General features: G+C 48.3%; 6 protein-coding genes, 2 long non-coding RNA genes, 2 other non-coding genes and 1 pseudogene across 27 annotated transcripts; 7 read left to right on the plus strand and 4 right to left on the minus strand.

Annotated features, from left to right (window-relative positions):
• Positions 1-13858: 13858 nt before the first annotated feature.
• ADGRE1 (adhesion G protein-coupled receptor E1) lies at positions 13859-64130 on the minus strand. 2 transcript variants are annotated; one of them, XM_059696902.1, is made up of 22 exons: positions 64054-64130; positions 63093-63125; positions 50387-50533; positions 47942-48097; positions 47702-47821; positions 45673-45819; positions 44323-44472; positions 41535-41675; positions 41302-41448; positions 40144-40232; positions 37296-37379; positions 35755-35932; positions 33763-33882; positions 32414-32613; positions 31591-31761; positions 29611-29805; positions 28079-28314; positions 22966-23032; positions 20054-20145; positions 17391-17559; positions 17170-17274; positions 13859-14166 (listed from the first exon to the last, which is right to left on the minus strand). In XM_059696902.1, exons 1-22 carry the CDS (start codon positions 64121-64123, stop codon positions 14161-14163), a joined length of 2823 nt encoding a protein of 940 aa, XP_059552885.1. In that variant the 5' UTR covers positions 64124-64130; the 3' UTR covers positions 13859-14160. The 2 variants fall into 2 exon arrangements, with proteins under 2 accessions (XP_059552885.1, XP_059552886.1); XM_059696903.1 differs by lacking the exon at positions 29611-29805.
• LOC132235102 (periphilin-1-like) lies at positions 56236-57548 on the plus strand (annotated as a pseudogene).
• A 23526-nt stretch (positions 64131-87656) lies between the features above and the next one.
• On the minus strand, positions 87657-145457 carry VAV1 (vav guanine nucleotide exchange factor 1). The gene is made up of 27 exons (XM_059696928.1): positions 145170-145457; positions 110474-110590; positions 109954-110012; positions 109768-109836; positions 109490-109598; positions 109303-109398; positions 108306-108374; positions 107993-108096; positions 107334-107433; positions 106677-106772; positions 106377-106445; positions 105824-105910; positions 105636-105721; positions 105096-105228; positions 104687-104796; positions 103874-103975; positions 103541-103638; positions 103436-103458; positions 103226-103271; positions 102061-102197; positions 101642-101707; positions 99785-99816; positions 95114-95230; positions 92193-92280; positions 90829-90943; positions 89404-89555; positions 87657-87964 (listed from the first exon to the last, which is right to left on the minus strand). The coding sequence occupies exons 1-27, from the start codon at positions 145371-145373 to the stop codon at positions 87911-87913; spliced, it is 2538 nt and encodes an 845-aa protein (XP_059552911.1). The 5' UTR covers positions 145374-145457; the 3' UTR covers positions 87657-87910.
• A 2746-nt stretch (positions 145458-148203) lies between these two features.
• On the plus strand, positions 148204-160286 carry SH2D3A (SH2 domain containing 3A). Of its 13 annotated transcripts, XM_059696915.1 has the most exons (14): positions 148223-148335; positions 148404-148522; positions 149050-149111; positions 149326-149561; positions 149704-149801; positions 151979-152115; positions 153956-154305; positions 154674-154750; positions 156885-157363; positions 157486-157601; positions 157744-157918; positions 158003-158114; positions 158577-158762; positions 159389-160286. In XM_059696915.1, the coding sequence occupies exons 6-14, from the start codon at positions 152047-152049 to the stop codon at positions 159547-159549; spliced, it is 1725 nt and encodes a 574-aa protein (XP_059552898.1). In that variant the 5' UTR covers positions 148223-148335; positions 148404-148522; positions 149050-149111; positions 149326-149561; positions 149704-149801; positions 151979-152046; the 3' UTR covers positions 159550-160286. The 13 variants fall into 13 exon arrangements, with proteins under 13 accessions (XP_059552900.1, XP_059552897.1, XP_059552903.1 ...); XM_059696917.1 differs by lacking the exon at positions 148404-148522 and having other exon boundaries at positions 148204-148335; positions 149650-149801; XM_059696914.1 differs by lacking the exon at positions 148404-148522 and having other exon boundaries at positions 148204-148335.
• On the plus strand, positions 151343-151449 carry LOC132236214 (U6 spliceosomal RNA). The gene has a single exon (XR_009453180.1). It is a non-coding gene; the product is annotated as a U6 spliceosomal RNA (small nuclear RNA).
• On the minus strand, positions 152985-172680 carry TRIP10 (thyroid hormone receptor interactor 10). Of its 5 annotated transcripts, none has more exons than XM_059696911.1 (15): positions 172558-172680; positions 171304-171419; positions 171163-171219; positions 170065-170212; positions 169926-169988; positions 169566-169670; positions 169346-169474; positions 168665-168811; positions 168358-168552; positions 167187-167354; positions 166817-166926; positions 161344-161476; positions 160997-161142; positions 160797-160915; positions 152985-153184 (listed from the first exon to the last, which is right to left on the minus strand). In XM_059696911.1, exons 1-15 carry the CDS (start codon positions 172579-172581, stop codon positions 153138-153140), a joined length of 1707 nt encoding a protein of 568 aa, XP_059552894.1. In that variant the 5' UTR covers positions 172582-172680; the 3' UTR covers positions 152985-153137. The 5 variants fall into 5 exon arrangements, with proteins under 5 accessions (XP_059552894.1, XP_059552892.1, XP_059552893.1 ...); XM_059696909.1 differs by lacking the exon at positions 152985-153184 and adding an exon at positions 160288-160697; XM_059696910.1 differs by lacking the exons at positions 152985-153184; positions 169926-169988 and adding an exon at positions 160288-160697.
• Positions 172681-174231: 1551 nt separating this feature from the next.
• On the plus strand, positions 174232-179513 carry GPR108 (G protein-coupled receptor 108). Its single transcript, XM_059699491.1, is given in 12 exon segments — positions 174232-174323; positions 174743-174864; positions 174902-175260; positions 177120-177235; positions 177572-177647; positions 178064-178141; positions 178229-178331; positions 178405-178531; positions 178634-178668; positions 178912-178981; positions 179156-179251; positions 179414-179513. Coding segments are annotated over 12 exon segments (1329 nt in total). The 3' UTR covers positions 179469-179513.
• Positions 179514-187168: 7655 nt separating this feature from the next.
• Positions 187169-220577, plus strand: LOC132235108 (complement C3-like). The gene is made up of 41 exons (XM_059696931.1): positions 187169-187330; positions 188065-188257; positions 189023-189188; positions 189285-189355; positions 192181-192275; positions 192379-192461; positions 192559-192649; positions 192854-192956; positions 193069-193198; positions 193423-193538; positions 193631-193780; positions 194201-194410; positions 194542-194745; positions 195108-195269; positions 195637-195766; positions 196011-196082; positions 196223-196423; positions 198451-198556; positions 198806-198891; positions 203041-203183; positions 203273-203485; positions 205784-205850; positions 205946-206032; positions 206680-206883; positions 207321-207396; positions 207709-207868; positions 208835-208933; positions 211209-211365; positions 212855-213018; positions 214561-214719; positions 214864-214923; positions 215046-215133; positions 215246-215297; positions 217416-217503; positions 217609-217701; positions 218559-218664; positions 218878-218967; positions 219183-219266; positions 219991-220074; positions 220165-220300; positions 220388-220577. The coding sequence occupies exons 1-41, from the start codon at positions 187257-187259 to the stop codon at positions 220527-220529; spliced, it is 4995 nt and encodes a 1664-aa protein (XP_059552914.1). The 5' UTR covers positions 187169-187256; the 3' UTR covers positions 220530-220577.
• Positions 190689-190795, plus strand: LOC132236200 (U6 spliceosomal RNA). Its single transcript, XR_009453167.1, has one exon. It is a non-coding gene; the product is annotated as a U6 spliceosomal RNA (small nuclear RNA).
• LOC132235111 (uncharacterized) lies at positions 198898-199587 on the plus strand. The gene is made up of 2 exons (XR_009452977.1): positions 198898-199196; positions 199463-199587. It is a non-coding gene; the product is annotated as an uncharacterized LOC132235111 (long non-coding RNA).
• Positions 220388-224081, minus strand: LOC132235110 (uncharacterized). The gene is made up of 2 exons (XR_009452976.1): positions 223828-224081; positions 220388-220596 (listed from the first exon to the last, which is right to left on the minus strand). It is a non-coding gene; the product is annotated as an uncharacterized LOC132235110 (long non-coding RNA).
• Positions 224082-240805: the final 16724 nt, after the last annotated feature.

A 240805-nucleotide genomic window follows, 5' to 3' on the forward strand; every position in this document is an offset into this window, starting at 1 on the left:
ATGATGCTCTGGATAATGGCGGGTTACATTTGTATTTATACATTGCAATCAAAGGAAAGGGACGTAGATGTGTTCCATGAAATCCATTGGTGATAGATTAAGGAGGTGGGATAGGGTAAAAAAGGAAATGATGGACATGTGCTTCTTTTACATAGATGGATAGAGCATAGTTTAACATAATTAACAATTGATAACAATAACAATGAGAGAGTGTCCTGGTGTCATTTGTTGTTCCCTGAGGGGCCCGGAGAAAAGGGAAGTTACAAGTTACCCAGACATTTCGCAGATATGTTACCTTAGAGGAAAAAAGACAAATGGGTTCAGTAAAGATCTAAGTTGATCTTTGTCAGGGAAAATACTGGCCTAGGACATGACTACCTACCATAATCTGTTTGTAGTTAAATATTTAATTTCCAGACCATCTTTTGTGGTTATTTTAGGTCTTTGAGTTTGCACAACTGCCATGCAGGCCTTCCCTGAGTTTGTCAGGTTAGCATGTGGCCCCTTTTGTCCACACCTTATTATCTCTAACATGAATATCTTCCTTTTTCAGTGTCCCATTTCTTTTTATAAAATATTTAAATTATCAAAAAATATATATTTAAATTATCACCTGTATATAGCTCTCTAGGTGGGCTGGTCCTTGGCCCCTCCATGTCAGACTCAAAGTATTTGCTGCAAGTGATACTCAAAAGCAGCGGTTCTCAACCTGTGGGTCACAACTCCTTTGGGGGTCGAACGACCCTTTCACAGGGGTTGCCTAAGACCATAGGAAAACACATATATAATTACATATTGTTTTTGTGATTAATCACTATGCTTTAATAATGTTCAATTTGTAACAATGAAATTAGGGGTCACCACAACATGAGGAACTTTATTAAAGGGTTATGGCATTAGGAAGGTTGAGAACCACTGCTCAAAAGGTTTCTTTTGCATGGCAAAGGAGAGAGGGTTGAAGCCTCCCTTGTCAGCTGAGCTGAAGCGAACAGCCTGAATGTTAACCTGAAATGCCTAAACCAGCAGTCCCTGAAATTCTGAGCTTCCCAAATGCTCAAAGCCTAATTCTGCATGTGACAGGTTACTAGCCCAAACAGATGCCAGAATGCCCCTTCTTCGTGTGCAGTCCTCCCATGCTGACTCTAAACTTGGGCACATGGCTGGCTTTGGCCAAAGAAACAACAAACAGATTTGAAAAGTATTTGCACATTGGGGCTTGCCCTCTTTTGCTGCACTTGAAACCCTGAGATCACTATGAGAATGAGCCTAAGCTACCTTCTGGAGGAGGAGAGAGCATATGGAAGAGAAACAAGTCTCACTAGTCAATAATCCAGCATTCTGGTTGCCAACCTGCCAACCACCAAATGTAGGAGTGAGGTGAGGCCATGCTAGATCATCCAGCCACCAGTTGACCCACCAACAGAAAAGAGGCCATCAGAGACCAGCCAAGCTAGCCTAGATCAGAAGAAATGTCTAGCCAACCCCCCCAAAAATCATGAACAAAATAATATAGCTGTTGTTTTAAGCAAAAGAAATTTGGGGGGTGATTTGTTACACAGCCAACGCTAACTGATATACTTCACAAAGTTGATAAACACTAACTGGAACTTGAAGCAAACATAATTAGTCAGGAGCATTTATGGAAGGAACTAGGGCTTATGGAAGCTCTCACACAGTAACCAAGAGAATACTACAGGAAGAACTCTATGTTTATAATAAAGCTCTATGGTTCTAATTTCTCCTCTCCTTAACTTTATTTTTTCTCCTATATATACCCCTCCACAGGAATATATATATATATTTATATATTTATATATTTATATATATACTCCACAGGCCGGAGTATGCGCGTGGCTTGCCATGTCTGCATGCACTGGTTACAACCCTTTCTTTTTCCTGAATAAATCCCTTTTGGTGACAAAACACCTAATTGATATTATTTTTCAGTTGACAAAGTAGAGTGGAAGGAGTGCTTTGCACACATGTGGTCAGGTCTGGTACCACATGACTTCAACTTCCAATCACAGCTGATTGGATCCAGGAGGTGGCCCAGCAGAGAATACCTTAAGGCCATCCTCTCTATTGGATGTTAACTGGCCAATGCATCCAGCTTATGTCTCTCTTGGAGAGTTTGGATGCAAAGCCACAATGAGGGATTCATATAAATAGTGAAGTGGCCCGTGAGCCAATGAACAAATGAAAACTGACAAAACTAGAAGCCATCAGATGAGGGAGTGTGTTGATGACCTTCCTCTCTAAGGCCTGCTTCAGGTGCCTCACCTTCCCTTGGTAGAGCAGTAGGTTGTCATCATCACAGGTTTCCATTTGGTCTCACAAACCAAGGGAGAACATGCTCAGTCTAAGGGACAGAGGTGTGGCCACCTCTCAAACTTGATCAAGCATGTAACAAGTCACTCTGGGCAATTGTAAAGAAACTGCTCTCCATCCTCCTGTGCTTGCACTGGGAGGTTGTCCGTCCAGACTGCATCATCAGGACCGTCCTGTGCTCTCTCTGTCTTCAGCTGGGGTTGGCCAATGGTAGCTGTGGAAGGAGAGAAGAGAACTGGAGGAGAGAGAAAGATGGAGTATTTCTTTCCCAGGTGACTGGATTCTTCTGTCACAGGCTAAGGCCCTTTCTAGGTTTCTATAACTGCTCCCTCCCTTTGCCCCTTCAAGCCAAGGATTGATAAGAGTTCCCCCACCCACCATTGCTGCTCCCGGGGTGCCCACCATCCTTTGTCGCTTCCCTTTAGCCCTGCTGTGAAATTGTAATTTATCCTAAGAAATGTATCATTGGTCTTGCTCGGTGTCTGGCACAGAGCTTCTAAAATCTTTGGAATTTCCTGAGCGATAAGATCAATGGGAGCATCTTTTGTTAGGGTATTTGTTTTTGTCTTCAGTTCTGGATATCACTTCAGAGCCATAAAGGTGAAATGGGTGTCTGGTTATTCGTAACAAGTCTCTTTCCACCACAGCTGAGTTTATGTTACTGAGGTGCCTTTTGGAAGCACCTAAGGATGGGGGCCGGTTGCCAGGGGAACCAACCAAGAACAGAATAGAGGGTGGGAACTGTCAGTCCACCACCACCCCACACACACTATTTCACCAGAGGGGCAAGGGGCTAGACATTGAACCACTCACCAGTGGCCAATGATGTAATCAGTCATGCCTGTATAATGATGCCTCCATAAAAACCAACAGAACAGGGCTCAGGAAGCTTCTAGGTTCTGAGCACCTGGAGATTGGGAGAGAGTGGTGCCTGGAGAGGATATGGGAGCTCTACACCCTTTCCCACATACCTGGCCCTCTGCATCCCTTCCACCTGGTGGTTCCTGGGTCCTACCCTTTCCTAATAAACTGGTGACCTAATACGTAACATGTTTTTCTAAGTTCTGCTCTATCAAATTAATGGAACTCAAGGAGGGAGTCATGAGAACCTCCCGTCAACAGTCAGTATGTCAGAAGCACAGGTGACAACCCAGACCTCAGATTGGTGTCTGCAGTGGCAGGGCCGGGGGGCAGTCTTGTGGGACTGCGCCCTTAACCTGTGGGCGTTGTCTCCAGGTAGATGGTGCCAAAACTGAGTTGAATTATAGGACACCTACCTGGTGTTGGAGAGTTGCTTGCTGGTATGGAAACACCCCACCCACCTTTTATCTGGTCACACCTATATAAATGGTATCTTCATTTAACCCATTCGTCTGGGTCCACTACTTCTTGCCAAGTAGACAACCAATACACACCCTAGGACTATAACCAGCTCTACCCATTCTAACCAGAAGCCAACCCTGTTTTATTAACTGTAACAAAAGAGGAAGCCACATCTGGGGGTGGGGGGAAGGAAATATCATCTTCCACCAAACTGTGGAACTCAAGCACAAAACATCAATGCCACTTCCTTCTTTGCCAGTCATTTAACAGTTGTTTCTCAGCAAACTAACTTTCCATGCCTTGAAATAGTGGTATTTCACAGGAGGAATGGATAGAAATTCAGCGAAGATGTCCCACCATGTAAGAACAGGACACAAGAATCACAGAACCCACTATTTCCCCCCCTATCAGAATGGCAACCTAGACTTGATGCCGAAAGGTCCTGGTGAGCAGCTCACAAAATGTCTTTTCTCGCCCACCGGCTCACTGTAAATCAGCTGAATCTAGCCCTTAGAATACATGGTCACTTTTGTTTCAAACAAACCTTTCATGCCAAGTGTCCTAGGTACCTGAGATGGCTTAAAACAGAACCACTGAATGTAAATGAGAGTAACCACTCTGGAAAACAGTATGGAAGTCTCAAAAAGTTAATAGAACTTCCACACCACCCAGCAATTCCTCTCCTGGGTATTTATTAGCCCCAAAATATAAAAATATTTATTCCTAAAGATATATGTACCTCTATGTTCACTGCAGCAGTATTCACAGTAGCCAAGACATGGAAACACCCTAAGGGTCCATTAACAGATGAATGGATAAAGTTGTGGTACATATGTACAATGGAATACTACTTGGCCATAAAAAGGTGAAGTAATGCCATTTGCAACAACATGGATAGATCTTGAGAATATCATGCTAAGTGAAATAAGTCAGATTGATAACGATAAGAAGTGTATGATTTCACTCCTATGTGGAATGTAAAACAAACAAAACAAGCAAAAGCAAACTCATGGATACAGACAACAGAGTGATGGCTATCAGACAGGAAACAGGGTGGGGGTGGACGAAGTGGGTAAAGGGGTCAAATATATGGAAATGGAAAGAGACTAGACTTCAGGTAGGGAGCAACCAACACGGTACACTGATGTCAAACTAGAATCTTGTACACCTGAAAATTACACAATGTTATTAACCAATGTTACTCCAATAAATTTAATTTAAAATAAATAAAATATGGCTCCACAAAGCGGCACACTTTGACTATTCTAAAAGTCACTGAATTGGAGAGAACCAAGATGGCGGCATAGGTTAACGCCGGAGTTTGCTGCTTTGAACAACTACTTCAAAAGTGAAACCAAAAAACGGAAGGGACATCACCCAGAGCCACAGGAACGCTGGCTGAGTGGAAGTCCTACAACTAGGAGGAAAGAGAAATGCATACGGACACTCAGAGGAGGCGCAGTGCTGAAGTCAAATTCTGAGGTGTGGAGTGCGCGGAGCGGGCTGGCGGCGGAGGGCGCGGTTGTTGTTTTCAATCGGGAGGGAGTCGCAGACTCTGAGCACCAGATCCGGGCGAGTCTTTAGGGACCCAGACTCAAACGGGAGAAGCGGGACTGTCTGGCTTTGGTCAGAGCGAGTGCAGCTTTCTCTCCGAGCTTTGCAGCGGGTGCTGGGACTCAGAGAGGCAGAGCCCCTTGGGACAGGACTGAGAGCCGCCATAACTGCTCTCTCCGGCCCACCCTGTTGATCCTGTGCGACCCGCCCCGCCCAAGCCCTGCACAGAGGCCTTTGCCGGATAGCCTCAGGCAAAGGCTAGATTAGCACCTCCCTAGAGGACAGAAGTTCTCTCACAGCTGACACAGCTGATTCTCATAGCCACTTGGCCTGGAGGTCAAACCCTCCCTGGAATTAGCTACAACAATCAAGATTTATCTATAAGACTGCAAACAAAGACCACTAGGGGGTGCACCAAGGAAGCATAACAAAATGCGGAGACAAAGAAACAGGACAAAATTGTCAATGGAAGAAATAATGTTCAGAACCACACTTTTAAGGTCTCTCAAGAACTGTTTAGAAGCTGCCGATAAACTTAATGAGATCTACACGAAAACTAATAAGACCCTCGATCTTATATTGGGGAACCAACTAGAAATTAAGCACACACAGACTGAAATAACGAATATTATACAGACGCCCGACAGCAGACCAGAGGAGCGCAAGAATCAAGTCAATGATTTGAAATGCGAGGAAGCAAAAAACATCCAACCGGAAAAGCAAAATGAAAAAAGAATCCAAAAATGTGAGGATAGTGTAAGGAGCCTCTGGGACAGCGTCAAGCGTACCAACATCAGAATTATAGGGGTGCCAGAAGATGAGAGAGAGCAAGATATTGAAAACCTATTTGAAGAAATAATGACAGAAAACTTCCCCCACCTGGTGAAAGAAATGGACTTACAGGTCCAAGAAGCGCGGAGAACCCCAAACAAAAGGAATCCAAAGAGGACCACACCAAGACACATCATCATTAAAATGCCAAGAGCAAAAGATAAAGAGAGAATCTTAAAAACAGCAAGAGAAAGTAACTCAGTTACCTACAAGGGAATACCCATACGACTGTCAGCTGATTTCTCAACAGAAACTTTGCAGGCCAGAAGGGAGTGGCAAGAAATATTCAAAGTGATGAATACCAAGAACCTACAACCAAGATTACTTTATCCAGCAAAGCTATCATTCAGAATTGAAGGTCAGATAAAGAGCTTCACAGATAAGGAAAAGCTAAAGGAGTTCATCACCACCAAACCAGGATTATATGAAATGCTGAAAGGTATCCTTTAAGAAGAGGAAGAGGAAGAAAAAGGTAAAGATACAAATTAAGAACAACAAATATGCATCTATCAACAAGTGAATCTAAGAATCAAGTGAATAAATAATCTGATGAACAGAATGGACTGTTGATTATAATAGAATCAGGGACATAGAAAGGGAATGGACTGATTATTCTTGGGGGGGAAAGGGGTGTGGGAGATGTGGGAAGAGACTGGACAAAAATCGTGCACCTATGGATGAGGACAGTGGGTGGGGAGTGAGGGCGGAAGGTGGGGTGGGAACTGGGAGGAGGGGAGTTATGGGGGGGGGGGGAAAAGGAACAAATGTAATAATCTGAACAATAAAGATTTAATTAAAAAAAATTAAAAAAAAATAAAATAAAATAAAAGTCACTGAATTGTACACTTTAATATGGTTAAAATAGTAAATATCATGTTATGTGACTTTTCTTTTAATAAAAAATAAAGAAATAATAAATAAACTACTGATTCCATTCAGGCTTAAACAAGGAACTTGGTTGACCTGTTTGGATTTGGGCAAAATCCTACCCTTTACCCATGGATTTTGCTAGACATTATTTTCCATAAAATCCAGACAACATTGGCTTTTGTTTTATCTCTGTAGTGATCATGTAGTTATCACAACACTCAAGTTGATGGTGGGAAGGGCAGGGTGTATTGTAATTCATGCAAAAAATGCATATATTAATTCCCAAAATTTCATAACAGAAGCTTTCTATATTTTCTTTTCATTTCATGTAGAAATAAAATCACAGGGTAGGCTTAAAATGTTTAGGAATTACATGCAATGCTATTGAGGAAACATCAGAATGGACAAGGAGTAAGAAATTATAATTGTTAAGACTGGGAGCACCAGATCATGAAGCTGGAGGCATCATTCAAAGAACAGACAGTCCATGGCGACCCACAGGGAGGGAACTAAGACCTTTCCTTCCTCCCTTTTTCTAATATCCTGTTGGTGTTGCCCATGGGCCAAAAGCCCTGGAAACCAGAGTCCAAGAAAGTTCATAGTTATAATCAGATGTCAGCATTCGAGGCCTCACCTGCATGGATTTGGAGGGGTCCACAAAAGACTTCCAGTCCACTTAGATCTTCATTGCTTGTTTATTGGGTCTCCCCACCAGGAGAATGCAAGTTCCATGGCAGGAAAAACTATGTACAACTTGCCTAGCATTGTAGCCACAGTTTCTAGAGTTGATACTGAATAAATATTTGTAGGACAAATAAATAAATGACTTTGTGACATTTTCTTAGCATCTTTGAGACTCCTGGATTTTCTGGTCTATGTGTCACTGGTGTTTGGGCTGGACCAGACAGAATTAAACACTTTGGCAAATAATTGGCATACACCTTACATCACCTCCCAAACCTGTAGGAGTAGATATGCATGGAGGTTTTGAGAAGATTCCACTGGAAGGAAAAGCAAGAGAAGGCAGAAGGGTGGACAGTCTGTCCAGCAGACCTAAGTGGCTACTTGGAGGCCCCTGAAGTGAACGGGTAGAATGAGAGATGGTGCCGTGGTGTTTATGAGTCAGAGGTGACTCTATGCCCAAGTACAACAGCTCGGAAGCCCAGGAGACGGTTGCAGCCCCACGCTAGGGTGTGAACCTGTCAGGATGAATCTCAGCATTCAGTGGACTTGACATGGCCACGGATGGAGATTGCTGTGCTGAGCTGGGCAGATAGCTGGGGAGAAGGCATGTGAGGGGCTTGGATGAGGATGTAAAGAAGGATGGTGGAAACTCACCCTGAGCAGAGACCAGATAGTAACCCAGCAACACCCACAAACTCCTGAAATGAGATATTTCTGAGAAATAGGGAAGAGGAAAGAATACATTCTGAGATCCTGTGGTCAAAAAGCTCACTGAGTAAACTGAGCCAGTCCATATTAGCAGCACAGACAGTTGCAGCTTGAGAGTTTCAAATTACCCATGGAATGGATCATTTTATCAACATTGGGAATTATTCATGAAGTAAGGGCACAGATGGGTATATACCAAATATTGATTATGAAGTGATGGATTATTCAAAGGTGAAATGGCAAGTACTATTAGGTGTTGTACATTATAAAACTTCAAAAGAGAAGGCATGCTTCTCCCAAGATCAGCATTAGAAATATCTCCTGACCCTTTTTAATTTTTTTTTTTTACAGATGAAAGCACTTTATTAATGGTATATTTGCAAAAATAAAAGCCATTGCATTCTAGGTTCAATAAAGCTAAGTGGATACAAACTCTAAGATCTTTTAGTAAGAGGATGGCTTTCCCCGAATGTCTAAGACATTTGCAATATCATTTAAAACATTTTTTAATGCAGTTCAAAATCTCATTACAATAAGCATCAAACAAGTATTTAAGTGATCAATAAGACTTTTTTTCATTTTTGATAGTTGTGGGGATGGTGCAACGAAGTCCGTATTTTTTGATGTTTTTATTGATTTTTAGAGAGAGAGGAAGGAAGAGGGATAGATAGAAACATCAGTGATGAGAGAAACATCATCAATCAGCTGCCTCCTGCACATCCACTACTGGGGATAGAGCCTGCAACCCAGGCATGTGATCTGACAGGGAATCGAACAGGCCACCTCCTGGTTAATGGGTTGAAGCTCAACCACTGAGACACATCAGTTGGGCCATAGTATTTTGTTGTTGTTCTTGTTAATCCTCACCTGAGGATATTTTTTCCATTGATTTTTAGAGAAGAGTGGAAGAGAGGGAAGAAGGAAGAGAGAGGGGGGTGGGGGGGGGAGAGAGAGAGAGAGAAACATGGGTATGAGAGAGACACATCATTTGGTTGCCTCCTGCACACAACCTGACTAGGGCAGGGATTGAGCCTGCAACCCAGGTATATATTCTTGACCGGTAATCAAGCCTGAGACCCTTTGGTGTATGGGCAGATGCTGTAACCACTTAGTCACACCGGCCAGGACCGTAGTCAGTATTTTTGATGTCCATCCTTAATTCCCTAATAGAGCCAGCTCTCCCTTGTAGAGAAAATTGATTTCAGCTGAATGGGAGCTGTTAACACCTCCCCACCATGAGGGCATCACACAGCCAATGACTGACTGACAGGAGGATTGAAAAGGCTGGTCTCCTTGCCTCAAAACGGGAATGGTGCTGAGAAGCTATTCATGCTCCAGAGCTCACCGTGGGATCAGGAAGAACCCAGATCCTCTCCGACCCCTTTCTGCTTTCGTCACTCTCTCTCTTCTCAGGGCACTCCTTCCGTGAGTCATAGGCAACAAAATCCTTGTCTTTCAAGGAACCTGACCTGAGTTGCCTGTTGTCATTTTAGAAATGGTGTTTGTAATGAAATTACCAGAGTGCTGTTAGTGGGAACTTAAACAAGAGTATTTGGGTAACTGCAGAAACAAGACATATCAGCCATAGGCTGCATAATAATGATATTTTGGTCAACAATGAACCACAGGTACAATGGTGGGCACAGACCAGCCTGGTCGGTGTAAGTGCACTCTGTGATGTTTATACAATGACCACATCACCTAACGATACAGTTCTCAGAACATATGCCTGTCTTTAAGCAACAATGGCTGTCTTTGTAAAACCGAGAGTCATCCTTCAAACAGTGTCCTGTTCTGACTCTTTCCTTGACACATTCATTTAACAAATATTATTGAGTTAATCAGTGAACCTGATCTTCTGCGCAGTTATGGGCATACCGAGATAACTCAGTCAAGGAACTCTTGGGAAAGCTGGGGACAAAACATGAACATCTGATTGCCTGGCGTGCTGAGAATTACAAATAAAGGGATGATAACTTTAGGTACAATGGAACAGAAATTTGAAGACAGGAAGCAACCAGATGACTTAGCACCCACAGTGGAAAGCTTTTCCATGAGTAGATCTTAAGTTATCTCCAAATTACTGTATTTCTAATGCTTTAGTTTTTGACAGTTGGCCGATTTGTGCAGTTGTTTTTCTCTAACCAGACATCGAGACATGTAAGTTTCCTCTGACGGATAACTGTTAGTAACTTCAGAAGCATCTAAATAGAATGTTTAAAATGTACCTCGAAGATGTTCGTTACAGTATTGTTTATAACACTGAAAAGTTGGAAATTATGCAAACTCAGGTTAAATACATTATGACATGTGAACCATAGATTACCATGCAACCATCAAGGGAACAATGAAGTTCCAAAGGTTTGATGAGTTGAAAAGACAAGTGGGAAAAATAAAACTTTCAAAATAACACAGGTGTGCAATTTCCTATGTGCGCATGAGACATTTAGCTCTGCTGTGTCATAATTTTCCCTCTACCTATGGACATATGTGACTACTAGATTATCACTATAATCAGTGTGTGTGTGTGTGTGTTTAAATTTATTTTTAATTTGATTTCAGAGAGGGAGAGGGAGATTCTCAACATTAATGATGAGAATCATTGATCTGCTGCCTCCTGCACACTGGGGATCAAGCCCGCAACCTGGGCATGTACCCTTGACTGAAATTGAACCCGGGACCCTTCAGTTCACAGGCCGACACTATCCACTGAGCCAGACCAGCTAGGGCTATAATCAAGGATTATAAGCAAGGATTGCCAAGGACACAACCTGGGCATGTGCCCTGACCAGGAATCGAACTGTGACCCTTCTGGTTCATAGGTCGATGCTCAACCACTAAGCCACACCAGCCAGGCAAGTATATTTTTAATGGTTAATATTTTTCTGGAACTTGATTTTGAAAATATTATTGATGAGTTGCTTCCAACCAAACCAAGAAGTTAAATTTTAATAAATTCTGGTTTGAGGGATAAATAAAAAATTTTAATTTTGAATAATGTTTTATATTCTAATATCCTTTTCAGTTTTTCAATTTTTTTCAACTATTTTGCTATTCAGGAGGAAGAGGCACATTGTAGGTGGTCAAAAAATATCACTGGAGAGAATGCGTCACTATTTTTTGGACGCTGTAAATTCTTTGCATTACAGGAGGGCAAAGTTATTTCATATTTATGGAATTTGAGGACCATGCAGTTTTTACTCTGAATCTCTTCTCCCTCTAGTGGAGGCAAGTGAGACCACAGGGGAAGGGAACTCACCAAGTGTAGCTTGATGTTACAGTAAGAAAAAATTCCTACAGTGGAGGTCACAGCTTTATTCAATTACATAGGAAATACAGGGTTCCTGAGGGCAACTGTTTAGAGCAACATGTAACACGGGTAGAGACAAAGCCTTGTGCGAGGCTCCTGTCAGAAAGAACTTTGTTCAAGCATACAGATTTACACATCCTGATAGCTAAGAGGAAATGAAGACTCAAACCCTTCTTTGTACTCATATGGCTGCAATCAAATGCAAAATGTTGACAGCCCGTTGGTTGTCATCAGCTAGCAATTGCCACAGAAATGCTTAATAGCAAACCACTCCTGAAACTCTGCCTTAAAACCTTGATACTTGATTGTTGATCCTGAGTCCATGGGTGGGCAGGTGCTGATTCGGCCGGCTCAGTCCTGAGACTAGTCAGCTACAAGCCGGCTAGGTGGCTGGGTAAGGACAGTCCCAGCGGCCCTAATGGGATGACTGAGCCCTCCTCCACTTGTTTCTGTGTTGTTGTTTTTTAAAATCTTTATTGATGGACCCTCCATTTGTTTTTCACATGCCTCCAGCAGGTTAGCCTGGGCGCGGTCTCATGGAGGCAGGCGTGCAAAAGCAAGCAAGGCCAGGCATGTAAAGGACGAGGAGGAATGCACATCCAGTGTGGAAACCTCTCTTGGACCCCTGTTTGCTAAAATTGCATCGCCCCAAGCAAGTTTCAAGGCCAAGCCAGAGTCAGAGCAGGGAGTGGTTACAGTTACGGGGAAAGGGGTAGGGAGAGATGGAGACCATCCGCTAATGCCACTGACGCACTCACCCTACCACAGTTGGCTACGGTTAAGAAACCATGCCATTTCTTGCTTCAATATCCCTTACAACTATCCCCTCTGCCCTGAACACTCGGGACAAGCCAAGCATTAAAGGCCAACCTATCATAAATGAGCAGCTGTCTCAGCTCCCCTCTCAAGCTGTCAGTGCCACAAATAACAAAGACTGCGCCTCCATCAAGTTTCATGATCAGATTGTCTTATACATGATCATTACTGAACTAATTCAATCCTAAATAGTAAGGTGACTCGAAGTAAATATTTAATCTTTCTCTGCATCCCCAAACTAAGAATTTATAGGATCAAAGGAAGAGAAGGAGAGGGACAAGGGGTTGGGAAGAAAAACTCCATGGTCAAGGGCTCAAAACCCAGCTCAGCCACCTGTGGCTGTGTGATGCTGAGGAAGTTACTTAACCTCTCAGAGTCTCGGGTTCCTTATCTTCAAAATGGAGAGCAATCATTTATTCATCCTATGTTTATGGAGACTCTACTAAATATAGTCCTCTGTACTCACGGATCTATGTTGGAAACACCCTAGAAAAAGAAAAATTCTAATACAGGGCTCAAAAGCAGGGAGCCTTAGGGGACACACAGAGGTGACATTGAATCCTACTTCAGATTCAGAGCATGCTTCCTGGTGGAAGTGATGGCTAAGCTGAGACTCAAAGTGGGGGCAGAAACTTGTCAAAGTTTCAGGAAAGGTGTCCTATGAAGAGGGAGCGGCAGGTAGAAGTTCCAAACTCAAGATGTTTCCTTTCTGGCTAACATCATGGCAAGCCAAAGAATGTTCTAGCATACTCTAGAATATTCATTCAGGGATACAGCACACATTCCCTGGGGATCTCGGTAAAATTCAAGTTCTGGTTGTGCAGATCTGGGGCGGGGTCTGAGGTCCTGCATTTCCAATGAGGTGATGCTTACCCATGGACCACCCTTTGAGTAGGGAGGTACTGGAGAGGCCACTGAAGGGAGAATTTCCACAGTTAAAATTTTCCTCTCCTTCTCTCCCTGGCACTTCAGGCTTTATGGGGGAGCAAGGTGGGACAGTGATACCTTTGTGAGCAGTGTAAATCCTGGCCAACTCAGAAAAAAGTTCCTGGAAGGAAGGGAAATGGTGGTTCCCTAAAAGGTCCCAGGAAACCAAAACACTTTCCAAAGGCTGTTGTCATCAAGTTTCAACCCTTCACGAGATGGTAGAGTCCTGCTCCACCAACCACTCCTACTTACCTACATAACTCTCGAGTGTTTCTGTCAAAGTAGCCTATATGTCTTTGTGCTTTATTTGCCCCCCCTGGGACTGTCATTACAGTTTTACTGACCATTTCTTTGAAAGTAGGAATAGTGTTTGTCAAAGGGTAAGCCAGTCACGTGGCAAATCCTTTACTGAGCATTGTGCTGTGTCAGGCACGTGGTAGGTGCTAGAGGGGTACGGTTGGAGCCACACAACAATGAATATAAGAAAAAAACAAAATGGCAGCCAGATTATCTTGCTCACGCCATTGCACTATCTGTTATTTTCACAAAACTCTGGAAAGGCAAAGATTTGCAGGACACAGAGGGTGAAATTGTCATCTGGAATGGAAACTCTCATTTCCCACCAGAGCACAAAATGATGGGGAGACTGCCCACCCATCTACGCTCTGCGTTGCCCAGGATATTCTTGGGCTGGTGTCATCTTGTATTTCTGCATTAAGCCAGGAAGAGAAGATTTCGGGAAAGCTCTTGTAGACACTTGCTTTTCTCCAATGTTGCTCCATACCATATTGGAAAAGCAAGAAAAGGCTTTAAGCCTGTGAAAAGAAATCAGAATCAGCAGCAGAATTAGTAAAAATATAATTCCAGGGGTCATATCTATAAGGGCTTCTAAATATAGAGATAATACAGCAACAAATATTAGAAGGATAAGCATTAAAATGTTAACAGTGATTATTCCTAGCGTGGCAGGCCTCATTGGCAAACTCAAGAGCTATTCTCAAACTCTTCACCAGTGATAACTCCCATTCTCTCAGCTAGAAAGCCAAATACTTGATTTATCAAATGCCTTTATAACTATGAGTGGTCACGTGATGCAGTTCTGATCATTTACGTGAATTGGAAATCCGCTGGGGGTTCCTGGGAAACCTCTTGTATCCTGTTAAAAGGAGGGGACTGAAAGGAGACTGTGGCTTCTGCCCATCTCTCTTCTTCCTGCCTTGACCATGGTCATGGTGGCTGGAGCCATGGCAGTCATCTTGCAACCATGAAAATAATTTGATGGAAACCCAACATGTCAATAGTGGAATGGCAATTTAGGGAGAGTCTAAATCCTTTATAATACTACCAAGCAATAGAACCAATACCAGCAACCCCTAACTCTGGGCTTGCATTCTTGCAAGAAAAACAATTCCCTATTTAATTAAACCACTGGATCTTATTTCGCGTGCTTTTAATATATCAGTGAAAAAAAAAACCACATTCTAGTGGAGGATGGAAGACCATGAATAATAAAATAAATAAGGAGCTACAGTATGTTGGAAAGTAGGGTGCCATGCAAAAAAAGTCAGGGTAAAGGGGCAGGGAAGACATGAACACCAGGGTAGAAGAAGAGGAGGAAGTTCTAAATAGAGTTGTCAGAGGAACTCCGCTGATAAGAAATGACTGAAATAAAGGTTTGAAGGAGGTGAGGGGAGTGTTGAACTGCTACAGTGTTGAACGGTCCTTTATGTCATCCAAGCCATTTACTTGCCCCTCATGTTTAATACCTGTAAATTTCTTCTTAATGGCATCGTTAGAGCTGGCATAAATCACCTTGCTTTTAAAAGGTGCACTTTCAGGAGCCCATAGTGCCCACAGCTGTGGCTGCAGGGCTGGGCTCCAGCTGGGCAGCACGGGGAGGAGGAGGATGGGGGTGGTGGGGAGCGGCAAGTGCGGGGCATACTGCTCTATATTTTAAACAACTGTCAGCAATGCAAAATAATTCTGTGGAAAAATCAATTTTACCTCCATTTGCACATTCATTTAAGTATTTGTGAAATTATGTACATGTGTATTATAATTCATGTTTTCCTTAAGTGGCATACACATATAATACGTGTAAAATTATACATATTATTTATAATTTTATGTATATTTATTACTGCATGTATAGTTTCATTATATATAATTAAATGGTATATTTTATATATATAATTATGATATATTTTAATGGTATATTTTGGTATATATAATTATATATATATAATTAATTAATTATTAATTAAATAGGGAATTTTTCCTGCAAGAATGCAAGCCCAGAGTTAGGGGTTGCTGGTATTGGTTCTATTGCTTGGTAGTATTATAAAGGATTTGACTCTCCCTATATAAATTATACTGGCTCAAAATAGAATGCAAATGTGATATATATAAATATATATCACAATACATATTACATAATGCACATGTAATGTATACAACATATATAATGTATACATTATATATTATATAATGCATATCTATATATATAAAAGCCTAAGCGACCTTTCAACTGGTAACTATGAAGCACAATGACCACCACGGGCAGACGCTCAATGCATAGGCATGGAAACATGGAACAGACTGACGGATCTCAGAGAGAAGCGGGGAGGGGGGAGAGTGGGAAGAGATTAACCAAAGATCATATGCATACTACAGGCCCGGTGCACAGATTCATGCATGGGGTCCCTCGCCTTGCCTGTGAGGATCAGGCTGAAACCAGCAGTCCAACATCCCCCTAAGGGTCCCAGATTGCTAGAGGGCGCAAGCCAGGCTGAGGGACCCCACTGGTGCATGAATCTGAGCACTAGGCTTCTAGTGCAGTGATGGCGAACCTTTTGAGCTCGGCGTGTCAGCATTTTGAAAAACCCTAATTTAACTCTGGTGCCGTGTCACATATAGAAATTTTTTGATATTTGCAACCATAGTAAAACAAAGATTTATATTTCTGATATTTATTTTATATATTTAAATGCCATTTAACAAAGAAAAATCAACCAAAAAAATGGGTTCGTGTGTCACCTCTGACACGCGTGTCATAAGTTCGCCATCACTGCTCTAGTGTAATATATAATGTGTAAAAAGCTTGCATGATATATAATATACAGGTATTGTATACAATGCATGTAAAATATGCATAACATATATTACATAATACATGTACATGTCTGTACTGACTCTTTTGAGCCAGTTATAACATCTGTTTGATTCCCTCACTGATGCAGTGGTTCTCAACCTTCCTAATGCCGCGACCCTTTAATACAGTTCCTCATGTTTGGTGACCCCCAACCATAAAATTATTTTCCTTGCTACTTCATAACTGTAATTTTGCTACTGTTATGAATCACAATGTAAATATCTGATATGCAGGATATATTTTCATTGTTACAAATTGAACATAATTAAAGCATAGTGATTAATCACAAAAACAATATGTAATTATACATGTGTTTTCCGATGGTCCTAGGCGACCCCTGTGAAAGGGTCATTTGACCCCCAAAGGGGTCGTGACCCACAGGTAGAGAACCGCTGGATTAGTGAGTAGAATTAAGATCCTTAACATAAGCTCATTTTATAACTATATGACTCACGATTTTATCTTGGTTAGGTCACATAACTACTAAGAGGTAAAGCTAAGATTTGAACCCAGGCAGCCTGGCACCTAAACCCCACATTTCACCAGGGGACTAATCCACGTGGACACACTCAGCTCACTGTAGGTACTAACGCACGGCAGTGTCTAGTGTTGCTAAGAAGCAGGCGTGCCCTTCAACAGAACCTCCATCAAACACCCAGTCTCTCACCGCTTTGGAAGTGGAGGCGATGGATGTCAGTATGACCCCTGAGGTCTGGGACTGGGAGCTGGGTTTGGCCTTCCTGGTGATCCATCTCCAGTATGCCTCCCGTACCTGGAGTTGGAGACAGACATGGGGCGATGAGTCACTCCCAGGTGCAGGAAGTGTGCTCCACAGGCATGTCCCCTGGAAGGGAGAAGTCAGGGACAGGGAGGGCAGCAGCTACATACCTGGCGGCTGAGCAGACAGTGAATGAGGAAGATGAAGGCTCCCTGCAGGCTGTTGATGATGGTGAACAGGTAGGCCATGACACTGGCTATGGGTCCTACCTGGAAAATGCCCAGCACCCAGGAGCACCCCAAGATGAAGAGCTGGGCAAAGGCCTTGAACGTCAGCAACCTGGGGGAGAAGATTTGCAGAGGGTAAGGCACTGGGAGGGCTGTTGTCCTTGTGGGTCATGCTCCCAAGAGTGGCCTGAGGCTGCCACTCCATGACCCGCCACCAGGGTGGGAATAAACGTGGGCCAATCTCCAAGGCTAGAGGGAGGAAAATCAAATCCTACAGGTACCTGAAAGGCAATACATCTACAGGTACACCCGGGCACAAAGATGTGTGAACGCGTATTTAATGCAATTGTCTGAAAGCTAGAAGGACCCACATGTCCATGAATTTGGGACACATTTGATCAATGGTAAAGCCATGGTATGAAATACTATAAAGCCCTTTTTTAAAAAAATGAGGTAAAATTCACATTACATAAAAATCACTGTTTTTACCATAAAGTGTGCTATTCGGTGGTATTTAGCATATTCACAATGTTGTACAAACATCACTACTACCCAGTCCCAAGACATTTATCACCCCAGAGAGAAACCCATCCCTATTAGGCAGTCACTCTCCATTCCCCTCTCCCCCAGCTAGGAACAACCCAGGTGGCCATCAAAATATGAATGGATCAACACAGTGTGGCCCATCCCAGCACTGGAATACTATTCAGCCATGAAAAGGAACGAGGCGCTGACACTCACTACAACATGGATGGACCTTGAAAACATGATGCTCCGTGAGAGATGCCAGACACAAAAGGCCACACAGTGTGTGATTCCATTGATGTGAAATGTCCACAACAGGCAAAGCCAGAGAGACAGAAAGCAGATTATAAAATAACTAGGGGCCCGGTGCACGAAATTCGTGCACTGGGTGTGGGGCGTTGGGGGAGTGTCCCTCAGCCCAGCCTGCCCCCTCTCACATACTGGGAACCCTCAGGCGTTGACCCCCATCACCCTCCAATCGCAGGATCGGCCCCTTGCCCAGGCCTGACGCCTCTGACAGAGGCATCAGGCCTGGGAAAGGGACCCTCATTTCCCCCCATCACTGGTTCTGCCCCCAGCCCAGGCCTGATGCCTCTGGCCTAGGCGTCTGGCCCGGGCAGTGGGGACCTGCAGTGGCAGCAGGGGGCGCCTCGATCATGCGGGCTCCGCCCCTGCCCCTGCAGGATGCCTCTGGCTGAGGCGTTCGGCCCGGGCAGCTGGGACCCACAGCTGCAGCGGCCCCGCGATCGTGGGCTCCGCTTTAGGCCCAGGCAAGGGACCCCTAGCTCCCGGGACTGCCAGCTTCGACCGTGTCCAGCTCCCATCGCTGGCTCCACCCCTACTTCCTGCTATCACTGGCCAGGGTGGAAAAGGCGCCTGATTCTCCAATCATGGCTGGGGGGCAGGGCAAAGGTGGCCCCAGGGCCGCCTTTGCCCTGCCCCCCAGCTCTTAGCTCCCCCCTGGGTTTCCCATCACTGTCAGTGGCAGGGGGCTTCTTCCTGCTTTCCCTTTCGCCTCCCTGCATTGTGCCTACATATGCAAACTAACCACCATCTTGTTGGCAGTTAACTGCCAATCTTAGTTGGCAGTTAATTTGCATATAGCCCTGATTAGCCAATGAAAAGGGTATCGTCGTATGCCAATTACCATTTTTCTCTTTTATTAGATAGGATTTTTAAAATGAAATGAGAGTGACACTACACACAGTGGTTCTCAACCTTCTGGCCCTTTAAATACAGTTCCTCATGTTGTGACCCAACCATAAAATTTTCGTTGCTACTTCATAACTGTAATGTTACTACTGTTATGAATCATAATGTAAATATCTGATATGCAGGATGGTCTTAGGCAACCCCTGTGAAAGGGTCGTTCAACCGCCAAAGGTTGAGAACCGCTGCTATAGAGGCTAAGGAATGGTTCATACTCTGGGTCAGACTGCCTGCGCATAAATTCTAACTGCTTCATTCACTAACCTGTGGCTTTAGTAAGTTACTTCACCTGACTGTGCCTCAGTTACCCCCAATTGATACAGAGATAATAACAATGGCATTATGTTATAATAAACGATAATATTGCTTGTTCTACAAATTAAATAAGATGGCAAGACCCTAAAGGTGCACCGGGCCCCTGAATATACTTATATATGTATGATTATCAAGGATTATCAAATGCTGCTTGAGCCTGCCGCCCTCTACATCCCCAAGGACGTATTATTTTCCCTCACCCCAAATCTTGCCACTACATTTAAACTTCTCCCACCCAGATGCCCTTTGAAATTCCTTTCTCTTGACGCCACAAGAATCCAATTTCAAGGGCAACAACTGTGCTAAGTGCTTCATAAGCCACATAGAGTGTGCAATATCAATATCCCCACTCTACAGATGAAGAAACTGAGTTTCAGAGAGGTTATGTAACTTGCCTAAGGTCACACAGCTTGTAAGTGGCTGCGCTGGGTTTGAGCCCCAAATCTAGACACTACGCTATTTTGTCTTGGGTAGAAGACCAGGCAAAGAACAGGTACTCACTTGTGGAAAGAAAGAGGGAAGACTGGGAAAGGAGAGAGAGGAAGAAGGGACCGCACCTGGTATCTTTGAGTGTCGAGACTTCAGCATTGACGCTGGAAAGTTTCTGCTTCAGGATCCACAACGTCCAAGTCAGGAGGACGGAATTGATCTACAAAGTCAAGCAAAAGGGACTGAGGGATTGGATACACAAACTGTTAAGAGGAAAAAATAAAATGGAACAAGCATTACTAAAGAGAAACTTAAAAATAGATTCCGGAGGCTATGAGGGAAGTGGGGCCTCTGTACAACTTGTGCCTCAGTTCTCAGAGCTGCTATTAAGCTGCTAACCTGTTGCTAAACTCAGCTCAAGGCCTAGCCATAAACACCCTGGAAAAACATAGGGAAGCTCCTAGTTTCACCACCTCCTTTGTTATTGAAACGAACCAAGCCTGGAAAGGCTTACACTTTGGGGTTTTTGCCTTTATAGACCCTGCCTCTCTTTGTTCTCCCAATTTAGGTTGATATCTAAATAATCTGTGTCTCCTTTTGCTCAAATAAATGCCTTTCATTCTTCGTCACAGTCCACACTTAGTTTTGGTTGGTAAAACAGACAATGGCCAAACCATCTTTCAAAATGGAACTCTGTCCCAGTCTTCAGTAACCACTCCGAGAAACCCAACAATAACTCCTGTAGCCACTGACTCAGATCAACCAGGATGCGGTGAATAATTGACAGCTTCCCTAATTTCTGCCCTTGGTTCCAACTTAGGACCCAAAGCAGAAAGCCAGGGTGTGCCCATAGCCCACCTGTAGGATCCCCATGCTCACAGCCTCTGATCGGGGCACACCTGGGGCTTCCCTTTTTACTTCTATCAAGCTTTCCCTCCTCGGCCTGCTTTTGAAACCAACAAATTGGTGATCTGACTCCCTTACTATAGCAATCTCTGGATAAATAGCCTTTGCTGTTCTCATCTGAGTGATCTTTATGTATATCCACTCTATGCATCTGGGAAGTTAGACTCAAGACAGATGCCCTGTTATGGGTTGAACTGTACCCCACCCCCAAAGTTTTGTTAAGTCCTAATCCCCGGCACCTCAGATCTCATTTGGAGATTTGGTCTTTGCCGAGGCGATCAAATTAAGATGGGGTCAGTAGAGTGGGCCCTAATCCACTATGACTGGTATCCTTATAAGAGGAGGCGATTAGCCACAAAGAGACAGACATGCACTGCAGGTGACGATGTGAGGGCATAGGAAGCAGGCAGACATCTCCAGGCCAAGAAACGCCCGAGGCTACCAGTAGTTGGAGAGAAAACTGGAACAGATCCTTCCCCAAGGCCTTCAGAGGGCGTGTGGCCCAGCCAACTCCTTGATTTCAGATGTCTAGCCTGCCTCCAGCACTGACACAATAAAATCCCATTGTTCTAAGCTACCCAGTTTGTGATCGTTTGTTCTGGCAGTTCCAGAAGACTAATACATGGCCCTGGAAAATCTGATAGGGGTCAGAGCAAAACCCTCTGGAGCAGTGGTTGGCAAACCAGCTCGCGAGCCACATGCGGCTCTCTGGCCCCTTGAGTGTGGCTCTTCCACAAAATACCAACTTCTGTGCATGGGCCACGAAGTTTCAATCGCACTGTACGTGCGCGCACACACGTGGTATTTTGTAGTTTGCCGACCACTGATCTGGAGGAATATAGCTACAAGAATTCCCAAGATTGAGACTGGTCAAATATGAGCTCATAACTAACAATGACAAGTGACACAAGGAAACAAGCCACCAGGAGTGAGAAAGATCATCTTGTAAGACTGTAGAATCCGGGTGGAGTCAAGGAGGCAAGAGATGGTTGTTGCTTAGCCTCCCTCAGATCCCGGGATTGCAGGATTGCCGGGGATGTGGGGAAGGAAATTGGAGGGGTGGGGGGGAGGGTTGGGCTAAGGTTACAAAGTTTCACTGATGCAAGGTGAGGAATTGCCCAGATCTAATCTACGGCATGGTGACTATAGTTAACAATATTGTGTTATATTCCTAGAATTTACTGAAAGGGTAGGTCTTAAATGTTCTTACCTGCTATTTTCAACAACATGGGTAGATCTTGAGGGTTATTAGGCTAATGAAATAAGTCACATGGAAAAGGACAAATGCCTATGATTTTACTCATCCTATATAATAAAGAGCTAATATGCTAATTAGATCGAACAGCAGAACAACCATCCAGACAACCTTCCGGATGAAGCCGGGGCTGCGAGGGCTGAGCCACTTGCATGAATTTTGTGCATTGGGCCTCTAGTAGGTAGGATATAAAACAAGAGTAACCAACCAGCAAAACAAAACAAAAACAAACTCTATGATAACAGAACGGTAGTTACCAGAGGGTAAGAAGGGTAGGAGGGAGAGCAAATTGGGTAAATGGGGACAAATCCATAGCTATGAAAAGAAACTAGACTTTTGGTGGTGAGCATGCAATAGAGTACACCAAATGTCAGGTTATAATAATACACCTGAAGTTTATATATAGAACAACCAATGTGAGGGCAACAAATTTAACTTAAAAAAGGGAAAAAATGGTAACTATGTGAGGTGATAGAAATGTTAGTTACCTTGATAGAGGTGATCATTTTACAAGATATACATAAGTCAAAATTTCAAGTTGTTCGCCATAAACTTATAGTTTTTATGCCAATTATACTTCAATAAAGCTGAGAAAAACCCTCTATCTTTTCTTTCATTCAACACCTGTGCTCAGAAGAGATTAATAGACCCATTTTACTGAAACGCAAAGGACAAAGAAGACTGTGGTCCCTCCCAGGGGATTGGCATGCTGCATTAAAAAAAAAAATCACGAGTCAGAGATATTACATTCCAACTTGGAAATCTCAAGAATCAAGGATCAGAAGGGAGAGGAATACGTGACCTCAGCTCTGCAACCTCCACTGGCCCCTCGGTTCAGGCCCCTCCTCCAGAACCCACAGCACCCAGCAATTTGCTTACCAGTATGATTGTGCAAACCGGCCCCAGGAAACTCCAGATAAACCCTGTCTCGGTATTCAACCAGCAGCTGTGGAGAGAAACAGGAGGAGGAATCAGTGCTTGCCTCAGTCTTGCCCTTCAAGTTAATTACTCCAGCCCCGCCGAGTGCAGAAAATTGGGATTAAAAAGTATCTCATGATGGGGCAGGTGGCATTTCAGTTTTCTTTGGACCCTAGCAAGTCCTCCTTCTGACATTCTTCCTGACTAAACGTTCCTGAAATGTTCACCTCGTGCCGTGGGGAGAGGCCATTCTCAGTGCGTAACCTTTGCCACCCCTTTCCCCTCTTTTCAGAACTCTCCATGGCGCACCTTGGCATTCAAATGTCAGCGCAAACGTCGCCTCCTCTGAGAAGCCACTCCTGACTACTCCTTACTAAGTACACTGTCCCTATTTCTGGTCCCGCTCTGGCAAAGCTTGCTGCCTCTTTTTATGGCGTCTACGAGTATTTGGATCATAAGACCGTGTTCAGCTTGTTGACTGGCCGATTGCCCGTCTTCCCCTACTAGACCATGAGCTGCTTGAGAATTTAGACCTTGAATGCTTGTTCATCTCTGAATACCCAGAGCTGCTATGGACACGGCATTCCATAACTCTTTGTTGAAAGAAAGGATCTTGCCATTTGCAGCAACACGGGTGAAACCTGAGGGCATTATACTAAGTGAGATAAGTCAGACAGAGAACGATGAATGACGTCATTTATATGTGGAATTTTAAGGGGGAAAAACAAGCTCACAGATACAGAGAACAGGTAGGTGGTTGCCAGAGGGTGGGGATAGGAGAAATGGGTGAAGGAAGTCAAAAGAGGCGAGCTTTCAGTTATAAAATTAACTAGTCCTGGGGTGTAGTGTATAGCATGGTGACTGTAGTTCATAATGTTGTCTATTTCAAAGTTGCTAGAAGAGTACATGTTAAAGTTCTCCTCACAAGTAAAAAGTGTGTAACTATGTGAGGGGATGGGTGTTAACTAGATTACTGTGGTGATCATTTCACAATATATAGAAATCTTTTATCTCTATGCTGTCTTTATTAAATATGCACCTCCACAGTCAAAACATAAACCACGCGTTACAACATGAGAGCATACTACGCTTTTCTGGTTTACAAATGACATCTACACATTCTCCGGAAACATACTGACACGATACTCCAAATGTATGTTGGATTTCCAAAACCCACCCACTTCCAGTGTGTATACCACACGCATATGTTGGATTGCATCCTGTGCTGTAATGACGGGCAGTCTAGTTCCTGGAATCCAGGGAAATCTGGCCTATTTAGGCAATTGATTGCTATGACCACTGGCAAATATAAGACTTTCAGGTTACTTGGGGTTGTATGAGCTGTAAGAGAACATTCCATTTTGTTCACAGTGATCCATATGGGGTATGACAGATAATTAGGGAATCAGAGTTTATAATATACTTCTATTAGATAAAGCCCTTTTAATCACTTCCTTCAATCTCCTGAATTACTCCATAGTAGCTATAATTGTTTTATGATTTCCTCTGAATGGTCAATTAGCAGTGATACCCCTATCTCTCTTTTTCCCCTAGCAATAGCACAAACATAGTCATTCAATTAAATTTATCTTTCCTTTTGAAACTCTACAGAGAGATTGGAGGATGTGAGACTGTCGCATCCTCAGCAGTTTCAGTGGTCGACTGGCTTTCGTCTTGGACAAAGTGGGGACGAGCGGTCTCCTTTGCTCTTTCATCTCCCTGTGCCCTGCAAAGCTAACTCTTCCCAGAAAGCCTGGGGAGTGCCAAGTAGCTTTTGATGAATGCAAGGCTGGCTTTACTAAATATGCGTATGGTTTTTCCTGCCATGAACTGGTCACTGTATAATTGCGTGCAGTGAACGGACAGCTGTGTGGACCGTTAGAGGTCAGGCAAAGATTCGAAACCTTCCCGTTTTCTGAGATAATTGCTTATGCCTCCCGCGGCTGCGTATGGAGCTCTCTGGTGAGTTTAATAGTACAGAGGAATAGCTTGACTTTCTGTGGCGGATTATGCTGCTCTTCACAAGCGCGTTTACGAAGGTATGGCCCAGGCTATGAGGAGATGGACAGATTCTTTTTTTTTTTTTAATATATTTTATTGATTTTTTACAGGGAGGAAGGGAGAGGGATAGAGAGTTAGAAACATCGATGAGAGAGAAACATCGACCAGCTGCCTCCTGCACACCCCCTACTGGGAATGTGCCTGCAACCAAGGTACATGCCCTTGACCAGAATCGAACCTGGGACCCTTCAGTCCGCAGGCCGACGCTCTATCCACTGAGCCAAACCGGTTAGGGCGGACAGATTCTTTCTGGAACAAAAACCTCCATCATTCAGAATTATTATCTATATGTAAAACTGTGCCTGGTTTTATTTGATTCTGGCTGAGGAGATTTACTTATGTCCTTCTTGGAGATTCCGGTCAGAATTGCACTTAAATAGTAGAGGAAGGGAATCTGCTTGCTCTTTCCTGCTCTTATGAAAAACAAAAAACAACATCTCTATGAGAAAAACAAGTGTGGTGTTTGTCCCAGCCTGCTTTTCCTTGACTTCATGTTCTTTGTCTCCATGGGTTGTAAAGTAAGCAAAAGCAGGGAACTAAAAAAAGGGTTATGTGGCCGTAGGAACCTTAATAAAACGCCAACCTAGTGAAAGGACACGGGCACTTTGTTAGAGGGCAGGTTTTCTATGGCTCTAAACTTGGTCTCCTCAGACAACAGAGCTCTACCGCCCTGGTAGTCAAGTTTGACAGCCACGTGGCCTTTCCTGGCACTGAGTCTCCAGTAGCAGAATAATAAAGGCAGGGAAATGTTTGCAACCTGAGAAGAGGCCGTTCACACCCTGTCAGGAAAGACCACTTATGCAAAGACTGGCTGTTTCCCTATCGGTGCTGCTTCTCTGCCGCCGGCCTCAGGGCATCAGACTAGAAGCGCTGGAGGCTGTTCTCCTGGGAGCAGCCCCCACCCAGGGCTGATGGGAGGGAGTTGGTGGGTGAATATGCCGGCTCCCTCACCCTTGGGTGGGATAACGGTGGTGCACACCCTGCACGGTCTCCTCTTGGTGCCTTTGGTATTGAACTGGTGACCCACAGCAGGACCTGCTCCTGAATTCACTCTGTGTGTGGTCCTTCTCCTCCCGGTCTCACTTCCCCACCCCCTTCCTAGTGCTCCCTGAGATCATCTCAAATCCTTGTCAATGACGCCTTCCTTTCCCAAACTTTCCCAGACCACCTACAGGTGTTGTCCAAATTCCATGCCCACCCCGGTCTCCCCAGCCTTCTCCCAGCCCAGTCCATCTGTTCTTCAAACACACCTCAAGCTTTCGTCCTCATCCATGTTGCTACCCCCTTTCCTCTTTGCTGCGTACCTTCCGGCAGAGCTTTTAAGACCCAGATCCTGCCTCCTCCAGGAAGCCTTCCCTGAATTTTCCAGCTTTCAGATGCCATCAGCCTCTGGTCTGTGCAGGGGCTTATCCTACCTGCACCAGCAGGAGGCACTTCCTCGTGGCAGCCTTGCATGGTCACCATTTCCTGACAGAACAGTCAGGCCTGCACTCAGCTTGGACACTTCCTAGTTATGTGACCGGGGCAATCTCTGCAGCTGTCCCGAGCCCTGATTTCCTCGGCAGCTACCACTTATTAAGTTCTTACTCTATGTGCGTGTGGTCTCGGGCGGCCGTGCACAGCAGCACAGGTTGTGCACTACAAAACCCAGGGTACGATGTATCCTGTACATGATGGAGACACTTAGATTTAACACAGGATGTTTGTTGGGAAGCACCAGAGGTAATAGGGTTGCAAAGCTGATGGGGTTTAGGCTATGATGGGTGCTCACTGAGTATGAATTCTTTTTCCTCTCCCCTTATCCTACGACCTCATCTGAAGTAGGAACCATCACCAGGCAGGGAGGAAACCCGGATCACTGAACCCCCCAAACATGGCTCAGCAGAGCGCCTACAGCACGGGGTGATAAGCAGAGACCCCGGGATTGGAAAGACCCAGATCCAGGTCCTCACATGCCCCCCTCTCACTGTCCTGGGGGGAAGGTTTTCTGAGCGTGTGTCCTCGCCTCTAAATTAAAGGAGCAGCACCGCCCCAGGGCCTGTCGGAGAACTAAAGGGAATAACACGGGGAGTTACCCTCTCTGCTCTGTCCACCTACTCCTTGTCCTAGAATTCACCTGATTTTTTCCTCAAAGTGGACTCCGTCTTCTACTTACACAAATCGTGTCTGTGAAATCATGAATTTGGTATTCTGGCCATTTTTCTCTAATTACCTACAAAATAAATACTATTTAAAATGAGTACTTACCAGCATACTGCCTAAAATGACCTCGCATAGAAATGTGGTAAACACACCTCACTTAAAACAGACAACATCGTAACAGTGATGCTAACCGCGACATGAATAAAGCTTGACTCTGTGCCAGACCCTGTTTTAGGTGTTTTGCAGATAATAACTCGTTTAACCCTCACAGCAGCACCATGATCAGCACTGCTATTCGCCCCCACGTACAGGTGAGGACATGGAGGCACCCAAGAAGCTTGGCTCCAGAGTCCATGATTTTAAAACTACAGCCACGCCCTGATCGGTGGCTCCGTTGGTTGGAGCATCATCCCATAAACCAAAAGGCTGCAGGTTCGATTCCAGGTCAGGACACATCCCTAGCTTGTGGGTTCGATCCCTGATCGGGGCGTGTATGGGAGGCAACTGATTGCTCTCTCTCTCTCTCTCACATCAATGTTTCTCTCTCTCTCTCTCTCCCCAACCCTCTTCCTCTCTCTCTAAAATCAATTTAAAAAAATATCCTCAGGTTAGAATTAAAACAAAACTGTACAGTCAAGTCCACTGTTCACATCACCGCCATTTACCTAGACTCCAGCGCTAACAGGAGCTCCTGGATTCACGCCTGCGCAACCTGTGCTGCTGTACACGGCAGCCAGAGAGCATCCGTGTACAAAAAGCGCACTGAACGGTAGCCACGCTCCTATCATGCCCTTGCTCTTCTTGTGGTTCATGTCATTATCACCGTGAACCCTGGCAGCAGGGCCTTCAGGGAGGGGGGGATGTCACTTACCGATTATGCATCCCGTAGCCCTGCGGCTGCACGCTGGCCGAGACAACCACCACCAGCCCCGGGAGCCCGTAGCCAAAGGCACAGAGATACTGCATCTTGACGTTGCGGGAGTTGAAGTAATTCACCACCTTGAGGTTCCTGACCATGAGGAAGAGCATCACGGCCTCCACCAGCATCCAGAAGAAGCAGGCGAGGAAGAGGTAGTGCAGCAAGCCCGCGATGATGGCGCAGCCTATCTGAAAGGAGAAGCGTGTGCTCTCAGGACTCCCCGCCCCTCCCAAGGGCCAGGTTCAGAGGACGAGGGCAGGAGAGGGACTACTTTGCGGGCATTCCCCAAACACAGCCCATTCGCTGACTCATTCATTCATTTCACAAATATTTATGAGAGAGTCTCCATCATGGTCTGCGCCCTCCCTGCGGTAGGGTGACCACTCGTCCTGGTTTGCCTGGGACTGAGTTTTCCCAGGACATGGGACTGTCGATGCTCACCCTGGGAGCATTTGGGGTAAAAACGGGTAGATGATCACCCTACTTTAGGGGATGACTGAAGAAATGGGGGTGGGGAGGGGAGGTTCACGAACAGCAGCCACTGGACTGGCTGCCTGTTTTATAAATACCGTTTCATGGGCACACAGCCACACCCATGTATGTATCCTCTGTGGCTGTTTTCAGACCAAAACAGCAGATTTGAATAGTTGCAGCAGAAATCGTAGGATCTGTAAGGCCAACTGGATCCTATGGGGGTCTTTATAGAAGCTTGCCCAATGCTGGCCTCATGATGAGAGTGGGGTGCAACTACCAGCATTTAGTTCCCAAAGGGACTGGGCAGCCAAACATCCCGCAGGGAGGGGGGTGGCTCTGCACAAGGAATGGTCCATAGTGCTGCTTCGGGGAAAACTCTGAGAGCCTCCTGTATTTCGGGCACAGTTCTGGGGGTCAACGGGCCCCAGTTCTTGCTCTCACAGGGCACACAGTCTACTGGCAAAAGTAGATACACAATAAAATGATAAATAATCAATATGGTTTCAAGTAAGAGCTGGGAAGGAATGCAACATGGAGTGGTAAGCTGAGTTTCCCAGCTGTAGCTGTATTGACAGCTGTAATGCTGTTGCCAGGTTATTTTCTGTCTTGGGGGGGTGCTGTCCTGTGCATGGCAGCATCCCTGGCCTCTGCCCACGAGATGCCAGCAGTACCCTCTCCCACTGGTGACAGCCAATAATGTCTCCAGATAGTGCTAAGTGTCCTCCAAGGGGGCAGAATCATCCCAGGCGAGAACCTATGGTTTAAAGAGTAAGAGGAGGGACCGTCCGCCACAATATATAATATGGTCAGAGAGATGATTTTAAACTGAGACCAATTATAAGAAGAAGTCAACCAGATGAGGTACTGGAGGATGACTACTATGAAGCGGGCATAGCATGTGCAAAGGTCCTGAGGCGGGAACTACTACAGAGGGAGTTGGGTAGGGATGAGCAGAGGCAGATGTGGAGATCATGGAGCTGGATGGGGCCATAGCCTGAGGGATGTGAGACCTGGTTGTCGGTCTTGTCCACACCGGTGAGGAAGAGAAACTTGGCCAAGAAGAGGCACACGCAGAGGTGCAGGTGGAGGTAGGTGTTGCGGTTGCGGATGGCACGACACAGCAGGAAAGTGGCGATGGCCAAGAGGAGACACACCAGGGAGATGATCATGCCCACGAGGCTAATGACGTACAAGGAGAAATCCATCTGTCAGGAAAAAGATACTCCACTCAGACAGAGAAACACATTCTCCTGGGCAGGAAAAGGAATGATACAGACTCCTGATGTGGGCAGAAAGAGCTTGGGGAACTTTTCTTCCTCTGACATCAGAGTAAACTAGCTATTGTCCATCGTCATTCTTTGGCATCTATAAGCATCCGTCAGCACCCATTCCCACCCTGTCCCATACCCCACCCACATATTACTAGGGCAGGTTGTCTACAAACTACCCTTCCCAGAATCTCTTGGGGCTAAGGTCCTGGATGTCACTCAGGTTCTCCCATGCGATGCCTGCATGGAAGTCTGCGAAGACAGATACCAGCTTTCTGCAGTCAGGAGTGAGCTGTGGCTGGACACCACATTCCAACTGTCCAGTTTTTAATTCCAATGGATGGGGAGCAGCCTGACAGCAGTCATTTTTATCTTCTGATTGTAGCGGCAGAGGGGTGATCCCAAAGCCAAAATCCAAGTGGCAGCTCCCTGACTTCAACTGCTCCATCCCTTCCCGGGAGCACCCAGGTCCCTGTGTTCAATCCCCTGCTGCTTGAAATACCTAGAGGGGTTCCTACTTCCTGCACTGAACCAGGACTGATGCATACATGTTCAGAGACGCCAGCTTCCGGGAGTGGAAATGACAAGCTGCGTCCTTCCCATTAACCATTATTCATCAGCCATTTAAGACTAATTTTAAACTTATTTGAGTGTCCTCTGTGTGTTAAAGGTGTGTAACGGTGTGCCAGGCACCACCTCATGAGCTCCTCTTGACAACATGGTGACCCGGTAGCTAAAAAAAAGGTCCACAATTCTGCTGGTTTCTAGTTGTATGAGCTTGAACAGGACACTTAATTGCTCTGTGCCTTAGTTTCTTCATCTGTTCAAAAGGGGATGCTAATAGTAACTACCTTATAGGATTGCTTTAAGATTTTAGGAGCATTCAATGAAAATACTGGAATTACTCACAACTGTGCCACAGCATATGACGTGCTGTGGAAGTGTTAGCTGTCATCATTTTTTTCTTATTCTCAATTTTGAGATGAAAGAACTGGGTTCAGGCTCAGAGAGGCTAAGTGATTTGCCCAAGGAAACACAGCCAGGATGTGATACAGACAGGACTTAAAACTAGGTCTGTCTTGCTTGGGATCTGATTCTCTTAAGTCCTATGCATTATATTTCTCTAAATAGCATTCAAGGCCCTCCTGGCAGAAAATTGAACCTCAGATCTGGCATGATAGGCAAGGATACTCACCACTGCACTAAGGAGGTTGTCTTTCCTCTGTCTCAAATCTACCCGCTCACCAAGTCTCATTTCATACTCTATTTCCTTCCTGATCGATCACCAGCTCTCACTGATACATCTGAATTCCCACAGCCTCTTGCACCATTTGCATAATTTAGTGGAAAGAGATATCTGGATCCAAATTGTCCTGAGTTCAAATCCCACCTCTACCAATTACAAGCTTCATGACTAGGCAGACTACTGAGCTTCAGTCTCCCATCCTATAAAATGGGTCTAAAGCTAACAAGTTAAAACAAAGGGTCCAGTACATAGTAGGTGCTCATTAAATGGAATCTGTGATTGGTATTGTGCCTGCACCTATTTAGGGTCATTTCTCATTTGATATATGAATGTCATGGCTTCCCAAGCAGACCACGAATTCCCTCTGTCCCCATGACTCACTCACATAACACACACCATGAGGGGCACACACAGATGCTTAGTCAATGTTTCCCAATCAGGAGCGGGGAACCAGAGCACCGAGTGTCAGCACTGACCGTGAGCTCCCCAGAAGCCATGATGATGGCCAGGTTCGCCAGTCGATTACAGCTGCAGACGGTATACATCTCTGAAGCTTCAAGGACCACACAGCCAGATGGTGTCCACCTACCGCTCCCCACGTCTGTGCTCCAGGAAACACAGATGGGCCTCTCAAACTTCTGCTTTGGCTGAAAATGCAAAGGCTCGTGGTCACCTCAGAGCCCCTCTTGAATGGACTCAATGTGATCACTTAAGAGTCATTTGGGACAAGATGCAGGGATGTTATGTAGGGAATGGGGGAAAATGCTGATATTTCAAAGTGCAGTGACGAAAAGCAATGTCTTGGATGCCAGACCTATCTCTACCTCTGTCTTGGTCATAGCTAATGTAAATAAAGTCCACGTGCATGTTCTTGCATCAATGTTACATCATCTGAACTAAATGTTACTCGTTGAGGAAAAGAAGAACACCTCATAGAAAGAGAAGAACTCTGCCCTGGCCAAGCGGCTCAGTTGATTGGAGCATCATCATGCACACTAAAAGGTTTTGGGTTCAATTCCTGTTGGGGCACATACCTAGGTTTTGGGTTTGATCCCTGGTCGGGGCATGTTATGGGAGGCAACTGATCGATATTCCTCTCTCACCTGGATCTCTCTCTCTCTCTTTCTCCCCCTTCCTCTTTCTCTAAAATCCTCAGGTGAAGATTTAGAAACAAAAAGAAGTAGAAGGGCTCATTCTTCGAGAATGGGCTGGCGTTGCTAGTCATTGGGTTCCTTTGAGAAATGAGAGTCAAGCCTGTCAATGGGTAGGTGGGGGCCCAGTGAGGACCTCTTCACAAACCTCGATGTTCTCCAGGGTGTAGATGACTGGGTCAGAGAACCCATCTTTCTTCTCCCCCGTCATGATGCCCCCAATGATGCGAGAATTCATCTTCAGCTTCCTCTTGGAGTTGGTCAAGGGGGTCTGAGGGTCTTGGAAGAAGCTCTCATCGAGCACAGACTCCATACCCGCAAAGGAGACAAAAGCCACCCCAGTGGTTCCTGCAAGTCCCCCAAGGGCAAAAAAATAAAATAAAAAGGAATCGTTTGCTCAGTAGGTATCACAGATGGCCTGACACATGTATGCTTTAGTACCCTGTACACCGTCACTGGCCTGCTCTGAGGATTGACACACCAGTGGATTTCCAGGGGACTCTCAGCAGAACCATAGAAAGAAAATACCGAGGAGCTATCACCTGGAGAAATCTGGGCAACCTTCACAAAATAAATTTGAATTTGTACTTTTAAGAGACGGTTTGACTCAGCAGTGGGAACTAACGTCCCCTCCCAGGTTTTTGGTTATTCTCATTCAGTCTCTTGGGTGGGCTCAATGGTGATGGTCTCCAGGGATGTGTCCTAGGTCTGCCCCCGTGCCCTTCAGAGAGCAAGACTAGTAGACCAGGGGGTGGCTGACAATGGCCAGCAAGCCAATTGAGCCATTGCTTGGGTTTTGTTTTTCCTAAATAAAAGTTGTATTGCAACAGAGCCACACGCATTCCTTTATGTACTGTCTATGGATGCCTTTGCACTATGAGGGCAGAGATGAGTAATTGGGACAGAGATTGTAGTGCCCTCAACCCCTAGAACAATTACCAACCAGCCCCCTACAGGGAAAGCTTGCCAACACCGATACAAATTGGCACCGTCACTGGAAGTACAGTAGGAGCCACATGTGTGATTTTAAATTTTCTAGTGGTGACATTGTAGAAAAGGGAAAAAACAAGTGAAATGAATTATAATAATTGTTAACGCACATGCAAAACAACATTTCGACATGCAATCAATATAAACAACTATTAATGAGATATTTCACATCCTTTTCTTTCTTTTTTCACCACGCTTTTGGAATTGGCATTTATTTTACATTTACAGCTTTGCCACATTTCAAGTGCTCAGTGACCAGATGTGGCCAGTAGCTGCTGCACTGGAGAGGGAAGCTCTTGATACTGCAGTCTCATGAGAGTATTTATTTAATGTCTGATTCCCCTAGCAGATGGAAAGGTCCCTGAGGCCACGGACTATTCCTACCTCCACCATCAGGAGTCCCTCACTGCCTGGCACAGGTCTTGGCACGTAGGAGGTGATCAGCTCATATTTGCTGATTGAACACACCCAAACCACCCTCCTTGACTCTCACGAGCAGGTCTGTACCTGTGGATTCAGATTCTTCGATTGTGGAACAGCCGATCTTCATCTCATCCCCTTTGGCTTTCAAGTTAAAGGTGACATTCTCTTCAGCGCATTCTTCCTTGATAACTTTGCTCTCAATATCTAAAAGGAGAAAGGGAGGCTTTGCATGACATCACCCAGAAAGTGGTTCGAGTTGGGTTTCGGACACAGGTTCGCATCCCTGGTTGCAAGCCAAGGGAAGAACAGAAAGGCCAGGTGGTCCTGGGCACGCAGTACAGCCCCTTCAAGAACAACAGGTGTGTGGGCGCAGCAACCATGAGGAGCCCAGTCAGAGCTCTCACATCGTAGGGGATGCATCGGGGAAAGACGGGCTGAAGTCAACAGTGAAGAAGACTACAGTGTTGAGACACTGCTGCTACTCCAAATTTAGACGGGTTTTCCAAAGCCAAAGAGAACAGGAAGGGACTGGGATAAGCCCAGCCTGCGGACAAGGGCTCAGTTCTGCAGTCAGATGACGTGAACTGGGAGGCCCCGCTCTGCTGCTCACCAGCCGTGTAAACCTGAGCAAGGTCTTAACCTCTCTGAACCTCAAATTTCTCACCTGGACCATGCCCATAGGACTCTTCATGAAAACACAATACATAATGGAACCAGAGGAACCCTTTAAAAATATAAGCAATCCCATGCCTGTTCCCAGACTCTCCAATTCTGCCCCTCTCCCCCCAGCTTGCTTCAAATAAAATCCTGTGTCCCTACATTTATCTACAAAACCTGCCTCTCCCTTTTCTGACTCCTTCTCCTGCAGCTTTTATTGTCCTGTCCTCCACATCAGCCATGCTGGCCTTCTTAGCGCTCCCTGAACTCGCCAAGTATTACCACATTTGCTCTCTCTCCAAATATAAGGTGTCCCCAAAAATGTATACACACACTTTGAATAATTATAAAGGCAGTGTTGATTAAAATATATTTCATTTTCAAAAACTGAGCACCGGCGATTAAAGTGTGCATACATTTTTTAGGATACCCCATATTTACATGGCTCCCTTCTCTCAGGTCCCCACCCCAGTGAGACTTCCCCTAACCACACAGTGTAAGACAGCAACACTCACCCTTATCCTGACCCTCTCTAGCCTCCTTATCCTACTGCGTTTTTTCTCTATAGCACTAGTTCTATCTGGTATACAGACGTCTGTTTGTCTGACTCAACTCACTGAAATATAAGATTCATGAAGCCAGTCTTGTTCACTACTGGTAGCAGTCCACCAAATACTCTATTTCCACATCTTGACCTCCCAGGCACCTATCAGGATAGAAAATCAGAAGGTTGTGTGACTGACCCTAGAACGAGTACCATGAGTGGGGTACTGCCATAAAAGGTCTACAGCACTCAGGATTCCCAAGGGGTCACAAATCACATATGTTCAGGGTGTATCAGTCAGGAGAGGGTCAGTTAGGCCTCAGTAACAAACAGCCCCAAATCTTAGTGGATTAAAAATAACAATAATTTCCCATCAGTGCATTGACTTGGGATGGTGCTCTGTTTTGTCCTTACACTGAGACCTGCACAGATGGACAAACTGTGATCTGAAACATGACCTGTTGGTAGGACAGAGGGAAAGAAAGCTCTGGAAGGTCTCACACTGGCAACTATTCCATTCACAATCCATCGATCAGGACTTGTCACAAAATCCCACCTAAGTCCAAGCCAGGAAGGACCTCCTACCCATTTGAACACAGCAAGTGACTATCCTCCCTTAACACCTGGCATAGAGCAGGCACTTTGCAAGTGCTTCTTGAGTGAATTAATGACACACTCCAGACGCAGTGCCTGGCAACACACACACAGCGCCCAGCACTCAGTCCATGAGAAGTGTTGATACTCTGATTAGAGTTGCTTTGCTATGAGTTCACAGGTTTGAGACAGCTGGGAACATGGCATATGGAGAATCACATCGCCGAAGTCGCTCCTCAAAACCAGCACCAGGTGTGACCTTGCCATGAAGGATGTCCTACCCAAGTGCTCCGTCCGAACAGTCTGACTGCCGTTCGTTGAGGGTTTCAGAAAAGCTGCCAAAGCGGTGCTTTCCACACTCTCCAGTAAGACAGTGGCCAGCGTGGATGTCTCGTCTTTGGTGAAGTTGGACCACGTGGATGTTTGTTCGAGCACAGAGGCAAAGCTCTCAGCCGTACTCTGCAAAGAAAGGGGAGTTTGCTTGCTTTTTCTTGTCCTCTCCCCTCTCTCTGTCTGTCTCTCAGCCTCTCTGTTTTTCTGTGTGTCTCTTCTCTCTCTCTGTCTCTCTCATCCATGAAATAGCAACTTCCCTCTCTCATCAAGAGAGTGTTTTCTAGCCGTAGCCTGCTTTGTTCAGTGGTTAGAGCATTGGCTGGTGGACTAAAGGGTCCCAGGTTCAATTCCAGTCAAGGGCACATACCTCAGTTACAGGCTTGATCCCCGGCCCAGTTGGGGCAAGTGGGAAGCAACCAATTGATGTGTCTCTCACACATGTATGTTTCTCTCTGACATCGATGTTTCTTTTTCTCTGGGTCTCCCCCACTCTTTCATTCTCTCTAAAAATCAATGGGAAAGTATCCTCGTGTGAGGATTAACAAAAATAAAATAATTTTTAAAGATTAATCCAATCCCCTATTTTTTTTTTTTTTTAAAAATAGATGAGTGGATAAACAAGCTATGGCCCAGCCATACAGGGAAATATTACTCAGCCATGAAAAGGAGTGAGGCACTGACACTCATTGCAGCATGGATGGACCTTGAACACAGGATGCTCAGTGAGAGAAGCCAGACACAAAAGGCCACACAGTGTGTGCTTCCATTTATGTGACATGTCCAGAGCAGGCACATCCACAGGGACAGGAAGTAGATGAGTGGTTGCTGGGTTGGGGGGCTGGGCAGAATGAGGAGAGATGCTTATGCAGTTTCCTTTTGGATGGTAAGGATGTTCTAGATGTTCTAGAACTATAGTAGAACTGTAGTGGTGATGTTTGCTCAACCATGTGAATGTGCTAAATGTCACTAATAGTTCCCCCCAAAAGGGCATGGAGCTATCGATAAACACAACATTAACAACTCTCAAAGGCACTGTGCTAAGTGAAAAAAGCCAGACGCAAAGGGCTCCTATGTGTGACCCCATTTACATGATGTTTTAAAAAGATAAAACTATAATGACAGAACAGATCAGGGATTTTTTGAGCCCAGTGGTGGACAGAGAATGCGACTATAAAGGGGAAGCCCAAGAAAGTCTGGGGGAGGGGGGAGGTGTAGGGGGTGGGGAATTAAAATTGTTCTGGGTTCTGATTGTAGTGGTAGCTACACCCATCTACTCAGGTAATGATCAAACATGTAAAATTGTCCAGAAAAGGGCAATTCTGCTGTATGTTAACTTTTCTTACTTTGTTCTGTTTTTCACTCTATGTTAACTTTTCAAGCCTCACAACTTTCTTAAATTAAATATGAACTCACAGCTCAATTATAAAGAGGACTTTCTGCACCCCTGAGAGATTCAAACCATGAAACACAATGACAAAGGCGTCATTACCTTCAGAGAAACAGCAGTGGTTTTATTTGCACAGTTCTCATCCAGAACGCTGAAGGTGGCATTCATGAGTGCACAAAACGAAACCTGTGCCAGAGGGAAGAGCATTTGTGAGCACTGATCTGTCCCTCCCCCACGCATTCAAGGTACAGACTGGGCCACCACGTCCACTGCCCTCAGTCCCTGAGGCGTCATGAGTCTCTAGAATCCTCAGGGAAATACAAACTCACCATATGATCCGAACTGGAGCCACAGCACTTTTCTCTTCCATGAATAAAACATCAGACACACATAAAAGCAAAACTATATAGTGGGGTGAAAAGATGGGGAGATGTGTGAAAAAAATCAGTGGCTAAATGGAATATCACTCAGCCATAAAAAGGGGTGAAGCTCTGACACTCGCTACAACATGGATGGACCTTGAACACATGATGCTCAGAGAGAGAAGCCAGACCCAAAGGCCACACAGTGTGTGATTCCATGTATGTGACATGTCCAGCACAGGCACATCGATGGAGATAGAAAGTAGGTTAGTGTTAGGGCTGAGGTTAGGGCGGAGGAAGGGACAAAGGGAGAGGCAGGAACTGCTGGTTTTGGCGTAGCCTTTTCCCTGGTTTCACCAGAACTGCATCAGGCCATCTGTCTTGTTCCCCTTGTTACTAAATCATGACACCTCCGTTTACCTGGGACACAGATGGGCCCCTTATACTTAGATTTACTCTTTGGGGTGTAGACGCCCTTGAGTCTCATTTGGGTTACAGGGCAGACTTGATCTCGGCCCTGTTCGGTTTCAACAAACTTTGCCATGAGTTCCCACATCGGTCACCTTGCCCAATTACCAGACTAAAAAGGGAAAATAAAGGGCCATCCTTTGGGGGCTGCCTGCAAAGGGTGATTCTTCCTACTAGCAGTGAACACAGCTCTGTGGGCCCCTCACACTCCTGGCCACCGAGAGCCTGGCTCATTCTCACTTCCTGCAACAAATCTTGAGGCTCCTCAGTGGACTTCCAGGGACTGGCTTGTCCCGGTAGGTCTCCCTCACTTGGCTCGGGCCCCGCATCCCACTGGTATCCAAGCCATTAAAGAATGATCTCCCTGGGCCTGCGCCTGCAGAATATGCCTTAGTGTTGGGGGACTGGTGATATCTATTCATTTTTTCTCCTTCAATCCAGGAGAGGGAGAGCCCATCAGCCTGTGACCCAAAACCTCACCATCCAAGTTAAAAGGCTTTCTCGTGACTTTTGTTGAAATTTAGCCACAATATCTAGCAATTAAACTAGTGAGTATTCTCTGATTGTTAAGCATTTTCTGGCCCATTGTGGTAAGGGCTATCCTTACACAAGGGGCCAGATAATGCTCAGCAAGCCAGGGCTCCAGCCACACAGCATCTGCAAGGGTTCCCATACTCACAAGGAGACCCCAAGCACCCAGCACGGGGGCCACCCCTCCCCATACAGAGGTCAAGGGCCAACCCAGGATGGCCGCCCAGGAAGCTGTTTTCCCCTTTCCCATGGCCCCGGTCTCCAGGCAGGCTTGCCATTTCTTGGGGAAATTTCCTGAGAAAGTTGTCCAAGAGGCTGACAACTCCAGCATGACGTCAGGAGTTTACCAGGGGAACTATGGACAGAAGCAGCACCTGTGGGCGGCAGCAAGCTGGCTGATCTCAGCAGAGAGGGTATGGAGTTTGATACAGCAGCCTCCAAGAACAATGGTGGCTCATAGCCAGTGGTTTGTGCTGGTTAAGGCCATTTAATCCACAGCAGAAAACAACTTAATGGGCCCTCTTCTCTATGCAAGAACATTCCAGAATGAATTGGTGGTCAGCTTGCTTCATTAGATAGCAATTGTCATGTTAAGTACCGGGAATCATTTTGCTTAACAATTGTACACTTTAAAATGGTTTAAATGTTGAATCTTATGTGCGTTTTTACCACAATTAAACAAACAAACAAACAAACAAAAAACAGTGGTCCAAAGTGCATGGGAATCCTAAATTAATGTCCAAGCTCAGATTTAAGGTAGTGACCTCAATCCCTGAAAATGCTTATGAAGGCTTGACCCACTACAATGACAATGACTTCATTAGAGAGCCAGGACGTCCACATTCCTCTTCGGCTGGCCTGGGGGCTGTGTCACACCCATCTTCTGTCACACACATGCAGCCCCAACACCTTTACTGGTCGTGAGTCCACCCAACATTTCTTCTTCTTTTAGTAAAAGAATCCCCAAGCTTTAAATAAGCAAGTGCCCTCCCTCCTAGACTTTCCTTTTGGCTCTGTGACCAAGTGACTAATGTCTGGCCAATGAGGTACAAGCAGAGGTGATACAGCATCATAGTCTTAAAGGGAAGGATAGTGCCTTTCACTTTCCATTCTCCCCTGCCCACCAGCTGGACTGCAGACGTGATGGCAGGGGCTGCAGCAGCCATCTTGGACCACAGTGAGGGAGTCTTGTATTAATGATGGCCGAGCATTATGGAGCCATATCAGCTCTCAGCAGCTTACACTCAGACTGTTATAAAGAAAGAAACAAACTGCTGTCTGTTTTGGGGCACAGCTATTTTTACCTTTGTTAAAGGTGCAAACAATATCCTACTTAATTGACTCCCAGGAAAACTCGGTTGGTTGGACTTCATCCCATGCACCAAAAGGTTGCCAGTTTGATTCTCGGTCAAGGCACATGCCCAGGTTGTGGGCTCGATGCCCAGTGGGCGTGCAGGAGGCAGCTGATCGGTGTTACACTTCATATCCATGCTTGTCTCCCTCTCCCTCTCCCTTCCTGCCTTTCTAAGAATCAATTAAAAATCTTAAAAAAACAAACAAAAATAAAAAACACCTTCAAAAATACTTACATCCTCAGGCTCCACTGCTGTTCCCACTTGGCATAGCAGGACCTGTTTATTGTTGGGGATCACATCTTCTTTACACTTGAAGGGAACTCCTAGGAATGAAACAAAAGCTACCAAATCAGACTTAACCACAGCAAGATATGACTGAAGCAAGTTTGATTACGCCATGCCCTGCTGAAAGTCCATCCACTGCCATATTATACAACAGTGGAAACAAGCAAACTATACACCACCATATCAGAGACTCTGGGATGTTTTATAAAGCTCCAAAACCAACAAATCTAAGCAAGGCATTGTTTAGGAATATATACAAGGGAAGAAATCTTTATTTAAGTAGGGTAATTATGAACACAAGTTCAAAGGGATTCCCTCTGGGGCAGAGACAGGGATGTGGAATGGGGAAGAAGCAAGGACATCGATGATATTCTACTTATGTTGACAATGGCCTCTGATAGAGTCATTTTATTACTGTACTTCATTGCTTCCATGTAAGTTACTTACATTTCTAACATCCCAAAGAATCCAGCATTTAACATTTTTTTTTTTAACATTTTTAAACCTCTTCTGGTTTCCTGTTTTTCTTGGCAAAGAAGACTGCAAAATTGTTTGCACGGCTCACAAGATCCTGCAGTATCTGACCTCCGCCCACCTTCTCAGATGCAGCTAATATCATTTCTCTTGCCCTTTCTCTGTGTTAGCCTCAGGGCCTTTGAGTGTGATCGTCACACTTCATTTGGATAATTCCTACTTTTCCTTCAAGCTTCAGCTGAAATGCTATTTTCCCCAAGCATATTAAATATCCCATTAGTCACTCCAAAGTGTTCTAAGATTTTTCAATGGTCATATTCGTCGTGGTCATTAAATAATTATTTATGTGCTCTCTGCTTTTTTCCCTAGACTATAAGCTACGTGAGGGCAAGTATCATGTCCATCATGTCCAGGATTGAATTCTCAGTGTACGGGTCAGATTGATTCATTAACTAATTAATAGATGTTCCGAAAATAATGTATTGAATGAGGGAATTAATGAATGTGTAGTAAATGAATGAATGAATAAAGAGAGAACACGTAGATGAGGTGAAAGTAAGAAAAGGATCCAGAGGTTGGGCAAAGTGAGCAAGACACAGATTCCATTGCCAAGACACACAAGGAGATGATTACGTTTGCAGCTGAAGTTGCCGTATTTCCAGGAGCCTTCCGGATTGGGGCGGAAGCCCACAATGCAGCCACAGCTGTAGGAGCCCAGGGCATTGGTGCAGACAGAATTGGGGCCACATGGTGATGGATCTTGCACACACTCATCAATGTCTGCAAAGAACTCGAGAATATCAAACAACCAAAGGAACAAGGAGATTAATTTTTGTCCAGGGATGTCCACGCAACCCTCCATTTACCTCCACATTCCACCTCTTGCTCTGTGAAGTTCAGCCGTCCATTGCTTGGTGCAAAGCCAGGGTGACAGGTACAAAAGTAGCTCCCAAGGGTATTGGTGCATGTTGCATTGAAAGGGCACATATCCAGGCACTCATCAATATCTGTGTAGTGGAGAAAGGGCGTGAAGCAGAGTTGGCCAACATTCCAACAAAAGTCATGCTTCCCATTCTGAAACATGAGTTGTCATTTAAATAATGGCAGCCCAAACAGGGACTACATTTCCCAGAATCCTCGGCATCTGGGCGGGACCATGTAGTAACCCACCCCAACATTCTTTTAACATTGTTTCTGTAAACGATGACCTGTCAACTAACATATAATAGTTAAACAGCCTGTTTACTTAAGAATTCTAGTAACTAACTTCAAAAGAAGCAAACCCCAACGTCCAGATCTTCCGGTTCTGGGAGATTTGCTGAGCTTCGATCAGTTATCTGTACAGACTGTGCTGACTTGCACGTAGTCCCTTCAATGGAGAACTCTGAACCCCCTACTTCCTATTTCTTTGTTCTGTTCTGGTTTTTTGTTTGTTTGTTTTGTTTTTGTAATTCCTCCTCTCTCCTTACAAAAACCACTGCCTGTGTCCAATTGTTAAGACGGTCTTTGCAACCTGAGTGCACCATCTTCTTGGGCTGCCAGCTCTTGAATAAACTACTTTCCTTTCACCAACCCTTGTCTCTTCATTACTGGCTTTCCAGTGGTAGACAGCTGAACCTGGGTTGGGTATCAGTGTGACCAGTCTTCACTCGTGGGATGTAAAAAGATATGACATTTGTCACTTCTGGACCAATATGACCAAGAAGTGGGTGTGCCCTCTCTCTCTTGCCCCACCACTGGCTGGGACCAGGGATTCCAAGGTCCTAAGGGATAGAAAAACCAAGAGATGCCAGGAGGTTGGACCCCTATTATCACCTTGTAGAGGAAGGCTGCCCATTGGCCCAGTATATCCATATTGGATTGTTATGAGCATAAAAAATTTCTGTGTTAAGCTAGTGGTTCTCAGCTGGGGGAAATTTGCCTCCCCAGGGAACACTGGGCAATGTCTGGAGACATGTTTTATTGCCAAGACTGGGGGAGGGGGTGCTACTGGGATATAGTAGGTAGAAGCCAAACATCCTACCATGTACAGGACAGCCCCCCACACAAAGAACTATTGAGCGCAAAAAGTCAATAGTGCAAAGGTTGAGAAACTCTATCCTAACAAATACAGAGTGGTGTCAGGTCACCATGGCAACACAGGGTTACCTCTCCCTCTGAGGGTTTCTGAACCACAGAGGATATATGGAATTGAATGCCCTAGAGAAAAGAATTAGGAGTCATCACAAAACATGAAGAATTGCCCTAACTGATTTGGCTCCATAATTGGAGCATCAGCCCTCAGACTGAAGGGTCAAAGTTTCTATTCCAGTCAAAGGCATGTACCTCAGTTGCAGGCTCAATCCCTGGACCCAGTCTGGATGTGTGTGGGAGGCAACCAATTGATGTGTCTCACTCACTTAGATGTTTTTCTCTCTCTCTTTCCCCCTCCCTTCCACTCTCTCTAAAATTCAATGGAAAAATATCCCAGGTGAGGATTAACAACAACAAAACAAAAACAAAAAAAGAATAAACAAGCAGCATCCACTAGTCACTTAAGCAGGTACGTGGCACACTGCACTGGACATTACCATGGAGAACTGGAGCAAGATGTCCTTATGCTACGAATGTAGACTAATTTGGAGTCATCAAAGGCATGGAAGTGGCCCACAGCTGGAAAGCATGGGGAAGTGGTATTCTTCTTGGTGTTACAGAAAACATCTCTAACCAAAGAGTGAGCTTCCCATTTCCAGACACAATGAAGCCTTGACTAGGCAAGCTCTTGTCAGAAATAGCAGAGAGGGAATTTATGTTTTGCATATGGAGCTGGACTCGCGCATGAATTTCAAAACCTTTGGGCCAAGAGAACCTTTGTTCCTGTGAAGTGAAACCTGAGTAGGTAAGACAAATGAAAGAGGTGATGGTGTGACGAAAAGTGGGGTGGAAGGCCATGGTTTGGCTTTCTTGCCATTGATCGGGATTCTGAATGGGCTCCCAGGAGCCATTAGAGCTGTATTACCCTCTCTATGGCTCCTTTCGATTTTTATCACTCTACTGTTCTGCTTCTAACAATGTCAGCATCTAGTGCAGATCAATAAGAAGAAATAGACTAATTAAGAGAAGCATGATTTCCCCTGGGGGATGAGGAACATAAAATGTGTTCTGCAGTGTAGCCGATACACTGAGGACGGCCTCCATTAACCCTTTCACTTCCTGTATGCAGTGGAAGTATTCCCTCCCAATGTTCCCCCAGAGGGATGGGCGTTTATTTCTCTTTCCTCTGAACCTAGGCTGGCCCCGACTGTGGCCAATAGAAAGTGCTAGAAAACTGCTGAACCCAGGCCTTATGAGAACTGGCATTTCTGCTTTCTGCCCCTTTGAATGTTTCTTCTTGGAGACCAGCTGCCATGCCATGAGGAAGCCTAAGCAGCCATGTGGAAAGGCCCACGATGAAAATTAGGGGCCCAACTAAGCTCCCAGCCAGAGACCAGCACCAACTACCAGCCACACAAATGAGGCCATTTCAGATCTGCCAGCCATCCTGGTACCCCAGAAAACCCATGTGGCCAACCTGTAACATCACGAGCAAGAACAAAGGGTTGTTGCTATATGCCATTGTGTCTCAGGGTCATTTGACAACCGTTGAGAAGTCCACCTCATGGCTGGGAGAATTACCTGTACATCTGAAAGCCTCTGGTTGCGTGGGGGTCCAAAACTCAGGCGAAATGAACCCAGGCAGGCAGGAGCAACTGTAGTCTCCTGGGATGTTGGTGCAGACAGTATTGGGACCACAAAGAGTCGAGTTTCTGGAACATTCATCCACATCTAAGCAGAAAATTGGTCTAAGTCATAAAGATGAAGGAAGCTGAGGCTATAACAGCTGTACACAGCCCACCAGGGACAGAGCCAAGGGGTTTCCCTGGCCCTGTCTCACCTTCTTACACACGTTTTCATTGCTATGGAGGGAAACATTCAAATGCATGTCTATGAGCCACACAACCAGAGGCTCCCATGGCTCAGGGTAAAACCCAAACTCCTCCTTAAAACCAACGAGACCCTGAGAACCTGCTCCCGGCTAAGCTCACCTCCCTCATCTTCTGCTTCTATTCCCTGTATAACGAGGGATCCAGATTCGTTGATGACCTGCAGGTTCATGAAGACTCCTCTCTCTCACCTGTGTTCCCTCAGAACTCAAACTCATCCACTCCTTCTTTCCCTGGTGAATGCCAGCCCCTCTCCAAGGAATCACTATATTATTAATAATAATAACAACTAAGATGTATCAGAGTGGAGGATTGGAGGGCAGGACATCTTGGATGTGAACCTAGGCACAGTTCAGGTGCTGACCCTCCTAACTCCTGCCTATTTGACATTGGAAGAGTGACTCGGCCACAATGGGGGCTCTGTTTTCTCATCTCAAAAATGAGTATAAAATATCACTTAGGAAGAATGAAGGAGGTCACATATGGAAGAGCTTCGGGCCTTGGCTGAGAGCCGGCCTCCAGGCCTTTGTACCTGCTGTTCCCTCCGCCTGGAACACCCTTCCCCAGATACCCAATATCTCACTCCCTCGGTGTCTTCAGATCTTTCTCAAATACCCACTTCTAATTGTGGCCTTTGCTCTAATAAAATTAGAAATCTTCTCCAGCACTATCTGCCTTCCCTGCCTTATTTGTCTTCATCTCCTTTAAGTATTCCAGACACACAATAGATGCGTGCATTTATTTTTGTTACCTGTCTCTCTCCACATGAGATGATAAGTTACAGGAAAATAAATATTTTTGCTGGTGTTTTCCACCATTGTATCTACCATCCCTAGAATAGTGCCTCACATAAAGTAGGTGCTCCAGAAGTATTTGTTGAGTGAATGCATGAGTGAATGAAAGAAAAAATGAATGATGATTGGCTTCCCCTTGGTAGATGAGGGCTTTGAACTCAGCTGAGATCCACCCTGATTCCTGCCCCACCACTGCTGTCTTTGCAAACAGGCTTGGACCTGGATCACCAAAAGACCCCTCCACCTACCTTCACACATTCCTCCTGGGCCATGGAAACTCCTGTTTCCACTGCTGGATTCAAATCCTGAGTTGCAGACACAAGAGTAGCTTCCAAAACTGTTGTGGCAGGTCGCATGCTCCGGGCAAGCTCTGGGATCGGCACATTCATCCACATCTAATGAGTGGAAATGAAAACCCAGATCAAGGCAGGTGAGGAATTGAGGACAGGAGATTGCAAGCAGGAGACCCCCTCTACATGTTCCTAACAGGTGGCACACAGTGCTGCTGCTCCCCAATACCCATATTCCCCCTTCTTCCTCACCTCCCGGGCAGTGAGATGCGTCTGGGGAGAATAAATGTTGGCCAACAGTGTGTAAACAAAAGGGTGGCAAATAGTTTCAAAACATAACGATCATAGATTACAGAGGCGTGCATGGTCTTCCACTGCTCCCTGTACCTACACCCTGGGATGTGGGCTCTGCCACTCCTTTTTCTGTAAGATGTGGAGTTGTTCCCCCACCCCTGGATCTAGCTGGCCCAGTGACTTGCATTGGCCAATAGAATGCAGCGAAAGCGATGTGGTGCCAGTTCCAAACTTATACCTCTGGAGCAGCGGTTCTCAACCTGTGGGTCGCGACCCCTTTGGCGGTCGAACGACCCTTTCACAGGGGTCACCTAAGACCATCCTGCATATCAGATATTTGCATTACGATTCATAACAGTAGCAACATTACAGTTATGAAATAGCAACGAAAATAATTTTATGGTCGGGTCACAGCATGAGGAACTGTATTTAAAGGGCCAGAAGGTGGAGAACCACTGCTTTAGAGGGTTGTTTGTTTCTGCTCATTCTTGGGGCTTCTGCCATATGAACAAACCCTAGGCTGGCCTAACGAAGAATAAAAGACAAAGTGGAAGAGAGATGGATGGCCCCAGATAGGTGGACAGCCCAGCCAAGATCAGCAAAACTGACCCCCAGCTGACCGCAGACCCACGAACAACTGATGACTGATTCAATATGGAAGGAGACAGAGGATCAAGGGAAACTCTCAGGTCTTAAATTAAACACCTTTTAGGAGAAAGTTCTGAAGTTTGGGTCTCCCTACAACAGAGTGTCTCTACCTTAGCACCACTGACATTTGGGACGGGATCATTTTTGTAGGGAGGTAGGTGTGAACAAAACCAACCCCATTTTTGCGTCCAGATCTCATTTCATTTTAAGTTTCATGCTGTGATTAACCTCACTGTCCTTAGCAAGCAGATCAAAGCCTTCTAGTTGATGAATATCTATGTTCCTTAAACTGTAGCCACAAATATTTTTGTTAGTAATGGCCAGAATGCCATGACAACCAAGACAAATATCAAACTGGCCATCCGTCACAAGACCACAAGGAGGTATGGCCTCTAGCATTGCTGTACTGCATTCTTTGTCCCTTTCTCTTGTCAATCATTAGTGCCTGAGTTATACTATACAAAAGCACTGGAACAGGGGTCTGGAAGTGGGGAATAATCTGTGCGGACTGGCTGTTCTGATCTAATCTTCCCATAAGTAAGTAACCTGTAATAAATTCTGTCATACTCTGTGGAGTTGCCTGCTTTGTTCTTCAGCCTGAAGTTAATTTCTTGTTATGGTGGCCAGTGCACCACTGCCCACCATCAGATGATTTTTGATTATGGGAAGCTGTCCTGTGCTTTGTAATGCGCCTTACCCTCTCGATGACAATAGCACACACAACCCCATCATCACCACCAGTTGTGGCCATAAAAAATGTCTTCAGACATGGCCAATGTCCCCTGGGAGAAAGAGCACTTGAGAGCCTCCCATACTCTCAAGTACTTCCTGACCCCACTGCTTAATTCATCGTAAGGTCTCAATAGGAGTTCAAATCCCAGCTCTTCCACTTTAATGGCTGTGTGACCTTGAGCAAGTGACTTCACCTCTCTGAACCCCCATTTCCTCAGTCTTAAATGAGGATCAGCAACCCTATCTCATAGGATCATCAAATGAAGTGATGCTTCGTTAAGTAGGTACATGAAGAAGAGCCGGTCCTCCATACCTTCACAGAGAGAGTTGTTAAAGATGAATCCATCTTGGCAGTGGCAACTGTAGCTTCCCAACGAGTTGGCACACTCAGAATGCTCTGGGCAGACTCCACTGTCGAGGCATTCATCGATGTCTGCGGAGCAGCAGAGGAGAGTGAGCAGGCAGAAGACTGGCTGTCCAAGGTTAAATACGCATGTGCCCAACTCAGTGGTAGCTAGCCGCCAAAGACCCATGCAGAGCCCAGGAGCATTACCTGTACAGGAGAAATGGCCAGGCTTTTCCAGGCTCCAGTTATCCCCAGTGGGAGAAGAGAAACCAGGCAAGCAGCTGCACTTGTACCTCCCCGGCAGGTTTTTGCAGACTGAGTTAGGACCACATTTTGAGGGACTTGAAGAACATTCATCTACATCTAGACAGAGAAAGAGCCAGAGTTACAAATCTGCCTCATCCTGTATAAAAGATTATATTTTCAAAGATGGTTATAAAGTCTTCCATTCCTTATGCCCTTCATTTGGTGCGAATTTGGTACTCCTTTCATCAAGCAGCAGGTCTATGTTCCCTCCCCGTGAATCTGAGCATGCTTTCGACTATGGAGGAAGTGACACTCAAGGTTATAAAAAAAAGCATGCCTTGTTCTCTTGAGATACTCATTCTTAGAACTTAGCCGCCGTACTGTGAGGAAGCCCAACGAGTCATGAAAAAGCAGCCCGCGTGGAGAAGAGCTAAGACCTCCAGCCCACAGGCCTGGTGGCGCAGCCAGCCAACAGCCAGCACCAGCTTGCCAGCCATGTGAGTGGGCCCTCTTCAAAGTGGGTCCTCTAACTCCCACATGAGCCAACTCAACTGACACTGTGTGGCACAGAGACAAGCTGTCCTCATCGAAGTCAACCCCAATTGTGGATCCATTCATGAACAAAATAAATGATTGTTATTGTTTTAGGCACTAAGTTTGCAGTTGTCTATTACCCAGTCGAGAACACCTTGCAAAACCACCTCTAGGAACTTACTCATTGAAGCACCCATTGAATTGTGCAATTGTGGTACCATGGGGTGGCCCTGCTCTATCAAGCCACCCTAAACAAACACTTGCTATGTACCTTCATGCAAATAAAACTTCGAGGCAAATCTCCTATAGCTTTCTCCTGGCAAATTGCACCTCTCCTAAAGAGAAATCTGGAACTCCACTGTCCGCCAAGATAAGATCACAAGGATATTCATCTCAGCTTTGCTTGAAGTTATAAAACTTGAGAAACAACCTAAGTGTCAATAACAGGATGATAAAATCTGGAGATGACATAAAGAATAACATGTTCCTTCATTTGACAAATATCTATTGATGCATTGTACTGGGGGGTCACAGACATAGAGTGGACAAAATCCTGGCTGTAGTATCCATCACTTTCTAGATGAGGAATGTTCATTTCACCCCAAATTTAAAAACCAGGGCCCACCAGCACTACTGAGCTCACTGAATAATCCATGAACTATAGCGCAAAGAAAAATGGTTGGGGCTCCCTGGGAGCTATAATGATAGAAATGATTTATCTTTTTCAGCCAACTACAGCCCATGGGTCAAATTCAGTCCACCACATCCATTTTGTGTAAACAAAGTTTTATTAGCACACAGTCACATCCATTCATTTATGTATCATCTACGGCTGCTTTTGCAATACAGCTGGAGCATTGAGTAGTCATGACAGAGATTGTAAGGCTTACAGCCTCCAAAATATCTGTCCCCAGACAGAAAAAGTTTACAGACCCCTGATCTTATTCAAAGGCACAGACAGATCTTTATTGCCAAGAGGAGAATTGGGGTCTAAATATAAGAAATGCAGACAAAGAACTTAGCTCATTCTGGGAACTATTTGAGTTTATATTATTTATGTTAATAGTAGCTCTTGGAATTGTATATGTGCCTAGCACACTGCAAACATTATTGCATTTATTCTTCCCAACTATCCTTGGAGGTAGATGCTCTTAAATACTAGTACCTATTTTACAGAGAGAAACATTGAGGCTTGGAGAGATTAAATTCATTTCCCCAACACCTCACAACTAGAGTGTGGCAAATAAGTAATGTGTGAAGAGACCACCATTAGAGTCAGAAAGACCTGGGTTTGAATTTCAGTTCAACTGCATAGCGCTACACAAGTCATTTCAGCTCTTGGAGCCTCAGTTTCCTCATCTTTCCAATGGAGATGCATCCCACTGCTACACTCGATTACATGGGGAAATGCACCTAAAGCCCTTTCACAGGGCCTGGCACTCAATAAGTGTTAGAAAATCTTATTATCTACATCGAGAGGCAGAAGAAGGGTCCCCAACATGAGATCAGTGGATATTGATAAATAGCATGTTCTTTATTTTTATTTATTATAATGCTAATCTCTAAATACTGAAAATGTTAATGACCAGGAATCATTTTCATGAGAGAGAGAGAGAGAGAGAGAGAGAGAGAGAGAGAGAGAGAGAGAATGAGGAAGAAGGAAGGAAGGAAGGAAGGAAGGAAGGAAGGAAGGAAGGAAGGAAGGAAAGAAGGAAGGAAGGAAGGAAGGAAGGAAGGAAGGAAGGAAGGAAGGAAGGAAGGAAGGAAGGGAAAGGAAGGTGGGAGGAAATAATGTTGGGGGGGGGGACAAAGTACCTACATCTGCCAGCTTCCACCTGACTTTCTAGAGGATTTGAGGAGGTGTGCACTCACCTTTGCATTCCACCCCTGGGCCTCTGAACTGTGCCAGTCCGTTGCTGGACAGGAAGCCTCGTTTACAAGTACAGTAGTAACTTCCCACAGTGTTGGTGCAGGTGGCATAAGCTGGACACGTGGTGGTGTCCCAACACTCATTCGTATCTAGGCAGCAGAAAAAGAAGATCCTGTGTTACGGCACCAGAGTGGAGCTGAGGGAAAACCAGCGGGAGAACAAGAAGGCAACTGTTTTTGGGTCCCCTGTGAAGATATTGAAGTCCTAAATCCTGGACCCTGAGAACATGAACTTACTTGGAAATTGGGTCTTTGTAGATGTCATTAAGATGTGAGTTAGCATTAAATATTAAAATGGAATACTATAGCAAAAAAGGGGGAAAGAAGATGTGAGTTAAGATGAGATCATACTGGAGTAGGATGGTCCCTTAATCTGACATGATTGGTGTCCTTTTTTTAAAAAAAAATACATATTTGTATTTCAGAGAGGAAGGGAGAGGGAGAGAGAGATAGAAACACCAATGATGAGAGAGAATCATTGATTGGCTGCCTCCTGCACGCCCACTACTGGGGATCGAGCCCACAACCCTGGGCATGTGCCCTTGACTGGAATCGAACCTGGGACCCTCTGGTCCGCAGGCCGACGCACTACCCACTGAGCCAAACCAGCTAGGGCGATTGGTGTCCTTTTAAGAAATGGAGGAGAGGTACAGAGACATAGGGAGAGGACCATGTGATGACGGAGGCAGAGATTAGAGTGATGGGTCTACAAGCCAAGGAATGCTGGCAACAGAAGAAGTTGGGAGAGGGGCAGAGAACAGATTCTCCCCCTGGAGCCTTCAGAGGAAGCACCTGGATTTTGGACTTCTGGCCTCCAGAGCTGTGAGAGAATAAATATCTGTCCTATTACGACAGCCCTGAGAAACTGACACAGTGACCAAGAGTGCTCATCAAGGACCCTGAAGATCTAGGACCCTTCTTTCTCAAAGTGTGGTCCATGGCCAGTGGCACCAGTAGGAAGCCTGGTGGAAGCAGAATCTCAGGTCCTGCCCAGATCTGCTGAATCATAACCTGCACTGTAACAAGATCCCCGAATGATCGGTGGACCCATGAAAGGGTGAGATGCACTGACCTGGACCCTTGCTACTCCAAGTATGGTCACAGATCAGCAGGCTCTGCCTCGCCTGGGATCCCCAGGAGAGCTTGGGATATCAGATGCTGATTCAGCAGGTCAGAGGAGGCCTGAGATACACTTTAGCCAATCCAGCCCTGGAACACCTGATTTCACCTCTGTACCTCAGTTTCCCTGTGTAGCCGTCACCCTCACATTTAGTGAGTCTCTCCTGTGTTGATTCTCCCTCTCCCTCCCAACTATCATTCTGCATCTACTCACTTCTCTCCATCCCCACGGTTATGTTGGGTACAGATCTTCCTCTGGATTGTACAATTAGTCCTACATCCCTCATCGTGCCCTGCAATCATCTCTGTATGCAAATTTGATTATCCACCCCAACCCTCCCTGTAATCCTGCCTGTTGCACCCAGAATTAAAATCTAAATTATTTAACATGACCCAAATAGCCCCCAGTGACTAGACCCAACCACATCTTTAAGCCTCATCTCATGTCAGTCTCCATTTCTAGCTTTCCCACCACAGGGCCTTTGCACATGCTGTTCCCTTTGCCTAACCAGTTCCTATTTATTCTTCAGGTCTTACTTAAATGTCACTTCCTTCAAGAAGGCTTCCCTGACTCCCCACAGCTACGTGTGCTCCTTCTTTGTGACATTCATTACAATTGTAATTGCTCAGTTATTTGTGTGGTTAGCTCTTCGCCACACTGAGATCCAGGAGGACAAAGCCACAGATAGAAGCAGACTCCAGGTGCTAAGGAAGACGCTCACTTGATATTATCATTTCTGTGGTCAGCAGAATAATGGCTTCCCTGAAGATGACCACGTCCCATCCGTGGACCAGGTGAATATGTTATGCTACGCAAAATGGGGGAATTAAGGTTGCATATAGAATTAAGATTGCTGATCACATGACCTTGATATGGAGGTCATCCTGGATTATCAAGGAGGAGCCAATGTAATCACAGTGTCTTTATAAGTGAAGGATGAAAGCAGGAGAGGCAGAGTCAAAGTGATGCAATGAGAGACAGCCTCGGCCAGCCATTGCTGGCTGTGAAGATGGAGGAGGGGGACACGAGCCCAGGGATACAGTTGATCTCTAGCAGCTGGAAAAGGCAAGAAAACAGATTCTCCCCCAGGACCTCCAGAAAGGAACTCAGCCCTGCCGACACCTTCATTTCAGCCCAATGAGACCCATGTTGGACTTCTGACCTCCAGAACTGTAAGATAATGTTCTTGTTGCGTTAAGCCACCAAGTGTGTGGTCGCTTGTTACAGCAGCAACAGGAAACTGATCCAATTCCCACGGCATGGATGTGGAAAACAGGCTCAGAGAGGTTAAGTGACTTGCCCAACGACACACAGCTGGTAAGTGGCAGCGCCAGGCCTGTCAACCCCCCAAAGTGCATGATTTCCACCACTGCTACGCAAGAAGAAGTAAGTCTGGCTGGAAATGGAAGACATTTTCATGCCCTTTCTAAGACAATTCTATAGAAAAACCTATAGAATTGGTTGTTTCAGGTCTGTTGCCCTGATGGACTGTGAGCTCCCAGAAGGCAGCAGTTTGTGTCTCGTTTACTGCCGTGTCCTAAATGCATAGAACAGTGCCTGGTACACAGTTGTTGCTCAGTCATAAAGACCTTACTGAGAAGGTCACATCAGAGCAAAGACCTGAGGGAGGTGAGTGGGTGGGCTAGGGAGCTATTTAAGGCAGAGGAAAAGGCAAGGATAAAGGACGATTTCATGGAATTCTAAGGAGGCTGGTGTGGTTGGAGCAGAGCAGATGAGGGATGGCCAGATCATGTAGGATCTGCAGCTTGGGAGCCACATGCGGCTCTTTGGCTCCTTGGGTGTGGCTCTTCCTAAGCCTTAGGAGTACCCTAATTAAGTTAATAACAATGTAGCTACCTATATAGTTTAAGTTTAAAAAATTTGGTTCTCAAAAGAAATTTCAATCGTTGTACTGTTGATATTTGGCTCTGTTGACTCATGAGTTTGCCGACCGCTGTGCTAGACCATGGTAAAGCTTCAGCTTTCTATCAGAGAGAGATGGGAGCCCCGGGAGAGTTTAGAGCAGGGGAGGGGAGCAACATGACAGGTTGTACATGACCTTCTGGCCACTGGTGGGAAAGGTGAACTGGCGAGGGCCAGAGGCAGTATGACAAGGCAGGCGGCGTCTGCGCTTGTCCAGGTGAGCGGTGGGAGCAGCGGGAAGCAAGAGATTCTGGATTTATTCTGAAGTTAACGCCAATAGGATCTGCCAGTGGGCTGGGTAGGGGGCATGAAAGAAAGAGAGGGGTCAACAATATTGCTGACATCAACTGGTAGGTAGGATGGGATATCACAGGAAAGCTCTTTATGAAAAGTGCCATGAAAACGTCATAGATGAATTATCATGATTCGGATCTTGAGAACCGGGGTTCTTTGCCTTCTGCAAATGTTTTGTTATTTCCCTTTCCTGCACTCAGATTGTATCTTTCTTCTCATTTCCAGCTTCCTCTTTCATCTGCAGAGCCAACCTTTCTCTCTGCAGACTTCCGGCACATCGCCACTTGCGGTCTCCCCGCTCAGATCCCCAAAGCTTTCTTCTCTAGCGCTATCTGCCCAGCTCAAGTCTGCTGCCAACCAGAACAGCAGCCCAGTCCCCTGAGCCTGAGCACCTGCCAACCTCTCCAGCTCATCTCCCGCCCTGTCCCATCAGCTGTGCTCACCTTTGCTGGGTTCCCCAAGTCCTTTCCTGACTCAGGACCTGTGCACCTCACCCGGCAGATCTAGGGACTTGCCAACTGCTGTAACCAAGTGAGCCAACTCCTTGTAGTGTATCTTTACATATATGAATGCATATATCAAGATATATAGATGTCCATCCTGTTGGTTCTGTTTCTCTGGAGAGCCCTGACTAATACAAATACCTACTGTATTCCAGGATTCTCCTAGGCATGGTAGACTCAACAGCGGAACAAGACACACAAAATTATCAACCATCACCGAGAGGAGCGGGTGAGTCATACAATGTCACAAATAGGGTAGTCACTGCGAAGATGACACATGGGCTGAAACACAAAGATAATGCTGGAGGGATCCAGGTGTTTAGACAGGGCAAGAGCATCCCAGATAAAAGGCCCAGTATATGCAAAGGTCCTGAGGCAGGACTGGGCCTGGTGTGTTGGAGGGACAGCAATGAGGCCCATGTGGCTGGAGTAGAGGGAGGGAGGGAGGAGGTGAGGGCAGGGAAGGGATGGGGCAGGTCATGCAGGGTCTGGTGGGCCTTGGGGAGAACTTTGGCTCTACCTTGAGGGAGGTGGGAGCCCTACAGGGCTCTGGGCAGAGGAAGGACAAGACCAACTCAGATGCTCACAGGTGCTATCTGGCCGCTGCTGGGAGGGCAGGAAGCCGGGAAAACAGGCCAAAGGCCACTTCAACAGCCCATCTGAGACACACACGATGCTCAATCATGAGCAAAACAACTTAACTGGTGGTCACTTCATTAACCTAAGCAAAAAAAGTGGCTTAGAGAGGCAGAGAGCTTTTATTTATTTATTTATTTTTAAATATATTTTATTGATTTTTACAGAGAGGAAGGGAGAGGGATAGAGAGTTAGAAACATCGATGAGAGAGAAACATTGACCAGCTGCCTCCTGCCCATCCCCTACTGGGTATGTGCCCGCAACCAAGGTACATGCCCTTGACCAGAATCGAACCTGGGACCTTTCAGTCCCCAGGCCGACACTCTATCCACGGAGCCAAACTGGCTAGGGCAAGCAGAGAGCTTTTAAAGTATAACCAGAACTTTCCTTTCATAGGTCCCTTCCACGCATTTTCTACAGTCTCCACAATAACACTGCCAGGTGAGGTGAACAAGTCTTTTTCCAGGGCCCTCAGGGTGTTAGCACCCAAAGTCCAGTGTCCCGGGTCCTCACACTCCAAGTCTGGGACCAGTTGGGATTGTCGGTCAACCTACTTTTGGTGCCTGCTACTACTGCAGGGCACAAATGTGGGAAGGGAGGCCCAGGAGCATAGGTTCAACCTGCCCCAGATCACACCACGGGTCAGAATGCAAGACAAGGGCCAAGTGGAGTGAACTGATGCAGGGAAGGAGTCCGGGAGACCTGATCATTACCCCGGCTATGCCCCCTCATTGGCTACCAGCTTTGGATTATCTGCAGCCAAGACAATAAGAACCAGGTAATTCATGTTTCTCTGAGGAGGAAATGGAACAGGAGAAAGAGGAGGAGAAGAAAAGGAGAAGAGGAGGAGGTGAGGAAGGGCTAATTTAATTGAGCACTTACTATATCCCATTTTCAGCATTGCCTCTGTCTTACTTTCTTTTATCTTCATCAAAACTCTGTGGGATTGAGTGAGCGTGGTTTCCCTTTGTGGGAAGAGACGGGGGGGGAGAGGGTACGGGGGGACGGGGGCGGGGGACGGCTCACAGGGGTGGCCGCAAGCAGGCGGGCATTTTCCATGGCGGGACTTGGAGTCTTGCACTGCATTTGCATCGGGCAGCAGTCATGCCTCCGCATTTGAAGGTGAACAGACATAGTGGAGTTTGGAAAAAGCACACAGACCAGGCCTCTAACCACTCCATGGGAGCCTGCGTGGCAGCAGCCTGGAGCCCAGAGCCTTTCCTGAAGCTGGTATCTTACAGTGAGACTTGTGGCCAGCCAAAACGACCATGCTCATGGCCCCGTTATTCTTGGTTACCGGCCAAGATGGGCTCACAGAAGAGATGCAATGTGGTCTGAGGGACGACATGACTACGAACGGCACCTCCTCGAAATCACCCCAGTGACTGCTACCAGGGAGCAGTTAATATCGTGACAAAGAAACCACACGGCTAGGCGGGCCATTGAAGGAAGCTACAGTAGATAAGCCAGTCATGCTGGCTACCGAGACTGGAAGGAGGGCCACAGTTCTTCTCATGACGGAAGAAGTGGTCCGCCTCACAGAGGAGATGCGTCTCACTACCAGTGGGCAAGAGATGATCATTCTGGACGCCGCCAGCCTGAATACGGGGACATGAGAGATGGCTTTAGAAGAAAAAGTTCCCACGCTTCCCTGGTGTCAGAGACTGGTCTCCTCATAAAAGAGAAACTCCGTGTTTAAGAGAATCGCCCACTGACAGGAAGGACCCTGCACACAGCAGACCGGCCCCAGTGTCCGTAGTAGAAGCTTCTCTCCAGAAAGAAGCAAAACTTACTCTTTCTATCAGTCTCAACCCGGAAAACCCGTGCGTGCTGCAGCTCACGGCACACGGAAGCATGAAGGAAAGCCAAGAGAGACCTGCTCGGTCTGTGAAAACATCAAAAGGCACTTCCCCCTCAAGTTCTGCAGCAGCTCCTTCATCGAAGATGTGAGACAAACCCGGTCACCTAACTCGAAAGGAGCCTGCTGAGACTGCAGGCAAGGGGGCTACTGAGAAGTGAGAGAGGCTGATGAAAGGAACGTACTTGGAGTTCCTAAGGTTGAGGCAGGATCCACAGCATCACTGTTCACCGACCAGTCAGAAGAACCTGAGTCAAATGCAGCAGAAGGCATAGGATTATTTGAAGACAGTCAGCTAAACGGCCGCTCCAAAGCAATAGCATCAAAACCCAAAGAGATTGCCCCAGCTGGTTTGGCTCAGTGGATAGAGCGTCAGCCTATGGATTGAAGGGTCCTAGGTTCGATTCCAATCAAGGGCACATGCCCGGGTTGCAGCTCGATCCCCAGTAGGGGGTGTGCAGGAGGCAGCCAATCAACAATTCTCTCTCATCATTGATGTTTCTCTCTCTTCCTTTCCCTTCCTCTCTGAAATCAATAAAAGTATTTTTTTTAAAAAAGAGAAAGAGATTGAACAGGTTTACCGACAAGGCTGTGAAACTTTCGGGATGGTTGGGAAAACGCCGATTGGAAAAGATCCTTCATTAGAAAAGTCCATACAGTTTGCATTGAGACAGAATTTACATGAAATAGGTGAGCGGTGTGTGGAAGAACTCAAGCATTTCATTGCAGAATATGACACCACTAGTCAAGACTTTGAGGAGCCTTTTTAGAAGTCCAATGCGCTATCCATTGCGCAACGGAGCCTTGAGGAGCCTTTTTAAAAATTTACTTGCTCAGGCAAAAAAAAAAAAAAGTACTAGACCCCGCCCCCCCGCCCCACCCGTCCCCCTGATTGTGTAAATCCTTAAAATATGGATTTTTTTTTGATGAAGAGAAGTACTTCATGATGTTGACCACAGTTCCAAGATCAAATAAACATCTAAAATCGTCTTAAGATATTTTAGTTAGAATTTGTTTTATCTACCCGTAGAGCCTTCTAATTAACTACTTATCTTTTTCCCCCTCTAAAATGATGGGTCAAGTAATGTTTCAAGTTCTGGAGAACAGCTTTCCGTACTTATTCATGTGCTGTAGTCTTCCATAGTATGTGGTCATTTGTTTGGTCACACTAGTGTCATTTTTAGAGATCATCCCACTTAAACATTTATAAGACTTTTTGCATTTCATAGTCACTGATACCATGTGAAAATGTAAGAATTTTAAGTTTTGATCTTATTGACTTGTTGCTTGCTTATCTTAGGCTTTGTAAGTTTTAATATGTTTAAGTATAAGGTCCAAATAAACTGGGTGCCTTGGTATCTTTTGAATATAAATTCTCATGGCAGTAGCTAGAGCACTTAAATCTCTTAAAAGACACCTCACAATAAAATCCTGTTTTCTAAGTAAAGGAACCTAAATTAATGTCTTCTATTAAAATAATCCCGAAATTCTTGTGTGTGTCTTAAACGACATCGTATGTAGGTAATTTGAGGTGAAAGATGAGGTCCATTTTAAAGCTGAAATTTCTTTAAAAATTTCTAATTAAAAGAGAAAAATTTAGAATTTGCGGGAGTAGTAGAGCTACATTTTTTTTTTTTTTGCCATTGGACCATATTCCCTATCTTTAGAGAGAAGACTGGTAACATATCCATGATTAAACTATTTACTGATTATGTCTTGGTTAATCTCTTTGTAGTCTAAAAAGTTCTTTGTTTTGCTGCTTTTGTAAGGGATTCTTCAAAAGTGTTCTTGGGAGAAACAAAGCAGAATATGTAGTAAGCCTCGCACAGACATTAATTTAGGTCCCTTTACTTAGAAAACAGGATTTTATTGTGAAGTGTCCTTTCACCCAGCAGTCTGTGTAAACCATCCCTCAAGAGCTAGCCATCCAAATAACAGGCTATTGAGGAATCTAACTGGGACGATTAGGATATTCCACTCATTTCCTGATCACTTCCAGCTGTCCAGTGGCATTTAGCCAACATATATAATTTTGTGGCATTAGTTAGGAAACCTTCAAAATTATGTTTGTTATTACTACCCAATGTCATTATCCTCCCATCCTCTTCCCATTTCCACTCTCTTCTCACCTGAATTCTGGCATCATTTTTAGTGGCCTTTATTGATACTATCTTAACAGCTACCCAGAGTAGATAAACATCTTATTAAATATGGAAATAGCAGTATAAATAATTTTAGCAGATCCTGGAATAGGTACCTCAAAAAATGTATTATGCCATTCCACAAATTTAAAATTGAATTGAAGGCAACAATTATTTTCTTATGTCTCCTATATAAGACCAACTTGAGCCCTGGCCGGTTTGGCTCAATAGATAGAGCGTCGGCCTGCAGACTCAGGGGTCCCGGGTTCGATTCCGGTCAAGGGCATGTGCCTTGGTTGCGGGCACATCCCCAGTGGGGAGTGTGCAAGAGGCGGCTGATTGATGTTTCTCTCTCATCGATGTTTCTAACTCTCTATCCCTCTCCCTTCCTCTCTGTAAAAAATCAATGAAATATATATTTTTTAAAAAAAGACCAACTTGAATTGTTATTTTTGCCTTTTAGATGTTGTACATAGCCAAAACTCAACCCTACATATTATCTCTGGTATTCTTTATTCACTAGAGGCCTGGTGCATGAAATTCGTGCACAGGTAGGGTCCCTAGGCCTGGCCAGTGACCAGGGCTGATTGGGGCCTTCTGGCTGCCCACCGGGGCCTTCCTTCCCTCCTCGCCGCCCCCTTGTGGTCAGCACACATCATAGCAAGTGGTCGAACTGAGGGGACACTTTGCATAGTAGCCTTTTATATATATAGATGTGAGCAATGATTTTGTTTGTTACAACCACCTTAGAAAGAATAAATGTACTGATTTTGTTTCTCCCCTGTCCCATGGGTTTCTTCTCCTTACGTGTTATAGGTCCAGGATCCATTTTATTTAGTCAGGATGTCACAATTTAAAAAATAAACTTGAGGAACAACCAAGATGGCGGCATAGGGTATATACCTGTATGTGCTGCTCCCCACAACCACATTAAAACTACAATGAAAAGACAAAACGGTGATCATTCAGAACCATGAGAAAGCTGGCTGAGTGGAAGTTCTACATCTAGAAGGAAAAAAGCGCATTGAGGCTGGGTAGAAGGTGCGGAGGCACCAAGAGCAGAGGTATGGAGGCATGCGAACCGGGCTGCTCCTGGGTGCATGGGAATGGAGATACAAGCTCCGGACTGTACTGACCTTGTTTCCAGCGAGTCTCTAGGGACCCAGACTCCTACGGGGAGAAGCCAGACTGTCTGGCATTGAGTCGGAAAGCGAGGGTGGCTTTCTTACAGAACTGCTTGCAGGGATCATTGTTACTGTGGGGGCGCAGGACTCGGGGACGCGGAGACACTGAGATGGAGACAGTGAGATGTGGAGATGCGTGGAGCCGTGGAGACTGCTGATGACAGCCATCACTGTTTGCTCTGCCCCGGTGATTCTCTGAGACCCCGCCCCACCCAAGCTGTGCGCAGCGGCACAAATGAATCACCTGCGCTTTTGCAGCCTAACCTAAAAAACTGCAGCTGAGTCAGAGAGCTCCAAAATCTCCAAACCCCAAACAAAGAGGAGAAATCTGCAGATCTTGCAATAGCTACTGTTGGGCGGACTCACACAGTGGTTGAATTTGCACCTCCTTGGAGATCCAGAAGCCAGTGTACCCAGTGGTCAGATACAAGATTTCAACTCCTCACATCCATAAGTGACACACTCAAGAGGCAGACTCAGTGAGCACCAAAGCCCCACTGAAGCAAGTCCTGCCCCATAAGGGTGTCTCCAGCACAGCAGTTCTTCCACTATAGACACAGCGGGTCCTCACAGCCAATTGGCCTGGAGGTCATTTTCTCCCAGGGATACCAACAGCATTCAAGGCTTAACTACAACTGGACTGTGCACCCAGCCCACGGAGGGTCCACCTCAGGTGATTAGGGAGGCTGAGCCACTGGGCCCAGTGGGACACCTACCACACAAAGCCACTCTGTCAACATAGGGAAGTGGCCAAGATGCGGAGATGAAGAAACATATCACAAATGGAAGAAATGGAGGAAAGCAGATTACTGGGTTTGGAGTTCAAAACCACAGTTATACGGTTACTCAAGAATCTTCTACAAATCTCTGAGGAACTTAGTGAGACCTTCAAAGATCTTAATGAGAATGCCAAAAAAATGGAAAAGGACCAGTCAGAAATCAAGCATACACTGACTGAAATAAAGAATAATATACAGAGATCCAACAGAAGACTAGAGGATCCCAAGAATCAAGTCAAAGATTTGAAATACGAAGAAGAAGAAAACACCCATCCAGAAAAGTAAAAGAAAAAAGAATCCAAAAATATGAAGATAGTGTAAGGAGCCTCTGGGACAACTTCAAATGTACCAACATCCAAATTATGGGGGTACCAGAAGAAGAGAGAGAGCAAGATATTGAAAGCCTATTAGAAGAAATAATGACAGAAAACTTCCCCTACCTGGTGAAAGAAATAGACTTACAAGTCCAGGAAGCGCAGAGAAGCCCAAACAAAAGGAACCCAAAGAGGACCACACCAAGACACATCATAATTAAAATGCCAAGGGCAAAAGACAAAGAGAGAATCTTAAAAGCAGCAAGAGAAAAACAGTTAGTTACCTACAAGGGAGTACCCATACGACTGTCAGCTGATTTCTTAAACAGAAACCATGCAGGCCAGAAGGGAGTGGCAAGAAATATTCAAAGTGATGAATAGCAGGAACCTACCAAGATTACTCTATGCAGCAAAGCTATCATGTAGAATTGAAGGTCAGATAAAGAGCTTCACAGACAAGAAAAAGCTAAAGGAGTTCATCACCACCAAACCAGGATTATATGAAATGCTGAAGGGTATTCTTTAAGAAGAGGAAGAAGAAAAAGGCAAAAATAAAAATTAGGAACAACAAAGGAACAACAAATATGTATCTATCAACAAATGAATCTAAAAATTAAGTCAATAAAAAAATCTGATGAACAGAATAATCTGGTGAATATAATAGGAGCAGGGGCATAGAAAGGGAGTGGACTGACAATTCTCAGGGGGAAGGGGTGTGAAGGGTGCAGGAAGAGATTGGACAAAAATCTTACACTTATGGATGAGGACAGTGGTGGGGGATAAAGGCATGGGGTGGGGCGGGAACCAGGTGGAGGGGAGCTATGGGGGGGAAAAAGAGGAACATCTGTAATAATCTGAACAATAAAGATTTATTTTAAAAATAAATAAATAAATAAATAAATAAATAAATAAATAAATAATAAACTTGAGAAGCTACCATGGAGGCAAAAGAGTTGTTCACTTTCTTGAAAGTCATTCAATTATAGGACTTTTACTCACAACTGCACTTAAATGTAGGTTCAATAGATAACATTTAAACATTTAAAGCAGTTTATAATAAGCTTGCCACCAGCATTATTCTGGTAGGTTTGTCTGTGTTAAATCTGTCTCTGTGTTTTTTTGATTTTAAACTTTAAAGTCTAATTTTAGGAGAGATTAATTCTGATGTGTACCAGTGTGTATTTTGCAAAATGTTCTGCATTAAAAAAATGTGCTTGTATATTGTCCATTGTTTGTGAGTATGCCCAATTGATGTGATCACATTTTCATTGTCTTATAAAGCCTTGGCGATCAAAAGGGGAAAGCAGATACTGTGAATCTTTCTGTGAATTTTAAAAGTGCAAAATAGCCGAAACCGGTTTGGCTCAGTGGATGGAGCGTCGGCTTGCGGACTGAAGGGTCCCAGGTTCGATTCTGGTCAAGGGCATGTGCCTGGGTTGCGGGCGCATCCCCAGTGGGAGATGTGCGGGAGGCAGCTGATCGATGTTTCTCTCTCATCGATGTTTCTGACTCTCTATCTCTCTCCCTTCCTCTCTGTAAAAAATCAATAAAATATATTTAAAAAAAAAAAAAAAAAGTGCAAAATAAAGCAACAAGGTTTAAATAAATAAATAACCTCTGTGGGAGTCACTTCTCTTACCTTCACTTTCATGGAAATTAAAGTCCCTGGAATTTGCTAAAACACCCGAGGTCCCCATGGCAATGACACTGGGACCAAGATTCAATCCCAGGAAGTGTGACTCCAGAGCCCCCTCTTAACAGCTCCACATGGGGCTGAATCCTCACAACTATCCCATCACACAGGGTCATACAGCACCCATTAATCAGATGGCAAAACTGAGGGACAGAGGCACTTATCCAAGGTCCAACTGCCTTCAATCAGGGGGAGTCTCTTACCAAAATCCGCCTGTGTTGACCAGGGCTGCCAACCTGCAAACAGAGAAAAGAGGTCATTAGATGCACCTGAGATCTGGCCGGCACACACCCTGTCACCCAGCCAGTCCCCATGTTTCCCTAAGTGCCAACGATTTCTTTCTTTTTTTTTGTTAATATATTTTTATTGCTTTCAGAGAGGAAGGGAGAGAGGAGAGAGATAGAAACACCAATGATGAGAGAGAATCATCCATCAGCTGCCTCCTTTACACCTCCTACTGGGGATCGAGCCCACAACCTGGGCATGTGCCCTTGACTGGAATCCAACCCTGGACCCTTCAGTCCACAGTCTGATGCTCTAACCCAGTGATGGCGAACCTATGACATGCGTGTCAGAGGTGACACGCGAACTCATTTTTTTGGTTGATTTTTCTTTGTTAAATGGCATTTAAATATATAAAATAAATATCAAAAATATAAGTCTTTGTTTTACTATGGTTGCAAATATCAAAAGATTTCTGTATGTGACACGGCACCAGAGTTAAGTTAGGGTTCTTCAAAATGCTGACACTCCGAGCTCAAAAGGTTCGCCATCACTGCTCTAACCATTAGGCAAACCAACTAGGGCAAGTTCCAACGATTTCTGGGGCAAGTGATGAAAGCAGGAGGAGTGCGTATGTGACAAGGAAAACGCAGGCTCTTCCTGGGGAGCTGCCTACATCAGCTCATGAGATCTTTATGCTTTGCCAGGTCAGGAGGGGTGGGCAGGTAGCCACCCTTAGCACCCCCACCCCCCCATCCACTTTACCAGGTTGGCACAGCCATCCCCCAGCTGTTTGACTGGCCTAGAAGCAATGACTGACAGAGGCCGGGGTACAGCCTGGCCCCCTTGCCTCCCAGCAGGTCAACCTCCCTGTGGGTCAGGCTGTGGCTGAGCCTCCCCAGAAAAGCCTTCTGAGTTCGACAGAATGTAACACACACTCACCCCAGAAGAGGAGCAGGCTGAAGGTCCACATCGTGCTGCGCCTGCCATTCAAAGAGGAGGACCTCTGCATCCTCGGGCTTCCCAACAAAACAGAGGATGTCGGGGGCAGGGGAGGAGGGGGCGGAGCAGGAGTTGCTCAATGACTGCCAGTGCCCCATGGACCGTTTTTTTTGCTGAGTTGCTGCCACTCCTGCAGACAGTGTGCAAACTCTCAAATTCTCCTTTCTCCATGGAGAAGTTGGTCTGGCTAGTGGGCCGCTATGTTTGTTCTCTCTCTCTCTCTCTCTCTCTCTCTCTCTCTCTCTCTCTCTCTCTCACCTTCCCCCCTGATCTTTTTTTCTTCCCAACCAACATCTGTCTCCCGTTTCTTATCACCTTGTTTTATTGCAGCCGATACTAAACGAGCTTCGGCCACCTGCCCCCAAAGAAGCAAGCCCCAAGCTCCAGGGCCCCTGCGCTCCGTTGTCACGTACCAGGCCCTGCGGTAGACACATGGCTAACAAAATTTAACAACATCGTCGCGTCAACATCGCAAAGTAGGAATTTCAACTCCACCTATTTTACCAAAAAAAAAAAAAAAAATGGAAAAGGAAGGCTTTGGAGAGGAGATGTGCCAGGTCCAAGACTGCCTGAGGACCTGAGATTCGAATCCAGGGCCCTCTGCCAAGTTTAGAGATTTGACTATTTCACCTTCCTCAGCTCTCCACTGTATCTGATCACATCACTGCCATCGCCACGGTGCACAGCAGCACGCTTGCCCCTTCCCGGCTCCAACTCAGCACACACAATCTCATTCCTGTGGAGGTCTGGGACTGCCTTCGTAAGGGTCCCCCAGCAGCAGATGCCGAAGCAAGGATTCTAGTGAAAGTAGTTTCTCAGGAAACTCGGGGGGTGGGGGAGGTCGTGAGGCTGGGCAGGGATCCAACCCACAAAAGGTGTTAACAAGCCACATACATGTGACAACCTGGGCTTAACCTCATTGGGCGCCTCTTGAAGGCAGCATAGAACCCACTCTGCAGCGTTATCCCAACTGAGGGCGAGGGAGCTGGGGTATTTATCCACCAGCTACTGTCAGTCATACATTGAACCTCGCATCAGCCCAGGACACCCCAGGCCTGGTCTCCAGGGAGACCGAACAGGTTCTAGAGACAGAGGCCAGTCTCGCATGCACTGAGGGTGTGGGGAGGCACCAAGAGCATCTGCCAGGAGCTAAAAATGAGGTGCAGAAACCGCCCCAAATTCCCTGGAAGAAAATGTGCTGCCAGTTCTTGCCTTCTCCCTTTTGCTCTCTGCAAAGCAAAACACCCATCTTGGAGTTATGGCCACTAGAGCAGATGCATAGTGGTCCCGTTTGTGCATCCAGGGGCCCTGCCCCCAGAAGCTGCAGTTAAGAGCCAGTGTGAAAACTTGGCAAATTGCACCAAGAAGGAGGCTAAACAGAGCTGCCAGGTGTCTAAGAGAGGCTCTGGAGGATAAGCGCAGACTCTGGAACCAGACGGCACATCCCCAGGGGTGGGGTTCAAATCCCATCTCTACCATTTGCTCGTCATGTGGGGTCCTGGGAAAGTTCTCAGTCTCTCTGTGTCTCAATATTCCCATCTGTGAAATGGGCCTGATGATAGTAAAATCTACTTCACGGGGCTGACATGAGCATCCAAGGACTGGGTGTGTGTGACACACAGGAAAGGCTCCACGTGTTGGCTATTATGGTGACAGACCTGGGATCGAATCCTGACTCTGCAAGATATTCCCAAAGTGACCTTGGGTGGTGGCTTACCTCTCTGGGCCTCGGTTTCTTCATCTGGAGAATGGGCATAGCATAGGCTCTGTTTCCGAGGGTCATTGTAGGGGGAACACAGTACATGAGGTAATACTGCCATCTGGGAGGGGCTGCTGGGGCTTGTATTGTCATCTATAATCCTGCTCAGCGCATCCAGGAGTGTGGGGCAGGAGGCAGGCAGACCAGCTCGGTCATTTTGACACATGTCCACAAATGCTTCGGTCCTCCTCCCTTCAAGAGGGGGAGCCTAAACTCTCTTTCCTCGAGTGTGCACTGGACTTAAGACTTGCCTCTAATGAACAGGGTAAGGAGGATGTGACATCGTATATCATCTGAGATTATGGCATCAGACACAACTGAGGTCATAAGAGTCCTTGTGGCTCCCCCCTTGCTCTCCCTTTTCAGGGTCACTCGCGGAGTGGAGGGAAGGAGAGCCGGTCACTGTTGGAAAGGCACATAGCGCTACGGGGAGCCCACGTGTGGGGACCAAGGACTCCAGACAGCAGCTGACGGTCACCTCATGAGAGACCCCGATCCACAAGCATCCAGCAAAGCCACCGCCACCTGCCTGACCCTCAGAAACTACAGGAGAAGAAACAATATGTCCTGTAAAGGTGTGGAGCTTTTAGAATAACTGTTACACAGCAAGACGTAACCAACACACCACAAGCAATTGTCCGCATCGGTAACATGAGGGCAATAATGATCTCACAGGGTTTGAGGCTTAATGCGATAAAGGTCATAAAACCCTTCCCGGTACAAATTAAATGCTCAGTACTAGAAGTTATGATTGTCGTTACTAGTATCCACTGTGCTAAATGACTGTGCTAAATGAGCCACCAGCGTAGAGGCTTGAAACAGCACAAATTCATGATGTTATGAGCTCAGAGCCCCAAATGGGTCTTTTGGGGCTGGAGTCAAGATGTCAGGGGGCGGCATTCCTTTTGGAGGCTCGAGGGGAGAATCCATTCCGTGTCTTTTCCAGCTTTTAGAGGCGCCCACATTCCTGGGCTCAAGGCTCCCTCCGTCATCTTCCAAGTCAGCACTGTATCACCTTCCAGCCAAGTAAACCCTCTCTCTCATTAGCTAGATGATAGCTACCTTGATTAATCTTTCTCATTCTCTCTGTCTCTCTCTCATTAGATAGATAAGATGCCTCAATTAATCGTTCTCATTCTCTTTCTGTCATTCTTTCTCTCTCCCTCAACTTCCCTCTTAAGAAGACCCGTGTCATCACATTAGGCTCACAGGGAGAGTCCGGAATGATGTCCCCATCTCAAGCCCCTTAACTTCACCTCCTCTGCAAAGTCCCTTTCGCCTGGCAGGTCACATATTCACAGGCTCTGGGATTTGGATGTGGAGGGGTTTTCCCCACCACAGATGGGGGCTGGGGTCCTGGTGCGTGAGGACACAGGTGCCAGTTACCCTTCAAACCCAGAGGCGGTGACCAAGGCTGTACAATCTGGGCAGCTGAGATCCTGCAGGGACGAGGGGAGGAGAAGGGGAAGCACGGGCCGGAGGAAACGCACAGCTGCTTGCAGAAGCCTAACCCCCTGTGACTTTCCCGGCAAAGGGGAAATCTAGGGGCGCTCCAGATTGAAGAAGTCAGCCTGGAGGAGCCCCAGAGACATCGTGTATCCGCACACTGAACCTGGGGGAGTTCCAGGGCAGCCCTTCCCAACCCGACCATGTCCCTCCTATGTTCTAAGTCCTCCCATGGCTCCCTATTACCTGGGGATGAAGTGCAGGCTCATGAATACATCAAGACCCTGCCAGGTCTTACACTGGTCTCCTCCTCTGGTCTCATTGCTCCCCACCCCCTGCCAGAGACCCCAGTCATCCTAGACTAACTGTAGCCCCTCGGTGGGCGCTGTTGATGCCCTGTCCAGCCACCTGTTACAGCTGGAGCACCCATCCCCACAGCTGGAGTGTTCCCTGCTCACAGCTCACAGCTTTCCCTTCTCCAGAGAAAGGCCCTCCAGTCCAATGACTGCATGAGCCCTCAGACCTGACCACAGCCAATAGCAGATGGTCACAAAGGGGCAAGAGGTCAGCCCTCACCCCAAGGGGAGATCAACTCTATGGTGTTATTCAGGCTGCAGGGCTGCTGGTGATGTGAGGCTGAGCTCTGGCCTCTATCCTACTCTGCTTCCCTCACTCCTTTCTGCTAAGCATCCTCCCTCAATTAACCCTGTGTGCAAGAATCCTTATGGCAGGAGGGGGTGTGGCCTAAGAACCCCTCCCAGTCATCAAACACTTAGCTGTTTCTGGACCCCCAGTCTGACATGGGTATGCACCTTAAATCCTGTGCATCTCTCCCACATAAATACCACCTCCACCAGGAAGCCTTCCTTGACCCCCACTCCAGGTTAGGGACCTCTTCTGCGCTCCTCCCACACCAACACTCAGGATGATCTATACTTGTTGGAATGTGTTTCCTCCCAAAGACTGGGAACATCCTGGGGACAGGGGAGGAATCATGTTGGCTGTTGTATCCTAGAAAATGGAAAAACAAGTGAGGAAGAAGAAAGAAAGAGAAACTGATGAATCTCCTGCATCCAAGAAAGAAGACCAAGGATTTGAGGGGGCGGAGAAGAGCAGCAGCTGGGCCCCGGCCGGGGAGAAGGGCGGAGGTCCTGGGAGGGCGGCGGTCACTGAGGGGGGTCAGGGCGGCTTCCTCCTCCTGGGGTCATGGTTCCCCCAGGGGGGCTCGGTAGGACTAGCCCCGGGTTCCAGGACACCCCAGGAGGCCTCACAGCGCGCAGCAAGGTCACCCTCGCGGCTATGACTTATTGCAGCGGAAAGATACAAAGCAAGTCCATGTAGGGGAGCAGGGCGAAGGCGCCTGGGCTGAAGTTCAGAGGAAACCAGCCGCCAGTCCCAGCGGTTGCGCGGGGCCAGGGGTGAGGGAGGGACGACCACAAAGGGGTCCAGGAGACTTAGGGGGCGTGTTGCACTCTGAAAAGAAGCGGCCCAGAACCACTCGACGACGTTGGTAAGGCTGGCTCCGAATAGAGTGCCCACCACTCTGTCCACTGAACTGCGCGCTGAGGGACCCGGTGGTTTCCTGCGCTACAGAGGGAGCGAGTTACACGCATCCTGAGTTTCTCCATGGAAGTGTGACTTCTTAGGTTTGATCAGAGAGCTGGTCTTTTTTTAAAAAGCTAAGAAACCCATCTAAATGTACACTTCCTTAAAAATAAAAGGAAATAACAAGACCGGTGCCGTTTCCCAGTGGCACCCTGGCCAATAAGAAATGTTTCTTGAAACCCTTCCTCTTCAATGGGCAGCGCCTGGCGAGCTCTGTGTCTGTGCAGCCGCGCGTCGTGTGCAATGATTTGCCTGCTTGGCGATGGTCGGCGGGCCCCTGCGTGCGCAGGCAGCGCGGCACACGCTCCCCCTCGGCGCATTTCTGCAGAAACTCGGCGCCCCGAATGCCCAGTGCCTTTCCTTGTCGCTGCATCTGGCCAGGGGCAGCAGGAGCAGCTGGAGGAACTGTGGGCCTGGCCCTCAGACAGAGACCCAGAAGAGGATGTGCAAGTGCAGAAGCTTCGAGAGGAAACGATCTCATCAGATTTGCTCTGCAAACACAGCGCCCTGCAACAGGCACCAGAATTTGAGGGAAGTGGGTCTCGAAGAATCTAGAGAAGAAAGAAAATGGGCTTTCAGGCCTAAGCCTCCGAGGAAGAGGAAGGTTCTGGAAGGAGACGGCCTCAGGATACAGTCCGAATAAGGGACAATATGCTGTTCTGTGAGCTTGGAGGACTGGCTTAGAGGACTAGTTGCATTGGATTTGTTCGCTGGGGCTGCCATACCACATACCACCGTCTCGGTGGCTTAAACAACAGACATGTATTGTCTCACCGCTCTGGAGGCTGGGGGTCCAAGATCCAGGTGTCAGCAGGGTTGTTTTCTCCCGAGGCCTCTCTCCTTGGCATATAGAGGCCATCTACTCCTCTGCCCTCACATGGTCGTCTCTCTGTGAGTGCCCACGTCCTGATCTCCTCTTCTTAAAGGGATATGGGTCATATTGGATTAGGGCCCTCCAAATGACCTCATTATCTTGAAGACCCCTTTAACAGTCCAGTCTCCAAATACAGTTACATTCTGAGGTCCTGGCGGGGAGAGCTTCAACTATGCATTCGGGGGGACACATTCAGCCCATTATGTTCACATTCCAGCTCCAACCACTTCACCTGTGACCTTGGGATGTGAGGCCTCTATGAGCCCGTTTTCTGGTTTACTGAAAACGACATGTTTACTTTGCATAAATACCGTGAGGACTACGTGAAGTGACCCACGAAAGTGCTTAGCAGAGGGACAAGGGCACAGGAACGGCTCATCAGCTACAATCCCAATTCCAATATACTACATACGAATACATACGAACACACCCATCTATTGTCAGGGCATCACAACGGGGCTCTCTCTCAATTAGGTTACAGCCACCAACTCTGGAAGAGCATAACCATAAAAGTCAGTAAGAAAGCGTTATTATTGTCGTCCAAGCAGAGCTTGAAAAGGAGGCGGCTGAAAACCAGCCTTGTGATCCCTTAGCTCAAGAGGCAGCAACGTTTTCTGTAAAGGACAGGGGCAAATGTTTTTGACTCTGCAGGACATCGGGTCTTTGTGGCAATTCTGTGGGTACAGTGTGAAAGCAGCCATAGAGGAAGGAACCGTATGAATGGGAGTGGCTGTGTGCCAATAAAACTTGCTCTGTGGACACCGAAATACGAATTTCATATACTTTTTACGTGTCAGGAAATATTATTCTCCTTTTGATTTCCTTCCACCATTTAAAAATGTAAAAACCAGCCCTAGCCGGTTTGGCTCAGTGGATAGAGTGTCGGCCTGCGGACTCAAGAGTCCCAGGTTTGATTCCGGTCAAGGGCATGTACCTTGGTTGCGGGCACATCCCCAGTAGGGAGCGTGCAGGAGGCAGCTGATGGATATTTCTCTCTTATCGATGTTTCTAACACTCTATCCCTCACCTTTCCTCTCTGTAAAAATTCAATAAAATATATTTTTTTAAAAATGTAAAAACCATTCATAGAAGCACTATTCCCAATAGCTAAAAAGTAGAAAGAGCCCAAATATCCATCAACGGATGAATGGATAAACAGAACGTGGCACGTGCACACGGTGGAGTATGACTCAGCCATGAAAAGGGGTGAAGCACAGACGCTCTCTACAACCTGGATGAACCTTGAAAACATGATGCTCCATGAGGAAGCCAGACACACAGGCCATGTATTGTATGAGTCAACATATAAAATATCCAGAATAGGTAAATCTATATTGATAGAAAGCTGGTTTTAGTGGTTTTCAGGGGCGGGGGGTGGGGAGAGACTGTTAATGAGGTTTCCTTTGGGGTGATGGGAATATCCTGGAACTAGAAGATAGAGGTGGTGGTTGCACAACATGGTGAATGTACTAAATGCCACTGAGTTGTGTGCTTTACAATGGTTGAGCCAGTAAGTCCTGTTCCCCGTGTATCTAAGACTCACAGATGCCCCCTTGTGTACCTACAACAAGCTCAGTCACACTCCCATTCTTCGCCTAAGCGATTAGCTGAACTGCTGTCCCCACTCACCAATGGCAACAAAATGCCTGTTAACCACACTCTGGTTAAGCTTCTCTCCTCCCCTGGCCCCCAACTTGGCCCCCTCTCCCTTGCCAGCAGACAACCATCCTTAATCTGCCTCCGATCTAGACCCAGAAATGTGCTGAGAGAGACCATGTGAAGAGCACATTTAGAGGAATGGCAGCTGTGGTGTGGACCCGACCCCTCAGTGAGCAGAGACTGTGGCTGCTCACGGGCTGTCCCCTCTGCTCGGAAGTCCGCAGCGGCCGTTCACTTCCCAGCCCCTGTGCATCCATCCGTGTGGCCATGTGGCTGAGAGCCAGCCAACGGGGCAAAAAGCAGAAGTGGCCGGCTCATGCCCAATACCACCCAGGAAGCATACTGCCCGTCTTCCAAACCTCCCCTTTCCCTCTGCACAGAGGACATCTGGGAAGGTCTAGAGCAGTGGTTCTCAACCTTCCTAATGCCGCGACCCTTTAATACAGTTCCTCATGTTGTGGTGACCCCCAATTTCATTGTTACAAATTGAATATAATTAAAGCATAGTAATTAATCACAAAACACAATTATATATATGTTTTCCGATGGTCTTAGGCAACCCATGTGAAAGGGTCGTTCGACCCCCAAAGGGGTCGCGACCCACAGGTTGAGAACCACTAGTCTAGAGGGTGACAGGGAGAAAGCTACCCGGGAGAGCCATCCAACCAGGAGCACGCATGTTGCACGACTGAGTGCATGAGAAATAAGCGTCTGTCGTTTAAACTTTTGGGAAGCTTGATTGTTACAGCAGCCAGCACTACCCATCCCAACTAAAACACCCAGAGTGTTTGCAGAAAGAGGCCTTTCTAAAGTAGGGCATGTAAAGACCGAGGCAGGACCAGAGAGAGGGTCACACAATCACTTGGAAAAGACCAGGAGGTGGAGAGAAAAGCAAGCAGGAGAATGATGGCAGCCCAGGGACCGGGACATGGGAGTGACAGGTGCCCAGAAGGCAACTTCAGAAAGACCACAGCCTGCAACGAGCTGGACCTGCAAGAACGGGCGGAGGGAACAACAGCCTTTCCTAGGTTCTGAGCGCAAGAGGATGAAAAAGGCGGCTCCATCTTTGGGTGCCACTGTTGTCAAGGTTACAGACAACGGAGAAAGTTAAATCTTTCCAATTCTATTACTTTTTATCTTTCCTGCAGAGAAAGGGCCACAAAGGAGGGAGACCCGAGGTGAATTAAAGCTTTTGAGAATGAGACACATGGTCGGAAAGAATTTGCAAACATCAGTGCCGCTTGCTTTGTTTTAAACATGGGGTGGGGGCTGGGGGGAAGAGACAGAGAACGGACTGGCACCCTTAAGTATAAAGATTCTGCTCCCAGTTTTCAAAGATCATCCCTGGAAACCATACATCAGACACCTGCTACTAATTCCAAGTCAACCACTTTCACTCTTTTTTTTTTTTTTTTTTGACTCAGTTTTATTTATTTATTTTTTTTTAATTAAATCTTTATTGTTCAGATTATTACATTTGTTCCTCTTTTTTTTCCCCCCATAACTCCCCTCCTCCCAGTTCCCGCCCCACCCTCCGCCCTCACTCCCCACCCACTGTCCTCATCCATAGGTGCACGATTTTTGTCCAGTCTCTTCCCACATCTCCCACACCCCTTTCCCCCCCAAGAATAGTCAGTCCATTCCCTTTCTATGTCCCTGATTCTATTATAATCAACAGTTCATTCTGTTCATCAGATTATTAATTCACTTGATTCTTAGATTCACTTGTTGATAGATGCATATTTGTTGTTCATAATGTGTATCTTTACCTTTTTCTTCCTCTTCCTCTTCTTAAAGGATACCTTTCAGCATTTCATATAATCCTGGTTTGGTGGTGATGAACTCCTTTAGCTTTTCCTTATCTGTGAAGCTCTTTATCTGACCTTCAATTCTGAATGATAGCTTTGCTGGATAAAGTAATCTTGGTTGTAGGTTCTTGGTATTCATCACTTTGAATATTTCTTGCCACTCCCTTCTGGCCTGCAAAGTTTCTGTTGAGAAATCAGCTGACAGTCGTATGGGTATTCCCTTGTAGGTAACTGAGTTTCTTTCTCTTGCTGTTTTTAAGATTCTCTCTTTATCTTTTGCTCTTGGCATTTTAATGATGATGTGTCTTGGTGTGGTCCTCTTTGGATTCCTTTTGTTTGGGGTTCTCCGCGCTTCTTGGACCTGTAAGTCCATTTCTTTCACCAGGTGGGGGAAGTTTTCTGTCATTATTTCTTCAAATAGGTTTTCAATATCTTGCTCTCTCTCATCTTCTGGCACCCCTATAATTCTGATGTTGGTACGCTTGAAGCTGTCCCAGAGGCTCCTTACACTATCCTCGCATTTTTGGATTCTTTTTTCATTTTGCTTTTCCGGTTGGATGTTTTTTGCTTCCTCGCATTTCAAATCATTGACTTGATTCTTGCGCTCCTCTGGTCTGCTGTCGGGCGTCTGTATAATATTCGTTATTTCAGTCCGTGTATGCTTAATTTCTCGTTGGTTCCCCAATATAAGATCGAGGGTCTTATTAGTTTTCGTGTAGATCTCATTAAGTTTATCGACAGCTTCTAAACAGTTCTTGAGAGACCTTAAAAGTGTGGTTCTGAACTCTATTTCTTCCATTGACAATTTTGTCCTGTTTCTTTGTCTCCGCATTTTGTTATGCTTCCTTGGTGTACCCCCTAGTGGTCTTTGTTCGAAGTCTTATAGTTAAATCTTGATTGTTGTAGCTAATTCCAGGGAGGGTTTGACCTCCAGGCCAAGTGGCTATGAGAATCAGCTGTGTCAGCAGTGAGAGAACTTCTGTCCTCTAGGGAGGTGCTAATCTAGCCTTTGCCTGAGGCTATCCGGCAAATGCCTCTGTGCAGGGCTTGGGCGGGGCGGGTCGCACAGGATCAACAGGGTGGGCCGGAGAGAGCAGTTATGGCGGCTCTCAGTCCTGTCCCCAGGGGCTCTGCCTCTCTGAGTCCCAGCACCCGCCGCAAAGCTGGGAGAGAAAGCTGCACTCGCTCTGACCGAAGCCAGACAGTCCCGCCTCTCCCGTTTGAGTCTGGGTCCCCAAAGACTCGCCCGGACCTGGAGCTCAGAGTCTGCGACTCCCTCCCGATTGAAAACAACAACCGCGCCCTCCGCCGCCAGCCCGCTCCGCGCACTCCGCACCTCAGAATTCGACTCCACCACTGCGCCTCCTCTGAGCGTCCGTGTGCGTTTCTCTTTCCTCCTAGTTGTAGGACTTCCACTCAGCCAGCGTTCCTGTGGCTCTGGGTGATGTCCGTTCCGTGCTTTAGTTTCACCTTTGAAGTAGTTGTTCAAAGCAGCAAACTCCGGCGTTAACCCATGCCGCCATCTTGGTTCTCCTCCTGACTCAGTTTTTGCACTTTCACTCTTGACTCCGAATCTTCTCACAAAAGCCTCTGATCCCCGAAAAGGTGCTAAACATCACTAATCGTTAGGGAAATGCATGTCAAAGCCACCGTGAGACGTCACTGCATACCGATTGGGTCAGCAGTTATTAAAACAACAGCTAGAAAATGGCAAGTATTGGTGAGGATGTGGAGAAATTGGAACCCCTGTGCATTGCTGATGGGGTTGTAAAATGGTGCAGCCACTGTAGAAAACAGTATGGTATTTCCTCAGGAAATTAAATAGAGAGTTATCATATGATCGCGAAACCCCATTTCTGGGTACATACCCAAAGGAATGGAAAACAGGAACTCAAACAGAAATCTGCACACCAGTGTTCAGAGCCGCATTACTCACAACGGCCAAAGGGTGGAAACAACCCAAGTCAAGTGTCCATGATAGATAAACAAAATAAGGACATGAAATGGAAGAGGCCCTGTGTGAGGTCCCTGGAGGAGTCAGATCCACAGAGTCAAGAACCCACACACTAGCCCTGGCCAGTGAACTCAGTGGTTAGTGTCGGCTCCCACACCAAAGGGTCGTGGGTTCTATTTCCAGTCAAGGGCACGTACTTGGGTTGTCAGTTTGCTCCCCAGCCCCTTTTTGGGTGCACATGGGAGGCAACCAATTGATATGTCTCTCTCACTTTGATGCTTCTCTCTCTTTTTTTATCTTTCTCCCCCTCTCTTTCACTATCTTTAAAAATCAATGGAAAAAATATCCTAAGGTGAGGGTTAACCAAAAAATAACAGTCAACCAAAGGACTTGCATATATGCATATAAGCATAACCCATGGACACAGACAATTGGGGGTGAGGGCATGTGCTGGGTTGGTGGGAATGGCTAGGGAGAGGTCAATGGGGGGAAAGGAGACATATGTAATACTTTCAACAATAAAGAACTTTTAAAAAAAAGATCAATGGGAAAATATCCTTGGGTGAGGATTAACATAAATAAATAAATAAAAATAAATAAATCCAATAATAATCTATACTAATAAAAGGGTAATATGCTAATTAGACCGGACGTCCTTCCAGACAAAGCCACCATGGTAGGGGCTGAGCCAGAGGTGGTTAGGGGCAATCAGGCAGGCAGGCAGGTGAGCGGTTAGGAGCCAGCGGTCCCTGATTGCGAGAGGAATGTCCTGCAGGATCGGGCCTAAACTGGCAGTCGGACATCCCCCAAGGGGCCCCAGATTTGAGAGGGTGCAGGCTGGGCTGAGGGGACCCCCCGCCCCCGTGCAAAAATTTTGTGCACCGGGCCACTAGTAATCTATATATATAAAAGCCTAGAGGCAGAGCTGCCTCAAACAGATTGTCAAACTGCAGCGGGAAGGTTGGGGAGGGTTGGGGAGCAGGAGGGAGGGGGGTAAGAGATCAACTGAAGGACTTGTATGCATGCATATAAGCATAACCAATGGACATAAGACACTGGGGGGTAGGGGAGGCCAGGAGATTGTCAAGGGCGGGGAAAAAAAGGAGACATATGTAATACTCTTTGTAATACTTTAAGCAATAAAACAATAAAAAAAATTAATAATAAAAAAAAGCCTAATATTTTAAGTGTCCGACTATTCGACTGTTCTACCAGTCACTATGACATGCACTGACCACCACGGGGCAGACACGCCGATAAGTAGGTTAGCTTGCTGTTGGGGTCCAGTTGATCAGGACTGGGCAAGATGGGCTGGACACACCCTAGAACCCTCCTTTCCATGTGCACGAACCCGTGCACTGGGCCTCTAGGAATAATAATAAAAGAACCCACACACTACTGGCTGGTTCTAGACAGACCTGCCAAGGGCCAGGTCCCCATTCTAGTAACACCTCCAATAGCTTCCAATGGCAGCCACTGTTGAACTACACAAAGTCTGTGAGAACTAGAAAAAGGGGCCCCGGCAGCATGCAGCCCCAATCCCAAAGGGTATGGCTTAGCTCAGGATGAGTTGCAGTCCCCACTTGCGCCCTCAGCCAGGCAACTTTGCACAGAACACAACTATGTACAGAAACACTGGATTCCCCTTAGGGCTAGAAAATGATAGTTTTCACCATGGCCCATCCCTACCCATCTCACTTTATACCTCTCTCCTTGCTCTCTCCACTTCGGCCACTCTGACCTTATTACTATTTTTGTTGTTGTTGCTAAACCTTACCTGAGGATATTTTTTCCATTGCTTTTCAGAGAGAGTGGGAGGGAGGGATGAAGGGGGGGGGGGGCAGGAAACATCAATGTGAGAGAGATACATCAACTGGTTGCCTTCCAAACACACCCCAAAGTGGGATAAGGAGCAAACCCACAACCCAGGTGCCCTTGACTGGGAATTGAACCAGAGACCCTTTAGTGCACAGGCTGACGCTCTAACCACTGGGAAACACCAGCCAGGGCTTATTACCATTTCTTGATCTCACCACGCTCATTCCTCAGACTTCAATAAAGTGGTTTTAAAAACGGCTAAAAAGGAAATCTGTCCAATGTCTGACTTCATTGCCAGAGAGTCATTCCTTTGGATAAAGTTATTTCTCGTCTACAAACTACAGGCTACTGACGGAACAACTGCTTGCTGACGCCTCGCCTGACGCACACATTTTTCCTCCCTGTGTTTCCTTGACGTATTCCCTTCATGACTCGGGTCAGAGAGGTCTTCCCTGGCCACCCGATCAATAGTGACCACCTACTGCCATCGAGACACCCTCTGGCCTGCTACTCTGCATTGTTTTTCTCCATGGAGCTAACCGGAAGTAAACTCAAGCTGAGGCCACATCTTTACTCAGCTTTTTCTCCTGCCCCTTACTGCTTGGGGGAAAGGGAGGGTGGAGTGGGGCCAGGACAGGAAGGGGGATGCAAATTAATGAGGCCCTCGGGCCATCCTAAGAATTCAGCTGGTGCCCTGGCTATCTGCTCTTAGCTGTGCTCTTCCCAAGTGAAGCAGAGACTGGAGGTAAGCGGTGATGATGCCAATGACTTGAAATCAGCCATGGCGGGTTATTTACACCAGGAAAGTTGGAGAACTCTATGCCAAAGCCCACCGATTCCATCCACGGCTCCCCATCTTCTTCACCTTAAACCTCAAAAAGCTTGACTTCAAGCCTCCCCTCACATTCTGGTCTTTTCAGGAACAGAATGCTGCAGGTGCTGATGCCAAATCAGTGGTGGCCACGAGAGGGCAGCATACAGCTTCAGATTGGTGCCTTGGAGACACAATGGGGAAAGATCTCCGGGAACCCCAAGCCCCAGTCTCAAACATCAGGGAAACAGAGAGTGCTGTGTCTGGAAGGACCGGCTTGCCTCTGAGTCTCTAGTCCCCATAACACGTGATGGGGCCCTCCATGAAAATCCACCACAGGAGGGAAGTGTGGGAGGTGATGACTATGTCTATGGGCTTGGTGGTGACGGTTTCACAAGGAAATGCTTATCTCCAAACTCATCACGATGTGTACATTCAATATGTATAGTGTTTTATATGTCAGTCACACCTCAGTAAACTGGTGTTAAAAAGAAAAACATCTGTCCCATTTTACTTCATGGAAATTCCACCATTTAGATATCTGGCTGTGCGGCTCCGTGGGTTGGGCATCGTCCCGTGCACCAGGAGGTTGCTGGTTTGATTTCTGGTCAAGGGCACTTGTCAGGGTTTCGGGCTTGATCCCCAGTAGAGGGCATTGTGCAGGAGGCAACCAATTGATGTTGCACTCTCTCATCCTGGTTTCTCTTTTCCTCTCCCTCCCTAAAAATCCATAAACTATTCTGGGAGGAAGGAAGGAAGGAAGGAAGGAAGGAAGGAAGGAAGGAAGGAAGGAAGGAAGGAAGGAAGGAAGGAAGGAAGGAAGGGAGGGAGGAAGGAAGGGAGGAAGGGAGGGAGGGAGGGAGGGAGGGAGGGAGGGAGGGAGGGAGGGTAAGGAAGGAGGGAGGGGAGGGAGGGAGGGAGGGAGGGAGGAGGGAAGGAATTTCCACCATTAGAGAGTCATTCCTTGGGATCAAATATTTCTCTCCCAGAAGATACAGGGTACTGACTCAACACCCCACATGGAGGCCCCTGAAAGAGATTAAAGACATTGGAAGAGCCTTCAGACCACAGCAAAGGGCTCTGGGGAGAGCCCCCTCCACCCACAGTATGCCTCTGTGCCTTCTCAACAGTATAAATATGAAGTTACCCCTCCAAGCACAAATATGTGCTTGAGTCTCTGTTTTTAATTCTTTTGGGTATAAATCTAGTAGTGGAATTACAGGATCATATAGGAATTCTGTTTCCTGTCCCATCCCCCAATTGTCAAGTGACAGTAGTATTGTTTGTGGAGCCCTGGCTATATGCCCGCACTGTGCTGGGACCTTTCTCTGCATCAGCTCATCAGAGCCTCTGGCAACTTCCTGCTGTATATGCATTTATCACCCCCATTTTCTAGGAGGGGTAACTGAGGCCTAGGTAGGTCCTGCAACTTTCCCCAAATTACACACCTATTAAGTGGTGGAGCAGGGATTTGAACTCCAGAGGCTCTGCTACTGTACCTTCCTCCCAAATCATGGTGCAGTGGTTGGAGGGGGGAATGGAAGGGCGGTGGGTAAAACCCTCTTTCCAAGAGTGCTGTTCACCCAATAATTATCAAGAGTTAGTGAAATTCCTTGCTTGGTAGTCCCAGAACCTAAACTCAATTAGAGGTTTCATACTGTTTTGATATAAACATCACCATTTGACTATTTCCTACAAGAGAGGAGGAGGCTGGTAGTACCTCACAGTAAGTGCCACGTACATCACCAAAAATCAAAATGAAAAGAAAGCAAACAAACAAAACAGAGGAAACCCCTAAATCTTTGTTACATACTTTGATTATTTTCTGGAAATCAATTCCTAAAATGGCATTGGCTGGTCCAAATGAAACACCTTGCAGACTTCTGATAGTCTCTTCGCCGGCATATTTGCTTGTCAGGATCAGACACCTGCCTGAACCAGTGCAAATCGAAGGTGGTTTATGCAGAGGACACAGGCCTTGGGCAGGTGCGAGCGGAGCAACCTCAGGGCTCTCTGCCGCCGAACTACATGTCTTTCAGTCTAGGGCTCCCCTGGACATGACTCCGCCAATTCCATCAGAATGTTTCACACCCAGTTCTCGGGGAACAGAATCTGCTCGGTGTAGCCAAGCTTAGGAGCGGGCTCCCCGGGGTCAGGGAGCTACAAGCCAGGCAGGAGCAGGGCATCCGGAATTGGTGCCTTCCTAGCACATGGAGTGCATCTTAACAGCGTGAGAACTGAAATGTCGGTAGAGAAAACATAGCCCCCTTTTCCTGTGTAAATGGACTGTCATGCTCGGAGCACAGACTAATCAGGGTTCTTGTGGTTGTGAGTGACAGAAGCCCAGGTCGCACAGGCCTCAGCAGGAGTGTTTGAAAGAATCGTTAGCACCAAGGTGTTCATAGTAACAGCGTCATGTGACTGGAAAGGTCAGGGGCTGGGTCCAAGAAGTCCACAGTGTCACCAGGACCCTCTCTTACCCTCTCCCTGCTCTGCTTTCTCCTGCGATGCAGACAGTCGAAGGCTGACTCCCTCCTGGGTAACGTATGATGGCCGTCAGCAGCTCCTGTCCTTAACCCGCCTCCTTGGCAACCAGGAGGTAGACACCCCTTCCCACCAATTCCAGCCAAAGTTCAAGCGTTGACTCCTATTGGGCACATGACTGAAGTGCTCACCACAGCCAAGGGAAAGGAATGTTCTGGTGGTAGGCCTGGCCCTGGGGCTGGATGGGGGTCAGACCCACCTGACCCACGGCAGTAAGTGAGGAGTGAGTAGGACAGGGGGGACTCCCAGAAGGAAGATCACTGTGCTTTTGCCAAAAGAAGGGGATGGGTGCTGAGCAGGAAACACGAAAAGTGTCACTACAGAAACACACTAGGATTTTGGTGTGTGTTTTTCCAGTAGAGGCGATAGATCATATTGAGTCATCTTGACTTCGTTTTCCTATTTCTCCAAAATGAGAAATCAGAGGTTTTGTGAGTTTGTTGAGAGAAGCAGACGGTCCTGCAGACCTTTCTGTAGGATGGAGAATCCGCTCTCCCTGTGGCCCAGTTCAGGAGTCGCCAGCCACAGTGTTGCTACTGACACTTGAAATGTGTCCAATGGGACCGAGAGACCAGATGTTAAATTTTAATCACTTTTCATTTAAGCAGCCCCATGAGGCTAACAGCCAGTGTAATTGGACAACACAGAACCAAAGCCTGCTAACGTCTCTGGTTGGCGTTGTATAGGAACGTGAGGTCTTTGAGCATCCTGACCTCCGGAAGAGAAACTCCTGCCCTTGTCTGCTGGTGGGATAAGGGAGTTTTTCTGCGAGAGCGAGGGGAGGTCTGCACCCTGTCTACAGGGCTGGCGGGGAATGTGGCGCCTTGTAAATAACTGTAACATCACTGTGACTGTGGAGTCCAGGGCCTTCCTTCTCTCCCTGTTTTACCTGAAAAACCGTTTCTAATGAATGTCAGCCCCTCTTGAGTTTGATAAAATCAGAGGAGAAAGGGATTGGATGAACCCACGATCTTTTCAACTTGGCCGGTTCTGCATGAATGCAGTGTGTTTTCTGCAACAGAGCCACGCCCGGCCCCCTGGTTTACTGTGATAACAGCCTTCCCCCTGCAGCCATTCGCCCCAGCCGGCCAGGAGAGCTGGCCGCAGGAGGGAGAATCCGAGGGCATCCCCAGCAGCTGCAAGGGAACCTGGATTCTCATACAGACAGTGGTCCACCCGATGGCGAAGGTATATCCATGGTCCCCGGGTGAGAGAATGTATTCGGGCCTGAGACAGAGAGTGGGAGGTTGGGCTGAGCAGGGTTGAGAGGACGGTGAGGAAGGGTGACTCCAAGTCAAAAGGTCAGGGACTGAGATGGGGCAGGAGGGGAGAGTCAGTTGCAACAATGTCCCGTGTGATGACCTGGCATCCGGGGGCTCTCCCAGCTCTGGCTTGTGCCAAAGGGTGGCCTTGGTGCCTGGGGCAGAAGCAGGTTACAGAGCAACGTGTTCTCTGAGTAAGGGCGGGTTTTGTTTTTCTCTTTGTCAACACAGGGATGAAAAACTTCTTGCTTAGAGGGACAGGCTAGGTGGCAGATAAGAGCTCTGTAGATGGAAGACGGGTGGCTTAAAACAAGACCACTCTTAGTTCTCCTATTGAGATGGGGTGGGCGGTGTCTCTGTTTTTCCACTTGAATCTAGATGGGCGGGACTGCTTCCTTCGATGAATTCTGGAGGGAGTGACACTCTGTGACTTCTGAGGCTGAAAACATCATCAGCTTCCGTTTATTTGCTGGAACACTCAGGCTTGGAGATCTAAGCTTCCATGTACGAAGTCTGACCAGCGGGAGGTTACCACGCTGGACGGGCTGCATGCTGGAGCTTCAGTGGGGGAACCTGAGAAGAGCTCAGCCTTCCAGGCATCCACAGCGAGGCCCTGACATGAGTGGGGGGGGGGGGGACCTCTGGACCAGCACACCTGCTAGTTGAATGCTCCTGAGTGATCCCTGTCAGCACCACGTAGAACAGAAGACTCACCCAGCTGAGCCCTGCCCGCATTGCTGACCCACAGAACCATGCAATTGAATACAATAGAATCTATACTAAGAAAAGCCTAGGTCAGCAGTTCTCAACCTGTGGGTCGCAACCCCTTTGGGGGTCAAACGACCCTTTCACAAGGGTCGCCTAAGACCATCGGAAAACACATTTATAATTACATATATGTGTTTTTGTGATTAATCACTATGCTTTAATTATGTTCAATTTGTAACAGTGAAATTGGGGTCACCACAACATGAGGAACTGTATTAAAGGGTTGCGGCATTAGGAAGGTTGAGAACCACTGGCCTAGGTGGTTCTCATGCCCTCGCGTGCGACGTCACCACAAGGTGGCCATGCGCACAGTGAGGCCTGGGGGTCCTGCGGCTCTGCACGGGGAGGAGGAGGCCAGTCCTGATGTTTCCACAACCTCACGCAGAGGAGGAGGGTCACAGCAGGGGAAGGCAGTTGTGAATGATGGGGCTGGCAGGGGAGTGGCTAGGGGGTGATCAGGCTGGCAGGCAGAAGTGTTTAGGGGCAATCAGGCAGGCAGGCGAGCAGACATCCCCCGAGGGGTCCCAGATTAGAGAGGGTGCAGGCCGGGCTGAGGGACCACCACCCCCCTGCATGAATTTTGTGCACTGGGCCTCTAGTTAGAATATAATGGCTGCTGTATTCAGCCACTGCATTTGGGAATAGTTTCTTACACAGGGAGATACCTGGAACAATGGGAAAATGGTGTACACAGGCTCTTTTATTAGTAGGCTCTGGATGCCAATCACATAGGCTGAACCAGGAGAGGGTAGTGAGGCGAGACTGGGTATGTAATACTCTTCCTCAAATGACACACTTCCTGCTTGACTTTCAAGGTGATTGATTCATAATGTCAAGTTGATGGACAGACACTGTCAGGTGTCTGGGGCTGGGAGATGGATTGGGGCTGCCAAGTTTTACCACTCCAGCACTCACTGTTCATAGGTCCCATGGCCAGGAGGGAAGAGTCAAAACAAAAAGTATAATTCTGAGCAATAAAAATAAGAGAACAGAGCAAAGGGAGTAGAAGTTTCTCAAACTTAGTTCCAGCCGTATTGTTGGATATTTTTCTTTAAACCTATTTATTTTATTTTATTTTATTTTATTTTACTGACTAAGCTGTTTTTGAAGCCACTCGTACTAATTTCGTCAGGGAAGCAAGGTGCCCAGCTAAAAAAGCCTTCTCACACTCCTGTGTAGCAGGAGTGGTCAGGGCACTGACTGAGGGGACTGAAGAGGACAAGGAGTGGTGCTTGAAGTTGAAAAACAAATTCAGCTGGTGAATGACTCCAAGTGTTTGATTACATTGAGAGATTTATGTGAACAGAAGACAGGCAACTGCTAACTGGGAAAAACAAAATGTTGTAGGCTTGCCCAGCCAGCATGGCTCAGTGGTTGAGCATCGACCTATGAACCAGGAGGTCACGGTTTGATTCCTGGTCAGGGCACCTGCCCAGGTGCAGGCTCGATCCCCAGTAGGGGGTGTGCAGGAGGCAGCCGATCAATGATTCTCTCTTTCAATGGTGTTTCTCTCTCCCTTCCTCTTTGAAATCAATAAAAATATATTTTTTAAAATGTTGTAGCCTCAGTACACAAGGTCTACTTTGTGAACAATATAAATAATCATCATAATATAAACATTGAATAATAATTCAATATTTTAATAGACTTCTTTTTAGAAAAGTCTTAGATTTACAGGAAAATTGATCATATAGTTTAGAGAGTTCCCATGTACCAATACCCAGATTCTCCTATCACTAACATCTTACCTTAATACGGCAAATTTGTTACAATGAACAGACCAATCTTGATGTATGATCATTAAGTAAAGTCTATAGTTTATTTAGCTTTCCTTAGTTTTACCCAATGTCATTTTCTGTTCTGGGAAATCCCCATTACATTTGATTGTTCTGTTTCCTTAGGCTCCTCTTGGGTATGACAATTCCTCAAACTATCCTTGCTTTTGATGACTTCAATAGTCTTGTAGGTCAAGTATTTTGTAGAATGCTCTTCAGTTGGAGTTTGACGTTTCCCTCATTGTTAGATTGGGTTATAGGTGCTTGGGAGGAAGACCACAGAGGTAAAGTGCCATTTTCATCAAATGCATCCAAGGTACATGCTATCAACATGATTTATCACAGTTAATATTGACCTTGATCACCTGATAAAGGTAATTTTGTTGGTTCGGTGTTTTTAAAATATTTTAAAAATATATTTTATTGATTTTTTACAGAGAGGAAGGGAGAGGGATAGAGAGTTAGAAACATCAATGAGAGAGAAACATCGATCAGCTGTGTCCTGCACACCACCTACTGGGGATGTGCTGCAACCAAGATACATGCCCTTGACTGGAATCGAACCTGGGACCTTTGAGTCTGCAGGCCGATGCTCTATCCACTGAGCCAAACCGGTCAGGGCTAAAATATTAAATATAAAGTTAAAATCTATTTCAAAAATTAAGTAGTACCAAAACTATACTTAGAATATGAAATAAGGAAGTTTGTATGTGCGTAGCATGTGGAGCAGGTGAGGGTAGGACTAAAGAAAGATAAATCTTTACCTTCCATACTTGAGAGACAATAGATATATGAATGGGGGGGGGGTATAGAAATAACTAAATAATTTATATATTTGTTAATCCTCACCCAAGGATATTCTCCATTGCTTTTTCAGAGAGAGTAGAAGAGAGAGGGAAAGACAGAGGGAAACATTGATGTGAGAGAAACACATTGATTGGTTGCCTCCTGCATGAGCCCTGACCAGGGCCTGGGCCGGGGAGGATGAGCCCTGACCAGGGTCCTTGACCTGAATCGAACCTGGGACCCTTTGGTCCACAGGCTGACGCTCTATCCACTGAGCCAAACTGGCCAGGGCCTAAATAAATATTTTATTTAATAAAATAGAGATAATACATAGGGGAAAGAGACCGTTAAGAGAGTTAAAGTGATTGCTCTAGGGAAGTAAGAGTTCCTAATCTGCTGGAGATTTCTGGGAAAGACTTCGTTCCCTTCCTCCTGCCCGGCACACAGATGTGGTTAATAACCTGAGGCGCTGCAACAGCCATTTTGTGGTCATGAGGGAAAAGCCAAGGGAGAACTATCTGACCTAATGCTGCTGAGCGTGGAGTTGGGAAGAGTTGCAGCGTACAGCATTATATAGCAGTTCCGCCATGCTGACACAATAGACTAACCACAGAACATAAATAACAGCAGAATGTATACAATAATTAGGAAGTGATGAGCATTATGCATTTATTACCTGTTTGTAATTTAACCTATTCAAGTATGAGATTATATAATGTAAAATCTTTGCTGTGTTTAATAACCAGCATGCGGAACTCCTGAACATTTTACAGCTTTCATCACCACTGGGCGCTACCTCCAGCATCCCACTGACTTTGAGGAAGTCTCAAGAAGGAGGAAAGGAGGAAATGCATTAAATAATTACCCCGCTCCCTCCCTCCCTTCCACTCTCTGAAAATCAATGGAAAACATATTCTCGGGTGAAGATTAATTTTAAAAAAAGAAAAGGTGGTGCAGCTTCTTCCGTGTGAGCTGGAACACACCTGAAAGCCTTCAGCTTCCATACATGCAGCCTGGCCTCCCTGTTACCAACACGCTATGAGCAACCCCCAATGAGCCTGGACTCCATGATGAGACAGAGAGAGAGAGAGAGAGAGAGAGAGAGAGAGAGAGAGAGAGAGACCGGGTCAGCACCCAGCTGCCCCCACCCCCACCCCTGCCCCGCTCCAGCTCCACGTGACTACAACCGCACAGGAGACTAAGCTCCAACCACACATCTGAGGCCTTCCCGGGGCCTTGGGGTCACTAAAAGCCAATGGATCTCCGAGAAGGAGGTCAGTGAGGTCTTCAGAAAGACGCTGCTGGGAACGGGAAGGAAGGGGCACCGTGCTACATGCCGGCAGAAAGTCTGTCACCTGCAGTAACCCGGAGAAGAAGAAATGAATGTAACGAGCTCAGTGATATAGCAGAATACTGAGAGTGTCCACTGGCTTCTTCTTGCTGCCTCTGATAAAATGCAAATGGAGAGGACTTATGAACAAACAATGAAATATCAAGGAGCCAGGACCTGCTGGGCTCACCAACTGAACTGTGTCTCCCTGCCAGCTACTCCAGATGGCAAAAAATTCTCCAACCGAGAGATCGCAGGCTTTTATTATCTGAGTCCAGGACCAGCTATAAAGCCACAGTAATCGAGACAGAGTGGTAATGGTGAAAGAGGAGACACAGATCGATGAAACAGAATAGACAGTCCAGAAATAGACCCACGCATCTATGGCCAATCGATTCTCAACCAAGGTACAAAGGCAATTCTATAGAGAATCGTCTTTTTCAACAAATCGTGCTGGAAAATTGGACATCTGTATGTGAAACAAAACCCCCAGTCCTTGTCGGGGCGCTGCCTCTGGAAAAGTCCAACCTAAGACAGTGGCCATATAATGTATCACCCAACCAGGATGCTCTGGAGAAGGAAAAGGGGTGCAAATGACCACCCCAGGGCAACCCAGGGGTAGAGTCATTCCACCCAGCCTTCAAGGAAAGACAGCCTGAGTGGGAGGTGGAAGCCACAGAGGAACCACAGGTGAGGCAGAAGCAATGACATCGCAGCAGGTGGCAGGGTGACAGACGATCAGCACCAGGTCCCAGTGGCCTCCCCAACACCCCAGGGCCACAGCCCCTGGGATGTCAACGTGATCTTGGGGAGAACTGACTAAGGAGACCCAGGCTCAACTGAAACAAAGTGTTGACCTCCCGGCAGAATCAGAGGGGCTCCAACTAGCAATCAAGTTCCGTTACAGAAAAAGCAAACGCGCGTTACATTTTGGGATCCAGAGTCTGTGAGGGTCAAATGCTTTTCTGCTACCTAGGCGTCCGTTTCCTACTTCAGGTCTTTTTTTTTTTTTTTTAATATATTTTTATTGATTTCAGAGAGAAGGAGAGAGAGATAGAAACATCAATGATGAGAGGGAATCATTGATTGGCTGCCTCCTGCACATTGGACCGAGCCCGAAACCCAGGCATGAGCCCTTGACCAGAATCGAACCTGGGACCCTTTGGTCCGCAGACCGATGCTCTATCCACTGAGCCAAACTGGCCAGGGCCTTCAGGTCTTATTTTAAATGGCAGAGAAGGGTGGTAAGGCAGGAAGGCAGGGTTCAGTGGGTGGGTCTGTCTGTGCCCCAGCATCCCTTCCCCCTTCCCCTTCTTCCCCTGCAGGGCCCCTGAACAACACCAGTCCCTCCATTCATCATTTTATTCAAAGCGGTTGCCTTGAGCCCCACCTTCCCGAGGAGACCCCAGGGGAAATCAGTGTGTTATAAATTAACCATGGCCGGGCATCGCCCCAGAAGCCCCGTCAACTGGACGCAGGCCCTCGTAGTCCATCTCGGATTCTCCGCCCGCTGGGACCTGTCACAGCCCCTGGCCACGCAGCCTGCTCGTCTTGGACGCACAGCCTGCAGCTTCTCGCCTCCTGCCGGTGTGCCAGAGCTAGCAGTACTCAGAATAATCCTCCTCCACATAGTTAGAGGGGAACCAGCCAATCTGGAAAGAGACGAAGAAGGGGTCAGGCAGCCCGTACACGATTCCTCCTGCGGTTCTTCGGCTCAGCAGGCAGGTTTCCTCCCACCTCAGGGCCTTTGCACCTGCCATACCTTCCTGCCCAGAAAATACACCCCTCAGACACACACACAGCTGACCACCCCCCCCCACCCCACACACACACACACACCGTTCTCTACTCACACAGTACCTTACCAGTAAGGACTTCCTGTTTAAAACTGCAAACCCCACTCACCCCAACATTCAGCCCTTTTTCCACTGTAGTTTCTCCACAGTACTTATTTCCATCTAGTGATTGTTTGTTATTATTTATGGACTTGTTACCTGTCTCTCCCACAAACACACACACACACACACACACACACACACACACACACACACACTCTACAATATAAACTCCATAAGGCAGAGATTCTTGTGTCTTATTCACCACTGAGTGCCAAGAGCCTAGAATAGTTCCTGGCACACAGTATACACTTAAAGAATATTTATTGAAAGGATGCATGGTTGGGTGAATGGATGGATGGATGCAGAGATGGAATGATGGATGGATGCCAGGGTGGATGGATAAATGCTTTACAGCTTAGACCTTCCTAAACACCCCCCAAAGGCTCTCTCAAACCCTAATTGTCTTCAACTACACTCTTCACCTAAGCAATATTCCAGGTCACTTTTTCACATGTTTCCCCTCAGGAGACCATAAGCTCCTAACCCATTCTTTGTCTTTATTCAACAATTGTTTCTGAGAAACCATTACAAGGGAAGCAGCACTCTAGAGGTTAGGGATTCATCAACAGATGGAATAAAGACTCTCTGCCTTTGTAAAACAAACATAGAAACCAGGCAGAAACAAACATTTTTGAGAAAGCTTGAGGTCCCTCCTGACAGTCTGAATTCAGACAGGCGAAAAAGTACAAAGGGAAAAAGTGGTTAATCCCAGCTCTGCCTCTTCATGCACTCAATATTTTGTTGAGCACCTACTGTGTGCCAGGCACTGGTGATACTACAGTGAACAAGAGACAAAAACCCCTCAGCGGTCAGCTTGGCCTCCTATAAGCTGTCCTGACCTGTGCCCCTTAGGGCTTTCACGCTGCCCGGCGATTCCCCATCACAATGTTGGCCACTCAGCACTGCAACTCCTTGATTACAGGTTTGTCCTCTTCACTAGACTATGAGTTTCATGAGGGCAGGGATTGTACTGTGCTCATTTTTGTCTCCCAGGCACTCAGCAGGTCTGGCACATAGTAGGTGCTCAATAAGTAAATGCGAGTTGCATCAATGAATGAAACCTCTATGTCCCCCGCTCCCCTTAACCAGGTAAGGCCTCCCATGAGCTACTCCCCAGCTGCTCCAGCCCATAATTCCAGTACAGCTTCACTGAGGCCAGGATGCCTGAGATGCCAAGTTCCGCCCTGACTCACCCGGCCATAGATCTCCCCTCGCCACCAGCCTTGTTGCCCCTTCTTGTTAAGGATCTTGACAATGTCACCCTCCTTGAGGTTCAGCTCGGATCGGTCCCTGGCGCAGAAGTCGTAGCGGACTTTGGCTGTGCCAAAATACTTGGTGCTTCCCGCTGTGTAGGGGAGAGCAGAGGTGGTAAGAAGCCGTGGGCAGACACCGGCCCAGCATCCAGGCGCAGTGGGAGGACAATGCCCCCAAGAGGGTAACACTAGGATGAAGGGTCCTTCAACGGGTCTCTGTACAGTGCTGGGTGCCCCGTGCTCCTAGGGGACACCGTTGTACTCCCAAAATCATCCTTGCAGCCCCACCAGCGTCCAAATTTAGAAAGTAATACCATAATAATTTTTAAGATGGTTTGTATATATTTATAGTAAAGGAAGCAGAGAAATGATGTGGAAAAAATCATTTTAAGGTATTAAATATTAATTATTTTAAGAAAGACCAAGAGTCAGAAAAGTGGAAATGGGAGAAAGATAAGCAGGGGGTAAAAGACACAGAGACCTTTTCATAGGACAATGTAAGTGATACTGTAATTAATTTGTCGTATTTCTGCAAATATGATAAGATTGGACACCCATATCTATGCCAGTACAAATTAGTAACATGCAGGCAGACAGAAACATTTATTCGATTTAGTGATGTGAACAGAAATAATTTTTGTCTTGGCGTCCTCATGTTACCTTGTTTTGCTTTTTCAGTCATAAAATAGTTTAATGATAATTACTTTTTAAATATCTTTAAAAAAACCATTTAAGACATAAAAAAAAATTCAGACACTATACAACCCATATGACTTTTCTGAAAACAAAATTTGACTCAGGAAAACAAAATTTGACTCAAAATAAGAAATTTAAAAAATAAAGAAAAACATCAGAAACAAGAAATACAGGGTCTAAGTAATTCTTGATTCTGTTTTTACAAGTCAAATTCAATTGTTATGCAAGGATTCATAAATATATGTCATAATTATTTTAAATTATAGGAAACTATATCCAACATTCCAGATAATTTCAACAAATCCAGTGGGTAAGAGGTGCAAAGGAAAAGGGAAGTTAGGGTGCACTACAGGAGTCACCTTTTTGTAGGAGAAGGCTATAGATACCAATAAATCCTTGATATTGTTACAAAAATATAGGCTTAACAGGTACAGGTGAGGACCCTGCTGGTGCCCAGTGTCCTCATCTTCCCCAATATAAAGACATAACCCCTGACCCACCTATGCAAACCACTCCAGAGCAAAGGGGCGGGCAGGAGTAGGAAGGTTCCCTGATTCACAGATAGGACCTCCCCACGCCCACTGGAAGGAATGTCCATGGTATCCCCCAGCCTTCTCTCCACGATGTGAAGGAGCTGGGGCTCCAGGCCCCCAGCCTGGTGCATCCTACCTGTCGGTTTGCTTATGGCTCTCCTCTCGGGCTCCTTGAAAGGGAACTGCAGGGTGGTGTCCAGCGACTTGAAGCAATCCTTCAGGGAGTTCTGCTGGTAAAACTCCACCAGCTCCTGGCAGGGGGGCAGCAGGACAGATGCTATTCCAGCAGGCCCGCCCCTGAGGGGGCAGCCCGGGAAGGAGACACATCCAACTCCTCCTATGAAGCAGGGGGCCTCCCTGGCAAGTGACTCCTCGAATAATCCCCGTGATGGGAAGCTCATTCCATTTCTGCACAGCCAGGGCCATTTTATGGGGGAGAGACCACATTGCCTGCAGCCGGTTCCTCTAATAACCAATTTGCTTCATGACACATTTACACAATAATCAACCTGCCTAACGACCACCTCACCAAAATCAAACCGGACCCCCATGCGGGTGCCAGGAGCCTTATTTTTGTAATTAATTATAATAATAATTAAGCACCTAATATGTGCTGGCCAGAGTGCAACCATACGTCATCAAAATCTCCTAATCATCCCGAGGGGAGTATGTTCGTGGTACCAAGAGTTTTATAAATGGTGGAAATGAGACACAGAGAAGCCAAGTGCCTTGGCCAGGGTCCCATGGCCGGAAGAGCGTGGATCCAGAACTCAGCCTCTGGGGAGGCGGCGGAATAGAGCCGCTAAGTGCTGGCTTCTGAAATATGACTGCTCTGAATTCAAGTCCCAGATGTATTGCCCTTAGGAGCATTTATTACACAAATGCTCAAGCTGATGCTAATAACAGGGCTATTCTGTAAAAGGACATGTTTGCGTTTTAGAGTTCTAGATTCCCAAGCTGCCCATGTGGACCCTGAGAAAGAAGATCTCTATTAAGAAGGGCTCCTGGCCCGGCTGGAGTGGCTCAGTTGGTCAAGCAGCGGAGTCCCATGAACCGAAAGGTTTCGGGTTCAATTCCTGGTCAGGGCACATGCTCAGTCAGGTGATCATGAAACCGATTAGGCAGAGCTAAATCTTCAAGTCTGACAGAAACCTGTCCCTTCAAGTCCGCAGGGACCCTGCTCGTCTCAGTGTCACCCATCAGTGAAACGGGAACTCAGAGAGTGAGTTCTGAGGGCATTCACTGATGGCCTGTCTGTAACCTGTGTGGCACTCAGTAAGTGCTCTGTCAATGCTCACTGCTGTTACTTAGGACTATGATTACCACCCCCATCATCACTATTGGTCATGAGGGGATTGCCTTTAAGGCCAATTGATCCAAAGTGCCCTTGGAGGGACCCTTGTGAATATGGATAAGAGGGAGGCCGTCCCAAGATGGAGCCTCAGGAAGGGTCCTGCCTGCATTCTGGAAAACTGGAGTTAGGGGAAGATCGGCCCTTACCGCCAGCCCCCGGAAGGCCTTCTTTTCTGTGATCCGGTACAGTCCTTCCGCTGTCATGATTTTAATGTGCTTGACCTCAACATTGTACCTGGAAGCAGGGAGAGAGTGGGCGAGATGGTCATTGAGCCCTGAGGCTGGGGACCCAGGCCCATACTCAGCCAAGCCTCAGCCCCAGGCTGTACCCCAAACCATGGGAAAAGCAGTGTCGGCTGCTTCAGGGAGGGGGCGACCACTGGAGCCCAAGACTGAAGCTGCCTCCTGCTGCTGCACCAACTGGTCCCTTCCCTCGGGCCTTTTCTGCTCTAACTTCCTTTCTTCCTCTAAGGCTCCAGATCTTCCTAAGATAACAGGAGTCATCTTCCTGGACTCACAGAGTTGTTGAGAAGTCAGGTCTTACCAAGAAAGGAATGTTCTAGAACAGTGATTTTCAACCCGTGTGACGCAAGAATTTTTAAAACAGGCAATACCTGACTCTTTAGCCAGGGCACTGACCTCTTTTCCATCAGATTGTTAAATTTAAAAATGACAACACAACAGCCATCCAGTGTGAATAAATCAAAATTAAACTTTTTTTTTTGTAAGATTGGCCAAAAAATGTATTTTTTGGTGTGCCACAGAATTTGGGTAATTAGTTTATGTGCCACACGATGAAGAAGGTTGAAAATCGCTGGTCCACAGTAGATAGGACGAGACCTACGGTGTCTAGCTTAAACCACACGGCAGACCACAGAGCAGTGAGGACGGGGAAGAGATGGTCACTTCGGCCAGTTTGGAGAACTAGAAAACCAAACCTCCTCCCACACAGAAAACCCCTAGAAATGCCGAGGAGAAAAGTGCTGAGTTCTCAAAGGAAAAGGGAAATGCCCAGATGCCAGAAATGAGGACAAAACTAAACACGAAGCAGTAAACTAAGCAGTAAGCATGAACTGCGACCCTAAGGAGTTTGCTCATCTTGGGAACCAGGAAGTTTATGTCTCATTGATCACAGAGACACGAGAAGAGTTACGGGGTCCCTCCAGGTGGCGAGTTGGCCTGAGACCCGCCCATACCCTGTAAGGCTGGACTGTCAAGAAGCTTCGCCTTCAGGAAAAGGGGGGGAAAGGGGGCGCTAGAAAACGCCACCCATCAGCGCAGCCAGGATGATAAACATCTTTGTCTGTCTCAGCCCCCAAACAGAAAGCCACCCTTGGGAATTCACAGCCTCAGCCTGCCCTCAACAAGGTCTGCGTGTCAACCAAGGAGCGGTTCAGACTGACATAACAAAAGGCTTTCATTTAAGCAGAAATTTGCAGCCCTGGAGACACAGGTTTTTCAGGTATCAACCAAAATTGTGTTCCAGAGTAGAACAAACAAAGGCAAGGTCTGTCAAGGCAAAATCCCCAAAGTGTCATTCTTCCTTTCCTGCAAATGAAGAGCCGCTGGCCGAGTTACCAGAGCTTCGTTAGTTTAAATATGCAACCGAGAGGGGTGAGAACTACTAGGAGGAGGTTGGGTCTAAATGCGTCCAGGCCGCAGTTGTTTCGGGATGTTCGTGACTCAGCCTTGAGCTCAGTTTAGCAACACGTTAGCAGCTCAGGAGCAGCTCTGAGAACAGCGTCCAAGACCTGCAGAGGCCCCCCTTCCCTAAGAGCCTCCCCCTCTATCTTGAGTCTTAGCCATGACCATTCCATTTCTTGTGTCCATCACCAGGAGTTTGAACTTGAACTGCCTGTGGTAGTCTGAGAAAACTAAGGAATCAACCTAAAGGAAAATGAACCTGCTCGGGGGTCCCACACAAACAAATGCAAAATCTCTGGCGATCCCGGCAGCAAAGGACTCCCACAGGGCAGGCCCCGTTTAAGATCGAGACACAACTACAAACCCTACGAGGAAGTGAGTCACCCTGAGCGGGCAGCTGCCCTCCGCAACCAGAGAAGCACGAGAGACAGGGTGTGTATGTGTGTGTGTGTGTGTGTGTGTGTGTGTGAGAGAGAGAGAGAGAGAGAGAGAGAGAGAGAGAGAGAGAGAGAGAGAGATTCCGGTTCAGGTGACGTCCTTGCTCTGCCTCTTCCTAGGGGGTGCTCGGTGCCTTTTGGAACCTCCCTAGGAAACATCTCGTCCTTGTGGGTTGTCAGTCATTTAAAGGAAATACATTTGTTTAAACGCACTCAGACCCCAGGGGTTGAATACAAGGTGGCTATTGGCGCTCTGCCACCCGGGAGCACAGCGGTGCCTTTCTCTTTCCCATCTCCTCCCTGCCCCAGGCTCGTTACCCTCAGCTTCCTCACTCCAAGCTCCAAGGGCATTCCTTGACCTCTATGGCTTGTTTCCTAAGCCCATCTCTTCTAGGAATTACTTTTTCTACCTCTGTAATTTGCCATATAAATGTTCTGTTACAAAAGAGAAAGGAAGGAAGGAAGGAAGGAAGGAAGATGGAAGGAAGGAAGGAAGGAAGGAAGGAAGGAAGGAAGGAAGGAAGAAGAAAGAAAGAAAGAAAGAAAGAAAGAAAGAAAGAAAGAAAGAAAGAAAGAAAGAAAGAAAGAAAGAAAGAAAGAAAGAAAGAAAGGAGGGAGGGAGGGAGGGAAGGGAGGGAGGAAGGAAGGAAGGAAGGAAGGAAGGAAGGAAGGAAGGAAGGAAGGAAGGAAGGAGGGAAGGAGGGAGGGAGGAAGAAAGAAAGAAAGAAAGAAAGAAAGAAAGAAAGAAAGAAAGAAAGAAAGGAAGGAAGGGAGGGAGGAAGGAAGGAGGGAGGGAGGGAGGGAGGGAAGGAGGGAGGGAGGGAGGAAGAAGGAAAGAAAGAAAGAAAGAAAGAAAGAAAGAAAGAAAGAAAGAAAGAAAGAAAGAAAGAAAGAAAAGATGGCAATCGTGGCTGTACACTCCCTTCCTCCCAGCCACTTGCGTCACCCAGGCCACAGGGGGAGGTGGGTCAGGGAGGGGGGTATTACTTAATGCTGATGGCGAACTCCGCTGCGTCCTTCACCCGCTGCCGCACCAAGAAGGTCCCGTCCGAGCGGTTGGTGAGGATGCTTTCTGCTCCGGCGCGCTCCATGGGGCCAGCGTACCTGCCACACCAAGGAGAGAGGTCTGCACAGCCCCCATATGGCTACATGGGGTCACGTTTTCTCCTAACCCTTGTGACTTTTTTTAAGTTGGTGACAGCCCAAGTCCAACCGCTCTTAGACACCAAAACAAGTCCGGAGGAGGCCGTGGCCAGGGTCCAGAAGTGGGCAATTTAAAGGGTGGGGGGTGGGGTGGGTCAACAAATTCTGCCATCAAGATAAATAATAACTAGTAGTACTTCGCATTGTTGAACAAAATTGAAGAAGCCACAAAGAAATGGGAAGATACTCCATGTTCATGGATTGGAACCATCAACTTAGTTAAAATGGCCATTTTACTTAAAGCAATATACTGAGTTAATGCCATCCTCATCAAAACCCCAATGGCGTTTTTTTTCAGAAATAGAACAAAAAATTATCAAATTTGTATAGAACCACCAACGACCCCAAATAGCCAAAGCGATCCTGAGAAAAAAAGAACGAAGCCAGGGGTATCAGCCCCCCTGACTTCAAAGTCTACTACACAGCTACAACAATCAAAACAGTGTACTGGCAGGAAAACAGACACACGGACCGGTGGAACAAAACTGAGAGCCCAGAAATAACCAACACGTATATGGGCAACTAATTTTTGACAAAGGAGTCAAAAACGCATAACAGAGAAAAGAAAGCCACTCAATAAATGATGCTGGGAAAATTGGGAAGCCGTGGAACTAGACTGCTATTTGACACCATTCACAAAAATTAACTTAAAATGGATTAAAGGCTTAAATATAAGACTTAAAACATTGAAACCACAAAGAAGAAAACACAGGTACTACACTTAATAGACCTTGGTCTCAGAGAGAATTCTATGAACTTGACCTTAGAGGCAAGGGAAGGAAAAGCAAAAATAAAACGTTTCTGCACAGCAGAAGAAACCATCAACATAACATAAAGGCAGCCCAGCCAGCATGGCTGAGCGTTGACCCATGAACCAGGAGGTCACGGTATGATTTTGGGTCAGGGCACATGCCTGGGTTTTGGGCTCGATCTCCAGTGTGGAGGCATGCAGGAGGCAGCCAATCAATGATTCTCTCTCATCACTGATGTTTCTCTCTCTCTCCTTCCCTCTGAAATCAATAAAAGATATATATATAGATATAGATATATTTATTTATTTTAAAAATTATACACTTAAAACTTAGATAATGTTATTCACCAAGGCCACTTCAATAAATTTAATCTATTATGTACTAATTTTTAAAAGTAGTATTTTAATGTAAGGTTTTTAAAACTCAAGAAGACTACAAAAGCAGCCATAAAAAGGAGCAGAGTCCTGACACTAGTTACAACATGGATGAACCTTGAACACATGACGCTCAGTGAGAGAAGCCACACACCAAAGGCCACACAGGGTGTGACTCCATTCATGTGAAAAGTCCAGAACAGGCACATCCAGAGACAGGAAGTGGGTTAGTGGTGGCCAGGGGTTGAGAAGGGAAGAGAGGTAACTGCTAATGGGGGCAGGGTTTTTTTTAGGGGGAATGAAGATGTTTTCCAGCAAGAAAGAAATGATATACATACATCACTGTGAATGCACTAAAGTGCCATCCTTCCTATATAATAAAAGGCCAATATGCAAATTGTCCCCTCGACCAGGAGTTCAACTGGGTCAGCCCCCCCCCATCACCCTCCCCCACCACCCTGATCGGGGGCAAGGCTGGCCTGCCAACCTGGCTGACCCCACCCATGCATGAATTCATGCACAGTGCCTCTAGTTGAATATAATTGTCAATATGGGTATATTTATATTGTAAATGTAAATATATAATAAGTATATTAATTATAGATTATATACAATTATAAATAATATATAAATGTGGATATGAATATATTTATGCTATAAATGTGAATCTGTAACATAAATAATATGGTAATTATAGATAATATAAACTAGATAATAAATGTGAATATGTAACAAATGTTAATTACAGATATATAAATGAGTATTAATGTATACTATAAATATAAACATAACATAAACAATGCATAAATAAGTAGAACAATTATTAATTCTAGATAATATATAATTATAAATATGTAGTAATAAATTTAAACATGAATATAAATTATACTTAAAATGGTCAAATTTTTTTAATCTTCACCCAAGGATATTTTTCCATTGATTTTTAGAGAGAGTGGAAGGGTGGGGGAGAGACAGAGAGAAAGAAACGTCAATGTGAGAAAGACATATTGATGGGTTGCCTCCCACCTGCGCCCCAACCAAGATTGGGGATCTGGGGATTAAGACCGAATCGACCTGGGGACCCTTCAGTCTCTGGGTCGATGCTGTATCTTCTGAGCCAAACCGGCTAGGGCTTAACATGGTTAATTTTATGTTATGTGAATTTCACCTCAATTTTAAAAATGAATTTGGCCCTGGCCAGGTATCTCATTGGTTAGAGTGTCATCCTGATACACTAAGATTGTGGGTTCAATCCCTGGTCAGGGCACATACAAGAAGCAACCAATGAATGCATAAATAAGTGGAACAACAAATCGATGTTTCTCTCTCTCTCAAATCAATCAATAAATAAAAATTTTAAAAATGACTGCAGCCCTGGCCAGTGCGGTTCAGTTGGTTGAGCATCATCCTGTACACCAGAAGGCTGCCAGTTCGATTCTGGTCAGGGCACAAGCCCAGTTTGTGGGTTCTATCCCCAGTTGGGGTGCGTGCCGGAGGCAACTGATCAATGTTTCCCTCTCACATCGATGCTTATCTCTCTCTCTGCCTCTCTGCCTCTCTGAAATCAATAAAAGCATATATTTTTTAAATGAGTGCAAAAAAACCCCATGATGAGCAAAATGTCAACATTTTAAATAAACACACGGTCTGATTCTGCACTTGCCTGATTCAACACAGTTCACCTCTTCCTACTCCCAGCCCTGTCATACCCTATCTGTATTTACAACTTTGATGTCTTGCTCATCTGGGATATTTTTTTGCCTTGATCTTAATTTTTTCAAATGTTACATTAAAATGTTGTGGACCTCAATGCCTGAGGTTTTTGGTGCCCCCTTCGATTTTTCACCCACAGTGATGCCTCACTCTCCTCACCCCATTTTCCGCTCTGGTGACCACTTCCCGGCAGGGGTGGGCAGAGTGAGCACAGCCTGGAGAGACTGTGGTTGGAATCCTGGCTTTGCCCCCTAGATGCTCCGTGACCTCAGGAACTGGTTTTTCCACTCTGAGCCCCGAATTCCTCTTCTAGAAAGAGGGTGAGAAGCCCACCCGCCACAGAGGAACACTTCTGGCAAATGGCGAGAATGCAGTCGAAGCACCTCATATATGAAATGCACAAGGTTGTTCTATGCCCGTTGTGTCACCATGACTCTCAAGAGGCAGAAAGTCAGGCCCTGGAGTCAGGCCGACTTGGGTGGAACCCCATCTCTGTCCCTTCCTCACTGTGTGACATTGAACAGATCCCTTCTCCTCTCTGAGCCTCCGTTTCCTCCTCTGCCAAAAGGGAGTTAAGAATAGCACCGACTCCAAAAGGCTGCGACAGGAATTAAATGTGCTGACACATGGTCATAAAAGCGACACTCTTGTTAGGTCCGGTCTAACGCCATCGACTGTAAAATGCACCGTTCTTTATTGGACCATTACAAAATGAAAAGCACTACCCATAAAATAAGGTAAAGACGGAGGCTCCATGGATTGTAGAAGATGTTAAAATGTGTGTGTGTGTGTGTGTGTGTGTGTGTGTGTGTGTGCGTGTGCGGGGGTGGGGGGTGTGTGTGAGTGAACACTCAGGACCGATGAAATGTGACAATAACTGATGATGAAAACAACAGATAACCAAGTGCTTATTGTGCGCCAGTTATGGAGCCTCATGACAATCCTATGAAGTAAATATTGATAGTCATCTAGTTTCCAGAGAGGGAAGTTGAAGCACAGAGACGGTGACTTACTAACCCCAGGTCACACAGCTGGGAAATGTTGGAGTCAGGATTTAAACCCAGGCCAGTGGATTCCAAAAGCAACACTGTAAACCGTCACTCCTCAAAGTTCTATACGTAGTAGGTGCTCCAAAAAAAAAACCAATGGGGACCACCACTGCCATGGTCACCATCATTTTCCTGCCAGGAGACTATCATCTCCTGAAGTCTGGGGCCCTCTTTTGTCTGTTCTCTCCTCAGCAGCTTCCGGTGCTGGGCTGGACCCAACCGCCAATGCCCAGGGTTCAAAGAGTGGATAACTGATTGGTTTGGAGGCCCCTCCTCAGGCACCCACCCCAGAGAGACCCCAACTTGAAAGTAAGGAAGGCGGCCCAGCTAGCATGGCTCAGTGGTTGAGCGTCAACCTATGAACCCGGAGGTCATGGTTCGATTCCCGGTCAGGGCACATGCCCGGATTGCGGGCCCAGTCCCCAGTGTAGGGTGTGCAGGAGACAGCTGATCAATGATTCTCTCTCATCATTGATGTTTCTATCTCTCTCCCTCTCCCTTCCTCTCTGAAATCAAAAAATATATATTAAAAAAAAAAAGTTAAGGAAGGAAGGTGGTTCTACTCACCAGAGATGAACTGACAGGTCCTGAGGGGGACCCTATGGACAAGAGACCAAGACTTAGGACAAAGAGCCCATCTTGGCAACAGACTTCAGGGCACTTTGTTCATTCATTCATTCATTCATTCACTCACTCCGCTGTCACTTCCCGAATGCCTATCATGTACCAAGCACTGTACTGTCCACTGGGAAGACAGTTCCAGAATTTAGTAGGAGAGGCTGGTCCCCTATCACACAATTCAGGGATTGTCCAGACACCTGTTTTAGCATGACCTCCAAGCTAAGAAAGGTTTTTAGATTTTTTTAAATGGTTGATAAAATATTTTAAAAGACTATTATTTCCCGGCACATGAAGATAATATGAAATCCATAAGCCAGGGCCCACGGGAACATGGCCACGCTCCTCGTTCACAGAGCACCTTTGGTTGCTCTGGCACCACTGTGGCGGAGGTGAGTAGCCCCAACAGAGAGCGTCTCACCCAGAAGCTGAAAGTGTGTACTGTCTGCTTACAGGGAAGGTGTGCCAATCCCTGATCTAAATAAATGTAAAAGGGCACATTTCTACCACCTCTGGTCCATGAGGAGGGCTGCCCTCAAGAGAGAGAGAGACAGAATGAAAGAGGAGGGACTGAGAGAAAGAGGACAAAGAGGAAGAAAAAGGAAGGAAGGAAGGAAGGAAGGAAGGAAGGAAGGAAGGAAGGAAGGAAGGAAGGAAGAGAGGGAGGGAGGGAGGGAGGGAGGGAGGGAGGGAGGGAGGGAGGAAGAGAGGGAGGGAGGGAGGGAGGGAGGGAGGGAGGGAGGAAGGAAGGAAGGAACAGAGGGAGGGTTGGAGGAAGGGATTGAGGGAGGGAGGGAGGGAGGGAGGAAGAGAGGGAGGGAGGGAGGGAGGGAGGGTGGGAGGAAGGAAGGAAGGAAGGAACAGAGGGAGGGTGGGAGGAAGGGATTGAGGGAGGGAGGGAGGGAGGGAGGGAGGAAGGAAGGAAGGAAGAAACAGAGGGAGGGAGGGAGGAAGGGATTGAGGGAGGGAGGGAGGGAGGGAGGGAGGGAAGAGAGGGAGGGAGGGAAGAGAGGGAGGGAGGGAGGAAGGAAGGAAGGAAGGAAGGGAGGAAGAAAGGGAGGGAGGAAGAGAGGAAGGGAGGAAGGAAGGAAGGAAGGAAGGAAGGAAGGAAGGAAGGAAGGAAGGAAGGAAGGAAGGAAGGAAGGAAGTTAAGTGTTGATGAGGATATGGAACTCTAATTGCATTACTAGCCAGAATGAAAATGGTTCATCCTCTATGCAAAACCAGATAGCAGCAGTTCCTCAAAAAAATAAAATCACCACATGGCAAAGCAGTTGCTCTTTTGGATATACCCTCAAACAATTGGAAACCGGACTCAGATATTTATACACCCCCGTTCACAGCTGCATTATTCACACTCGCCAAAAGGTGGCAGCAGCCCAAGTGTCTACCCTGGGATGAATGGATAAGCAAGATGTGGCCCATGAGACAATGGGATACTGCGTAGCCTTAAAAAGGAAGGAGATTCTGGCACACACCACAGCATGGGTGAACCTTAAACTCGTACTAAGTGACGTAAGCCAGACACAAAAGGACGGATGCCGTGTGATTCCACTCGCAGGAGGTCCCGAGGGGAGTCAGATCCACAGAGACAGAAAGTAGATGGGAGGTGCCAGGGGCTGGGGGAGGGGAATGGGGAATCAGTGCCAAATGGGGCCAGAGGTCAGCAGAACCTCAAGTTTGAGAATGACCTGCCATGATGGGTAGCTCCCTCCCTATCTTAGGGGTCTCCCCAAGCCTGCCTGCCCTCTCAGAACCCCCTCTGGACTCCCCTGCCTTCACTCCGTCCAGTCTTGAGGCACTCACATGCACGTAGGGCTTGACCCTGTTACAGGGAAACCAGCCAACTTCATTGGTAGCTGTATTCCTGCCCTAAAACGCCAGGAGGGAAAAACATGGAGAGAGAGGTCATAGGCATCTGCTCGCATGTGTGTCCATCTTTCTATTTCATGGCCACTCTACTCTGCCCGTCCATCTCTGTCTCTGTGACCTGGATGACCCAGAATGTGCCTAGCAGTATCGACTTCCTGGGAAGACAGCCAGCTCAGAAGGGCCCGGCCAGCCTTGGAAATCTCTGCCTACACCACCCTCCCCAGGCGCCTCCTCCAGACCAGCCTTGCCTCGCCAGAGTGCAGGGAGGCCATGACCCCACTTCCCAGGGTCACCCACACCCTTGACCCCACACTCGGGCCCTTCTCCCTCACCCCCACAGCCCCAGCCTGTACCTCCCACCAGTTCTGCTCAGCCTCGGCCTTGGTGAGTTCTACGATGTCTCCAGGGTTGAGCCGTAGAAAAGGTCCCAAGGCTCCCGGGGGTGGAGGAATCCCGTAGTACTCCTGGCAAACCTCCATCTTGGGCAGCCCTGGAGGGGAGGAGAGAGACTGCCATCTGAGTCCCACCGTGGGCTGGGTACTCAGAGATGCTCAGACCTGAGTCTCACCGCCCCCCGGGGCAGCAAACTTTATAAAAGATTGACAAGACCAAGTGGTGGCCAGGATGGGGGCACCTGGAACTCTCCTCCTACATTGCTGGTGGGAATCCACTTTGGAAAGCTGTTTGCAGCCTCCACTAAAACTAAACAGATGTCTACCCAGCGATCCAGCAATTTCCCAAGAGAAATGGAAACACATGTCCACAAAAGTCATAGGCAAAAATGTTCCCAGCAGCTTGGTCCACAAGAGCCAAAAACTGGCAACAAACCAAATGTCCTCAATAAAATGGATAAACAGCCCAGCTGGTGTGGGCCAGTTGTTGAGTGTCGACCTATGAACCTGGAGGTCACGGTTTGATTCCCGGGCAGGGTATATGTCTGGGTTGTGGGCTTGATCCCCAGTGTGAAGCACTGTAAGAGGCAGCCAATCAAGGATTCGCTCTCATCATTGATGTTTCTATCTCTCTCCCTCTCCCTTTCTTTCCCAAATCAGTAAAAAAAATTTTTTAAACAAATTGGATAGAGTGTGATATAATCATACAGTGGAATATTATACAGCAATGAAGGTGAACAAGCTACCAGCAACCACATCAATGAATCTCACCAATATTGTGCTGAATAAAAGAAGCCAGATGTAGTAAGGGCACATACTGGATATATGCACACATACACATCTTCATATGTATTTCCTCCTATTGAGCACATTTCGGTTGTTTCTAATTTTTTACTACTGCAAATAAAGCTGAAATATGTATACATGTAGGTATATCAATATAAATAAATAATAGACATGAAATCTGACTCTTTACACTGACTCTGCATGACTATTAGCAAATGGTTTATTTCTCTCAACCACACAAAATTTTCACTTCTTTCATAACGCTTTGCCTCCCTGCCTCCTAGCTTTTGCACATGCTGTTCCCTCTGCCTGGAATACACAGTGCGCCATGCTGACTCACCCAGCTCATTCTTCTTTTTGTCCTGAGCCCGGCGATGTAGCCTATCCTGGAGGGAGAGACCAAGAAAACCAGCGTGGCTACCTGAGCCCAGCCTGGGGACTCCTCAGCCCCTATCTGAGCACCCAGAGAAGGGCCATGCCCACTGCTGGGGTCTCCCGAGGCCTCCTGCCATTACCCCCCAGTATTTCCAGGCACACACAAAAGTCTTACCTTCTTCATAGTTCCAGCAAAATCTATGGGAGGGAAAAGAAAGGTCAGGATGGGAAATACCCCACGCAGAACCAAGCCCACCCCTGCCCTGTCTCCCACTGGTACCTTGCCCATGGCGGCCACAGGGAGGGACCCTCCCCAGACACTCTTTGTGTGCAGGTGCCCGGCACCGATGACAACGGTAGCCCTGATAGAAGGTGCCTCTGGCATGCAGGAGATGAGATAAAGGAGAGTCAGTGCCGTTGATGAACACAGCCAATCATTCACCATTAACATGAAGGGTTGGATACTCTTTAGAGCAGGAGAGAGATGGAGAAGCTTAAGATCAAAGGAGAGCCTCCCACCTCCCCACGCAGGGGAGCGATGGCTGGAGGAGTCCCTTTAAAGAGGAAGTGCTGACCAAGCCCAGGACCCAGGCCCATCCTCTCAGACTCCCACCTCAGCAGCATCTGGCAAGCCTTGCAGGACGTGGTCTCCTCGAAGGAGAACATCTGGAAGTCGTGCCCGTTGGCTGTGGCATTCTCAGGGTAGATGTTGGAGCTACAGAGGGGAGACGGTTCCACACGATGGAATAGTACTCAGCCATAAAAAAGAAAGTGCTCGTGCATGCTGCCACTTGGATGTGTCCGTACTTCCTTCCTTTTCACAGCTGAATACCATTCCACTGCATGGATATATTGAATTGTGTGTAGCCATTCATCTACTGATGGACATCTGGGTTGTTGCCATCTTTTAGCCACTGTGAATACTTTGGACCAGTGCTGCTATGACCATGGGAGGAGACAGAAAGCATACTGATGGTTGCCAGGGGCTGGAGGGAAAACTGGGGAGTAGCTGCTTCACGGGTGCAGGGTCTCCTTTCGGGGGTGGGGATGAAAATGTTTTGGAATTAGAGGTCATGGTTGCACAAGAATGTGATGCACTAAATGCCTCTGAATTGTACATTTTAAATTGGATCAATTTTTGTTATGTGAATTTCACTTCAAGGGGAAGAATAAAAAAAAAAAAAAAGGAGGAAGAGGAGGAAACAGTTCTAGGTTGGTAACCAAAGCTTGCACAGAACCTTGGCATTCTGGGGATGCAGACAGCCTCCAGCCTGTCCCTCCCATTTTCCAGATGGTGAAACTGAGGTTCAGAGTAGTCCCACAGAATGTCAAAGAAGGTGTGAGACAAGAGCATAGAATTGCCTCTCAGCCCCTGCACCTGTGGGAGTCCTCTGAGGGTATAAGGATGGAGGAGGAGGGGTCTCACATGGCCATCTCGAACTGTTCCATCCACTTCTTCTTCAGTTCTCGCGTCTTGAAGAACAGCTCATAGCCCTGAGCACCTTGGTCCTCGATCAGGAGAAACATGTGAGTCCACTGCAGGGAAGCAGGGTTCAGAATGAAGTACCCACCCTGCAGAGGGTGGAGCCACATGCCCACCACCCCTACCCCTGTAAGGAGAAAACGGTGGGTCCAGTACCTGCCTCTCTGCCCCCAGGAAAACATGCATTTACCATGGCAAAGGGTTGCCCACGACACACCCACATATCTAAAATCACACACACACACTCACGTCCGAGACAAATGCTCACGGGCATTGCAAAGGCCAAGAGGCGTGTCTCAAGCACTGGTGCTTCCCAGCAATGGGGGCCCCAGTTCTGGCCTCAGAACCCCACCTTCTTGTTGTCACGCTCTCCCGAAGAGTCATCTCGAACCTGGAAGCTGTGCAGGTTCACAAAGTCCTTGAGGTCATAGGAGTCCCCTCGGCGCTTACAGATGAGCAGGGCTTTGTCGAGCAGGAAGGCGTACCTGGGAGCAGCTGGGTCAGGTGCTTCTGCCTGGCTTCTCCCAACAGTCCCGACCAGCTCTCTGCCTGGTTCCTTCCACCCTCCAGGTCCACCCCGCTGTCCATCTAGGTCCTACAATTCTAGGACTCTTACCCTTCTCTTCATGGCCAACTTGGCCCTGCCCACCTGCCCGTCTTGCCCTCACCCATGTGTTCCCTGCTGGCCCGGCCATCTGCTGGTCTTGGCTCCACACAACAATGCTGTCTTCGCCTTGTCCATCTAGATTTCACCCCCTGGTCCGGGTGGTCCTACCCACATGTCTATTTAGAAACCTGGCTCCGCCCATGCCGAACCTCCACCCAGATGTGTTAACTCCACCCACCGACCTACCTAAGAACCTGGGCCCGCCCCCACCCAGGCCTCGCCCACCTGTCTGTCTTGGAGCGGCGCTCCACAGAGGTGATCTTGAGTTCCCCATCGATCTTGGGCCGGCCATAGTGGGCCAGAGACTGGTCCTAGGCAGCAGGCAAGGAATCCGGCAAGGGGCCACCAAGGAGGAGACCAAACTCCCTCCCTGCATGGCCACGCCCCTGGCCCTCCCAGCCCCATCCCCTCACCAGGTTCTCAATAGACAGCTGGAAGTTGGTGATCTGCCGCAGCGTCTCATTGTCCCGCTTGACCTCATTCACACACTGTGCCAAGTCCTGGGGGTTAGCCAGGTGTGAGTCTGGGCACCCTCAGCCAGCCCAGCCCCCTAACTGGCCAGGGATAGGGTCAGCCCCCATCAGGGCCAGCAAGAGTCTTAAAATCAGTGTCCAGCCTGTCCAGTGTGGCTCAGCATCGACCTATGAACCAGCAGGTCACGGCTGGATTCCTGGTCAGGGCACATGCCCAGGTTTCGGGCTCCATCCCCAGTGAAAGGCATGCAGAAGGCAGCTGATCAATGATTTCTCATCATTGATGTTTCTATCTCTCCCTCTCCTGTCCTCCCTGAAATCAATAAAAATGTATTTTTAAAAAGACAGTGTCCACAGCATTTCAATAACTGATCACACAGGCATGGGGCCCTATGGGGGGAGGTGCTGCCCATGGATGTGACTGTGTCTGGGTGGCACTGCACTGTGCTGTCCTGAGTGCATGTGACTGACACCCCTGCGTGTGACCACTCACCCTCATTGCATCCAGGGCGAGCCGCAGATTCTCCTTCTCCATTGCGTCCTGCGTGTGTTTCACCAGCTCCTGCATGACCCACAGAGGCAGACATCACCTGGGCCTGTCCTCTCCCCCCAGGCCTTCCATCCTTACCCCTCCTTCTGCTGTCCCAGGAGGCCAGGCATGGTCCCAGTGACCCTCCCAGAGGGCCCTAGAGTCCAGCCTCCAGAAGCCAGCCCCACCCTCACTCCTATGGCACAGGGAGGTAGAGATGCCAGGCCCATAATCTTTGGACCTAGGAGGCCCCCAACTGTGCACCTGGAGAAGGAGGTGGTACTTGAGCACTCGCTGCATTGGCACCATCAGCAGGTCCCGCAAGGTGAACCGCCCATTGTTTGCTCGCTGAGAACATTCCTGGGGGATCAGAGAACCAGATAAGCAAGACGAGGTGGAGGCAGGTATGGATTTTTCTAGAGCGAGAAGCATCCTATCTCCCCTGAAGAAGAATGCCATGGGATAGAGGCCCAGGCCCCACCAGCTGAGTGGGGCTGGGGAGAGGTGGAGGGACAGGCTGGATGCACGGGGCACACAGTATTCCTCACCACCCCTGCCCTCTCTGTGCTTCCACCACACATGGGGCCAGGTTGGGGGCGAGTCCAAGGTCGGAGCTCAGTGTGAATTTGGAGCTCAGCCCAGACTTAGTACACAGTCAGGACTGGGGCTCAGCCCAGGGCTGGGGTTCAGTTTGGAGTCAGAGTTCAGCTCAGGGTCAGGACCTCAGCCTGGCGTCAGGGCTCAGTGCTTCAGTCCATTTCCTCTTGCTCTAGTACCTCCTTCCCCAAACCCCCGATGGGAAGATCCCTGGCTGCACTGAAGCAGAAAGCGATGCCATCTCCTACTCTGTGTCCTCCCTGCTGCCCCAGGACCCGTGAAGGAGTGGGAGAGCACCCCCCCGCATTGGGGCCCGGCCCCGACCTCCAGCTTCATCTGTACATCCTCCCGGGCGCTGGCTACGCGGTCCAGGTGCTTGCTGGCCGACTCCACCTGGCTGCAGTAGCGGCCATAGATGAGGAACCTGCGGGAAGGGGACAGGTAGCAGTGGCCGGACGGGTAACGGTGGCCGGCACCAAGGTCAGGCAGCTCTGGACGTCAGTCCCACCCGGCCCACCTCTTCCCAGCGGGGTGATGCTGAGCCTCCATCTCCCTGTCTATAAAATGGGCATAACAATAGCATTTCCTTAACGGGGCTATTATAGCATTAAACAAGATCATGCACAAGAAGCTCTTAGCACTGGGCAAATCATCTCTGCTCAGTGTTCATTTACTTAATAAACTTATTGAGCACATACCATGTGCCAGGCCCTGTGCTGAGCACTTTAGGTATTGATTGACCAGTCCTGTACCACACGGACTTTACAGATACGAAGCAGAAGCACAGAGATGTTAAGTGACTTCCCAGAACCACACACAGCTCGTCAAAGGCAAAGCCAGAGATTGAACCAGAGATGGGTAGCCCCTTGCGCATGAGCAAAGAACGAAAAACCCTCCCTGTCCAGTGGTCTCTACAGGCAAAGCCCCTCAAACGCCCCGCCTGGGCAGGGCAGGGTGACCTTCAGGGGTCCGGCTGGCCTCACCTCTCCTTGTATTTGATGAAGACCTGGTAGAGGGTAGGTGCACTGGTGGTGGCCAGGGCCTCCTTCATCTCCTTCAGGAAGTGAGTGTGCACGCGAAGCAGGTCCTAGTCAGAGGGAGGGGTGAGGGCCGGGCAGAAGCCTGGGGCTCAGGAGAAGGGTCAGCCACTCGCCCCGTGTTGCCCAATTCCCAAACCCCACACTCCCGGGACAGACGGGGCCAGCGGATGGCTCCCGGCTGACAGCAGCCCCGGAAGGGGGATCAGAGGCCCGGTGAGCCAGATGGGGCAGGGGGGCTGGGGACAGGCCGGTGTACCTCGATGTTGATGAAGATGATCTCTATGTCTTCAGGTTTGAGGAACCGCTGCAGGGGCTTCATGAAGTGCTGCAGGGAGGGGAGAGGGGGATGGGGAGGTGGGGCCCTGTCTCCAGCCCCGTCCCAGAGAGGCAGGGACAGGGAGGCAGAGCTGGGGAGAGGGAACAGAGAGACCAAGAAAAAAAGAGACAGCGATAGGGAGAGAGAAAAGAGAAAGACAGAGACAAGGACACAAAGGCAGGCAGAAAGAGAGACAGAGATGGAGAATGTGCACAAGCGAACATGTACGTGACTGTTCGCAGCAGTTATTCACAACATCTGCGAGTGGGAACAACTGAGTGTCCATCAGTGGGTAACAAGACGCGGTCCATCCCCACACTGGAATGTCACTCAGCCATGAAAAGGAGTGAAGGACTGACGCTCACTGCGACGGGGATGGGCCTTGAGCACATGATGCTCCGTGAGAGAAGCCAGACACAAGAGGCCACAAATTGTGTGATCCCATTTATAGGAAATAGGCAAAATAGGCAAATTCAAAGAGACAGAAAGTAGACTACTGGTTGCCAGGGGCTGGGGGAGGGTGGGGACTTAGGGGGAGGGATGGATAAGGAGTATGGGGTTTCTTTGGGGGATGATGAAAAGGTTCTCAAATTAAATAGTGGCGATGGTTGCACAATCTTGTGTATAAACCTGAAGCCAGTGAATTGTGCATGTTACATGGATGAATTGTACGGTATGGCAAGTACACCTCAATGAAGCTGTCTAAAAAGCAATGGCCAAAGGAAATAGAGCAAATAGAAAGTCAAAGACAATAATGGAGACAGAGATCAGGATACACAGAGGGAAAGAGACAGATGGAGAGAGAAACAAGACAGGGTGAAAGCCATAGAAAACCAGGGAGGCAGAGAGACACACACCAAGTAGGGCGTGGCCCCACAGGCACGGGACAGGTGGATGCACGCATGCGCCTGGCAGGGGCGGGGTGGGGGCATCGCACCTGTTGGATGGAGCCTAGCGTGTCCGTGTACTTCTCCTCCGTCTGCTGGATCTCTCGCAGGCAGCAGCACCGCTTGTCATAATCTGTCATCTTGGGCTGAGAGCGGGGAGGAGAGGCCGGTGTTGGGGGACCCGGGACTGCCCTTTGCTGTGCACCCATCCAGGCCCAGTCCTTCACCCCCACACACCGGCATGGGCACCGGCTCCGAGCGCATGAGGTCCTCATAGATCTCGTCGCCCTCGGCCTCCTCGTTCTCCACGCAGTCATACAGGTCCTCATCTTCCTCCACGGTGTCGCTGTAGGACGCAGAGTCAGGCAGGGCCTCAGGGGCCCCCAGGCCAGGGACCCCTCAGACCCCTCCCAGATCAAAGCGGTGGCCCCTTAAACCCCAACGGCAGGATCATGTCCCCCTCAAACCCCCTGGCCCCTCAGACCCCCAGGGCAGGGCCTGGTGCAGACACTCACTCAATCTGGTCGGACAGGCCGCTGTAGATGTCTTCATCCCCCACACTCTCCTCCTCCGTGGGGAAGGGCCTGGGGGAGCCAGGATGGTGTGAGCCAGAGGCCGGAGGGCCAGGTGGGGAGGGGGGTTTCAAGGACGGGGAGGACAGGGTCAGCCCAAAGCTGTCTGTCACCTCAGCGGTTACTCACATGATCCCCTTGTTCTGGGCAATCGGGGTCCAGGACAGGGCGGACAGGGTGTAGATGACCTGTGACGAGTGCGGTGTTTTGCTCAGCAAGCCCCTGGCCCACCCACATGCCAGAACAGCCTTGCACTCCAAGTAGCTGAGGCTGCACCTTGACTAGACACCCCCCCACGCCCGCCCTCAGGCCTCTGGGAGCCTAAATCAGGATGTCCTCCACCTTCCCATCCCCCCATGTCAGCATGCCAGCATTCCTGTTATTCTGTTTAATTCCCATAAGCACTCAAAGAGGATGGGATGATATTACTCCCTAGGACTCAGAGAGGTGCGGCCACATATCTGAGGTCACACAGCTAGTGGTGAAGCAGGGACTCGCACCCGATTCCACGCCTCCTAAGCCAGACTCTCTGCACTTGGACCTGGTAGGGCACATCGGTCCTTCCCCTACCTGCTCACAGCCTGCCTGGTGTCGATGTTCATGGAAATAAACTCAAACCCAATCTGTGGGCTCTACGCGCCCAGCTCACCTTCCCGAAATCCTGCACATCGAAGAGGTCAAAGGCCTCAAAGAGCTCACTCCTCTTGAGGCCAAACTTCTCACAGCAGGTGGACAAGAAGGTGCGGATGTTCTTAAGGCACAGGAACTGCGGGCAGAACAGTAATGAGGGCGGGAAGCAACGGGACGGGGAGGAGCCGAGCCCCTGCAGTCTGACTTGGTGACCCGCTCGGAAGGGGAGCCTAAAGCACAGCCCCCTCCGTAAGCCACCCCCTCTTCCGGTAAAGACCAAGCTGTCCCTGAAGCCAGAGCTACCCCTCAACTTTTTTAGTTCACATGACATAAAGTTAACCACAAACTGGTAACCAAATATCTTCTATCATATATATATATATATATATATATATACTAGAGGCCCGGTGCACAAAAATTTGTGCACTCGGGGTGGAGAGGAGGTCCCTCAGCCCGGCCTGTGCCCTCTCGCAGTCTGGGACCCCTCGGGAGATAACGACCTGCTGGCTTAGGCCTGCTCCCGGGTGGCAGAGGGCAGGCCCAATCTCTAGTTGCAGCCCCTGGTCTGGCTCACAGCAGGGCCGATCGGGGAGTTGGGGCGCCACCCCCTGTCATGCACAGAGAAGGGCAGATTGGGAGGTTGCGATGCCACCCCTAGTCACGCTCAGGGTAGGTCCGATTGGGGGGTTGGGGCACCACCCCCTGTCACACTCAAGGTAGGGTCGATAGGGAGGTTGCGGTGCCACCCCCTGTCACGCACAGAGCAGGGCCGATCAGGGGGTTGGGGCGCTGCCCCCTATCACGCACAGAGCAGGGCCCATCAGGGGGGTTGGGACTTCATACCCTGTCACACACAGAGCAGGGCCGATCAGGGGGTTGAGGAGCTCCCCCCTGTCACACACAGAGCAGGGCCGATCAGGGGGTTGAGGAGCTCCCCCCTGTCACACACAGAGCAGGGCCGATCAGGGGGTTGAGGAGCTCCCCCCTGTCACACACAAAGCAGGGAGGATCAGGGGGTTGGGGTGCTGCCACTGTCACACTCAGGGCACGGCCGATGGGGGCGGGGTGGGAGTTGGGGTGCCGCACCCTGTCACACACAGAGCCGCAGAGAGATCAGGGCATTGGGGAGCTCCACCCTGTCACACACAGAGCAGGGCCGATCAGGGGGTTGGGGCGCCGCACCCTGTCACACACAGAGCCGCAGGGCGATCAGGGGGTTGGGGAGCTCCCCCCTGTCAGGAACAGAGCAGGGTGGATAGGGAGGTTGTGGCCCCGCCCCCTGTCACACACAGAGCCACAGGGCGTTGGGGGGGGGGGCTTTGGGCGCGGCCCCCTGTCACGCTGATCCCAGTGCTGGGAGGCCTTGTGGCTCCGCTGATCCCAGTGCTGGGAGGCATATTACCCTTTTACTATATAGGATAGAAGCCTGGTGCACGGGTGGGGGCCGGCTGGTTTGCCCTGACGGGTGTCCTGGATCAGGGTGGGTGTCCCGCTTGGGGTCCTGGCCAGCCTGGGTGAGGAGATGATGGCTGTTTTCATCTGATCACACCCCCTTTAGGGTGGGGGTCCCGCTTGGGTGCCTGGACAGCCTGGGTGAGGGGATGATGGCTGTTTGCAGCTGGTCACACACCCTTCAGGGTGGGGGTCCTGCTTGGGTGGCTGGCCAGCCTGGGTGAGGGGCTGTGGGCCATTTTCAGGCTGGCGGGTGACTGAAGCTCCCAACCTGTCCTTTTTTCCTTTTTTTTTTATTCTGGGCCAGCTTTAGCTCTGAGGCTCGGCTCCAGCTATGAGACCTCTGCTGCTGAAAGCAGATTTCTGGACTTTGTTTACTCTTCTCTATTTGAAACAATGTTGCGGTCCTGCTGGCTGAAGCCCAGGGTTTTGTTTAGCTTTTATATGTGTTACAATGTTGCTTAGAGTGCAGCTGAGAGGCCAGCAAGGCAGGCGGGGAAGCTTGGCTTCCTCCATCACTGAAGCAAGCAAGCCTCCCTGTTCGCGTCAGCTGCCTGGCTGCCGGCCGCCCTCTTGGCTGGCAGTTAATTTGCATATCTCCCTGATTAGCCAATGGGAAGGGTAGCGGTCATACGCTAATTACCATGTTTCTCTTTTATTAGATAGGATATATATATATATATATATGTATATATATATATATATATATATATATATATATAATGAAGTAATATGCAAATTAGGCCAGGACGCTATAACGGTCATGACCAGCTCAGGAGAAGGGGCTGGGCGCGGCCCGGAGTCTGAGAGAACAACACACAGGGGGGCCGGCCCCCAGCCCCAGCCCCACTATGGCGCTGGGCTGCTGGGGCCGGAGTGAGTGGAGACACAAACCCACAGCGGGGCAGGGTTCAAATTTGATCAAGGGCATGTACCTAGGTTGCAGGTTCCTCCCTGGCCGGGGCCCAGGTCAGGGCTCATGCAGGAGGCAACCAATCAAAGTGTCCCTCTCACATTGATGTTTCTCTCTGTCTTTCTCTCTCTCTTCCATGCTCTCTAAAAATCAATGGAAAAATATCCTCAGGTGAGGATAAAAAAAAAAAAAAAAAGAAATGTCATAGCCTATGAAAGAGACATCTTGAAAATGCCTAAAGACAGTTGTCATTTTCTCGTGGTGAAGGGACTGGAGTCTGTGTTGATGAAAACACCTTGGTGGCTGTGGCGGCCGCAGTGGCAGCTGCCTGGCTGCCGGCCGCCCTCTTGGCTGGCAGTTAATTTGCATATCTCCCTGGGGGTGGCGCCTTCCCCTGATCAGCCTGGTTGCCTCCCACAGAGGGAGGCCCACGGGGAGCGGGTCTAAGTCCTCAGTAGGACATCCCCTGAGGGCTCCTGGACTGTGAGAGGGAGCAGGATGAGCTAAGGGACCCCCCCCCCCCAGTGCACAAATTTCATGCACCGGGCCTCTAGTGCTATAATAAATGCAAATGAATATTATTCAGCCATTAAAAAGGAATGAGGTTTTGATTTATGCTACCACATGGATGAACCCTGAAACATTATGCTTGGTGGAATAAGCCAAACACATAAGGACAAATACTGTATGATTTTATCCATATGAGATCCCTAGAGGAGTCAGATCCACAGAGACAGGAAGTAGATGGTGGGAGCCAGGGGCTGGGGGAGGGGGATGGGAGTTAGTGTTTAATGGGCACAGAGTTTCAGGGTTTTTTTTGTTTTTTGTTTTTGTTTTTTTTGAGTTTCAGTTTTGAATGATGAAAAAGTTTTGGATATAGGGGTGACGGTCACACAACAATGTGAATGTATTTAATGCCACTGAATTATACATTCACAAATGGTTAAAATGATAAATGGTCATTTTATTTACATATCATTAATATATTTTGATACATATTTTATTTATAAAACATATATTTATATCATTTTAGTTATATATAAATCTATAATAATAAAAGCGTAATATGCTAATTAGACCAGACAGCCGAATGACCTTCCAGACACCCTTCCAGATGACCTTCCGGACGAGGGCCAAGGCAAGCTGCGAGGGCCGAGCCCCCCTTGAATGATATATATTTTACCACAAAGAAAAAGTTTAACAATCATTTTGAAGTATACACTACAGTGGCATTTAGTACATTTGCAGCTATCACCCCAGTTCCAAGACATTTTTATCACCCCAAAAGGAAACTCATACCCATTAAGCAGTTACTTTCTATTCCCTACTCTTCTCCCTTCCTCTTGGCAACCGGTAGTTTGCTTTCTGTCTCTTGAATTTACCTATGTCCATCCACTGATAAATGGATAAACAAAATGAGGTATATCCATACAATGGGACATTATTCAGCCATAAAAAAAGGGCAAAGTTGCCCTGGCTGATGTGTGTCAGTTGGTTGGGCATTGTCTCATGCACTGGACGGTTGCTGGTTCGATTCCTGGTCAGGGCACATGCCTGGGTTGTGGGCTCAATCCCCATTAGAGAGCGTGCAGGTGGCAGCTAATCAATGTTGTGCTCTCACATCAATGTTTCTCTCTCTAAAAAACAATTTTTAAAAATCGTTAGCCCTAGCCATTTTGGCTCAGTGGATAGAGTGTTGGCCTGCAGGCTGAAGGGTCCCAGGTTCAATTCTGGTCAAGGGCACATGCCAGGTTTTCAGGCTCAATCCCCAGTAGAGGGCGTGCAGGAGGCAGCCAATCAATTATTCTCTCTCTTCATTGATATTTCTATCTCCCTCTTCTTTCCTCTCTGAAATCTTAAAAAAAAGGAGGGGGGGCAGTACTAATACACAAAGTGGATATCTTCAAAAACATGAGACTGAGTGAAAGGAGCCAGACACAAATGGTCACATCTTGTATGTTTCCATCTAAATGAAATACCCCTGAACTCTTCCAGGTTATGAGCCGACTTATTCCTTTGTTGGGACGGGTTGCTGTGACTTGCAACCAAAAGACATCAGCAGTCAGACACGCAGGTTGTCACACTGGTTTGGAGGGTATTTGGCTCTGTTATAAATAAGCCCTCATGCCCTTGCATTTGCCCAACATCAGCTCAATTCAAATGTCCCAAAGGGCTCAGCTCTCTCTACGGTCCCTCAGATACTACAGATTTCTAACCAATCTCCCGAACAGCAGCCTCCCCCAGTATGAAGAGCTGGCCTCTCCCATGACCAACATTTCTGGAGCAGGTTCACCAGGAGAGCTGGTTAAAGGAGTCTCCCAAAACCACGTATTATGTGATCACGTTCACGCGAAATGTCCAGAACAGGCAAATCCTCACTGGAATATGACTCAGCCTAAAAAGGAGTGAGGCACTGACGCTCACTACATGGATGGACCCTGAACACATGATGCTCAGAGAGAGGAGCCAGACACAAAGGCCACACCGTGTGTGATTCCATTTCTGTGACATGTTCAGAACAGGCAGATCCGCAGAGACAGGAAATGGGTTCGTGGTTGCCAGAAGCTGGGGAGGGGAGAATTGGGGTTGACTGCTAATGGGGATAAGGTTGCTTTGGGGGATGATGAAAATGTCCTGGAATTAGATAGTAGTGATAGCTGTGCAATTTTGTGAATATATTAAAAACCACTGAATTGTACACTTTAAAATGGTGAATTTTATGGTATATGAATTATATCTCAATTAAAAAAGTGCATCTTCCAGGTTCTTCCCCCTCATACCTACTCAGTCTGAGGACACCTGAGTTAGGTCCATCCCTCCTCTGCCCACAGCCCTCCAGGGCTCCCACCTCCCTCAGGGTAAAAGCCTACATTCTCCCCGAGTCCACAAGACCTGCATGACCTCCCGCATCACCTCTCTGCTCTCACCTCCTGCCTCTCCCCCCACTCACTCCGCTCCAGCCACAGGGGCCTCCTCACCGTTCCTCCAACACGCCAGGCACAGTCCTGCCCCAGGGCTAGTTACGCCCGCTCCTTAGAAGGTACTTTTCCCTGTGTTATGGACTGACTTGTATCCCTCAAAATTCACATGTTGATGTTTTAACCCCCAGGACATCAGAATGGGACTGTGTTTGGAGACAGAGCCTTTAAAGAGGTAGCTGAGGTGAAATGAGATCACTAGGGTGGGCTCGAATCCAATAGGATTGGAATCCTCATAGGAAGAGATCGGGACCCAGATATGCACAGAGGAAAAATCCCGTGAGGACACAGGGGGAAGGCAGGCATCTGCAAGCCGAGGACAGAAGCCGCGGAAGAAACCAAACCCACTTATGCCTTGATTTGGACTTCCAGTCTCCAGAGAGGAATAAATTTATTACGAAATAAATTCTTGCTGTAGAAATCCCCGCATCTGTGGACGCTGCTGTGGCGGCCTGGCCAACTCGGACACGCTGGTGTCCACCAGGTTCCTTGCACCTTCTTCAGGTCTTTGCTCGAAGGTCACCTTCTCCAGGAGGCCAGCTCAGAAGGGCCCGGCCAGCCTTGGAAATCTCTGCCTACACCACCCTTCTTCCACTCTGTGCTTTACTGTTCACCTCCCCCAAATAAAATGTCCCTTTTAGGAGGGCAAGATCACTGTTCTGTTCCTTGGTAGATGCCCAGCACTTAGAATAGTGTAGAGGACCCTTAAGAAATATTTGTTGAATGGATGGGTGGCGATGAGGCCTGGAAATCTGTCTTTTAACAAGCTCCCCAAGTGATTTCTGGGTCCCTGCTAACCCCACTCTGTGATTCTACAATAACATTTGCATTTTTAGCCACCTGTTACCTGTGGTTGGCCATTAGATTTATTCCGTTCTCATGACAACCCTGTGAGTTTTTATTTATTATTTAGTTAGGTAGTTAGTCAGTTAGTTAGTTAGTTAATCCTCACCTAAGGATATGTTTTCCATTGGTTTTTAGAGAGAATCGAAAGGAAGGAGGGAGGGGGAGAGAGAGAGAGAAACCTTGATGGGAGACACATCGACTGGCTGCCTCCTGCACGAGCCCTGACCTGTCTGGGGATCGAACTTGCAACCCAGACACATGCCCTTGACCGGGAATCAAATCTGAAACACAAGCCAGGGAAACCCTGTGAGTTTTTAATGCCCATTTTCCCTATGAGGAAGCAGGCTGGGAGGAGGAAAGAAGGCTGGCCAAGATTATGAACAGCAAGAGGAAAGCCACAGAGACTTTGTGAAATGAAGCTCCAGGATGCTGTGAGTCTAGAGACGGCTTTCTGAATCACAGCATCTCACTGCCTTGCATGACCACCAGTCATGTATGCGCGCGATCCCCAGCACTATCTAAGTATTTATTAAAATCAAATACTTTAAAATAAGTTATATAGAGATATAAGGTGTACAACATGATGATTGGATATTCATAGTGAAATGACTGCAGTCCCGCTAATTCACATTTATCATCTCACAATCGCCATGTTTTAGTGTATGATAAATGCCCCCCGAAACCTTCTCTCTTAGCATATGTCCAGTGTTATCGATAATGTTATTAAGGACAGTCATCATGCCTGGACATTACATCTCTATCATCCTCCATCACTGCAAGGCTGTATCCTTTTGCAACCACCGTGCTACTGCTCTCTGCTTCTATGAGTCTCTCTCTCTCTCTCTCTCTCTCTCTCTCTCTCTCTCTCTCTCTCCATCTATCAACCCATTGATAGATAGATGAAATGGAATCCTCACAACAGTCCTGCAAGGTAAGTTCTATCCTTACCCTCATTTTACAGATAAGGAAACTGAGGCAGAGTCAGACGGCCAAGATGCAAGTGCTGGCAGCGTGACTTAGAGTACTGGGCCTTAACAGCACATACGAATCAACTCAGTCCACAGTGTATCTCACAGATCGCCTCTTCTCCATTATTGCTACATCCCCAGGCTATCTAACCCATTCTCTATGAAGCAGGGACTTTGAATTACTTTAACTTAAATAGATGTATTAAAGAAGAGACCTTCGCATCCTGTCATCAAAAGAAAATTGGATCATTTGCTGTAAACCAAAGCCAATGTAATATGATATAAATATGACATAAACGGTGTCATTACATTGTGGCTAGACCTGTTCTCTCTCTGCCAACAGAGATTAGCCACAGTTGAGAGATACATAAAAATTAGAGCAGCAAGTTACCATCCATTCCTGACAAAGAGAGAGAGAAAACTACTCTTGGCAAAGTAGGAATGGAAAGGAACTTCTACAACCCGATTTTAAAAAAGCATCTTCTAAAAAAAACCTTAAGCCGTTGTTTTAAATAAGAAGCAAAACATTATGCTGAATAGTGAAATGTTAAAAGGATCCCCTGCAAAATCAAATCAGAACCAAGTCAGGGGTGCCCACTATTACCATTTTTATTCACCGGCGTATTGCTGCTCTTTGCCTGCACTGCAGCGCAGGATGGAGGATGAAGAGAAAGAAATACATGGTCATTCCTGTAGATTACAGGATTGTGAACACAGAAAGCCCAAAGGAATGTACAGATACATAACCAGCATTAATAAAACAATGCAACTCTTATGCCAAGTGAAGTAAGTCGGAGAAAGACAAATACCATATGCTTTCTCTTATGGGTGGATCTGAAAAACAAATGAGCAAACAAAACAGAAACAAGCTCATAGATACAGAAAACAGACTGATGGTTGCCAGAGAGAAAGGAGTTGGGGGCTGGGTGAAAAAGATGAAGGGAGTAAGAAGTACAAATTGGCAGTTACAAAATAGTCATGGGGATGTAAAGTACAGCACAGGGAATATAGTCAGTATCTATAATAATAAAAGCGTAATATGCTAATTAGACCAGAGGACCTTCCGGATGAAGCCGGGGCTGTGAGGGAAGCCCGGGTCCGGGTGCCGGGTGCCTGCCAACGGCCGGAGGGAAGCCCGGTTCCCGGGTGTCAGAGGGAAGCCGATGCCAGCAGCCAGGAGAAGGCCTACTCTTGCACGAATTTCGTGCATCGATCCTCTAGTATTGTAATAACTATGTATGCTACCAGGTCGGTGCAAGACTTATTGTGATGATCACTACATAAGCTATACCTGAAACTAATCTAACATTGTATGCCAACTATAACTGAAAAATAAGCCCAACCTATGAGCCAGGAGGTCACAGTTTAATGCCCAGTCAGGGCACATGCCTGGGTTGCGGTGGGCGTGCAGGAGGCAGCCAATCAATGATTCTCTCTCATCGTTGATGTTTGTATCTCTCTCTCTCCCATCCTCTCTGAAATCAATAAAAATATATTTTTAAAAATAAAAAATTATTTTAAAAAATAAAATAATTTCTCAATGTGACTAAGTACAATATCAACACACGAAGTTTACTGTGGGTTGGTACATCAGCAACGATCAATCAGAAAATGTTTTTTATTTTAAAGGTAACATTTGCGAAATCCTAGAATAAACAAAATGAACCTACGGTGATAGAAATCAGATCAGTGGTTGCTTCTGGGGTGGGGAGGGTGGTGGAGATTGACTCAGAAACCCCACAAGTGATGGAAGTGCTGTCTTGATAAGAGTGTGGTTGCACAAGGGTAGACACGTGCTGGACCTGACTGAACGGTAAACGGAAGACGTGAGCATTTCGCTGTATGAACATTGGACTTGGATTTTAAAAAGGTACCATTTACCATCGCCTAAAAATGTAAACAAACAAAAAACTGGTAATCTCTGACAAATCTAACAAAAAGAAGTGCAAATCCTTTATGGAGAAAAGTATAAAATGTTATTGAAAGACATAAAAAAGATCTAAATAAATAGAGTGAAATATACACTAATTCTTATCTAGAAAGAGTCAATACTTTTAAGTTTTTCAACCTTCTTCAAAATTGAGATATAGATTCAATGTAACTTCAATTAAAATCCCAAAATGCTGGTTTTTTAAAAGATATTTTTTTTTATTGATTTCAGAGAGGCACAGGGAGAAAGAGATAGAAACATCAATGAGGAGAGAGAATCATTGATTGAATGCCTTCTGCACGCCCCCTACTGGGGATCGAGCCCTGACCGGGTGTCCAACCATAACTTCCTGGTTCATAGGTCAATGCTCAACCACTGTGCCTCACTAGCTGGGCCCAAAATATTTTTTAATAAGATGTATTCTAAGCCAGATCATACTCATTCATTTTGAAGTTTAAGGGTTTTGTTTCTTTTGTTTTTATTATTTGTTATGTTTATTGGGTTCTTATTGAACTTGACAGATGAATGTAAAAATTTGTGTGGAAAAGCACAGAGTTGCAAATAGCCAAGACAATTCTATAAGGGAAAGATAAAGTGGAGGTACTAGTCCTACCAGATATCAACTTATCACAAATCTACAGTAATTAAGACACCACAATTACAGTAGTCAGCCTCCAAGATGGCCCCCAATGGTCCGCAAACCCCAGGATTCATGCCCTGCTTGTAATCCCCTGTCACACTGAACCATGACCAGCCCTATGTGACTAACAGAGTATGGTAGAAGCAACAATATGTGACTACTATTCAAGGCTAGGGAATAAAAGGCATTGCAGCTTCCACTCTGGCCTCCTGAGCTGCTCACGGGCCGCCATGTGATGAGGCCGCTCAGTCAGGCCCTTGCTCAGTCAGTCCCTTGCAGAGGGAGTCCCTTGCACATGTGGAGAGGAACCCAGGTCCTACAGACTGAGCCACCTATGCCCCTGCCCCGGACCCTCACCCCCGCAGCCCGCCAACACCTGACTGCAGGTGTCGGAAATCCCGTCGCAAATCATTCATGAGCAAAATGGCTATGTTACATGATGAAGTTTCAGAATACCTTGTTACTCAGCCATAGACATAGACATGGATATATTTCAAGAACATAATGTTCAATAAAAAAATCAATTCTCATACATATAATTCTATTTATATCAAGTATAGACATCAGAAAAAACAAGCAATAAAATGTTTAGAGATACACACATAGCAAAGCTATAAAAATATCAAGGAAATCATTGCCCAAAAGTTCAAGATAGTGGCTACTTTTAGGGAGTGGGGGAAGGGCGGGGTGTGTAATCACGGAAGGGCAAACAGGGGCTTTTAAGGCTGTTTTCCAAACTGCGGCTCGTGAGCCATTCGCAGGTCACAGAATGAGCGTAGCAGATCCCACTGGAATGGAATAAAATACGTTGCAATGTTTTCTATGCAGAAAAGATAGGGATGAAAAGCTTTCATTTCAGTTGCATGTGCTCTTGTGGCGGTGGGCTGGGAGTCAAGGGGAAAAAATTCATTTCTTACTATAGTTAGAGTCTCAAAAGCTTGAAAAACACTGTCTTCAGGATTCCCCCAAGAAATGGTCATGCTCTGATTCTCCACCGAGTGATGGGTACGTTGCTCATTTTATTATTCTGTAAACGTTTCCTATTTGCTTTCCACATCCTCCTGCATATGTGCCAGAGTTCATTAGGAAGAGTATGTGACCATAGAGCTGAGCCGAGACTCTCCAAGGAGAAACAGGAAGGGCTGACAAAGAACCAAGCAGGGGAATGGCCTCCCCGCTGGGTGAGCGATGCTCTTTGTGGTGTGTCCATGGTCGGCCTAGATCATGTCAGGTGCCACCTGTAGTAACTGGTGCCACCACGGTGACTAAATTACATTACCCTCATCTTTGTTCTGTGTACAGTACGTTACAGTTGTCTGGGGTGTTCCTTATGTGACCACTTGAGCAGCATGCTAAGGTTGCATCCCTGTTCTAGTTGGGGTCCCTGGAAGAAGCCCCCGAAAGAAGGATCTGGGGTACACGTAGTAGATCTGGGAGGTGATCCAAGGACTCAGGGTAGCAGGGAGGTGGGGCGAAGAGAAGGAAACCAAGCCCGGAGGTGTTCATCAGGACCTGCTGGCGTCAATGGGGCTCCATCCTCTTGGGGCCTCTGGAGATGAGGTAGACATTGCCAGAATTGCCCCATCTGGGAAAGAAGAACACCCTAATATGGATCCCTCCACTCCCTCCGGCTTGATTGTGGGCGCCTCTCAGGTAACTTCCCGGCACTTCTAGGCTGCCCTGTGCAGGCCAAGAATCTTCCTACACCAGAGAATGTTCTCGGTCAGAGACTCAGGGGGCCATCAGGAACCCTCTGTAGGTGACCCCAGAGCGGCCTAAGAACCTATGGGTGGGGCACCCACAACACCTGTCTGCCCCTCCCCTGTCATCTTGCAGAGCTTCGTATTGTGTTCGCGGCAAGAATGACTGCCACGCAAGTGCTTGAAGAAACAGATTTCACAGAGTCCAAGGGAGAAATATGGGATCAGGAAGAACTTCCCAGAGGTGTTAGGATAGGACCACAAGGCGCCAATGGTGGGAAGAGATCCAGACACATTTCTCCCATCAGCCAGTTCACTCTGGACCAGGGTCACCGCATCCCGGGTGTGACCATCACCAAACATCAGTCTCCTCTCCAGCCTACTCTCCTCAGGCCCTGGACTCGGAAGGAAGGCCCTGGGATGGGCAGAAAGGTAGGGAACAGGATGGAGAACAAACCCCCAATGGGCTCCTAATCCAACGGGACACAGGAAGATCCTCCTGCCTTCTGTGTGTCTTGAGGCAAGTCACCCACCCTCTCTGAACTTGCTTTTTCAACTGCTAAATGGGGATCATCGTAATGCCTACTGTGCCCTGTTGTTATAATTCAGTACAATAATCCATGTAAAGAGCTTGGCATGGTGTAAGCCCTCAAGCTCTGAAAATGATCATTATCAGTATCACCCCAACTGTCACCATCATCACCATCACCAAGGTCATGATTATCACGTACGTCATCACTGTTATCACCATTACCACCATCACCGTCACCATCATCATCACCATCACCATCACCATCACCATCACCATCACCATCACCATCAATACAATGATCATCTGCAGTATCACCATCATGACTACCCCCCACCCCAAGCCCTGGTTGGGAGGAGGCACCATTTATTGAGAACTTAGCCTTTTCTTTTTCTTTTTAAACTTTTTTTTAATTAATTTCAGAGAGGAAGGGAGAGGGAGAGAGAGATAGTAACATCAATGATGAGAATCATTGATTGGTTGCCTCCTGCATGCCCCACTCCGGGGATCAAGCCCACAACCCGGGGATGTGTCCTTGACCAGAATCGAACCTGGGATCCTTCAGTCCACAGGCCGACGCCCTATCCACTGGGCCAAACCACCTAGGGTGAAAACTTAGCCTTTTCCAAACCTTATACAAAGAGTCTGATCTTCAGAGTTTTAATTCTCCCAACAGAGTTGCTACCAAGATCTAGGAGGCAGGCTCTCATAATATGTCCTTCCAGTTATTTTGACCTAAAACATTAGAGTTGCTTTGACTCTTCCATTTCTCTATCACTCCACTTCCAGTCCATCAGCAAATCCTGTTGGTTCTACTTTCAAAAATATAGCCAGAATCCCACCCCTCTCTCCACCTCCACTGCCACCTCCCTGGATTGAGCCACCATCATTGCTCACCTGGATTATTGTAATGATCTCCTCACTGGACTCCTGGCTCCCGCTCCTGCACTCCTATAATTTACTTTCAATACAGCAGCCAGAGCAATATTGTCAAAACTCTCCCAGGACTCTCATCCCACCCAGATGCAACCCCAAGTTCTCCCCGCAGCCCAAGGTGCTGCCCAACCTGTCCCATCACCTCCCTCTCTCCGCCTTGCTTACTCTGCTCCAGTTGCATGGGTCTCCTCGCTGTTCCTAGAGCTTGTTAGACACGATCCAGCCCCAGGACCTTTGCACTAGCTGTTCCCTTCTGCTTAGAATGTCAGGCCCACAATTAACCTGCTGCCTCCCTTCCTTGTCTCTTTCACACCTTTGATGAAAGTCACTTCTCAGTGAGACCTTCCCAATGGCTCTGAAATGGCAACACATGAACGCATGCGCGCACATCCTGCTTTTCTGCTTTATTCCCCGCCTCATGCAACTTACTGTCTAGAGCAGCCGTGGGCAAACTACAGCCCACGGGCCGGATCCGGCCCATTTGAAATGACTAAAACTAAAAAAAAAAAAAAAAAAGACCGTACCCTTTTATGTTATGATGTTTACTTTGAATTTATATTAGTTCACACAAACACTCCATCCATGCTTTTGTTCCGGCCCTCCGGTCCAGTTTGAGAACCCATTGTGGCCCTCGAGTCAAAAAGTTTGCCCACCCCTGAAGCACTGTATGTTTCGCTTACTTATTCTGTTATTGTCTCTCTGTCCCCCACCCAGCCTCCCCTACACACTAGAACATCAGCTACAAGGGCAGGATTCTCCCTTATTTGTTCGCTGCTGTGGCCTCACTTAGTACAATGACTGACACAGAGTAAGTCTCAATGAGAGTTGGTGAATAGATTAATGAATCCCCATTTGGCAGATGAGATAACTGAGGCTCATCGAGGAGGCATCGCCTGCCTGAGGCCACAGAGTAGGAATGAGGAGCCACATACCAGCTCTCTGGACTCAAAGGCCATGCCCCTCTCCACTGCATCCCTGTCTCTTTGAACCGCACCAGGCTTCCCCCAGGTGTCACACAGAACCATGATGGAGGGCTCGGCATGTGACAAGAACCACATGTACCCTCTCTGCCCAGCAGCCTTTGCGAGGTCATGGGCTGACTCTGGCCAGGGCTCGCAGGTCACCAAGGGCAACAGAACAGATGGCCTCATCTGGGCTAGGGGAGGAAGTTCCTTCTAGAACTCAGGGTGATCAGCTGAGCCTTGAGACTCCTTCCCCCCACTCATGTGACACCTCAAAGTGGGGGAGGGGGTTGGGGATATGACTCATCAGCCCTCAGGGCAGGAGCAGGGCCAGCTGAAAAGAGGGGGCTGCCTCGGCCAGCAGGAGTGTCTGAGGTGAGACCACCAGAAGAACTTCCCGGCAGCCTGTGACATGGGAGAAGGTGGCAAAGCACAGGAGGGCCTTTAAACAAATATAGGCTGGGTGTGTGAGCACATTTCCTCTTTGTTGGGGGGCAACCCCTTCAGCTCCCCTCCTCCTGCCACCAGAGTACCAGAATCCGGCTGGCATCTTACCCACATGCAAATCAGCACCCTGGCACTTCCCTTTTGCCTGCAGGTCCCCGTCAGTACAGCGCCAGCCGCAGACAAAGAAAGAGCTGGACAGGTTAGCTAGTTCCCTGCTCTCCTTCAGGGAACCAGTGGGCAGGGATAGACCCCTTTTGGTGGCTGTGGTGGGAGCAGGAGAGGGGACCCAGAGCTGAGCACACTGCGGCAATCAGCTCCCCCACCCCCACCCCAGCCCCAGGGAGAGGCCGGAAACAGGAAATGCCTGTTACCAGGGCTTGCTGGGGAGACAGAGAAAGGGGGGCCCTCTGCCTTCAGCCCCTGAAGCCCCTTAATCTTGAAACTGCAAGACTTCATCTTGCAGACCAGAGAGGGTGGCTGTGCTGTGCACCCTTTTCAAAGCCTGTAAGCTGAGGTACAAAGCATAAACTCACCATCCTGGTCTTCAAAACCCTCCCTGCGCCAGCCTGTGTCTCCTCTCCCCGCTCTTGCCACCCCAGCACACACCCAACATCTCAAAGACAGTCAAAGGGGTCCCAACAGACTTCCAGCGCAACGGCTGAAAGCAGAGGGACCCCGGATGGGTCTCTGCACCTTCTGGTGCCTCGGTTCCCTCATCTTCACATAGGGAATGAAAATACCAACCAAGTGAATCTCCCCCCTAGCACCTGGCCCACTAGGCAGGGTCGTACATTCATTCAGCAAGCATGTACTGAGTGCCTACTGTGTGCTAAACCCTGGAGCCGGCGGTGGCCAAGACAGAACCCTGTCCTCACAGAGCATATATAGTCTAGTGAGGAGACACACTGAGCAGAGTTTACCACAGTAGGCCGTGTGCAGAAAAGCACGGAGGGCCACGGGATCTGGTCCGGTGGAGGAGTGTCTGATAAAGCCAAGGATTAAGAGATGGATGGCAAAGCACAGAGGAGAAGCAGTCAGGCAACCCTCGCATGCTGCTGGGGGGATGCCAGAGGGTGCAAGCACTTTGAAAAAAACAAACAAAAAAACAGTTTGGCAGTTTCTTAAAAAGTTAAACATGCACTACCATATAACCTTAAGTTCATGTTCATGTGGAGACCTGCACACAAATGTTCCCGCAACTTTATCTATGAGAACAAAAACTGGGAGCAGCCCAAGTGTCCAGGCAAAGGGAACAACAGGTGAGGGGGCTCTGAGCATCCAACCACCCGTTTCCTGGGTTCAATCAATAGTTATTGAGCATCTACTATGCTCCAGGTAGTGGTCCAAGTGCTGGGGATACAGTTTTAAGCAAAAGAGTTACAGATCTCTGCCCCTGATATTCTGGCAGAAGGACACAAGCAACATATTATATGCATATGAACATAGCTTGTTAGGAGGCGGTGAGTGTTAAGAGAAGACACATTGTGTTACGTCCACCGAATGGACTACAACTCAGTGATAACGAGTGAAGAAGTGACGCACACAACAGTATGACGGATCACAAAAATTATGCCTGTCCGGCATGGCTCAGTGGTTGAGTATTGACCTATGAACCAGGAGGTCATGGTTCAATTCCCGGTCAGTGTACATGCCCTGGTTGTGGGTTCAATCCCCACTGTGGAGTATGTAGGAGGCAGCTGATCAATAATTCTCTCTCATCAGCACAGGCACAGATTAGAAGGGGTCATGGGGGGGGAAAAGGACATCTGTAATACTTTCAACAGTAAATATTTTTTTTTAAAATAAGTGAATAAACCTTAAAAAAAATGTAGTCGCTTATGAGAAAAGGTAGGAACTGGGTATGTGTGGGTATCTGAGGGACAGGACTAGAAGTTAAATTTTCCCTGTATGTCTTTTTATGCATTTTAATACTTGAATGATATGGATGCATTATTTAACCAAATCCTATATAATAAAGTGCTAATATGTAAATGGTCATCGCGCCCTCATGCCCTTGCGCTGGGACCAGGGGACCTGAGGCCGGGTCGGGGGACCTGAGGCTGTGCCCCCCCACCCCCGCCCTGGGAGGCTTGACGTGGTGGGGCCAGCTGGGTCTGGGTCTCGCGTGATTTTGAGGTGCACATGGGTGGGCGGGGACTTGACTCTGGGTCCCGCAGCACACCCCAAACTCTGACAGGGAGGAGATTGTCATATACATTTTACTAATTTTCTTTCATCTCTGACATTTCTATTATAGAGAAAGGGCAAATAGCAATATTAAAATATTTTCTCTAATTAATTCCCTTTTAATGTGCATGAATTTCATGCACCAGGCCACTAGTTGTTAAATAATCTAAAGATTCTATTGGGCTCTCTGTCCCCTGGCACAGGCTTCTTCTTAACCTCAGCACTGCTGACATTTGGGGCAGGATAATTCTCTGTCGTGTGTGGCATCTGTGGGCTGTTGAGCAGCATCCCTGGCCTCTATCTACTAGATGCCACCAGCATCTCCTAAATAGGGGACAAGCCCTAGCCAGTTTGGCTCAGTGGATAGAGTGTTGGTCTGCGGACTGAAGGGTCTCAGGTTCGATTCTGGTCAAGGGCACATGTCCTGGCTGTGGGCTCGATCCCCAGTAGGGGGTGTGCAGGAGGCAGCTGACCAATCATTCTCTCTTATCATTGATGTTTCTATCTCTCCCTCTCCCTTCCTCTCTGAAATTAATTAAAAAAAATATACATTTTAAAAAGTCTAATATTGCATGATTCCACTTATCTAAAAGATGCAAACACATCTACAGTGAGCCAAAGCAGATGGGTGATTGCCTGGGGATGGCAGGTGGGGGGACGGAGAGGGTGAGAGGAAGACATTTCCGAAAGGGTAGGAGGAACCTTTGGGAGGGGATATGTTCACTCTTTTGTGTGGGGTTTGCTTCACATGTATGTCACAATTTATCAAATAGTGTATTTTAACTATGTCGTTGATTGCATGTTAATAAAGCTGGGTGTTTGGGTTTTGTTTTTTTTTTAAGTCAGTGGGAGACCATATACCTGTTACCTTTCCCCTAAAACTAAAAGCTTTAGGGGCACTTTTAGGGGATGGTAGGGTGGGAAAGAAGGAATAATATAAACCATCATTGGTCAATAATGCAAAAGGTACTCTCCTGTCACATTTTTTGTTCCTACGTTGATAAAATACACTAAATTAGAGACAAATATGTGCTCTTTCTGTCTGAATACATCTTAAAGTGGGGGAGGGGGGAGAGAAGGTGTTCCAGGCAGAGGGAACAGCATGCGAGGGGGCTCTGATCATCCAACCACCCCTTCATGGATCCGATAAATAATTATTGAGCGCCTACTATGCTCCAGACACTCATACAAGTGCTGCGGATACAGCTGTGAACAAAAGAAGTATACATCCCTGCCCCATGAGGATGACATTCTGGCAGGAGGCAGGCAATGTGTTACATGAATATGAATATAGCTTGTTAGAAGGTGGTGCTAAGGGACAAAAATAAGTAGGAAGAGGGGGTGGGGAGTGCCAGGAGGGGGTGCAATTCTAAGTAAGGAGGTCCAAGAAGCCTCGTTGAAAGAGTGACATTGAGTAAAGGCTTAAAGGAGGGGATGATTCAGGTGTGTGTCTGGGGGAACAGCATTCCAGGCAGAGGGAACAGCCAGTGCAAAGGTTCTGAGGCTGGACCCTGCCTTGGGTGTTTCAGGAAGAGGTTGGAAGCCAGAATAAAAAAGGGGGGGTGAGACGGTGTGAATGGAGGGTGACCTCAGGTGCTTATCTATAAACACCGGCCATGTGGTCAAAAGGGCAAGTGTTGTCACCCTAAACATCCCACCATTCTGCCATATCTCCCAGAATGCCTGCAAGGGAAGCACAAGTGGTTGGCAGCTTTTTAAGCATTTTCTCCAACTCCCCCTGGTCCCCTGCTCAATCACAGATTCGCCTGAAAGCGACAGCCCCACATCCCTGGGAGTGCTTGGATGCCGTTGCCCATCTGGGGGTCATTCTAGGTCCCCGGGGCAGACAGGCACAAGACAGCCACCCCAAGGTGGAGTCCTGGAGATGCTGTCCATTGAAGAGCCATGAAGGTGCTACAGGTGTTCAGCCTGCGCTAGAGGCGGCTTGGGGGAAGCTGGGGCATAACCATGGTAAGCAGATCTCTGATAGATTATATGGAGGAAGACCGATCAGCTGTGTGCTGCTGGCCCATGACAACGACAGTCCGAAGAAAGAAGGTCTGGATTGGCCTGCTTGCTCTCAGATCCATTCTGCACCCTTCCTCTGCTTTGCTCTGTAGTCAAGGGAACTACATTTCCCAGGCTTCTTTGCACCTTGGCTTCCAGGTAGGTTCAGCCAATGGGAGGCCCAGTCAGGAGACCAGAGGGTGGGAGGAAGAGAAAAGCCAGGGTACATCTCCCTCCTTTGCTCTGCTTCTTCCAGAAGCCAATAGTCTATTCCATGGCTTAGTTCCCTGAAGACAGCTGTTGCCCCAGGTGCTAGTTCTCATTGAATGGCCCTGGACCCAGGTCACACCACTTCCTTTATTGTTCCACCTGCTCAGTGGCTCCTCTCTTAGTGTCCCCCACCTGTCTTCTCAGCTTCCCCTTCACACATTAGCCAATTCTCTGAATTAAACCTTCTGTTTGAGAGACCTAAGATGATTTCTGCCTTCCTGGCTGAACCCTGACCAGGAGAACCAGAAATCTGAATCCGAGTCTATCTCCATAACCCCCTGAAAGGCTCCTATGTCCCCTTAAAGAGGCAGAATTCATATAGTATGAATTCTGGTCGCAAGTTTTGGGGGCCTGGATACTTGGGTTCAAACCCCAGCATAGCTACTTATTCACTCAGGCGCTAAAGCCTTCCGTGTTTCCGTTTCCTCGTCTGCGAAATTAGGATAACATGTGACAGGTTGTGTTTTCCAAAGATGGCCACAAAAATGTCGGCCATCCAGCACGCTGATGCTTGTCACACTCCCATCAAGAGGCGGAGTCTGACTCCTCTCTTCTTGAATCTAGACTGGCCTCAGTGACTTGCTTCGTCACTAAGAATGCAACGAAATAACACTGCATGATCTCCAAGTAGGTCAGCAGAAACCTTGCAGCTTCTGTCTTGGTCTTTTTTTTTTTTTAATTGATTTTTAGAGAGAGTGGAAGGAAGAGGGCTAGAGAGATAGAAACATCAATAAGATTGGATGCCCCTTGCACACCCCCACTGGGAAGCCCGGAACCTGGGCATGTGCCCTGGCAGGGAATTGGACTGGTAACCTCTTAGTTCCTGGGTGGACGCTCAACCACGGAGCCACACCAGCCGGGCTGTCTTGGTCTTTTGAGGAGCAATTGCTCTCTCTTCATGCTTCTCCTCAAAACCCAGTCCTTATATTATGAGGAAGCCCAAGCCACACAGCGAGGCCACTTCCCAGTGCTCCTGTCCACAGCTCAGCCCAGGCACCCGCCAGGCCAGTGAAGAATTCTCAGATGATCCCAGCCCCCAGACAGTCCAGGTTTGTCACCACCAGGCCCCATCTGAATCCCTGACAGATCTGTAAGGATTATAAAATAGTTGTTGTCTTACAACAGTATGTTTGGGGTGGTTTGTTTCCCAGCACAGAAGTCCCCCTTCTCCACGGTGTTACTTTCTGTGGTCCCAGTTACCCATGGTCAGCCACAGTCCAAAAATATTAAATGGAAAATTCCAGAAGTAAGCAATTCATACACTTTAAATTGCATGCCATTCTGATATGTGTGATGAAATTTTATGCCGCCCTGCTCCATCCAGCCCAGGACAGAGATCAACCCTTTGTCCAGCACAGTCACACTGTCCATACAGTACAGAAGATACTCTGAGAGAGACAGACCACATTCACTCAACTTTTATTACAGTACTAGTGGTCCAGCGCACAAAATCGCACACAGTAGGCCACCCACCACTTCCACAGGAGCCAGAGGGGCAGGGGTGAGTGGGGGAGGGACTGAGCGGTGCTCCATCCACCTCCTGGTGACCGGTCGAGCATACAGCCCCGCCCACCTGCATACGCCTCACTGCGCACGCAGCCCTGCCTACCCATGTGCGCCTGCTGCACATGCAGCCTCCTGCTGATCAGTCATTATGCTTGAGGGTGTGATGACTATTTGCATATTAGCCTTTTATTATATAGGATACTATTATAATTGTTCTATTTTATTATTATTTATTGTTGTTCATCTCTTACTGTGCCTAATTTATAAATTAAATATTATCATAGGTATGTATGTACAGGAAAAGCTATAGTATATATATAGAATATACAGTTTCAGGCATCTACTGGGGGGATGTCTTGGAACATATATTCAACAGATAAGGGGTGGACGACTGTAATAGATAACTGAGAAATAATGGTACCTACTCCATGGGTTTGTTGTGAAAGTAAAATGAGTTAATAAGTATTAAGTCCTTAGAACCCTTGCATATAGTAAGTGCTCAATCAACAGAACCTGTTTCTGTTGTTATTCACTTACATTTTCTGAATCAATTCCCATGCACTTCATTAAAACTATGCCAAGACCTCAACGTGGATCCGCTTTCCTCTTTGGGCCTGTTGGCACTACACCTTTCTATTTTTACTACTGAGTCGCTGAATTCTCCTCTTCTGACCTCTTGTTGCCTCTTCCTTCTCTCCTTGCCCCCTCAATGCTGCTGCTCCCTAGGGCTCAACCTTCAGGGCCCTGTCCTCCCTCTCTCACCTCCCTCCCAAGATGGGCTCACTGGCTCTCAAAGATTGATTTCCCAATCACTACCAGGTACTGCCTGCAGTGCTTTACAACTTTACAACTATTAGCTCATTAAGCTCTTATAACAGCCTTATAAGAGAGGAACTATCCATATCCCCATTTGAAAGATGGGAAAACTGAGTTCCAGAGAGGTTCAGTACCTCACCCAAGGTCGCGAGGTCAGGATTGGAACCCAGATGCCCATGCAATGGGATTCCATGTCCCTTCAATAGGATGTCTTGGCCTCAGCACTACTGACATTTGGACATTATAAAATATTTAGCAGCATCCCTGGTCTCTGCCCAGGAGATGCCTGTGGCACATCTCTCCCTCCAGTGGTGAAAACCCAAACTGTCTCCGGACATTGCCAGTGCCCCCTGGAAGGACATTGTCTCTCCCCCATCCTGGGAACCACCGGGCTGACCACTATTCTGAGCTGCCTCCCAGCTCCAGTATAACACACCCCAATCAGAACTCCCCAAAACTGTTCCTCCCCCAGCCTTCGATCTTAGCAAATGATACCCCCACTCACACAGGTCCTTACGCTACAAACTTAGACATTATCTTGTCTCCTTTCATTCTCCCCCACCCTTCTCCCTCATCCCATCTGTCCGCAAGTCTGGTCAGCTCAACCACCAAAATGTGAGCCAGACCCATTGTTTCCAACTCCTGGTCCAGGCCACCTTCATCAACCTCTTCCTCCCAGGTCTCCTTGCTGCCACCTCCATCACCCTTAAAGTCCAGGCCCCACAGAGCAGCTATGATCTGCTTAAGCCCACCAAGGACTTCCCATCACATTAAATTCTGCACACATCCCACAGTGACTCCCAAACCTCACTCCCCATCGCTCTGCCTTCACTCACTCACCTTCCATCAGCAAATCCTTCATTGAGATCCATCCTCCCAACCCCAGGGCCGTTGCATGGCCTTTGCCTTCCCTGCCCCATTCTCCCAGAGCTAGCTGGCTTCTCCTCCTTCAACGCTCAGATTTCCTGGAAACATGCCCCCTCTCCAGAAAGCATTCTCCTTCTTTTCTTCTTCTTCTTAACCCCTGGTTTTTGTCCGAAACATATTTTACAATGTTTCGTTGACTTTGCTGTTAACTATCTGTTATGGGTTGAGTGGTTGCCCAAAAAGATATGCCCAACATCAAAACCCTGGAAAGTCTGAATGTGATGTTATTTGAAAGAAATGACTTTGCAAGATGCGATTAATAATTGAGTTAAGGATCTCGAGATGAGGCGGTCATTCTGGATAATCCAATGACAAGCGTGTTTTTTTTTAAGTGATGCACAGACAGACACGGAGGAGACAGCCATGTGAAGACAGACAGAGGTTTCAGGGGCGCAGCCACACGCTGGGGAACCACCAGGAGCCGGAAGAAGCAAAGAACCAATTCTTACCTACAGCCTCTTGATGGAGAACGGCCCTGCCAACATTTGGATTGCAGACCTCTGGCCTCCAGAACTGTGCCATGACACATTTCTGTTGTTTTAAGCCAGGCAGTCTGAGGTACTTTGTTACAACAGCCACAGGAAACAATCACACTCCCTCCTCTGGTCCCCCCCAAGGCCATGAACTCAGGAGAGAGGTGAGTTCGTCTGTGTGCCTTCCCAGAGCCCAGCGAGCAGCGCCATGCCTGCTGCTGACAGTAATGCAAATGAATATTCTAACTCCAAGATGCTCTCGATCTCTTCTTTGCCATCACCTGTCAGTAAGTGTTTACATTGCTTTGGGTCCCCCTGAGATAGGAGGCTCATTCCCTCCAAAACAGAGTTTTTCTCACCCAGGGGTGACACTGCTCCCAGGGGGACATTTGACAATGTCTGGGAGCATTTTGCTGTCACAACACCAGGGGGAGGTGGGGGCCAGGGATGCTGCTCAACATTGTACAATGCACAGGTAGTCCCCAGGACAGAGCAAATTTCAGCAGTGCTGATGACGGGGAACCCTGGACTAACTTTAGTACTCAGTGCCAATATAAACAGCAAATGCCTCCTAACATCTGTTCCCCCTTCTTCTGCTAACAGCCCCTCAGTTTCCCCTTTGTCATTACCCTTCCCCTCCTCTCAGTCTAACTCCTTTGGGTAGAGTCCAGGCGGCCCCCTCTAGGAATGGGCAGGTGACCCCAGCCTGACTAATCAGAGCATGACATTCTCCTGAACACAGCAATTGGTTCAGGAACGGACACGTGACCTCAGCCTGGCCAATTAGAGCATCATAGTTTTCCTGGTCACAGCAACTGATTCAGGAATGTGACTTCAACCTGGCCAATCAGAGCATCATATTCTCCCAGCCACAGCAGATGGTTCAGGAATGGACATGTGACCCCACCAAAAAAAATCATGTCCAACAAAAAAACAGATTTGGGCCTGGGAGGCCATTAAATCGCCCCTCCCACTTTCCATTAGACATAGAATGTAGGACTACAAATCTGAAGCAGCTGGGCACCCTTGTCTACCTTCATTAGGAAAAAGAATGGCTGAGAATAGAGAAAAACACCCAAAAGAGCAAAGTGAAGAGATGAAGGGTGGGGTGGGGCAGATTCTCTGGTGTAGTGATGCCTGGGCCCCCCCCGAATCCAGCCAAACCTGAAGACGTTTTTCTCCCAGTAAGTTTAGTTATATGAGCCAGTTTCAATTGGGCATTCTTGTCACAACAGCTAAGATACTTGATTATAACTTCTGCAGACTCAGCTCGGGATTTCCTCAAACCTTAAACTTCTCTAACTAGCCAAAACCGGTTTGGCTCAGTGGATAGAGCCTCGGCCTGCGGACTGAAGGGTCCCAGGTTCGATTCCGGTCAAGGGCATGTACCTGGGTTGTGGGCACATCCCCAGTGGGAGATGTGCAGGAGGCAGCTGATCGATGTTTCTCTCTCATTGATGTTTCTAACTCTCTATCTCTCTCCCTTCCTCTCTGTAAAAAATCAATAAAATATATTTTTTTTAAAAAAACACAAAAAACTTCTCTAACTGAACATCCCTTATTTCTTCCACTGTTGCCCAAGGGACCTGACTCCCAAGCTTCTCCTAAAGCCCAGGCCACAAAACACCATCCCTGCTATCCAAGGCCATCTCTGCACTGTGGTAAGATCTTTAAAAGGCCAGTTATGAGCCCTCGCTGGTTTAGCTCAGTGGGTAGAGCATTGGCCCTAGGACTAAAGGGTTCCCTGTTCAATCCCCGGGCCGGTCAGGGCACGTGCAGGAGGCAACCGATTGCTGTCTCTCTCACATCGATGTTTCTCTCTGTCTCTCCCCCTCCCTTCCACTCTTTCTAAAAATAATCAATGGAAAAATATCCCTGGGTGAGGATTACCAAAAAAAACCCCACAAAAATAAAGGCCAGCTGTGCTCATTGCCCTCTTCCTGGCACCATTAGCATTAGCAAGGGAGACCAAACAGAACTCCTTTTGGCTCCTTAAATATGCTCCAACTTCCCACACTCTATTAGCATGCCACTTCCTCCAGGAAGCCTGCCTGGTTTTTTCTGGGGGGTTCCCTTCCCTCTGCTCCCACAATGCTCTGGGTTCCACCCATCACTGAGTGTGTTGTAACTGCCTATTTCCTTGTCTTTTTCCATGAGCTGCATGAGAATCTGTGTCTCATTTATCATGGAATCCTCCATCACCCAGCACATGGCCTAATAAAAGAAATGCCTATGAGGTGGGTGGTATTGTCATTATTATTATTATTGTTATTATTACTGTTATCATCATCATTTTCCCCATTTTACAGATGAGAAAACCTAGACCCTTGCCCAGAGTCACATAACTATAAACTTGTAGAGGCGTTTTGATCCTAGGCAATCCATACTCACCCACCACTAACAACTACCACTAATCAACCATCAGTAAGCACTCAACAAGTGCCTATTACATCAGGGCTCAAATCAGCAAACTTTCTGTAGAGCCAGAGAATAATTTTTTTTGGCTTTGCAGGTCATAGGGTCTCTGTTGTGACTACTCAGCTAGCAAAAGCAGCTATGGCCAATATGTCAGCAGATGGGGTGACCGTGTATCAACTAAATTTTTGTTTCTAAAAGGAGGCAGGAAGCCACAGGTTATAGTGTGCTGACCCCTGCATTAAATGAATGATGAATGATGAATGAGTAAGTAGAATGCTTAATAAATATTTAGTGAGCACCTACTTATGTTCTGGGCACTGGAGATACAGTTGTAGAACCAAACAGACAAAACGCCTTGCCCTGACATTCCAGTGGGAGAAGCAGACAATAAGCAAATAAGTAAAAACTATGATAGGTCAGAAGGTGCTAAGTGCTATGGAGAAAAATTAAACAAGGGAGAGAATGAGAATTGTATATGCGAATGGAGGGGAATGGGGTGCGATCTTAGGTATAGAAGCCAGGGAAGATCTCTCTGGTAGGAAACCTGAAGGAGGTAAGCGAACAATCACAGTGTATATCTGGGAGAAGAGGGATCCATGAAGCAAGAACAGCACACGCAAAGGCCCTGAGGCTGGATTAGCTTCTACCTGGTGGCTCTAGGAACAGTGAGGAGGCCCGTATGGCTGGAGTAGAAATGAGTGAGGGGGAGAGAGGGAGGAGATGAGGGCTGAGAGGTAAACAGAGGACAAATCTGGGTCATGGTGAGGACTTTGCATTTCGCTCCAAGAGCAATGGGGAGCCATGGGAGGGCTGGAAGAGAGAAGGGACAGGGTTTTCCAGGCTCCTCTGTGAAAGCCCTGAAAAGTAACATTGCCCAGAATCGGGCCCAGGATGAGGTCAGTGAACAGAACAGAATGGAATGGAAAAGAATGAACAGGGTGCCGAAACCGGTTTGGCTCAGTGGATAGAGCGTCGGCCTGCGGACTGAAAGGTCCCAGGTTCGATTCCGGTAAAGGGCATGTACCTGGGTTGCGAGCATATCCCCAGTAGGAGATGTGCAGGAGGCAGCTGATCGATGTTTCTCTCTCATCGATGTTTCTGACTCTCTATCTCTCTCCCTTCCTCTCTGTAAAAAATCAATAAAATATATTTAAAAAAAAAAAAAGAATGAACAGGTTGACCCTCCCAGGCTTCAGACGTGTTGAGATGAAGACTTCCAACGAACACAGCCAACCCACGCAGGCCATTCGTCCCTAACTGAGTCCCTTCCCCACGGCTTTGTTTCAGGCCCCCTCATTCCTCATCCTACCAAGCCCGCCTGCAAAACAGCTCCCTCCAGACCGGCATCTCAGAAGCCAGCTAGGTTTCACCTTGGGTTTCTTGGGGCCAGTGACTTCTCTATAGCCACCCAACCCATTTCCTTGTCCATTGGCTTCCAGCTAAACTGCATTCTCAGCTGCTCTTGCAGTTGGATGGGACCTTGTGAGCGAGTTCTAGCCGATGGAACAGGATGGAGGTGATGGTGTCCCTTCTGGGACTGGCCCATTAAAGCCTCCCATGGTTTCCTTTCTCACACTCCTTCCTTGCCCTCTGGGTGAGTAGAGAGGACTCCGGGGCTGTAGGGAGGATGGGGTCATGAGACGGAAGCAGCTGGGGTCCTAGAAAAACTGTAAAGAAGAACCATCTCCTCAACCCCCACTTGATCCAAACTGGATTGTTATGTGAGCAACAAGTAAATTCTTATTGTCATTGAAGCGATGCAATTTGTCACAGGAACTGCCCTCACATACCCTGACTCTACCACATCCTACAGCCCACTCAGGCCCACTGAAATCAAATTAACCAAAAGAGTGACTCCCATGAATTTAGCGCTTGCTACATGTCAATCGCCGTGATAGGAATTTAACTTACCTTATCACATTTAGTCCTCACACAACCCTGAGATAAAGGTCCTATCCACATCCCCATTTTATAAATAAGACAGGGCTCAGATAGGTTAAGTAATTTTTGTCTCCAAGATCACAAAGCTAGTAAGTACCTGATTTGAAATTCAAACCAGCCTAATACAGTGGAACCTGGTTTCTCGAATGTCTCCCATCTCAATCAATTTGCTTCTCAACCTAGCAACCCTTTAATATATATATATATTCTAGAGGCCCAATGCATGATGGCCCTCGCAGCCCTGGCTTCGTCCGGAAGGTCGTCTGGAAGGTCGCTCAGCTGTCTGGTCTAATTAGCATATTACGCTTTTACTATATATAATTGATTTCAGAGAGGAAGGGTGAGGGAGAGCGAGATAGAAACATTAATGATGAGAGAGAATCATCGATCGGCTGCCTCTCGCACACCGGATCGAGCCTGCAGTCCGGGCATTTTCCCTGACCAGGAATCAAACCATGACCTCCTGATTTATAGGTTGATACTCAAACATTGAGCCACTCTGGCTGGGCCTGACAACCCTTTCATGCTCATACCTGTAGGATGAGTCATGCATCTCTCAGGTGACAAACAAAGGAGAGAATGCACAAATATGAGTCAGTTCACCACTGTTAAAATCTCAGGATATTGTGCTGTGAATATTTTTGTGTTTCTTTTGTTGCTGCTTATAATTATTGTAAATTTTTCACTTTTTTACTGTACATTTCCCTTCCTTCTTGTTAAATTCTCATTTACATTTCATGTCCTTTTGTTTTTAAAGTGTTTATTTATAGGTTAAACAGTACAATAGACATGTACTGTATATAAGAGGTTAAAACAGGGAATTATTTGGGGGTCTGAAACAGATTAATTCAATTTACATTATTTCTAATGGGAAAAAATGTGTCGGTTTTCGAACAGCCTTCCCGAACAAATTAAGTTTGAGGAAAGAGGTTCCACTGTATATAAAGAGCCATGGAAAATCAATAAGAAAAAAACAGTCAACAGTACTACAAAAAAAAAATAATGGGCACGTGATATGAACAAATATTCCACTGAGAGAAAATAAAAATAGCTCTTAAACATAGGAAAAGAGGATCAACCTCACTCAGAAAAAGAAAATAAAAATTGAGCCATAATGAGCTCCACTTATCCCCCAAGTTAGCAACCCTGAATGTGTGACAACAGAACAGTCTGTTAGCCAGGCCACAGAGAACAAGCACTCTTACGCATTGAAATCAGGGAAGATCTCTCTGATAAGAAAGATCTTAGCAGATCTTTCCAGAGTAATTGGAACAATCCATATGGGAACAATCCCACATAGAGAACAATTGCCCCATCTCCAAAACACACACTCATTCACTCTGAGCCAACAAACCCTTCTGAGAATTTATCCCATGGATATACTTGCCCATGTGTAAGGCTGCCACAGGAACATTTACATGTAGCCAGATACTTTTCTAGGTTCTTTACGGTGACTTGTTTATCCCTCACAACGATGCTTTAAGATGGGAATGTTTATCTCCCTGTTACAGATGACGAAACGGAAGCACAGAGAGGTTAAGTGACATGTCCAAGGTCACAGAGTTCAGGAGCGGGAAAATGAATCATGGACGAGATTATTGATTATTATTAGAACAAATGCCAAGTGTCCATGGATGAAATAGAGGTAGGTTAGAGTAATTGTTGAATGTAAGGATCCTGGGGCCAGGCAGCCTGGGTTCAAGTCCCCGACTCTGCCACTTTCAAATTGGGTGCCCTGGAGCAAGTTACTTAACATCTATGTGCCTCAGTTTCTCCAAACGAAAAAGGAGGATAATAATACTTCCTACCTCACAAGTTGTGGTGGGAATTAAACGAGTTACTAGTAATGTATAGAAAGCATTTATACCAGGTATCAGTGAGCTTTTTCTACAAAGATCTGGAGAGTAAATACCTTCAGCTCCTCAGGCTAGACAGTCTCTGTTGCAACTACTCAACTCTATAGTTGTAGCTGAAAATCAGCTATAGACAGTACATAAATGAATATGCGTGGCTGCGGGCCAATAAAACTTTATTTATAGGAACATACTGTGGACACATTCAGCCCCTGATTGTAGTTTGCTGTCCCATGGTTTAGGCTAAACCTGACACATACCACAATATAAGTGGTTTGTTAAATAAATGAATTATCTGGAACATCATATAGCTATTTTCGGAAAGGAATGAGGACAATCTCTATGTATGGATTTGGTAAAATTCCCAAGATGGTTATTAAACTGAGGAAAGCAGGGTATAAAGCAGTGGATAGTATATGCTGTCTTTCAAGTGAAGGGAGGAGTGTAATAAGTAAGAGCATGAGTTCTCTTTTGCTTATATTTGCATAAAGAAATTCTGGAAGGACATACAGTCAACTTTTAAAAAGTGCACTAGTGTTCCCTTTCTCCACATCCTCGCCAGCACTTGTCATTTGTTGATTTGTTGATGGCAGCCATTCTGACAGGTGTGAGGTGATGCCTCATTGTTGTTCTAATTTGCATCTCTCAGATGATCAGTGACTTTGAGCATTTTTTCATATGTCCCTTGGTCATCTGTATGTCCCCTTTGGAGAAGTGTCTATTTGGGTCCTTTGCCCATCTTTTAACTGGATTGTTTGTCTTCCTTTTGTTAAGTTTATGAATTCCTTATACGTTTTGAATATTAACCCTTTATCAGATGTATCATTGCCAAATATGTTCTCCCATACAGTGGGCTCCTTTTTCATTTTGTTGATGGTCTCTTGTGCTGTGCAGAAGCTTTTTACTTTGATGTAGTTCCATTTGTTTATTTTCTCCTTAGTTTCCTTTGTCTTAGGAGATGTGTCTATAAACATTTGCTACAAGAGAAGTCTAAGATTTTGCTACCTATGGTTTCTTCTAGGATTTTTATGGTGTCCTGACTTATACTTAAGTCCTTTATCCATTTTGAGTTTATTCTTGTGTATGGTGTAAGTTGGTGGGCTAGTTTCATTTTTTTGCATGTATCTGTCCAATTTTCCCAGCACCAGTTATTGAAGAGACTGTCTTGACTCCACTGTAGGCTCTTGCCTCCTCTGTCAAATATTAATTGAGCATCATGGCTTGGGTCGATTTCTGGGGTGTCTATTCTGTCCCACTGATCTATATGCCTGTTCTTGTGCCAGCACCAGGCTGTTTGGATTAATGGCTTTGTAGTATAACTTGAAATCTGGTATTGTGTTTCCTCCAACTTCATTCTTTCTCAAGATTGCTGCGGCATTCCTGGGTCTTTTTTGGTTCCATATAAATTTTTGGAGTGTTTGTTCTACATCTGTGAAATATGCCATTAGTATTATAATAGGGATTGCATTGAATCTTTAGATTGCTTTGAGTATGGACATTTTAATGATGTTAATTCTACCAGTCCATGGTAAAGGGAACTCTAGTGCACTGCTGGTGGGAATGCAGACTGGTACAGCCATTATGGAGAACAGTATGGAGTTTCCTCAAAAAATTAAATATGGATCTGCCATTTGACCCAGTGATCCCACTTCTAGGAATATATCCTTAGAAACCCAGGACATCAATCAGAAAGAATATATGATATGCACCCCAATGTTCATAGCAGTGCAATTTATAAGAGCTAAGATCTGGAAACAGCCCAAGTGTCCATCAGTAGAGGAGTGAATAAAAAAGCTGTGGTACATTTACACCATGGAATACTATGCAGCAGTAAAAAAGAAGGATCTCTTACGCTTTGAAACAGCATGGAGCGACCTGGAGAGTATTATGTTAAGGGAAATAAGCCAGTCAGAGAAAGACAAGTATCACATGATCTCACTCATACGTAGAATCTAAAGAACAAAATAAACAGATGAACAAAATAGATCCAGAGACATAGAAGCATGGAACAGACTGTTGAACCTCAGCTGGAAGGTGGAGGTGGAGAGTGGGTAGGAAGAAGTTAATCAAAGAACTTGTATGCATATATGCATAACCCATAGACACAGATAATAGTGTGTTGAAGGCCAGGGGTGGGGCACAGGTACAGATTAGAAGGGGTCAATGGGGTAAAAATGAGACATCTGTAATACGTTCAACAATAAAGATTTTTTTAAGTGAATAAACCTTAAAAAAATGTAGTCACTTATGGGGGGAAGGTAGGAACTGGGTATGTGTGGGTATCTGAGGGACAGGACTAGAAGTTAAATTTTCCCCTGTATGTCTTTTTATGCATTTTAATACCTGAATGATATGGATGCATTAATTAACCAAGTTGTTAAATAATCTAAATATTCTGTTGGGCTCTCTGTCCCCTGGCACAGGCTTCTTCTTAACCTCAGCACTGCTGACATTTGGGGCAGGATGATTCTCTGTCGTGTGTGGCATCTGTGGGCTGCTGAGCTTCTATCTACTAGATGCCACCAGCATCTCCTAAATGGGGGGCAAGCCCTAGTCGGTTTGGCTCAGTGGATAGAGGGTCAACCTGCAGACTGAAGGGTTTCAGGTTCAATTCTGGTCAAGGGCACATGTCCTGGCTGTGGGCTCGATCCCCAGTAGGGGGTGTGGAGGAGGCAGCCGATCAATGACTCTCTTATCATTGATGTTTCTATCTCTCCCTCTCCCTTCCTCTCTGAAATCAACAAAAGTAAATAAAAACCAAAAATAAATAAAAATAAAAGGGGGTCAAAATCGCTGCAGTTGAGAACTACTACCCTAACCCAATTCCTACCTGTGTGTTATGCTGCCCTCCCTCCCGCTACCTCACATCCTTTCTAAAAAGGCCTTCTAGTGAGGGTTTATCAGGTATCAGACACTGCCATGGTAAGTAGTACTGAAATATCATAAGAATCCCCCCCGAAAAGGTGACGTTTTCATTTACAGTTCACAGAGGGGACACCAAGGCTCAGGGAGGGGAAGCCAGGAAGTGGTGGCACCAGCACTTGAACCCATGTCTGGCTCCTCCAAGCCACCGGCCCCTAGCCCACCCTCCTGCCCGCTCCCTTTCCTGCCTGTGCCAGCGGCACCAGCGTTCACTGAGCTGGGGACCTTGACATCATCTTGGCCCCAGAGCCTGTCCCCACCCCAAGTCTAATCAGCTCCCATGTCCTGGTGGATCTTTCCCACAATGACTGTCACATTCACCTCTTCCTCTTCACGCCCTTAGCCTTCAAGTTTCCTTCATCTCTGCAACCCAGAATGTGGAGTCTCAGAGAAAGAGTTGGGTTGAGCTCCAGGGGCAGAGTTGGGTTGTCTGGTCATTGTGGCCGCTTATGATAGTAGCATCCATTCTCTCTGGGCCTCAGATCTGAGGGACCTTCCAGCTTGAAGATTCCCTCCAATCAGACCTCACCCATGAACCATTTCCACCAGCCAGGCCACTCACTGCCCTGCAGTGCAGCACAGCCTGTGTGGGCATTCACCCTTTCCGACCCCAGGGCCTTTGCACTGGCAGCACCCCCTAGCAGAAGCACTGTTTCCCCAGATCCATATGGCTCATTCATTCCCTCACTTTCCCCAGGTCTCTGCTCCAACGTCACCTTATCAGTGAGGCCTCCCAGACGCCCTATTCAAAAGTGCGGCCTGTTACGCCTGAGTCCCCTTTCCTGCTTTGTTTGTTCCAGAGTACATACTACCTCCTGACAATTTATATGTTTCCTTCCTTATTTACTCACTGTCAGTCTCTCCCACTAGAATGCGGGCTCCACAACAACAGGGGTTTGTGTGTGTCCTGTTCTCACTGTCTTGGCCCCAAGAAGAACTCTGGCATACATTGTAATTGTTGCCAAATGACTGAATGTTTAAATATGGTCTTCCCACCCTCTTCCCTGGAAACAACTGAGGAAAAGCAGAAGAACTATGAAAAGAAAATGAGAGAAACTGGGAAGCACCCCAATTCCAGCCTCCACACCTTCGTTTGAGCCATAGCCCCCTCCCTCCTCCCACACCCTTCCCTTTTCTCCCTCGGCCCTTCTACATCCCATTGTCCTGCCTTCCATCTGTCAACAGACAGGGACATGCAAACCTAGAGAGGTTGTTCTTTTGGCACCTCCCTCTGGCTTAATGTTTCAGCTTCCCACACACATCCCATCACGAACGGGGCATGGGGCTGAGCTCTGAAGAGAGACAAAATGAGCAGGGGCAGGAGGGTACAGAGCTCCCACACAGGAAGGATCAGGGAATACACCTGCACAGACTAGGGCCTGGCACAGCTGGGTGCAGGAAGCCGGAGCAATGAGAAAGCTCCTATTCACTCTTCAAAACCCAGTACAAATGTCTCCTCTTGGAGAAAGCCAGACTCCCTCAGGCAATGTCTTGCCTTTGCTACAGGACCCCCAGCCCAGAGATTTGTCCCTCCACCACAGTCCGGACAACAAGGGGCTGCAGGTGTCTGGTTCCATGTCCCCGAGTCTGGGAGCACCTTGAGAGTCAGGCCTGGGCCTGGGTTCATGGCATTGCCCAGCACATAGACATAGGATGGTCCCTGGAGTCCCTGCAGCTGCTCTCCTAAACATCAATGCCACATCCCCCTGCTTTTCATCCGAGAGCAAGCTTTAGGCAAGCTGCGTGCAGGGTGGAAGTTCATCCTTGCGTCTATCCACTTTGTCATTCGCTGCCATTAAGCCTCAGTGGGGGCCCTGCCTCCCTGCTGATCTGAGGCCTGACAGGTGGTAGAGCTACTGCCTCGTGTGCTGGAAGGAGACAAGCAAATGTAGGCAATTTTGGGATGGCAGGTGTCAAGGAGGGCTGGCCATGGGGGAGGGGCTCTCTAGAGCCCTGCCAGGGCTAGCAAAGGGGGACCACCCACCTCTCCACCCAGGGCTCTGTCCCCAGGAAGTGTCCCTAAGGATTCCCAGGGCCCACTCCCAGAGCAGTCCCTTCCCCTCCCCCCACCTGCACATGGCAGTCAAACCAGAGAGGAGGCTATGGATGCCCCAACCTCCCCCCTCCCCAGCCTACAGCTCCTCTGGACAAAGCTTTCATCCAGGCACAGAGACTAAAGGCTGCCCTATGGGTCCCCGTGGACCTCCATGGCAGGTGGGGCACCGCCAGCCCGCACCCAGCAGCAAATACCACTTCCACCCAGCACCCAGGCGGCCATGAGAACCAGAGGAGGTGCTGTGGAGAGAGCATCCAGTCCTGTTACCTCCCCCACCCAACCGCATTCAAATAGGGACTTGAATGTGTTTCCTGAGCCGGGGGCGGTCACAGTCAAATCTGCCTCCTCCTGGACCCTCAGCCTTCACAGAAATTGCTACTGAGAAAGAGGAGCTATTCCTAGGCTCCTAAACCCCAGAACCCACCCGCGGGGGCTCAGGACAGGGTCCTGCCTCAATGTCCCCCAGGGGATGGAGGAAGCCAGGAAGAGCAGAACCCTAGGTCACAGGCCCCCATCTGCCCCAGGCCCAGGCAGGAAGCCAAGGGGAAGGAGATGTGAGGGGAAGGAAGGGGCCCAGCAGCCCGGCTGGAGGAGGAGACACATGTGGGGAAGGAGGCCCCTCCCCCATAGCCAGAATCTGGGGGCAAGGGGTCTAAGAAAACCTTAAGCACCTGTTGACCAACCAGAGGAATTTCTAGGCACCCTCCCTCTCAAGACTCCCAGAGGATGGCACCTGAGGCCTTGAACCCCAGGGAAGTGGGCCTGGGGCTCAGGAGCGGCTAATCCCCAGCTTGCCAGTTCACAGCCTAAAGTTGGGCTCATTCTGTGCCTACAAATGCATTCCTGCTAACCTTTGGTGGGTCACCCCAGAATTTCAGTGTTACCATCCACACGACCCACTCCCCCCCCCTCCTCAGCCAGCCTCCTCGAAGTTGACATATACCCCCTGCGGTGCCGGCCCAGAGGCACAGTACAGTAACCCAGCCTGGAATGCCCCCTACTTCCAACCCTGGGCCTGGCAGCCCGCGGTGGGCTCACCTGGGACATCTGGGGACGCAGGTTGACCTCGCGTAAGTTGATGGCGTGGGGCTGCAGGTTGTTAAGCAGCTGGCAGAGAAGGACCCCATCCCGCAGGGCTTGCGCCAGCTCGCACACCTGGGCCCCGTCCCAGGTCACGCGGTGGCTGGGCGGCAGCACCCGGCACTGGATCAGCCAGTGGGTACATTGTCGCCACAGCTCCATGGCGGCTGCTTTCCCGGCCCGGCCCGCGCACCCTCGCAGCCTCCGCCGCCCGCCGCCCGCCCGCCTGCCTGTGCTACTAGCTACCACTTCCTCTTCTTTGCCTGTAACTGTCGCAGGGAGAGGGGGTGGAGGAGGAGGAGCCGTAGGGGGTGGGGGCGGGGGGGGGGAGTAGCACCTGCAGGCCAGCCCCGCCTAGCCCAGCCCCTTCCTCCCGGGACCTCTCTTTCCCCCACCAACACAACACCTGGGCACCTGGGAGGGGAGATGGGGCTGCTGGTGATCAGGCCAACAGATTGAGGCCGGCTGCCTTTCTCCATACCCAACCCTTGAGCAGTAACACCTCAAAGTACTCAAAATCCGCCCTCTGCTCACCCCTCCCCTCTCTGCCTCCAACCTGGTCCAGCCCCATCATCACTATCCTGGACCAGTCTCGTCTCCTCCGCCCAGGTCCCTGCGCTCTCGCCTTCTTCCTCCACAGTCTATCCTTCCCACCACAGCCAGAGGGCGCCTGGGATCACCTGAATCAAGTCAGGTGTCCCTCCTCTTGTCACATACCTTCCTCTTTGGGGGAAAAGTCCTCCATGCAACCCACAAGGCCACATATAACCTGCCCTCCCTAAACTCTCCCTGCCCTCAACCCCTCCACACCCCTCTCTCACTTGCCACACAGGCCTCCTGCTGTTCCTCCAACAAGCCAGGCCTTGTCCTGCCCCAGGACCTTTGCACATGCTCCTCCCCCTGCTTTAGGCAACTTCATAGCTAGTTCCCTCACCACCTAAAGGTTTTTGCTCAGTGTCACCTTTTCATGAAGTCTTCCCAGACCACCTTATTTTGAATCACAGCCTTTCATCCCACCCGATCATACCCTATCCCTACTTTAAGCCCTGATCATCATCAAATCTGATATTTTATTATACTTATTTTATTTCTAAATATATTTTTATTCATTTCAGAGAGGAATAAAGGGGGAGAGAGAGAGAGAGATAGAAACATCAATGATGATCGGCTGCCTTCTGCACGCCCCACACTGGGGATCGAGCCCAAAACCCGAGCATGAGCCCCGACTGGGAATCCAACCGTGACCTCCAGTTTCATAGGTTGACACTCAACCACTGAGCCATGCCGGCTGAGCTATACTTATTTCTTTATTATCTATTTAGAAAATAGTCTTTTGTGTGCTGCTGGACCCCCTCCCGCCCTACCCCAGCACCTAGCACATATACATGCTCCATAAATATTTGTTGAAGGAGAATAAGCAAACAAATAAATGGTTGAAAGCTCTATTGACACCACCTCTGACATTTATCCCAAATCCATCCATGTATCCCCATGGTCACTATCCTCTCTCCTAACAGGCTTCATTAGTGTCGTTCGTTGACACGTTTAGCAAACATTCACTGTCTTCGTAGCCCTTACCACCTGAAATCATCTTGTCTATGCGGTCTCTCGCCCCACTAGGTTGTGAGTCGCCTCCCCTCCCCACTCAATTTCCCTAGACACCCGTTGCATTTTTAAAATTCTTGTAACCATTAGGGGGCGCTATGCTCCTTCCCTGGACATACCCTCTACCCTCTGTATCAAAATTAGGCGGGGGCGGGAGGGACGGGGTGTTAAGGAAAAGATAACCCCCTCAGTCCCCCCTCAGCCCCTCTTCCACACGAGGGCAGCCCAGCCTGGAAATGTCTAGCTTTGTGATCCTACAAGCACCAAAAGTTTTTCTCCCCAAATCTCCTTCGCTCTCTATGCGTCAACTTCCTCATCTGTAAAATGGGTTCGAGTTTGGAATTATGGTAGGCATCAGAGATGGGGCGGGGGGGTGCCAAGACCAAAGCGAGGAAGACAGGATGGCCTTCCAGGGCTCCGCGCTCGAATCGGCCACTCACAAGCCGGCTCCGTTTCTGCATCTGGAAAATGGGAGCGATGAAAATAGCACCTACCCCATTCAGTGGCCTGCCCTAGGCGACAATTAAACGCGCTGAGGCGGGTCAAGCAGGCAGTACAGCCCTGGCATACAGCCAGTGCGCGGTAATTGTTAGCTGCGACCACCGCCTTTTCGTCCCTCCCTCCCTCCCTCCTTCCCTCCTTCCCTCCTTCCCTCCTTCCCTCCTTCCCTTCCTCCCATCCTCTCCCCTCCGTAAACGTGGCTGGAGCGTTCTCTCTTATTCCCGATCCCCCCAGCTTTCTCATGTTTGTCTCCAAGTATCGTGATGGGAGATCCACCACCTCCTCCCCGACCTGAATGTCCACATCGCCCTCCACCCCCCCCCCCCCGCATGTCTCTTCAGAGTCCAGCTCCGTCGTGCTGTCACTGGGGGAGGCTGCCGTGCTTTCCCGCATCTCCACAAAACCCAACACTCAGGGGGGTTCCACTCCCGGAAACCCAAGGGGGCGGTCTCGAGGAAGTGCACCCTCCCACGTCACAGCGCCGCCACCCCACCCGAGAAAGAAGACTCATAGGGGCCGCCCCGCCCCTTCCCGGAACCCTGAGGAGCGAGAGCGACACCCCCTCCGCGTCCCGAGGGGCCAGGGGTCCTTAGGGCCAGCCAGCCTGAGGGCAATAGAGGAGCCGGATTCTCAGAAGAGGGACCCAGGGCGACCGAGGGTGAGTGGGCGTGGCCGGTCAGAGGAGGGCGGGGCGATGCTAAGGATCGGCCCACTTCAGGAAGAGCGGAGTTTCCCTAGCTGGTGTGGCTCTGAAGGAGGCACAGTATTACTCAAAGAGGGCGTGGTCAGTGCAAAGAAAGGTTCTAAGGGGGCGGGGCTGGAATGAGGGGGCGGGGCTAAAGCCTAGGAGACTCCAGTTGGAGGCGGGGTCCGAAAGGGGCGGGGTCTTAAGGGCCAGGGCCTGGTGATTGGGCTAGGACAGGTTCTCACCTGGCCCGGAGGAAAGGGCCCGGAACCGTAGAACTTCAGACTTGAGTCCGGCCCCAGCCTCTTGGGAGCTCCGTGGGTCCCGACCCAGGTGAGTGAAGGGCCCCGGGCGGATCTAGGACCAGGGATTATTCGGGTGAGGAGTCTTCTCTTTTCCAGGTGGGGTCACCTGCACTCAGAGAGGATCTGGGTGTCTGTCCAGGCGCGTCCGCGGACACAGAATGGGTCGCCGAATGCCTGATTGGATCGCTGTGCATCAGGCGTGTCCGTGTACCTGGGTGTGCTCCTCTAAACGTGTTTCCTTTGCAACACGGAGATCCTCACTGCTTTCACTGTTGCCTGACATCTTTTTAAACCACAACCCAGATGTGCCCCTACCTCTCTTAAAACCATTCCGTAGTTCCTATTCCATCCCACTGAGCTGAAAATTTGAGGTCCACCAGTTCCTGCATTGTTTCACCCCAGCCGACCTCACTGGCTTAGCTCCACTTAGCTCCTTGCTCGTTGCATTCCAGCCACACTGGTCTCCTAAATAATATCACATGTAAAAAGCGAGCTTCATCTTCCCTCTGCATTTGCTGTACCCCTGCACCTGAACTGCTGTTTCTCCAAATCTTTGCAGAGCTATCTCCTTCCTTTTCCTGAAGTCTCAGCTCCAATGTCACCTTCTGGGAGAGACCTTCCTGACTACACTATTTAAAGTAGCCTGCCTCCTCCAGCCATCTTACCGCCTCTCCCTGTTTTAGCATCTTCATTGATTACTCTTGGAATTTATTCTTCTTTTGTTGTGTGTCTTGTTCACCAGGCGGTCAAGGGTGAAGGCAGGTCTCTATCATCACTGTACTTCCAGGTCTAGAACAGCACAAAGTAAGTGCTCAGCCAATTGGTGATTGTTCAATGTCAAGTCTGCTCATCTGTGTCCATGTGTGTCCCTGTGCTGGTGGCTGCTCCCTGTGATGTGTACACATGTATATGGTCTATAAGCCATGAATACCCACTCCCTCCTTTCCCCATGTTTGCCCCTACCTCACCTCCTCTCCTGATTCTGCCCCCTTCATCTCTCCCCTGCCCAAATATCCAGAAATTATTCCAGAAGACACAGGGCCGGAGGATGACTTAGCCTATGGCTGACCTGTGCCCACCTTGAGCTTTCCCCCAACTAACCAGAATTTTGTCAGTGACCCACCTCGATGCCCACTAAGGGGGACATGAGACAGAGGAACCTGGAGTTGGGGGACTCTTAAGACAGAAGCTGGGCCTGGGCCAGGAGACAAACAGGAAGTGCACAGGCATCCAAGAGACACACCTGGTGTTCAGGTATGCGTCGCCTAGAGCCAGCTCCTGGCCCTGTTCCCCACCCCTAAAGTCAGCTAAGGCTGGTCTGTGAACTTCCTGCCCTTTTCAGGCCCTCAGCCAGGTTGACTCGTGATGTAAGAATCCTGGTGCTGTTTTTCTGCAGACCCTGACCAGGCCACGAAGACCGTGTGGGGTGGAGAGAGTGACGCCTTGCTTCAACCCTACCCAGGACAGGTTTTCACCACCAGATACTTGAGACAGGTCTGCATGATAATCAAGGGAGTCCCAAAGTGTTTGAGCCCTAAATTTGACAATAATAATAATAATAATAATAATAATAAGATGTATCTGCTCCAAAATTGCATTTGCTGACATTTCTACAAAATTGCATTTGCTGACATTTCCACATCCTTAAATGTGGTGTTACGTTGGAAAGCCACGCATAGGTTAGATTTTCTTACATCCTACGCATCCTTTTGTGTGCACAAGGATTGCTTAGAAGCTATGAACATTAGTAAATTAAATTACCTCTGGCCTGGAATGTTCTTTCGCCGTGAGAACCACAGGGCTTGTTCCCTCAAAATCATTCCAGCTGTACTGACTGAGACCTTCCCAGGCCACCCGATGGAAAATCTGAACTCTACCACTAGGATCTTGGCTCTCTCTGACCCATCTGCACACTCATCTACTATATATATATATATGATTTCAGAGAGGAAGGAAGAGGGAGAGAGGGATAGAAACATCAATGATGAGAGAATCATTAAACGGCTGCCTCTTGCATGCTCCCGACTGGAGGTAGAGCCTGCACCCTGGCATGTGCCCTGACCTAAAATTGGATCCTGACCTGTTTCTTAGGTTGATGCTCAACCACTGAGCCATGCCCGCTGGGCTGTTTATTTTCTTAATCGCTCTCTCCCACACTAGACTGGCACTGGTCTCGTTTGTTTTGTTCACTGCTGGTTCTCTAGCACTTGGAACAGCGCTTGGCACACAGTGGGTTTGAGTACATTAGTCCATTAAATTTCTATAACATGGATCATTATGTCATCTGCATAAAATACCATTATATTTTAAATCAGTGAATAGATCTTCTCCCTTTGCAAAAATCCCAGTGAATGCATGGCTGTTTCCATGAAATCACAGCCAATTCTAAATTAAAGTGACTCATAGCCTGATTTTATGTATACCAGCTGTTGACCCTTGAACAACATGGGCTTAAACTGCACGGTCCACTTTTATGCAGATCATTTTCTTTTATTGATGCAGATTATTTTCAATAAATTCTCTAAATGTATTTTCTCTTCCTTATGATTTTCTTAATAACATTTTCTTTCTGTATCCTACTTTATTGTGAGAAGATAGTATATAATACATATAACATACAAAATATGTGTAATTGACTATGTTATTAGTGAGACTTCTGGTCAGTCACAGGGTATTAGTAGTTATGTTTTGGGGAAGTCAAAAGTTATGTACAGATTTTCTACTGTGTAATGCTCCTAACCCCTGCATTGCTCAAGTGTCAACTGTAATCTGGCATATATCTATACCTACATCTATATCATCTATATCTATATCTATATCTATATCTATATTGCTGGTATATTTACATATATATATATATAAATCTGACTATGATTAACTTGTTTAATTTAGAATATTATATATGTATGTAATATACATATATACACATATACAGAGAAAGAGAGAAAAATGCATTGTAAGGTTTCATAGGATATGGGCTGCTGTCTCCAAAACTAAGAGGAACACAAAAACAAATTAAAACAAAAACAAAAACTGTGCTCAATTTGGCAGCACATATACTAAAATTAGAATGATACAGAGAAGATTAACATGGCCCCTGTGCAAGGATGACACGCAAATTCATGAAGTGTTCCATATTAAAAAATCCTATATAATAAATAGCTAATATGCAAATGGTTGTCACGCCCTCACCCTGAGGCAGGGGGACCTGAGGCTGAGCCGGGGGACCTGAGGCCGGGCCAGGGGACTGAGGCTAGACCAGGGGACCTGAGGCCATGCCCCCTGCCTGGTGGGGGTTGACGGGGGACCTGAGGCTGCGCCCCCTGCCCTGCAGGGCTTGATGAGGGTGGGGCCGGCCAGGTCTGGGTCTTGTGTTATTGCAAGGCATGCACAGGTGGGCAGGGACTTGACTCTGGGTCCCGCAGCACACCCCAGACTCTGACAGGAGGGAGATTTTCATATACATTTTACTAATTTTCTTTCATCTCTGACACTTCTATTATAGAGAAAGGGCAAATAGCAATATTAAAACATTTCCTCTAAGTCCCTTTTAATGTGCATGGATTTTGTGCACTGGGCCACTAGTAATAATAATAAAAAAAAAAATAAGAGGAGCATAGAAAGGCTGACTCAGCCACTCAGGAACAGGAATAATTATTCCCATTTTACAGACTTGGAAGACTGAGGCCTGTTGAAAGCGCAGAGCTCAGCCCCAGCATTCATTGCCCCCAAAAGCTTCATGCAGGTGCCACAGAATGGAGAGGACTTTGCCAGCCAACCTTGGTACCACGGTCTCCTGTCCCGCCAGGTACTGCCTCCTGCAGGCCCTCAGCACCATGTGATGGGGAGCCTCTCCTGCCGGAGACTCCTAGGCCCTAGATGTGGGATTTAGGATCAAGGGCTGTTGGAAGAGGTGGCTGGGGGACTGGGGATTATCTTGAAGCTTGGTTGGTGTGGCACATCACTCCTTATATTTAAATTATCACTTTATTTGGGATGGTGTTGAGGATGGTAATGGAGATTGAAGAAGGTCCTAGCTCCCTCAAAGCACCCCTTGGCTCTGCTTGTCTCCCTCTTTCTCTGGGTTCCAGGCACCTGTGGCCACCAGGGCCCCATCTTCCTCTCAATTCAAGTCTCCTTGCTCTCATCTTCAATTCAGGTGTCACTTTCAGGAGTCCTAGGACTTTGGGCATCCAATCAAATCATGAGAGGCAGTATAGCTAGTGGTTAAAATCCCACACCCTAGAGTCAGACATCCTGGGATTAAATTCCAGCCCTACAACTTACATTCTGTGTGACCTAGTCTAAGGTATTTAACTTTTCTGGACCTCAGTTTGCCCATCTGTAAAATGGGGCTAATAGTACCTATTGTTTAACTTTGGTAAAGAATTAATTGAGTTCGTGTTTTACACCTGAAGCAGCACCTGGCGTCCAGTAAGGGCTACACATGTGTCCACTGCATATATTGTTCAGTCCCCAGTCCCTATCACCAGCTCTGCTTTGCCTCTGGTGTCAGAGCCCCCAGCCCCTGTTTGTTTTCACACTAGTCATAAGACAGCTTAAAATTTTTATACGGGATTTATGGGTCACACACTGGAAGAATCCAAATAATGGCTTATTTTGAAGTCACATTTGCAAAGCAAGCCAGTATATTCACTCAGATTAAAAGCAGTACCAGTCAACATCAGCTAGCAACTGTAACAAACCCTTCCCAGGTGTCACTGGCTAAACACAATACACAATTAGGGCTTGTTTATGTCACAGTCCAAGGTGGTTGAGGATGTGGAACTCCAGAAAACAGTCAGGACCTTCCTATCTTGTGGCTCAGCCTTACCTCAGGGCTTCGGTGACATCAGCTGACAAATATGGGACAGAATCTGTAGGATTTAAAAATATTTTTAAAAATATTTTTTTTATTGACGTTAGAGAGAGGAGGAGAGAGGGCGAGAGAGAAAGAAACATTGATGTTTCACATCCATGGGTTGCCTCCTGCACACCAGCACACTGGACAGGGAGTCCAACCTGAAAACTGGGTATGTGCCCTGAAGGGGAATCAAACCAGTGACTTTTTGTTGCACTAGATGACACTCAACCAACTGAGCCACACTGGCCAGAACAGAACCGATAGGATTTTGCAGGAGGGTTTTTTTTTTTTTTTTTTAAATATATTTTTAATTGATTTTTTACAGAGAGGAAGGGTGAGGGATAGAGAGCCAGAAACATCGATGAGAAACATCGATCAGCTGCCTCCTGCACACTTCCCACTGGGGATGTGCCCACAACCAAGGTACATGCCCTTGACCAGAATTGAACCTGGGACCCTTGAGTCCGCAGGCCAATGCTCTATCCACTGAGCCAAACCGGTTAGGGCTGCAGGAGGGTTTTTATGGGCCAAGTGTGGACAGTCCCCACTGTACTTCTACTCTCATCCCATTGATCAGATCTTGTCACATGATAGCTCTAAGTGCAAGGGAGCCTGGGAAATGTAGTCCAGAGGTGTGCCCATGAGAAAAGAGTAAATGGTTTGGTACAAAACTACCCAGTCTCTGGGATGGCTTTTTTTTTTGGGGGGGGGGGGTGTTGAGGTACCATGAACTATTGATCTGGGCTCATACCTAAACCCCCTGCCCCCTGTTCTCCATCCCCAGAAGGCAGAGGCTCTTCTTCAGCGAGATGGCGACTTCTTGGTTCGTGCGTCTAGGACCTGTGGGGACCACCCTGTGATCTCCTGCCGCTGGCGGGGCTCTGCCCTACACTTTGAGGTGCTTCGTGTGGCCTTGCGTCCCCGGCCAGGCCGGCCCACAGCCCTCTTTCAGCTGGAGGATGAGCGTTTCCCAAGCCTGCCTGCCCTGATTCGCAGCTACGTGAATGGCCGGCGTCCACTGACCCAGGCTACAGGGGCTGTGGCCTCCAGGCCGGTGATCCGGCAAGGGCCTATTCAACGCAGCTTTAGTGAGGAAACCCTCTTAGACAGCCCGTCTCGGATAGAGCTACTCAGGTACTCACAGGCTCCTTCTTGTGACACCCAAGTGCCACCTCGGCACTACTGACACTTGGGGGCAGATCATTCTTGGGTTTTTTTGGGGGGGGGGGGAGGGGGGGGCCGCGCGTGCTGTCCTGTGCATTATAGGATGATGAGCAGCATCCCTGGTCTCTATCGACTAGATGCCAGTAAAATCCTCCCCACCCCACTCCCTAGTTGTGACAAACAAAAAGTGTCTCCTGACGTTGCCAAGTCCCCTGGGGGTAGAGCACCCTGGTTGAGATCCAATGGTCCTGAGTGACGGCAGGTAGGGGTTTGGGGGCATTGGTGGGGTGGACCTGCTTAGGCTGGGACTTCACATCTATCCCATCTTTGTCCCCCAGGGCTAGGAAGTGGAGTGACAGTCAGCCTGCAGGTTTGGAACATGTGGGAAGGTCAAGAGAAGGCCACTCTGAACCAGGTGAGAGTCTGCCAGACAGCCCATGGCTCAGAAATTTCTTTGCCCCTCATCCCTGAGTGGATCTTGGGCAGGTGACTTAGTCTTTTGGGAAATGGGGACACTGATACTCTCAAAGTGGTTAAAAAAAACACATAGGAACTTTGTAGGTGCAAAAAATGTGGTTTCACAATTATTCTAAGAAACCCTATGTGTTCTGATCATGGCTGACCTCCCTGATAACTCCTGCCATATGCCCTCACTCCAGTCACACAATCTTCCTTTCAGTTGCTAGAACATTTCAAATTTGTTCCTGCCTCAGGGCCTTTGCATTAATTATTCTTGCCCATTCCCCTCATCTTTTTCTGATTCCTTCTCACTCAACATGAGTTCTTCAAAACAGTTTGCCCTAATCATCCTACCTAAAGGAGGTCTCCTCCTCCCTCATGCCCAGTCTGCTTCGGTCCATCCCCCATCCCATTCAACATGAGCCCTCTCTGTGTACCAGGCACTGTATTAGGTGCTGAGATACATCGATGAATGAGAAAGACAAAGATTTCTGCCCTAGTGAAGCTAACATCCTGTTAGAGAAAGACATACCAAGAAAACAAAATAAGTCAATTATACATGACTAGAGGCCCGATGCACAAAATTTGTGCACTTTGGGGGGGGGGGTCCCCTCAGCCCAGCCTGTACTCTCTCCAATCTGGGACCCCTTGGGGCAGTTGGGGTCAACCAGGCCGGCAAGGGGGGCAGTAAGGGGAGACCAGGCCAACAGGGAGGGGCAGTTGGGGGCAACCAGGTTCATGTGGGGGGGCAGTTGGGGGTGCCAGGCCAGTAGGGGGGGGGCAGTTAGGGGAGATCAGATTGGCAGGCAGAGGTGGTTAGGGATGATCAGGCTGGCAGGGGGGCCAGTTAGGGGCGATCAGGCAGGCAGGCAGGCAGGCAGGGACCAGGCCTAAACTGGCAGTCAGACATCCCTCTCACAATCCAGGCCTGCTGGCTCCTAACTGGCCCCCCCTGCCAGCCTGATCACCCCTAACTGCCTCTGCCTGCCAATCTGATTGCCCCTAACTGCCCCCCCCCCCGCCCCGCCAGCCTGGTCACCCCCAACTGCCCATCCCCGCTGGCCTGGTTGCCCCTAACTGCTCTCCCCTCACCAGCATGGTCATCACTTACTGCCCTCCCCTCCCCTCCCCCCTCCCCACTAGCCTGGTCGCCCCTCACAGCCCCCCCTGCTGGCCTGGTTGCCCCTCACTAACCCCCCAGCTGGCCTTGTTGCCCCACTCAGTCCGTTTGGTTGGCTCCTGGCTCTTTATATATAGAGATTTGGGGTAAAAATTAAAAGTACAACAGAGTAGAGGAGACTTTAAGTAGTAGTCAGGAAAGGCCCCATGGAGAAAGATTTTGAGAATGTAAAGAAAGGAAAGATGTAGATAACTGGGGGCTAAGAGTGGCCTAGGGAGAAGAAACAGCAAGTGCAAAGGTCCTGGGGCCAGAACAAGAGTTTGAACTAACCATTCTACCAAAAGGAGATGAGTATAGCTGGAGCAGTAGGAGAGAGGGGAGAGTCAGAGAGAGACCTGGGGTTCAGATTTTTAGAGCTTTTTGGCCTACTGTGAGGACTTTGGCTTGTATTCAGAGTGAGCTAGGAATTGTGGGAAGTTGTTAAGCCCCTATAACAAGGTCTATTGAAATGCTTTGTAAGTACAGAATCTCCCAGAAGTCTGGGTGCACTTTTAAGTTCTAATAACCTTGGATGTCAACATGCCACACACTTAACCAAAGACATCATTTAAAGGTTTGGTAAATTACATTGCTTTGATGTTTATGTAGTTTTGTGAATTTTGGTTAATATGTTTTAATTTTAATTTTGTAACATCAGTGCTTTACCATCTTCACTCAGAGGGACAAAAACAAAGGATTCAAATTTAAAATGTGGTATTCAGAACTCGCAAAACTACTTAAGTGTCAAAGAAAGTTTATTTTCAAACCATTGATAAATGTGTAGCATTTATACTGGAGAAGTAGTTAAAGTTCAAAGCCACACCAAGATAGGTAGGGATGCCCCGGAATTGACTGAATGAGTGGATGAACCAGGACCCACCCAACTATCTTCTCTGTGTACCACCTGTACCCCCTCTTGTATGACCCCCAGGAGCCTCCACTGTGCCCACACTTGCCCTGTCTTGCATGGGTAGTGACCCTGTGTTGCTGAAGACCCCGGCTCCCCTGGGATCCATCGCTGACAGCCTCAGTGCCTCAGATGGGCAGCTTCATGCCAAGGCGCCAAGCAAGCCACCTCGAACGTCCTCACTGGTGCTGCCGGATGCCTCTGAACAACCCCCAACTTACTGTGAGCTGGTGCTCCGAGTGCCCAGCGCCCAGGGGACACCCCCTGGCCACCAAGGCCCAGAGCCAGAAGCCCCGTGGTGGGAGGCCCAGGAGGAGGAGGAGGAGAGATGTTTCACAAGACCACAGGCAGACATCTCTTTCTGCCACCTGAGCAAATCCTCTGGCCTTCTGGGCCCCCAGAACCGGCCCTTGGAGCCCAAAGTCCTGCATACTCTCCGCGGCCTGTTCCTGGAGCACCATCCTGGGAGCACTGCCCTCCACCTGCTACTGGCAGACTGCCAGGTGAGTCACATACCAGATCCCTTCTCCATAGGCTGGGGCGAGGTCCAACAGTACCTCACATCCATATACTCACTCTGTTCACTTGTCCTCCCCACGCCCCCCCTCAACTCCCCTACTGCCAGGCTGCTGGCCTGCTGGGAGTGACCAAGGCTCAGCGGGATGCCATGGGGGTTGCCTCTGGCCTGGAGCTGCTCACACTTCCCCATGGCCATCGCTTGAGGTCAGAACTGCTGGAAAGGTGAGCCAGCCACCGGGAATTCCCACGATCTCCAAATCTCCCTACTCAGAGAGGGGGGTGGGCAATGCCACCTCCCGTCCATCCTCACCCCCAAATACAAACCTCCCCACTGCCCCCAGACCCTTGCCCTCTGCCTCCACAGGCACGAGGTGCTGGTGCTGGCCGGTGCGCTGGCGGTGCTGGGCTGCACGGGGCCGCTGGAGGAGCGCACAGCCGTCCTGAGGGGCCTGGTGGAACTGGCGCTGGCGCTACGGCCAGGGGCGGCGGGGGACCTGCCCGGACTGGCCGCTGTCATGGGCGTCCTGCTCATGCCCCAGGTGCATGGGGTGCAGGGATGGGGAGGAAGCCCGAGCGAGTGCAGGTGAGGGGAAGAGGAGGCATGCTCAGGATTTTTACTCCAGGTGTCCCGGCTGGAACAAACGTGGCGCCAGCTCCGAAGGAGCCACACCGAGGCCGCAGTGGCTTTCGAGCAGGAGCTGAAGCCGCTGATGCGGGCGCTGGATGAGGGCGCCGGTGAGTGGCATCGTTTGCAGTTGCGCACCAGTTCAAACTCAGAATCCTAACCCAGTCCTAGGCCAAGTCGAGGCTCCGGTCGTTAGCCTCGCCCCTTCGTCCCAGGCCCTGCCCCCTCCGCCCCCGGCCCTGCCCCCTCCGCCCCAGGCCCAACCTTCCGCACTAACTGGGCCTTGGAGCCAATCCCTGGGCCCCGCCCTCACTGTGCCCTAGGCCCCGCCCCTTTATCACAAGCTCTGCCTTCTGCACCCTATGCATTGGGCTAGTCCGGGCCCCAGCCCTTAGGCCCCGCGCCTGCTTTATGCCACGCCCTTGACTCAATCTAGCTGTGCTAGGCTCAAGCCTGCCGACCCAAGTCCTGCTGGTTACTTTAGTCCGAGGGTGCCTGGCCCAAGGCCCCACCCTCTCCACCCTAGGCCCTGCCCCCTGTCCAAGGCCCACTCCAGACCCTTCTCCCCACAGGACCCTGCGACCCTGGCGAGGTGGCGCTGCCTCACGTGGCCCCCGTGGTGCGCCTGCTGGAAGGCGAGGAAGTCCCGGGGCCGCTAGATGAGAGTTGTGAGCAGTTGCTGCGCACCCTGCAGGGGGCGCGTCAAATGGCCCAGGACGCACCCAAATTCCGCAAGGCCGCGGCCCAGCGCCTGCAAGGTGAGTGCCCCCTCTGCGCTGGGCTGCCAGAGGGTCCTGACCTTAGGAGCAACCCGCATGCTCTAACCTGGTGCCCCCAAACCAGTCTCCCGCCACGCCTCCCTGAGTCTCACCCAAATTGGGACAGCTCCTGTCAGGGGCCCCCAAGCCAGCTCTGCAACCAGCAGTGATGACAGGAAGTGCCCTACACTCAAAGAGGGTAGCCCTGCCGCCCAGTCACACTCACGAATCCCACTCCCACCCATCCCAACTTCCAAGTGTGTCGCACAGGGTGGCCCAGGACCCCAAATCTTGACCCTGGGGCGGCTCCATCTCCAGGCACAGCCTCTAGGTGGGGCCCCTAGCAGCTCAAACTAGAAAGAGTGTCATCACCATGCACCCTGGCCGAGCTCACCTCCACCAATCAATCCCCTCAGCCACACCCTTTCCTCCCCCCTCCCCCGCACCTTACGCAGAGGCCCTTGCAGCCCCGCTCCCCACCAACCCCACCTAACTGTCCAGAGTACTTGGGGCAGAGTTCCTCCAGGGCCCTGCTGGGTCAAAGTCCCCAGGAGAAAAGGCAGATGTGCGGAGGGGCAATGTAGGTCCCTGGGCCCCGCCCCTAGCGCACCTGGCCCTTCCCCCAGGATTCCGGCCGAATCCCGACCTGCAGGAGGCCCTGACCACTAACTTCCTGCGGAGGCTGCTCTGGGGTAGCCGGGGTGAGGGGGCTCCGAGGGACAGTCGTCTGGAGAAGTTTCAGCAGGTCCTTAGTGCCCTGTCACTGCGCCTGGAGCCTGACTGCTGAGAGTGCAGACCCCCGTCTTCACATTGGCACATCCAGACTTCTGGTGACCCCAGCAGGACACCTAGGAAATCATCCCAGTTTGCTCACACAGCCAAACAGGGTGAGGACCCACACCCTCGCTTGCAGAAGCGGGGGCAGGTTTGCAAGAGCCCACCCTGCCCCCTAAAAATATACAGGGATCCTGGGGTGAGGGGCAGACCCCCCTTCCCCCCAGGAGAAGACCCAGGCCGTGGAGGCCCTGGCTGCCCTCACCCGCCCCCACCCCCACACATATCCCACAAATGGTGAATGTGTAGCTTCTAATGATAAGAGAACTTGAAACTCTGTGAGAGGCCAGAGTTCAAATGCCTTTCAAAAAGTTGTGACTACTAGCAGATTGCTTGGCTTCTTTGTGCCTGCCTTCAACACAAAAGTGAGCTGGAACTTTCTAGGGGTTATTATAGGAATTAAAGCTCAATATTTACATGAGATAATGGGTGGAGAATGCTTGGCACACAGTAGGTGCTCAATAAATGCTACCCATTCTCAGAAAGTTGCCGTGAACATGGAAGGGATGTTTGCCACCCTTCTCCCTACACTAGTCGGAAGACAAGGGCCCAAATCTCAGGAAGAGGGTGTGTCCAGTGTGCCCAAATTCACCTTCCCTTCCTCATTCCCTGTGTGGCCTGTAAGGAGGGTGGCATTTGAATATCCAACCCCAGTTTCTACATCTCCTAATAAAGCATGGAATCCAAGAACTTTACCTATTTTTTTTATATATAAAACAAAATGGCCCTAGCCGAGTGGCAGGAAAAAGATTTAAAACATGAGTATGTACATCAATGGTAGAAGGCACAGCGGGTCCATCTGAGGTGAGGAGTAGGGTGGAGGTGGGGGGCAGCAGGTTACACAGGTCTCAGCTGAAGCCACGGGGGCAGAAATAAAGTGCGTAGGTCCTGGGGCCCCCTGTGGCCCAGAAGCAGCAGCCGACAGCCCCCCTCTTCCCACCTCTGGCAGGGTTCAATTGAGCGTGACTCGGAGGTAGGAGGTGGGCACGTAGCCTTCCCCTCCCTGTTTCCGCCTGACCCGAGTCCAGCCATCGCCTTTGTCCTCTTCCATGAGACTCAGGTCTTCACCCTCAGCCATGGATATGGTGCCCTCGCTGGACCCTGTCATGGGAGTGGTGGTGGGCTCAGCTCTGCTTTAGGGGCATTTAAACAGAACCTAGCCAGGCGCCCCCCACCCCTGCCCAAGCAACTGGTGCTCACCTTCAAAGTGGTAGATGGCCACACAGTGACCTATAGGGGATGCAGACTCCTCAAAATCCTCATCAAACTCTGTGTAGATGGGGGTGTCCTGGCCTTCCTCCAAGGGGGGCTCTTCAGAGCTGGTAGGGGAGAGGAAAGCAGGTGAAGACAGGCCCCCCATGTCCCGGGGGAGGCAGACCCACCGTGGTCACCCCACTCACCTCTCCTTGTTCTCCTGTGATCCACTGTTACTGCTGCTGCTGCTGTCGGGTGGGGCGCTGGCTGGGGGGTCCGGAGGCCGGGTGTGCCGGTTCAGGCTGTCTCCCCGGTTGCTCAGCACCCGGCTCTCAGCTTCCGCCAGCCAAGCCTGAGAGGAGAGGACCATGTGGTCAGTTCCAGGGCAGGGCTCCGGGGTCAGCCCACTCTGGGCTCAGATGTTTCCTGAGATCACCCATGCACACCCAAAGCCGTGATGAGAAACAGCTGGAGCCGCCCCACAACACTGTCCCCCAAGCAGTGACTAAGCCCGGCTGGCCGGCCCCCGCCCCTCCCCAGGGTCTTCCCTGACCTCATACTTCTGCACTTCCAACTTCAACCGTTCAATGTTGTTCAGGGTTTCCGCAATCTGGGGCTCCAAGCTAGTGGGGTCCCCCATCTGGGGTGTCTTCTCATACACATCCTTCATTTTCTTCAGGGCTTCCCTGGGACCAGACAGACAGATGAGAAAGAACAGACCCATGTAATTTAACAAGCAAAAAATATGGGTTTTGCCCTGGCCAGTGTGGCTCAGTTGGTGGAAGGTCATCCCCTGCACCAAGAGGTCCCTGGTTCAATTCCCAGTCAGGGCACCTGCCCGGGTTTGGGGCTCGATCCTGGGGACCATGCAGGAGGCAGCCAATGTTTCTCTCTCTTCCTCTCTCTATGAATCAATAAAAAAATTTAAAGCTCACATGCTAGTGCTTCACTGACTGAGCTTGAATTCCAGTCTGGGCATTTCCTAGTTGTCAGTTTGGGTTGTTACTGAATCTGCCTCACCATGCTAACCTTGAAAATGAGGATAATGATACATACGTGGGAATGGCTGTGAAGATTAGAACAGTGCCTTTATTTATTCAGATGCACAAAGTACTGCATAGCAGGCACTGTTCTAAGCAAGACAGCCAGGACCCTGCCTCTGCTCACACACAGTCTCTCAGGAAAACTTGGGCACTCCAGTGAATCCATGTTTGGAATAGTGCGTGGCATACAGTAAGTGCTCTCTAAATGCCGGGTGTTATTATTCTCATCAGTCCTTGGTCCCTAGTTCCTCATGACTATAAAGCAGTAATAGTTATATGAGCATAGACTTCTGGGTTCAACTGCTTTCCAGTCTAAATAGTAGCCATGTTACAGATGCAGAAACTGAGGCACAGAGAGACAAAACAGCTGGAATTCAAGGCCAGTCTTCCTTGACCCCAGAGCATGCACCTTTAGCTCCACATCATAAAAACTCGGGAAATTCAACGTTCCTAATGGAACTTTACACCGATAAAAGCTGTTTTGTACAAGATGGCAAAATATAATTTGTCTGTCTGTCTCCAAGTGGCAAACGTCATTTCTATTATGTAAGAGGGCTGGAAAGAGAATCTTGCCGTCTGGAAAGAATGAGTAAAAATTTCTTTAATCTGGCAGATTTTTTATTGTTAATATTTCAAGTGTTTGAGTTAGTAAATAGATAACCATATGTTGTTGTTGTTTTAGCCAATCAATGTGGTGAATGAGATGGATTTTTTTTTTCCTTTCTGTTTTGGAGACTGTAGTTGATACTCTTTTGTCTTTTTAAAATCTTTATTGTTGAAAGTATTACCTATGTCCCCTTTTCCCCCCCATTGACTTCCTCCAGCCCGCTCCTACCCCCACCCCAGGCCTTCACCACCCTACTGTCTGTGTCCATGGGTTATGCATATATGAATACAAGTTATGTGGTTGATCTCTTCTCACCCATCCACCCTCCTCCGCCTTCCCTCTGCAATTCCACAGTCTATTCCATGCTTCTATGCCTCTGGATCTATTGCATTACTGGGGCAACATCCAACTGTCTCATGATTTTTTTAAGTCTTTACAAAAAGAAAGTTTTTCCAGTTCCCTGTGCTTGGCAGTGGCAGCGGTCGGTGTGAAAGCCTGGTGCCAGCGTGAGGCAGGGCAGAGCGCAGAACCAAGATGGCAGCATAGGTGAACACTGGTACTCGCCACCTCCCACAACCACATCAAAATACGACTAAAATACAGAATGAGCATCATTCACAACTGCCTGAAATCTGGCGGAATGGAAGTCCTACAACTAGAGAAGTAAAGAATAAAATGCACTGAAACTGGTAGGAGGGGCAGAGGCGCTGAATGGGCTGGTCCGACCCCCATGTGTGGCGTTTCTTTAATCGGGAGGGAGATCTCCAAGGCCTCCTGTGAGAAGCAGAGGACCCCAGCCCCACCCCAGACCCCCAGTCCAGGGTTCCAGAACTGGGATGAGAAGTCCCCATAACTTCCAGCTATAAAAACCAGCAGGGATTGTGGCTGAGTGACATGGAGGCTGCTGGAGTCCCAGGTGTTCCTCTTAAAGGGCCTGCAACCGAGCTTACACAGTCACAAGTCCTCTGAGCTCCAGCACTGGGCTGCGGCTTTGGGGAAATCCAGTGACACCAGGGGAGGAACTGGACTGTCTGGCAATGGGCAGGAACTCAGGGGTGGCTTTCTCCCAACAGAGGTGCTTACAGGGATCATTGTTCCTGTGCTGGGACCTGCCCCGTCGTAGGGCTGACTGGCAGCCATATCTGAGTTACCATCAGCGTGGCCCACACTGTTCCACTGGTCCTCTGCCCTGGTAATTTCCTGAGACCTTGCCCCATTCAATTTGCAGACCCACCGAAGCTGTTTGCAGCTGCTTTTCCATTTGAATGACCTGTCCTGGCTCAGGCTTCAGACTTTGCTAAAAATCTCTTAAACAAGCAGTAGCTGGAGGCAGTGTACCCCAAACTTATCAATAAAAGGCCCAACACCCAGCACTAGCACCAGCCTGCCTTGCCTCACTGCTGGGCCTTGCCTGGGCACTTCCTAGCCCAATACAAATAGCGGTCATCTCCAGGTCTCTCTGTAGCTCCTGCCGGGTGGCACCAGGCAGTGGCTGACTTTGCACCTCCCAGGAGGCCCCAGAGTCAGTGACCCAGTAGACAACTTCAGACCATAGCAGATTACAACTCTACACATCCACAAGTGACCCACTCAAGGGGAAGACTCAGTGAGCACCAAAGCCCCACTGAAGCAAGTCTTGCTCCATACAGGTGTCTCCAGCATAGCATTCTTCCATTGTAGATGCAGCTGGTCCTCACAGCCAATTGGCCTGAAGGCCAATTCCTCCCATTGAGGACAATTCCTCCCAGGGACGCCAATCAAGACTCAACTACAACAAGACTGTGCACACAGCCCACATAGGGTTGCACTATTATAAAAGGACACTCTACCAACTTCAGGAGACATAACAGTTCTACATACTACATAGAAACAAACACAGGGAAGCAGCCAAAATTCAGAGACAAAGAAACATGTTACAAATAAAAGAAACGGAAGCAAACAAGCTACTGGATACAGAGTCCAAACTGTTTTGAACTCTGGGATCTTAATGAGAGCTGCAAGGGACTTAGTAGACTTTCGAGGATCTTAAGGAGAATGTCAAAGACATAAAAAAAGACCAGTCAGAAATTAAGCATATACTAACTAAAATAAAGAATAATTTAAAGGGAGCCCTAGCTGGTTTGGCTCAATGGATAGAGCATCGGCCTGTGCACTGAAGGGTCCCAGGTTCAATTCCAGTCAAGGGCACATGCCTGGGTTGCGGGCTCGATCCAAAGTAGGGGGTGTACAGGAGGAAGTCAATCAGTGATTCTTTCTCATCAATGATGTTTCTATTTCTCTCTCCCTCTCCCTTTCTCTCTGAAATCAATAAAAAAATATATTTTTTAAAAAGAATAATATACAGGGCTTCAACAGTAGATTAGAGGATTCCAAGAATCAAATCAAAGATTTGGAATATGAGGAAGCAAAAACCACCCAATCAGAACAGCAGAAAGAAAAAAGAATCCAAAGCTATGAAGATAGTATAAAAAGCCCCTGAGACAACTTCATGTGTATCAACATTCATATTATGGTGGTGCCAGAAGGAGAAGAGAGAAAGCAAGATATTAAAAACCTATTTGAAAAAATAATGACAGAAAACTCCCCCTACCGGGTGAAAGAAATAGACTTACAAGTACAGGAAGCACAGAGAGTCCCAAACAAGAGGAACCAAAAGAGGCCCACACCAAGATGCATCATAATTAAAATGCCAAAGGTTAAAGACAAAGAGATAATCTTAAAAGCAGCAAGAGGAGCAGTTAGTTACCTACAAGGGAGTGCCCATATGACCGTCAGATGATTTCTCCACAGAAACTTTGCAGGCCAGAAGGGAGTGGCAAGAAATACTCAAAGTGATGAAAAGCAAGGACCTACAACCAAGATTACTCTACCCAGCAAAGCTATCACTTAGAATTGAAGGTCAGATAAAAAGCTTCTCGGACAAGAAAAAGCTAAAGGAGTTCATCACCACCAAACCAGTATTACATGAAATGTTGAAGGGTATTCTTTAAGAAGAGGAGGAGAAGAAAGAAGAAAGAAGAAAGAAGAAGAAGGAGAAGGAGAAGAAGGAGGAGGAGGAGGAGGAGGAGGAGGAGGAGGAGGAGGAGGAGGAGAAGATATGAACAATAAAATGACAATAAATACATATCTATCAACAATTTAATCTAAAAATCAAACAAGAAATCTAATGCACAAAATAGACTAATGAATAAAATAGAATCAGTGGCATGGAAATATGGGACTGACGAATCTTAGAGGGAAGGGGGTGGGGAGGAGTGGGAAAAGATTATCCAAAGATCTTATATGCATATATGCATTACCTATGGACACAGACAATAGAGTGGTGAAGGCCTGGGGCTGGGTGGGAACTGGGTGGAGGAGGGCAATGGGGAGAAAAAAGAGGGGCATCTGTAATACTCTCAACAATAAAGATTTTTTAAAAAATGTTTTATTATGATAAAATATACAGAACATAAAAATTCCCATTTGAACACTTTTTGGTTCATTTCTGCCACATGTACAGCTCCATGGCGTAAAGTACATTCACATTGTTGTGCAACCATGATCATTGTCTTTGCTTGGCTAGGATTTTGCATCTAAGATCATAAGTGAAGTAAAATGAGCCCATACTTCTATTTTCTTGAATTCTTGCAAAGTGATTTTAAAATAGAGATTCCACCAGACTCCACAATGTGCTGGTGGCATCCACTCCTGTCTGTGCTGGAATGAGCTGTATAAGGTGGGAAGGAACTGTTTCTGATGAGCGGGGTAGGAATCACCTGTATAACCATCAGAGATTGGGGCTTGTTGGGAGGTTTGAGTGCCATTGCAATGTACAGACGATGGTGCGGAAACTATACCCATTCAGCAGAAACTGTACTTGGAATGCTGACCTTTTCTAGGGCCAGTGATATGCCCTGTGATACTCTGTGGTGACGCTGGCAGCAGCAGAGAGCCAGAGCTGCCAGTCAGCCAGTCATGAGGTAAACAACAGGCGCTATGCACTGTAGTACTAAATGCATTTGACTTGGTGTTTTCAATTCATGATGCGTTCATTGGATGCAACCCCATGGTAAGTTGAGGAACATCTGTAAGTCTGCACTATTTTGTTGTTGTTGCTAATCCTCACCCGAGGATATTTTTCCATTGATTTTTAGGGAGAGTGGAAGAGAGAGACAAATACAGAGAAACATGGACGTGAGAGAAACACATGGACTGGTTGCCTTCTGCAGGAGCCCTGACCAAGGATGGGCTGGGGAGGAGAGGTACCTGCCCTTGATCTGAATCCAACCCAGGACCCTTTGGTCTGCAGGCCGAGGCTCTATCCACTGACCCAAACAGGCTTGGGCTGTCTTCACTGTTTTACTTTCCTCTCTGCCTGCCTCCCTCTCCCTTACCTCTGGTCAATCTCTTTCTGTAGTTCACGATTACGCTCCTCCAGTTGCTGCTGAAGCCGCTTTCTCTGCTGCTCTGGGGGCAAGTGGCTAAAATCCTCAGTGACCACTGTCTGCAGGCAGAACGAAAGCTGATTTGGGATTGTGGAGTGTGAACTTCCAGGCCCTAGGACACTCATAAGACACACCAGGTCCACCTTCCGCCCCACCCAAGGTTCCTGTGGGGCAAGGCCATGCACTGAGCAAAGCAGGTCCGAGTCACGCAATGGGAGAAGTGGGTCCAGCCTGCAGCAGGAAGCAAGCCCAGGGTCCCGCCTCCCGGCCACTGGGCAGGCTGGGGGCGCCCTCCTCCTCTCCTGGAGGCCTCACTTACCCCACGGCTGCCTCGAAAGCTGCGGAAGGATGCTAGCCGCGGTTTGACTGACTTACTGAGCTCACTCAGTATGGCCAAGGGGTCGAGGCCGGAGCGGGGGGATGGGGGTCCATTAGGCAATGCCGAGGGCTGGGGGCCCCCCAGGGGGGAGAGGGGTTGGGGATGCGGCTACCGGAGGGGACCGTGGAGGAGGTGTGTGGTGGGGTGGGGTGAGGGGGGTGTAGAATATAGAGAACGAGTACAATATGGACCGATGGAGGGATGCAATGAAGGAAAAAACGAAATGGAAAAAAGAAAAAAAAAACGGTAAGAAAACCACAACTCAAGATGCACAATCACACACAGAAAATGCATGCAAAGAACAACACAAAAGTCTGGGAGGTGGCAGGGGGGCATTAGACTGTGAGCCAGAAGGCCAGACCCCTCCTTCCCCCAATGTCTCCCACAGCCCCTGCATCCCATGCCCAGTACCTAGGATGGGGTCTGAGGGCGCAGGAAAGCCCAAGTGTCTGCCCCCCACCCCCAGCTTTCTGGGCTCACAGTCCACAACATGGAGGGAGGTGCATGCAGAAATCAAGGTCTCATACAGGTATGGGGCCACAGGAGTCAAGGGCAAGCTCAGAGAAGGGTCAAAGGCATGAAATATCAGAAGGTTACAGGGGGTTTTCTGCAGGGAAGGGGGGACATAATTTATACACTGAAGTGGGGTATCAAGGGCCAAAGTATAAACTAGGGAGATGGCAGTTGTAGCAGCTATAAACCACGAGTGTCCAAGTATGTGCTTGACATTGAAAAGCAAAAATCCCAAGAAAAAACTATCCTGAAGGTTGGGACCCAGCCCCATGGGTGGGATGGAAAGAGACCAGGGGGAGTCCCCACGGCCAGCATCCGAACCCTCACCCAGCCCTAAACTCCACAAGCAGGTCTCCTCCTAGCATCCCAAGAAGCAGCAGACACACACCACAGCCACCCACCCTCCCTTCCTGGCCCCCTGTCGGCCTCAGGGGACTTGCAGGCCAATCACCGCTTTCCCTCTAGCCTGGGCCGACAGCCAAGAGGAAAATTCCTGCCCAGGACTCAGCGTTCCAACGGCTGGGGCTGACTCAGTGCCCCCCCACACACCGCTGTCCCCACTCACTCACACCCCCTCCCCAAGAGCCCTGGCCCCCACCTTGTTCTTTTTGCCAAAGGGCCAGCGTTTGGCACGGCTACGACCTGGGCCTCGCAGCTCAGGCCGGCCATCGGAGGGGGTGCCCAGGCTGCTGTCCGAGTGCGCTCTGTTCATGGGCTGGCTGAAGTCTTCGAATTCCACGTCGCCTGGGCGGGCAAAGCCTGACTTGTTCAGCTCAATTAGGACCTGGGAGTCCTGCAGGGAGGACATGGGGAGGGGGAAGGGCAGTCGGAAGTCAGACCATGTGCCTAACTTCAGGGTCCACCTGCCCACCCCACAACCCACTGGCACAGGACCAGGCACGCACATTCTTGCTGTCCACAGCAGCCGCAGCCACCTTCATGCCCTCCAAACACTTGGTGATGATCGGAAGCACCTGCAGCTCCGCCTCTGACAGCAGCCCGTACCCAGCCCCCAAGTGGGTGGCCCGGCGCTCATCCATGTCCTGTAGCTTCTACAGGGACAAGGCAGGGGTGCTAATGGAGGGGCCGGAGCACAGATACTTCCAACCCAAGGTGGTTAAGGGAGAGACAAGGGGCCAGGTTGGTTTCAGAGGGGACTTTAAGGACCCCTCCCCACCCCCACCCCCGCCCAGGGAGTAAAGAAAGGCTTCTCAAAGGAGGTGGCAATGGAGCCAGGGCTTTAAAGGAAAAGCAGGCCCAGCACAGATATTGCCAATCCCAGGATTAGGACAAAAGAGTGGAATATAAGGCTGAACAAGGAGAGGGAAAATTCAAGATGTTTCAGAGGGGTTGTTAGAGCTGGGGCTTAGAAAAACGAACAGGATGTTCAAGAGACAAGGAAGACATCCCTGGCAGAAGGAACAGCGTGAGTGATAGCAGAGCTCACTATTACTATTTGTTTCTAAAACCTCTTTCAATTTAGAGATTAGGACATTGCAGCTGGGGTTTTGACAAATGTGTAGGAGATGGTTAACAGTGGGGTTTTTTTGGTGGGGGGAGGGAAAGTGGGGGCTTGGAACACTCACATCAAATATCTGAGGCATCTGGGAAAAATAGAAGTGGGCCTGGTCTCGGTTGAAACGCTGTAGTTGGGCTGCGTACTCATTTTTGCTTTCTTCTGCCATATGACTCCGAAGATGGGCTTGTTGCTTGGCCTGAGGAAGATCAAGGTGGGGGGTCAGTCACTGGCAGGTTCTGACCCCATCCCACCCCAACCTCTAAGCCTGCCCCAGACCCCACAAGCACCTTCTCCACGTCCGCCTTGGTGGCGTTGATATCCTGGTCTAGCCGCTCTGCGGTCTGGGCTGCCTTCTCAGCCTCCCGGCAGTCCCGCTCAAATTTACGCTTACTCTGCGTGGTGGACAGAACCAGGATGAAGGAGCTGCCAACCCCGATGGCAAGGGGGTATGGGAAGCCAAGAGTCCAGCAGCTGGCAGGAAGTCACCCAGAAAATGGGGGGCAACGGGCATTCTGGAAACCTTTCGGGGGGGTCGCGGGGAGAGGGGAGGAAGGGGAGAGGTTCTAGCCAGACAAAAGGCTCTGTGGGTCAGCAACCCTCGCCCTGCTCCCTGGGACCAGAGCCACCGTCCACACCCACAAACTCACATTCTCCAGCTGTTTGAAGCCACTTTCCAGCTGCTGCTGGGCCCGACGTCCTTCTTGGAAGTGCTGTGGGAAGAAGAGGGACAGGCTCACCCGGGTCACGGCAGGGCCCTCAGGAAGACCCAGGGAGGAGGCCACTCACCATCTTTCTCTCCTGCTTCATCTCTTGCGAGTATTTGGCCAGCTCAAGACACACGTGGACGCTGAGGTTCTCAGCCACCAGCTCCCGCTGGCCCGCAAAGTCATTTACTTCCTGGAGAATCTGCACAAAGGACTGCTGCTGGCTGAACCTCCGGGGAGAGAGGGGGCAGCGAGCCAGAGGTCAGACCCCTGGACCCAACTCCACACGAGAAAGGGGAAGACCCGAGACATTCACTCCTGAAGCAGTGACAAAATCTGGCCCATGTCCCCTACCCCTTGCTTGAGTGAGATGCATTTCGGAACTCGGAATATTTTGGGTTTTAGAAAGGAGATACAATGCTTGTACCATCTTTTGTCTATCATCCCAGTGGGGTCAGGGACAACATCCTGTAACCAAACACTAGAAGTATTTTTGCAGAAAGAAGTATTAATAGTCATACCAAGTGGCATAAAAACCAAGCCCATAATGAACCCGATCCACATCAAGTGAGTTCAGATCAGAGGTGGCCTCCAAATAAGTTACCAGAAAAACTTTTCATTTCTAGAAAATTTTGGGTTCCGAACAAGAGACCCATCTGGGCTGGACACTGTTCTAACACATTCCTTCAGTTAGTCTTCATGTGAGCCCCCCACAAGGTCATGGTCATCATGCCCATTTCACAGATGAAGAAAACCGAGGCACAAAACTTAAGTCACTTGTTCAGAGTCACTCACTAACTGCTGGAGCCTCCCCCATTTAATAGGTAGAGGAAAATGGAAGCAGAGAACTTAAGTCAACTGCCCAAAGCAGTTTGGCTAGAAAGTAGTGGATTTAGGATTGCAATCCTGGTACTCTGGAGCCTGTACCTATGCTTTTTTTTTTTTTTTTTTTTTATAGATTGGTTTTAGAGAGAGAAACGGGAATCGAACCCTCCCCTTTTTGGGTCACAGTGGCCAGGGCCTATACCCTTAAATCTAGGTGAGAATCTAGATAACAAGTGAGGGATCTGATTGAGTGACTCAGCTACCGGAGAGAAAGCCAGACAAAAGCCCCCTGGCTCCCCCGCCTCCTCCGCCCCCGCTGCACCCAATCTAGCCCACACCCTCTCTCCATCCTTACTTGGACTCAGGGTCATCTTTGGCAGGTCTCTTGGGCAGATACTTTTTCACCAGGTTCCTAGGGGGAGAGAGGCAGGAAGGCTGAGCCCGCAGCCCCCCAACTGCACCCTCGCCCCAGGGCCTGTCCACCCTAGGGTCTCACCGCAGCTGCTTCGCGTAAGCCTGCTCCACCTCTGTCCGCTCTTTCACGAACTTCACATATCTGTCCAACAGGTCCAGCCCCCACTGCGTGTGCCGCTCTATCACCTCAAATTGATCCTGACGGGAGGATGGGAGGGCGGGGGAGGACCGGGTCAAGACCCCGCAGCCAGATACCAGGGAGCCTCAAGGCTCTGAGCTCCCTCCGAGAAGGAGTGGCTTCCCGGACCCGCCCCGGCTCGGCTCCGCTGGAGGTGCGGGGGGAGGCAGGAAACCAGCGGGAACCCCCTCCCCTTCCCGGGAAGGGCCAGGGAACAGGGGCGGGGCCCCAGCCGGACGAGGACAGGGTCTCCGTCTCAGGACAGCCAAGAGGGGTGTGGAATGGGGTAGGGCCACTCCCCTTGCTCCGACTCCCCTAATCCCCCCGGATTCCGGAAAATCCGGCAGGCCCGGCGTGAGTCAGGGCTAAAGGGGCCGGGTTCCCTGCGTCTTGGGGGTTAGGAGGGGCAGAATGGCCAAAGGGCAGGCACCCCGATGTACTCCGTTTCCCCCACGAATTCCAGTGCACCTCCAAAAGAAATCCCAGAGTTGAGGAGGGGGCAATGTAGTAACCTCGCTGCACCCGGGAACCCAGAGATGCCACCGCCTCCAGGAGGAGGAGGGGTCGGAGGTCCCGGCTAGAATTAGGGGGGAATTCCTGGGGCTTCCAGAACTGAGGTTAGAGGCTGCCTGGAGAGGGCCCCTCCCTGTGCCTGGAACAGAGGCGGCCAAGCCTCACAGCCCCTTCCCCCACTAGAGCGTCCCTAGCCCCTAGGTGTTGATTGGAGGTGACGCAAAGGGCAGTCAGGACGTCTAAGTCCCACGTGGGATTGAAAGTGGCCAGAGGGTCCCCTCCCCCTCACCAGGCGGACAGGCGGGCGGCGGGCAGGAACCCAGGGGCCGTAAGATAAGCCGCCCGCCCAGCCAGGGTGCTCAAAATAGGTGACCTCGCTCGGCCGCCCCGGCCTGGTCCTAGGAGTTCGTCCTCCTCCTCACTCTGAACCCGGTGCCTCAGTTTCCCTACGCCGCACCTGCCAGGCCGCCCCTTGCCCCCGAGCTTCCTGAGACGTCCCGGGAAACTCCGAGAGAGGGCGGAGCGGGGACGACAGGGATCGGTGGAAGGGAAAGCGTGGAGCTTCGGCTCAGGAACTGCAGGGGCAAAGGGGAGCGTCTGGACCCCAGGAAGGTAAGAGCTTGGAGTCAGGCCGATGGGACTCACCCACAGCTCGGTGCCCCAATCCATGCTGCTCCCGCCGAGGCCGCCACCGAGGCCGCCGCACCCGGTCCCCGCCGCCCGCCGCCCTCCGCGGGGAAACTCAGTCGAAGGCTATGCGCCCGACCCCGCCCCGCCCAGGCCCCGCCCACTCGCGGCTATGCCACGCCCCTCAGCCTCTGCCCCGCCCCGGCCGGCGCGGAGCTCCAGCCCAGAAACCTAAAGGGGGGCCGGGCCGGATGGAACTGGACAGACGCCTTAAAGGACCCCCACTCCAAATCCCCGGGCCCCTCTTATCTCCCCCCCTCTCCCCATGCCCGGTCTCGGGATGTTCTAACTTTCCTCCTTCTCTTCAACCATAAGGGCCAAGACACTAAAACCCCATCCAAGAGGTCCCTCCCCACCCTTCGCAGGGAGAACCTGAGGTCACCCAGCTCTTGCGGGCCGGCGCGGCTCCAGACGTCTCTGCTCGTCCCACAAATGGTCTAGTGAGTCCCTCCCGCCACAGGAAGGATGGGAGGACTTCGATCCTGTCCAGGACGCGGTTTCGCCAAGGCAGGATCCATTAGCGCCCCCACCGCAACCCGCCTTCCCTCCCCTAAAGTCTGCACCGGGAAACTGAGGACGGACCGTCCTTGGGGCGCCGGGCCCAGGCCTTTCCTCAGCTCCCGTCCAGTTAGGGCTTGCACCTGCCCATTTTTCAGTCGCTTCCGTCAAGACCCAATTAGGTTTAATTGTCTGTACTGGGATTGCAACTCCACCCATCCCTCCACACTGGGGCCTGGGGCTGGGAAGTCTTTGGGCTCCCTCATAAAAGTTTGTTCACACTGTGTTAATCCCTTTGAGGCACTGGGATGAAAGGGGAGCGATCCCAGCAGTCCCACCCTTATCCTCTCCCGCCTCTAAGGCTTTCTCTACAGCTACAGAGGTGAGACGAGCGCTCTGCTGGGGCTGGGAGCTCTGGCCTAAGGGACAGATTAGGCTCCCAGATGCCCACTACGCGTACCAGGGAGCCCTGGAAATGAGCTTCAGGAGCTCACACTAGGAGAGATGGCTCTGTGGGGACCTGGCCCCACCTGCTGGTGGCTTCTGAGCTAGAAATCCTCACGTTGCAAAGCGGGCTGTGCTCCAGAGTGTGGGGCAGGCTGGGGTCTGGACACAATAGCTCAGCCTGGGATTAGGGTCTCAACTCTGGGTTCAAGCTCAGATTTATGCCAGGTTGGGACTGAAGTTGGGATGGGATCTCAGATGGGTCAGAGCTTAGCAGGGGTTATCAGCAACCCAGTGGCGGAGGAGGGGGGGGGGGGGGGGGGCGGGCGGGGAGACTAATACTCAAACTAGGGTCCTGTGGTCTGGCCTCATCTGGGGTCAGGTCTCAGTCCAGGTGAGGGTCCCAACCACAGATGAAGACTCAGTGTAGGTCGAGGGTCAGAAGGGAGAGGGAATTTGGGTTTCGGGCTGAGGTCGGGGCTCAGCTGCAGGAAGGGAACTCTGCGTGGGATCGGGGTTTGGTCCATCGGGGGTAGGACTCCAGTTGCCTCACTCTTAGGATAGGAGGCTTCACCTAAAGCTGGGACTCAACCTGGGGTCATAGGTCATCCAAGGGTCAAGATATAGCCTGGGACCAAGTTTAGGCTTCTGGGTTGACAAAAATGATTAGAACAGGATCGGCGTCCGCAGATGCGCCTGTTTACCAAAAGCCTGAACTCCCGCAGGGAGCCACATCCCGGGGGTAGGAAAGAGAAAGCCCGTCCTCGGGAATCCTGGGAAAGGTAGTTCACTAAACGCCCTGTTGCGCAGTCTGTTCCCTCTACATTCTGGGTACTGTAGTCCTGGGCCAGTCTATCAGTTAAGAGTGGGTGGAGAAATGCTTTAAGGGTCGGGTATCAGATCTATTACAATTGGTTAGGTGAACTGTTCATCAAATTATTTCCGGGACTATTTTTTCTAGTGATTGGTGAGAGTAAAGGCGGGTTAAGCGTTATCAGCACTTTCATTCGGAGCTAGTGCTGTCCATTAGGTGTCGCGCGGGGCGGGTTTGTGAGAAAAGGGTCACTGATTGGTTGGGTGAACTGGAAAAGCCGCAAGGTCGGCCCCCACCGTGCGGCGATTGGCTCATCGGGAGGCGGGCCTGGGCGCGTCAGAGGCGGTGTCAGGGGAGGTGGTGGCTCCAGAGGTGGCACTGAGCGAGGGGAGGGGCTTGCCCGCGGAAGCCCGCGGAGTGGGGCCCGAGGCTACTTCTGCTGCTCCAGTTGTGCTGCAGTTCCGGGCGCATCCACCAGCTGGCGCTGACGCCGAGTCACACCGCGGGCGGTCTCGGCGGGCGTGGGGGTGGGCGCGGGGGCGGGAGGGGGCGGGGGGGCGGGACGCAGCTTTGTCCCAGGGAAGCCTCTGGCTTGGAGTGGTCTCTTCCTATTTCTCCCGCTCCTTTCGCGGGATGGAGCGGTCCAGCCACCCCGGCTTCCAGAACCAGCGACTTCTCCTCCGAGGGTCCACCGGATTGAGTTGCCCGGTGGACCACGTTGGGGTCGTGATGCCCATCAGGGGCGGGGCTTCATCTGTCCGCACCCCCAGACTCTTAGCTCTCTAAATGCCTGGGATCTCATTGCTTGGCTCCATCCAGGAGTCCCCGGGATTCGCTCTAGAACGGGGTCCTCTGGGCACTCATTGGGATCTCGGGGGGCTCAGTTGAAATCAGCACGCTGGGGACCCTAAAAGTTATCCGGTAGTCCAGGGCCAGACACCAGAATAAATAACTGTGCTTTCAGGGTGGTACTCACCCGGTGGGGGTGGCAGGTAGTACTGCCAGGTGCCCCAGGCTTTCTTCCTGGAAGCTCAGAACAGTGGCGGGAGGACCCAGAACCACTCTGTCCCTGCCTAGGATTGGTCTGGGGACACAACCTCCAGGGAGGCCCTCGCGGCCTGTTCTGTCACCCCTTTGAGCTGTCCTAAATAAAGGGGTGCCAGAAGGGGGACACCCGAGGCCCTTGGGGTAGCCTCCTGCTAGAACCCTAGGGCTGGGGCAGTGGGAAGAAGTCTGAACTGCCTTTGTCTCCTTGGTGTCCAGTAGGGGGAGAAGCGACCAGACACCCAGCTGAACAGCTTCGGTTTCTATCCCAAGGGCTGGAGGTGAACATGAGCCTCGTGTGGCTGGGCCTTCAGGAAACGAAAGGGAAGATCCCTTTGGTGAGAGGCTTTGAGGAGTTTGCTGGAGGAGGGTGAAGTGCACACGTGTCCAAGCCCACCTCTCCCAGTTCTGGATTCACATCTTAGTCCTGCCTCTCACCCATATAATCTCGAGCAAGTAAGTCCCCTGATCTCTCTGAGTCCCAGTTTCCTCATTGGGAACACGGGAATAATAATACTAGTATCTCATGCAATATGTGTTAGCAACTGAGCTGGGGGGGGGGGTGCGGGTAGGGCATAGCAATGAACAAGACAGCCCCAGTTCCCACAGTTAAAATGAATAGCTAGCATTTATTAAATACCCACTCGGTACCTGGTACCATGCAAAGCAATTTCCATAGATCTGTTTCCTTGTAGCCACCTTTCAGGGATGCTGCAAAAGCATCCTGTAAAGCCAATTTTACACAGGCTTGGAGGTATGTGGCTTCCTCAGAGTCACAGAGCCTGCATGCGAATCCAAGTGTGCTGGATTCCTGAGTCCAAGGCAGAAAACCAACATTTTATTGATTTAAAAAAAAATTTTATTTCTTGCCCTGGCCAGTGTGGCTCAATTGGTTAGAGCCGTGGTCGGCAAACTGCGGCTCGCAAGCCACATGCGGCTCTTTGGCCCCTTGAGTGTGGCTCTTCCTAAGCCTTAGGAGTACCCTAAGTTAATAACAACGTACCTACCTATATAGTTTCAGTTTAAAAAATTTGGCTCTCAAAAGAAATTTCAATCATTGTACTGTTGATATTTGGCTCTGTTGACTTTTTTATTTTTATTTTTTTATTTTATTGATTTTTTACAGAGAGGAAGGGAGAGAGATAGAGAGTTAGAAACATCGATGAGAGAGAAACATCGATCAGCTGCCTCCTGCACATCTCCTACTGGGGATATGCCCGCAACCCAGGTACATGCCCTTGACCGGAATCGAACCTGGGACCTTTCAGTCCGCAGGCTGACGCTCTATCCACTGAGCCAAACCGGTTTTGGCCGGCTCTGTTGACTAATGAGTTTGCCGACCACTGGGTTAGAGCATCATTCCGTACACAGAAAGGAGGTGGGTTGGATTCCCCGTCAGGGCACATACTTAGGTTATGGATTCGATCCCCAGCATGTGGGAGGTAGCTGATCCATGTTTCTCTCTCAAATTGATGTTTCTGTCTTCCTCACCCTTCCTCTCTCTCTAAAACCAATAAAATCATGTTTTTAAAAAATGTATTGCTTTTTACATCAGCATTTTAATTGGGGGGCGGGTGGTGGTAGGAGGAAGAGATGGACTAGGTCCAGAGGACCAGCAAAAGTCTCCCTGAGGAAATGGCATCCAAGTTGAGTGTGGGTGCCTGTGGGACCCCTCACTCCAAGCTGAGGCTGCCTCTCTCTGCCTGTCCCCACCACCCAGTTCCACATGGTAATTGGCTTGAGGGCCAAGGAAGGCCAATATAGTCTCAGTTTCCACAACTGCTACAATCTGATGCGGGGACAGGAATGCCCATTCGACATCATGTTGAGTGGATGGTTGGGCAACAGGTTCACGGAGCCCTAACTACAGGTCAGGTCACCATACTGAGTTCAGCTTCCTCAAATCCTCTGGGTAGCCATGCTATGAAATGAAAACTAATGTACCCATTTGGGAGATAGGAAGACTAGGGGGAGTTAGCCAGCTAGAGAATGGGAGAGCTGGAGATTCCCAGTGATGGTTCTGTGAGTTCAGAGCTAGCATGATCACATGAAAACTGCAAGATCACATGATACCCTTGCCCCTGGGCATCCCCACTTCTAGCCACCACTCCCTCCCATCCCTATCCCTGACTGATGCCTCCATACCACTTTCTGTCCTTGACTCCCCGTTAGGTACAATGTCTTCAAGATCCACTTGCTCATGGTGGCCCCGGCTTTCACCAGGAATATCTTGATCCTTTTCCACAGTGTGAGAACCTGGGCCTGGGGCAGGGGGCAGGCTGGGGTCCCTGGGTCCAAGATGCAGTCTGAACAGGCCACTCCCAAATCTCTGCAGACCTTGGCTTGGCAGTTCCATGTGTCCACCCATTTTATCATTGTGGCCAGCTGTCCATCCACTTCATCTGTCTATCTGTCCTTCTGTAAAGCTGTGACTGTCTACCCGACTGATTCTCACTCTCCATTCACCTATGATCTTTCCTCCATTGTTGTGGCTGTGACTGCCCATTTCTGAGTCCACCCACCATCCTGATCGTAACCATCAATTCAGTCAACTTTCTAGCCACCCATCTGACAATAATTGTCCATGTTCCTAAACCACCGCCATCCACCCATTTGTAATCACTGCCCATCTCTCTGCCTGTCCATCTATCTGTCCACCTCCAGATCAACTACTACTCTATCAACAACCAGGGCCCCCACATCAAAGGCCTTGCTGTCATGCACTACATGACACACCTATGAGTGACCTTCTCTATCAGGAAGGTGGTGGGCAGTGAGCAGGAGAGGGCTGGGTGCCCCTCTCACTACTCCCCCTCCCTGGCTTCTAAGATGAAGGGAGCCCTCCTCTTCATCATTTCCTTGATCATCTCTGGCTGGGCCTTTGTCAACTGCATTCTGTCCAACAAGGAGGAGATCTTTGGGATCAGGATCCTGATCCCAGGTGGATCTGAGGCCCCAGGTGGGCACGCCTGCACACATGGGCATACCCACCCACCCTATACCTGCCCCACAGGTCCTGGTTGACCTGGCCCACATTGTCATCAAGTCCTATGAGGAGGGTGTCAGTGACTATGGGCTTCTCTTTCTGGTAGATCTTATCTGCTGAGATACCATCCTTTTTCCTGTGGTCTGGTGAGGACTCTACCCCTGCCCTCCCCCAGGCCCAGACCCCGCCCTCATGGACATGGGTGGAAGCAACACTGACTGTTCCTTGTGTCTCTCTCTCCTTTCCAGGTCCATCCAACATCTGGCACCAAGGAAGGGTGAGGCCCTGCTCCCTGGGACCTGCTGTGTCCCCAGCCTCCATCCCGTTCCAGGTCCTTTGTGCTGACCCCCATAGGTCCCTTCCCTCCCCTCTGCCTGCCCTCTCCCCCTCCTCCGTCCCCTTCAATGTCTCACTGGACATCCCCCTCTAGACTTTCTGCCCCATGTCCTCCCCGACCCCAGCCCTCCACCCCTTCCCCGTGTTCTTGCCTCCAGCCTCCGTACCCTGACCCCCACTCTTTCTGCCCACCCCTCAATGGCAGTGAACCTGGCCAAGCTGAAGCTGTTTCGGCATTACTATGTCATGGTAGGAGTCTCGTTCCCACTCATGAAGGACGTTTTGAGGGGGAGGACAAATAGCCCCTTGGTTCTCCCTCCCTAACCCCTCTTTCTGCTGTACCTCTGAACCCCACCACTCAGCCCTCTGCCTTCTATCTGTGGGCCCCACCTCAGGCATCCCTTCTGATCTCACTGGGCCCCCGTGCCCAACAGTGTCCCTTGCAGATCATCTGTTGTATCTACTTCACGAGGATCATCGCTATCCTGCTGTGGGTGGCCATGCCCTTCCAATGGCAGTGGCTGTACCAGGTGAGCACAGAGGCCTGAGGAGGGGTGGAAAGGTGGGCCAGACAATGGAGGTGGAGGAGACAGGGGTCTGTACCTGACACTTCTGCTTGGGCCCCCTCCCCAAGCCCCTCCCCCAGCTCTTGCTTGAGGACTCCACTCTCACCTTCTCCGTACTCACCACAGGTTACAAGTGCTGCAGGCAGGCAACAACCTCTGCAAGTGTGAGCCCTCAGACTGAAATGGTGGGGCTATGGTGGGTGGAGCCGAGGTGCAGGATTGGTGGAGTGGGGTGGCGGGGCCTGACAATCCTTGGGACTGCCTGGCAGTTTTGGGGTGGAGTGGGGTGGGACTTGGACAGCTCTGGGGACAGGGCCTGGCACCCATGAGCTCCGATCGCCTTGTGGTTGCTTTTTGAATGGCCGATTCTGGGTTCCTGGAAGGCCTGTCCAAAGTCAACAAAACAGCCAATGTCCCAGAGCTGTTGTGATCACCCCCATCTCAGACCATGCTTTTTCACCCTCCTTCTCTGCTCACACACATTCCTCACTCCAGCTTCTTTCCCAGAGTGTGTGTGTGTGTGTGTGTCGGGGGGGGGGGGTGTAGAAAGGGAGCCTGTGCGCATCAGGCCCCTAACTCCCTGGGAGCCATGTTCCCAGAGCCCATTCAGAAGAAGACGGACAGTTCCCCCTTCCCCCAAGTATGGGGCAGCCCTGTCCCCATCAGGGACCAGGGACCATGCCCAACTTGCGGCTGTAAAATAATGACATATCTGTTTTGCTCCCCTGGTTTCTTGCCTTTCTGGGGGTTGAGGTCTAACACGGTTGTGTTTACAATTTAGAAACCTGTATTCACTGGAGGAGGTGGTTGTAGTATTTATTGCTTTACACATGCAATTAATATGAATTGAGCAACTACTGTGAGTGGGCCCTATGCCGAGCGCGGAGGACAGAGAAGTGACCAAGACCCACCAAGTCCCAACACTCAAGGGGCTCTTAGTCTTGGGAGTAGGAAGTTGGAGAGGGGGACAGGGAGAGGGACATGTTATCACACAGTTTCATCACAGGGCCCTGACCCAGCCTGGGAAGTCAGGGAAAGTGAATAGAGAAGTGGTGGGAAGGATGTGGGCCCAGATGAGGAACAGCATGTGCAAAGGCTGGAGGTAAGAAAAATGGTGATTGAAAGACCCGCAAGTGGCTCAAGCCAAGAGTATAAGTAGTAGTAGCTGCCTGGCTGGTGTGGCTCAGTGGTTGAGTGACAACCCATGAACCAGGAGGTCATGGTTCAATTTCTAATCAGGGCACATGCCTGGGTTGCAGGCTCAGTCCCCAGTAGGAGGCATGCAGAAGGATTCTCTCTCATCATGTTTAAAAAAAAAAAAAAAAATAAATATATATATATATATATATATATATATATATATATATATATATATATACACACACACACTAGGGGCCCGGTGCACGAAATTCGTGCACTGGGTGTGTGTGTGTGGGGGGGGGGGGGGGAGTGTCCCTCAGCCCAGCCTGCCCCCTCTCACATACTGGGAGCCCTCAGGCGTTGACCCCCATCACCCTCCAATCGCAGGATCGGCCCCTTGCCCAGGCCTGACGCCTCTGACAGAGGTGTCAGGCCTGGGCAGGGGACCCTCATTTCCCCCCATCACTGGTTCTGCCCCCAGCCCAGGCCTGATGCCTCGGCCAGAGGCGTAGACCCCCATCACCCTCCGATCGCCTGATCGGCCCCTTGCCCAGGCCTGACGCCTCCGCCAGAGGTGTCAGGCTTGGACAGGGGACCCCCATCTCCCCTCGATCACTGGCTCTGGCCCCCGCCCAGGCCTGACGCCTCTGACCCAGGCTTCAGGCCTGGGCAAGGGGACCATCATATCCCCTCAATCCCCGGCTCCGCCCCCCACCCAGGCCTGATGCCTCGGCCAGAGGAGTTGACCCTCATCACCCTCCGATCACCAATCACTGGATCGGCCCCTTGACCAGGCCTGAGGCCTCCGGCAGAGGTGTCAGGCCTGGGCAAGGGACCCCCAGCTCCCGGGACTGCCAGCTTCGACCGTGTCCAGCTCCCATCACCGGCTCCACCCCTACTTCCTGCTCTCACTGGCCAGGGCGGAAAAGGCGCCTGATTCTCTGATCATGGCTGGGGGGCAGGGCAAAGGCGGCCTCAGGGCTGCCTTTGCCCTGCCCCCCAGCTCTTAGCTCCCCCCTGGGTTTCTGATCACTGTCAGTGGCAGGGGGCTTCTTCCTGCTTTCCCTTTGGCCTCCCAGCATTGTGCCTACATATGCAAATTAACCGCCATCTTGTTGGCAGTTAACTGCCAATCTTAGTTGGCAGTTAATTTGCATATAGCCCTGATTAGCCAATGAAAAGGGTATCGTCGTACGCCAATTACCATTTTTCTCTTTTATTAGATAGGATATATATATATATATATACATATATATATATATATATATGTATATATATATATTTTATTGATTTTTTACAGAGAGGAAGGGAGAGGGATAGAGAGTTAGAAACATCAATGAGAGAGAAACATCGATTAGCTGCCTCCTGCACACCCCCCGCTGGGGATGTGCCTGCAACCAAAGTACATGCCCTTGACCGGAATTGAATCTGGGACACAGTCCGCAGGCAGACGCTCTACCCACTGAGCCAAACCGGTTAGGGCTCTCTCTCATCATTGATGTTTCTATCTCTCTCCCCTTCTCCCTTCCTCTCTCTGAAATCAATAAAAACATATATTTTTTAAAAAAGTAGTTCCTTTCTAAAATTAATAAAAACATTATTATAAGTAATAGTAGCTCTCCATGGACCTTAACTCATTAAAAAGCTTCTGAGGCACAGAGGCTACGTGACTTGCCCACGGTCACACAGCTAAGGACTTGGTGTGAGACTCAATAAACAAGACGTCAGGGGCCACACCTCAATCATCCCCTATTTTGCGATGTGGCCACAGATAAGTGGTTTAATCTCTGTTTTCTCACATGTAAGATGTGGTCATTGAGTATCACCTATGAGTGTCTGGCTCAGTGCAGTGCCCAGCCACACACCTGATCTTTCCTGGACTGTCCGAAACTAGGGGAGTGACCTCAGGTTAGAGACGCACCTGCACACACACCTGTGGACAGACTCCAGAAAAGTATTATGTCCTTCTCACCCTCCGACCTCACCCTTTAACTAGAGCACCCAGGACCCCTTTTGAAGCTTTGAGAAACATTCCTCAGTGGGGCCACAGGCATGGGACACGGGTAGGAACCTGCTGGGGTCCAAGCTTCCTGCAGGCAGAAGTATAACTGGGGCCCAGCTGAGTAAATAGCCCAGGCAGACAAAGAAGGAAGTGGGAAGGCATTGCAGAGTGAGGAAGTTGGGTGAGCAAGATGGAGAAGCCCAGAATAGCCTGCAAATCCTGCTGCAAGGTTGGCAGGCGCCAGTGTGTGTATGTGTGTGTGTGGGAGGGTGGGGGGGCAAGAGCAGCTGGCAGAAACCTAAAGACAGGCAGACACACTGGGACTTGTGCTGGGACCCATAGTCATCAGGGAAGTTTCAAGCAGGAAGGGACATGCCATACAGGGCCAATGTTTTATCCACATGCATTCTGGGGTAGGCAGAGTCATGGCTCCCCAAAGATGTCCACATCCTAATCCCAGACCCTGTGAATATGTTACATTTCATGACAGAAGACACTCTGCAGAGATGATAAGTTAAGGGTCTTAGATTGGGGGCCTATTCTGGATGCTTCAGGTGGGCCCAATGTCATCACAAGGGTCTTGATAAGGAGGCAGCAGGATGAGGGTCAGAGAATGAGATGTGATGATGGAAACAGCCTGGAATATGTGCTTTGTACATGGAGGAGGGAGCCATTAGCCAAGGAACGTAGGAAGCTTCCAGAACTTGGAAAGAGCAGGGAACGGATTCTCCCCTACAGTCTGCCAACCTCTCGATTTCAGACTTCTGCCTTCAGAACTATGAGATAACAAATAGATATTACTTGTTACAGCAGCAGTCAGAAATTCACAGAGTTTAGGGGCACAAGCTCTGGAGTCCAGCTCCCTGGGTTCAAATCCCAGCTCTTACCAGCTAGCCCTTTAAGACAGCGGTTCTCAACCTGTGGGTCGCGACCCCTTTGGTAGTCGAACGACCCTTTCACAGGAGTCCCCTAAGACCATCCTGCATATCAGATATTTACATTATGATTCATAACAGTAGCAACATTACAGTTATGAAATCGCAACGAAAATAATTTTATGGTTGGGTCACAACATGAGGAACTGTATTTAAAGGGTCAGAAGGTTGAGAACCACTGAGCTAGCGGATCTCGGGCAAGTGCCAAAGCCCTCAGTTTCTTCATTCGTAAGTAACGTGGGGCTAGAAATAGCACCTATGGCATGTGAAATAAACCAGATGCATGAAAGGCAAGATGCTGCCCGCTGAACCTCATGGAGACATTTGCTGTCGGTTGCACGTCTTCATGCATCATAACTCTGCAGAGGGAATACAAGGGTGTGTTCTAGGCGGAAAGTGCCAGTGAATGTGATGCAGATGAACTGCAAGAGGTGAGTCTGCAGCAGGGAAGCCAGGGAGCACGGAGTGAAAAGAAGAGATGGGCTCAGAGAGACATCCGAGGGGTCGGTGAGGGCTGAACACAGAGGGCGAAGGAGAAGGAGGAAGGGAGGACTCTGGCTGGGAGGCCTGTTGGGCTGTCAAAGACATCAGGCAAGAGGGAGGAGGAGGAGGTATTAACAAAATTAAATATGTGTTTCAAGCACATCCAGCGGTCGCTACATGTGGGTTGCCACGCTGAGCATTCTGCTTGCCTGATGCCCTGGAGGGAGGTACATGACTGTGAATGTCCAGGGTACAGATCAGGAACAGGCTGGGAGAAGTCAAAGCTAGAACCCAAATCTGCCCACCATGTCCTCCCAGGGTGCTGGTCCCTGGTGCTTAGGTCTCTGCTGAGTGTGCATGAAAGCATGGGGGGAAGGAGCCATAGGGCAGACAGGTTAATTCAATCAGGTCAAGGTTACCTGTGAGTTAATGAGTAATGAATGGGGTGTGTGGGGTGAGGGAAAAACCAGGCTGCAAGGTGCAGGGGGAGGCCTGGGTGTGGGATGAGGAGGGGACTAACTCTCAGAAAGCAGTGTAGCAAGGACCCTTCTTGGAAATGGGGGGCCAGGAGTAAGGGTGGCTTCTTGCTATTTCCAGGCCTGGCAGTTCCTGTGGGGAAAGGGTGGGCTGCAGCAAGATCACTGCTCCCAGGCAAGGAGGGGGGTCCCAGGCCTCCCCACTTTCTTCCTCTTCTCTCCTGGCATCCCAGCTAGTGTTGTCAGGCAAAATACAGGGCACCCACCTAAATTTACATTTCAGGTAAATAACAGGAACTTTGTTAGCAAAAGTTCGTCCCCAGATGGCCACTTAGGTCGTCCCGGCAGCCAGGCTCCACCAGCCTTGGTGCCCAAATGCTGGGCCAGGTGGAAGTCCCCTCACAAGCCACCTTCCCTCCCCGCTCCCTTCCAGCTTATCTTGTCTTCCATCCCCCTTTGAAACTTCACCCAAAGTCAAGAAGCCTTCCTCCTGTCACCTCTGTCCTCCCAATGGGTACCTCGCTGCACACTCCCCCTCCCTCTGGTCCAGGGGCCTCTCAGTTCCTTTAATTGTCTGAACAGCAGGAACTGTCATCAATCTCATCTCATCCTTCAGACGGATTCACTGAGGCGCTGAGAAAGGAGGAACCAGGCCTTGCAGGGAGACAGAGGCCAAGCCAGGAACTCCTCAAAGCTGTCCAACCACAAAACCTGAAAGCTCAAGGCTCTAATAACATCAGGAAGTAGGGTGGGAGTTTGGGGGTACCAGTGGAGAGAATAAGGGCAGTATTGGGGGCTGGGGAACCCTAGCAGGCACCCCACCCCAGTTTCAGAAGTTCAATCCCAATTCTGGAGAATAAGCAGGTCTGTTTGTACTCCCTCCTCTTCTAAAGAAGGGGTGTCGCAATCACAGCAGACAGAGGCCAGGTTTGTTCTGTTTATCTGTGCCTCCCCCACTCTGGCACAGCCGGGAAAAGAGCAAGAGCGTGGTTTACAGGAACTCAGATCCAGTTCCCCTTCAGTGGGGCTTTGGAAACCAGCCCCCCAGGAGTCAGGATGCCCACCCCACTGTGCCCAGACTTCACATACAGTCCCCACCCCAGATGCCCAACCTGGCTGGCAATCAGAGAGATGCATGTTAAAATGGCACTGAGCAAACATTCAAAGCTTTACCACCATGATCTCTTTGGGGGTTGGGGGGGGGGCACAGTGGGGAAAACTGACAGTTTCCTGCAGGGCCAGTAAGTATGTAAATCAATACATTTATAGACGGGAATTCAGCGCTAGCTAGTAAGATTACCAATGCCTGTAGACTTTGATCTGTGTTATCTCTTTTCCTAACAAAACACGCCTGTAAAGTGGGGCAATGTGATAACCCCATTTCACATGGGGAAGCTGAGACGCAGGGTAGTTCTCAGGGGCTTGAGACCACCAATAAGTGACACAGCTGGGAAGTGACGCAGGCTCATAACTCACTGGCAAGAGTATGGTTTGTAATCCATGAAAGTCTGTCCATCAGTTGGAGGACCGTAACTTTCACACAATGTAATATGACGCAGTCTTTTTTAAGAACAAGGAAGTTCTCCGTGCACTGGTAATCAACAGTCTCTAGCTTCTTATAAAGAAGCAAGGTGTGACTCAGGGAGACCAGGAAGAATTGTATGTAGAGCATGCCAATATTTGTTCGCACAAGTGTGTGAACATTGGGGACTGCAAACGATATCTTTGGGGGGAAAAATCATGATCCTTCATCACATGGTCATGTCTGGGACCTGGATGGCTGGTAATAGGCCCAGGAGGAAAATGATCTTTTCCCTATATATACTTGCACCTTTTTTTTTTTTTAAAAGTGTATTTTTAATTTTTTAAAAAATATTTTTATTGATTTCAAAGACAAAGGGAGAGGGAGAGAGAGAGATAGAAACATCAATGATGAGAGAGAATCATTGATCAGCTGCCTCCTGCATGCCCCACATTGGGGAACCAAGGACACAACCTGGGCATGTGCTCTGACTGGGAATTGAATCATGACCTCCCAGTTTATAGATTGATGCTCAACCACTGAGCCACACCAGTCAGGCTATACTTGTACCTTTTAGATATTAAATCCTATGACTATATTACTTATTTACACAAAAAATTAAATTTAATTTTAAATAATAATATCCTAAGAGGATGCTGATATAAGACAAATGCAAAAGCTAGTAATGGTCCACAAAAATTACTTTTTAAATCATCATAGCTATTCAGGCATCCTGACAAGAGTAGGTGAAGGGAGCTCCAGGCTCCCATTGCCCTATAAAAAGTGCTCACCTGGACAGTGAACTCCTATACATACTTCAAAGCCCAGATGAAACCTTCTCTGACCCTCCAAGGAGCAGAGTTCTTCTTCTTCACTTCAGAACACATTCCAGAGGGCTAGGAGTGTCTGTGCTGGAGTCTGTTCCCCACTCTACCTCAGCATGGAAGACTCTGGAAGTAGACTCCTAGGAAGGGTTTGGTTAATAAGTGCATGGATGAAACTGGACTGGGCCAGGCCCAGATTTCTGAGAGGAGGGGGTCCCTTTCCCTCAGGGTGCCTCCACTATAATGTGGGTATAACAGGGAAAGGTCCCTGTTCACCCCCTGGCCTTGCCCCTGAGGAAGGCCAGGGCAGGGGGCACTTGTGCTCCTGTTGGAGAAGGACATGCCCTTAGGTTATTTACACAGGACTTACTGGCCCAGGGAATGAAAAAACTTAGGAAACGTTATTGAGAAATCTGGGGCAGCCCCAGGGAGGGGAGAGGCCATGGGGAGTAGAGGGCTGGGCTGAGTGGGGGAAAGGCGGGTGCCAGATAAAAGGAGGCCTCCAGCAGCCTCTGCTCAGTCCTCCCTGCCCTCTCCCTCCGACCCTCAGTCCCTCTGTCCCTCTGTCCCTCCACTGTCCCTGTACCATGGGGCCTGCCTCAGGTCCCAGCCTGCTGCTGCTGCTGCTGTGCAGTCTCCCCCTGGCCCTGGGGGACCCCATGTGAGTAGTCCTGACCCTGCCCCAAGCAAGGCAACTTCTGAGGTGGAGTTGTCATTTGTGGGTTCAGGTCCTTGTAGAATTCAGGGTGCATTATGCCTGCGGAGGAGGAGTTAGTGGGGTGGAATGCGAATAGATGGGGCTGCCTGTGAATTTGAGAGCCTGTGGGTTGGGTGTTTGTGAAATCCAGGCATTGTGTAGAGGGGTGTGTGGATGTTTATGAGGCTGGGGGTCTGTAGGTTCAGAGTGCAGGTGGTGTCTGGGGATTCTGTGGGTGTGGTGGTTTGACTGTACATGATTTGGGAGTTTGCAGTTTCTGGATTTATGGGTTTCAATGTGTGTAGAGCTGTGGCATGGGGTTATGTTGGCTGGGGTGGGGGTGGATTTAGTTGTGTTTATAGGGCTGGGTGATAAAGGTTTAGGTAGAGGCTTGGGGTGTTCAAGGATTTGGGGTTCAAAGATTTGGTATATGTGAGTTTGGGTATGTATGGTTGGGGTGCCTGAGGGTCTGGGTGTTTAGAGACTTAAGGTGTTTAAAGATTTAGGGATCAGGGTTTCAGGAGTATGTAAGTGGGTTCCCAAACTGTGGGTTTGGAAATCTAAATAATTGGGGGACTTGTTGGTTCTGGTTTTGAGGTTCAGGGGTTGATGGGACCTGCAGGACCAGGGACTGGGAAGACCCCCATGTGGGCTGGAATGTCGGGTCCCTGGGATGACCCTTCGGACTCCTCCCACAGGTTCTCCATAATCACCCCCAACATCCTGCGGCTGGAGAATGAGGAGACGGTGGTGCTGGAGGCCCACGGTGGGACAGGCAACATTCCTGTCAAGGTTACGGTACACGACTTCCCAGCCAAGAAGCAGGTGCTGTCCAGCGAGGACACCATTCTGAACAGCGCCAATGGCTACCTGAGCACCGTCACCATCAAGGTGCGTGCACACTGGAGTCGCCCCGGGGGTGCCCCGCCCCCTATGGGTCTTCTCCCCGTTAGATGCCTCAACTATGGGCCCTGCCCTTTCCGAGAGGAAAAGAGAAAGAGAGAGAGGGAGAGAGAGAGAGAGAATCATCGATGCGAGAGAGAAACATGATCACTTGCCTCCAGTAGACACCCTGGCTGGGGAATCAAACCTGAAACCCAGGTATGTGCTCGGATCAGGAGCTAAACCTGGGGAACTCTTGGTGCACAGGGCCAAGCTCCAACCAACTGAGCAACACCAGCCAGGGCAGCCCTTCCCCTCTTCCATTCTCCTCCCCATTTGGGCCCCTCCTTTTATTGGCCCGCCCCCTTCTGAGCCCCCTCCTGAGCCCCTTCCACTTCCAAGCCAACAATCTCTGTGCCCCTCCTTCAGAGCCCTTTCCCCTCCAAGCCCTCTCTTCCATCAAGCCCCTCTCCTCTCTGAGTCCCCTCCCCTTTCTGGGCTCCCTTCCACTACTGAGCCCTCCATCCTCTGAGCCCCCTCTCTGATCCCCTTTCCATTCCTCTCTCTGACCCCTAGCCCGTCTCTTGCCCTTGCCCCTCTCTGAGTACCCTCCTCCCCCCAAACCCGGGCAAACCAGAGAGACCAGGCAGCAGTGAGGGGCAGGCTCTGTTGTGAGGAGGGCAGATATGGGCCCAGCCGAAGGCCCAGAGGTTGGACGGTGGGCAAGGGGCCCTGGACCAGACCCTCCTCACGCCCTCCCCACTCCATGCCTAGATCCCAGCCAGCAAGGAGCTAAAATCACAGAAGGGGAACAAGTTTGTGAGTGTCCAGGCGGCCTTTGGGAATGCCCCACCACTGGAGAAGGTGGTGCTAGTCAGCTTCCAGAGCGGGTATCTCTTCATCCAGACAGACAAGACCATCTACACCCCAGGCTCCACAGGTAAGGGGCTGGTGGGTGGCTCAGAGGGCTGGGGCTGGGTCATTGGGAGGGGCAGGGCCTCACTGAGCTGTCCCTTTCTCTCCCGCCTCCTCCCAGTCCTGTATCGGATCTTCACTGTGGACAATGAGCTGCTGCCCGTGGGCCGGACGGTTATCGTCAGCATTGAGGTACCAGGCAGCCGGGCCCCCGACACACTTTGGGCAGAGACTCAAGGAGAGACTAAGAGAGAGTCTGAGACAGAGAAAGAGGCACTAGGAAAGACTCTAAGGCAGCAGGGGTCGCCTAAGACCATCCGAAAACACATATAAGGCAAGCATGTCAAACTCAAAAGGCTACCATGGCCCAAATAAACGAGGTGTAAGTGTATGTGGGTCACAAAAAAACAAAAGCTTCAATTTTCATAGAAATGTAGGTTTATTTCGATAGACACATGCTGAATACAAAGGGCTGAAATAAATGAGTAATCATTAACATAAAATAAGGAAACATTTTAATAAAAATTAATATTTTTTGAACATTAACTTACCAGACACTGAATAACTGCACAAATTAATAAGCATAATGCAAATAAACCTATTTTTCTTGTTCTCCGAAAGCAAAATATTTCCTGTTGGGCACACCAAACAAGTCAGTCCAAGACCATTGATGTGGCAATGGGCTGCTAAAATATTCGCTGTTAGTAGAGTGAAATGGTGCGCCTGCACGTGGATGCAACAGGATTATAGTAATCAGTCATTAGCAAATGTTGTAGTTCATTATTAATAATTATGTATAGCAGGATATTATAAAAATTAAGTTACGAAATTTTTATTAAAACGTTTCTTACATACTTATATTGGCTGGGCCACAAAAATATTCTTAGTGGGCTGCACGTGGCCTGCAGGCCCCGAGTTTGACATGCTTGCTTGCCCTAAAGCAAAAAATTATATAGAGGCACAAACACAGAGGCCTAGAGATGGGTGGGAACCCAGGGAGCCAGCATGGGGCAATGCTTGCATCTGTGAATTCCACCTCCAGATAAACCCCTGGTCCCTGCGACTCTGGCCAGGTCAGTCACCTTCCTGAGCCTAAGTTTTCTCATCTGAAGATTGGAGTAGTTACATAATGCTGGGTAGTAGTCTTTTCCAAGTACTGTAGCCAGGAGGCGCCTGTGAGCACCTGAGTCAGGTCCAGCCCCTCCTCTGCTCACAGCCCTCCAAGACTCCTCCCTCCCTCCAGATAAAAGCTCAAGGCCTGGCTCAGTGGTTGAGTGTCTACCTATGAACCAAGAGGTCAAGGTTCGATTCCAGTCCGGGCAACATGGCCAGGTTGCAGGCTAGATCCCCTGTGTGGGACATGCAGGAGGCAACCAATCAGTGATTCTCTCTCATCATTGATGTTTCTCTCTCTCTCTCTCACTCTCCCTTCTTCTCTGATATCAATATCAATATATATATATATATATATATATATATATATATATATATATATATATTAAAAACAAAACAAAACTCAAGCCCTGTGCTTGTTTCAGCAGCACATGTACTAAAATTGGAACGATACAGAGAAGATTAGCATGGCCCCTGGGCAAGGATGACACGCAAATTTATGAAGCGTTCCATATTTTAAAAAAACAAACACCAAAACAAAAAAACAAACTCAAGTCCTCCCCCTGACCTACAAGGCCCTGAATGACCTCCCTTGTCCCTTTCCTGCCATTACCTCCTCCCACTCTCCCTCTCACTCACTCTATTCCAGCCATACAGGCTCTTCCCTGTTCCTCTGACACACGAGGCAGACTCTCCTGCCCCAGGGCCTTTGCACCGGTTGTTTTTTCGGCCCAGAAAACAATCTTCCTCCAAATATGCACACTACTGGCCCCTTATCTCCTTCAAGACTTTGCTCAGATGTCACCAATGCCCCAATTTTACAGTGAGGCCTTTCTGAGCTCCTGTAAATTTTCAGCCCCCTCCCATTCACACATGCACTCCACTCTCTCTTCCTGCCATCCTTTTGGCATCCTGTAAATTGGATTTATTCATTTATTAATTGCCCCTTCCACCAACCTCTGTGGAACCTCAATTCCCTACAGGAAAGAGGTTTTTTTGGTTTTAAAGATATTTTTATTGATTTCAGAGAGGAAGGGAAGGGGAGAAAGATAGAAACATCAATGATGAGAGAGAATCATTGATCAGCTGCCTATTGCATGGCCCCTACTGGGGACTGAGCCTGCAACCCGGGCATGTGCCGTTGACCAGAATTGAACTCAAGACCCTTCAGTCCAGAGGCCGATGCTCTATCCACTGAGCAAAACTGGCCCAGGCTACAGGAAAGAGTTTTTATCTGTTTGTTCAGGGCCTTATTCCTGAATTCAACAAAGTGCTTGGCATATGGAGGAGCTTAACACAAAGTGATGGGAGAAAGGAGTCAGGGAGGGAGGAAGGAAAAAGCGAAATGTCACCTGGGCCGACAGCGGGGCGTTATCCAGCTACCCTGGTTTCCAGGAGAAGGCAGAGAACCAGATGTCTATGTGGTGTCTCCCGATGTGTAACTGTTGACAACAGATGAAATGATAAGTGTACACCAGCTTGCTATTCTTGTAGGATAAAAGGTTGAACAGAGCAATTACGTGTGGCTTAGCACAAATCAAATGCTCAGCCCAGGGCCTTGCACGAAAGTAGGCAATACATTCTAGTGATTCTTAATATTAGAAAGACACTTATAATAACAAGCTCCTGCTTACATGAACGATGTCCCAAGGCAGAGGGGCTGTATTTATCTCCTATTTTTAGATGTGCACATTGAGCACAGAGAAGTTAAGTAACTTGCCCAAGGTCACACAGCTTGTAGGTGGCACAGTGGGATTTGAACCCAGGCTGACCAACTCAGGTCCACGTTCTTAGCTGCTGCTGCTGTAGACATGACAGAGACAGTGTCCAGACACAGAGTGGGAGAGGAAGGCCAAGGGGCTAAGCCTGCTCTGAAGAACCACCTCCTTCTTGTCTATCTACAGACGCCCGAAGGCATTCCCATCAAACGGGACCCCCTCTCTTCTCAAAACCATTTTGGCATCTTGCCCTTGTCTTGGAACATCCCAGAGCTGGTCAAGTATGTCAGACCCTCCAGGAGTGGGTTTGGGGCTCCCCTATCCCAGGAGAAGGAGTGGGGGGCTGCCAGGTCTGACAAGATCACTCACCTGCCTTCCCCACAGCATGGGGCAGTGGAAGATAAAAGCCCACTATGAAGATTCTCCACAGCAGGTCTTCTCGGCTGAGTTTGAGGTGAAGGAATATGGTAAGAGAAGGAGGGAGCCAGGGTGTGGGCCCCATAATGCTGGCTCAGTGCTGGCCCCTCACAGTGCTGTCTCTCTCCTCCCCACCCCCGCCCCCAGTGCTGCCTAGTTTTGAGGTCCAAATAGAGCCTGCAGAGAAATTCTACTACATTGATGACCCTAAGGGCCTGGAGGTCACCATCACAGCCAGGTGAGGGGCCAGGAGAGGGTCAGGAGAGGGGTCAGGTGAGGGACCAAGTGAGGAATCGGTTGGGACTAGATGAGGGGCCGGGCGAGGGCCTGGTGAGGGTGAGGTGAGGGGCTGGGGATTCTGGGTCCTCTCCATGGCCAGTGGAAGTTTCGGGGGAGACTCAGCTTTTTGGAGGGAGAACCGGAGACTCTCCTCTCTGCGCAGGTTCTTGTATGGGAAGAATGTGGAAGGAACAGCCTTCGTCATCTTTGGGGTCCAGGATGGTGACCAGAGGATTTCACTGTCCCAGTCACTCACCCGTGTTCAGGTACCTACTAGAGGCCCCCAGAGCTTCCCCCACTCTGAACCCTTCCCTCTCACTCTCTGAATCCCCTCCCCCCTGAGTCCCACCCACTCTGAGCCCTCATTTCCTATCCCAGATCAAGGATGGCACTGGAGAGGCAGTGCTGAGCCGAGAGGTCCTGCTGAGTGCGGCTCCGCAGCCCCCGCGAGAAGCTGCCCTCGTGGGAAAGTCATTGTATGTGTCTGTCACCGTCATCCTACACTCAGGTGAGGCCTGGGCGGAAGGTGGAGGCTCAGTTCCACCATGCAGTCCAGTCTGAGAGGGGAGGCCCAACTGAGGGAGGAGGCCCAGAATGAAGGTGGGGTGAGTCTTATGGTAGAGGCCCCGTCTGAGGAGAGAGGTCTGATATGAAGGCATCAGGGTCCAATGTGGGGGGAAGCCTGGCCTGAAGGGTGGCCCAGGAGCACACCCTCACAGCTGACCCCCTCAGGCAGCGACATGGTGGAGGCAGAGCGCAGCGGGATCCCCATCGTGACCTCCCCCTACCAGATCCACTTCACCAAGACGCCCAGGTTCTTCAAACCCGCCATGCCCTTTGACCTCATGGTGAGACCCAGGGCAAGGTTGCACCCCACTCCTGAGCACTGGCCACGTCTCTGGGTCTGCTGAACCCCCTCCACCTTTCCCTGCACCCACAGGTGTATGTGACGAACCCCGATGGCTCCCCGGCTGGTCGCATTCCCGTGGCCACTCAGGGCTCCAATCAAGTGCATTCTGTGACCCGGGATGATGGCCTGGCTAAGCTCACCATCAACACACACAAGAGCACGAAGCCCCTGTTGATCACTGTGAGTCTGCACCAGCAGGTCCCCACCCCAGGGAAACAGAGGACTTATTTGTACAGCAGCTTCTAATGATTGTACAAAGGGATCTTGTCATGTGCATAGTGGGGGTCGTTTCATTTGCATAAATGGGTCTTGCCATTCACATAGAGGTGTTTCATTTGCATAGACGAGTCTTGTCTGCACATGGGGGTCCTGCCATTTACACAGGGCCTCCTGTCATCTGCATGGATGTCTTATAAGGACCCTTGTCATGACATTTGCACGCCTGGGTAACCTAAAATAGTCTGCCCATGTCCAGATCCTTAACTCCATCTCATCTGCAAAGTCCCTCCTGTCACACCAGGTGCCATATTGCCAGGTGCCGGGGGATAGGACATGGCAATGTCTCAGGTCGGCAACATACATCCCTGTTTCCCTGCTCAGGTACGCACGATGAAGGAGGGCCTCCCGGAGGGGCGACAGGCTTCCAATCAAATGCAGGCCCTACCCTACAGTACGATGTATAATTCCAACAACTACCTGCACCTGTCAGTGCCCGCTACGGAGCTCAAGCCAGGGGACACGCTCAATGTCAACTTTAATCTGCAATTGGACCCCGGCCAGGATGCCAATGTCCGATACTTCACCTACCTGGTGCGTGGCTTCCTACAACCCCCAGGTCTCCCCCCCTCCTCACTTCTCCAGCCCTCGGAGCCCTACCCCATTCCAGGTCCCCCCATCCTCCCTCCTGCCTTCCTGATCCTTCTGCCAACCTGTCTCCCAAGGTCATGAACAAGGGGAAGCTGTTGAAGGTGGGACGCCAGGTGCGAGAGCCCGGCCAGGTCCTGGTGGTGCTGCCTCTGACCATCACGACAGAGTTTATTCCTTCCTTCCGCCTGGTGGCCTATTACACACTGGACAAAGGAGGCCAGAGGGAGGTGGTGGCTGATTCCGTGTGGATGGATGTCAAGGATTCGTGTGTGGGCACGGTAAGCGTTGCTGAGTCTCTGTGCCCATCTTGTGACTCTCAGCCCGGCCATGGCTTCTCTGTCTGCCTCTCTCTGTCCTTCTGAACCCATTTCTCTCCCCTGCTTGTAGACTTCCTGCCTCTCTCTTCTCCTTTTCCATCCTGTTTTCTTCCTTGTATTAGTCTCAGTATTTCTCTTGCTTTCAATTTTCTCTTTCCTTGACTTTCTACCTGATGCTGGTTTTGTGCGTCTTCCTTCTTCTCTCTCTGTCTCCATCTTTCTCTCCTTCCAAACCAGACTAGGTCCCCTTCTGTCCTCTACTGATGAAGGCTGGTGCCCTGCTGGGCTGACTTCTCCCTCCTGCCCCTCCCACCTCCTCACAGCTGGTAGTGAAAAGTGCCATGAAGGAGGAAAAGCATCAGCATCTTCCTGGACAACAGATATTGCTCAAGATCGAGGGTAACCAGGGGGCTCGAGTGGGGCTGGTGGCCGTGGACAAGGGCGTGTTTGTGCTGAATAAGAAGAACAGGTTGACTCAGAAAACGGTATGTTCCCATGTCACTGAGGTTGGGTAAAACATGGCAGAGGCAAAGAGATGGCGTTGGGTTGAGGTGGGAATGGCGCTGGGGACAACCAGTGATGTGAGGTTGAGTGTGGGTCGAGTGCAGAGGTCAAAATGGACACAGACATGGGGTTGGGTTGAAGTTCAAGTTGCAGATGGAAATGTGGATGGACAGGGTCTATGTTGGGGACAGTCATGGTAAAGGGGACAGCTCTGAGTCCCACAGCAGCACACTCCGATCATCCACTGTGGAGTGTCTGGGCCCGGGATGAGGATGGAAGTGAGGTTGGGTCGATGTGTTGGTGCTGGCCTGGCCTCAGCCTGCCCTTGACCCCCTCCCCACCCTGCAGATCTGGGACACAGTGGAGAAGGCAGACATTGGCTGCACACCGGGCAGTGGAAAGAACTATGCAGGTGTCTTTACGGATGCCGGGCTGGCCTTCCAGACCAGCAAAACCCTGCAGACCGAGCAGCGGTCAGGTGAGGAGTCAACCAGTGGACTCCCAGGGAGGGGCAGCACTTCCACCTCCCAGATGGGATCCGGGACCCTGGTGTCAGTCCTGCCTCTACCACCAACTAGCAAATCGCTCTCTTCTCTGAGCCTCAGTGTCTACATCTGTTAAATGGGAGCAGTAACACTTCCACCTCGCAGCTACTGTGAGGAGTAAACCAAGAACAGGCAGTCAGTGCTTAACCCATCTTGTTCCTTCCACCTGCCCCTCAGATATGGCATGCCCGAAACCAGCCACCCGGCGCCGCCGCTCAGTGCAGCTCATGGAGAAGAGGAAGGGCAAAGGTGGGAGCCCTCATCTGCCTTCCCACCCTTGCACCCTGTCCTTTGAGATCCCAGCAAAGTGGGAGGAGGGGATGGCCTGGACCTGGGCCCGTCCTCCCTGGGATGTCCTGTGGGGACTTGACTGGGGGCTGTTCCCACAGCGGGTCAGTATTCCAGCAAGGAGCTGCGCAAGTGCTGTGAGGACGGTATGCGGGAGAACCCCATGAAATACCCGTGCCAGCGCAGGGCACAGTTCATCCTCCAGGACAAGGCCTGCATGGACGCCTTCCTGGACTGCTGCAAATACATCACCCAGCAGCGGCTGGAGCACAGCCGGAACAGCGGCCTGACCCTGGCCAGGAGTGAGTCCTGTGGCCTGGGGGGGCCTGCCTGAGGGCTGGTGGTGGTGGGAGGGGGAGGTGCCCATCACTGGGGACTGCATCAAATTTGCTTCCAAGAGCAAAGGCAAGTGTGAGCGGCTTGTGAAATTGAGGGAAATTACGTTATCAATTACAGGATGAAAAGTAACAAAAAAGAATGCTTCTGCTTAAAACCTAAGGAAGATTGGGAAACTTGCCCAGTGGCTGGCTGGCGACCAACACAAAAATAATGATCTTTTTTTTCTTTAAACAGCCTTTAACTTACAAACTTGTGGGGTTTATCACCTTTCCCCGCTTGAGCTGTTTGATGCCCCCAGAGTTCTGAATAGTTTAGTGAGGATTTTTTGTCAGCAAAGGTATTCTCCTAAACACCCCAGCACACTGCTCAGCATCAGGACATTAACGTGGATTCCTTTCCACCATGTAATTCACAGAACCCACTCAAACTTGGCCACTTTTTAAATTCTTTTAGTTCTCTCTAGGAAAAGGACCCAGTTCAGAATCACACATTGCATTGGTGTGTCTGGTTGTGTCCCTTAAGCCTCTCCCATCTGCCCAACCCCCAGCGGTAACATGTGATTTTTGTGAGCACGTGTACTTTGAGGGGGTGGGGCTTAGGCAGCTGTTGCCACAGTGGAGAAATATTTCTACATTTTTTTTTAGCTGGAAAGCTCGCATCCCCATCACCCCTCCACCCACAAAAGACACAAAGTTCCCCAACACACGTGAGCAAAAGACTCTCTATCTTCAATCTCTTTGCAAATGATGACAACTAGGCAGGCCGCTTTCTACTCCTGACAGAGACTTTCTTCTGCAAAGAGAAGATAAGGCTACCGAGGGAGTTAGACAAACCTGCTGGGCTGTAGTTCACACCACGGGGAGATTTATTTCCCAGTTTTGTGTATGTTTTGTAGTCAAGTGGGGGTGAGACAGAGGATGGCTTAAACCAGTGATGGCGAACCTTTTGAGCTCGGTGTATCAGCATTTTGAAAAACCCTAACTTAACTCTGGTGCCGTGTCATATATAGAAATTTTTTGATGCAACCATAGTAAAACAAAGATTTATATTTTTGATATTTATTTTATATATGTGAATGCCATTTAACAAAGAAAAAACAACAAAAAAAGTGAGTTCACGTGTCACCTCTGATACGCATGTCATAGGCTCGCCATCACTGAAACACTAGTACCGCCAAAGACACTTTGGTGGATTATCCCAGAGCATGAATGGATTTAGGCATCTGTGCAATTCTACCTACTTTGTTGTTAGACACACCCAGAGCCAAGTTAAAGCCTGTCCACCATTTTTTGAGGAGAGCCCAGCCAGGGGTGAGCCCTAGCCCAGCCCAGCTGTGTTCACTTGCTGATGGTGCCCAGCTGGCTGTAGAGGCCTCCAGGGTCTCCATCAGTCCAGACTGTCTGCTCACCTGGTTGCTCTCATGACCAAGGTCACTTCTGACGCAGCAGGCACCGTGCCAGGGGTCAGGATACCTGCAGGGGTGGGCAAACTTTTTGACTCGAGGGCCACAATGGGTTCTTAAACTGGACCGGAGGGCCGGAACAAAAGCATGGATGGAGTGTTTGTGTGAACTAATATAAATTCAAAGTAAACATCATTACATAAAAGGGTACGGTCTTTTTTTTTTTTTTTTTTTTTTTAGTTTTATTCATTTCAAACGGGCCAGATCCGGCCCGCGGGCTGTAGTTTGCCCACGGCTGCTTTAGAAGCTTATGAAAATGCTTTTGTTTCTTTGGAAATCAGGGGAAATGAATATAACCTAGCCTGGATTATCCTTGCCTTTATACCGACACCCTTGTACAAAATATGACTTTTAACATTTTTTATGGAGGCAGGAGCCCTCAAAGGGGGCCTTTAACTTACAGACAATTCATCATTTCTCCGTGGGTGTTTTTGGCTGCCAGGAACCCCTCCAGGGGTGTAGAGATGAGTATCTACCAGCAGGGGAAGTGGGTCTGCTCTAAACCCAGATTGCCCCCCACCTGCTCAGGTGAAGAAGATGAGATCATTCCAGAAGAAGACATCGTTTCCAGAAGCCAGTTCCCTGAGAGCTGGCTGTGGAACATCGAGGAGTTAAAGGATCCAGAGAAAAATGGGTAAGGCTGGGGCACCCCTCATTCCAACCCACCCCAGGCACTTCCTACCAACACTCAGGACCAGAACATTTAGTTTGCATGCACACCTACCTCCTCTGTTTTCTGGAATCTAGTGGAACTCCACAACCCAACATAGAAAAACCTCCACGTGCCCACACCCACACCTCCAACCTGCCCTTGGGGCCTCTCATTACCCACTCTCCCCTCCACCACATCTTCTCCTAAGGCCCCCATTTCTCCTCCATCTAGAGTCTCCTCCAAGACCATAAAGGTGTTTCTGAGAGACTCCATCACCACCTGGGAGATCATGGCTGTGAGCTTGTCTGACAAGAAAGGTGAGGTGGTGGCTTTGCAGGCCCCAGAGCCCCAAGCATTTTCTGTTTCTCATCCATCCCAAAGCTCCTCTGCTTCTTGGTGGCTGACACTCTACCCCCTGGTACTGGGTGGGGCGGGTGCATCAGAGTCCACATCGTGGGTGCCAGTGGTTTTTATTTTTTAAATTGATTTTATTTTTAGAGCAGTTTTAATTTCACAGCAAAATTGAGCAGAAAGGCCTTACAGAGTTTTGCTTGTTGTTTGGAGTGTCGTCCTGTACACCAAAAGGTGGCAGGTTCAACTCCTGGCCAGGGCACATACCCAGGTTTCAGGCGATTGGGGCCTGTGCTGGAGGCAACCAATCAGTGTGTCTCTCTCCCAACAATGTTTCTCTCTCTGTCTCTCCCTCTTCCTTCCAGTCCCTCTAAAAATCAGTGGGAAAAAATATCCTCGGGTGACCATTAACAAAAACAAAAAAACATTCTATTAAAAAATGGAGCAAAACCCTAGCTGGTTTGGCTCAACGGATAGAGCATCGGCCTGAAGACTGAAGGGTCCCTGGTTGGATTCCGGTCAAGGGCACATGCCCAGGTTTCAGGCTTGATCCCCAGTAGGGGGCGTACAGGAGGTAGCCAATCAATGATTATCTCTCATCATTGATGCTTCTAGCTCTCTGTCCCTCACCCTTCCTCTCTGAAATCAATAAAAAATATATATTTTAAAAATTTGAGCAAAAAATACAGAGATTTCCTATATACCCTCTGCTACTCCTCACCCCACCCCACGCATAGCCGCCCCCACTGTCAACATCCCCCACCACAGCGGTGCATTTGTTATAATCAATTGTGAAGACCCCAAGTTCATCGCTGACAGTAGGAATTCACTCTTGGTGTTGTACATTCTATGGGTTTGGTCTAATGTTTCATGACATGAGTCCACCATTGCAGTATCATACAGAATAATTCGCAACCACAAAAACTTTTAAGGAGGTGCTGTCGACATGATAATGGGTAAAGTGATTAGGAAAGAGGAGGAAGCAGGATGAAATGGGGGATTGAAACATCGGTGGTCAGATTGGGAAGCGTGACAAAAAGGTTACCTGTCCCCGGTCACCCACAGCTGGAGTGAGACCTGAGGAGCTCTAGCCAAATGGGGATGGTTTGCAGCAGGGCGGGGAGGGGTGAGGGAAGGAAGGCCCTGACTTTTAGTGCCAAATGTAAGTGGGTGCCAAAATGTCAGTCATCAAGGTAAGTACTATCCCACTGCAATAGTTTTCAAAATAAAAGTGAGTACAAAAAATCTATGATGAACAAAATATCCCAATTTTGAACAGACCAGCGCCAGGGCAGGTTCTATGTATAATTTAAAGGTTAAATTTGTCAAAAAATATTAAAACATTAAAAGGCAGGTGTATTAAAACTCATAATATTAAGTGTAAACATTTTATTTATACCACAGCCAGAATTTATTATATTGTATTCTCATTTTGTTTAGTTATAACAAATAATAAATTAAACTTTATTATCATTTTACTTTCCTGACTTCAAGATTTTAAAATTTTGCTTCTTTGCGTATCTCGTTTTTAATTGAAGGAATTGAAAATTTCTGCCAATTTCTCTTATTTTAAAAAAATATGTTTTTATTGATTTTCAGAGAGAGAGGAAGGGGGAGAGAGAGAGAGAGGGAGAGAGAGAGAGAGAGAGAGAGAGAGAGAGAGAGAGAGAGAGAGAGATCCCTGAGAGTAAAACATCGATGGGCCACCTCCTGCACGCCCCCTACTGGGGATGGAGCTCAGAACCTGGGCATTTACCCAGGGGCACATGGTTTCCTTTTGCCTGGGACTCCATATGACCCAGCAGGAGCCACTGTGTGGCCTTAATCAAGCTACTCATCCTCGCCTTAGCCGATTTGCTCAGTGGATAGAGCATCGGCCTGTGGACTGAAGGGTCCCAGGTTCGATTCTGATCAGGGGCATGTACCTCAGTTACAGGTGCCTCCCCAGCCAGGGCTCTGGTTGGGGCGCATGCAGGAGGCAAACGATCGAAGTGTTTCTCTCACATCAATGTTTCTCTCTGTTTTTCTCTCTCTCTTCCACTTTCTCTAAGAATCAATGGGAAAATATCCTCGGGTGAGGATTAAAAAAAAAAAAGTTACTCGACCTCTCTGTGCTACTCCATAAAATGGACATGATATTAATAGCATGTACTCAAAGCACTGTTGAGAGGATTGTTATGTGTGAATATATGTAAAGCCCTTATAATAATAGTGCTTGTAAAAAAAGGTGGAAGGGAGGAAGGAAGGAAGGAACGAACGAACGAAAAGATGTAATGTGGGCTGGTGTGTTATTTTATATTTCTGGTAGCCCCATGAAAAAGGAGTATGATGAAACCGATTTCAGGAATACATTTTATTTCACCCATATATATCCAAAATATTATCATTCCCACATTTTATAAAAGTTTGCAAACCCCTATCACATTAATAATAATATTAAAGCAATAAATTAATTATTATTTAAGTAAAGCTTATTTTTTAAAAATATGTTTTTATTGATTTCAGAGACAGGAAGGGAGAGGGAGAAAGAGTTAGAAACATCTATGAGAGAGAATCATCATTTGGCTGCCTCCTGCAAGCCCCCTACTGGAGAGCGAGCCCACAACCTGGGCATGTGCCCTGACCGGGAATGAAACCATGATCTCCTGGTTCATGGGTTGACACTCAACCACTGAGCAGCATTGGCCGGGCAAGATACCAAAATTTTTAATGACTTATGTTACTTCTATTAGTAAGCCTTTGACTCTGGTATGCCTTTTATACTTAGAGTGCATCTCAATTAGGATGTGAGCTTTTCATTGGAAACTTTTTTTAAAATATACTTTTATTGATTTCAGAGAGGAAGGGAGAGTGAGATAGAAACATCAATGATGACAGAGAATCATTGATCAGCTGCCTCCTGCATGCCCCCCACTGGGGATTGAGCCCCCAACCTGGGTATGTGCCCTTCCATGGAATTGAACCTGGGACTTTGCAGTCCGTGGGCTGACACTCTATCCACTGAGCCAAACCGACTAGGGCTCATGGGAAACATTTTTATCTCTATTTTAGGATTCATTAAATTTGCAGTTGAAAAAGCAAATTGACATATTCAAGTTGTTCCAAACATACTTTTAAAAGTCTTCCAATCAAGCATCATTTTTTATTGTTATGTTTTTAAGATTTTTAAATCAATTTTTAGAGAGAGAGGAAAGAAAAGGGAGAGAGGGAGAGAGAGAGAGAGGGGGGGGGAGCTGGATGTGAGAGTGAAACATCCATTAGCAGCCTCCCGCAGTCCCCCGCGGGCATAGAAGCCGGCAAATGGGCTTGTGTGCTGACCAGAACTGAACCGGCAGCCTTTTGGTGCACAGGACGACGCCCAACCAACTGAGCCACACTGGCCGGGGCCACCCACCATTTTTTCAAAAATGTATCTTCATTGTTGAAAGTATTACAAATGTCCCCTTTGTTTGTTTGTTTGTCTTTTCCACATTGACCCCCTCCACCCTGTACCCGCCCCTTCCAGGCCTTTATCACTCTATTGTCTGTGTCCATGGGCATCTTTAAAAATTCTTTATCGTTGAAAGTATGACATTTGTCCCTTTTCCCCCATTGTCCTCTCCCATCCTGCCCCCATGGCATTTTTAAAATCGGGATATAATTTACATACCATAAAAGTCACCCCGGGTCAGTATATGATTTCAGTATATTCACAAGCACTAGTTTGGAAGTTGAAATCTGAGTTAGCTAAAATGAAATAAAAGTAAAAATCCAGTTCCCCTTCGAGCTAGCCACCTTCCAGTCCCCAGTGACCACATGGGGCTGGGGGCTAGCATTTTGGGAAGCACAGATGGACCCTTCAGTGAGTCTGACTTGCTTTCTTCCTCCACCTCTATCTCTGAGTAAAATTCAAAAGACATCACTAAATCCTGGCAACTCCCCGCTACCACTGTCATTTGTAATTCATCACCATCAACATTCTCTGGTCTATGGGCTTCTACTAAAACCAGCTGAGCTTGGGACAGCTCCCGTGTCAGGGATAAGCCCTGGCAGGCAGGAACTTGAAGATGAACTTGGACCGTAACCACCCTGCCCATCCCCTACCCCTGACACTCATGTTCTGTTCCCCTGGGCAGGGATCTGCGTGGCTGACCCCTATGAGGTGACAGTGGTGCAAGATTTCTTCATCGACCTGCGGCTGCCCTACTCTGTGGTTCGTAATGAACAGGTGGAGATCCGAGCCGTCCTCTACAACTACCGGGAAGAAGATACACTCACGGTGGGTCCTTCGAGCAGGAGAGGCACGAGGCGAGACCTGGAGAGGGGCGCATGGCGCATGCCCCTGACCTGATACTCTCTCCCTGGCAGGTGAGAGTAGAAATGCTCTACAATCCAGCCTTCTGCAGCTTGGCCACTGCCAAGAAGCGTCACCTGCAGACTGTAACCATCCCTCCCAAGTCCTCACTGGCCGTGCCTTATGTCATTGTGCCCCTGAAGACTGGCCTGCAGGAGGTAGAGGTCAAGGCCACTGTCTATCGGTACTTCATCACCGACGGTGTAAGGAAGACCCTGAAGGTCGTGGTAAGTCCTTGGGGCCCCTGCTGGCGCTTGTCCTTCAGGAGGGACTCTTGCTCTCCTTGTGCTGTCAACTCAGTTTGGAGCCTCAGGCTCTGAGACACTAATGCTGTCCGTGTTCAGCTTAGGAAAGTCAGGAGTCCCAGCAGTGTGACAGCAGGGCCATGTGAGGCAGGGGAGACATGCTTCTGCGCATAAAATTCTAAGGGGGGTGCCCAAACCTCCGCATTAAAGATAAAAAATTGTTTTCCTTAAAATATAGTTTAACATCAAATATGATATTTTGTAACACATTTCAGTATAAGAGTTTTGTTTTGACTTTAAAATTTTGGGGGAAACATATTTCACAAACCAGATTTTATAAAGCAATAATATATGATATGGGATATAGGAAAGTTCTACCTTAGTATAATATAGAATATAGGAAAGTTCTACTTTTGAAAATGTATGGTTTTGTTTTTTTTATTGATTTCAGAGAGAGGAAGGGAGAGGGAGAAAGAGAGAAACATCAATGATGAGAATCATTGATTGGCTGCCTCCCGCACGCCCCCTACTGGGGATCCAGCCTGCAACACAGCCATGCGTCCTAACCTGGGATGGAACGCTGACCTCCTGCTCCATGTGTCAGCACTCACACACTGAGTCACACCGACCAGGCAGCAAAGTTCTGTTTTTACCAGTGATTTCAAAATTTTTAAAATTCTATGAGTTTATTGAGCCAAACTGACTAACATGTGTTGGGGAACGAGATCTCAAATGTTCCATTATCTGTGATTTTTAGCCTTAAAATATACATTAACAGTTACATTACTACTGTTTCCACTTTTAAATATAATAAGAGATAGAATAATCAGTAAAAGGCTTTTGTCATATTTTTTTTCTCTTGTGAATATTTTTATCACTATGTTTTTATTGTTTAAAGTATTACATATGTCTCCTTTTCCCCGATTGACCGCCCCCATCACACCCGCCCCCCCAGGACAAGCCCCCACCGCCCCAGTGTCCGTGTCCATTGGTTATGCTAATATGCATGCATACAAGTCCTTTGGTTGATCTCTTACCCACTCCCTCCCCTGCCTTCTCTCTGAGGTGGGACTGTCTGTTCAGTGTTACTTAGTCTCTGGATCTATTTTTGTTCATCAGTTTATGTTGTTCATTATATCCCACATATAGGTGAGATCTTGTGACATTTATCTTTCTCCAACTGGCTTATTTCACTTAGCCTAATGCTCTCCAGAACTATCCATGCTGTTGCAAAGAGTAAAAGTTCCTTCTTTTTTATAGCAGCTTAGTATTCCATTGTGTAGATGTACCACTGTTTTTTAATCCACTCATCTGCTGATGGGCACATAGGCTATTTTCAAATCTTAGCTATGGTAAATTATGCTGCTATGAACGTAGAGGTGCCTATGTCCTTTCTCATTGGTGTTTCTCTTGGAATATATTTGCAGAAATGGGATTACTGGGTTGAATGGGAGTTCCATTTTTAATTTTTTGAGGAATCTCCTGTTGCATTTTTTTAATATTTTAAAGCAAAACAAGTTCATAACCAAGATCACTAATATTTTATTTATTTATTTATCTAATTTTAAAATAAAATACATTGATAGCATTTATGAGGCTCATACTCCAGTTCTGTCCTACAAGCTGTGTGACTCTGGGCAAGTTACCTCATCTCTCTGTTCTCCAGTTTCCCCATCTTTATAAGTTTGTGTTTTGTTTTGTTTTAAGATTTTTTTTATTGATTTTGAGAGAGAGAGAGCAAAGGAGAGGGAGAGAGAGAGAAACATCAATGTGAGAGTGATATATACATCGGCTGCTTCCTGTATGCCCTCTACCTGGGATCAAGCCTGGAACCTGGGCATGTGCCCTGACCTGGAATCAAACCGGCAACCTTTCTGTGTACGGGACAAGCCCAACCAACTGAGTCACACCGGCCAGGACCCGTTTCCACATCTTTAAAATGGGAATGATAATAGCGGTACCCTAAATGAGTTAACCTGAATAAAGAAAGCTTCTAGGCACATAGAAAGATTTCTAAAGGCTTTGTTGTATTATTATTATTAATTGATAATGTTGTTATTAAATCATACCACAGTATGAGGTAGATGTTTGTATTGCCTCCTCCCTATAAGGAAGGAAGCTGAGACACAGAGAGGTTAAGTAACTGGCTCCCAGTCACACAGCTAAGACTGGCAGATGCCATCTAGGCTACGGTAATCCCCAGAACAGTGCCCTGCTGACAGCTGTAGCTCTGTCTTTCCTTTTATTCACCCACCTCCCCCTTCCCTCAACACTGTCCAGCCTGAAGGAATCAGAATGAACAAGACTGTGGCCATTAAGACACTGGATCCACAAAACCTGGGCCAAAGTGAGTCAGCGCAGGAGTGGGGGTGAGGCCTGGGTGGTGTGCAGGGCCTGGTGAAAGGAGGCTGGTGCCAAGGGTGTCTCCCATTCCACCGACAGACGGTGTGCAGCGAGTGGAGGTCGAGGCTGCAGACCTCAGTGACCAAGTCCCTGACACAGAGTCGGAAACCAGGATCCTCCTGCAGGGTGAGATGGCCTTGGTCCAACCCCATGGGGCCCAGGAAGGTGTGGGAGCCATGACCCCCCAGGAGGGTGCCCAGTTCCATCACCTTCTCCTGTGCTAGAACAGCCTCCTTGATGTGCTCACAGAAGTCTCCATGCAGTACTTAGCTTCTGCTGCTAAAGACGCTTAAATGAGAAGTGATAGAGTTCAAGAACAGAAATTCTGGAACGAATTGCCCAGGATGGAGGACTGGGAGGAGAAGGCACAGGAAGGAGCTAGCAAAGCCCCTTGCAACCTCTGAGCTCTTAGGTTTGGGATAGAAACTCTTGGTTTCTGATCTGTGATGAAGGCAAATAGTGGTACCTGTTTCGAAGGGCTGTTGGGAAAATTAAATGGGATGCTATATTGTGTTCTCTTAGAAGGGAGCTTGGCAAACGGCATTAAGCATGATAGACATATTCATAACCATTGTTCCTGGAAGTATTTTACCACTTGTGGCACATGAGGACCCAGGGACAACCCACCTGGCCCCCTTCAGCCACATGCCTCCATCTGTCCCTGACTCTTTGGCCCTGCCTGGTTGGAACCAGGGAAGGCTCGGGGCAGCCCGACCCTCATCACCCCACAGAGGGTCTCGTTGCTTGAACGTCATCCTTCCTTCTGGCTTTAGGGACACCAGTGGCCCAGATGGCAGAGGAGGCCATTGATGGGGAGCGGCTGAAGCACCTCATTGTGACCCCTTCGGGCTGTGGAGAGCAGAACATGATCGGTGTGACGCCCACGGTCATCGCAGTGCACTACCTGGACCACACTGAGCAGTGGGACAAGTTTGGCATTGACAAGCGGCAGGAGGCCCTGGACCTCATCAAGAAGGGTATGTCCCCTTCCCCTATTGGAGGCCCCCACCCTGAGGCCCCACCCCCTCTTGTGGTCCCACCCCCTCTTGAGGCCCCGCCTCTTCTCTGGAACCTCCTGCTCTTCCCTCTTTGAGACCCCTAGTCCCTCTGAGTTCCCTCTCCCAATGATCCTCCTTAAGAGCCCTTCTCTCTCTAAACCCCCTCTCCTCTGAGAAGCCCTTACCCCTCCTCACTCTTTCTTGAACCTTTTCAGAGTCCCTCCACCCTATAAGCTCCCCTCCCCTCTAGACATTCCTCCTGGTCCTGAGCACCCTCTATCCTCTCTGAACCTCCCCTTCCCCCCTTCACAGAACCCTTTCCCTCTCTAAACCTCTCTCCTTCCTGGCATACCCACACCAGCCACTGCCTCCACTCAGCCCTCGCTCCCCCAGTGACACTTCTCTCTTCCTTGCAGGGTACACGCAGCAACTGGCCTTCAGGCAACCCAACAAGGCCTTTGCAGCCTTCCTGCATATGAAGTCCAGCACCTGGTGAGCCTGCCCATCCTTGGCCCTGCACCCCTTGAGCAGGGCCTGGGCTCTGGCCTGGGGTGATCTAGGCTGGACCCCCCCACACACACAGCCCTGTGCCTCTGGACCCCTCCACCTTCAGAGTCAAGGTGCCCACTAGCTGAGTCACCTGCCATCCCTAAGCACTGCCTACAAACAACATTGGGTCCTGAGACCTGGCGCGGGAAACTGGGCACACCTGAGCAGGCCCTGCCCCTCTCTGCTCCTTGCTTGGCTGGGATGGCAGTCTCTGGATCCCAGAGACAATTGGCTCGTGCTCTGTGCCCACCCCAGGCTGACAGCCTACGTGGTCAAGGTCTTCTCTCTGGCCGCCAACCTCATCGCCATCGACTCTGAAGTCATCTGTGGGGCTGTCAAGTGGCTGATCCTGGAGAAGCAGAGGCCTGATGGAGTCTTCCAGGAGGATGGGCCCGTGATTCACCAAGAAATGATTGTAAGAGGCTGCATTCAGGGCAGGCTGTGGGAGAGGAGTGCCTGAGTGCCCCCGCATGGACAGGAGACAGGCTCCGCCCTGCCATTTGTCCAATTCCCAGCGTGGGATGGACAGAGAAATAAAGGAGCCATGAATGTCACTTCTCCTTTGAAAAAACCAGAGACCTCAGGGTCCAGTGAAAAATGAAAGTTCCCTAGCCCCCCATCGCTTTCATTAAATCTGAGAACTCCTTAGAATTGTGGTTCTCAAACTCTGGTCTCCAGGCCAAAAGCACCAGCATCAGCTGCAAGTTTGTTAGAAATGGACATTCTTGTGCTGGATCCCACATGCCCGAATCAGAAACTTTGGGGTTGGGGCCCAGGAATTGGGGTTTTAATAAGCCCCCAACTCCAGGTAATGCTGACGTGTGGTCAAGTGAGTAAACCATGGCATCAGCCTGACCTTCGGGCTTCCAGCCTTGCAGCCTTCCCTCTCCACACTCCATTTGTACTGCCTGGAGCCTTGCTCCCAGGCACAGGGCCTTTGCACATGCTGTTCCCACTTCCTGGCATGTTACCACTGCCCTCTTTGACAGTTGAGTCCTACTCACTCTTCAGATTGTGGCTCCACTTGTCATCCCTTGGGGACACCTTTCTAATGGCCCTGACCAAGACACACCCCTGCTATTCATTCTCACTGTGCAGCACTCATCAGTTTGTAATGATATATCTGTTGATGAGCTGGTTGGCACATGCCTGACTCCCCTACGAGATGGGGAGCTCCATGAGGGCTGGAGCCATCTTACCCACAACACCAGCAACATTTACAGAATGAGTGAGTGAATGAATGAATACTAGAGTATGGCCCTACTGTGAGACACTGGGGAGAGACCCACCCCTGCCCCGCCCCACTGATCCTACAGGGGGGGATGGTTGGCATGAGGGGCACACAGGTGACCCCATTCTTATTTCCTCCTCCACACCCTAGGGTGGCTTCAGGAATGCTGAGGAGAAAGATGTGTCCCTCACAGCCTTCGTTCTCATCGCGCTGCAGGAGGCTAAAGATATTTGCGAGGGACAGGTCAATGTAAGTGTGCCCTGCCCTGCCCTCCTCCACGCGCCCCCCCCCCACCCCCCCACATCCAGGTACAGCCATCGCGGAGGTTCTGTAATTGTGGCATCTGCTTTGTCCTGGGGTTTTGAGAGTGGGTTGTTTGACCTTTAGCTTTCCAAGTGGGGAACTCCAGGATCCCAACTTCACCACCTGCTTCTCCTCCTCAGGACCCCAGAAAACAGAGGAAGGAGAGGAAGGCTGTTATCGTTAAGGCCAAGGGGAGCCCAGGTCTTTCTGGTTCAAATTTGCAGATTTGAAAGAAATTATGGTACAAAAGAGATGACTCTAGGGCAGTGGGGTCAGACATATCTAAATTTAGATCATAACCCTTAGGCACTTGCCCTTCCTGGACCTCAGTGTGCACATCTGTAAAATAAGTATAAAATAAGTATAATAATTTTTGTATTTTTTAGGATTCTCTAAGTTGTTCTAGATGTAACACACATGTGAGCTACATTATGCAAAAACACAGTGTGGAGCAAAAGTAGGTTTACAGTTGAGTATGGGTAACACAGAGTTTATTGTTGTCTTATTATTTATTAATTATTGTATTATTTTATGTACAAACAACTATAAACATACTTTTGCCCCACCCTGTAGATGGTAGGAATTATTTTAAGAATCTAAGAATTTATCAAGTGCAAGGATGAAAGGAATCTTAGGGACTTGACCTGGATGCTTTGTTCCTCTTTCCTGTGTCCTTCATGCCCTTTTTGCCCAATAATTCAGCTTTCCTGCCACCCAGCCTACCTGGCAAAACAGAATTGCCTTCCTTGGGGAAGTTCCTAGCCCAAGGCTAGATCTTCCAGATTCTTAGGAAAGGATTCTGATTGGCTCAGCCTGGGTCAGGTGATCACTTCTGGATCAATGAGCTGAGACCAGGAAGTAGGTCTTCCTGGGCAAATATGACTGTTCCACTGTGGCCATGTGAATGACAGGAAGGAGAAGGTCCTACAAAAGTCAAGGGTGGATATAGGAGAGACGGAGGGCAGGCAAAAGGATTAGTTTCTACTACAACATAGTGACATTTTCCACTACAACACAGCACCCTTATAACGGAGTATGGCGTAGGCTGTGGAACTAGACTGCTGGGGTTCAAGTAAAGAGCTTGCTGGACTTATCTTGATAAAACCAATGGTTAGTATTCCAGGAATATTGCAAGTTTATTGTTGAACACAATCATTATTAAATATTAAAGTATATAAACTTACATTTAAATAATTAGACTAAACACTACACATAAAAACAAAGGTAGTAGCCCTGGCCAGGTAGCTCGGTTGTTTGGAGCATCATCCCGTTATGCCAAGGTGCAGTTCGATCTCCAGTTCGGGCACATACCAGAAACAACCAATGAATGTATAGATAGGTGGAACAACAAATTGATCCCTCTTTCTCTCACCCCCCTCCCCAAAAAAATCAATTAAGAAAAAACAAGAAAACAACAACAAAGGTAGTAAACCCTCAAAACGCATCACTTCTTAATTGTTTTACTACCTTTTATCATTATCCACGATCTTGAGATTATTTATGTCTGTTGTACCTATACGATGAACAAACTATATAATCTCTTCCCAATTCTACAGTCAGTGACTCCATGCTGGTAGGTTGAAATTAGCCATGGTTGTATTTACACTATAAAAATCAGCAAACACTACAAAGCATATCTGTTTCTGCACCTCATCTCATGGGACTCAGTATTCTCCTCTGTGCAGTAGGGATGGTGATGAACATAAAACCTACCTCATAGGATTTTGAGATTAAATGAGTGGATATGTGACTAGCACATACTAAGTGTTAGCTACAATGATGATGATGATTAGATATAATGGGTGGACCCAGTGTTGTGCTAACCCTATTTGGGGCATCTCTTTCCCATTCTATTTTAAGGTATGTCACACTGATAGCTTGAAATTGGCCATGGTGGAAGTATTTACACCACAGTCATTGGCAATCAATAAACCAGCTCTCCTAACCCCCACCTCCTGCACTCACTAGACAACTGGTTATTAAGTATTTACTAGCACACCATTGGTATACAGACTGCACCAGGAACATGATAGGTACTCAGTAACAGAGCAGTGCACAGTGGCTAAACTGTCTGGGGAACCCTTAAAAATAGACAGATCCAAGACAAATATGTACCAAGGCCAGAAACCTTATGCCCAGGAAGTGGTGATTGTGTGATCCTTGTCAGCTCTCTGGGGCAGCAGTGCCCACCTGACCAGAGTACCCAATCTTTTTCTCATAGAGCCTTGGGGGCAGCATCAATAAGGCCGGAGACTTCCTTGAAGGACGCTACATGAACTTGAAGAGACCATATGCTGTGGCCATTGCTGGCTATGCCCTGGCCCAGTTGGGCAAGCTGGAGGACCCTCTCCTCAACACATTTCTGAAAGCAGCCACAGGTGAGAGGCAGCCTGGCGGGGTAAGGAGAGATACGTGGCTGCGGATTGAGGGTGGCCATCTTAAACGGGACTGCATGGCTCCAAGCTAAGCTGGGAAGAGTGAGTCTGGGTGTGAAAAGTCCTCATTGTTAGTGATACGAAAGGTCCATTGCATGACTCAACAAGTATTTGTTGAGTACTTGCTATGACACAGGAGCAAGGACATGGGCTCTGACATCAGACAGATTCAAGTTCAAAATCAAATCACCCTCAGCCACATTCTCATGCTGTGATCTTGTACAATCTACTTAACCTCTTTGGACCTTGTATATAAAACGATACCAACATCACAAGACTGGTGCGAAGATTAAATGAGTGATGAGGATAGGAGAAGGTCTAGCACATAGTAAGAGATCTATCACTGATGTTACTGCCTTTAGTATTATTAATAACATTACCATTATTTCAAGGGTTATTAGGATTAGATAAGAGAATGACATAGGAATTTTAGCACAATAAGTAGCACATCGTGAGCACTTAATCACTGGTTCAAGTGATGACACCTTATCAGGTTTATGCTCACCTCTGTAACATATCTGAATGTATACTGAAGTAGTTTAACACAGGGAAGTTGGTTTCTTGCTGTGTAAGAAACAGCACAGTATGGCTGTCCCAAGTTGGTGGACAGCTCTTCTCTATACAGTGATGCAGGGATCCAGGCTCTATCTTTTCATGGCTACGCCTCCTCAGGGCCTCAGAATCCCTTTTATTAAAGCAGAAGGGGAAACAGTCAGGAAAACTGTGCAAAGGAGGTAGACCAGCCATGCAAGGGGCCCTGTCAATTGCCCTGCACATTGCATTAGCCAGAGCTCAGTTATGTGTCCATACCTACCTGCAAAGGCCTCTGGGAGATGTAGTCCAACTCTGGGCCCAAGAAGAGGAGGGAATGGTTCTTGGTGACAGTCTCTGTCATGAGTACTTTCTTAGGCACTTGGGACATCACAGTGAATACGGCACTGCCCCTGCCATCATGGCCTCACGTTCCAGTTGAGGAAAGAAATGAGTTAATAGATTCCTGTAGAGCATCATAGTGCTGGGACAGGAGAAGCACAGGATGCTTTAAGAGACAGAAGGAAGGGTCTCACTTTGTCTTGGGTACCACTGAAGCTGTATTGTGTGGGGTGAATAAAAATTAACCAGGGGTAGGTGGAGAAAAGGTGCTCCAAGATGGGAGAACAGAATATGTAAAGGCTCAGAGGTGAGAATGAGCATGGCAAACTTAGGGAATGTGCTCCCATAGACCAGAGGGGCTGCGGTTCAGAATTTAAACAGAAGAGTAAAGGTTGATGAGGGAAGAGAGTAAGGCAGGGACCAGCAGACTGAAAGCCACAAATGTGGGCCAGGACACCTGAACACCGAGGTCTAGTACAAGTCTGTTTCTGAGCTTTCTCTGAACTACCTCCAGGCTGGACAGAGCAGTGAGCATGGGGACTGGTGTTCTCTCTTGTAGACAAGAACCGCTGGGAGGAGCCTGGCCAAAGGCTCTACAGTGTGGAGGCCACATCCTATGCCCTGTTGGCTCTGCTGCTGCTCAAAGACTTTGACTCTGTACCTCCTGTCGTGCGCTGGCTCAATGAGCAGAGATACTACGGAGGTGGCTATGGCTCCACCCAGGCAAGTGGTCCCACATCCCCCAGGCAAATGCATCCTTACCTCCTCTGGCCTGACTGGCCACCCAGATAAGATGCTGAGACCAAGAGAAGCAGTTGATTATGAAGTTGAGAAATCAGGTTTTTGTTGTGTTTTGTTTTTGATGCAAATCTGTTTATGGATTCTGGACTAAATTCTGGATGCCTCAAGCTGTGTTTTGAGCCCTCTTTCCCTCCTGGTGTCCAGATCACGTTCTCAAGACCCAGGTTCAGGGGTGAGCCTCTCTCTGACAGGTTCTAAATCATGTTTCCAGTTTCACCAGGCCTCTCATCTTATCCTGTTCCACTGGTGGGTTCTAGACCAATTCTTGTTTCAAGAAATCATCAACTCCATCTCTCCCTCTGGCGGGTTCTGGACCATGCACTCAGTTCCACGAGGCTCCCAGTGTTGTCTTGTCTTACTGTGGGTTCTAGACCATGTTCTCAGTTTTCTAGAGTCTTATCAAAGTCTGCTGTCTTCCAGCTGGGTTCTAGACCATGGTTTCAGCAACCTCAAGTCTAGCAAGCTCAGGCTTCAGTTTGATCCCCTTTCTCTCTGGTGGCATTCTGAGATATTTAATAAATCCTCATCCAAGGATATGTTTATTGATTTGAGAGAGAGAGGAAGGGAGAGACAGAGAAAAAAACACACACACATTGATGTGAGAGAGATAAATCCATGTGTTATTTCCTATATGTGCCTTGACCAGGGATGGAACCTGCAAACTTTTGGTGCATGGGACGATGATCCAACCAACTAGGCCACCTGGCCAGGGCTCAGTGTCACTTTTTGGATTCTACACTATATGCTCAGGGGCCCCAAGCTCCAACGTTATTATTTACTCTTAAATGGGCTCTAGATACATTCTCAGTGTCTCCAAACCCCTGTGTTAGACTCTCTTCTCTGGATGGGTCTCGATCACATTCTCAGTTTTCCTAGACTTTCAGTCATTTTTTTTGGTAGCTGCTGTTGGCATGGTTTTATTGTATATATTTCTTATTTATTTTTAATATATTTTTTATTGTTGATAGTATTACACATATCTCTCCCCACCCCCTGTTTCCCTCCTCCTCCCAGCCCCTACCCACCCACCCCCAGGTCTTCACGACCTTATTGCCAGTGTCCATGCGCTAGGCATATTAGACCCTCAGTCTTATGCCGGCACTTTCTCATGTATCTACACATGTTCAATGTCTCCACACTATGGTGTAAGCCTCTGTCCCTTGGAGAATTCTGGGAGATGTCCTCAGTGTCTAATGACCCCCAGTCTTACCCTTGTGCCCTCTGGTCCCATCTAGGTCACAATCTTAGTGTCACCAAGCACTAGACTGAGCCTCTCTCACTGAGAGAGTTCTAGAACATGTCCTCAGTATATAACAACCCCCATTCTTATTCTCACCCCCTCTGGTGCATTGTAGGCCACAGTCTTAGTGGCCCAACTCTAAGCTGAAACTTTTCATCCCCCAGCAGGTTCTGACTGCTTTCTCGGTCTCTCACATCACGCTCTTCTTATCTCATGGGTTCTAGGCCACTTTCATGGTGTTCCAAGCCTTGGCCCAATACCAGAGGGATGTCCCTGACCATGAGGATCTGAATCTGGATGTGTCCATTGACCTGCCCAGCCGCAGCTCTGCGGTCACGCACCGCATCCTCTGGGAATCCGCTAGCCTCCTGCGATCAGAAACGGTACAGCTGCTTGGCCAAACCCTCCTCACTCTCATCCTCCAGCCAGTCAGAGTCTGCAGGAGGCAGGAGGGAGGGCAGGTGACCATTGCAGCCAGGGGAAGGCTTGGCTCCTAACACCTTCTTTTCTCTTCCCACTCCCTGCAGACAAAGGAAAATGAGGACTTCACATTAACAGCTAAAGGGAAAGGACAAGGCACCTTGTCGGTAAGGACAGGAGCCCACACCTGCTTTGCTCATCACCTTCTCTCAGCCCTTCTGCCCCAGAGGGACCATCTCCTTTGCAAGTCAAGTTTGCTGACACCTAGTCTACCCTCCCATTTCTCCAGGTGGTGACAATGTACCAGGCCAAGATCAAAGGCGGATCCCCTTGCAAGAAGTTCAGCCTCAGGGTTAACATACTACCAGCCCCTGAAGGTAGAAGGAATAAAGACCCTATCTGTCTCCCTTCCCCCACTGCCAATCTAGTGTCTGCCCCGCTCCTGAATCAGGACCCAGCCCTCCATCCTTCTGTCTTCTATGTTTCTAGTGAAGAAGCCTGAGGACGCCAAGAGCACCATGTTACTCAACATCTGTACCAGGTAAGAGATGGGTCACTGGGGTTCATCTCGCTCATCCCTCTGTCTCTAGCAAGACTTCCTGTAAATAATATCCAAGGTACCTATTACTCTCTGAGAATGTGTTGTGTGCTTAGTGCTGTGCTGAGCACCCTCCAGAATGTAGACAGCATGGCATGGTGGTGTGAGACTAGCCGTGACCACATAAGCTGAGACTGAAAAGTGATGTTGATAATCAACAAAGGGGATTACAACTGTTACAGGAATTTTCCATTTTATTTTTTAAATTTTTATTGATTTCAGAGAAGAATGGGGAGGAGGAGAGAGATAGGAACATCAATGATTAGAATCATTGGTTGGTTGCCTCCTGTACACTCTCTACTAGGGATGGAGCCCTCAACCAGGGCATGTGCCCTGACCAGGAATCGAACTGTGACCTGGTTGAGCCACACTGGCCGGGCTTATATTATTTATTTTTATCACAACATTGAAAACTCTCATATTTCCAGTTATAAAAGTGTAGAGTAATGAAAAGTATAGTTAAGACGAGTATTTTTTTAGTGCATTGTAATTTAAAACGTCAGAATATTGTGCCCTAGTCGGTTTGTGCAGTGGATAGAGCTTTGGCCTAAGGCAGTGATGGCGAACCTTTTGAGCTCGGTGTGTCAGCATTTTGAAATACCCTAACTTAACTCTGGTGCCGTGTTACATATAGAAATTTTTTGATATTTGCAACCATAGTAAAACACAGATTTATATTTTTGATATTTATTTTATATATTTAAATGGCATTTAACAAAGAAAAATCAACCAAAAGAATGAGTTCGCGTGTCACCTCTGACACGCGTGTCATAGGTTTGCCATCACTGGCCTAAGGACTAAAGGGTCCCAACTTCCATTCAGACCAAGGGCACATGCCCAGGTTGCAGGCTCAATCCCCCCAGTAGGGGGTGTGCTGGAGGCAACCAATCAATTATTCTCTCTCATCATTGATATGTCTATCATTCTATATCTCTCCTTTCCTCTCTGAACTAAATTAAAAAGTAACACATCAGAACACTGAGATTGAAGTTGGTTTTGATTTTTTTGTAAAGCACTTATCCAAAGCCCTGTAGTTTGAACAGTGTTTCCTTTCTTCTCTGTAGCACTTACGATATGGAGCAAGCATCTGTTCTATGACGCTGTGAAGTGTCATGTTCCTTCTAAGTTTAGGTCAACTTCCCACATGTAATCCTCTGAGCTTTCGATGTCACGAGGTATTTAAGAGTTCCTTCACCGGGAAGTGTTCTGCCAGTGTCACCTCCTCTGGGACATCATTTTTGGCCACAACCACTTTCTTCACTTATGTTGATGGCCTTTGCCTTCATCAAATGCCTCTGGCCCCATGTTGGTCTCTCCAAGGACAGCAGGTCCACAATCCCACCACCTGCTGTTTCTTCTCTGACTCCGTTTAGGTGCTGCTGAAATTTCACTCCCAGTATTACCACTCTCATTTCTGTGCTGCACTTTCATCTTTGCTGGCGATTCCCTTTCAATGATCCATTTTGGTAAAATCTCACATGGTTATTTTTTTACTGAGAGAGAAGGAAGTAGCACAACCACACATGTGGCTTGAATGATGGGTGCTCGGTGACCCATCACTGACAGACTTTGAAAGAAGTGACATGATAAGTCATTGATTGTAATGCTCACTTTTTTATGTAGTGATGGGTGGACTGAAGAGCTGGTAACTAGATTTTCCTTTAGGCGTTTGCTCATTAAAATATTGTGGTACTGGATTTAGACCGCGTTGCTGAGGGGCTGGTGTTATTGAACTAGATCATGATAATGGAATCATGCAAAGTGAGACCTGCCTGTACTCTTGTCTTCATTTTCTAGAAGAACTGAGGCTCAAGGAGGTGAAGTGACTCATCAAATGTCACATAGAGCTGGGATGTGAACCCATGTAGTTGGGCTTCAGAGGCTGAGCAGTTAGTTGCCTTAACCATTACACACCTTCCCTTTATTCCCCTTGGGGGAGTGTTTCCTAAGATCTAACATCCTCTATGCTGCTTTGTGGGAACCAGAATCTTCAGTCACTGATCAGACCCCCTTGTCCAGGCACTGACCCCTAGGGCTAACCCTCTCTCCCTGCCCATCCAGGTACCTGGGACCCCAGGATGCCACTATGTCCATCCTGGATATATCCATGATGACTGGCTTTGCTCCTGACACTGCTGACCTCAAGCAGGTGTGAAAATCCTGGGCTCAGGGGTTAGGATTAGTGGGAAGGAGCCTGGGGCCTGGCAGAGGCTGAGGGAAGGAAGGGAATTTCACAAGCTCTTCCCTTCTCCAGCTGAGCAGTGGCACTGACAGGTACATCTCAAAGTTCGAGTTGGACAACAAGGCCTTCTCCAACAAGAACACCCTCATCATCTACCTGAACAAGGTGAGGCTTCCTTCGGGACCTTGACCCATATGTGGCTGGCCTTTTCCTTCTCTATTGGTCTTTGTCTTAGAGTCCTCTCTTGATTCATTTCTTCTAGAGGAAAAGAGGATTGATAGTGCATGAGATGGGTTTTTAATTTTTTTTTCATTTTTGTACTTTTAATTTTTTCTGGAATCCCAACCCTACAGAACAAATATAGAGAAGTATAAAAAGTTCCATATACCCTTTACCCAGATTCATTAAATGTTAGCAATTTCCTCCAATTATACATGTCTATCACATATGCATACACGTCTGTCTGTCTTCCTTCCTTCCTTGTTTTCTTATTTATTTTCCCAGATTTATTGAGATATAATTGGCATATAACACTGTGTAAGTTTAAGGTATACAATGCGATGATTGGATATATGTATATTGGAAAATGATGACTACAGTAAGGTTAGTTAGCACATGTACCACCTCATAGTTTTAATTGTGTGTGTGTGTGTGTGTGTGTGTGTGTGTGTGTGTGTGTGGTGAGAACTTTTAAGATTTACTATATTAGCAGCTTTCAAATATGCAGTGCAGTATTGATAACCATGGGATGTTTTTAGGGGCACAGATAGCAATCCGTTGGCCAGAATTCAATTTCATGGTCACACCAAATAGAAAGGGAGGCTGAGAAGTGTAATCTAGAAATGAACCTTGGAGAAAAAGAAAATAGATTTGTTGACCTGCTCATTAATCTTTGCCACTTCTCACCTCCCCTCCCCACCGCCATGCTCTCCACACAGATCACTCCTCCTTGGTCCCCCATTTCTCCCAATGCTGGACTCCCTCCCATGGCACCCCACTGACTCACCTCCTCCTTTTCCCAGATCTCACACGATCAAGAGGACTGTATAGCCTTCAAAGTTCACCAGTACTTTAATGTGGGGCTTATCCAGCCAGGGGCAGTCAAGGTGTACTCCTATTACAACCTGGGTGAGCAGCCAACCTTGGGCCTGGGGTCTGAGGGTCCCAAAGTTCTATAAGATGGGGGTCCCAGGGCTTGGTGATTGGGGACCTGGGAGTCCCAGGGTTCAGGACCTAGCATCCCCAGGTCTGAGGGACTGGAGTTGGGAACCTGAGCCCCACAGGCATGGTGTTGGGTGGAGGCCTTAGCTCTCTGATGCCTCCTACTCCCTCTGCGCACAGATGAGTCTTGTACCCGGTTCTACCACCCGGAGAAAGAAGATGGATTGCTGAGCAAAATCTGCCACAATGAAATATGCCGCTGTGCTGAGGGTGGGTACACAGGAACCAGGAAGTGGAAGGCCACGCCCACTTAATACCCCGCCCCCACCAGTCCCCCCTTCCTTGGTGGTGATGCAAGGGGCCCCAAAAGCCCACACCCAGGGGACTCCAAGAGGGATGGGCCTAGGGCTGACCACACCCATGGGTGGTGGGCCCTGGGTGAGAAGTGGAGCTTAGGTCATGTCCCCTGCCCACCCACCCCGCAGAGAGCTGTTTCATGCACCAGTCAGATGACCAGGTCACCCCAGATGACCGGCTGGACAAGGCATGTGAGCCAGGAGTGGACTATGGTAAGGAACGGGTGGGGAGACACACGTGCAAGTGTGATTGTGTGTGAGTGTTGGTGTGTGTGGCTGTGGTTGTGTGGGTGAGACTATGTGATGGCAGGTATGGTCTTGGTTTTGTGTGTGACTGGCTGTGAGTGGCCACAGGTCCATGTGTTTCAGGCTATGCTTGTGGGTGACTAGTGTGTGTGTTATTAGAGGCCATGATTGCTGGGGAAACATGATTATGACTGGGCTGGGTATGTGCAAGAGTGTGAACAAAGGTGTTTGTGAGTAGATGTGGTTGTGTGTGTCTGTGAGAGTGTGGTTGTAAATAGCCATGATTGTGTGAGATGGTGACAGTGGATAGGCGTAGCTGTCCCTGTGTATACCATGAGTTGTGAGTGGCTATAATTGTGTGCAAGGCTGTAGGTGACTATGTGTGAGATGGTGTTGTGAGTGACTGTGACCATATGTGGCTGTGTGTAAGAGATGGTGGTTGTGGGTGACACTGGACAGAAGTAACTGTCCTTGTGTATGGGATGAGTTATAGGCGGCTGTAACTGTGCACATGGCTGTGGGTGACTATGTGATATGTTGGTTGTGTGATTCTGTGTGGCTGTATGTGGCTGCTTGGGAAGCCATGTGCCGAGGTGCCCTTACAGGTAGGCTGCCTTGCTGTCAACCCTGCCCATGACCCATGCTGGTTCTCCTTTGCCCCCCGTTTTGCCCCCCTGTGCCCCCCCTGCAGTGTACAAGACCCTTCTGCTCAGGAAGGAGCTGTCCGATGATTTTGACGAGTACATAATGGTCATCAAGCTGATCATCAAATCAGGTCAGCCCTGGGCTGCTTTCTGCCTTTCTGCCTTCCCCTCCCTCCTCCTGCCTCCTCCACCCCAGCTCAGCGTTGTTCTCTCCCCTCCAGGCACCGACGAGGTGCAGCCTGAACAGGAGCGCAGGTTCATCAGCCACGTCAAGTGCAGAGCAGCCCTGAAGATGCAGGAGGGGAAACACTACCTCATATGGGGCCTCTCCTCAGACCTGTGGGGAGAGAAATCCAAGTGAGTGCCCACCCTGCACATGTGTGTGCTCACCCCACCCACCCTTCCAGGGCCCCTCCTGACCTGCCCTGTGTCCCTCCTCCCCAGCATCAAGTACATCATCGGGAAGGACACCTGGGTAGAGCTGTGGCCTGAAGCGGACGAATGCCAAGATGATGAGAACAAGAAGCTGTGCAGGGACCTGGCCAGCTTCAGAGAGAGCATGATCGTCTTTGGCTGTCCCAACTGAGCCCCCCTCCAGCACACCCCAATAAAGCTTCAGTTGTATTCCATGTGATCTCCCAACGTCTGGAGGTCTTTGTGAGATGGAAAGCAAAAGCTCTGTTCCCTAGCTGCCTCACCTGCATCTCAGCTCAGTCCTTGCTTGAAATCCCCAAGAATCTCATTTGCATTCTCGCCTGTGCACTTATGCCCTCACCATCCTCACCTGCAGCTCACCGCCCCCTCACCTGGGTTCTCACCTACTTGCTTACTGGCCTTCTTACTGCATCCTCACCTGAATTTTTCCCACATTCTCATCTGAATTTTTACCTCCTCTCTTACCTGCATCCTCAACTACATCCACCTGCATTTTTTTGCATCCTCACCTGGCCCCCCACCTACATGTCTGTCCGTAAACTTAACCGTAACTTTACTTATATTTCAACCTGCATCCGCACCTGTTCTCATACTCCTCATTCACAGCTCACTATCTCCAATGGCATTCTCACCTGCATTCCCTTTTGTCCTCTAGGCTCACCTCCCAATTACCTCTTTCTAGATGGGCCTGAGCAGGCTCCTCTATGCTTGTGTAGGACCCAGTGGGGAGGCTGTGCCCAGGAGGGGGCGGTAAGGGGCAGGCAGGGTGACATTTCTGGTGGGGGAGCCTGACTGAGTGAGGGGAAGGCATGGGTCAGCAGTTGAGGAGAGAGTGCTGGGGCTTTTGTGGTCACAGCATCACCAGAACTGAGTGGGGTGGTGGGGTGGGAATGACAGCCACCATGTTGAGTGGAACTGCTGGTTGCTAAGTGAAACTGGGACTCCAAAGGCCTCATCTAGCCTCTAGATCCTTAAAGACTGTTGAGGGTGGGAAACAAGCACAGGGTTCTGGATCCGGTCATCATGGAAAAAACCCTACAGCCTGGAAATCACCCCAGCACATCCCCCTGGCCCTAGAGCCCCTGGTCCTATAAACTCCCACCTCCCACTTCCAGGATGGTGGGGGAACACATTCACAGCCCACCCCTGTATCCTCCAGCCCCCACTTGCCACAGACTTCCATCGAGGGGAGACTCAAGGACCTTCATCACTCACTAGGTATCCCAGCTGACATCTGCCTGCTGTTCCCTCCCCTGATGTCCGTCTTCTCATTTCTTTTCTTGCCTGTTTTCCCCTTTCTCCTGCCCTGGGTCCGTTGTCCTCATTTCTTTAACAACTGGGGTTGAGTGTGGCTTGAGCACCTATGGCTCTAGGCTGTGAATATTCTCAAGACAACAGGGAGTTGATTTCAGACAGCGAGGAAAGGAGAGCAGGGCAACGTGAGAAGGCCTGGCTGTGATGGGGCCACCAGTAAAGGTCCTTTACATGAGGGTGGTTCATGTCCTGTGTGAACTTAGCCAGGCCATGGAGACCAGCCGTTTGGTGAAATACCAGCTAAATGTAGCTAGGAAGGTATTTTAAAAATGGAATTCACATCTATTGTCAGTTGACTTTAAAAGCAGTTTACCTTAGCCCAGCCAGTGTGGCTCAGTGCTTGGGCATTGATCTAAAAAACCAGAAAGTCACAGCTTGATTCCAGTCAGGGCACATGCAGCTCCATTCCAAGTAGAGGGCGTGTGGGAGGCAGCTGATCAATGATTCTCTCTCATCACTGAAGTTTAGATTTTTCCCTCTGCCTTCTTCTCTGATATATATATATATATAACAGAGAAATATGCTAATTAACTGGGATGATGTAACGGGTCGACCGGACAGGATATTGCATGTGCAGCATTGCGGGAGGGGTGACAGGGGCCTCTGTGAGGGTGGGTGGAGCCTCGCGATTTCAAATCGTGCTCTGGGCTCCATATATATATATATTTGATAAAGCAGTTTATGTTTGATAATGTGGGCGGGTCTCATCCAACTTACTGAAGGGATGAAGAGGAAAAAAATAAATCGGGTTTCCTGAAGAAAAAGGGATTTAAGACAGCAGTGTAGAAATTCTAGCCTTCAGATTAAAGGCTGCATCAACTCAACTGAATCTCTAGCCCACTGGATATTTCAGACTTGCTGAGCCACACAATTGCATGGGCCAACTCCTTAAAATAAACCTCTGTTTCTCTGTCTTCCCATATACAAATAGATGATCCAGATTAACTATAGATATAAATTAGATACAGAAACCCCTGCCTAATGCAGATGGTCAGGGAAATCTCCAGTGAAGGCAGGGGTGGGAGGGGGGGCAGTTCTTGAGTCAAGACAAACATAGATGACAAGGAGGAGGTAGAAAAGACTGTTTCAGGCAGAGGGAACAGCACATGCAAAGGCCCTGAGATACCTGTTGCAGGGTGAGCGATTGTACAAGGGCTTCAAGATAGTGATATCCACTTAGTGTCTAAGCTCAGGGGATGGCAAGGTTTTTCTCTAAAGGGCAAGATATAAAATGGAAGCTATTATTAAGGCACTTCCACCCTGTCACGCTGTTTGCTTGGGATGGGCCACAGGAGTGATGGGCGTGACTTGGGGCCCACTGCTGGAGACATTCTCTGGATGAAGAGTGATCAATCTGAGGCTTGGCAATCTAAGCAGGGGCAGGAGTGGGGGTGACCCCCAAGGCCAGTTACTCTCTCTGCTCCAGTTCTCAGCCACCCTGTCCCTTCAAAGCCCAGCTCTCTCATCTGGATAGCTGGCCAGAGGCAAGGTGACATATTGAGTGACCCACCCCCAGAATGAGATTCATCCACTCAATGCCTTCCAGTCACCAACAGAGGACATTCCAACTTGTTGGAGTGGTCAGTGTGACCCTCACAGAGTGTAGACAGTGGTCAGGTTTGGGCTGCAGGTCAAGGGGGCAGAGTGGGCTTTAGGGGCAGAGGAGAACCCCCAGCTGTGTCGCTACAGCTCACTGAAGTCCCATCCCTGAGAACTGCTCCTGTAGCTGTACAGAAGCAGGAGGTCCACCGGATTGGCCTGCTTATTTTTGCTAATAAGCTCAATGGGAGGCCATTGAAAGATTTTATATACTTTTTAATTTTGTAAATATATTTTTATAGATTTCAGAGAGAAAGAGAGAGGGAGAGAGGGATAAAAATATCAATAATGAGAGAGCATCATTGACCACCTGCCACCAGCACGCCCCCACTGGGGATCCAGCCTGCAATCCGGACATTTGAACTTGACCAAGAATCGAACCATGACGTGGTTCATAGGTTGACACTCAGCCACTGAGCCACGCCGGAAGTGTCACTGGAAGATTTAAACAGTGGGGAGAAGAGAGCTGCCTTAAATGTTAAAAAGTCTAATGCAGGCCATTTCAATTCTAATTATGTAACCCAAAGAATTGAAACCTGGTACCCTGACAAATATACGTGCATGCAGGCTCACAGCAGCATGATGCCCAGTTGCCAAGAGTTGGAAGCAACTTAATGCACATCAGCAGATGAATGGATACACAAATGTGGTCCTTCCACACAATGGAATACTATGCAGCCATAACAGAGGATCAAAGCACTGATACTCACTATGATGTGGATGAACCTTGAAAACATTATACTCAGTGAACAAAGACCACACATCGCATATTTCCAATTTATGAAATATTCAGAACAGGTAATATGCTAGAGCAAGAATGAAGACTAGTGGTTGCCCGGGGCTGGGAAGATTGGGGAATGGGAAGTAACTGCTTAATAGCTATGGGATTTCCTTTGGGGGCATTGAAAATGTCTTGGAACTAGATAGAGTTGCACAACATTGTCAATGTATTAAATGCCACTGAGCAAACTCTTTGAAATGGGTAGCTTTAGGATATATGAATTTCATCCCAATAAAATAAAATATAAATAACTAAGGAAGGTCACACTAACTAGAGGATAGAGAATGAATTGTAACAGGAGGTAAAGCAGGACATGCAGCTGGAAAGCCACTGCAACCGTCCACACAAGAAATGATGGGAGCCTTAATGTGTCAGTCCATTCGGGCTACTAGAAGATACCCTAGAGCAGTGATTTCGAAACTTTTGAGCTCGGTGTGTCAGCATTTTGAAAAACCCTAACTTAACTCTGGTGCCGTGTCACATATAGAAATTTTTTGATATTTGCAACCGTAGTAAAACAAAGAGTTCTATTTTTGATATTTATTTTATATATTTAAATGCCATTTAACAAAGAAAAATCAACCAAAAAATGAGTTCGCATGTCACCTCTGACACGTGTGTCATAGGTTCGCCATCACTGCCCTAGAGTCTAGGGCCTAGACCAACTGTGGGCAAACTACGGCCCGCGGGCCGGATCCGGCCCGTTTGAAATGAATAAAACTAAAAAAAAAAGACCGTACCCTTTTATGTAATGATGTTTACTTTGAATTTATATTAGTTCACACAAACACTCCATCCATGCTTTTGTTCTGGCCCTCCGGTCTAGTTTAAGAACCCATTGTGGCCCTCGAGTCAAAAAGTTTGCCCACCCCTGGCCGAGACTGAATGGTTTAAACCACAGACCTTTATCTCACACAGTCTGGGAGCTGGGAGCCAAGATGAGGATGCCAGCATGGTGGGGTTCTGGAGAGAGCTCTGTTCCTGGCTTGCAGATGGCCACCTGTTCTCTGATGGCTCACATGGGAGAGAGTATCTCTCTCGAGTGTCAACTTATAAGTGTGCTAATCCCATCACTAGGACTTTACCCTCATGACCTAATAATCTCCCACACGTTCCACTCCCAGATACCATCACATTGGGGGTTAGTGCTCCACATATGAATTTTGAGGGGCACAACATTCAGTCCAGAGCACTTAGCTCGGGTGGTAGTGCTATCAAGGAGGCGACAAGGCCTCGGTGTTTGTCTTCTGGAAGGAAAGATTTCCACTATTTGGCTGTGAATAACCCTGCTCTGAACATGGGCGTGCAAATATCACTTGGAGTCCCTGCTGTCCATAATTCTGGATATAGAACCAGAAGTGCAATTTCTCGATCATATAACAATTCTATTTTGAATTTTTGAGGAATCACCATGCTGTGCTTCATTGTGGCTGCACCATTTTACATTCCGAACAGCTCCTCAATCCTTCTTTATTGCGTATTTTGCAGTGGCTCTGTGTATGTTTCATATATAAGACCAGGAGATCAAGCTAGTTCATATATTTTTGAAATTAATGTCTTTGCTTTTTTGTCTGCTTAAGCTATCAAGATGAGGAGGGAGGCTTCAAAAATCTCTCTCTTTGGTGCTGTCATTATCTAATGTAAGGTACTTTACATTCTTTTCTTTAAAAAAAAACCTCACCTAAATATATGTGTTTATTTTTTAATTGACTAGGAGAGGTGAGAGAAACATCCATCCGTTGCCTCCTGTATGTGCCGCCTTGGGGGATCAAACCTGAAATCTTTTGGTGCATAGCATGACTGAGCCATCAGGCCAGGGTAGTATTTTACATTCTTTTTATTTCCCCCCATTCCAGGTCTTCAAATTCTTCACAGCATTTTACACCAATAGCACATCTCAACTCTTACCATCGCGTGTTTGAGTAGTTTTGTCTTTTTTTCCCTTCATTGATTGTGAGACTATGTTTTTAAGCCCATACACATTTAGAATTGTTATATTTTTATGACAGAGACTTAGTTATCACTATTAATGCTTTCTACATTAAAGTCTATGTTGTCTGATAATAACAGCGTTAAACTAACATTCTTTCTGGCTACTTAGACCCTTCAATTGGCAACTTCAAGATAGCTTTGTCCAGAAGGAAGTCGGACGTCCGGAAGATGGCTGGTTGACCCAGTCTAATTAGCATATTATCCATTTATTAGTATAGATAGATTATATAGGATAGAGTGGCTTAAATGGGGGGGGGGCTTTTTCAGCAGGAAGAGATCCTGTTGGCAGACAAAAACACATAATCCCTATATCTGGACTGATAGCCATATGCATTATACTGCCAAAGTGGTCCCATATTAGGTTCTTATTGGTCGGATTCTATGCCAGTCTGTGTCAAAAGCTCTGCCTCCTAGGCAGCCATTGGCTCCTGGCACTTCACCCAGGTTTGGTTCTGATTGGTTGGTTTCTATTCCAGTCAGCATCTCTGGGCCTATCTCTGGGCCTGATCAAAGAGTTTGGACTGATCTGTAGCCCATGGAGGCCAGAGAGAAACAGAGGTGGGACTGCTGGCTAAGCCGGGAGAGAAAGAGAGAGGCAATGGTTGATCAACAGCTGCCATAGAGGCTGCGGATCAGACCCTGCCTCTCTCTCTGCAGGCCTCTCTCCAGGCCTGATCCCCAGCCCCCTCGACAGTCAGTGCTGGGTCCCCACAGCAACCCAGCACTGACTTCTTGTGATTGGTTGAGCCTGAAGTCATTAGGGACCCTGGCTCTTATATATATATGTAAATATGTTACTGGATTCTAATTGTTCTTATCCAGCCTGACAATATTTGTCTTTAGAGTATTTAGACCAACCCAGTCCAATAGGATTGTAATGTGAGCCATCAATGTAATTTAAAATTTTCCAGCAGACACAAGGTTTTTAAAAATGGTGAAATTAAATTTAATAATATATTTTATTGAACAACATATCCAAAATGTTATCTCTTCAAAGTTTGAACCATCTACATTTCAGATACTCCATGACCATATAGGCTCACAGTCACTGTATGGAACAGTGTGGATTTAGACAATCAGTTAATTCTAATTATTGATATGTATGGATTTACTTTGTGCTTTCTGATTATTTCTCCTTTTCCATCTTGCTTTTCCCTCCTTCCTTGCCTTGTTTTCGATTATTCCTTTTTTGCATCCTAGTCACTTCTTCTTCTTAATAGGGAAATGACCCCGCCTTATTCCTATGCGTTTGGACACTTCAGGAGATACTTTCATTTATAAATTTAAGCTATCAAAATCTCATGCTGTTCAGTCCTTTTTGGTTCCAAAGCCTCTGGAATGGTCTTCCTGTATCCACTCTCACCCCCTCCAGGAGGTTCTCCGCACACTAGTCAAAGCGAGATTTTTTTAAAAACAATTTTTTAAATCTTTATTGTTCAGATTATACAGTTGTTCCTCTTTTTCCCCCCCATAGCTCCCCTCCACACGGTTCCCACCCCACTCTCTGCCCTTAAAACCTCCCCCCCGCACTGTCCTCATCCATAGGTGTACGATTTTTATCCAGTCTCTTCCCGCACCCCTACACCCCTTTCCCCCCTGAGAATAGTCAGTCCACTCCCTTTCTATGGCCCTGATTCTATTATATTCACCAGTTTATTCTGTTCATCAGTTTATTTATTCACTTGATTTTTAGATTCACTTATTGATAGATGTGTATTTGTTGTTCATAATTTGTATCTTTACCGTTTTCTTCTTCTTCCTCTTCTTAAAGGATACCTTTCAGCATTTCATATAATACTGGTTTGGTGGTGATGAACTCCTTTAGCTTTTCCTTATCTGTGAAGCTCTTTATCTGACCTTCAATTCTGAATGATAGCTTTGCTGGATAAAGTAATCTTGGTTGTAGGTTCTTGCTAGTCATCACTTTGAATATTTCTTGCCACTCCCTTCTGGCCTGTAAAGTTTCTGTTGAGAAATCCGCTGACAGTCATATGGGTACTCCCTTGTAGGTAACTAACTGTCTTTCTCTTGCTGCTTTTAAGATTCTCTCTTTGTCTTTTGCTCTTGGCATTTTAATTATGATGTGTCTTGGTGTGGTCCTCTTTGGATTCCTTTTGTTTCAGGTTCTCTGTGCTTCCTGGACTTGCAAGTCTATTTCTTTCACCAGGTAGGGGAAGTTTTCTGTCATTATTTCTTCAAATAGGTTTTCAATATCTTGCTCTCTCTCATCTTCTGGCACCCCTATAATTCGGATGTTGGCACACTTGAAGCTGTCTCAGAGGCTCCTTACACTATGTTCATACTTTTGGATTCTTTTTTCTTTTTTCTTTTCTGGTTGGGTGTTTTTTGCTTCTTCGCATTTCAAATCTTTGACTTGATTCTTGCGATCCTCTAGTCTGCTGTTGGAACTCTGCATAACATTCTTTATTTCAGTCAGTGTATGCTTAATTTATAGTTGGTCCTTTTTCATAACCTCGAGGATCTCACTAGATTTCTTGATAGTCTCACTACATTTATCAGCGGTCTCACCAGACTTCTTGAGGGTCTTACTAAATTTATCGGCGGTTTCTAGAAAATTCCTGAAAAACCTTAAAAGTGTGGTTTTGAACTCTATCTCCAGTAGTTTGCTTTCCTCCATTTCTGTCATTTGTGTCCTGTTTCTTTGCCTCCGCATTTTTTATGCTTCCCTGTGTTGATAGAGTGGCTTTCTGTGCTAGGTGTCCTATAGGGCCCAGTGGCTCAGCCTCCCCAATTACCTGAGGTGGACAGTCTTGGTGCACCCCCTTGTGGGCTTTGTGCACAGTCTTGTTGTAGTTAAGCCTTGATTGTTGTAGGTATCACTGGGAGGAATTGACCTCCAGGCCAATTGGCTATGAGAATCGGCTGTGTCTGCAGTGGGAGAACTTCTGTGTTGGAGACACCCTTCTGGGGCAAGACTTGCTTCAGTGGGGCTTTGGTGCTCACTGAGTCTGCGCCATGAGTGTGTCCCTTATGGATATGAGGAGTTGTAATCTGGATGGTCTCACTCTGACCACTGGGTACACTGGCTTTTGTATTTCTAAGGAGGTGCTAATTTAGCCTCTTCCTGAGGCTACCCAGCAGGAGCCCAGCTATGAAGCAATTCAAGCTGCTGTGGGGCCTTGGGCCTTCATTTGGATGTTCTGTTCTGGGTTTCTATGATCCAGCTGCAGTTTTTCAGGTAATTTTCAGATTGCAAAGGTCCAGGCCTTTCATATGCAAAAGCCTCTGTCCACAGCTTGGGTGGTGCGGGGTCTCAGGGGATCAACAGGGCGAAGCAAACAACTATGGCTGCTCCTCATTTCTGCCCTAAGAGGCCTAGCTTCTCAGTGTCCTGGTAATAGCTGCAAGCACCTCTGAGAGAAAGCCACCTTCGAGTTCTGACCAATTCCAGACAGTCCAATTTCTCCCCGTATGAGTCTGGGTCCCCAGAGACTCACCCGGAACAGGAGTTCAGAGCAGTTGGGAGCTTGAGACTCCCTCCCGATTGAAAAAGACAACCGTGTCCTCAGCTGCCAGCCCTTTCCATGTGCGCAGCGTCCTCAGCTGCCAGCCCATTCTGCACGCCTCCATACCTCTGCACTTTACTTCCACACCTCCTCTGAGTCTCAGTGTGCTTTCCACTTCCCTTCTAGTTGTAGAATTTCCACTCGGCCAGCCTTCCTGTCGTTCTGGATGTTGTCTGTTTTGTCTTTTAGTTGTATTTTGTAAGGGGTATTTTTTAAATTATAAAAGCAATAAGTACAACGAAAATTTCACAAAATGAGAAACCGAGTGTACAATACGAAACATAAACTATAAGGAAGTTATCACCCCAGCAATGCTTCTAAACTTTTCTCTTTATTTTATTATTTTTTAAATAAATCTTTATTGTTCAGATTATTACAGTTATTGCCCTTTCCGCCCCCCCCATACATCCCCTCCACCCAGTTCCCACCCCACCCTCTGCCATTACCCCCCCACTGTCCTCATCCATAAGTGTACACTTTTTGTTGCCGGGTCATACACATGGAAACTGTAGCTATTTCCATTCACTACTTGTCCCTGTGTTCAGCCTCACAGGGACCGTCTCAGCCTCACAGGGACCGTCGCGGCCTCACAGAGACCGTCTCAGCCTCCCAGGGACCGTCTCAGCCTCCCAGGGACCGTCTCAGCCTCCCAGGGACCGTCTCAGCCTCACAGGGACCGTCTCAGCCTCACAGGGACCGTCGTGGCCTCACAGGGGCTGTCTCAGCCTCACAGGGATCGTCTCAGCCTCACAGGGATCATCTCAGCCTCCCAGGGACCATCTCAGCCTCACTGGGACCGTCTCAGTTTCACTGGGACCGTCACAGCCTCCCAGGGACCGTCTCAGCCTCCCAGGCACCGTCTCAGTCTCACTGGGACCGTCTCAGCCTCACTGGGACCGTCACAGCCTCACAGGGATCGTCTCAGCCTCACAGGGACCGTCTCAGCCTCCCACGGACCGTCTCAGTTTCACTGGGACCGTCTCAGCCTCACTGGGACCGTCACAGCCTCACAGGGATCGTCTCAGCCTCACAGGGACCATCTCAGCCTCCCATGGACCGTCTCAGTTTCACTGGGACCGTCTCAGCCTCCCAGGGACCGTCTCAGCCTCCCAGGCACCGTCTCAGCCTCACTGGGACCGTCTCAGCCTCACAGGGACCGTCTCAGCCTCACAGGGACTGTCTCAGCCTCCCAGGGGCCGTCTCGGCCTCCCAGGGGCCATCTCGGCCTCGCAGGGGCCGGCACAGCCTTGCAGGGGCCAGCACAGCCTCGCAGGGACTGTTGCTGTCTTGCAGGGACAATCGCAGCCTTGCAGGGGTCATCACATCCCACGTTGGGGATAAGGTGCGAGACAGAAGCTCCTCTCGCTGTCTCTCCTGCTTCTCCCTTGCATATTGCCGATGCTGGAAGTTTCTGAGGGCAGTCTGCAGGTGCTGGACATCATACTTGAACTGGTCAACACACAGTTTTGCATTCTGTATTTTGTTGGGCGGCTTCTTGCTGGACCAAATCTCCAGGCGTTCTTGCTGGCTGAATATCTGGTATACTTGCTTGGATTTCATTTTCTACTAAGTGCACAGACTGCTTGTCTGCCATCTCCCAGTGTCCCATGTAAGACTGGATCTGGTGGACCTGTTTGTGCGTTTGCTGGTACAGCAGTTCCATGTTGCTGGCCCAGCCGGGTCTGGTTCTGGCTTCCCCTAACCTGATTCTGTTTCTTGAGTGTGTCCCTTATGAGTGTGAGGAGTTGAAATCTGCAGTTTGTTGGATTAAGCTGCAAAAGCGCAGTTGGTTTCTTTTGTGCCACTAGCACAGCTTAGGCGAGGATGTAAACTGAGTAGGGCGGGGTCTCAGGGAATCACCAGGGCAGAGCAAACATCAATGGCATCTCCGCGACTCCTCGCCTCTCTGCAACTCTGTGTCTCCACGTCCCCGAGTGCTATGTACTACAATTATGGTACCAAGTGGTTACTAGAATTATTGGGGCGATCACTTCATAAATTGTATAAGTATCTAACAACTATGCAGTACATCTAAAACTAATCCTATATAATAAAAGGGTAATATGCAAATCGACTAAATGGTGGAACAACTGGTTGCTCTGATGCGCACTGACAACCAGTGATCAGACGCTCAATGCAGGAGCTGCCCCCTGGAGGTCAGTGTGCTCCCACAGGGGGAGCTCTGCTCAGCCAGAAGCCGGGCTGAAGGCTGCCTCTGCAGCAGCACTAAGGATGTTCCACCACAGGCCTAAGCCCTCAGTCAGACATCGCCAGAGGGCTCCTGGACTGGGAAAAGGTTCAGGCCAGGCTGAGGGCTACTCCCACACCACCCCCCAGTGCACGAATGTCTTGCACTGGGCCTCTAGTATAAAATGATACTGAATGTCAACTGTAATTTTAAATTAAAAAACTAAACACATTTAATGTATATAGCTCAATGAATTTGAAGATAAGCAAACACCTGTAAAACTGTCACCATAATCAATGCTCTCAGATTTACCATCACCTCTACAAATTTTCCTCCTTCCTTCTATTTTGTGTGTGATAAGAACATATAATCTAAGATTACCCTTCTTTTTGTTTTTTGTTTTTTTGTTTTAAAGATTGGCCTCCTTTTAAAAATTTAAATATCTAATACAGTTTTGTTAACTACATGCCTTATGCTGCATAGGAGATCTCTAGGACTCATTTATCTTTCCCAACTGAAACTCTGTCACCCTTAAACAATAAATTCCCATGCCTCTGCCCCAGACCTTGTCTCCTACCATCTACTTTCTGTTTCTATGGTTCTGACTCCTCTAGGGACATCATATAAGTAGAATCACATAGTATTTGTTTTCATGTCTGGTTTATTTCATAGAGCTAATGTCCTTAAGGTTCATCTATGTTGTAGCCTGTGTCAGAATTTTCTTCCTTTTTATAGCCGAGTGATATTCAATTGTCTGGATGGACTACATTTTGTTTGTTCATTCATTTGTTGATGGGCATATAGGTTGTTACCATGTCTTTGCTTTTGTAAATAATGCTTCAGTGAATGTGGAAGTAAAGTTATCTCATCAAGATACTGGTTTCAATTATTTGAGTTTATACTCAGAAGAAGGATTGATTTTTTTAAAGATTATTATTTTTTTATTGCTTAAAGTATTACAAAGCGTATTACATATGTGTCCTTTTTTCCCCCCTGCCCTTGACAGTCCCCTAGCCTTGATTGATGGTAAGGTTGGAGGAATATACAAACTGTTTTCCATTGTAGCTGCATCATTTTGCATTCCCACCAAGAGTGCACAAGACTTTTAACCTCTCCACATCCTCAACAATACCTGTTATCCTCTATATATATAATTTCAGAGGAAGGGAGAGGGAGAAAGAGAGAAACATCAATGATGGATAAAAATAATTGTCTTGGAAAACCAAGATGGCAGCATAGGTAAACACCGAAGATTGCTGCTTAGCACAACCACTTCAAGAATACAACTAAAAGACAGAATGGACATCATCCAGAACCACAGGAAGGCAGGCTGAGTAGAAATTCTACAACTAGAAGGAAAGAAAAAAGTATACTTAGACTCAGAGAAGGTGCAGTGTGGAAGTAAAGTACAGAGGTATGGAGGTGCACACAGAGAGGGCTGGCTGCTGAGGACACGGTTGTCTTTTTCAATTGGTAGGGAGTTGCAAGCTCTAAGCTCCAGTTCTGGGTGAGTCTCTGGGGACCCAGACTCATACGGGAGAAACTGGGCTGTCTGGCATCAGTCAGAACTCCAGGGCAGCTTTCTCTCAGAGGTGCTTGCAGCGATTTCTGGGACACTGAGAAGGGGGGGCCTCTGAGGGCAGCCATAGCTGCTTGCTCTGCCCTGTTGATCCCCTGGGACCCCCGCCCCACCCAAGCTGTGTGCCAGCTTTTGCATATGAAAGGCCTGGCCCTTTGCAATCTGAAAATTACCTAAAAAAACTTGCAGCTGGCCCAAGGCCCCAGGGCAACTTGCATTGCTTCACAGCTGAGCTCCTGCTGGGTAGCCTCGGGCAGAGGCTAGATTAGCACCTCCTTAGAGATCCAAAAGCCAGTGTGCCTGGTGGTCAGAGTGGGACCATCCAAATTGCAGCTCCTCAGATCCATAGGGGACACACTCATGGGGCAGACTCAGTGAGCACCAAAGCCTCACTGAAGCAAGTCTTGCCCCAGAAGGGTATCTCCAGTACAGAAGTTCTCCCACTGCAGACACAGCTGATTCTCACAGCCAATTGGCCTGGAGGTCAATTCCTCCCAGTGATACCTACAACAATCAAGGCTTAACTACAACAAGACTGTGCACAAAGCCCACAAGGGGGTGCACCAAGACTGTCCACCTCAGGTAATTGGGGAGGCTGAGCCACTGGGCCCTATAGGACACCTAGCACAGAAAGCCACTCTATCAACACAGGGAAGCATAAAAAATGCGGAGGCAAAGAAACAGGACACAAATGACAGAAATGGAGGAAAGCAAACTACTGGAGATAGAGTTCAAAACCACACTTTTAAGGTTTTTCAGGAATTTTCTAGAAACCGCCGATAAATTTAGTAAGACCCTCAAGAAGTCTGGTGAGACTGCTGATAAATGTAGTGAGACCCTCAAAAAATCTAGTGAGATCCTCAAGGATATGAAAAAGGACCAACTAGAAATTAAGCATACACTGACTGAAATAAAGAATATCTTACAGAGATCCAACAGCAGACAAGAGGATCCCAAGAATCAAGTCAAAGATTTGAAATACGAAGAAGCAAAAAACACCCAACAAGAAAAGCAAAATGAAAAAAGAATCCAAAAATACGAAGATAGTGTAAGGAGCCTCTGAGACAGCTTCAAGCGTACCAACATCCGAATTATAGGGGTGCCAGAAGAAGAGAGAGAGCAAGATATTGAAAACCTATTTGAAGAAATAATGACAGAAAACTTCCCCTACTTGGTGAAAGAAATAGACTTACAAGTCCAGGAAGCACAGAGAACCTCAAACAAAAGGAATCCAAAGAGGACCACACCAAGACGCATCATAATTAAAATGTCAAGAGCAAAAGACAGAGAGAATCTTAAAAGCAGCAAGAGAAAGACAGTCAGTTACCTACAAGGGAATACCCATACTACTGTCAGCGGATTTCTCAACAGAAACTTTACAGGCCAAAGGGAGTGGCAAGAAATATTCAAAGTGATGACTAGCAAGAACCTACAACCAAGATTACTTTATCCAGCAAAGCTATCATTCAGAACTGAAGGTCAGATAAAGAGCTTCACAGATAAGGAAAAGCTAAAGGAGTTCATCACCACCAAACCAGTATTATATGAAATGCTGAAAGGTATCCTTTAAGAAGAGGAAGAAGAAGAAAACGGTAAAGATACAAATTATGAACAACAAATACACATCTATCAACAAGTGAATCTAAAAATCAAGTGAAAAAATAATCTGATGAACAGAATAAACTGGTGAATATAATAGAATCTGGGGCATAGAAAGGGAGTGGACTGACTATTCTCAGGGGGGAAAGGGGTGTGGGGGATGCAGGAAGAGACTGGAAAAAATCGTGCACCTATAGATGAGGGCATTGGGGGGGGTGAGGGTGGAGGGTGGGGTGGGAACCGTGTGGAGGGGAGCAATGGGGGGAAAAAAAGAGGAACAACTGTAATAATCTGAACAATAAAGATTTAATTAAAAAAAAAACCAACATCAATGATGTATGAGAATCATTGATTGGCTGCCTCCTGCACGCCCCAAATGGTGATCAAGCCTGCAACACAGGCATGTGCCCTGACCAGGAACTGAACTGTGATTTCCTGATTCTTAGATCGATGCTCATCCCCTGAGCCAAGCCTGCAGGCCTGGCTGTCGTTGTTTTTATAACTAGAAGCCTGATGCATGAAGATTTGTGCAAGAATAGGCCTTCCTTTCCCTGGCTGCTGGCAAGCAGCAGGCTCACCAAGACAGCCTGTGCAGTTCTGGCACCGCTTCCTCCTCGCCCTCTTTCTCCACAGAGTTCCTCTATGCAGTGCTGGCGCTCCTAGAGAGGCGTGAAGAGGAAGAGTTTGGGGGACCGTGGCAGGCAGGGAGGACTGGAGTGGTTGGGTGTGCTAGTGTGTTTCACATTCCCATTGTGAAACTGGGATGCAACTGGCCCCCTTCCTCATCCTCTTCCTCTTCTGCCCTCCACCCCCTGCCTGCCCACCCTCCCTCCATGGTCATTGCCCCTCCCCTCTTGATTTGGTGAGATAGGAAGGAGGGAGATCTGATAATTTGAGTTACTGTGTAGGTGGCCTCTTTCATCTATTCAAAACAAAGCTGAGCTGCCTGCTGCTGCCGCCATGGCAGCCACCATCACCCCTTGGCTGGCCCAGGGTTTCCCGGGCTGCTAACTGTACACCAAGCAAGCTCCTGCATGCATCCCAGAGAGACCCAGTGAGAGAGGCAGAGTCTGATCCGCAGCCTCAGTGGCAGCTGTTGATCAGTACTTGCCTCTCTCTTTCTCTCCCTCTTTCTTCCCAGGCTTAGCAAGCAGCCGGCTTTTCTTTCTTTTCCTGTCTCCGTGGGGGCTCAGCCCTGTCTCCCTGATCAGGCTGGGAGATAGGCCCAGAGATGCTGACAGACATAGGAACTAACCAATCAGAACCAATGTGGGTACTGTGAGGAACCAATGGCTGTATAGGAGATAGAGATTTTGATGTTGACTGGCATAGGAAGCGACCAATCAGAACCAAATGTGGGGGCAGTGACGAACCAATGGCTGTCTAGGAGGAAGGACTTTTGATGCTGACTGGCATAGTAACCAACCCATTAGAACTAAATATGGGTGCTGTGAAGAACCAATGGCTGCCTAGGATGTGGAGGTTCTGATGCTTACTGGCATATAAACTGACCAATCAGAACCAAATGTGAGTGCTATGAAGAACCAATAGCTGTTGTTGAGGCGGAGCTTTTGATGATGACTGGCATAGGAACTGACCAATCAGAAACAAATGTGGGTGCTGTGAACAACCAATGTCTGCCTAGGAGGCAGAGCTTCTGACGCTGATTGGCGTAGACAACGACCAATCAGAACCAAATCTGGGTGCTGTGGAGAGCCAATGGCTGTCCAGTAGGTGGAGCTATTGATGATGACTGGCATAGGAACTGACCAATCACAACAAAATGTGAGTGCTATGAGGGACCAATGGCTTTCCAGGTGGTGGAGCTTTTGATGCTGACTGGCATAGGAAGCGACCAATAGGAACCACATGTAGGTGATGTGAAGAACCAATGGCTGCCTAGGAGGAGGAGTTTTTGACGTTGATTGGCCTAGGAACCAACCAATCAGGACCATTTTGGGCACTGTGGGGAGCCAATGGCTGACCAGGAAGCGGAGCTTTTGATGCTGACTGGCATAGAAACCAGCCAATCAAAACCAAATCTGGGTGCTGTTGGGTGGCAATGGCTGCCTGGGAGGCAGAGCTTCTGATGCTGACTGGCATAGAAACCGACCAATCAGAGCCAATTGTGGGTACTGTGTGGAACCAATGGCTGCCTAGGAGGCAGATCTTTTGTTGATTTGTATAGGAACTGACCAATCAAAACCAAATGTGGGTGCTGTGAGGAACCAATAACTGCCTAAAAGGTGGAGCTTTTGGCATTGATTGGCATACGAACCGACCTATCAGACGCAAAAGTGGGTGCGGTGAAGAAGCAATGGCTGCCTAGGAGGTTGAGCTTCTGATGCTGACTGGCATAGAAACTGGCCAATCAGAACCAATTCTGGGTGCTCTGGGGAGCCAAAGGCTGCCTAGAAGGTGGAGCTTTTAACACTGACTGGCATAGAAACTGACCAATCAGAACCAAATTGGCTAGCAGAGGTGGGAAGTTGGGGGTGAGATCAGGCCTGCAGGTGAGGGCAGTTGGAGCTAAGATCAGGTCATCAGGGCAGGGCAATTAGGAGCAACCAGGCAAGGAGGGGAAGGCAATTGAGGATGAGATCAGGATGGCAAAAAAAGGCCATGGGGGTGAGATCAGGCCGGTAGGGGAGGACAGTTAGGGGCAATCAGGCAGGCAGGCAGGTGAGCAATTAGGAGCCAGCAGTCCCAGATTGTGAGAGGGATATCCTACTGCCTGTTTAGGCCCAATCAGGCCTAAACCGGCAGTGGGACATCCCCCAAGGGGTTCCAAATTGGAGAGGGTGCAGGATGGGCTGAGGGAACACCCCCTCCATGCACAAATTTCATGCACTGGGCCTCTAGTAGATCTATAATAAGGAAGAAGAGTAAAGCACTAATCAAAAACCTCCCAAGAAAGAAAAGCCCAGGATGGATGACTTCAATGGTGAATTCTATCAAAGATTTTAATTAAGAATTAATACCAATATCTCTCAAACTCTTCCCCCAAAAAATACCAAAGAGGAAGAAACACTTCTAACTCATTCTGAAGAGAGTGTTAGCTTGTTACCAGAGCAAGACAATGGCATCACAAGAAAAAAAAAAAAACTACAGATAAATATCACTTATGAATATAGATGCAGAAATCTGCCAGCAAAAATACCAGGAAACCCAGCCCAACAGCGTGTTAAAAGGGCCATACACCATGACTGCGTGAGATTTATTTTCAGAATGCAAGGATGGTTCAATATACAAAAGTCAGACATTGACTTCTGGTCAAGATGGCGGTGATATATGTAGGACTTGAATCCTCCCACAACCACATAAAAAATACAACAAAACTACAGAACAACCATCATTCAGAAACACCTGAAATCCAGCTGAATGGAAGTCCTACAGCTGAGAATTTAAAGAAGCCACATCCAGACTGGTAGGCAGGGAAGAGATGAGGAATGCGCTAGTCCCACAACCATGTGTGGCAGTTTAAAATTGGGAAGGACATTTTAGCTGTAGAGATTCCCCCTGAGGAGTTAGGGGTCTCAACCCCACACCAGACATCCCAGCCCAGGGTTCAAGTGCCAGGAAGAGAAATCCTCATAACTTATAACTGTAAAAACCAGAGTAGATTGTGGCTGAGTGAGACAAAGGTCACTGGAGTCTGAGGTAGTTCCTCTTAAAAGGGGCCCATGCACAAACTCATTTGGATTCATGCTCTCTGAGTTCCAGCGCTGAGGCAGCAGCTATAAAGGAACCAGGGACATAGAAGGAGGAACTTAATTGTCTGGCATCAGGGTGAGCTGGGGGAGCAGCTTATAGGCAGACAGAAGTGCTGACAGAGGTCATTGTTCCTTTACAGACACACACAGACACACACACACACACACACACACACACACACACACACACAGTTAACAAGCAGGCCCCATATCTGAGTCTCCATCAACCTGGCTTACACTGTTTGCCCCACCCTGGTAATTTTCTAACACCTTACTTCACCCAATTCTGGGCTCATCCAACCTCTTTCAAGTGGCTTTACCATACAACTGGCCTCTCTTGCCTCATGCTTCAGACTTTCCTAAAATCTCTCAAACAAGCAGCATATTGCCTCTGTGTCTGCCCTATCTCTTGTAAATGGCCCCAGGTCCAGCATTAGCAGAAGCCCACTTTGGTTCACAAGTTGGTTTATCCTTGGTACCTCCATGCCCAACACAGGTAGCAACCATCTCCAGATAGCTCTGTAGCTCATGCTAGGTGGCCCCAGGCAGGGCACAGGCAGAGCCTGACTTTGCATCTTCCCCAAAGCTCCAGAGCCAGTGCACCCAGGGGACAGCTTCAGACAATGCCAGATTCCTCCACAAGCACCACATTCAAGGGGCAAATTCAGTGAGCACCAAAGCCCCACCTGCATAGCAGCTCCTTTGCTGTAGTCACAGTTCATCCTCATAGCCTATTGGCCTGAGGCTCAATCCCTACAAGTGATGCCAACAGCAATCAAGCCTCAACGACCACACAGCAGTGTACACAGCCTACACAGGGGCACACCTGGAGCACTCAGATCAGGTGACTGAGGAGGCTGCACCCCTGGAACCTACAGGACACCTACTACACAAGGCCCACTCTACCAAGTCTGGGAGATGTAGCAGCTCTACCTAATATATAGAAACAAACATAGGGAAGCAGCCAAAAGGTGGAGATGTGGACACAAAAAAACAGGTTCCAAATGAAAGAACAGGAGAAATATTCAGATAAAGAACTAAATGAAATGGAGGCAAGCAAACTACCAGATACAGAGTTCAAAACAATGCTTACAAGGTTGCTCAAGGAAGTTAGTAAGAACTTCAGCAGCATGAAAAAGAAATCAACAGTAGAGAGATGACGCTGAGAATCATATCAGTATTTTGGGATATTAGGAAGCCAAAAACACCCAATCAGAACAACAGAAAGAAAAAAGAATCCAAAAAATATGAAGATAGTGTAAGGAGCCTCTAGGACAGCTTGAAGCATACCAACATTCTCATCATGAGGGTGCTGGAAGGAGAAGAGAGAGAGAAAGAAAGTGGAAACCTCTTTGGAAAAAAAAAATGACAGAAAAATTCCCTGATTTGGTGAAGGAATTAGACATACAAGTCAAGGAAGCACTGAGAGTCCCAAACAAGATGAGTCCCAAAGAGGTCTGCACCAAGACACATCAAAATTAAAATTCCAAAGGTTAAAAGACATGCAAGAATCTTAAAAACAGCAAGAGAAAAGCAGTTAGTTACCTATAAGGGAGCGCCCATATGACTGTCAGCTGATTTCTCAAGGGAAACTTTGCAGGCCAGAAGAGAGTGGCAAGAAATATTCAGAGTGATAAATAGCAAGTACCTACAACCAAGATTACTCTACCCAGCAAAGCTGTCATTTAGAATTGAAGGTCAGATAAAGAGCTTCACAGACAAGAAAAAGCTAAAGGAGTTTATCACCACCAAAGCAGTACTACATAAAATGCTGAAAGGTATTCTTTAAGAAGAAGAAGGAGAAGGAGGAGGAGGAGGAGGAAGAGGAGGAGGAGGAGGAGGAGGAGGAGGAGGAGGAGGAGGAGGAGGAGGAGGAAAAAAGATTAAAAATATGAACAATAAAGTGGCAATAAATATATATCTATTAATAATTACATCTAAAAATGAAAATAAATGAAGAAATCAAATGAACAAAATAAACTGATGAATAAAATAGAATCAGAGACATTGAAACATGGAACAGACTGATGGATCTCAGAGGGAAGGGGGGAAGGGAGACTGGGAAGAGATTAACCAGAGTTCTTAAATGCATATATGCATTACCTATGGAAAGAGACAATAGGATGGGAACTGGG

The sequence above is a fragment of the Myotis daubentonii genome, chromosome 5 (genome assembly GCF_963259705.1).
Source record: "Myotis daubentonii chromosome 5, mMyoDau2.1, whole genome shotgun sequence".
NCBI classification, from domain to species: domain Eukaryota; kingdom Metazoa; phylum Chordata; class Mammalia; order Chiroptera; family Vespertilionidae; genus Myotis; species Myotis daubentonii.

Bases quoted from the DNA above. Each gene is read 5' to 3' on its own strand.
- LOC132235108 (XM_059696931.1), top strand. From the start codon at position 187,257: ATGGGGCCTGCCTCAGGTCCCAGCCTGCTGCTGCTGCTGCTGTGCAGT. The intron at 192,276-192,378 runs GTATGTCAGACC...CCTTCCCCACAG, and splicing joins AACATCCCAGAGCTGGTCAA to CATGGGGCAGTGGAAGATAA. The intron at 195,270-195,636 runs GTATGTTCCCAT...CCCACCCTGCAG, and splicing joins ACAGGTTGACTCAGAAAACG to ATCTGGGACACAGTGGAGAA.
- ADGRE1 (XM_059696902.1), bottom strand. From the start codon at position 64,123: ATGCAGAGGTCCTCCTCTTTGAATGGCAGGCGCAGCACGATGTGGACC. The intron at 47,822-47,941 runs GTAATGCTCCTG...GCTGCTCCGCAG, and splicing joins TGGCCATTTCTCCTGTACAG to ACATCGATGAATGCCTCGAC. The intron at 41,449-41,534 runs GTAAATGGAGGG...AGTTCTTTGCAG, and splicing joins GCAAGAGGTGGAATGTGGAG to ACATTGATGAGTGTGTGCAA.
- SH2D3A (XM_059696917.1), top strand. From the start codon at position 152,047: ATGCAGGTGCCACAGAATGGAGAGGACTTTGCCAGCCAACCTTGGTAC. The intron at 152,116-153,955 runs GTACTGCCTCCT...CTCCATCCCCAG, and splicing joins ACGGTCTCCTGTCCCGCCAG to AAGGCAGAGGCTCTTCTTCA. The intron at 158,763-159,388 runs GTGAGTGCCCCC...CCCTTCCCCCAG, and splicing joins CGCGGCCCAGCGCCTGCAAG to GATTCCGGCCGAATCCCGAC.
- TRIP10 (XM_059696909.1), bottom strand. From the start codon at position 172,581: ATGGATTGGGGCACCGAGCTGTGG. The intron at 169,989-170,064 runs GTGAGTGGCCTC...TTCTTCCCACAG, and splicing joins TGAAGCAGGAGAGAAAGATG to CACTTCCAAGAAGGACGTCG. The intron at 169,671-169,925 runs GTGAGTTTGTGG...TCCACCACGCAG, and splicing joins GCTTCAAACAGCTGGAGAAT to AGTAAGCGTAAATTTGAGCG.
- VAV1 (XM_059696928.1), bottom strand. From the start codon at position 145,373: ATGGAGCTGTGGCGACAATGTACCCACTGGCTGATCCAGTGCCGGGTG. The intron at 110,591-145,169 runs GTGAGCCCACCG...TTCTGCCCGCAG, and splicing joins TGCGTCCCCAGATGTCCCAG to TTCCTGTGCCTTAAGAACAT. The intron at 99,817-101,641 runs GTGAGTGCCTCA...TCTTGTCCATAG, and splicing joins GGGTCAAGCCCTACGTGCAT to GGTCCCCCTCAGGACCTGTC.